This window comes from Muntiacus reevesi, unplaced genomic scaffold (assembly GCF_963930625.1).
Source record: "Muntiacus reevesi unplaced genomic scaffold, mMunRee1.1 SCAFFOLD_115, whole genome shotgun sequence".
Classification (NCBI taxonomy): Eukaryota; Metazoa; Chordata; class Mammalia; order Artiodactyla; family Cervidae; genus Muntiacus; species Muntiacus reevesi.
Window position 1 is genome coordinate 118,103 of NW_027077863.1, and position 256,056 is coordinate 374,158.

Genomic DNA, 256,056 nt, shown 5'->3' on the forward strand with positions numbered 1-256,056 from the left:
GGCTAGCGCTGTCTCCCTGCCACGTAGTTTGCCGTGGGAACTAGAGGTCCTGAGACCCCAGGATATTTTGGCAATGTGGAGCAGATTCTCTGCGTGTGCACACAAGTACACACTGACATACGTCAGAGGAAGGGAGCATAGGCAGTGGGGTCAGGGGAGGGGTGGACCTTGGGGTGGCAACGGTGACAGAAACATGCGTCATTTCTCCTGGACTGAGGCAAAGACCACCTTGTTGGACCTCGTATGGAATCAAGGTCAGGACATCTGCACTGGCTGTGGTGAGGAGTCCTGAGAAGCGAATGAGACACCCCCCGGCTGAAGTGGACAAGAGGAGGCTGAGGGTCCTCTTCAAGGTCCCTCTCAAAGCCCCTGCTTCCTGTGGATCCTCTCACATTCCCTCCTGGGGCCCACGGAATGCTGGTGTCCTGAAGTCTCTCAGAGGTAGGGTCTGTGCTGTGCTTTCCCTGCTGGGTGTGCAGTATGAGAGGTTCCCATCAAAGGGGTCATGTGTCCAGTGCGGGGGCGAGGAGAGTGGCCCTTGCACTCCTACACATTCCCCTGCCCCTGACCTGGCCTATACCTCCTCCTACTAGCATCCGAGCTTCTCAGTGGAGGAATGGAGCCTCTGATCTATTCACTTACCAGCTGTGCCCTGAGCATTCAGTGGGGGCTGTGATGAAAAGAAGCACCAGGGTCACAGGCTGGAGGGGGAAGTGGAGAAACACAGGCCCTCGTCTATCAGATCTAGTCCGTTAAATCTATTTCTCACTTCCACTGTATAATCATTAGGGATTTGATTTAGGTCATACTTGAATGGTCTAGTCGTTTTCTGTACTTTATTCAATTTCAGCCTGAATTTGGCAATAAGGAGTTCATCATCTGAGCCACAGTCAGCTCCCGGTCTTGTTCTTGCTGACTGTATAGAGCTTCTCTATCTTTGGCTGCAAAGAATATAATCAGTCTGATTTCAATGTTGACCACCTGGTGATGTCCATTTGTAAAGTCTTCTCTTATGTTTTTGGAAGAGGGTGTTTTCTATGACCAGTGCATTCTCTTGGCAGAACTCTATTAGCCTTTGCCCTGCTTCATTCTGTACTCCAAGGCCAAGTTTGTCTGTTATTCCAGGTGTTTCTTGACTTGCTGCTTTTGCATTCCAGTCCCCTATAATGAAAAGGACATCCTTCTGGGTGTTAGTCCTGGAAGGTCTTGTAGGTCTTCATAGAAGCGTTCAAGTTTCTTCTGTTCTTCTGCTGAAGAAACTCTTCAAGTTCAGTTTCTTCAGCATTACGGTTTGGGGCATAGACTTGGATTACCGTGATATTGAATGGTTTGCCTTGGAAACCAACAGAGGTCATTCTGTTGTTTTTGAGATTGCATCCAAGTACTGCATTTCAGACTCTTTTGTTGACTATGATGGCTACTACATTTCTTCTAAGGGATCCTTGCTCACAGTAGCAGTTATAATGATCATCTGAGTGACATTCACCCATTCCAGTCCATTTTAATTTGCTGATTCCTCAAATGTCGACGTTCACTCTTGCCATCTCCTGCTTGGCCACTTCCAATTTTTCTTGATTCATGGACCTAACATTCCAGGTTCCTATGCAATATTGCTCTTACAGCACCAGACCTTTCTTTCATCACCAGTCACATCCACAACTGGCTATTGTTTTTGCTTTGGCTCTGTCTCTTCATTCTTTCTGGAGTTATTTCTCCACTGATCTCCAGTAGCATATCGGACACCTACCGAATGGGGAGTTCGTCTTTCAGCGCCCTATTTTTTGCCTTTTCATTCTGTTCATGGGGTTCTCAAGACAAGAATACTGAAGTGGTTTGCCATTCTCTTCTCCAGTGGACCACATTCTGTCAGACCTCTTCACCATGACTCGTCCATCTTGGGTGATCCTACTTGGCACGGTCTATAGTTTCATTAAGTTAGACAAGGGTGTGGTCCACGTGGTTAGAGGAACCATGTGATTAGACCTGGTTCATGTGGTTAGATGCACCAGTCTTACTGGGGTAGGCTTATAATCCATGTTTATAATTCTAAATTAGGTGAAGGATACTGGTTGTTGTTTTTTTTTCCTCACAACTTTGGTTATACCTATCATATAATTGTTACTATTCCTAGGTGAAGGAGGCCATAATTTTTCCTCATGATGTTGATCATACCTATCATTTTTCCTCATGACATTGATTATACCTATCATTCCTCATGACATTGATTATACCTGTTATAGACTTCTTATATCTATGCCTACCTAAATTAATTGTTACCATTTGTTTAATACCTGTTTCTCTTACTTGTTAAAGATATGGTCATGTCCATTTCATCTTTACATTTTCTAAAACATTTCCAGACATTATATTAATGTCTATCAATGGGGAAATCAATACATATTTCTTGACTATTACATTGATATATCTTGTTTGTCAAACATTTTAGGCAAAATTCATAGTACCAAGAGTAAATTTTTCTTCCTTAAAATTATTTTACAAAGATCATTTACTTATGTAGATCAAATTCACATTTCTCAACCGTGTACCCTGCCTACATAATCTTAACATGCTATTAAAATGTGTACTATCCACGAGATTTCTCTAGTGTTCCTTGGTCCTTTTAAGATGGTGCTCTTGATGTGCAGGGGAAAGTATGTAAGTGACTCATTTGAAATGGAGCCCTTTTCAAAGAGCCAGGATTCATTGGATATATCTTATAAAAGCTCCACCCTTACCGGGGTCTAACAGCTTTTGTAAGCCTGTTTCTGATGCTCCTGCTTAAACATTTTCAGCATTCAAAATGCTTTAAACTGTCATCATTTTTTTTACACATTGACACTTATTTTACTGTGCGACTTTTAACTTCTTGGCTTTTACCTCCCTTCTATCAACTTTGTTTGAACTGTCCACTGACATGGCATAGAGGGACTCCTCATAGAATTTAACTTAACCCTGACCTAACCTCAGTCCAAAAGTTGTTTCAAGTGACATCATCCACCTTTAATTAAGTCCCATCATTCTTCTCCCATGAATTGGCTCCTGTGACACTGCAGGCAGGCATAGTTAGCATCCCTCCATTCTGCCAGGGCATTGGCCGCATGCGATGTTAGCTTTAGTTCAGACGCCTTTTAAACTTCATTTTGCAACATGGGGAGTCGCTTTAATTTTTTTACACCCCTTAGTGTATGTTCCCAGTGTAGTTCAGTGAGAATGATTTCTTGATTTCTCCCCCTTTTTCAAAAAGAGAGTGCAATTCCACCTTAAATGTAAAACATGTTAAAGAATAATAAGTATAATAAATATAGAAATGTTCACAAGTGGGGCTTGATCAAGACAGGGAATTTTTCTTTTCCTGTGGTTTTTCCACAATTATAAGAACAATGTTGTTTTATGAGCTCAAATTCTTAAGAGCATAAAGACCGAAGATGAAGTAGTAATTGCCAACTAGGAAGTGCCAGATTAAAAGCATCTGAGAGGTTCCAAAGTGCCTCAGTGTATAAAATAACAATGAACTCTGGGATTAGAGGAAAAGAGGAAGCTGCTGAAATTATGTTCCTTTAATTCTGCCTTCGAAACAGCTATCATGTTGAATCAGTAATATCATGTTTCTTTTTCAGTCTTTAGAGGAATATGACATTTTTTTCCCTAATACCCTTCAGATGGTATACCAGAGAGGTTCATCCAACAGAAATGATCGATGAGCTTTTAATCTGAAAAAAAAAAAAAAAAAAACCAAAAAAAAAAGTCATGATCCTTGGTGGTGAAGAAATTCATCAAAAGCTCCACAGTTCTGTAAAAGTACAAGTCTTTCTACAAAGAGTGAAGCCAGAAGGGAGCCCCGCAGAGGGTGGGAAAATCATATTGATAAGTGTGTTCATGTTTATTTCTTCCTTACTGAACTTCTAGACCAATTTTGGAAGGTCCTAGATCTATTTTAGCTAAGGAATTCCTTTTGAATGTCAGGGCAAGCCTAAAGTTGGGCTTCTGGCAATTCTGCCAACAGTGACCACTAGTTCTTTGTACTAAAGTTTATATCAGAGCTATAATTTAAAATAACTGCTATTTCACCCATAGCCTATTCTTATGACAATCAATAATATCTCCAAGATTATCAGATGTCCTTTGGGGAACAAAATTGACTCATGAAAATGTGTAATGTCAACCTTTTTTCTTGTCGATATCCTTATGTCTGTTTACCCATTGTCCATCTGTCACAGACACCCTGAGACACACCAATCCTGAACACTCAACATTTTATCTTCTTTATTCCCATTGCTGGGTTTCTGAGTGATGCTTAAAAAAACAATCACACAATGGTTTCAACATTTATCGCTGCCTAGCCAAGTGTCCTTGTTTCTTTACTCTTCACTCTTCAATTCTCTATAGCATCTGTTGAAATAGTTACCCACTCTTATTATGATTCCATTTCGTCCCTCATCACCCACCTTCTAATTCATGGAGAAAATCAAGGCATCAGAAGATAAGTCTCTCAAATTTCTGTCCTGGAACCTAAGAACATATCTGCCTGACATTTCCTCTTTTTATATTATTAAAGAAGGACTCTTCTGCCTGTCCACTGATAGCTTCTGCCTATGCCATCTCCAGCCCTTCTCAGGACCCTTACTCTATGAATTATATAGTTAACAACATTTATGAAGTTTCAAACATGTCAGCATAACACAGTTTCTTTTTCCAGTTATTTATTTACTCTTTCCTGTCTCTTAATAAGCTTATATACTTTCAAAAATTAAATTTGTATCACCCCTTCAGTGCCATCCAATCATTCCTCACAGAGTCTGAACACATTTTGTGTTCCTACGAACATCTTTAGCCAATATCTTCTTATTTATTATACTTCGTAACAATATTTTTCCTCTGTTAAATTGCTTAAAATAATATTTGACATTCCTGCTCATCTTAAAGTTTTCTCCTTTTTGTAACACTACAGATTCCTTTGATTAGATTCTAGTCCTATGGATATTCTCTCTTGGGATCCTTGCAATGGTCTTCGTCTCGTACAAGTTCATGTTCCTCAGGACTGTCTTCACAGTGCCTCAGCTCATTACTTTCATCTTTTGTATTATTTTAGCTGCCTTCTCATTTTTAATCCCACAGGTCTACCTTGATTCACGCAGTTTTGAATGAGTTCTGTAGGTTGTCTAGCTCAGACTAACATTTTTGTTAGTTCCTAGAATTTGATTACTTGTTGTAACCCTCCCCCACCCTTTTTATTGTATTCTGCCATCTTTTTACCTCAGCTTTTTCTTTCTCTTTCTTTGCCAACAAGTAAATATTTTCATCTTTCTGCAAGGTTAGGGCCCTCTACGCAAGGAATAAATGGAACAAAAGTTAATAAACAAGCCATGGAAGTTAAAGATGTGTGAAAATACATAGTTTTGATTACCACCTCCTATATAGTCTTATAAACCTGTCCATAGTTCTTTCAGGCATTCTAGTGAGAAATCTAGAAAGCTTTTGTTGTTCATCAATGAGTTGTGTCCGATGCTTTGTGACCTCTCAGACAGTAACAAGCCAGCCTTCCCTGTCCTTCACCATCTCCCAGAACTTGCTCAAACTCATGTCCATTGAGTCAGTGATGTCATCCAACCGTCTCATCCTCTGTTGTCACCTGCTCCTCCTGCCTTCAGCTTTCCCAGCATCAGGGTCTTTTCCAGTGAGTCAGCTCTTCACATCAGGTGGCCAAAGTACTGTAGCTTCAGCTTCAGTATCAGATCTTCCAATGAATATTCAGGACTGATTTCCTTTAGGACTGATTGGTTGGATATCCTTGCTGTCCAAATGACTCTCAAGAGTCTTCTCGAACACCAAAGTTCAAAAGCATCACATCTTTGACACTCAGCCTTCTTTATTGTCCAACTCTCACATCCAAACATGACTACTGGAAAAATCACAGCTTTGACGAGACAGACTTTCGTTGGCAAAGTAATGTTTCTGCATTTTAATAGACCATCTAGGTTGGTCATGGCTTTTCTTCCAAGGAGCAAGCGTCTTTTAATTTCATGGCTGCAGTACCATCTGCAGTGATTTGGGGGCCCAAGAAAAGAAAGTCTGTCACTGTTTCCATTGTTTCCCCATCTACTTGCCATGAAGTGATAGGACTGGATGCTATGATCTTCATTTTTTTGAATGTTGAGGTTTTTTTTTTTTTAAACCATTTATTTTAAATGTTGAGTTTTAAGCCAGTTTTTTCACTTTCCTCTTTCACCTTCGTCAAGAGGCTCTTTAGCTCCTCTTTGCTTTCTGCCATAATGGTAGTGTCATCAGCATATCTGAGGTTATTGATATTTCTCCTGGCAATCTTGATTCCAGCTTGTACTTCATCCAGCCGCCTGACATTTCACATGATGTACTGTGCATATAAGTTAAATAAGCAGGGTGACATTATACAGTCTTGATGTACTCCTTTCTAAATTTGGAACCAGTCCATTGTTCCATGTCTGGTTGTATCTTGCTTCTTGACCTGCATACAGATTTCTCAGGAGGCAGGTAAGGTGGTTTGGTATTCCTATCTCTTAAAACATTTTCCAGTTTGTTGTGATCCACAACTGAAAGGATTTGCATAGGCACTGAAGCAGAAGTAGATGGTTATCTGGAATTCTCTTGCTTTGTCTAAGATTAAGTGGATGTTGGCATTTTGATGTCTATTTCCTCTGCCTTTTCTAAATACAGCTAAAATATCTGGAAGTTTTGGATTCATGTATTGTTGAAGCCTAGCTTGGAGAATTTTGAACATTATCTTGCTGGCATGTGAAATAAGTGCAATTGTGTGGTAGTTTGAACACCTTGGGGATTGCTTTTCTTTGGGATGGAATGAAAATTGACATTTTCCAGTCCTGTGGCCACTGCTGAGTTTTCCAAATTTGCTGGCATATTGCGTTGAGCACTTGAACAGCCTCATCTTTTAGGATTTGAAATAGATCAGCTGGAATTCAATCACCTCCAGTAGCCTGGTTTGTAGTGATTCTTCCTCAGGCCCACTTGACTTCACACTCCAGGATGTCTGGCTCTAGGTGAGTGATCACACAATTGTGATTATCTGGGTCATTAAGATCTCTTTTGTGTAGTTCTTCTGTATATTCTTGCCATCTACTCTTAATATCTTCTGCTTCTGTTAGATCCATACCATTTCTATCCTTTTTTGTTCTCCTCTTTGCATGAAATATTCCCTTGGTATCTCTAATTTTCATGAAGAGATCCATAGTCTTTCCCATTCAATTGTTTTCCTCTATTTCTTTGCACTGAACACTGAGGAAGGCTTTCTTATTTCTCCTTGCTACTCTGTGGAAATCTGCATTCACCTGGGGATATCTTTCCTTTTCTCCTTTGCCTTTCACTTCTCTTCTTTTCTCAGCTATTTGTAAGGCCACCCCAGACAACCATTTTGTCTTTTTGCATTTCTTTTCTTGGGTATGGTTCCATCTCCTATATAGTCTTACAAACTTCTGTTCATAGTTCTTCAGGCACTCTCTCTCTCTCAGATCTAATCCCTTAAATTTATTTGTCGCTTCTACTGTATAATCGTAAGGGATTTGACTTAGGTCATACCTGAATGCTCTAGTGGTTTTCCTACTTTCTTCAATTTCAGTCTGAATTTGGCAATAAGGAGTTCATGGTCTGAGCCACAGTCAGCTCCTGGTCTTATTTTTGCTGACTGTATAGAGCTTCTCCATCTTTGGATGGAAAGAATATAATCAATTGGATTTCGGTATTGACCATCTGGTGACCTCCACATATAGATTCATCTCTTGTGTGGTTGGAAGAGGGTGTTTGTTATGACCAGTACATTCTCTTGACAAAACTTTGTTAGCCTGGTTCATTTTGTACTCTAAGCCAAACTTGCCTGTTACTCCAGGTATCTCTTGACTTCCTACTTTTGTATTTCAGTTCCCTGTGATGAAAAGGATATCTTTTTTTTTTTTTTTTTTTTTGGTGTTAGTTCTAGAAAGTCTTGTAGGTCTTCATAGAACTGTTCAACTTCAGCTTCTTTGGCATTAGTGGTTGGGGCACAGACTTGGATTACTGTGATATTGAATGGTTTGCATTGGAAACAAAGAGGGGTCATTCTGTCATTTTTTAGATCACCTCCAAGACCTGCATTTTGGACTCTTTTGTTGACTGTGAGGGCTACTCCGTTTCTACTAAGGGAGTCTTGCCCACAGTACTAGATACAATGGTCATCTGAGTTAATTTCACCCATTCCAGGCCATTTTCGTTTACTGAATCCTAAAATTTCACTGTTCTCTCTTGCCATCTCCTGTTTGACCACTTCCAATTTACCTGGATGTGTGGACCTAACATTCCAGGTTTCTGTTGCAATATTGTTCTTTACAGCATCAGAATTTACTTTCACCACCAGACACATCCACACCTGGCTGTTTCCACTTTGGCTCATCCTCTTTATTCCTTCTGGGGCTATTACTCCGCTCTTCTCCAGTAGCATATTGGGCGCCGAGCAAAATGGGGAGTTCATCTTTCAGTGTCATAGTTTTGGCTTTTCATGTTGTTCATGCGGTTCTCAACGCAACAATCTTCAGTGGCTTTCCGTTCCTTCAGTGGACCACGTTTTGTCAGAACTCTTCACCATGACCCGTCCATCTTGGGTGCCCTACACTGCATGGCTAATAGTTTCATTGATTTAGACAAGGCTGTGATTCATGTAATCAGTTTGGTTAGTTTTCTGTGATTGTGCTTTCCATAAAGAGAACTTTACCTCCCCAAACTATATATTTACATTCCAAAAGGGAAGGAAACCTGGAACCTTGGGTGTATACCAGGATATATAAACCTGGAGACACTTGACTTACAGTTCGTCTAGAGACCACTACTTACTTCCCACAAGGGAACTTCCCTTTCTCTACCCTAGGAGAATTTGTTTGCATAAGGGAAAATCATTTCTCTTCTCAGGAAGGAAGGATGTTAACTGGACAGCATGTGTATTGAATTCCTGATTCTTAATTTCATGACTTTTCTCCTGTTATATGACACCCAAACACACCAGCTTGTCCATATAGCATCACCCCAGAAGAAGGTAGAAATTGTTGTGTAGTGAACTGACACAAGTATTACTGTCAGTAATAACAATCTGTCTTGATCCAGAAACCTCATGTTTGAATTGATGGTAACATAAACAAATATAGACATTAAAAACTTAATCGTCTTTTCCTTCTTTTTCATGAAAATCATGCCATTTTATTTACTACAGGGATAGTGAATAATTTTATTATCATTTCTTTTGTTTTTTTCTGGTATCGTTCTTCAAACACATAGAAAAGGGACATTTGAATCAGGGCAAACTTGAGTGCTCATGGGTTCCAGCTATATGTCAGGTTCCCCCTGGTTACTCTGAGAGCTGAAAAGAATAAATTTCTGCCACTTGTAGTCTGCGTGCCACATCTAGATGAGTGCCAGCACACTGGCTGTAATCTTGGCTATAGAAACTCATCTCGAATCGTATTTATTTTCCCTTGTCGTATGGAAATTTCATAGCTCACGTCTTTGTTGTTATTGTCATTTTTCTTTGTGACACCAGATTCTTGAAGCAATCCATCCAGACCAAATGCTTTCCCATGGACAGAGTTATGTGTGTTCTCAGTCTGCTGTCTCCTGCCACAACTACAGTGCAGCCCTTGTTGATACATCCCTCAAAATGTATTGTACCAGTAGTGGCCACCGCTTTCCCCTTGAGTTTCTTCCTTTCTCCCTTCAGTCATTTCTACTTTGTTTCTTGTGTGTGTGTCCATGTCCATCTGTCTCTCTTTCTTGGGCAGAAAGTCAGAGCATCAAAGATCAGAGGAGAAGCATTAAACTTTAAGACAGGCATAGACAGCATTCTTCCCCCCTCAAGAAACTGACCATCACATGAAAGGATGACTTTCCTGTATTTTAGGAGAAATAGACTGAATGGTTCTAAACGAGGAAGAGAAAGTGAAGAGGAACATGGTAACTTTCCTGCTTTGATTAGTTTTTAAACATTAGTAGACAAAAAACACAGAGAAGGGATGGGTATGTAGCTCTTCAAACATTCTTTTATCCCATTAAAATTATTCAATGAGTAGTTCCCTTATTTATTCTCTTCAAAACTACTTGACTGGAAGAATTCACATGGACCACCGTCCCACCAATGTGGACCTCCAGGTTCTTAACATCTCAGTGTTTCAAATAATCTAAATGTGGGATATATTTTGGCATGTTGTCTTTCCAACTACTTTGAAGCATAAATATTTCTAGTTGACATTCTACTATGCCTAAAATTAAATGTTAACTGATTTTATGCTCTGTAGGAAGGGTCTTGGAGGGTCTTAAAGAATTTTAATTTGTCACAATTTGTTTTGAATGAATCCAAAATTGCACTTGAGTTATATCCTAATATTCCATGTATTGAATGAAGTGTTTTAAAATCAAAATGCAGTCTTATTATTTTTAAATGTCATCATCAAATTAATAATAGAGAATTTAATGATTCTGCTTAGTGTTGATGGGGAATACGTGTAACTCTATGGCTGATTCATATCAATGTATGACAAAACCCACTGAAATGTTGTGAAGTAATTAGCCTCCAACTAATACAAAAAAACATTTAATTTTTTTGAATGTCTCAAATATTAGAATTGGGGAGGACAATCTGTTAACAAAGAAAAAGAAGTTGTAATTATTTTATAGTGAGCATTTTTTCAGGTATATTTATTAAATTACTACTCTGAGAAAGGCAGTATGCTAGCTCTTCTGGTATATCAAAATGAATATCTAAGTCAAAAGAGAAATATGGGCTTCTCAGATGACTCAGTGGTAAAAAATCTGCCTGCCAATGCAGGAGATTCAGGAGATGCAGGTTCGATGCTTGGGTCAGGAATATCCCCTGGAGAAGGGAATGACTATTCCCTTGAGTATTCTTATCTGGAAAATTCCGTAGACAGTGGAGACTGGTGAGATACAGTCCACGGGGTCACAAAGAGTCGGACTACACTGAGCACACATGTATGCAAAAGAGAAATATAATCTCAAAATGTTTATTGAAAAAATACTTTGTGTGTGTGTTACTTAATCTTAAGTTTATTTGAAGAAACTAAATATACACAAACAATTCATATCCATTTAAAGTCACATAGGGGATTCCATGGCAGGATTTTGGCTGCTTTAAAATCAGGTCATGGTGGAGAATTCTGACAAAACGTGGTCCACTGGAGAAGAGAATAGCAAACCACTTCAGTATTCTTGCCTTGAGAACCCCATGAACAGTATGAAAAGGCAAAAAGATAGGACACTGAAAGATGAACTCCCCAAGTTGGTAGACGCCCAGTATGCTACTGGAGATCAGTGGAGAAGTAACTCCAGAAGAATGAAGAGATGGAGCCACAGCAAAAACAACACCCAGTTGCGAATGTGACTCATGATGGAAGTCAAGTCCGATGCTGTGAAGGGTAATAGTGCATAGGAACCTGGAATGTTAGGTCCACGAATCAAGGCAAATTGGAAGTGGTCAAACAGGAGATGGCAAGAGTGAACACTGACATTTTAGGAATCAGTGAACTAAAACAGACTGGAATGGGGTAATTTAACTCAGATGACAATTCTACCTACTACTGTGGGCAAGAATCCCTTAGAAGAAACGGAGTAGCCATCAAAGTCAACAAGAAAGTCCAAAATGCAGGACTTGGATGTAATCTCAAAAACAACAAAATGATTTTGTTCCTTTCCAAGGCAAACCATTCAGTATCATGGTAATCCAACTCTACGCCCTGACCAGTAATGCTGAAGAAGCTGAAGTTAAACAATTCTATGAAAACCTACAAGACTTTCAGGAACTAATACCCAAAAAAGATGTCCTTTTAATTATAGGGGACTGGAGTGCAAAAGTAGGAAGTCAAGAGATATCTAGAGTAACAGACAAGTTCGGCTTGGGTGTACAAAATGAAGCAGGCTAGTGGAGTTTTGTCAAGCGAACACACTGGTCATAACAAACACCCTCTTCCAACAAGACAAGAGGAGAGTCTACACATGGACATCACCAGGTGGTCAAAACTGAAATCAGATTGATTACATTCTTTGCAGCCAGAGATGGAGAAGCTCTTGTTAGCAAAAACAAGACCCGGAGCTTACTGTGGCTCAGATCATGAACTACTTATTTCCAAATTCAGACTTAAATTAAAGAAAGTAGGGAAAACCTCTAGAACATTCAGGTATGACCTAAATCAAATCCCTTAAAATTATACATTGGAAGTGAGAAATAGATGCAAGGAATTAGATCTGATAGACAAGAGTACCTGAAGAACTATGGATGGAGGTTCTTGACATTGTACAGGAGGCAGGGATCAAGTACTTCCCCAAGGAAAAGAAATGCAAAAAGCAAAATGGTTGTCTGAGGAGGCCTTACAAATAGCTGTGAAAAGAAGAGATGCAAAAGGCAAAGGAGAAAAGGAAAGATATCCCCATTTGAATGCAGAGTTCCAAAGAATAGCAAGGAGAGATAAGAAAGCCTTCTTCAGTGATCAGTGCAAAGAAATAGAGGAAAACAATTGAATGGGAAAGACTATAGGTCTCTTCAAGAAAATGAGAGCTACCAAGGGAGTGTTTTGTGCAAAGATGGACAAAATAAAGGACAAAAATTCCATGGACCTGCAGACACAGAAGATATTAATAAGAGGTGTCAACAATAGCCAGAAGGGCTATACAAAAACAGCTCCATGACCCAGATAATCAGAATGGTGTGATCACTCACCTAGGGCCAGACATCCTGGGGTGTGATGTGAAGTGGGCCTTAGGAAGCGTCATTATGAACAAAGCTAGTGGAGGTGATGGAATTCCAGTTGAGCTATTTCAAATCCTAAAAGATGATGCTGTGAAAGTGCTGCACTCAGTATGCCAACAAATTTGGAAAACTCAGCAGTGGCCACAGGACTGGAAAAGGTTAGTTTTCATTCCAATCCCACAAAATGCTGACAACCACACAACTGCACTCAGCTCCTATGCTAGCAAAGAAATGTTCAAAATTCTCCAAGCCAGGCTTTAACAGTACATGAACCTTGAACTTCCAGATGTTCCATCTGGATTTATAAAAGGAACAGGAACCAGGGATCAAATTGCCAATATCTGCTGAATCATTGAAAAAACAAGAGTTCCAGAAAAACATCTATTTCTGCTTTACTGACTGCACCAAAGCCTTTGACTATTTGGATCACAACAAACTGTGGAAAACTCTTAAAGAGATGGGAATACCAGACCACCTGACCTGCCTCCTGAGATGTCTCTATGCAGCTCAGGGAGCAACAGTTAGACCTGGACATGGAACAAAAGACTGGCTCCAAATTGGGAAAGGAGTACATCGAGGCTGTATATAGTCACTCTATTTATTGAACTTATATGCAGAGTACATCATGAGAAACACTGAGCTGGATGAAGCACAAGCTGGAATCAAGATTGCTGGGAGAAATATCAATAACCTCAGATATGCAGACGACACCACACTTATTGCAGAAATTGAAGAAGAACTAAAGAGCCTCTTGATGAAAGTGTAAGAGGAGAGTGAAAATGTTGGTGTAAAACTCAACATTCAGAAAACTAAGATCATGGCATCTGGTCCCATCACTTCATGGCAAATAGTTGGGGAAACAATGGATACAGTGAGAGACTTTATTTTGGGGGGCTCCAAATTCACTGCAGATGGTGACTGCAGCCATGAAATTAAAAGATGCTTACTCCTTGGAAGAAAAGCTATGACCAACCTAATAAGCATATTAAAAAGCAGAGACATTACTTTGCCAACAAAGGTTCGTCTAGTCAAATGTATGGTTTTTCCCAACAGTTCAGTTCAGTTTAATCACTCGGTTATGTCTGACCGACTCTGTGATCCCACGAACCGCAGCACGCCAGGCCTCCCTGTCCATCACCAACTCCCAAGGTCCACCCAAACTCAAGTCCATTGAGTCGACGATGCCATTCAGCCAGCTCATACTCTGTCGTGCCCTTCACCTCCTGCCCTCCATCTTTCCCAACTTCGGGGTCTTCAAATGAGTCAGCTCTTCACATCAGGTGGCCAAAGTACTGGAGTTTCAGCTTCAACATCAGTCCTTCCAATGAAGACTCAGGACTGATTTCCTTTAGGATGGACCTATTGGATCACCTTGCAGTCCAAGGGACTCTCAAGAGCTTTCTCTAACACCACAGCTCAAAAGCAGCAATTCTTCTGCTCTCAGCTTTCTTTATAGTCCAACTCTCACATCCATACATGACTACTGGAAAAACCATAGCCTTGACGAGACAGACCTTTGTTGGCAATGTAATGTCTCTGCTTTTTAATATGCTGTCTAGGTTGGTCATAACTTTCTTTCCAAGGAGTAAGCGTCTTTTAATTTCATGGCTGCAGTCACTATCTGCAGTGATTTTGAAGCCCCAAAAATAAAGTCTGACACTGTTTCCACTGTTTCCCCATCTATTTCCCATGAAGTGATGAAACCAGATGCCATGATCTTCATTTTCTGAATGTTGAGCTTTAAGCCAACTTTTTCACTCTCCTCTTTCACTTTCATCAAGAGGCTCTTTAGTTCTTCTTCACTTTCTGCCATAAGGGTGGTGTTATCTGCATATCTGACGTTATTGATATTTCTCCCGGCAATCTTGATTCCAGCTTGTGCATCATCCAGCCTAGAGTTTCTCATGATGTACTCTGCATATAAGCTGAATGAGCAGAGTGACAATATACAGCCTTGACGTACTCTTTTTCCTATTTGGAACCAGTCTGTTGTTCCATGTCCAGTTCTAGCTGTTGCTTCTTGACCTGCATACAGGTTTCTCAAGAGGCAGGTCAGGTGGTCTGGTATGCCCAACTCCTTCAGAATTTTCCAGTTTATTGTGATCTACACAGTCAAATGTTTGGCATAGTCAATAAATCAGAAATAGGTGTTTTTCTGGAACTCTCTTGCCAGTGGATATTGGCAATTTGATCTCTGGTTCCTCTGCCTTTTCTAAAACCAGCTTGAATATCTGGAAGTTCACAGTTCATGTATTGCTGAAGCCTGGCTTGGAGAATTTTAAACATTACTTTACTAGCATTTGAGATGAGTGCAATTGTGTGGTAGTCTGAGCATTCTTTGGGATTGCCTTTTTTAGGGATTGGAATGAAAACTGACATTTCCAGTCCTGTGGCCACTGCTGAGTTTTCCAAATCTGCTGGCATATCGAGTGCAGCACTTTCACAGCATCATCTTTCAGGATTTGAAATAGCTCAACTGGAATTCCATCACATCCACTAGCTTTTTTCTTAGAGATGCTTCCTAAGGCCCACTTGACTTCTCATTCCAGGATGTCTGGCTCTAGGTGAGTGATCACACCATCATGATTATCTCCATCATGAAGATCTTTTTCGTATAGTTTTTCTGTGTATTCTTGCAACCTCTTCTTAATATCTTCTGCTTCTGTTAGACATATACCATTTCTGTCCTTTACTGTACCCATCTTTGCATGAAAATTTCCCTTGGTATCTCTAATTTTCTTGAAGAGATCTCTAGTCTTTCCCATTCTCTTGTTTTCCTCTATTTCTTTGCACTGATCACTGAAGAACGCTTTCTTATCTCTCCTTGCTTTTCTTGGAACTCTGCATTCACATGGGGATATCTTTCCTTTTCTCCTTCACTTTTCACTTCTCTTCTTTTCACAGCTATTTGCAAGGCTTCCTCAGACACCCATTTTGCTTTTTTGCATTTCTTTTTCTTGGTGATGGTCTTGATCTCTGTCTCCTGTATAATGTCATGAACCTCTGTCCATAGTTCATCAGGCACTCTGTCTATCAGATCTAGCCCCTTAAATATATTTCTCACTTCCACTGTATAATTGTAAGGGATTTGATTTAGGTCCTACCTGAATGGTCTAGTGGTTTTCCCTACTTTCTTCAATTTAAGTCTGAATTGGGCAATAAGGAGTTCTTCAGTCCTGTCCAACTCTTTGTGACCCCATGGACTGTAACTCCCCAGGCTCCTCTGTCCATGGAATTCTCAAGGCAAAATACTGGAGTGGGTTGCCATTTCCTTCTCAAGGAGATCTTTCTGACCCAGGGATTGAACCCTGGTCTCGCGCATTGCAGGCAGATTCTTTACCATCTGAGCCACCAAGGAAGACCCCTCGAGAAAGAGTGGAGAAAAGGCAGCCCTCCTATACTGTTGATGGGAATGTACATTGGTGCAGACACTGTAGAAAGTAGTAAAAATAAAAATAGTAGTAAAAATAAAATTACCATATGATCCAGCAATCCCACTTCTGGGCATTTACCCAGACAAAACAGTAATTTGAAAAGATCCATGTTCCCCTATGTCCATAGCGGCACTGTTTACAATAGCCAAATCATGGAAAGAACCTAAATGTCTATCAACAGATGAATGGATAAAGAAAGTATGGCAAATACATACAATGGAGTATTTACTTAGCCATCCAAAATGAAATAATGCCATTTGTAGCAACATGGATGAGCCCAGAGATCATCACACTAAGTAAAATAAGTCAGAAAGAGAAAGACAAATACATATGACAACACTTAGATGTGGAATCTGAACTACGACACAAATGAACTTACCTACAAAACGGAAAAGACACACAGATATAGAGAACAAACTGTTGGCCAAGGGAGGGTCAAACTCCCAAAGACTGAGAGTTAATTGGAATTAGTGGGTGCAAGCTAGTATATATAGGATGGATAAACAGTGTCCTACTATATAGCACATGGAACTATATCCAATACCCTGTAATAAGCTATAATGGAAAAAATATGAAAAAGAATATATTGGATAATTGAGCCACTTTCCTATATAGAAGAGAAATTAACATAACATAATAAATCAACTATTCAATATTTTTTAAAAAATCATAACTTTCTAAATTTAAGTTGGCTTCAAAACTTGGCTTGCATGAATATCTTTTTTTTTTTTAATTAAAGCTAATAATTTTTAGAGTTCTTCATTTTTTCTCTCTTGGAACAATCTGAAAGTTCTGTAATTCACTTTAAACTACAGATGATTTTACCTGCTTGTAGCATGTAAACCAATAGTAATAATTCTAATATTCTCTGGTTCATGTGCATAGTTTTCTATTGCTGCTATAACAAATCCCTACAAACTTAGTGGCCTAATGCAAAATTAATATCTTATAATTCTTAAGGTCAGGAGTCAAAAGTCCCTTATGAGATTAAACAGAAGTGTCCAAAAGACTACATTTTTTTTCTGGACTCTATAGAGGGTAATCCATTCCCTTGCCTTTTCCAGATTTTAGAGACTGCCCACATTCCTTGGCACATGGCCCCTTTCTACATCTTTAAATGAGCAAAAGAAAATTGAGCCCTTCTTAAACCACATCATTATGCTCAAAATTCTCCAAGCCAGGCTTCAGCAGTACATGAACAGTGAACTTCCAGATGTTCAAGCTGATTTTAGAAAAGGCAGAGGAACCAGAGATCAAATTGCCAACATCTGCTGGATCACTGAAAAAGCAAGAGAGTTCCAGAAAAACATCTATTTCTGCTTTATTGACTATGCCAAAGCCTTTGACTGTGTGGATCACAATAAACTGTGGAAAATTCTGAAAGAGATGGAAATACCAGACCACCTGACCTGCCTCTTGAGAAACCTATATGCATGTCAGGAAGCAACAGTTAGAACTGGACATGGAACAACAGACTGGTTCCAAATAGGAAAAGGAGTATCTCAAGGCTGTATATTGTCACCCTGCTTATTTAACTTATATGCAGAGTACATCATGAGAAACGCTGGGCTGGAAGAAGCACAAGCTGGAATCAACGTTGCCGGGAGAAATACCAATAACGTCAGATATGCAGATAACACCACCCTTATGGCAGAAAGTGAAGAACTAAAGAGCCTCTTGATGAAAGTGAAAGAGGAGAGTGAAAAAGTTGGCTTAAAGCTCAACATTCAGAAAACTGAGATCATGGCATCTGGTCGCAGCACTTCGTGGGAAATAGATGGAGAAACAGTGGAAACAGTGACAGACTTTATTTTGGGGGGCTCCAAATTCACTGCAGATGGTGATTGCAGCCATGAAATTGAAAGACACTTACTCCTTGGAAGGAAAGTTATGACCAACCTAGACAGCATATTAAAAAGCAGAGATATTACTTTGCCAACAAAGGTCCGTCTAGTCAAGGCTATGTTTTTTCCAGTAGTCATGTATGGAGGTGAGAGTTGGACTATAAGAAAGCTGAGAGCAGAAGAATTGCTGCTTTTGAGCTGTGGTGTTGGAGAAGACTCTTGAGAGTCCCTTGGACTGCAAGGAAATCCAACCAGTCCATCCTAAAGGAGAGCAGTCCTGGGTGCTCATTGGAAGGATTGATGCTGAAGCTGAAAGTCCAATACTTTGGCCACCTCATGCGAAGAGTTGACTCACTGGCAAAGACCCTGATGCTGGGAGGGATTGGGGGCAGGGGGAGAAGGGGACGACAGAAGATGAAATGGCTGGATGGAGTCATCGACTCGATGGACATGAGTTTGTGTAAACTCCAGGAGTTGATGATGGACAGGGAGGCTCGGTGTGCTGCGATTCATGCGGTCGCAGAGTCGGACACGACTGAGCGACTGAACTGATTGACTGACTACACCACATCACTTCAAGCTTTCCTCCACAGTCATCCTTCCCTCTGACTCTCTTCTGATTCCTTCCATTTGTAAGGACACTTGTGAGTATACTGACTCTCCCTGGATAATCTATGATAATCTCCTCATCTAAATGTCCTTGACCTAACTGAATCTGCAAAATCCCGTTTCCATGCATGTAAACATAATCAGAGGTTCCAGGGATTATAATCTGGGCTCCACTCATTGGAGATATTTCTTGGGAGATGCTCATCAAATTCAACGTCTGATGGGTGCACATCATACAGACAGGACACTTGAACATTTCATTATATTCTTAACATCTTTAAAGCTACCTTTGAAACCAACAATAAAGTTAACAAGATAATTAATTTTCAGAAATTTCCAATTTTTTACATGAAGTTATCTTTCATTTCAGTCTCTCAGTTGTGTCTGACTCTGTGTGACCCCATGAACCACAGCACACCAGGCCGCCCTGTCCATCACCATCTCCCGGAGATTACCCAAACTCATGTCCATTGAGTCAGTGATGCCATCCAACCATCTCATCCTCTGTCGTCCCCTTCTCCTCCTGCCCTCAATCTTTCCCAGGACCAGGGTCTTTTCCAATGAGTCAGTTCTTCGCATCAGGTGGCCAAAGTATTGGAGTTTCAGCTTCAACATCAGTCCTTGCAATGAACACCCAGAACTGATCTCCTTCAGGATGGACTGGTTGGATCTCCTTGCAGTCCAAGGGACTCTCAAGAGTCTTCTCCAACACCATAGTTCAAAAACATCAATTCTTCTGTACTCAGCTTTCTTTGTAGTCCAACTCTCACCTCCATATATGACTACTGGGAAAACCATAGCCTTGACTAGACGGACCTTTGTTGACAAAGTAATGTCTCTGCTTTTTAATATGCTGTCTAGGTTGGTTATAACTTTCCTTCCAAGGAGTAAATATATAACCACTTAACTCACTGCTACCAAACTACTTTATTATCTCTGCTGATATGAAGCAGAAGACAAAATTTAAAAATTATCTAGGGTATTTATCATTTTCAAAATGTATTTTTATTCTCTTCATTCACAAGATGCCTCTTCTAGACCCTATAAAAATATAAATAAGCAGTATTTATTAAATGGTTGAATCATATATTAATCACATATTAATAAGCACAGGGACTCCTGGAGTAAGCAGATTTTCAATAACTGGTGAAGATTTAAATAAATGTATCCATGTAAATTATTTAATATAATAAAATTTTATAATAATATAATCAAATTTTAGGATTCCCCCCCGAAAACGAAAATTAAAGCATGGTTATCTCCTTTATTCAAAATCCGATCATCCTGCTACTTAATGAGACGACACCATAAGATAATAATTAACAGGAAATAAGAGTCAGTTGTCAGTAACATGTGCCCAATATAGCTAACACCCACTACCACTAAGTCTCATCCCATCCAACGATGTGAGGATCTCTGCACAGCACACAACACACATTTCCTTCTCTAACTTCCAAGTCAGTGCTGAGGGATGCAGAGGAAGAGAAATAAGACCCCTGGTAACAGAGATTCAAGGGACTCGGTTTCTGTTCAAAGTCAGAAGAGGACACTGCCCTGGCAGGAATGCTTCAGCAAAGGAAAAACACACAGGCTGTTTTGTTTCTTTGTTTGTTTGTTTTAGAATTATGTTTTATTTGAAGGAATTTCTGAGGATGTAAACCCAGAAGACAGCCTCTCAGCTCTGAGGGACTGCTTGTAAGAGGTAAGGGAGGGTCCAGGGTAAATAGGAATTTTGCAAAAAATATTCGCAACAAAAACCAGGTCCCTAGACTATTTGCCTTAAGTATTCCCCCTTGCAGTTAGGTATAATGGCTACTGACAAGTACATTTTCTGATGCCTGGGAGGTATTTAGCAGATAGGACGTAGCTTAGGCTTTTTGTTTGCTTGTTTTTCCCCAAAATCTACTCTCAGAGCCAAAATATGTGTCCTCAGAAAACGTGATTCTCTGCTCAGCCACCAGTATAACGCAGAATCAGTTAAGTTCTCTAATAGAGCAACAAGGAGGTTTTGACCAAGTACTCTGTGGTATCCATGCTCAGCAATAACCAACGGATAGACAAGCACCAGGAGTACAGAGAGAGCAAGCTGGTTTGCAGACACTGGACATCTTCTTTTACAGAAATATAAATCAAATATTTTAAATATGCAAGGCCTCCTTGCTTCCAGGCATTTCTAGTAACAGATTCAACACGAAAAGCTATTGTATCATCTCAAAGAGATTTTCTACACTTAGTTAAATTTACCTTGAATATCAAATTGTTTCCTATGCCTAATTTAAGTCAGCAACTCAGAATTACTTTTTTAATATTATCAGCTAACTAATATAACCTACCAAAATTAATAACATGGTGAAATTAAAAAAAAAAATGACAGTCTGGGTGTGGTAGGCATAATCATGGCCCCCTAAAGAAGTATATGGACTAAGTCCTGGCCCTGAGACTATGATACCTTCATGGCAGGAGAAACTTTGCAGATGTCACTGAGATGGGAAGATTATCCAGGTGGCCTCTGGTGTAATTCCAAAGGTCCTTATAAGTGAAACAGGCATAAGGGGAAGAGAACAGGAGGAGAAGAAAATATGACAACCAAAGCCAAGGTCAGAATGATGAGATTGCTGACTTTGAAATTAGAAAGAGACCTTGAGCCGAGGAAGCCTCTGAAAACTGGAAAAGGCAAGGAACTAAACACTTCCCTAGAGTCTTCAGAAAGGCCTGTAGAGACTTTGGTTTTAACCACACAAGACTATTTCAGATGTCTGAACTTTAGAACTGTAAGGTAATACAGTGGTTGTTTTAAGACACTAAGATTGTAGTAATTTGTTCCAGCAACAATAGAGCTAATACAATGGGCAAACTATCCTTTTAGTAAATTATATTTTAACACAGCTCTAAGATTTCCCCACTGATTATATGCCACAAGATCTATCTTTCTATTTCTCAGTGTTAAGTACTGTCTCATCTTTTCTAGTAGGACATCAGTTTGGCTGCTCACTGGGACCATGGGTGTGATCCATTTGGAAATCCTTAGGATCAGGTATTGCACTGGATCTTTTTTTTTTTAATCTATTTTTTTTATTAGTTGGAGGGTAATTACTTCACAACATTTCAGTGGGTTTTGTCATACGTTGACACGAATCAGCCATAGAGTTACACGTATTCCCCATCCCGATACCCCCTCCCACCTCCCTCTCCACCCGACTCCTCTGGGTCCTCCCAGTGCACCAGGCCCGAGCACTTGACTCATGCATCCCACCTGGGCTGGTGATCTGTTTCACCATAGATAATATACATGCTGTTCTTTCGAAACATCCCACCCTCACCTTCTCCCACAGAGTTCAAAAGTCTGTTTTGTACTTCTGTGTCTCTTTTTCTGTTTTGCATATAGGGTTATCGTTACCATCTTTCTAAATTCCGTATATATGTGTTAGTATACTGTAATGTTCTTTATCTTCCTGGCTTACTTCACTCTGTATAATGGGCTCCAGTTTCATCCATCTCATTAGAACTGATTCAAATGAATTCTTTTGAATGGCTGAGTAATATTCCATGGTGTATATGTACCACAGCTTCCTTATCCATTCATCTGCTGATGGGCATCTTGGTTGCTTCCATGTCCTGGCTATTATAAACAGCGTTGCGATGAACATTGGGGTGCACGTGTCTCTTTCAGATCTGGTTTCCGTGGTGTGTAAGCCCAGAAGTGGGATTGCTGGGTCATATGACAGTTCTATTTCCAGTTTTTTAAGAAATCCCCACACTGTTTTCCATAGTGGCTGTACTAGTTTGCATTCCCACCAACAGTGTAAGAGGGTTCCCTTTTCTCCACACCCTCTCCAGCATTTATTGCTTGTAGACTTTTGGATAGCAGCCATCCTGACTGGCGTGTAATGGTACCTCATTGTGGTTTTGATTTGCATTTCTCTGATAATGAGTGATGTTGAGCATCTTTTCATGTGTTTGTTAGCCATCTGTATGTCTTCTTTGGAAAAATGTCTGTTTAGTTCTTTGGCCCATTTTATGATTGGGTCATTTATTTTTCTGGAATTGAGCTTCAGGAGTTGCTTGTATATTTTTGAGATTAATCCTTTATCTGTTTCTTCATTTGCTATTATTTTCTCCCAATCTGAGGGCTGTCTTTTCACCTTACTTATAGTTTCCTTTGTAGTGCAGAAGGTTTTAAGTTTCATTAGGTGCCATTTGTTTAGTTTTGCTTTTATTTCCAATATTCGGGGAGGTGGGTCATAGAGGATCTTGCTGAGATTTATGTCGGAGAGGGTTTTGCCTATGTTCTCCTCTAGGAGTTTTATAGTTTCTGGTCTTATATTTAGATCTTTAATCCATTTTGAGTTTATTTTTGTGTATGGTGTTAGAAAGTGTTTTAGTTTCATTCTTTTACAAGTGGTTGACCAGTTTTCCCAGCACCACTTGTTAAAGAGGTTGTCTTTTTTCCATTGTATATCCTTGCCTTCTTTGTCAAAGATAAGGTGTCCATAGGATCGTGGATTTATCTCTGGGCTTTCTATTCTGTTCCATTGATCTATATTTCTGTCTTTGTGCCAGTACCATACTGTCTTGATGACTGTGGCTTTGTAGTAGAGTCTGAAGTCAGGCAGGTTGATTCCTCCAGTTCCATTCTTCTTTCTCAAGATTACTTTGGCTATTCGAGGTTTTTTGTATTTCCATACAAATGCACTAGATGTTAATGCTCCTCATTCAGCTTAGCAACCTGTCTGCTAAATTTCACTGGAAATGTAGCAAGCTCACTGAGTTCCATTGCAAAAACCAGTAGTATGCATGCTTGGTAAGCTGCTTCAGTCATGTCTGACTCTTTGTGATCCCCCATACTGTAGCCCACCAGGCTCCTCTGTCCATGGGATTCTCTAGGCAAGAATACTGGAGTGGATTGCCATTCCCTTCTTCAGGGGATCTACCTGACACACGGATCGAACCTGTGTCTCTTAAACATCTGCATTGGCAGGCAGTTTCTTTACTACTAGCAAGTGGGTAGCCATTCCTTTCTTTGGGATCTTTCTGACCCAGAGATCCAATCTGGATCTCCCACACTGCAGGTAGATTCTTTACTTTCTGAACCACCAGGGAAGCCCAAAAGATAGCAGTAGATGATATAAGCTCTCATGCAATTGCAACTGCATTATTCTCACCAAATACAGCCTGATGGATATGACAGTGTTACATGAAACACATTAATTACTGAAATTATATTTGTCAGAGCAATAAATATCTACCTTTGATGCTAGAGAATATATGATTTGAAGCAAAAACTTTAATACACCTTATGTTAATTATTTACAAGGATTCACAAACACTGTGCTCTAAATGAACATATAAATATCTACATGTAGTCGCATGGAGACATATATGCAGTGAGAGAGGTCTGTAGATTATAATGATTTGGGAGGATGCTTCTACACAACTAATACGCCTTAAAATTTCATCTTCCATATGCGGTTCATTTTGGAAAGCTATCACTTCCATTGAAATGACTTTTCTTTTGTCTATCCCTCCTGCAATATTATAAAATGCTCAAAGACAAAGGTCACATTTTATTTGTCTTATTTGTCATGGCACTATATATCATAATGGCTATTAGATGGGTCAATAAACTAGTGGATGAAGTTAGAGAACTTCCATAATATAAATGCCTAGGCAGTAAATCAAGAAGATGCTAAGGACAGAGAATTATTTAATCTGCTAGTGGTTTTAAAAAAGGTCTCAATCCCATAGTTCACTTGTCAACAAGTGAGCATCAAGAGAGACAGGTTGTCCACAGTTTCAGATCTAATTTTTGCCTTTTGTTCCCAGTTAAGGCAGTCTTTCTGTTGCTTACTTAAACTGATTTCTCATAAATAAAAATGACTCAAGGACTAACTATTATGTGTGATTCTGTAGGCACACACATAATATACATAATCTTTGTGTGTATACAGGTGTATACACACACACACACACACACACACACATATATACACCTATAATGTGTGTGTGTGTGTTTGTGTGTGTGTGTATAATTATATACATCCTGGGAATCCCTAATGTCTTCATTGCATCACACCCTGCAGTTTAGTTTCCAGCATCCAACCATTTGACTGGTTTTTCACAACGTTCCTCTCAAAGTTTATATTTATTAGCTTGTCTTATTTCTTGACCTATATACCTATTTCTTTTAGTAGTCAAAATATTTCTAATCTGTTTTAAGAATTCTTTCAAGTCATCATAGCCTCTAACAAAAACATAAGATCACAGTGCCCATTTTATTCTGCAAGTAGAATTCCATAATACATTCTCAGGATGTGGTATCAGTAATTCTTCTCTCTTTCTAGAATCCTTTCAGAGTCAAAATTCATTACTTGTGCAGGTTTAGGTTATACATCTCACGGCCACAGAAGCACTGTTCATATCACAGTCCTCAGAGACTGGCATACTATTTATTGTCACAATTAGTGAATGGTGACTAAGCATCTTAAAGAATGGACAACTAATCCCACGATGCACAAAGGTGGCATGCTGGCTAGTGGGTGCTGCTTATAATCTGATTATCACTGACTCAGAAAGGGCAAACTTCAGCCTTCAAGCCTGATGTAAAAACAGAAACCAAAGTTGCTTTAGTGAGGTAAAAACTTAGCTGAACAAGATATAGGCATCGATTGTTTTCAGTCATTGTACAATGGACAGAAGAAACAGGGAACCTTGAGAGAAAGGAAACAAGATTAGCACATGAGGACCCATGTTCTGCTTGGCTGCGTTATTGAATCATGGGCACTGGAAGAGGGAGTCCAAGCAAATCCTCCAGGTCTTGCTGAGTTGAGGATACAGAAACCATGGAGGAGCATGCTGAGATTGCACAGCAAAGTTGCAGACAAAGAAGTACAAGGGGAAAAAGCTTCAGAAACGTGCTCGGGGTACTCTTGCATTTTTGCTGAGAACTAATCAGTCTATGTATAGAGTTCAAGTTCGTGAGGCTGAACAAAGGATAGTCCGTAACTTGTAAGCTGAACAATCCCAGAGATCAGAGAAAGTAGAAAGACATTTGATCAGGCCACTGAGGGTCCCTGGTGATAATCCACTGGGTCATGCATTACTACTAGAGCTAAACTCTATCTGGAGTGAAGCCTACTCTAGGCCAACCATAACAAAGCTTAACAAGAGGCCTTAAAGAGATCAAGCAGATCTGCTAGTAGCTTAAACTGCTGCCAGATGAAAGGACAGACTCTTTCAAGGAAAACAACAGTGCAGACATGACTCCAACATAAAAGTACTGAGCATGGCAAGAAGCAAGACAACATGAGCCACAATCAGGAGTAAATCAGACAACTGAAACAAATTCAGAAACGAGAAGGGTTTTCTCTGGGAACTCAGGAAAAAGGATGTTATTGGAGCTCTTATACCAATATTTAACTATTTTGATATTGAACATAATAAACTAGCAAGCAATAAAAAACAAAGTGCAAAAGACTCTCCTTAGTATACAATAAGAAAAAATAGGATTTAAGAAATATGTATGCATGATCTTCTGTGCAAAAGATATTAATACGCAGGAAATGTAATTTTGAAACCTTTGAGACAGTTCACCCTCAGAGCCCAGCTGGAAATGAAACATGACAGAAGAGGAAGAAATGACACTTTGTTGAGTATATTTTGAGCTATGACTCTTAGAATGGTGATAATGTTTCCCATAGTCTCAAGCGATTAAAACCTGTCAGAATACGGTATATACAAAATAAAATTCAAAAGGTAACAAACTTGATTCTATTACAAAATGATAAATATAATCACATTGATTAGACTGGGGCAGAAAAAACCAGCCAAAGAAGTCTTAAACACACACACAAATTGACTGTATCTGTAAGGCTAAAGACAAAAAAGAACTGTGTGAACAATATTAGACTCCAGTTTGTAAATGTGCTTTTCACAAGGTTATGAGTTTGTAGATATGAAATTACTTTGTGTGTGTGCTAGGATTGAGCAAAAAGTAAATATATGGTGGATAATGAAAGCCTGGGCGTCTACTCTCAGAAAATAGTTATTGATACAAATGAGGGAAAAGGGAAGGCCAGAATGAATGCTGTAGTGTTAGACTAGGGGGAAAAGCATATGGTATGTTTTTAGTACTCAGACAAGTAGATAAATGTAGAAACATAGATGTATATGAGTGTATGAGTTGATATATATATATATTTCCTACCTCCTCCAGCAAAAGGGCCTAGAAGCAATACCACTGAAGTAACAATGAGAATATTGTTCCTAATTAGAGGAGTCAAGATCCTTGGAGAAACATTTGGCATCAGGATCGGGCAAGGAAAATGTAAGATGAGTCGGGGATATTTTGATGCCAGAAAGTAAGAAAGTGCTCCCAGAATGATGATGGAGATTTTTGAAGAAGACACAAAACCCAACCCGAAGGAGCTCTCATAGCCAAATCTGGGAAATTTTGAGCTGTAAAATAATAAAGATAGTTAGATTTATAACCTCGAGAAGAAGATAAGATATCCACGAGTCCATACTAATATAAATAATTGAATATGTCAACAAAAAAGGGGAAGAATCACAAGGGCCAGCTCTTTCTTACAGTAAAACTTTCATCACTGAATATAGAAGGAGTAAAGAAAATAGAAAATCATTCATTTTCAGTAATAATCATCACAAGGCAGAACCTTTGAGAAATATTAAAATCAGTGTGACACAGGCACATTGAGAAGCTGTCTGCACAGTGTGAAGCATCTCCCACAATACGCGTCATTATGAAATGGCACACTTACAGTGGAGGTGCCGCCTTAGCCACGTGATCACATTGAATGCTACTCGTCACAAGATACATCAAAGACATGGAGTTTCTTATATGATGCGCTGAGCAGGTCATAACATCCATTCTGTGGTGTTTTTTTACCAAAAAAATATTTAATTTTAATGTAATTGTGAGAAAACGCCAGAAGAATTAAAGTTGAGAGATATTCTACAAAAATAAATGACCTGCCCAATTTTGGTACTCTTTTTTTTTTTTTTTTCATTTTTCAAATGTCTGAATAAGACTAAGGAACTGTCAGAAGACATGGTGACATGACAACTAAATGAAATGAGAGAACCTAATTTATATTATGGACCAGAAAAAGGACATTAGTAGGATATATAGAAGAATACTCTATCATTTGGCAGGATGCAAAGTGTTGCAGAATAACCCATGAGTCAAAGGAAAAAGAAAAGCACAAGGGAAATTGGAAAATAGTTTTAGAAAATGAAAATATAATAAAAATTGTGTGGTGCAGCTAAAATATTTCTTACGGGAAAATGTATAGATTTAATATTCTTATATTGAACATATAGAATCTATTATCTTAAGATAATAGATTAAGGTTCTACCTTAAGAAGCTAAAAAATGAAGCATAAAGTAAACCCAAATTAAGTATAAGGAAGAACATTTTAAAAGATAAGAGCATCCTTGGTGGCTCAGATCATGGAGAAAATTAACAGAAACATAAATCGGTAATTTGAAGGAAAAAAATGAATCTGAAAAATGTCTGGCTAGATTTATCAAGAAGAAAATGGAAAAGTCACAGATTTTAGCTATCAGGAATGAAACAGAAAGAATATAACTACAGAACCTACAGACATTAATCTGATAATAGGGATGTTATGAAATCTTTAGGCAAGTACATTTGGCAGACTAGATGACATGCCAAATTCTTTGTAAAACCCTAGTTTTTAACTACTAAGAATATTTGAATTTTACTTTAAAAGTTCCCTACAAATAAAATTCTAGACTACATAATTTCTCTGATGAGTTCTGCTCAACTTTAAGGAAGTAGAGCAATAATCCCAAACAAAATGTTTTGGAAAATAGAAGTGAAAGAAACACTTCCTAACTGATGTTACAGGGCCAGTATTACTCTGTTAAACCAAGACAAAGACATTTATAAGCAATCAAACTGCAGACTAATATTCTTTATAAACATAGATCAAAACTCCCTTAAAACATAATAACAAATTGAGCTTGAGAATATGTAAAATGAGCAACTGGAGTTTCTAATAGAATTGCAAGGTTGAATAATAGCTCATAAAAATCAATTTTGTTCACCTTATTCATTATTTGAACAGAAAAATTATATGATCAGTTCAACAGATGTAAGAAAAAATTAAAACACTTAAACACTCAATATGTTAAAATTATCTAGCTAAAAATAGAAAGTAAGTTCCTCAGCCTAATAAAGAGCATGTCTAAAAACCCTGTGCCAAGCATTTAGTGCTGAAAGAATTAATGATTTCCCCCTGAAATTGGAGATAAGGCAAGGATGTTCTTATCACTTATTTGACTAAAGGCCTTGAGCAGTAAGACTAGACAAAAAATAGAAAATGTATCGACTATACAGGAAAGAGCGGTAAAACTATATCTACTACAATATAGAGGAATAAACTAGTGATATGTCCAACAGTATGAATGAATCTCAAAAACTTTCTAACTACAAAACGCTAAGCACAAAACAGTCCAGTCTATTTATATGAAAGTTCCTAAGAGACAAATCTAATTCAGAGTAACAGAATGGTGTTGGAGATAGGAAAGATAACTGGGAAGGGGTATAAGGGAAAGTTTTGGAGTGAAGGAAATAACATCTTGTTTGTTCCAGGAGCTACCTGGATAATTACATCTGTCAAAATTCACCAAGCTATACACTTAAAAGAGTAATATTTATTTTATGTAAATTACATTTCAATAGAGTTGATTTTTTTTTTTTAAAGTGTTTCCCAGGGTGACCAAAATAGGGAGAAAAAGAAGAAAAGTGTTTTGAGATAGCTACTAGGAGCTTGCTTTTTGCAGCAACTCTGCTTTCCAGCAGGCTGTGGTCTTTAAGGATACTGTCTGCCCCGAGTGTGCTGCCAGCGCTTCAGCACCAAAGGCTTCTGCCTCCTTAGAGGCAGGAGTGGGTAGAGTATCCTGGGGAGGGTAGAGGTATATTAGGGCTCCAAATGTACATTCTCTTTCCAAAGTATGTTTATTAAGCCAACAAAAACAAACCAGAAAGCTAAGTAAGTCCAAAGCATCTTCTCATACAATTTTGTAACGAATTAAGCGAAAATTTCAACCAGTGAAATTTGGCTTATATAGTTCTTCCCCTAACAGGATTAACTTTTGGATTGCGGGCCAAACCTCGTATCACTTGTTTCCTCTTTTCTCTCCTTCCTGCTGTCTTTCCTTCTTCCCTTCCCTGTCTTCCTTTCTCATCTTCTTCCTTCTTTGCTTCCTTCCTCTCCTACTCTTTCTTCCTTACTCTTTTTCTTCATGGTTTTGTTTGCCATACATTAGGAAAAATAGAACTGGGCTGTAAAGTTTTAAGAAGGGGTTCCCGGCAGGCTCATTCTTGCCCCCATGTGATCCCTGTAGTTGGCACTATTTCCTCACTGGCACTTTCGTACTTGAGTAATTAATGTTTGAAGGAAAAGCCTGATCTGTTTTTGTCATGGACTATGTTCCAAGGTATTTTACTGGAAACACAGCAGGACTGCTATAGTGTGTAAAACATTAGGAATCTAAAACTATTCCTTTCCCAATTTTGCCCTAGTAGCAACTATGCACCCTGATTAAATTATGACTCTTATTTGAAATACTAATGTGCATAACTAAGAAATAGGATGCCTAATGATTGTCATTCTGATCTCAAAAAGTTACTGAATATGAGAGAAGTGATCAAGGGAAGCTTTGTGAAATGCTCAGAAGCATACAATGAAACCAGATTCATCATCCTGCCATTTAGAATTTTAATGTTTCAACTGTTTTTAATACTGTTTAATATAAAAATTAACCTATTTAGAATCTATGGAATATGATTAATTGCTTTGTTTAAGAAGAAATTATAAGTCATCTGTGAAGTGTTCAGTTACACTGTATGTGTATCCCCTAAATTTATACATTAAAGTCCTAAATCCCATGGTGATGATATCTGAATGTATGGACATAGGCAGGGAATTAGGTTAGGATGAGATCATGGGGGATGGGGTAAGACCCTCATGGTGGAATTAGTGTCCTTATAAGAAGAGCTCTCTCTTTCCTCCATGTGAAGACACAGTGAGAAAGTAGCCATCTGCAGTCCAGAGAGACTTCTCACCAGACACCTACCCTTCCAGTACCCTCAGCTCAGACTTCCAGCCTCCAGAACTGTGAGAAATATATTTCTGTTGTTTAATCCACCCAGTCTATGGTGTTTTAACAGTTTGAGTGGACGAATATAAGTGATGATAGAGACCATCATTTCCTTTTGACCTTAAATATGAATATATAAAACTAAATTTTTATATAATTTTATATAATTACATGAATATGTATGTAATGACATTATACATATCTTTTGACAAGATCGTGCTTATATTATAAACAATTTTGCCTCTGATTTTAACAACCAACACAATATAGATGTTTTCTCGTGTTAATAAATATTGCCTGATATTCTCTTTCACTGCTTGCATGACATGTCATCATAAAGATTGTCAGGTTCTTTTAAGCCATGCTTTTGGCTATCTAGATTATATCTGACTTTCCATTACTATATGGTATTATGTTATGAATCAACTTAGTAGTTAAGTTTTTGTCTAAACATGTGATTGTTTCCTCACACTAGAATATCAGAGTTGATTCACTTTTAAAATTATCACAGCACATACCAAATACATATCAAAAATATTATACTTATTTGTACTTCAAACAATTAGTTCATAAACGTGACTATCTCACTGAATTTTACAATGTCTAGTTCCCTGCAGCTGAATGTCAAAGGAGAGAGTGCATAAATGTCCCATCGGCCCTGAGCACCATCCGCACTTACTTTTCCTGTCTCATCCACCCTCAACAGTACCCAACACTATTCCTCAATTTTCATTACTAAGAGGATGAGTGAAAACTGTGTGCTCTTTTATTGTACTATTATTACAAATGAAGGCACAGATAAGAGTGAAAAGTCATTCCTATCTTTATGTTTAGATTTCTTCCTCTATAATTTTTTATAAATTTTAATCAATTTTCATTTCTTAAGAGTTTTAAAATTGCCACTTGAAAGGTTAAAAGTCTTTTGCAGAGAAATGATTAATGTTATTATTAAAACTAGGCAAAACATTCACAAATTTGTAGCAGATGAATAATAAATATTATTAATCTACAGGGTTTTGTGAATAGCTTTTCCCAATTTGTCACTTTGACTTTTAGCTTTTTCTTGTACACAAGTTACAACCAGGTGTTTTTGTAAGGTGGAGTTCAACTTACCTGTGACTGTGACTTCTTTTCTGCCCAGAAGAGAGAGCAGAAACCATACCTCAATTCTAGGGTACCACTGTCATTTTTGTTTCCTCTACATCTTTCTGCCATCACACTGTGAACAAGTGAAGTAAACATTGAGGCTCCAAACTCACTTAAAACTATATAGATCATTTTAAACAATTAAACAAGGAGATTCGTTAAGGAGGGTAAATGATCAGAAAGTAAGTGTTTGCCAGAGGAGACAAATGGGAAAGGAAGCACAAAAAAGAACAACTAAAACACTGTCATCATTTTGGGGGCACAATTAAATCTGAAAATTAGCAAGACAGCGAGAACTTAACTTACATTTTGGAAGTTTATAATGATAAGTAAAAAACTGATCGACAGTCTGTGGTGTGACATAGTTTTCTCTCTGGTGTCTTCAATGCCTGTAGTTTCATATTTGAGTGATAAAAGGTTGGAAATTATAGTGCTACTACTGGTATTTGTTAATGAACCTTTAAATTGGCCATCACTGTTATAGCCTGTTTATGTTGGCTTGGCTGTGGTGGCTCTTTTATTGAAATAGATAACACAATTAATTTACTTCAATCTTCTAAAATATTTGGATTTTATCCAAAGAAAATGACTGTCAGAAATAATGCCAGATTTGGGACCAGCAACAGGAAAACTCTACACATATCACCAACCAAAAGTGCCAGTTGTAAAAGGAGGGGGAAATTGTTGTAAGGGAGAAAGTGAAAGTCGCTCAGCCCTGTTCGATTCTCTGTGGCCCACCATGGACTGCTGGAGTGGGTAGCCTTTCCCTTCCCCAGGGGATCTTATCTTCCCAACCCAGGGATTGAACCCAGGTCTCCTGCATTGCAGGCAGATTCTTTGCCAACTGAGCTATCAGGTGAGGGAGGGGGCACATGCATATCACTCACATGGCTAAGAGAAAAAGAAATCAAATTAATACAAAATTGGTGTCAGACCTAATGAACAACACAGGTTGCTTCCACCACTATGCCAATCTTTGGTCTTGTGAGGGGTTGATGATGTTTTTCAGAAAAATCTTTTTTTCACTTTGTGCCTACTCAAATGTCATACCATACTGACCACTGTATAAGAAGCATGTTTTCCATATAAAAAGCTTATGGTGCATTGCAACCACTAGATACATCCTAGACTTAACAGTAAAAAGCAAACATTCTCATAGACTATGAGACATAAAGCAAAATTATATTTCCCATGCCCGAAAGATTTTGAATTTGAGATGCTTTCTGATAATTTTCATTTTCAAAAACTACTGTCAGTTTTAGCCGTTGACTTTTTTGCCATTAACTTCTAAGTAAGAAGGTGAAGCAAAGGTGGTGTTGACTTAGTTTAGAACAGGGCTTAATAAAATGTCATATATTTGCCATTGTTTGCCCTGATAGCTGAATGTTTGTTTTCAAGGTTAATCAAAATAGAAAATAACTTTTTACAAAGACATCAGAATAAAAGAAAGTAAACCTAGTTCTCATTGTTTTATATAAAAGACATTGTTTTATCTTCTGATATGAAGCATAAAATGTAGAGAGCCAAAACTTTTTAAGGATTAAATTTTTATTTTTGCTTTTATATACATATCTCCATGTATATATATTGAATTATTTGATACTTTATCTTCTTTGAAGGTGAATTGATTTTGATTGCTTAAAGTCTAGTTTCTCTATCAATTTCTTAAAGAGGAGAAAGTCTCTATCAAAATCTTTATTTTTCCAATTATCTGTTTCTTTAATCCTGTTCATTTTTGCTTCATATTTTTAAACTTTATTCTTAAGCACATAGTTATGATAATTTTGTCTTCCTAATGAAATGAGTTATCATTGTGAAATCTCTATTTTTAGGAATACAATTTGTGTTAAGGTCAGTTTTATCTATTATTAACACTGCCACTACAGCCTTCTTTTCTTACTCTTGGCGTGCTAAATATATTTCTCCTCATTAGCCATTTACTAAGTAAATCTCTTATTAACAGGGCTGTGCTTATCTTAGAATTGCAGCACTTTTCTATGTATTATTACTTAAACTGTATCTGTTATATGACTTATTGTTGGGTCTTTTATCCATTTGGACAGTTTTTAATTTGGGTGTTTAGTTTCTTAGTGTTTAATATAATTATTGATATGATTCAATTTAGATCTGCCATGCAGTTTTTTCATTTATCCCCCTTTTTTTGTTACTCTGTTCCCCCTTTTCTCATTTGTTTCTGATTTTTGAATACGTAAAAAATTTTATTTTACCTACTTTCTTAATAACTATAGTTTTTTCCCTTTCTTTTTTTCTTAACTTGATGGATTACAGTGCACATATTTAGTTTTTTCCTAACCAACATAGAGTTAAAATTGGACCACTTCATGTAAATTGTAGACACAGTACAACTACATATATAAATGAGCCTAAACAGATGATAAATTCAATGAACTCCATTTTTTACTGTAAAAGTATATAAAGAGAAATACAGTTTTCCATTTACCCTTATTTTTACCATTTCTTTCTGAGGATCCAATTTGAATTTGGTATCATTTCTTCAGCCTGAATGAATCATTTTAGCTTGATTTAGCATTTCTTAAGATGTCAGTCTGCTGTTATTTTTTATTCACATATTTCAAACTTCTCTTACTGAATTTAGAATTATTATAGCTTCTTGATAAATTGGCCTCTTTATTAATATATAACGTCTCTCTTGGTCCTGGCATTTTTCCTTGTTCTGAGGTCAACTTGGTTTGATAGAATATGAGCACTCCAGCTTTCATCTAAGTGGTGTTTTCATATTATAACTTTTTCCATTCTTTAACATTTATATTTTAATACTTAAAGTGGGTTTCCTGTAGACAACATGTATATATAGGTTTTGGTTTTCATCCAATCTGACAATATTGACTTTTAATTGGGGTATTTGGGCCAGTGCTATCCAATGAAAATAAAATGTGAGCCACAAATATTAGTCACATATATGTAATTTTTAAAAAATTTAGTAGACACACCAAAAAGGGTTAAAATACTCTTTCAATACTTTGCTTTATTTATTCAAATATATCCAAAAATATTCTCATTTAAACAATCAATGTAAAAATATATTACTGACTATTTTACATTAGATTAACTCATACTAAGTTTTTGATAGCCAATGCATGTTTTATACTCATACCACATTTCAATTTGGCCTAAACATATATGTCCCTAATACCTAAATGTGACTTTGGCATTGGATGACACAATATATTCAGTGTGGCTATCAATAAGACTGAAGTTAAAGCTATTTTCTATTTGTTCCATCTCATCTTTCTCTTATCAAATATTTCTGCATTTTTATATTAATGATGTTATGAGATTAATTATATGATTCTATTGTATCTTTACTCTTAGTTAGCTCACCTTGTTCCTTTTTCTTATTAGTAATCGCTTTAGAGTTTACCATATTCATCTTTAACTTATCACAGTCTAAATTAAGATTATGTTATTATCACTTCAAATACAGTATAAAAATCTTATAAGAGTGTAACTCCATATTCACTTTTCCTCTTTGGTTGTATTGTTGTCATATGTTTTATTTCTGCTAATTCTATAAACGAAACCATGCATTATTACTTCTTAATAATAAATGTCAAGTATATTTGTTAATAATGACAAGGAAATGATCTGCTACAGAAATTTTTTAAAGTGAGAACATATATCTTCTTTAAATATTTGAATGTTTATTTAAATATTTTGGAGAAGGAAATGGTAACCCTCTCCAGTATTCTTGCCTGGAGAATCTCCATCGACAGAGGAGCCTGCCAGGCTGCAGACCATGGGGTTGCAGAGTCAGACATGACTTAGCAACTGAACAGCATTCAAATATTTACCATTTCCAGCACTCTCACTCTTTTTGCAGATTCAAATATACGTTTGGTACCAATTAACTTCTGTTTGAATATTTTCCTTAAGTATTACTTTTAGTATGAATCTTCTTAATTCTCACAAGTTTTTTTTTGGTCTGAAACATATTTTTGCCTGTAAGTTTGAAGAATATTGTGATACATGCAATAATTCTAGGTCAAGAAATATTTTTCATTTAGCATCTTAAAGATCTTATGCCACTGTCTTCTGGTTTTATAGTTTCTGAAGTCTGCTTTCATTTTGATGTATATTTTTCTCTTTGTCATGTGTCTTTTTTCTCTACCTTCTTTTAAGATTTTCTTAGTGTCTCTGGTTTTCAGTGATTTTATTATAAACCTTAGTGTTGGTTTCATTACCACCATTGTGCTTTTGTTATTATTTAAATTATTGAATTTATGTGTCTGTCAGTCATCAAATTTATAAACTTTTCATGACTATTTCATCACATTTCTTTCCTGCCTCATTATTTTTTCTTCTTCTAGGACTCCAGTTACTAATGTGTTATAATACTTGATAATATCCCTCTAATAGTGAAATTTATTTTCATCTTTTTCTATGACTTTTTAACATACTTTTCATTAGCATGCCTTTAAATGTAATGAGGTTGCCTGTGACTTATATACTTATAATAACATTCAGTGTATTTTTTTAAGTATATGTTGTACTTTTAATCTCTAGAAAATCTATCTGAATTTTGTTTACAACTTCATTATGATTATTGTGTCTAAGATCTCATCATGTTCAGGTTTTCTTTTATATCCTTTATAGAGAAGTTCTAATGTTTATCTCAGCTACCTTTTAAATTAGCACACTATATAGAGTCAGTAAGTTTCTAGAAAAAAGTGAGCAGAAAGTACAAAAATTCCAATGTATACTCAATTTCCCCTAAACTAGACAGTTTTCCCCATGTTTAGTATCTCAGAGTAGTGTGGCAAATTTTTTGCAATTGATAAGCCTATACATACACATTATCATTAGCTAAAGTGTACAGATTACAGTAGCCTTCATTCAGTAGCCTTCATTCTTTGTGTGTATATTTCTATGGGTTTTGACAAGTGCATAATGTCAGGTCTCCACCATTACAGTGTAACATACAGATAGCTTCCCAGGCCTTTGTGCCACCTGCTCATCCCTCACTCCCAGCACCCTAATCCCTGGCAACCACTGGTCACTATTTTTCTTAGTTAATTTGACTAGAGGTTCATCAACTTCGTTGATACTTTCCAAGAGCTAGCTTTTGGTTTTGCCACCTTTATTGATTTCTGTTTTAAATTTCACTGATTTCTACCCTAATTTTTTATTATTTGTTTGTTCTTACTTTGGATTTAATTTGCTATTTTTCTAGTTTTCTCACCTTGGGTGACACAGAAATGAAGAGGTGTTTCTGAAGTTGGCTATTTCCCTTTCCCCACATCAAAGGTAAAATGGGGCTGGAGTTTGATATTTCCCTTCTCCTAAGTCAGATAGGCTTTATTAAAATACAAGTCAGTCAGATTTTGGTAAAATAGTAACTTTAGAGGGTATTCTTTGTTAAGGATAATAGGATGCTTTTGGAATATTTCAGAATGCTGCATTCTTCTCACACTGTGGGAATCATGAGGACATCTCTCTCTAATGTTCATCCTCAAAAGCTAGTGGGACTATTGGGGGTAAAACTCTCATAAGCATGAGACAACTTGTATGACTGGCCTGCCTGGAGTCTCTTAACATTCAAGCTTATCCAAACAGAACTTCCAACAATTCAGCAGTTGCTGTTTAAGTATTTCTAACAGACTTCTGCTCTTAGACTTTTGCTCCTAGTGAAGAAAACACTTTGACTTGCAGTATATGAATCTGTCTCCAGTTGGGGCAGTAGTTTGCCCTGTGACCTTCAATTCTCTGATGTATATCATATATCTAAAAATGATTGCTGATTTTTACTTTGTTCATCTTTTTCTTTTTCTGAAAATGAAGTGAAATTTCTAAGATTTCTATACTGTAGACCATAAACTGGAAGTTGTCCCAGCTTTCCAAACTCTTCATTTGTTAATTCCTTTATGTGCTATTTCTGCATTTATTTCTATCAAATTATATTTCTCCTGATTAAAATCTGTATTTTTCTGTTCCTTTGATTGCCTAGTAATTTTTGACTAGATGCTGGACACTGTGTATTTCATATTGTACAATAAAGGACTTTTTTTTTTTATATATATACCTTTAAAGAGCACTGTATTTTCACCAGGCAGACAGTTAGGTTACATGTGGGTCATATTAATTTTTCAAAACTTTCTTTTTAACTTTTTAAACATGTTAAAAAAGGTTAAAAAGGAAAGTGGCTTCCCTGGTAGCTCAGGCAGTAAAGAACTGCTTGCAATGGGGGAGACCTAAGATTGATCCCTGGGTTGGGAAGATCATCCCCTGGAGGAGGGCATGGCAACCCACTCCAGTATTCTTGTCTGCAGAATCCCATGGACTGGTAGGCTACAGTCCATAGGGTTGCAAAGAGTTGGACACGACTGAAGCGATGAAGCAGGCACACACAGAGAATTTTAAGGCTAACTTACTTTCACTTGCTTTCACTGCTAAGACCTGATGTATCATGAGGTCTTTCCACTTTGACTTCAAGAACAGAAATTACTTCCATCTTATGTGAACTCAAAAAACTTGTCACTCCTGGCCTTTCCCAGGTTCTTTCTCTAATTTCAGAGTTTCCCCTAATGTTTGTGTAGATCAGTACTTAACCAAAGACTCAAGGTGACCCTTCTGCAATTTTCCAGAACTTTCTCATTATGCAGCCCCCTCCACTCTCATATTCTGCCCCACATTCACTGTTCATTCCACTTCAGCCTTCCAGAGCTTTTATCTCTGCTTCCTTTACCCTGATTACCTGGCTCCACTTGGGATCCCCATCCCTGTGCTGTCCTTCCAATCATTAAGCTGTAATGTTGGTACAACCACATCATGTGCCTCTGCTCTTAGAGATTATCACTCTTCTAAGGGATTCTGGCCCACGGGAGTAGATTTAATGGTCACCTGAGTTAAATTCACCCATTCCAGTCCATTTTAGCTCACTGATTCCTGAAGTATTGATGTTCACTCTTGCCATCTCCTGTTTCACCACTTCCAACTTGCCTTGATTCATGGACCTAACATTCCAGGTTCCTATACAATATTGCTCTTACAGCCTCAGACCTTTCTTTCATCACCAGTCCCATCCACAACTGGGTGTTGTTTTTGCTTTGGCTGCATCCCTTCATTCTTTTTGGAGATATAGCTCCACCGATCAGCAGTAGCATACTGGGCACCTACCAACCTGGGGAGTTCATCTTTCAGTGTCCTGTCTTTCTGCCTTTTCAGTTATCATATACAAAACAGGGCTTCCTCGTGGCTCAGTGGTAAAGAATCCACCTGCCAATGCAGGCGATGGAGATTTGATCCCTGGGTCAGGAAGGTTCCATGGAGAAGGAAATGGCAACCCACTCCAGTATTCTTGTCTGGGAAATCTCATGTATAGAGGAGCCTGGTGGGCTAACGTCCATTGGGTCGCTAAGAGTTGGACACAACTGAGAGATTAAATGACAACAACAACAATATACAAGACAACTGAGGAGAAGTGTCATTAAATCAACACTTCCCCCTAATGCGTAGTAAACTATCTAAAAATGGATACATATTGTCTTTAATAATTTTAGTTCAGTGATGAGAACTATTTTTTAATGATCGATACATAGGTCTATATTGTTAGAATGGAGATAGGCGAATTTGCATCATGAACCCACAGACCTTCTTGGGTTGAAAAGTGTTAGTTGCTCAGTCATGTCCCACTCTTTGCGTTCCCATGGACTGTAGCCTGGCAGGCTCCTGTGTCCATAGAATTCTGCAGGCAAAAACATTGGAGTGGGTTGTGACATAACCAAATCCAGTTTGCCCTGGATGCTTTATAGTGTACTCAAATATCCATGCTCAAATTTCCCCATCATGGAAAAATAACAAAGCCAGTGAAAGAAAATTTACTAAAGGTAGAAGGAAACCATAAGTTTCTAATACAGTTGGGAAGATATCCAATGATGTATCAGTGATGCAGTGCATCACAGGATACAACAAAGATGCGACAGTGATCTTAAACTTTAGATATAGGAAACTGAAATTTACTCCAGTTTATAATTCCTCAGAGTAGAATCCCAACCTGGAGAAAAGCTTTGTGAGAAATCTCAAAGAGCTGTATCACTATAGGCAGAATTAAGGACAAGTTTAATAACTTACTTTTAGTTGTGTTGTCAATGGGTTTTGATACAGGGAAGACTGGGAGGACAAATAACTCTCCTGTTCAAGGATTCACTGCACATCTGCATAAGGCAGCATTCTGTAATCAAAAAAAAAAGTTGATAAGCAATTTCAGACTCAGATTCAGCTAAGACTTGAAATGGACATTCTTCCATATTTGATTCAGAGCAGCCTTGTTTCTTAAGCTCATCTTTTTTTCATTTATAAATCTATAGAAAATAAAATAAATGAAATAAAAACATTCACTACTTAACTAACATTGTCTATTTGGTTGAGTGGGGTTATCATCTCACATATTTCTATTTCCCTAGGCTTTGTGTCCTTATCTTGAGTAATATCTTTGTCACACATTTCTAGCGTATCAAGCATGAGATCTGCAAACCAACATTTCTAGAGAAATATAAGCAATTTACCAGAATTCACAGTCAGTTACCAAACTCTGTATGCCTGGTTTGTGTAGTATTGATGAATTTACACTCTCTTTGGCTTATATAAAACTGAGAATGAGGATGAACGATATTGTATATATTAATAACCAAACATTAAAATAAAATAGACTTATTGTAGATCAAGACTGCCTCCTCCCCTCAGCCTACGATAGCAGATGCAGTTTCTATATAGAGAACATAGTTTTAAAATCTTATCTCAAATGTCCAAGTCTAACTCTTGAGAAAGATAGGTTTGGCACTAAGAGTAATAGCATTTTTTTAACATCCAATATCTTGTCTCATCAATTATTTTAGTAAAGTTTGCTCTGCAACTGTATTCTCTTCATTCCCAAAATGTCACTGGCAGACTGTAATACAGTTCCTGAACCTTGATTCAAAGCTGGGCAGAAATCTCATGAAAGCTATTTTTTTCCCCCTATAATGTGTAACATGTGGGTTTCTTGGCTTACAAAGAGACTTCAAGAAGGCATGATTCTTTAATAATATACCATAGAGAAAATGTTACTTAAAGTAAGCTTTAAGATAAAAATAATCTAATTATGTAATTATGGATAGAGAAAGAGCTCTCTGTGGTTAGCCTGGATCCAACTATGATAATATGATTTTCATGAAATTGGCACAGTTGACAACTGAGACTGCAAATGTTAGATTGCTCATCATTGGTGGGCTTTCTGTAAGATTTTAATCATGAACAGGCAATGACTACATCAAATACCACTTAAGTTTGAAATCAAACAGACTGTTTCCTATATTAAGTACAATTTAAGGAGACATCACCTTTGATTCATATGTAAATATCTGGCAAAAATCCTTAAGCTACTTGTTGACCCATTTTTCATCTTTGGTAGATGGGAGCATAGTTTGCCAATATAAGAAGCTACTGAATCGCATTGACTTAGGGATCCAATCCAAATCCAGAAGATACTTTAGTTTTTGATATTGTTTACATTTAGCAAAGCACAATTCCCAGTTTCTACCAGGGAAAAAAAAAGGACTTACAGCCCTCTCTATAACAAAGAAACATAAACTACTCAAAAGATTTAGGGAGCCAAAAAAGAGGGGAAAAAAAGCCTTCGAATTTCTTTTTGGTGCATGAAGTATACATAACTTTAAAACTTAAGGATTTAACTTTCCTAAATATATGCCTGGATTTAAAGATCACAGGGGGAAATGTGGTCAAAAAATAAGTTTGAGGTTTTATTTCAACTATATTATTTATAAAATAATTCATGAAGACTGATGATTTCAAAACAGAGCCGTGTCATCATTTTCTAATTCATGTAAAACAAATGGCAACATTTTGAACATGTGTCTGTCTTTCATAACATTATGCATTTTTCCCATCCCCGTAAAACCTCACTACATATATAACAGTATCTTTAACTAATGAAATTGCAGTCATCCAAAAAAATTGAGACAACTACAAACTTACTAAAAACTAACTGAATGGGTAATTTTTTCATTGGACATTATTTAAAAATTAAGGTTAGAAAAATATGAATTGGGGCTATTTTCCCTAGAGTCACACTATTCTAACCTGTATTTGTAAGGAATGAGAAATGTACGAAGAAATTCTTTCTTGCTCAAAGATTTACAATGAGGCAGTAACTAAGAAAGAATCAGTCATCTGTGGCCACTTTGAAGTGTCGCAACCTTTTAGTGAAAATGTTTATCTCATTGGAATGTTTATCTTGTTGGAATAAAAATGTGTGTATCTGGACACAAGAAAATTAACTGTGGATATAGAACAACTGTAGATTTACTTTTTGAAACAAAACGTTTTTAGTGAAGAAATACATATGTGAATAAATAGATGATGGTCAAAAATATGTGGCCTACAGTTTAAAAAAATAGGGAAAAATTACTGTTCTTGTTTCATATTCGAGAATGGCAACCACAGATAAAGACAATTTGAAGCCTTTATTCCCCCAGTTCTGTAAAATATTTGGTTTGTTAATTTTACGACACTTCAAACAGAAGCCTCCATTGTATAACATTTCATAAAATAAAATTTCCAAAACTGATCTCAATTTATTTGTCCAGCAAACTCTGACTCTTTTATAAGTTGTAATTACTAACACTTTCGAGGACGGTTAAGTTTAAAAGAAAGAATTTCCACATATATGACCTGAATTTGAAGTTTTTTCCTAAATTAATTTCCATGGAAAATATATCACACATTGGAATATAAATTGATAGATTTTTATAGTTAACATCTATTCTTTTCAAAAATACTTCCTAGACTAGAACCAGTCAGTGATTTTCAGTTTTACCTCTTAGTGCCAGATAATAACCCTTCTTTTTTTTTTTAATTTTGGGAACACCTTACTATTGATTTACATATGGCTGTGCTGGGTCTTCGCTGCTGGACGGGCTTTTCTCTCATTGCGGTGTTCAGGGTTCTCATTGTGGTAGCTCCTCTTGTTGCAGAACATGGGCCCTGGACACTCAGGATGCAGCAGTTGCAGCATCAGGGCCCTCGGGCACAGGCTCAGTGGTTGTGGCTCATGGACTTAACTGATCTCTGGCAGGTGGGATCTTCCCAGACCAGACCCTGAACCTGTGTTTCCTGAATTGGCATGTGGATTCTTTACCACTGACCCACCAGAGAAGTACGACCCTCCATTCTTATCTTTTGACTTTGTCCAAGTCCATCCACATAAATATGCTTCAGTGAAATTTCACTTTCTTTTATATATTGTTCAATACAATTTATTTCCAGAGAGATACATAGCTATTTTTCCATGGATTAGAAAGAATGACTATAACATTTTTCCCAGTTTTTTTTTTCCACTTGATTTGTAAGATTTGTTTTGTGACTCAATATATTAAGTAGTTGTGACATTGGCCTATTAAAATCTAAATACTTTAAGGTCAAGCAATATTTAAAATAAGTAATTTCATTAATTCCTTAGCTTTTAGAGGAAAACAAGGTAAAGAAATAGCATTTAGAGTTTATATCAAACTGCCAAGGAAAGGCACCAGGCCTTCTCAAAGCCAACCGCTCTCCTCCATGATTAAAGTAAGATAGCTGACCTGTTAGTTCGGTTCCATTTTCAGTTTTAGCAATGTCTTAATCGGGAAATTGCAAAACAATGTTGTCATGCAAGACTTCCAGGAGTACATCTGTTTCTAATGTACAGTGCATAATTTAATGACGAGACACTTCAGTGGTCTACCCACTGCGAATCTCAGTTGTTAAATATGTCTGGAGCAAGACATCTTTAAACAGTAGGCACTATTTTGGTACATTAATTTTCTCACACTCAGAAGCGGAAAATATAATTCTAACTGTCACTTTGTATGAAGCTCTGTTTACTTTAAAATGCTATTTAGAGCTTAAATGTCTTGTTCAAACTGATTAACTATAGTGGAATTTAAAACTTTTATAAAACCTATTTATTATGGTTAATGTTTTTAGAAATTTTTTCTCCCCTTTAGACTATAGTTTAAGAAAGCTATCTAATTGGCAATGAAACACAGACTCTCAAGGCAAACCTTGAAAAAGATAAACCAACCGATTTCCAGAAGACACTAAAATCTAAAATGCAAGCCACAACTTGGTGTAGAACTAGAAGTGTAAACAGAGAAGGTAAACACTTCTCCAAGAGATTAGGAATGGAGAGCCAAAGCCTAAATAACCGTCCCCAGACCACAATGGCCTGGTGCTTACCAACAGTATCTTCAGTGATTCAGCTTGGCTGACCACACGCTTGCTAAGTGGCTTGGTATCCAACAAATCTCTTACAGTGTATAAGATCTAATGATATGTGGTTAAATGTGGGTATCCTGTTTAGAACTTGTCTGACCAGTATCCCAAAGAGATAACAAATGTATGGTAAGGGGAAAATATCCCACTAAAGAATTTACAAGTAGAAGAACTTTTATTAAAATTGTTTCAGTATTAGTATCAGCCTCCATTTTCAATTATAGATAGTACCTTGAAACAATCAACTCCACTCTTCATTTAGACTATCAAATAACTCCTGTATTCAGATTTAGTCCTAACCTATTTAAGATTGAAAAAATGTTTCCCAGTGAGATCTTATTATTATTTTATTTTTTTGCAGTAGTTGACTATGGGATAAATAAGACTCTCTAGCAAAATGTAATGTAAAGACTTTGAAGAGAGCTTTAAAATTAAATGAATGATTATGTCACTTATAACTGTGACATAACATTACAAGAAAAGTATTTGAACTTCTAACCCTTGAGTCATTGAAAACTATTGCAATCAGAAGTTTCTCCAGAGGAATTGAGAGATGACAGATGAAATGACTTTAGAGATTCATTTTGTCCTTGTTTCTCTAATTCAGGCTCTAACACTCCTATTTTTAAGGGCACCGTAAGGCTCTCCTACATAGACTGTTGCTTGTCAAATACCTAAGACATATAATTTTTCTGTAATCATGTCTTCCCCAATAATTTAAATTTTTTCTGATCTCCCTTCTCTGACTTCCAGCCACTAGGTACACAGAAAATACACCCAAATCTTTAATGAATGACTAAATTCTTACCTGAGAAACTTAATTTTGCTGTGAAAAGACATAATAAAATTTTCAATGAAATGTAGATTTATTTTTTAAATCATTTTCTTATTTGGGTGACTATTAAAGACATAAATTTGGATACTGTCAGCATGTAGGTGATATTTAAGCCAGTATTTGGATGAGATCTTAAAGGGAGTGAATGTAAGTAAAGAATCAGAACATCAAATTTTGAACTCAGGACCACAGCAATGAGAATCAAAGAGATAAGGAGAAGCCAGCAAAGGAGACGGGGAAAAGAATAATGAGTGAGGTGGCAGGAGAAAGCAAACTGTGTGGTGACTTATAAGCTAAATGAGACCATCTAATCATGGAAGATGGTGTGATCAACACTGTCAAGTCATACAGTGAGACTAAATGGCATGAGAACCCCAAACCAGCCACTCATCTAGCTGTAATGAAGGTTATGTGTAAGCTCCATAATATCATTTTTTTTTTGGTGGAGTAGTGGAGACTGGTAATATATTAATAGAAGTTGGAGAAACCCATACAGTCATCTCTTTTTAAGAGTCTTAGTATAAAGGGGAGCAAAGAAATGTGATGGCAGCTGGCAGGGGAAGTGTGGTTAAGAGAAGTTCTTGTTTATGCACAGTAGTCTGTTATCTGTTATTCTCAAACTCCTGGTTGATCACTCCCCCATCCCTTTCCCCTTTGATAAACATAAAACAAACCATAAATTTGTTTTCTACGTCTGTGAATCTGTTTCTGTTTCATACACGGATTCATTTGCATTATCTTTTTAGATTCCACATAAAAGTGCTATCATATAATATTTGTCTTTGTCCTGACTTACTTTGCTTAGTAGGGGATACTATATTCAGTATCTTGTAATGACCTGTAATGCAAAATAATCTGAAGGATATACAGAATTGAATCACTTTGCTATACCTAAAACTAGCACAATATTGTAAATTAACTATATTTCGATTTAAAAAATATAAAAAAGAGAAGTTCTTGTTTAAGATGAGAGAAATAATAGCACAAGAGTAATCAAGAAGAGAGGGAAGATGATAATATAAGAAAGAAAGGAGAAAACTGATGGGAAAATGTCTCTGAGTAGACATAAGGGGTTTGATTATCTAGGCTACAAGTTGAGGAACTGTATTTAGAAACATGGAAGGAAGAGTAGGTGGGGAATATGGGGACAGATGCCAATGAAAATCTGTTCTGATTGCTCTAAATGTTATAACCTGAGAGTAAGCATGGGAAAGGAGGAAAGAGGATAAGGTATAAAAAATTTTGGAAGAAAGTAGAATTAACGAACTAGACATATATTTTATGGCTGCCTAACAAATTGGTTTGAACATTATTTAAAAAGTTGCCTCTAGTTAAAGAAAATCCTTTCTCAAGATGAGAGAATTTTAAGAAGCCTAACTGTACTATAGCATTAGAGTCTGCATTCCTTTTATTTCTGTTTGATTATAGAATATTTAAACACATACACATAGAAAAGTGTTTCAATAATTATCAACCTAAAGGTCAGTCATTATTCTCTAGTTGCATATAAACTATAAAGTATATATTTAAAGTTCTACATGCTGTTAATATATACTATCTGGCCTTTTACAGAAAAGTTTGTTGCTCCATGATCTAGGCAGCTAACCTCATAGATCATGCTCTTATTTTAGCATTTGACAACTATTGTGATGTAAATGCCTACATCATGCAAACTACAAGACACCAATGTGATAATCACTGAAGTCAGAGCAGGAAAGACCTGCAAATCCACACATTGCTGTTTCTATTTTTACTATATAGTTATAAATCCTATAAGTAACTTCGCAGCACAGATAATAGCAAATTGTAGTTAAATCAGGAATTGATGAATTTTAAGAATGCATTTCTTTTGCTTTTAAGATTATTTAACTGTAAGTTTATACAATTTTAGTAATGGCTTTGTGCAACAACTTGCTCACGAGAGTACTGAGAATTTAACAATCTGCTTTCAAAGACTGATATAAGGTAGCTCCAGTTCATCACTTCTCTCATCCCCCAACCATCTTTTTTTTTTTTATGATGTATGAGGAGTATCTTTTTTTTTTTTTTTATTAGTTGGAGGCTAATTACTTCACAACATTGCAGTGGGTTTTGTCATACATTGACATGAATCAGCCATGGAGTTACATGTATTCCCCATCCCGATCCCCCCTCCCACCTCCCTCTCCACCCTAACCATATTTTTAGCTGAAGTCTTTGAGCTTTGATTTTGAGCCCCTAGTGGAGACACACCACTGCCCTATTGATAGTATATTTTATTGTCTGGAAATCTAGCTATGAATTAATAGCCTCAAACATTAAACCTTACACAGAAAAATTAAAAAACCCAAATACTTCAGTCTGATTACAGTTTAAGAATATACGTAGTCGACCTTTCCCAGGACTCCCAGAAGGGAGAATGACCCTCCTCACCTCGCTTTCCCAACCCACTCTGGCTCGCCTTTCAGCCCCTTTCTGCACCTCCTTTTCCCTTCAAGTGAGAAAAGTCTAGTTCCCAAGCTGCCGGAGTCGGTTCCCTCGCCCCTCCCGCTTCCACGCGGGTCTCCCCCCACTCCCCCAACCATCGTTACTGCCACCACCTCGGTCCCACTCAATCGATTTTTGCTGCAGGTCAACATTTATTACCGCAGTCCCCCCTGCAGGCAGTCCTGGGCAGGAAGCTTTATCTTCGTTCCTTTGGGGAGATGAGACCTGGAGTCATTTGTGCTGTCCCTGAAAAGTCGGTGGAACAGCATATGGAACGTGACTTGGAACCACGACTAATGGTAACCTGGTTTGGGGGCCCTTTCTCCGTTCTGGTTAGTATCAACAACCCAGCCCACTCAACCCTGCTTCTCTGGGCGGATATCTGGGTGGGGTTACTGCACCCAGATGCAACTTGATGGCGTCTTTCTCGGTCCTCCCGGATGAACTGGCACAGCCTTCTCCAATGTCACTTCACGCGGCCGCCCGTGTTGGATGGACCGTGAGTCTGACTGATACACCCCTGCATGTGGGCACGGCAGAGGTGGAGACCCTGCCGGCTGTCCCCAGCGCCACAGAAAGGGATTTGCCAACTGCCAGAGCCCAGGGCGACAGAGGACAGGTCACTTTGTTAGGAAATAAGATAATATCCAACAAAAGAAAGTAAAATAAAACCCTTCTTAGGCGGGCGCTGGGCCTCCGGGGGATGTTCATTCACAGGGCTCTCCTAACCTCAATGCCTCCACCCCAGCCTAAAACCCGTGAAATCACAGGAGCCACTCTTATCTGATGAGGCAGGATCTTGGTTGTCAGATTCTCCGACAGGGGCGAAAAACTCCGGTCTGCAAATTCAGGGCTGCAGCTCCCGGCGCGAAGCTCCCCTCCCCAGCCCGGAGCCTGCTTGCCTCAAGCGCCCCGCGCCCGGAGTGCCAGCCTGGACAGCTGGCCCGGGCCTTCTGGACCCCTGGATTCTGCAGGGCCACGCGGCCCAGCCCTGCGGGGGACCCGCGGAGCCGCCGCTCCACCCGAACGCGCGCCCGGGGGGCGGCATCACCCTGGGCCTCCCTGCCGCCCGAACTGTGGCTCCGGCACCACTTGCTATTGACCACAACAGCTGCTTTATCTTGATGTTCCACTTTTTTGGCCGGCGACGTGGGAGAAGGGCGGTGGCCAGACGTGCCGCCTCGCACGACCCTGACGGTATTTTCAGAGGCACCCGGAGAAGCGGCGGCCCAGAGGGCAACCTACGCACCTCCGGGGACTCTTCTCGGCTCCCTCCCGACAACAAAACCGGAATCTAATCCGCAGCTGCCGCCGCCCCCCACCCCCACCCCGCCTCCCGCGGCGTGCCTAGCCTGCCTGCCGCCCGGGGCGAGCGTCGGACCCAGGCGGCCCGGGAGCCGCAGCTTTGCCCTCAGAGTCCCGCTGGGCCGAAGCGCCCGCCGCCCCTGCACGCGCCGCTCAGGGCCTGGGCGGCGGCGTCGTGGGCGGTCGGGCCGGCCAGGGCGCGGCCTCCCGGCTGCGCTTCCAGGGACGCGCGCTGGGCTCTGACCGCGGATCCGCCTGCTTGTCTGCCCTCTGGGAGGCGGCTTAGCGAGGCCCTGGCCGGAGGAGAGCCCCCCGACCCCGCCACACCGCATCCCCCTCACCCTCTCTGGGGCTTCTTCGCCTTCCTCCCAAGCGGCCAATTCCTTGAATGGGTCTTCCCTGGCTGCCTCCCTCCAAGCTGCCCCTCGAAGCCCCGGGGTTGAACATTAACCAGTCGGAGCTATAGAGTGGGGTAAAACATTACGTATAAAAATGAATCATCTATCAGATCCTGGGAAAGAGCACCTATAGCGAGCTCGGCGTCCAGTGCTGCCTCGGCCATGTTACCGGTCCGACGCACCGACCCTCCTGGCGGCCACTTCCCCAAGGACGGCTGCCGGCGGCCGGGGTCTAGTGGGGGCTGCAGGGCTCAGAGTTCCCGGATCAGTCTCTCTCCTTGAGGAGCCCAATGTCTACACCTTCTAACACAAGCTCACGTCCTTTCCTCCCACACTTGAGGTACACAGAAAGGTCTGGAACAGTTTTTTCTCTCTTCCAAAGGTTAGTGGGAGCAGCTACGGTTCCAGGAGGAGCCGCAGCCCAGGGGATCTGGACCGCCCAGGCTGAGCGGTTGATTCCGGAGATCAAGCCCCAGCTCCGGCGCCTCCAGGTGGACCCCGGAGGCAGGGCTGGGTGTGCAGGGAGCTGAGCGGGAGCTGGGCCCGAGTGGAGGCGTGCAGTGGGCGGCGCAAGGGGCGGGTGTCCGGTCCCGAGTCTTGAAACCGCGCAAGCCCTGGCCAGAGGTTTCGGGCTGAAATCCCAAGTTCAGGTCCCACCGCAAGCCGCACTCGCCCGGTCCTGCCGTTTTCCTACTCAGACCTCTTGTTTCTTTAAACATACATGATAGAAAGTTACAAGGGTACTGACTTGCGTGTTAGATCCACGTGCCCAGTCCAATGTACAGAACTTGCAAGAAGATAACAAGAGCTGGAGAAGCGGTGCACCTCCTGAGTTCTTGTGCCCTCACCTGAAAACGTTAGCAAATCCCTGAATGCAAAGGTGATTCCCTTTCTGTATGTCTGTCTCTGCCTCTCTGACTCCTTTCTCTCTCCCCGATTCAAGGAAAGAGATAAAGTGGGTACAAGCAGGAGAAAGATGTGATGTTACAAAAGCTTTCAGGAATCGCCAACCAACGTGCACAACAGTTCTTGAACCTCTTAAGAAGATTGGTTTATTTCTATGTAAAATAGCTGCTTTACTCAAAATAGAGTGCCTGACCCATAATAACCTCTCAGAAAATATTTTTTGAACAGGTAAACTTCCCTCCCCTCCCCACCTCCACCGTATGAGCTCATAATTTTTACTGAGAGCATTCACCCAAATCTTTGTGTCTGGGTGTGTGATAAAGTGGCTGTGGTGGTTTGGGTGTCTGGGGTGAACCCTGCATCATTCCATTACTCTCACGGTCGTGTCCTAGCTTCGTGAAAGGCCACTGCTTCTCCTTCAGTGTGTTCATAGTGATCCCGAGAGTTTCCAGGGGTGGGGGAGGGTGGCAGCTGAGACACGGGTGAACAAGGTTTTTCAGAGAGTCAGCAGGCATCAAGCATGTGGGAGTATTATTATGTGTATGTATTAGTTGGGTACTAATCAGTTCCAGAAGAAATGGTTTTGAATTTAAGATGTGGTTGCAGGATGTCCATTGCTTCATGCAGTGTCACAGCTCTAACTTCAGCGCACACGACATTCTTTGTGATGCCCATCGAGCAATACAGCCCACTTTATCATCACCCAGCTTTGTGTTACTCCTCTTCCCCCAAGACAAAGAGAATTGACTCAAATGTTCTAGCCATTAGCTTCCCAGAGAGAATGAACAGATCAAAGGAAATGAATTTTTTAAAAGATAGGAATCACACTCAATTGCCCTCTGGTGACTTGGAGATACAGAGAAACATAGATGGATAAAGGACATTTATTGATACTTTAAAGGATGCATATGGTGGGGGAAAGGGGCATTACTGTGCTCCAACTGTCTCCTCCCTCACCAAATTACCATGTTATCTGACACCGTCAATCTATTTGTGTCCTGGGTAACAGACAGTTTGACCAAGAGGTCATAGACTCACAGGGCTTGGGTGATTGGATACAAGTTTGACAAGAAAGGAATCTGGGTGAGGGCCACAGTGATGGCAGAGAAAAGATGAGGCCACAGTGGCTGGAGCAGCCTGGCAGCACCAAATCTCTGCTGGGCCTTGCATCACATGCAGGGCTTTGTCAGAGAACAGGGAAGTAGGAAGAGTTAACAGTACAGCCTCATCCATGGAATTTCAGTACCTCTCCACATCCCTTTCTTTGCCTTCCTATTATTTCCTGCCTTCTTCATGTATTCCTGTTTTGCTCTGGAGCCTCTCCCCAGAATTCTAGCTGCTACTGGAGCAAGTAACCTCTGCTTGTCCCCATTTGAGTTAAGGCTTCAGATTGTTTGTAGTATTTACTCTTCCAGATAGGAAATGTTTTATTTAATTGAGAGTCTTCTTGTAAACCATTTGTATTTATAAATATGGAGTGCTTGGGAAAACAGTAAATGTGTCAGCGCCAATAGGTAAAGCACGTGGTGTGAGTCTGTCTTTTCCTAGCATCAGAGGCACTGTGCACATTCTTGTAAAAAGCCGCGTTGCATCCTGGGTATCCTGGAAGGTTCACTGAGCACACTCCTTTCATCCCAGGCAGCATTAACCTCAGCATTATGACTACCAAAGTAGTAAATCTCAGTTCAGTTTACTATTCTCATTTTGGAAGCAGCTTCTCTGCCTTAAACTATCACTTGTGGGTTTGTACACATTGTAAAAATTATACGTTGCAGGAGAAAACATAATAGCCCTGTGTAGAGTTTATATGCTACTGTGAGTTCTCTGAATTTTTCCACTTAAAAAGGCATTTAATTTTCTTGTGTTATATCCTCTTGTTATTATCTTGGCAGTATTTGTGCTGCAAAAGATGCTTAGCAGTATTTTTTTTTAAATAGTAGTGTGTATATGTTAATCCCAAACTCCTAAGTTATCCCCCGACTTTCTCCTGTGGTAACCAAAAGTTTGTTGTCTATGCCTGTGGTTCTACTTCCGTTTTGTAAGTTAGTTCATTTGTATCACTTCTTTTTACACCCCACATATAAGCAATATCACATGACTTTTTGTCTTTGTCTGTCTGGCTTACCTCACTTCGTGTGACAAATTCTAGTCCGTCCATGTTACTGAAAATGGCATTATTTCATTATTTTTATGGCTGAGTAATATTCCATTGTAGAAAACTTTTCCCCCCATATTATGCCTTTGTCAATTACTTTGTGGGATGTTTTAATGTGAGTTAAGATTTCAGGGGTCATTTCTTTTAAGCTTTTTGTGGGAGCCTGGTATAGTACTTGCTATATAGTAGATGTTCAATAAATGCAAATTGATCAAACAGTATAATTAAAACTTTGTTCACAAAATTAAAGTTCAAAGATATTAAAATGTTAAATTGTCATAAATTAAATCTCAGAGTAATTCTAATTGATCTCTAATCTTTTCTCAACAGATCAAATATGTAAAGGAATTCTATAGAAGAAATTTCATCTTAATCTTTTTTATCATCACTACTGTCATATTTATGTCAGCATTTTTAGGATGATGATGAATCATGTTTCTTACCAGAGTTCATAAGATACTTTAATGTAATGTTTAATGTAGATATTTTAATGTTTAATATATCTTTATTAAAAAAAAAAAAAAGAATATACGTAGTCATAAAAGTGCCTCTTGCAGAAAAAGAACAATTTGGCTACCTCTGAAGGGTCTTTGAGATTTGAGAAGACTTGGTTGAGGGGAGGTATTGACGAATTTAAGAAAAAAAATATGTATTGAGACTTTGAAATTCTCTTTTTGCCAGCTGGTTACCATATGCACTTCACCACAGGTCTATCACAAGCAGTTTCCTAGGGTCCGAGTGAAGGCTGTGGGGTATGAGCTATAGTTCCACCTTCTACTAAATAACAAACACCATTGGTTTACCAATGAACTTGCACTTTCAGAGGCTGGTCATAGCCTGTCCGCCTCAACGTGGATCCTCAAGCACATCACTAGTACTTAATTGTAACTGAATATGAGATTAAGCCTTGGGACCATCTCTGGGTATAATATCACATAGGCATTTACATATAGACTTTTTTTCTGTTTTCAATATGCTGTAGACTTTTTAAGGATTTTGTATCGTTCCAGAATAACTTTTGAAAAGTCTTAAGCTTTTCTTGATAGAAATAAAATAATGCTCAGAGTTCCTGAATTTCAACATTGGGCAGGTATATATGAGAGCAAGCAGCCAGTGCACCTAATATTATGGGAATGCAGAGCACAGTTGGAACCTGCAAGTGGAAATATCACTCAGATTTATCACAGGCTTGATTTATGGTAGGCATCGTTTAATTTACCCACATATCCTTCCACTTGTTAAATGTAGTAGACCAAATATCTGGGCTGAGAGAAAGAGTTAGTAAGTTCTTACCTTGGCTATATTTTCAGTAATTCATCAGACAAAAATGTGAGAAACCTTTCTACATTATAGCTTATGATCCAGGAAAGTCAAGGGACAGTACCTTCATTCTGAAGACCTGACAAAGTGGTTTACTTTGATCAAAAAATGAATGAGACACTAAAATATGGTCATGGAAGAACTTAAGACAGGGAGGTGCTCAAACCCTCCCCGAGTCTGCTATTCATTCCAGCACCTGGAAAGAAATTATTCAAATACAAAGGAATGACCTGTGAATGGCGTTTCCGCACAAGTTCTGCATATGCTGCCTTGCGTTTTTATCAAGACGACAAATATACACCAGCGTGAGAAAGCAGATGCCTTTTTCCCCCATATCTTTTGAACATCAGTATTTCCCAGCAGTTAACTGCATGTGATAATGGCCAGCACACAGAAACGTTTTGATTTAGATCCAAACTCTTCACCCAGAAGCAGCTTTTTGTTGTATATTTTAAGCTTGGAGCTTTTGATGCAGATTTTATTATATGGCAGATCATTTAAATAAGAAGGCAAGGAGGCTGATTGAGGGGGAACTTCATAAGATGTTGGAGTCTCAAAGAATATTTCAGCTCAGAGGGATTTCTTTTTCGAAGCCAAATTCAGATCCCACCTACTGAGTTAAAGTAATTAATTATTAACCAGAGACATATTAAAATTACAAGATATCAGGTTGACAGCACATTGCAAGGAGCCTTAGGATTGCGATTTCCCAACCTAATGATGATGACAAGATAGGACTGAATGGCAAATTGCTATTGCTTTCAGTTGAAAATTTGAAAGTGCTATGCCCTGATCACTTGTTACAGAGAACTGCTATTCATTCAGCCACACTCCTAAAAGAAATCAACCCGGGGTCTTGTGTGGTGGCAGCTGAGATGTTAATTCACAAGACAGCAAGCAGAGAGAAGCTGCTAAGTGGCTCAGTGGGTTAATGACATGCTACAGTGCTTCACCATGGGAGAAGTATGGGTTGAATTCTGGCATTGTTCACAAGTGAAAATTGGTCTGCCAATCTTAGCTTGGTCCCTGGTGGACGGTTGTCCTTGTCCTAGACCTCCTCAGATGCTGTCTTAATTTTCTGCACAGGAGAGGCTCAAGCCTGGAAGAGCAGGACGGTTACTTATAAGAGTGCAGTTGGTTTGGCAGAGTCAGAGGAGGAAATGGGCCCAATATCCTCCTCCTTTTAATCTGGCCCCTGCCAGTATCTCATTTTCACAAGCATGAAAATCCACTCGGGGCAGCAAAAGAAAGAAAGCAATAAACAAGGTCAATTTCCTTTCTGAACAAAACTACATTCCCAAAGAGCAAAGAGGGCTTAGCATTAATTTATTAAAAAGGGGATATTTGTTTGCAACAAGTCTTGCCCCCAGTTGAGGATCATGGAACCAAATGCTTAAGATATGGGTAGAACAGTCTAATGAAAACTATATACATCTGCTAGAATAATAGTATAATATATGACTGTGTATAATTTTTCTCACTATAATACTCATGCTCTTAGTATCAAGAGAATGTATACAGTATTAATAATTTTCTAATGTATTTGTGTATTTTAGATTATAAAGAGCCTTCCCTTTAAGAGAAAGACTTTCACTTAATTTACTGTCTCAGAAAAAATAACCAGGAATAGACATTTAAAAATTGCAAACAAAAGAAAATGATGAGAGAAAAAGAAACTTAATTAAAAACTTCATACACAAGGAAGTCAAAGGGGAAACAGGAGGAAATTACAGAAGTGGCTAATACTAAATATTTCCAATTTAGAAAATTTAGAAAAGGTATGGAGTAGAAACTAAAGCATTGAGGAGAAAATGGAATGAAATATAAAAAAGAATTAGGAAGGAATATCTAGAACAAAAAAAAGGTTTAATGTTTAACGAAAATTAGAGGTAAATACCTATAGAAGACTTTTTAAACTGGCACACAGTAAAAAATGAAATGTTGAAATCATCTTTGTGGATTTCAAGCTGTCCAGATATTCCAACCTCTGTAATCACTACTTTCTGGGATTATTTAATATACTCTTTCATTAATTCTGCCTTTAGCCAATTATTCCTTTTCAAATCTTTCAACTGGTATTAGGAGTGGCTCATGGAATCAATATTAAAAGAATACACGAAAGAGGGAGCTGCTACAGAAAGAATTAAATGAAGGTGGGATTTATTAGCATCATATTAAAGTAGAAAATAGAAGAAAAGCTGAAATGCAAAATTGCTTGAATAAAAATTTACTTTTAATTAATTATTTCCAGCAGCCATGATCCCTAAAAGATAGATGCATCAAGCCCACATTTTTCTTTCTTTGGAATTTTGGCTCATCCTTTCTAAAAACAGTCAACATCAGGAAGCAAACTCTATCCATTAGTCACTCCAGCAAGACTCTTTCATTCATTCATGGTCAATCTGTCCCCCATTTCCCACTTTCATTCCTCTACTCACAGCAAGTTTCCAAATGAGCTTTTAAAATTCTGTTCTCACATCAGTCTCAGCACTCTTTGGATTGTCTCCGCCCTTTCAGCCTATTCAAGTCTAATTAATTTTATTTCCTCCATACAAAGGCTTCACTGGCGCCTGTGGTCCCTGTGGTCTCCTACTCCCATAACAATTACCTCATTAGGAATTGTCAGTTCAGTTCAGTGCAGTCGCTCAGTCATGTCTGACTCTTGGCGAACCAACCGACTGCAGCAACCAGGCCTCCCTGTCCACCACCAACCACCGGAGTTCCCTCAAACTCATGTCCATTGAATCAGTGATGGCATCCAGCCATCTCACCTTCTGTCATCCTCTTCTCCTCCCGCCTTCAATCTTTCCCAGCATCAGGGTCTTTTCCAATGAGTCAGTTCTTCGCATCAGGTGGCCAAAGTATTGGAGTTTCAGCTACAGCATCAGTCTTTCCAATGACTATTCAGGGCTGATTACCTTCAGGATGGACTGGTTGGATCTCCTTGCAGTCCAAGGGACTCTCAAGAGTCTTATCCAACACCACAGTTCAAAAGCAGCAATTCTTCAGTGCTCGGCTTTCTTTATAGTCCAACTTTCACATCCATACATGTCTGCGAAGAGCTGACTCATTGGAAAAGACCCTGATGCTGGGAAAGATTGAGGGCAGGAGAAGGGAACGACAGAGGATGAGATGGTTGGATGACATCACTGACTCGATGGACATGGGTTTGAGTGGACTCCGGGAGTTGGTGATGGACAGGGAGGCCTGGCGCGCTGAAGTTCATGGGGTCACAAAGAGTAGGTCAGACATAACCGACTGATTAAACTAAACTGAACTGATGGGAAAAAAGCATAGCTTTGGCTAGACGAAACTTTGTTGGCAAAGTAATGTCTCTGCTTTTTAATATGCTTATTAGGTTGGTCATAGCTTTTCTTCCAAGGAGTAAGCATCTTTTAATTTCATGGCTGCAATCACCATCTGCAGTGAATTTGGAGCCCCCCAAAATAAAGTCTCTCACTGTTTCCATTGTTTCCCCAACTATTTGCCATGAAGTGATGGAACCAGATGCCATGATCTTAGTTTTCTGAATGTTGAGCTTTACACCAACATTTTCACTCTACTCTACACTTTCATCAAGAGGCTCTTTAGTTCTTCTTCACTTTCTGCAATAAGTGTGGTGTCGTCTGCATATCTGAGGTTATTGATATTTCTCCCAGCGATCTTGATTCCAGCTTGTGCTTCATCCAGCTCAGTGTTTCTCATGATGTACTCTGCATATAAGTTCAATAAATAGAGTGACTATATATAGCCTCGATGTACTCCTTTCCCAATTTGGAGCCAGTCTTTTTTTCCATGTCCAGGTCTAACTGTTGCTTCCTGAGCTGCATAGAGACGTCTCAGGAGGCAGGTCAGGTGGTCTGGTATTCCCATCTCTTTAAGAGTTTTCCACAGTTTGTTGTGATCCAAATAGTCAAAGGCTTTGGTGCAGTCAGTAAAGCAGAAATAGATGTTTTTCTGGAACTCTTGTTTTTTCGATGATTCAGCGGATGTTGGCAATTTGGTCCCTGGTTCCTGTTCCTTTTATAAATCCAGATGGAACATCTGGAAGTTCAAGGTTCATGTAGTGTTAAAGCCTGGCTTGGAGAATTTTGAGCATTTCTTTGCTAGCATATGAGCTGAGTGCAATTGTGTGGCTGTCAGCATTTTGTGGGATTGGAATGAAAACTAACCTTTTCCAGTCCTGTGGCCACTGCTGAGTTTTCCAAACTTGCTGGCATATTGAGTGCAACACTTTCACAGCATCATCTTTTAGGATTTGAAATAGCTCAACTGGAATTCCATCACCTCCACTAGCTTTGTTCATAATGACGCTTCCTAAGGCCCACTTCACATCACACCCCAGGATGTCTGGCCCTAGGTGAGTGATCACACCATTCTGATTATCTGGGTCATGAAGATGTTTTTGTATAGCTCTTCTGTGTATTGTTGCCACCTCTTATTAATATCTTCTGTGTCTGTAGGTCCATGGAATTTTTGTCCTTTCTTGTGTCCATCTCTGCACAAAACATTCCCTTGGTAGCTCTCATTTTCTTGAAGAGATCTATAGTCTTTCCCATTCAATTGTTTTCCTCTATTTCTTTGCACTGATCACTGAAGAAGGCTTTCTTATCTCTCCTTGCTATTCTTTGGAAGTCTGCATTCAAATGGGGATATTTTTCCTTTTCTCCTTTGCCTTTTGCATCTCTTCTTTTCACAGCTATTTGTAAGGCCTCCTCAGACAACCATTTTGCCTTTTTGCATTTCTTTTCCTTGGGGAAGTTCTTGATCCCTGCCTCCTGTACAATGTCAAGAACCTCCATCCATAGTTCTTCAGGTACTCTTGTCTATCAGATCTAATTCCTTGCATCTACTTCTCACTTCCAATGTATAATTTTAAGGGATTTGATTTAGGTCCTACCTGAATGTTCTAGAGGTTTTCCCTACTTTCTTTAATTTAAATCTGAATTTGGAATTAAGCAGTTCATGATCTGAGCCACAGTAAGCTCCGGGTCTTGTTTTTGCTAACAAGAGCTTCTCCATCTCTGGCTGCAAAGAATGTAATCAATCTGATTTCAGTTTTGACCACCTGGTGATGTCCATGTGTAGACTCTCCTCTTGTCTTGTTGGAAGAGGGTGTTTGTTATGACCAGTGTGTTCGCTTGACAAAACTCCACTAGCCTGCTTCATTTTGTACACCCAAGCCGAACTTGTCTGTTACTCTAGATATCTCTTGACTTCCTACTTTTGCACTCCAGTCCCCTATAATTAAAAGGACATCTTTTTTGGGTATTAGTTCCTGAAAGTCTTGTAGGTTTTCATAGAATTGTTTAACTTCAACTTCTTCAGCATTACTGGTTGGGGCGTAGACTTGGATTACCATGATACTGAATGGTTTGCCTTGGAAAGGAACAAAATCATTTTGTTGTTTTTGAGATTACATCCAAGTCCTGCATTTTGGACTTTCTTGTTGACTGTGATGGCTACTCCATTTCTTCTAAGGGATTCTTGCCCACAGTAGTAGGTATAATTGTCATCTGAGTTAAATTACCCCATTCCAGTCTGTTTTAGTTCACTGATTCCTAAAATGTCAGTGTTCACTCTTGCCATCTCCTGTTTGACCACTTCCAATTTGCCTTGATTCGTGGACCTAACATTCCAGGTTCCTATGCAGCATTACCCTTCACAGCATCGGACTTGACTTCCATCATGAGTCACATTCGCAACTGGGTGTTGTTTTTGCTGTGGCTCCATCTCTTCATTCTTCTGGAGTTATTTCTCCACTGATCTCCAGTAGCATACTGGGCGTCTACCAACTTGGGGAGTTCATCTTTCAGTGTCCTATCTTTTTGCCTTTTCATACTGTTCATGGGGTTCTCAAGGCAAGAATACTGAAGTGGTTTGCTATTCTCTTCTCCAGTGGGCCACATTTTGTCAAAATTCTCCATCATGACCTGATTTTAAAGCAGCCAAAATCCTGCCATGGAATCCCCTATGTGACTTTAAATGGATATGAATTCTTTGTGTATATTTAGTTTCTTCAAATAAACTTAAGATTAAGTAACAACACACACAAAGTAGTTTTTCAATAAATAATTTGAGATTATATTTCTCTTTTGCATACATGTGTGCTCAGTCTAGTCCAACTCTTTGTGACCCCATGGACTGTATCTCACCAGTCTCCTCTGTCTACGGGATTTTCCAGACAAGAATACTCAGGGGAATAATCATTCCTTTCTCCAGGGAATATTCCTGACCCAAGCATCGAATCTGCATCTCCTGAATCTCCTGCATTGGCAGGCAGATTTTTTACCACTGAGTCATCTGAGAAGCCCATATTTCCCTTTTGACTTATATATTCATTTTGATATACCAGAAGAGCTAGCATACTGCCTTTCTCAGAGTAGTAACTTAATAAATATACCTGAAAAAATGCTTACTATAAAATAATTACAACTTCTTTTTCTTTGTTAACAGATTGTCCTCCCCAATTCTAATATTGAAGACATTCAAAAAAATTAAAAAAAATTTTTTTTTTTATTAGTTGGAGGCTAATTACTTCACAACATTTCAGTGGGTTTTGTCATACATTGATATGAATCAGCCATAGAGTTACACGTATTCCCCACCAACACTAAGCAGAATCATTAAATTATCTATTCTTAATTTGATGAGGACACATTTTAAAATAATAAGACTGCATTTTGATTTTAAAATACTTCATTCAATACTTGGAAAATTGGGATATAACTCAAGTACAATTCTGGATTCTTTCAAAACAAATTGTGACAAATTAAAATTCTTTAAGACCCTCCAAGACCCTTCCTACAGAGCATAAAATCAGTTAACATTTAATTTTAGGCATAGTAGAATGTCAACTAGAAATATTTATGCTTCAAAGTAGTTGGAAAAACAACATGCCAAAATATATACCACATTTAGATTATTTGAAACACTGAGATGTTAAGAACCTGGAGCTCCACATTGGTAGGATGGTGGTCCATATGAATTCTTCCAGTCAAGTAGTTTTGAAGAGAATAAATAAGGGAACTACTCATTGAATAATTTTAATGGGATAAAAGAATGTTTGAAGAGCTACATACCCATCCCTTCTCTGTGTTTTTTGTCTACTAATGCTTAAAAACTAATCAAAGCAGGAAAATTACCATGTTCCTCTTCACTTTCTCTTCCTCGTTTAGAACCATTCAGTCTATTTCTCCTAAAATACAGGAAAGTCATCCTTTCATGTGATGGTCAGTTTCTTGAGGGGGGAAGAATGCTGTCTATGCCTGTCTTAAAGTTTAATGCTTCTCCTCTGATCTTTGATGCTCTGACTTTCTGCCCAAGAAAGAGAGACAGATGGACATGGACACACACACAAGAAACAAAGTAGAAATGACTGAAGGGAGAAAGGAAGAAACTCAAGGGGAAAGCGGTGGCCACTACTGGTACAATACATTTTGAGGGATGTATCAACAAGGGCTGCACTGTAGTTGTGGCAGGAGACAGCAGACTGAGAACACACATAACTCTGTCCATGGGAAAGCATTTGGTCTGGATGGATTGCTTCAAGAATCTGGTGTCACAAAGAAAAATGACAATAACAACAAAGACGTGAGCTATGAAATTTCCATACGACAAGGGAAAATAAATACGATTCGAGATGAGTGTCTATAGCCAAGATTACAGCCAGTGTGCTGGCACTCATCTAGATGTGGCACGCAGACTACAAGTGGCAGAAATTTATTCTTTTCAGCTCTCAGAGTAACCAGGGGGAACCTGACATATAGCTGGAACCCATGAGCACTCAAGTTTGCCCTGATTCAAATGTCCCTTTTCTATGTGTTTGAAGAACGATACCAGAAAAAAACAAAAGAAATGATAATAAAATTATTCACTATCCCTGTAGTAAATAAAATGGCATGATTTTCATGAAAAAGAAGATTAAGTTTTTAATGTCTATATTTGTTTATGTTACCATCAATTCAAACGTGAGGTTTCTGGATCAAGACAGATTGTTATTACTGACAGTAATACTTGTGTCAGTTCACTACACAACAATTTCTACCTTCTTCTGGGGTGATGCTATATGGACAAGCTGGTGTGTTTGGGTGTCACATAACAGGAGAGAAGCCATGAAATTAAGAATCAGGGATTCAATACACATGCTGTCCAGTTAACATCCTTCCTTCCTGAGAAGAGAAATGATTCTCCCTTATGCAAACAAATTCTCCTAGGGTAGAGAAAGGGAAGTTCCCTTGTGGGAAGTAAGTAGTGGTCTCTAGACGAACTGTAAGTCAAGTGTCTCCAGGTTTATATATCCTGGTATACACCCAAGGTTCCAGGTTTCCTTCCCTTTTGGAATGTAAATATATAGTTTGGGGAGGTAAAGTTCTCTTTATGGAAAGCACAATCACAGAAAACTTACCAAACTGATTACATGAATCACAGCCTTGTCTAAATCAATGAAACTATTAGCCATGCAGTGTAGGGCACCCAAGATGGACGGGTCATGGTGAAGAATTCTGACAAAAGGTGGTCCCTGAAGGAACGGAAAGCCACTTGAGGATTGTTGCATTGAGAACCCCATGAGCAATATGAAAAGCCAAAACTATGACACTGAAAGATGAACTCCCCATTTTGCTCGGCGCCCAATATGCTACTGGAGAAGAGCGGAGTAATAGCCCCAGAAGGAATAAAGAGGATGAGCCAAAGTGGAAACAGCCAGGTGTGGATGTGTCTGGTGGTGAAAGTAAATTCTGATGCTGTAAAGAACAATATTGCAACAGAAACCTGGAATGTTAGGTCCACACATCCAGGTAAATTGGAAGTGGTCAAACAGGAGATGGCAAGAGAGAACAGTGAAATTTTAGGATTCAGTAAACGAAAATGGCCTGGAATGGGTGAAATTAACTCAGATGACCATTGTATCTAGTACTGTGGGCAAGACTCCCTTAGTAGAAACGGAGTAGCCCTCACAGTCAACAAAAGAGTCCAAAATGCAGGTCTTGGAGGTGATCTAAAAAATGACAGAATGACCCCTCTTTGTTTCCAATGCAAACCATTCAATATCACAGTAATCCAAGTCTGTGCCCCAACCACTAATGCCAAAGAAGCTGAAGTTGAACAGTTCTATGAAGACCTACAAGAGTTTCTAGAACTAACACCAAAAAAAAAAAAAAGATATCCTTTTCATCACAGAGAACTGAAATACAAAATTAGGAAGTCAAGAGATACCTGGAGTAACAGGCAAGTTTGGCTTAGAGTACAAAATGAACCAGGCTAACAAAGTTTTGTCAAGAGAATGTACTGGTCATAACAAACACCCTCTTCCAACCACACAAGAGATGAATCTATATGTGGAGGTCACCAGATGGTCAATACCGAAATCCAATTGATTATATTCTTTCCATCGAAAGATGGAGAAGCTCTATACAGTCAGCAAAAATAAGACCAGGAGCTGACTGTGGCTCAGACCATGAACTCCTTATTGCCAAATTCAGACCGAAATTGAAGAAAGTAGGAAAACCACTAGAGCATTCAGGTATGACCTAAATCAAATCCCTTATAATTATACAGTAAAAGTGACAAATAAATTTAAGGGATTAGATCTGAGAGAGAGAGTGCCTGAAGAACTATGAACAGAAGTTTGTAAGACTATATAGGAGGTGGAACTATATCCAAGAAAAGAAATGCAAAAAGACAAAATGGTTGTCTGGGGTGGCCTTACAAATAGCTGAGAAAAGAAGAGAAGTGAAAGGCAAAGGAGAAAAAGAAAGATATCCTCAGGTGAATGCAGATTTCCTCAGAACAGCAAGGAGAGATAAGAAAGCCTTCCTCAGTGTTCAGTGCAAAGAAATAGAGGAAAACCATTGAATGGGAAAGACTATGGATCTCTTCATGAAAATTAAAGATACCAAGGGAATATTTCATGCAAAGAGGAGAACAATAAAGGACAGAAACGGTATGGATCTAACAGAAGCAGAAGATATTAAGAGTAGATGGCAAGAATATACAGAAGAACTACACAAAAGAGATCTTAATGACCCAGATAATCACAATGGTGTGATCACTCACCTAGAGCCAGACATCCTGGAGTGTGAAGTCAAGTGGGCCTGAGGAAGAATCACTACAAACCAGGCTACTGGAGGTGATTGAATTCCAGCTGATCTATTTCAAATCCTAAAAGATGAGGCTGTTCAAGTGCTCAACTCAATATGCCAGCAAATTTGGAAAACTCAGCAGTGGCCACAGGACTGGAAAAGGTCAACTTTCATTCCATCCCAAAGAAAGCAATCCCCAAGATGTTCAAACTACCACACAATTGCACTTAATTCACATGCCAGCAAAATAATGTTCAAAATTCTCCAAGCTAGGCTTCAACAATACATGAATCCAAAACTTCCAGATATTTTAGCTGTATTTAGAAAAGGCAGAGGAACCAGACATCAAAATGCCAACATCCACTGAATCATAGACAAAGCAAGAGAATTCCAGATAACCATCGACTTCTGCTTCATTGACTATGCACATGCTTTCAGGTGTGGATCACAACAACCTGGACCATGTTTTAAGAGACAGGAATACCAAACCACCTTACATGCCTCCTGAGAAATCTGTATGCAGGTCAAGAAGCAAGATACAACCAGACATGGAACAATGGACTGGTTCCAAATTTAGAAAGGAGTACATCAAGACTGTATATTGTCACCCTGCTTATTTAACTTATATGCACAGTACATCATGTGAAATGTCAGGCGGCTGGATGAAGTACAAGCTGGAATCAAGATTGCCAGGAGAAATATCAATAACCTCAGATATGCTGATGACACTACCATTATGGCAGAAAGCAAAGAGGAGCTAAAGAGCCTCTTGATGAAGGTGAAAGAGGAAAGTGAAAAAAACTGGCTTAAAACTCAACATTCAAAATAAATGGATTAAAAAAAAAAAAAAAACCTCAACATTCAAAAAAATGAAGATCATAGCATCCAGTCCTATCACTTCATGGCAAGTAGATGGGGAAACAATGGAAACAGTGACAGACTTTCTTTTCTTGGGCCCCCAAATCACTGCAGATGGTACTGCAGCCATGAAATTAAAAGACGCTTGCTCCTTGGAAGAAAAGCCATGACCAACCCAGATGGTCAATTAAAAAGCAGAAGCACTACTTTGCGGACGAAAGTCTGTCTCGTCAAAGCTGTGATTTTTCCAGTAGTCATGTTTGGATGTGAGAGTTGGACAATAAAGAAGGCTGAGTGTCAAAGATGTGATGCTTTTGAACTTTGGTGTTCGAGAAGACTCTTGAGAGTCATTTGGACAGCAAAGATATCCAACCAATCAGTCCTAAAGGAAATCAGTCCTGAATATTCATTGGAAGGTCTGGTACTGAAGCTGAAGCTATAGTACTTTGGCCACCTGATGTGAAGAGCTGACTCACTGGAAAAGACCCTGATGCTGGGAAAGCTGAAGGCAGGAGGAGCAGGTGACAACGGAGGATGAGAGGGCTGGATGACATCATTGACTCAATGGACATGAGTTTGAGCAAGTTCTGGGAGATGGTGAAGGACAGGGAAGGCTGACTTGTTACTGTCTGAGAGGTCACAAAGCATCGGACACAACTCATTGATGAACAACAAAAGCTTTCTAGATTTCTCACTAGAATGCCTGAAAGAAGTATGTATGGACAGGTTTATAAGACTATATAGGAGGTGGTGATCAAAACTACATATTGTCACACATCTTTAACGTCCATGGCTTGCTTATTAACTCTTGTTCCATTAATTCCTTGCTTAGAGGGCCCTAACCTTGCAGAAACATGAAAATATTTACTTGTTGGCAAAGAAAGAGAAAGAAAAAACTGAGGTAAAAAGATGGCAGAATACAATAAAAAGGGGGGGGGGTTACAACAAGTAATCAGATTCTAGGAACTAACATAAATGTTAGTCTGAGCAAGACAACCTATAGAACTCATTCAAAACTGCATGAATCAAGGTAGACCTGTGGGATTAAATATGAGAAGGCAGCTAAAACAATACAAAAGATGTAAGTAATGAGCTGAGGCACTGTGAAGAGAGCCCCGAGGAACATGAACTTGTACGAGACGAAGACCATTGCAAGGATCCCAAGAGAGAATATCCATAGGACTAAAATAAAATCAAAGGAATCTGTAGTGTTACAAAAAGTAGAAAACTTTAAGATGAGCAGGACTGTCAAATATTCTTTTAAGCAATTTAACAGAGGCAAAATATTGCTACGAAGTATAATAAATAAGAAGATATTGGCTAGAGATGTTCGTAGGAACACAAAATGTGTTCAAGCTCTTTGAGGAATGATTGGATGGCACTGATGGGGTGATACAAATTTAATTTTGGAAAGTTATTAAGAGACAGGAAAGAGTAAATAAATAACTGGAAAAAGAAACTGTGTTATGCTGACATGTTTGAAACTTCATAAATGTTGTTAACTATATAATTCATAGAGTAAGGGTCCTGAGAAGGGCTGGAGATGGCATAGGCAGAAGCTATCAGTGGACAGGCAGAAGAGTCCTTCTTTAATAATATAAAAAGAGGAAATGTCAGGCAGATATGTTCTTAGGTTCCAGGACAGAAATTTGAGAGACTTATCTTCTGATGCCTTGATTTTCTCCATGAATTAGAAGGTGGGTGATGAGGGACGAAATGGAATCATAATAAGAGTGGGTAACTATTTCAACAGATGCTATAGAGAATTGAAGAGTGAAGAGTAAAGAAACAAGGACACTTGGCTAGGCAGCGATAAATGTTGAAACCATTGTGTGATTGTTTTTTTAAGCATCACTCAGAAACCCAGCAATGGGAATAAAGAAGATAAAATGTTGAGTGTTCAGGATTGGTGTGTCTCAGGGTGTCTGTGACAGATGGACAATGGGTAAACAGACATAAGGATATCGACAAGAAAAAAGGTTGACATTACACATTTTCATGAGTCAATTTTGTTCCCCAAAGGACATCTGATAATCTTGGAGATATTATTGATTGTCATAAGAATAGGCTATGGGTGAAATAGCAGTTATTTTAAATTATAGCTCTGATATAAACTTTAGTACAAAGAACTAGTGGTCACTGTTGGCAGAATTGCCAGAAGCCCAACTTTAGGCTTGCCCTGACATTCAAAAGGAATTCCTTAGCTAAAATAGATCTAGGACCTTCCAAAATTGGTCTAGAAGTTCAGTAAGGAAGAAATAAACATGAACACACTTATCAATATGATTTTCCCACCCTCTGCGGGGCTCCCTTCTGGCTTCACTCTTTGTAGAAAGACTTGTACTTTTACAGAACTGTGGAGCTTTTGATGAATTTCTTCACCACCAAGGATCATGACTTTTTTTTTTGGTTTTTTTTTTTTTTTTTTTCAGATTAAAAGCTCATCGATCATTTCTGTTGGATGAACCTCTCTGGTATACCATCTGAAGGGTATTAGGGAAAAAAATGTCATATTCCTCTAAAGACTGAAAAAGAAACATGATATTACTGATTCAACATGATAGCTGTTTCGAAGGCAGAATTAAAGGAACATAATTTCAGCAGCTTCCTCTTTTCCTCTAATCCCAGAGTTCATTGTTATTTTATACACTGAGGCACTTTGGAACCTCTCAGATGCTTTTAATCTGGCACTTCCTAGTTGGCAATTACTACTTCATCTTCGGTCTTTATGCTCTTAAGAATTTGAGCTCATAAAACAACATTGTTCTTATAATTGTGGAAAAACCACAGGAAAAGAAAAATTCCCTGTCTTGATCAAGCCCCACTTGTGAACATTTCTATATTTATTATACTTATTATTCTTTAACATGTTTTACATTTAAGGTGGAATTGCACTCTCTTTTTGAAAAAGGGGGAGAAATCAAGAAATCATTCTCACTGAACTACACTGGGAACATACACTAAGGGGTGTAAAAAAATTAAAGCGACTCCCCATGTTGCAAAATGAAGTTTAAAAGGCGTCTGAACTAAAGCTAACATCGCATGCGGCCAATGCCCTGGCAGAATGGAGGGATGCTAACTATGCCTGCCTGCAGTGTCACAGGAGCCAATTCATGGGAGAAGAATGATGGGACTTAATTAAAGGTGGATGATGTCACTTGAAACAACTTTTGGACTGAGGTTAGGTCAGGGTTAAGTTAAATTCTATGAGGAGTCCCTCTATGCCATGTCAGTGGACAGTTCAAACAAAGTTGATAGAAGGGAGGTAAAAGCCAAGAAGTTAAAAGTCGCACAGTAAAATAAGTGTCAATGTGTAAAAAAAATGATGACAGTTTAAAGCATTTTGAATGCTGAAAATGTTTAAGCAGGAGCATCAGAAACAGGCTTACAAAAGCTGTTAGACCCCGGTAAGGGTGGAGCTTTTATAAGATATATCCAATGAATCCTGGCTCTTTGAAAAGGGCTCCATTTCAAATGAGTCACTTACATACTTTCCCCTGCACATCAAGAGCACCATCTTAAAAGGACCAAGGAACACTAGAGAAATCTCGTGGATAGTACACATTTTAATAGCATGTTAAGATTATGTAGGCAGGGTACACGGTTGAGAAATGTGAATTTGATCTACATAAGTAAATGATCTTTGTAAAATAATTTTAAGGAAGAAAAATTTACTCTTGGTACTATGAATTTTGCCTAAAATGTTTGACAAACAAGATATATCAATGTAATAGTCAAGAAATATGTATTGATTTCCCCATTGATAGACATTAATATAATGTCTGGAAATGTTTTAGAAAATGTAAAGATGAAATGGACATGACCATATCTTTAACAAGTAAGAGAAACAGGTATTAAACAAATGGTAACAATTAATTTAGGTAGGCATAGATATAAGAAGTCTATAACAGGTATAATCAATGTCATGAGGAATGATAGGTATAATCAATGTCATGAGGAAAAATGATAGGTATGATCAACATCATGAGGAAAAATTATGGCCTCCTTCACCTAGGAATAGTAACAATTATATGATAGGTATAACCAAAGTTGTGAGGAAAAAAAAACAACAACCAGTATCCTTCACCTAATTTAGAATTATAAACATGGATTATAAGCCTACCCCAGTAAGACTGGTGCATCTAACCACATGAACCAGGTCTAATCACATGGTTCCTCTAACCACGTGGACCACACCCTTGTCTAACTTAATGAAACTATAGACCGTGCCAAGTAGGATCACCCAAGATGGACGAGTCATGGTGAAGAGGTCTGACAGAATGTGGTCCACTGGAGAAGAGAATGGCAAACCACTTCAGTATTCTTGTCTTGAGAACCCCATGAACAGAATGAAAAGGCAAAAAATAGGGCGCTGAAAGACGAACTCCCCATTCGGTAGGTGTCCGATATGCTACTGGAGATCAGTGGAGAAATAACTCCAGAAAGAATGAAGAGACAGAGCCAAAGCAAAAACAATAGCCAGTTGTGGATGTGACTGGTGATGAAAGAAAGGTCTGGTGCTGTAAGAGCAATATTGCATAGGAACCTGGAATGTTAGGTCCATGAATCAAGAAAAATTGGAAGTGGCCAAGCAGGAGATGGCAAGAGTGAACGTCGACATTTGAGGAATCAGCAAATTAAAATGGACTGGAATGGGTGAATGTCACTCAGATGATCATTATAACTGCTACTGTGAGCAAGGATCCCTTAGAAGAAATGTAGTAGCCATCATAGTCAACAAAAGAGTCTGAAATGCAGTACTTGGATGCAATCTCAAAAACAACAGAATGACCTCTGTTGGTTTCCAAGGCAAACCATTCAATATCACGGTAATCCAAGTCTATGCCCCAAACCGTAATGCTGAAGAAACTGAACTTGAAGAGTTTCTTCAGCAGAAGAACAGAAGAAACTTGAACGCTTCTATGAAGACCTACAAGACCTTCCAGGACTAACACCCAGAAGGATGTCCTTTTCATTATAGGGGACTGGAATGCAAAAGCAGCAAGTCAAGAAACACCTGGAATAACAGACAAACTTGGCCTTGGAGTACAGAATGAAGCAGGGCAAAGGCTAATAGAGTTCTGCCAAGAGAATGCACTGGTCATAGAAAACACCCTCTTCCAAAAACATAAGAGAAGACTTTACAAATGGACATCACCAGGTGGTCAACATTGAAATCAGACTGATTATATTCTTTGCAGCCAAAGATAGAGAAGCTCTATACAGTCAGCAAGAACAAGACCGGGAGCTGACTGTGGCTCAGATGATGAACTCCTTATTGCCAAATTCAGGCTGAAATTGAATAAAGTACAGAAAACGACTAGACCATTCAAGTATGACCTAAATCAAATCCCTAATGATTATACAGTGGAAGTGAGAAATAGATTTAACGGACTAGATCTGATAGACGAGGGCCTGTGTTTCTCCACTTCCCCCTCCAGCCTGTGACCCTGGTGCTTCTTTTCATCACAGCCCCCACTGAATGCTCAGGGCACAGCTGGTAAGTGAATAGATCAGAGGCTCCATTCCTCCACTGAGAAGCTCGGATGCTAGTAGGAGGAGGTATAGGCCAGGTCAGGGGCAGGGGAATGTGTAGGAGTGCAAGGGCCACTCTCCTCGCCCCCGCACTGGACACATGACCCCTTTGATGGGAACCTCTCATACTGCACACCCAGCAGGGAAAGCACAGCACAGACCCTACCTCTGAGAGACTTCAGGACACCAGCATTCCGTGGGCCCCAGGAGGGAATGTGAGAGGATCCACAGGAAGCAGGGGCTTTGAGAGGGACCTTGAAGAGGACCCTCAGCCTCCTCTTGTCCACTTCAGCCGGGGGGTGTCTCATTCGCTTCTCAGGACTCCTCACCACAGCCAGTGCAGATGTCCTGACCTTGATTCCATACGAGGTCCAACAAGGTGGTCTTTGCCTCAGTCCAGGAGAAATGACGCATGTTTCTGTCACCGTTGCCACCCCAAGGTCCACCCCTCCCCTGACCCCACTGCCTATGCTCCCTTCCTCTGACGTATGTCAGTGTGTACTTGTGTGCACACGCAGAGAATCTGCTCCACATTGCCAAAATATCCTGGGGTCTCAGGACCTCTAGTTCCCACGGCAAACTACGTGGCAGGGAGACAGCGCTAGCCTAGGAGATCCTAACTCTCCCTTCATCTCAAGACTCTGCCCCTGCCGAGGCTGATTAGTAGTAACACACACACACACACACACACACACACACACACACACACACACACACACTAAATAAAACTTCACAGGCTAAAACGTATTGACTGAAAATTTATAGAAGCAATAGATAAGTTTGGTACCTATTATCTGACTCAGTTGACCAAGTAGAAATTATTATTCTTAAATCTTACAAAGACAGAATCTATAGTCATGAAATGATGATTAGGATAAGAAAACTTGACATTTATTTTTTTAAACAACTGATATCAAGTCCAACACTCTAAGGAAATGTAAAGTCAGGATTTTCCAGCCAGGAGTCCTGGGGCTGACAAACGCCCCTCCCCGCCCCCACTGGGCCTGGAGCGAGTGCGCAGGCGCGAGAGGCTGCAGGTGCGAGTGCGCAGGCGCGAGCGGCCACAGGCGAGTGGGCGGAGGCACAGGGACGCCAGAGCTCCCGGACCGCTCCTGAGGGGAGGGAAGGTGGAGACTGGGTCGGTCCCCACTGCGAAAGGCCCCGGACCGGGGAGCAGCGCAGACACGAGTAAGTGCAGCTCTATCCGCAGCCCCTCACCGCGCGCCCCCGCCTGCCCAACGGCCAGCGGCCCCCGACTCCTCCAGCCTCGGGGAGCGCGAGCCTCGCTGGGTCCTCGGGTCCGGGGTCGCCGCCACCGGCCGCAGGGTGAGGACCCCGGGCCGGGGCCCAAGACGGTCGTGGAACTGTGGGCGCCCCGCGCGCTCGCAGCCCTCCCTAACTCGGCGCCCCTCGACCGCGGGGGGCGGCCTCTGGGTCTGTGGGCGCCGCCTGGACCCGGTCGCCGCGGGCTCGCGGGTTCGGGAAGGGGAGGTGCCTCCGAGGAGCCCGAAGTCGGGGCCGCGGGGTGCGCGTCGGGCGCGTTGGGTCCGCGGGTGTGAAGAGGTCTCTGCTCCCGGATGCGCGCCGGTGATGGGGGCGCCCAGCTCGGGATCCTGTTCGCTGGCCGCCAACAGCGGGTGTTCAGGTGGGACTCCGTGCTCTTTGCTAAAGCCTTCTGGAGGATAGGCTACAAAAGGTTATTAACGTTCACTTTCAGCGTTTTCAGGCTTTATTGACGGTCACTGACTCTAAGAGCGCGTCTTGGAGGGCAGTTTGTGACATACTAACATCTAAGCAAAGTTTGAAATAAAACTATTCCCGCCTTTGTATGTTTTGGGGTATGGTGAAGAGTTTTTCTTGATTCCGTTAGGCTTTTCAAGCCTAACGACTTTTGGCGACTTTTGGCGGAGCTGCACTGCTCTTAAATGGTGACAGTATTGTCGCTAAGTCATGTCCCAACTCTTGGGACACCGTGGACTGACTGTAGCCCTTCAGGCTCCTCTGTCCGTGGAATTCTCCAGGCAGGAATACTTGAGTGCGTTGCCATTTGCTTCTCCAGGAGATCTTCCCAACCCAGGAATCGAAGCCGAGTCTCTGGCATTGTAGGCAGATTCTTTAGCAACTGAGCTACTAGGGAAGCTCCTAAGTTAAATGAGCATTTAAAAAATACTTCTTTGAGCAGTTACCATAGACGCTCAAATATTTGAGAATTTTAGTTATAGTAATGGGCGTGGTTTCTTTGGTTTTTTGTTTGGTTTTGGGTCTTTGGTTATTTTTTGTTGTTGGTTGGCTGGTTTTGGGATTTTTGGATTTCTTTGGGTCGGGGTAGAGTTTGCATCAGGAGGAGATGGTATCCAAATCAGGAGAAATGTTTATTTCATGGTGTTCTGGTATGCAGTGTTGCAGTTTAAAGTATCTAATCCTGGTTAAATCTCAGATTGGCTCCAGCAAATGGATATTTTTATTGAGAATAGTTTGGGTTTTGTTCTGTGGGTTTTTTATGTGCTTTTCTTTTTTAGTACAATCTGCTTATTTAGCATGCTTCAAATCATAATAGATTGTAGTTAACACTGGTGGTTGATGCAAGGAACAATGCTTTGTAACACAGAGATGGGTTGTCTTTTTCTACAGAAATTTGTTCTTGAGTCAGTAAATTTCCACGTAAAACTCTCAGGAGTGACTTTTGCTATAGCACTTTGGTCTCTGTAATGAGGAATAAAGCATATCATTTCACTGTTGAAGATAATGGCATATACTATAAAGATAGGCATCGGGTACATAAAAGGAATTCGAGCCTTGAGTTTGGTGAATTAGTGTCCTCAATGAAACGGCTTGTCTCTTCGAAGAGAAGGAGAGCGATAACCACATGGTGATGACCAGGGTTCTTTCCCTACCTTGAACACCAAGAGGAACGGGAGGAGACAGAGTGATTTTCAGAAGAACTGACGTTCATTTATCAACCACGTACCCTCGTTCCTTGCTGTTTCTTAATTCCCAGAGAAATTAAAAAACGTGGTTCCTAACCAGGATATTTGAATGGGAAAGGTCCTTTCAGTTCCCAGGCAGGTAACTGAATCCGTTGTATAAGCGTTCATCTGCCTGTACCTTGGAAGTAACACTGAGAAAATCGTCTTCTCTAATGGATGAAGTGGGCAGAATAGGAGGGTGGTGGAGCTTTTTGGGGCAAGTTTTCCAAAAGTTGGAGCAAAAGTAAATCAGTCTCTTCAAAGGAACAGACTCATTAGATACCAGCATTTGGGCCTTAAGGTCTTTTGCAACATCATGTAGCTTGTTAGTAAAAATACTCCAGACCAGAGAAAAGTCCACGTGGTCAAATGCTTATTGGATGAAAAGTAATGAAAGAAAAAGAACATGCTGAAGATTTTTAATATCTGGTATTTGACCCAGATCAGTTGACTGAGTACAAATAAAGGTCAGTCAAGAAATCTTCCAGAGAGAGAATTTAGTCATTCAGCTGTGATGTGGACAAGAAACCTGCTATTTATTTGTTAAAAATTAATCCCAACTAAAATACTTTGTTAATTAGCAATAAATATGGATAAACTGCAAGTAGTTTACTATGCTGTGTTTTCAAAGCAGGATCAAGGAATTAAAAGTTACTGAAGTTTTCTCTGGAAAGTACTTTCTCAACATTATTTTTCCAATATTGTAATTCTGATTGCAGTGTGTATGAATCTCAGAGTAAAATCTGTTGAGGAATTGATATTCTCTGAGGTCAAATGACTGATTCAGAAGAGCAGGGTTAAATTGGAGGGTAAAAGTGTCAATAACACAAATTGATGTCTGTCATTTTAAATGTACTAGATTGAGGGCCATTTAAGTGGATCGTATAATTAGCATAATTGTGCGTATAATGGTTTATGCTAAATTACCACACAACTCCCCAAATTTCAGCAGCACAGCACTATGGTTCCCACATCACAGCCCTGGGTGGGTATTCACTTTGGGGAGACTGCACTCCTTCAGATGGTCATTCAGGAACCCAGACTCCTCCCATCCTATACTGTCTCCCTTCCCTTAGACCTCATCCCCATCTGCATCCATCAGCAGAAGGGGTCAAGAATATGGAGAAATGCATATGGAAGTTTCTGATGAGCCAGCTCTGGAAGGATCCAGGTCAGTTTCTCTGCTGCTGTTTTGGCCACAGTCCATTTCTGTGGCCACAAGAGAGACTGGGGATTCTTCCAACTGTTCTCCCCAGGAAGGGAGAACAATTAAAGTTGTCAGCAACTTTATGAATGTCAGTCATTCATTTCGATTTAATTCGTTTTCAAATCTTTATTGGCTGTTTGCCATACACCAAGCGCTGTGCAGAGTGTGACCTGAGAATTGGTTGAGCAGCATCTTGATCTTGGAGGAGTTGTGAATCCTCAGGAGAGAAGACAGAGTATGAAGTGCCTGCCATCCTAGGAGAAAGGGATTAAGAGAACCTGCTTTGAAAGTTCAGGGAATGATTCTAGATTTGAAAGCTGCCTGGAAATGATTGATTTGGATTCCACTTTCAGAGATGAACAAGATATGATTGTGAAAGAAGCTGGCATCAGGAGCCGTAGAAACAGGTCCTGCGATACAGGGTATCATAAAGAATATCATGTCGTCATTGTTCAGTTGCTAAGTTGTGTCGGTCTCTTTGCGACTCCATGGAACTAAGAAGAGATATATCATTTTACAGCTAAAGCAGCTGAAGCCTAGAGTAGGAAGGTGACCATCCAGGTCAGGTAAAGGGGTTGAAGATCAGGTTTCAAGCTGAGAAAGAGTCCACGGGGACTCAGTCTGAGCAGTTCAAACACTGAAAGGAGACCACTAATGTTCTGGGAAGGCTGGCATCTGGCCTCAGTGTGGGATTTGAGACAGAGAGTGGGCCCAGGGGGAACTGAGCCTCCGCAGTGGGCAGAGGAGGCCACCCCATCTCCGAAAAGTGCCACTGACCTCAGAGTGGGTGGAATGAGCAGTGAATTCTAGTCCACCTGAGAAAGCAGTCCAATCTGAATAACTCTGAGTTTAGGTTTATCTTACAAACTTCTTAAGAAAGAACTTGGACAAGGCCAAGTCAAGTGCAGCCTCTTGAATTCCACACCCAGTATTCATTGGTGGAAGTGCTTAAACCCTCCAAGTGATTCCAGTATTTTAATTTTACTCTGTATTTAATTCCAACAGTCCTATGATTACTTAATGAGCAAATAACTGGAATCAAAAAGAGTGTGAATATATTTTTAATGTGAGGACAGGTGAAGTGAAGCAGTCTGGAAGAGGGAACCAATAAAAAGGGATCTTGGTAAATAAATAAAGACATCGTTTAGAAATGGAGAGGTATTTGGAAGGAAATTAGTGCCTGACACCATACTCTGCTCTTTGCATGTTTAGGAGCTAGTTTCTGATGTTATTTTCACCACAGATCTCCCTGTGGTGAATTGTATTTGACCTCCACACTGTTTATCTCCTGGACACATTGTGAAATTTTGAGAAGAAGCAGGTATTAGAATTTGTCTTGAGAGCAGCTATAAACATTTCCTGGAACCCCTCTAGGGTAGAAGAAAAAGGAAAGGAAAATGGAAACAAGGGATAAAGACAGCTAATAATGTTGGAGATACCACTGGGATTTGTGGTCTCTTTTTGAAATGGCTTCCCTGGTGGTTGAGACAGGAAAGAATCCACCTGCAATGCAGAAGTCCTGGGTTCGATCCCTGGGTTGGAAAGATCCCCTGGAGAAGGGAACGACTACCCACTCCAATATTCTGGCCTGGAGAATTCCATGGACAGAGGAGCCTGGTGGGCTACAGTCCATGGGGTCACAAAGAGTCGGACACAACGGAGCACTTTCAATTCACTTTTTGAAACTAAATAGAAGAAGTCAGAACGTGACTGTTTCTTGATCATGGTTTGTTTTCATTTTTGTCTTTTTTTTCTTACTCCTTCATCAGTTATTCCAGTTGATAGAACATTATGTCATCTTCAGTTTCAGTGTGAGTGCTTGTCTTGCTTCCATTTGTATTATTCATGCAAACGTTGATTGAACTGATGACCCCAAGTCATCAAGGAAACATTAAATACACTGATGAATACATTTCTTAATTTTAGAAAAAATTAATGAGTGAAGGTTAAAATACTCTTCTTAAATTTGTCATTTAAAAAATTCTCATATGCATACCTCATTGCCTAATACTGCCAGAAAAATGAGGAATTCCTATGTGTTAATGAGCCTGTATATTTTTTTACAGGTATGACTATTACCGAGTGTAACAGCCCAGTTTGCTGGCCACGTCCTGTCTCCAGGAAAGTTGTAGCTGCTGTTGTTTCAGGTAGTCCCTTGGGTACCAGAGGTGAGTTTATGAAGCTATACGACCTTTTACACTTATTTAAAAAAATTGAAGTGTCGTTGATTTACAGTGTTGTATGTCAGCTGTACAGGTAAGTAATTCAGTTGTGTGTGTGTGTGTGTGTGTGTGTGTATTCTTTTCCATTACCGTTTATTACAAGGTATTGAGTAAGTTCTCTGTGCGATACAGTGGGTTCTTATTGTTTATTTTATATATAATATGCCTTGCGTGATTCACGCTGGTCAGACAACGTGATTATGTTCACTTCTGATATAATCTTTTTAGGTACAGCCTTAAAGTCTTTGATAAGATATTTTAAAATAATTTTAGCATGTGTGTGTTCTAATTCCAGTGGTAGTTATTAGAGATATGATTTTGCATGAAGTATTTCTCTTTTTGTCCTTGACCAATTAAAAAAATTGTTTTTTTTTTTTTTTTTCTGATTGGTTTGCTAGATATTTGTGACTACATTAAAAATGTTAACTTTTGTCTCATCTTAAAATACGATCTGAATTAGCAATGAATATTGTGCTATACATAAGCGCTGTGACATAAATATAGTTTCTAACTTCATAAACACATAATCTAGAAGGGAACACAGACACATATGTAACAACTGCATTTGTTTACTGAGTGAAATAGTGAGATGGATAAAGTTCTAGTAAGCCTTGAACAGCCAAATCAGCTTCAGAAATAGATGTGCAGTTATTTTAAAATATTTTAAACATTTTCCAGCTACATGCAGAAAATAGTGTGAAAAAGGTATGGTTTTTACTATAAGCAATTTAGCATTTTGACATTCTGAGCATCCTCATCATGAAATTAAGTCCAGAAGGAGTTTTTTTCCATGTCTCTTGAAATGGTCCTTGTTCGTCCACAACATTTCCCATAATAACAGAGGTGCTTCCAAGGGCAGGAAACGTCAACATTATTAAAGTTTCACAAAGCAAAGTCAATTTTAAGAATATGATGTCCCCAAACTGACAAAGGTCTTGAAAAATAATTTCAAGGGAGGCATAAATTATTTTCTGCTTGTCAAAGGGCAGAAATATTTAGGTTGAGCTAATGAATGGTAGAGTTTTAGAGTGGAGAATATCCTTAAAATATTACATAGATTTATACTGTCAGTAGATGCTACCTACATGAGGTTATTTGTATTTAAACAAATTTTAAAATTAAAACTTCAGTTTCTCAGTTGGATTTGCCATATTTTAAAGATGTTTATTAGCTACATGTGGCTAGTGAATACTGCATTGGATAGTACAGATGCAAAACATTTTCATTATCATAAAAAATTCTATTGAGCAATACTAAATATATACCCAGATATTCATAGAGGAGGCAACCAAATCTCAAGGAAGTAATAAAACTTCCAGAGGTCACACAGCTGTGTTTTTAAAGAAACGCAGAATGATGCAAAGGAAGTAATAACAGAGGCATTAAAGAAACCCAGGAGGTTTCTGGAACAGATAAAGTAGAGTTTAACCGTGCAGGCTTAGTTGTTAGCAGGGTTGAAGCTCATGATCATTAGGACGACCTACCTGATTGAATGTGGACAGTTAAAATTTTATGCAGTGAATTAAAAGCAGAAAAATATTTCAATTTCAATCAAAAGCTGCCAGCTCCATATTTTTAGCCTGTGCTCTGCTTCCAGATTATGTTTATCACTTTAGTATACAGGGCACCACTCAAACCAAACCCGAAGTTTGGTTTGCCTGGCCCCAAGAAATGAAACAATCTTGAGGGGTTATGGCTATATTTGAAAAGGTTGATTTTTCAATGCATCATGCAGACTGGCCCTGTTTTAAAAGGGACTCCTGCCACCACATAGTCGAAATGTGAACTCTTTTCTCACTTGGCAAAAGTCAAAGATAGGCCCTGCCTTTTTATTATTTCATTAAAATCCAAATATTATTTTTCCATTTTCTACCTTGTTTTCATCACAGTGTGATCAACTGTAGTCAAGAAAGGAAAGGTTAGATTTATCAATCGAAGTGTGATAAAGGCCCTCTAAATAATTGAACCCTCAGGAGAAACAATCCTCATGTATTCTTTTTCTGTTGCTTCAATATCTTCATAAAAAGTCATTTCAGTATGTTTGGTCCTGTAGCAGAGATTCTGTGAAGTGCTTATCTTCCTCGGAGGTCCAGAAAGCCTGTGAGTGTGTGGATAAAGGTGGGTCTTAGAGAGAGAGAGGGAGGATGGAGAGAGACTTGATGCTGAGAGAGGACAATGTTCTAAAACCTCCTTGGGTTGAAGGTAGGGGAGCAGAAATACCCATGAGTAATCTAGAGTAAAAGTTAAATAATCAAGGAGATGAATACTCTGAAGGAATATGGTAACTTCCCTCCTAGAAATAAAAGTTACCCTTATTAATTCTCTTCCTTTTGCCCCAGAAAAGCATTAGTTAGGTCTAGAGAGGGGTATTATTGCCAGAAATGGAAAAGGCAGTTTGAAGAGACTAGCCTGGAGCAGAGAGAGCAAGAAAGCTGAGCCAGTAGATGGAAAGCAGACTTCATGGAAGTCTCCAGCTCAAGTTCTGGGAACACCAAGTTCAAGTCCAAAAGGGCCCACATGGGAACTGAGGAAGACTGGCAGAGAGGGCAAAGTTACACTGAAGGTACAGTATTTATTATGGGATTGAACTCCTGAAAGGCCTTCCAGTAGCTTCCGATCTGTTCAAGAATCCTTCATGTCCTGCTGCTTCCCAGTGAGTGGCTCACAGCTTCAAGACCTCTTCTCCAGGCTAAAGAACTATTTGTAATATACCCTGCCTGTATTTTTTACTTTGGCAACCCGGACAAGGAAAGTTGAACAATTTTCAGATTCTAGAGCTTTTGCCCCAGCCCTGGAAATGCTGCAGACAGCCAATCTCAGCTAAAGGGAGCCACTTAGCCCAGGGTCACATCACCCCTTCGTACAATGCCCTTCATCCAATGACAGGTGTAAGAATATAAAAGTTAAGACATCCTCCTGAATTGGGACATCCCCCTGAAGGGGTCATCTCATTTTAAGAACTCTCCCCCAAAGGGTCACCTGAGGTTTCCTGAGGCTGCAACACAACTTTACTTCTACCTTTGCCCAATCTGATGTCCTTTTCTTCCATACGTTGTTGATGCCAAGAGTTGTCCCTAATTAATCTCTTAGACACTAATCACTGTCTCAGGGTTAGCTCTGAACATGGTGGCATTTGTTTATGATTTGGAGTGCATACCTAGACTTTAAAGTGCAGCAGTGCCCAATTGCACAAATATGTCTTTGTATTTCTCTCTCTCATCTCTGTTTTCATTTTCTCGCTGCTAGATTAGTCAGGGGACTCCCAAGTTCTTCATTGTGTCATCCTGGTACCAAGATTCTCCTGGAAATTATAAAGTTATTCACCTTCTACATCAAGTACTTCTTATTTTTTCCCTAGAAACATAAATCATCCTTAAAAGGAATTAGAGTGTCAAATCTTAAATATATTTTAGTTTCTCCACCACTTTATACATTAAATGCTTTTTCCTGGAGACTGCTTCTGACATTGGCGTTCACTGTGCTCTCAAACTGCCTAATTTGGAAGCTACTCCTGTTTCCAAATGCTGCCTTCTGCTGGTCTCCTGAAGTTCTGAAGTCTGCCCTGCCTCCACTATTAGGTATAGTTCAGTAGTTGTCTACCTCAAGGTAATAGGGTATCTTTTGGAAGCTTTATTCTTTTTCCATTTACACAACACACACACACGTATATGATTACATATATTATATAATTCTAATACTTAAGCGTCTGTGTGACCACAGCTTTATCTGCAGCCCACAGGTTTTGCTACAGTATATTTTCATTCAGTTCAGTTCAGATGCTCAGTCATATCTGACTCTTTGCGACCCCATGAACTGCAGCATGCAAGGCCTCCCTGTCCATCACCAACTCCCAGAGTCCACCCCAACCCATATCTGTTGTGTTGGTGATGCCATCCAACTGTCTCATCCTCTGTCGTCCCCTTCTCCTCCTGCCCTCAATCTTTCCCAGCATCAGGGTCTTTTCAAATGAGTCAGTTCTTCACATCAGGTGGCCAAAGTATTGGAGTTTCAGCTTCAACATCAGTCCTTCCAATGAACACCCAGGACTGGTGTCGTTTAGGATGGACTGGTTGGAGCTCCTTGCAGTCCAAGGGACTCTCAAGAGTCCTCTCCAACACCACAGTTCAAAAGCATCAATTCTTTGGTGCTCAACTTTATAGTCCAACTCTCACTTCCATACATGACCACTGGAAAAACCATAACCTTGACTAGACGGACCTTTGTGGCCAAAGTAATGTCTCTACTTTTTAATACGCTGCCTGGGTTGGCCATAACTTTCCTTCCAAGGAGTAAGTGTCTTTTAATTTCATGGCTGCAGTCACCACCTGCAGTGATTTTGGAGCCCAGAAAAAGAAAGTCAGCCACTGTTTCCACTGTTTCCCCATCTATTTGCCATGAAGTGATGGGACCAGATGCCATGATCTTCGTTTTCTGAATGTTGAGCTTTAAGCCAACTTTTTCACTCTCCTCTTTCACTTTTATCCAGAGGCTCTTTAGTTCTTCTTCACTTTCTGCCATAAGGGTGGTGTCATCTGCATATCTGAGGTTATTGATATTTCTCCAGGCCGTCTTGATTCCAGCTTGTGCTTTCTCCAGCCCAGCGTTTCTCATGATGTACACTGCATGTAAGTTAAATGAGCAGGGTGACAATAGACAACCTTGACGTACTCCTTTTCCTAATTCTGGAACCAGTCTGTTGTTCCATGTTCAATTCTAACTGTTGCTTCCTGACCTGCATACAGGTTTCTCAAGAGGCAGGTCAGGTAGTCTGGTATTCCTATCTCCTTCAGAATTTTCCACAGTTTATTGTGATCCACACAGTCAAAGGCTTTGGCATAGTCAATAAAGCAGAAATAGATGCTTTTCTGGACCTCTCTTGCTTTTTCGATGATCCAGCGGATGTTGGCAATTTGATCTCTGGCTCCTCTGCCTTTTCTCAAACCAGCTTGAGCATCTGGAAGTTCACGGATCAGGTATTGCTGAAGCCTGGTTTGGAGAACTTTGAGCATTACTTTACTAGTGTGTGAGATGAGTGCAATTGTGCGGTAGTTTGAGCATTCTTTGGGATTGGAATGAAAACTGACCTTTTCCAGTCCTGTGGCCACTGCTGAGTTTTCCAAATTTGCTGACATATTGAGTGCAGCACTTTTACAGCATCATCTTTCAGGATTTGAAATAGCTCAACTTGAATTCCATCACCTCCACTAGCCTTGTTCGTAGTGATGCTTACTAAGGCCCACCTGATTTCATATTCCAGGATGTCTGGCTCTAGGTCAGTGTTTCATTATCATTCAATTAATGAAATTCTAATTCCTATTATGACTTTATCTTTGACATCCATATTTATCAGAAGTATGTTTTGGTTTTTTTTTTTTTAATTTAATTTGTTTATTCAGCTGCACCTGGTCTTAGTTGTGGCTTTCAGGATCTTCAGTCTTCATTGTAGCATGCAAGGTCGTTTAGTTGTGGCATGAAAACTCTTTGTTTGTGGGAACCAGTTCCCTGACTCGAGATGGAATTCAGGCTCCCTGCATTGGGAGTATGGAGTCTTAGTCACTGGACCACCATGGAAATCCAGAAGTGTGTTTTTAATGTCCAAATATTTGATAAAATATTGGTTATACATTTTAAAATTTCTTGATTATTCTGAGTCTTGTTTTATACCCAGCATTCAGTCAACTTAAAAATGTGCCATGTACACCTCAAAATTTGTATGTAAATGTGCATTTCATTCTTGTTAATGCAGTGTTTTATGCAAATGTAGGCCAAAGAGTTTTTCAATTAATTTATTTTAATTGGATATAGTTACATTAAGGATATTGTGATGGTTTTTGCCATAGGTCAACATGAAATGGCCACAGGTATACATGTGTCCCCCCCAATTCTGAACCTCCTCTCCCATTTCCCACCCCACTGTATTCCTCTGGGTTTTCTCAGAGCACCGACTTTAGGTGCCCTGGTTCATGCATCAAATTTGCACAGGTCATCTATTTTACATATGGTAATGTACATGTTTCAATGCTCTTCTCTCAAATCATCCCACTCTCATCTTTTCCCCCTGAGTCCAAAAGTCTGTTCTTTACATCTGTGTCATCTTTGCTGCCATGCATGTAGGATTGTTGGTACCATCTTTCTAAGTTCTCTCTATATGCATTAATATAGAGTATTTGTCTTTCTATTTCTGGCTTACTTCACTCTGTATAATAGGCTCCAGGTTCATCCACCTCATTAGAACTGACTCAGATGCATTCCTTTTTATAGCTGAGTAATATTTCATTGTGTGCATATAGCACAACTTTCCTATCCATTCATCTGCTGGTGGACATCTAGGTTGCTTCCTTGTCTAGCTTTGTAAATAGTGCTGCAGTGAATGTTGGGGTACATATGTCTCTTTCAATTCTGGTTTCCTCGGGGTGTATAGGCCAAAGACTTTAACAATGGTATTCAGATCTTCTGTAGTTTACTGATTTGTTGTTGTTCTGAATTATTGATCTAGGTAATTTAGATTTTATTTCTAGTTAGTTTTCAGAATTTCCCTTCATATATTGCCTCGAAGTTTAGTTTTATGACATGTTCCTTGTAAAGTAATGGTTGGTTTTATTATCCTGTCTTATCTCCAGTGATACTTTTTGCTTTCAAATCTCCCATTATTTTTTTTTCAGTTTTGCTTATTGTTTTTATGACATAAGTTTTGCATCCTTTAACTTGCAGTCTGACTATGGTGTCTTGTAAGGGGCATAGAATTAAGATTTTTGTTTGTTTCAAAAAATCTCTGCCCTTTAATGTGACTATTTACAGTTAACGTATCTTATTATAGACCTTTTACTCCTTGTTTTCTGCTTGTCCTTCCTTTTTATGTTCCTCTGGCTCTTCCTTTTAAATTCATCAAACTCCATTTTCCCTTTATTAGCTCACAATGCTTATATAGGTAGCAGTTACACATGCACCGTGACTTATTAGCTCCTTTACTGCTTCTCAAGCAGTGCTGAGACCTTAAATTTATTTTATTACTTTTTCCTCTTCCTCTTGTTTTAATGCATTCTAATTTTTATATATTTCATTATTACTCTTATGTGCAGTTAGATTTTATTCAGATTTATTCACTTACGCTTCCTTTCTGTTCTATTTAATTCCTTTGTCAAGTCCTTATTTTCCTCTATGATAATTTTCCTTCTGCCTGCGGGTCTCCCTTTCAGTTGGTTCTGATGAGAACATATTCTCTAAATTTTGTTTGTTTGCAGATTTCCTTATTTCATCTTCCAAACAACATTTTCTCTGCCTCTAGAATTCTCAGTGAGCAGTTATTTTCTTTAGCACTTTCCATTATTTTCTAGTATTAATCATTTTTGTTGAGAAGTAAGCAGTAATCTTAATCTCATGCGTTGTTGAAAGGTCAACTGTTGTTTTTCCTCTGGTTACTTCTAAGGTGTTCTGTTTTTCTTTGCTATTTGTAAATTGTACTCTGGTGGTGTTAGATATGGTTTCTTTATATTTACTCTTGTTGCGTTTTTTAGTGCTTGTTGAATTTATGGCTTGATATATTCTTTTTAGTTTTTGAGAACTCTCAGCTATTATTTCTAAATATTGTTCTCGCCCGAATCTCTCTCTTCTTTTCCCTTTGGACTCCAATGTAAACATATGATGAAAATGTTTACTGTGGCCCATATGTTTCAAATGCTCTTTTCTGTACTTTTTTATCCTTTTTGTTTTCCACGTTTAGTCTTCCTATTTTTACTGCTACTCTGTCTTCCAGTTCATTTATCTTTCTTCACCTGTGTTCGGCCCACTACTGAGTTTAATTTTGAATTCTGTCAGTTCAACTTTAATCAGTTTCTAGTTGTCTAGTTAAATTCTCTACCTTGTCATCTATTTTCCTGAACTTGGTAATATTTATCAAAATATATTTGAACTTTAATATCTAGGTCATCCATGATTCTGATTCTGTTTTTTATTCTAATTCTCCTTTTCTTGGGAGTCTTGGTGGTTCTTTGATGAACACCAGACTTGGGATATGACAAGTTGTAGAGAATCATAATGACATTCCAGTTGACCTTTGAACAACCTGGATTTAGATTGCACAGATCCACTTATATATGGATTTTTTCCCAACAACTGCAGCACTGCATGATCCGTGGTTGGTTGAATCCTCAGATGCAGAACCATAGATAGGAAGGGCCGCCTATCAAGTGATATGTGAATTTTTGACTGCATAGGGAGTCGGTGTCTCTAAGTCTTGTATTGTTGAACGGTCAACTGTCCTTTTTTCAAGAGAGAATTTCCTATTCCCAGGTAAGGAGCAGAAGGAAAGATCAGCTTATTGATCTTCAGTCATTGCACAAGCTTCATACTCATTTTCCTTCTTTATAGATGTTTCCATCAAGGTAGCTGTTTCATCAACCTTCCTAACACACATTCACGTGGACACAGATACATATAGAAACCTCCAGTGTCCTAATTCATATCATTAGCTTTCCACCGGGCCACTATTCTTTGGTGGGTTCTGAACCTCAGTTTTATCTCCTCAGCATTACAAGACTCCTGAGTCTTTGTTTTGACTTCAGTTAGCTTTTGTTTGACTTCTTAACATCTTGCCTTGTCTACCTACGTGGAAAATGTGATAACGTCAAGGGACCACTGTTGCTGAATTGAGCTCGAGTCTCTGAATCTTTCCCATCTCTGGGATTTTGATCCTTAAAATTCTAGCTGCCTTGTTATTTCTAAAGTCCAACCCTGCTCTCTCCTCAGTCCTCCAATATTGTCCTAAGATCTACTGGCTTTTCTGCCTCTTAGGAGCCATATTTGGTTTCTCATGCTTTTGATTTTCATCAATAGTTTCTAAATGACTGGATTAGATAAAGCATGTGCAGAATACTGTTCTTACTTCTATGAGTTTCTTTTCTATTTTATTTTTCTATGTCATGGCTACCTCATTAGCTTTATAATGCTCACAGTCAAATGTTGCTTATGATTTATCTGACCTTTCTAGTATGGTTTCCTAAGGTAAACTGATATAGTTGGAAGCAGAAGTCCTTACCTACTATTGAAAAATTCTGTTTTAGCTTTCTATGAATTCTTTGATTTATTTTATTTTGTCCCATCTTCCATCACTTTTTCCTACCAGAAATTCCGATTCTCACAGTTAATTTTAAAATTAAAAATTATAATTAAGCTACTATGTTAATAGTCAAGGGATTAATTTTGCTTTGAAGAAGAACACAGATTGATGAATGGAATATGGAGAATTTCTTAAGACCTTTGTCATTTCTAAGCATGGGAATCAGCCATCTGCACCGTGATAAATTAGTCAGATATGTAAGGAAGCACTCATTATAAAATCAGCATTACTCAGTAACAATCTCAAAAGTTGCTTCACTTTCCTACTCATGTTACCAATTTCCACATGTTCAATAGGAGCTTAGAATCATGAGATAGGCCATTTTCCATGTCCTATCTTAGTAACTATAATTATTGGGAAAACAAAACTATAAATAAGGATTTGCTATGAATATATTCAAACCTTTTGTTCCTAAACATCTTCTAGAAGAAGACTGAAAAGTTTGACATAGAAACACCTCTTGATAAGTAAGAAACAGTAAAATTTCTCATAATAGTTCTTTTCTGATCCCATTATGTGATTCTCAGGTTCACACAAAATTATTTTTATATGAACTTCACAAATCTTATTTTTACTATTAAATCAGTGGCCCCACTCTTTTGAAACATGGGGCAAAATAGTTGAAATTGGAACAATTTTCCAAAACCCAGGGCATATGACATATGTACCTATAGAACGCAATATTTCTGTCTGGTTCTGCAGTAGAATTTTTCATACCTGCCAGTCTAAGTTGACTATTGTTTTTACAGTGCGTTAGTAGAAATCAAATGGTAAATTCAGTCAAACAGTCATTTCATACATCAAAAAGAAAAATCAGTCAACACAACTGTCTGACTGAAATAAAGGAAGAAAACAATTCAAGGCAAACAGTTGTCCTAGGAGACTTGTATAAATGCAGTAGCGGTGTCATGTGCAGAATTAACCTTTCCCCACCTTTAACTGGAGAACATTCTGCCAGCCAATTCAGTCAGCTCAGATAAGCCTGAATTTTAATATTCCAGTCTCATCACTCTCAGTTGATGGTGACTGCGCTTCCTTCTCCTTCCCCTGTCACTCAGTGGAGAACGTCAGAGCAGGAGGACAGTGATATCGGCATACTGTAATGGCCTGCCCTGGACTCTACAGCTTCAAAGTTCTTAAGCTGACTCAGTGATCTTACAGAGTCTGGTGCAGAAGGAATATGTGAATTAAATTACAGACCGTTGACTGCCTTCTAGCACTAACATCCCTTATTTCTGGTTCTAATATATCACTAAATACTCAAGAAGAAATTTTTGAGTGTTTAGCAGAAATATGGCTCCAAAGCAGACACATTGAAAAGAAACATTGTCATCTATGATTGGTTTTAAAGTTGACTTGTCTTTTACTCATAAACAGATTTAGTGTGAATTCAGTTTTGCTAAACGTTAGAGAATCTTTTGGAGGGACGTGCCAACTCTTTTGAGTTTTTTTGCACTCTGACTTTTAAAGCAAGGTTATTTTTCAAAAAGTTTAAGGGTTACTTGAATACTATAAAGATTATTTGTATTTTTGAGTTGCCAGTTCTCTAGAACAAATTTGTGTGCTTGAAGTTCTTAACTGTAGTACCTAGATGGCACGTGGAAAGCAAGCAAAAGAGATGACTTTTCTGCTTTGAGAGACCTCTGCCTATCTTTGTAAGTAACAGGACTCATTCCTCATGAAACAATGTTCAGAAAGGAAGGAAAGGTAGTTTTCTTAGTTGAAGCTTATGATACTGAAGAGGACTCTAAGAATAGCTTCATAAAGAGGATCTGCGTAAAACAGAAGTAACCCTAGGAAACATGTATTTTCTGATGGACTCTTATCTTTGTGATGGTGAAAAGAGGATATGGCAAGGAAGTGACACTAATACTGGCGTGTTACATCAAGCTGTCTCCTGGGATGCAGGGGTAAGCACGTGGGACAATAAAAGCACTTGAGAAAGAGTCAGCTGTCAGCCATCCATCACCTAGTTTGTGAGCATACTTGTGCCTCTCCTCCTCCTTTCCTTTTGACCATTTTACTTTTCTCAGCATATTTAAAAGAAGGCAAGGTGAAAAGAGTGGGTTAACTGTCAGATCAGTCTCATTTTCTGTTTTATAGTACCTCTCACAGTTTGAGAACAGATAGAGAGCTTTGGAATAATGGGAAAAAAAGAGTCTCTTGGATCAGTAATAGACTCTCATGATATTTGGCCAATCTTGTGCTCATTTAGGACGCTAAATAGCAGTTGAATGTACCAACTTCTAATTCAGTAACTAATTAAGTGCTCCTTTAGATAATATACCTGGGTAAGGGGAAAAAAACCCTATTTTTCTTTACCTTGTCATAGCATTAATGGATGTTGGGGGGAGTCTGTGTTTATCTGTCTATCCATCTAGATATAGATACATATTTTGGATTTGCTAGATTTATTATTCCTGTACCTGTTTCCCCTCAGATGTATTCCCTCTCCCTTTCTTGCTCTGCTGACCCCTAGAAGCTACATACTGTTCACATGATTAGATTTAATGAGAATCCTTGATATGTAGTTGAGGAGCAGGAGGAAGGGAGAAACCAGAGTCTTTTTCTCTATCTTGATCTTGCTGGCATCTCTGGCAGGAATGTCTTCAACTCTTTGACTCCAGGTCCTAAAAAGCCTGTCAGCCAGGTGACCATAGATGCTGTCTTGACTCTTGGTGATATCACCTGTTTCCTTTGACCTCCAGCCTAAGAGAATAGTAGTCTTCTGTTGGTGATAATCTGTGGATTGCACACATCCCTTATTTGGTCTCATGGCTCTTCCATGACTGGTATAACCAATTCTCTGTACTTAATTCCCTTTAATCTTGCTTGTAAAATGGTTTTCTTTCCTTGGCTAGCCCCTGGGATACAATGGATAGGGCAGTTTTTCTCATGACTAACTCACTAATCAGTGAGGATCAACCAATTCCCAGTAACATTAATATCCTAATTTTACTAACTCATTAGCTGCATTTGACTAACTGTAATATCTGAGCCATCCTTAGAGTATCTTTAAGGTAGCATGATTTGGGGGGTCTTGAGAAAGGTTGTAGGACCTTTCTACCAACTTCATCAATTCTCCTTCCAATGTCACATGTATAATCATTTCTTAGTCTCACAAAATCTGAGGGATAGAGGGGGAATTATAACTCTGCAACATAGTTTCTGGAATCAGATGCAAACATTTAAAACATTAATCACACCTGTTTTTTCTAAGACAATATGAATATTTCAAATATTTGGCCTATATGAAACTTAGTAATAAATGCAATTTATAATCAGTGTCCCTATGAGATATGCCTACTGCCACATTTAATTTTTACTAACAAGGCATTTCCCCATGCAATAACAAACATGAATCATTACACAATCGTAGGGGTACAAGTAATATCAGATTTTTCATATAAATACCATTTATTTTGGATCCAGACACAAACCACCTAGTTGGGCAAATGTACAGTGTCATCTAATAGTGGGAAACCCTTCCATTATTTTGTAGACGAGATCGGAGGCTTCTTCTATACCAGAAAAAGTGAAGAGAGACTTGGTCCTCATTTGCAAAGGTCATGCCTGCCAATACTTTTTGATCAGACCAGGAATGATCCCTTTGAAGGTGGAGGGGATTCCAGAATATCATGATTTAGAATCCACTCCATAGACACAGCACGTTTAGAAATCCTTCCATACATGGGTGCCATGTTCAATTTGTAACCACTGTCCTCTGCTTCATCCTCAGTGACCTCACAATAGCTAGGGTCAGATCATCCTTGTTAGACCTTGGCACTCACTCTGTCAGCCAAGTGATATGCCAGCTTCGTAATGGACTCACTGTGAAACTGAAGCCACAGTGTAGTGTTTGCCAATTTCTGTAGTGGGACTGCTCCCATGGTGGTCAGTTTCATGTTACCAACATGATGTCAGTGAAGGCAGAGTTGGGAACAGATTTTTTTTATTATTTCCACCATACAAATTTAAGACATGTAAATAACCTCAAGAAAGAGCACAGATTATAATAAAATGCAGTATAATAATTAGGAAGTGATGAGTTTTGAATATCCGTTAGTATTGTTGTTAATAAAATTAGTTTCACAGTAAGTTTATATCATTTAAATTTTAATGATGACTGTATTTGACAACACAAAATTCCTGAAAAAGATAAGCAAGAGAATATGAGCTCTCTGTAGTACACTACCATTTGTCTTTCTCTCCTTAGATTCTCTTGGAGCCTGCCAGGCTCCTCCCGCCATGGAATTCCCCAGGCAGCAACACTGGAGTGGGTTGCCGTTCCCTTCCCCAGGGGGTCTTCTGGACCCAGGGATGGAGCGCAGTCTCTTGCACTGCAGCCAGATGCTTTACCCTCTGAGCTACCAGGGAAGACCTGGAGTGTCCCCAGTCTCCACACAGAAAGAGCCGTTGTAAGAACTGACAGCGTCGTGGTCCATGGTCCTGGGTCTGATTTCTTTAAAGAGGTGTGAAGAGGATCCTGTCTACTATGCACCTTGTCACATGGAGAGTTAAGAACTAGAACTGTGGGGCTGACTGTGCTTCTGGAGAGAAGGGAGTTAGGGTTGGAGACTGTAGGGAAGCTCATTTTTATATGTTTTTGTGAGTACAGAGCAGTAAAACACAAAATGAAAATGGATTTATCAGTAGACTATTTCACTACGTAAAATTATGACTCAGTCACCCTACTATGAACAATGTTCCTGCTGCCCCCACTGTTTTAGGATGTCACAGAGGGCTCCCTTAGAGTGCTCCCTGACTAATGTAGATGCCAGGCACCGTAGGGGGCTCCCCAGCTGGCACTAGTGGTAAAGAACCCGCCTGTCAGAGCAGGAGACATAAGATGGACAGGTTTGATCCCTGGGTCAGGAAGCTCCCCTAAGGAGGAAATGGCAACCCACAAGAATGATAGTATCAAGAGTTAAGGGTGTAAGGAAGTGACTTAAGAGTCAAGAGGTGAACCCTTATGAATGAGATGAGTTTTCTTATAAAAGAGGCCCCACAGAGATCCCTTGTTTTTCCTGCTATGTGAGGATGCAATAAGAAGTCTACAACCCAGAAAAAGTCAGCAGCCAACCATGTTATCACTCCGATCTTTTGATGTACAACTTTCAGAACTCTGAGAAAGTTCTGTTATTTATAAGTTGTCCAATTTATAGTATTTTGTTACAGCAGCCCAAGTGGATTAAGACACCAAGTATTTGCTAAGAGTGTTTTTGGATGAGATTAAAATTTAAATCGGCATATCGAGTAAATCAGATTGCCCCCCCCCCCTAATGTGAGTGGGCCTCATTTAATCATCTGAATGCCTAAATAGAACAGAAAAGCTGACCTTCCCCTGTGAAGAGGGAATTCTGCCAACTTGTGTCCTTTGAACTGGGACACTGACTTTGCTCCTGCCTTTAGACTCAAACTAAAACATTAGCTCTTCCTGATCTCAAGCCTGCTAGTTTTTAGAATGGAACATCATCATTGGCTTTCCTGATTCTCAGAATTGTGGACTTAGGCTTGAGTCTTCAGCTCTGACTTACCACCCTGCAAATACTGAGACTTCTGCATCTCTCTAATCATGGGAGCTAATTCCCTGTAATGAATGTGTTTGTGTATAAATATATACATATATTGTTATAAACACACATATATACATATTTATGCCCTATTGGTCCCATTTCTCTCGAGAACTCTAATGCATTGCCTGATATTCTTAATTTTGACTCTGTTGACCTCAGCACTCTATTATGGAACATGGTATAATTTTTATTTAGCAGTAATTACCTTATTGAATACATTTTTGAAGTAGGAGGAAAGATATTTTCTTTTTTGCAGCAATACAGATTTTTCTTTTTTGCTATAGATGTAGATCCCAATGATTATTTCAATTAGCTGATTTAGTATTGATGAAAATGATGGAGAATATTTTTAAACCAAATTCCAATTACATAATCATAAACCTTCACACTTAATTAATCATAGTTTACATGTTTGGAAAATTGAATCACTCTTAAGGAGCCTAAGTAGTTATTTATGTATACTATAGAAAATTACAGAGGCAGGAAATTTGTTGATACTCCTTTTAAGGTTCTTTTGAATTTCCAAAATATTTTATAAGGTTTAGGTTACTTTGAAGTAGGATTCGCATTTATAAAGAAGTAATCAAAGTTGAAAGAAGGAGCACAAAACTAAAAGTCAAGTCTCTTAGAAACTAACCTTGACTCTGACAATGATTAGCTTTTAACTAGTTCACAGCAGTGGATCTCACTTTCATTATGTATGAGTACTGGTAATAATCAGATAATATGTATGCTCTTAGTATTATTTCATCTATAGGCAACAGTGTGAGATAAGTTTCTTTGTTCTGACTCATCTAAACTCATCTTACTGACTTGGGTTTTTCTCATCCTACTTCTATGACCACAGAATGACTCCCTCCTCTGGCCAGACTGCACTAGGGAAAAACAAATCTGATATTCATCTGTCATGAGTTTAAATAATTTAAAAGGGATTCAAGTGTGATTGACTCTGTGTTGCTGCATTTGTTTTGCATTTTAACAAGACCGACATTTTTAGCTAAATGAATGAAACTCAAAAGTGGAATTTCAGATGACAGTATAGTTTGGGACAGAAGTTTTCTTAGCCATTTGAAGAGCTTTCAGGGTGATTGTTTATTTGGCTTACCTATAATATTGAGAGAAGAATGTACAAGTCAGGATTGGCCAAGAGATAGAGGAACTGCTGCCAACCATACTTCATTAATTTTTAATCAAGTATTATGTACTAGGCATTGTGCCGGTTCATAGGTATGTAGGGTTAGCGAAGATGGTGCATAGAACTTATTAACTACTTGTGCTTACTTGTGACCATGAAATCTACAAACTTAGAGAAATATTGAAGACCCCAGGCCCACAATGCCCTACATCGCATAACAGTCATCTATTCTTACTTGATAGAGTTTGAAACACTGTTAAAAGCTGGAGGAAAGATTAGAACAATTCTTCATATCTTACTTCAGCCCTGAAATAACCTCCACATTTTCTCCTGTATCTATCTTTCTTTCTTTTTTTTTTTTTTTGTCCTGTTTTGCTTTAAGGAAGAAAGGGCACTTAAAACAGTAAACAGGGTGATTGAGATAGAGACAAGTAAAAAAATAGTATCAATGCATTTTGATAATTGATCCCTCAAATTGTACAAATAGTATGAGATAATTGTATAATTAAATTGTAAAATTGTATAAACGTGTATGAGATTAAGTTTAATTGAAAAGAGTGTTACTGAAAATGATTAAATACCAGTTAGCAATATTTATCTGCTACTATTCAAAGTCACAAGCTGGACACTAATAGTAATGCTCAAATTTATAATCAACAGTAAGTAATAAATAGACTAGCAAAAATTCTTTTATAGGACTTCTATAGCCTCTTAAATTAATTCACCAAAACTCAAATACTGTCCTTGATAGCATTGGAGATGAAAGCTTTACTTTTTAATGGGAAATCTGCATCTCATTGTAAAAATGGAACACTTCATTCCTGGTCTATACATATTTTCAGAAACAGTAGTTTTTGGATTGCCAAATACTTCACATAAAGACAGTCTTGAAAATTCATTTCAGGCATAAGACACCTATATATATAGAAAGAGGACTATTAAAATGAAATAACCACTTCCTGGGACCAAAAGGTTATAATGATGAAAACTCTTCAAAGTGATACCTTTTGCCTTATGTTTTGCAATCCTAAGCCTGCAAGTACAAAAAAAAGATTGAAGAGTGAGAAATAGATACAGTTTATGATGATTATTGATATAATTGCAGTTCCTGGTACTACTTGGGTCAACTATCAAGGAGCAGGGAGAATTTCGGCAGTAAAACAGTCTTATCAGATTTATCAAATTTTTTCTTAAACTTGATCATTAGTGTCTCCTACATGCAACCATTATTACATTTTTCCTTTTGACATTTTCCTGCTTTGCTAAGAAAGAAAATATATATTAGACTGGTAATATAGAGCCTCAAGTTTTGGTTCCAAGTTTGTGATTTGGAATAAGTCCTGTATCTTATATAAGCCTTCTATTGTAAAAGTAAAACTTCCATTTCCAAAGTTTTAGAGAACAATATTTACAGTGGGTTTAAGTTTATGAAGATTTTTTAAAAGTCCTATATAAGAATTCCCTCTAGATTTGATTATATTGACATTTGATTATAAATTTAGAAGGTGGATCATGACCCCAGTTACCAGTGCTGGGTACTTTCTACAACACCAAGATATCTCTCACCTTGAAGATCAAAAAAGTAAAGTGTGTTCAATTCAGATTGATCTGATCTGACACCTTGGTGTTGAGACTCAGGCTAACTAACATTTGTTAATGAATGTAAGCTGTCTCTCAGAAATGTGAGTAGATCCGTTGGTATTTAGATTGAGTTTAAAGTCAACCAGTTGGAATATATATTTCACAAAGTTACATGCGTTTGTAGATCAAATGATCCTGGGATTTCTGTGACTTTGTTGTGAAATGCCTAACTGATAGAGCCTCAGAAATTACCTGTAGTTTGTGTAGGAGAACATAAGGACAATGTGGCAGATGTGGCTAATGGACTGATAATGAAAAGTCATACTTTCCTGAGCTTGTTTGCAGAGAGATGGGGCCCTGTGGCTGCTTCCCCCTAAAATGAATGTAAATGAGAGCAACACACACATCTTCAGGGCCAAAGCAGTTAAGGACAGATGCAACTTTCCTAAGGTCTCTTTTCTCCAAATACACAGTGAGAGGATCCCAAAGACTGAGCCGAGGACAGGATTTCTGAAGGCCGTTAAATGAGGAAACCCCACCTGGCCATTCAAGTGTCAGAAATAACATCTGTTGTGTGAAGGCACTAAACTGTGGAGAGTTGCTGGCCGTACTGAATTATTACCAGACCTTCCTAATACAGAATTTGATTTTTTTTCTTTTCTTTTTTTTTTTTTTTTTTTTTGCTAGTGATAGCACTAACTCAAAGATATTTAAGGGCTGAGGAAGAATGATACCATCAGTTTGTTTGCAGTCTCTCAGTTTATATGGTTTACGTTTATGTTTTTGTCCTGTTTATGCTGTTTGTCCCTACTGGGGAGTTGAGGGGCACAAATCCATAAAAACTTTACTGGAGAAACCGAGGGTTTAGGGGACTTCCTTAGAACACATTGCCAGTGAGTGTCACAGTGCAGTGGAGATTTGTAACTCAGGCAAATGGATCCAAAGCCCACACTTTTCCAAAGTTCTTCAGCCTGAAAAAGCCTACAAGTTAGTTAATCCAAGAGATCCATGGTGGTACAGATGCAGTCTTAAGGTCCAACTATGTCCTTCCTTTGCAAGTTTTATTGAGGTGTATTCTATGTAGAGGAAAGTACAAATATCATGAATGTTTCATTTCAAAGACTGTGACAAATAAAGCACAACTGTGCACCCATCATGCAGATGAAGGCGGAGCCCTCCATACCCCCTGCACTAGTTCCTTTCAGCAGCTCCTCGCCTCCTTTAACCTAGAGACTAGTTTGACTGCATTGCATTTTATATAAATTTGGTAATATAGTGTGTATTCTTTGGTGTCTGGCTCTTGTTTTTTTGTTTTTTTTTTTTGGCTGATTAGCGTATTTAAGAAAGCCTCACTGTTGGGTGAAGTGAAGATGATTCTTTTTCATTGCTTGTGTTTTCTTCTTGTTTGTGTAAATCACAATCTGTTAATCCATCCTTCTACTCACGGGCACTTGGGTAGTCTTCACTTTGGGTTTATTGGAAATAATCATACTCAGTGAGTCCCACATTTTCCCAAGGGAGCACACAAGTGACAGGACCAGAGGGCGCAGTGTCTCCTGCTTGCCGCCTCCCCTGCGTCCCAGCCCTTCACGTTTCGCTGGTCGGACTCTTAAAGGAAAGGGAACTAGAGGACCCTTGGCATCCACCTTCTATCTGATTTTACACTGTGTGTTTTGGTATTTTTACTCCTTGGATACTCTGTATAGGTTTACCTTTTTGAGTATGCTGAATGTAGGAAGTCTAATTTTAATTTATTCTTTATATACAATATTAAAACAATTAATAAACATTTCAAAGTTGAAAATATCAATTTAGTATACAGAAAAGATCATTGGACTTTGAATTCTGGAAAAGTAGATTTAATTTCTATCTCAGGGACTTTGTTTCAAAAAAACCATCTTCAAGACTAAAATTTGCAATCTGCGTGATGGAGCTATATTCCTGCTGCAGAAACTTTTAATTGTGCAGATGTTACATTTGTGAATGTCTTTGGTAATCCTAAGGGCAGTACACAAATATTGGTCATTATTAGGGATAAACTTGCAAAGAAAGTGGGTGCTAAGTCTGAGTGTTCATAATAGCTGAAACAAATCTAAGGTCGAATTTGTTGAGATTTTCTTCATTTAATTTTCTTTTCTGTGTGTGTGTGTGTGTGTGTGTGTGTGTGTGTGTGTATGAATGTATGAATGTACTTTTAGGTCTACTTTTATTTAGTTAGACAAGAGAGTGAAAGAAAAAGAGAGAAGGGAACGCTATCCAGGAAAAATGAAGCTTAAAATTCTTGCCACAAACTAGACAGGCTCCCCACAGAGTGAGGTGTTACGGTTATGGACATCCGTTGCCCCCTCTCTTGGGACTCATAAACTGGCTAGATGTCCTCCAATTTCTACCCCAGACATAAAACAGCTCGGGTGCATTGTCAGCAGTGATTACACCCTCCCCAAGGGACCTGAAGTTTCAAGCACCCACTCCTAATCTCCCTGCTACAACAGAAGTCCCCTGCAATCAGACAAATTTGTAGGTCAATGAGTTGAAAATTGGTTGTCTTTAACTTTCTGATTTTTAAATACATTTTGTACAAATTGGTTCCAAGGAAAAATACGATGGGATGGTGAAAAATAAGAGCTGCCACCTTGCATTAATATTCACAATATTGTCGTCTACTTACTTTTGGTTTCTGGATTAATGTAGCTCTGACTTGGCTCCTGTCTCTGTCAGTAATAAAAAGATAATAAAATGGGTAAATGGAAACCAGAGAATTTGCAAGCTGTATGATAAGTGTGGTTTTTCATGTTTAAAAAAAAATGTTCATCTGGGAACAAACTAACTTAAAGATTTTAAAAGCCAATTTCAGCTTAGCGGCTGGGGTTTGTTTGAAATCTTAACCACTGACTGAGGTGTGACACTTACATTTGATACAGTAAATCTTGTCGACTGTTATTTTAAAGGACTGAAATGTGCTTTTATTGCAAAATCGTCTCAGATAAAAAATACATTTTTACAATCTCACTCTGTCATAAACTTTCATGTCAGGTTTTGGCTCTGCAATGCATGCGGGGGAAGCATTATACAGAAATAAGAAGGAGACATGTATAATATTTTATTTTCCATTTTAAGAGAGGAACAGAGATGGTCTTATACCATTCTTGTTATCAAAATACTAAATATTACATACTTGATCGGAAATGATCTGTAAGCATATCTCAAGTCATAAGACTATTGCTTATTGTTGCAGAATCGTTTTCTTAGTTTGATATACTATAATGTCATATATATAAGAAGTTCTGTGAAATGTGTTTATACTTTCTCTCACTTATCATATTTCCTGAAATAATTATTAAAAACTCCAGGCCAAAATTCTACAGGAGAGGGGAGCTTGATTTATATGATTCTCACACTAACATTTCAAAAAATTGAGTTTCTCAAAAAAAGTTTTCAATGAATTGTGTTGTAATTACTTAAACTGTAGATTTCTCACTATTATAAGTCCTATGATTTCAAGTTTAAAAGTACTTGAAAAGATTCCATTTATATGAATAAAACGTCTACTCAAGTCTGTGTTTGAGAATGGAAGGATACAAATTTGAAATGACATTGATTAGCACAACCATTGGCATATTTGTCAATAGATATCAATGATAGAAAACAAACTGGCAAGCAGTTTTTGTCTCAGGGCCATTTCTTTTTAGAATATATTATTTGTTTATTGACCTTAGAAATCTGGGCACACATTAAAGCTTTTAAACATAAAATAATGATGGTGGGAAAATTAATTACAAGGCATTGCTCACATGTTTCAAAACACCAAAATGCTATAATTCTCAAAGAGAAGTCCTCTGCCCTTAGCCTTAGGATTTTAGGGCTTCAGTGTATTTATATATAGGCATACCTCAGAGATTCTGTAGGTTCAGTTCCAGACCACTGCAGTAAAGCAAATATGATAAAGTGAGTCACATGAATTTTTTTGGTCTCTTGAGTGCACAAAAAAGTTATGCTTACACTATACTGTAGTCTAGTGTGCAACAGTATTATGTCTAAAAAAGTACATACCTCAGTTGAAAATACTTTATTGCTAAAAAATGCTAACCATCATTTGACAACGCAGTCTTGCCACAAACCTTCAATATGTGAAAACCACAATGTATGTGAAGCTTGATAAACTAAGCACAGTCAAATGAGGTATGCTTGTATCTGTATATTCACAAATAAAGAGGGTTGTTCATATTGTTCCTTCCCTTACACTGGCACTAGAAAATGCTCTTAGGGTAATTCAAACAGGATAAGGAATGTTAAAGTGCTTTGCAAGCTAAGAAAAAAAAAAAAAGCTTTGACTCCTGTGCCACCCCCCTGAGTTTGGTATACTCTTCACATCTGTTGACTTTTAGAATGACTTTTGTGATTATTTTTGCTTGACATGAGAGTCTCAAGTGAGCTGTGATTTCCACTTGATATGTGGGTGTTGAGCGCTTCCTTGGTGGCCCAGCAGTGAAGAACCCACTGATAATGCAGGAGACACGGCAGGAGCTGAAGGTTCAGTCCCTGGGTCGGGAAGATCTCCTGGAGAAGGAAATGACAGCACAATCCAGTGTACTTGCCTGAAAAATCCCATGGGCAGAGGAACCTGGTGGTATCTCTAAACAGTTCAACATGACTTAGCGACTAAATAGCAACAACAGCAGCAGAGGCCAACTCGTTCATAAGATTTCTGACACCAGATGTCTGGGATTTTTCCCACGCTGAATCTCCAACACCAGCTTGATATCCTTTATTCAGTTCTGACACTAACCAGCGGTAGCATAGAGGCTGCTGGTTAAGGGTTGTGAGACTGCCCCTCCCCCAACCCCTAACTTCAGATACTAATCACTAGTAGTAGATCCTCGGGTTGCCTAAAATTTCTGACCAACTTGGCTGCAAATTGGAGGTTCCCACAGTACCCTCCCTGGATTCAGTAATTTGATCGAGCAGCTCATAGAGCTCAGGAAAACAGTTCACTGATTTTATATTTTATAAAGGTTACAAATGAAAAGCTGGATGAAGACATACGTAGGATGAGGTCTGGAAAGGTCTTGAGTGCAAGAGTCTACCTTTTATAATTGAAATGCGCTGTCCTCCACGCACGTAGGTGTGTTCACTAACGGGGAAATACTCTGAACCCAGTACTTTTAGGGTTTTTATGGAGGATTCCTAATGTTAGCATGATCACAAACTGCACTTCCAACCTTTTCCCCTCCTGGAGAATAGGAGATGGGACCAAAAGTCCCAAAGTTCTGCTCCCAGCTTGCTCTTTCTGGTGACCATCCTCCATCCAAGAGAACAGAAAGATATTCCTATCACCTAGGAAATCACAGAGGACTTAGGAGCTCTGTGTCAGATGGTCCCATCACTCAGTAAATTAACGAAAGTCTCAAGAGCTTTGTGTCAGGAACTTGGGTCAAAGAGTAATGATAGTATCTCCCTCTACAAGTCCAAGAGATCTGTGTCAGACACTGGGGCCCTGACCAATATATATGCATATATATAATGTTTGTTTCTTATTTTACAGAGGGTCTACACTGCTGAAGAATGAGACAGCTAGGCTTTTAATCTAGGCTTCCATGATAAACTCAGGGCACTGAGTTTTCTATCACATTAAAAATTCTAAGGAGATACTAGCATCATTAAAATCTTATTTAATTATACTTTTTATTAAGAAGTGTTAATGTGGTTACCGAGTGCTGCTGGATTGTTAATAAATAATCTTTCCAACAAGAATTTTATGATCATGATATACTAAATAGAAAAGCTCTTTAGATTTATCCATGTTATGATTTTGAAAAGTAGTCAAGTTAGGTATTTCTGATGTCAGAAACCCAGTAAGAGTAAGCTGCTGAATTCAAGTTAGTAAAGATATTGAGCCATTTCTTATCTGTATGAACAGCAAGAATCTGAAAGCATAATTCCAGCAAATACACTCTTTGAGAATCAGCCCATATGTCACTAGAAGTCTTAATATTTAAGGTGAACTAGAAAATAAGACCAGAAAGATTTCATTTACTTCCAATCTAATTCAACAAACACTTATTGAACTCTTATTAAAGGAAGGTTCTGTTTCAGAGACTGTGCATATATAGATGAATAAAACGAAAACAAACAGAAAAATCCGACTCTTGCCGACCTCATCCGCAGCGTTTATGGTGGTTGAGCTTGCGCTACGTAAAGCCTGTTTCCTCTGGTCTGCCTTACTTAGACCAGGACAGAGACTCTGGGTACCTGCATGTTCCCAGTGAAGATTAAGACCTCTGCAGGAAGAGTCGACAATGATTTGCGGACCTGCTCAATCATTTCCTGCTGATTGCTATTGAAATTCCTTGGAGACTGACACTGGCTTACACATAGCTATCGCTATAGTCCCTACACACTTGTTGCTCAAAGTATGGCCTGTGGGCTAACAGTGTTTGAGTCTACTTGAAAAGTATAGATGACAACTTTTCTCTGTTTGGTAGAATTCACCTGTAAAAGCTATCTAGTCTTGGCATTTTGTTTTGGGTGCAGTTTTTAAATTATCTGTTCTGTTTCATTACTGGCAATTGGCCTGTTCCTATTTTGTATTTCTTCCTGACTCAGACTTGGGAAAATGTGCTTTTCTAAGAATTAGTTCAGCACAGAGGGCCTTGAGACAACTCAAACTCTTTATTTAGTACTGAATTATGATTGGGTAAGTGTGTATGTTTCATGCTTAAGTGATTTTTATCCCACTTGTGTGTTCTTTTGGAGTTTAGATACCTAAATGTATTAATGCAGACCAGGTTATGTCCTGTACATTCTAGGTAAGCATTGTGATGTGTGTTTACTGAAAATGCCCAGTGCAGTCAGTGAGTTAGAATGCTGTCTCCTGCAGTAGCTGGTCTCTGTTAGGGTTCCATAACCAGTCCCAGCTGCAGCTTCTCTCAGAGTCACTCTGTCTGACGCTTCTGGAGACGCCGTGTGGAAACAGAGCTTCGGGCGCTGAGCTGTGTCTCCTGTGCGTCGTGGGCTCAGTTTTGTCCAGCTCTCTGTGGCCCCGTGGAGCGCTGAGTTTCACATGGTCTCAGTCCTTCCTCCTCAGATCGAGTGTGTTGTTTTATTTAAGATCGATGAAACATATCTCATTCCTGTCATCTATTATTTCCATTATGTAAGATACTTGAAATTTCACTTTTGTATTTCCTCCCGCAAGTGGTTAATTCTATATTTATGTATGCATTAACTTCTGAAAGATTTGCCTTCTTACAACTAGAATACAAGTCCCATGTATTTAGAGAACATTCGCTTTGTTAACCATTATGCACCAGTTCCAAAAACTTGACTCAACCTATAGTAGTTATTAAAACATATTTATTAAAAAAAATTTTTTTAAACATATTTATTGAATAAATAAGTACATTCCCATACTGTCAAATACCTTTAAACCTCTTTTAGGAGTAGATTACTTATCATATTATGAATGATTTAGTTCAAAGCCCTTCTACATGTTCTGTTTTTCTCTTTAAAATGCTGTCTTTATAAAATGTGGCAAATTTTACTGCTTCTCTAGGCTGATATGATCCTCTGAGTTTCATTTTTCCATTTTAGATAATTTCTACACTAATTAGAAAGCAATGAAAAACATACTATTATTTTTAGTCTCTAAAGCATGAGACTGTAGTGCATTTGTTCTTCCACTATAGTTATTTTTAAAATAAAAGGCAGTGTTTCAGTTTCATAGGTTTCTCTTAACTGCCTGGTGAATGCAGTCATTCTTTTGGGAGGTACTTTCTGACATATACTTGGAGAGTAGAGTATAAGAGCCTGTCTTTAAAAACTCACTGTCCAATAGAATATAAAAATCTTAAGGGGTGTGCCAACAGCCCCTAAAGATCAACAGAAAATCCTGAATCCAGTAAAGCTAAATTTATTTGACATATTGCAATAAGGGAAAATACACTATAGCTGTCACACTCTTGGTAACATCTCTGAAGGGGAAAACCGGGGAGGTGGGGAATAGTTGCATGGTTTTAGAATTTTAGAGAGTAATTTTCAGGTGAATCTTGCAAGAGAGGGAACCAGCTGGGACCGGGCAGAGTTTATGCTGTAACTGCTTTGGGTTGGCACGTACAGGGAAGTGAGGGTTTTGAAGTGCGGTGTGACAAGTAAGTCTCGTCTCCACAAGTCAACTGCTCTTATTTGCTCAGCCTTCTCTTCTAGGAGGGAGTATTCCCTGGAGCAAAAACCTAATTTTACTTTGCTTATTCTCAGTATTGTTTAACATAGTCAGAGGAAGTTTGCTCAGTCTCTGTATTGTTTAACACAGGAAGAGAAAATTATTTTGGCATCAGGTTTCAGTCCTTCGTTTTTGTGATTTATCAGCTTTGGCTGAAGAAGACTATTATCATCTGATCACATGATAAATTATATATGTATCACTGTTTGAGCTATCCAGCTCTTTGGGAAAGACCCTGATGCTGAGAAGGACTGAGTACCGGAGGAGTAGGAGACCAGAGAGGATGAGACAGTTGAACGGCGTCACCAGTTCAAGGAGTCTGAGCAGACTCTGGGCGATAGTGAAGAGCAGGGAAGCATTCTGCGGTCCTTCAGGGCACAAAGAGTAGGACATGATTGAACGACTAAACACCAGCAGCACTGTTTGATGTTATGGCTGCATATAAAGTTTCTGATAATAATCACTGCAGCTGTTTAAGATTTTCTTCTCTATTGGGGGGCAGGTAATTTATTATATACATATTGTTTGATGGAATTGCAGCCATGAAACAATATTTAAGACTGAAGATTAAACAATTGAGCACTACAACACAGACACATACTAATATGAATTATTATCATCAGAACTGTGGTTCACTTCTAAGCCAGAAATAGTCCTCATTCTTGAGAATAGATCAAATCCCACACCCACATTATCTCAAATTATGTATGGGTATTTCTTGTGTTTGTCCAGTTTTGGCATCAGGGTAAATTGAAATAATAGAATGAGTTGAGAAGTATTCTGTCCTCTTCTGTTTTTTAGAAGACTGTGTAAGGAATTGGTCGTGTTTTCATTAACTGTTTGACCATAAAATTCTTTGGAATTCAGCCTCAAAGCAATCTGTACACTGCATTTTTAAAAAATTGTTCATCAACTCACAAATCTACAAGTTATCTGAAAAGTTTATCTGTAAAACTCTACCTTTCCGTAGCTTCATCACATACTATGGATATTACCTTAGCACTTTATGGAGCAGTGTCACATACAAAACAAATCCCCTCTTCTTTTTCCTGAATGTAAAGTATTGTTGATTTGTTACATTGAACTCATAGTGAGCAGCACTATAAGTCATGCTTGAATGAAGCTTATCTAACACACCTTTTTTCCTAAGAAGCACATCACAGCCGTCTTGTGCTTGTAGACAGCACTTCACTACAGTTGAGGCCATTTAAAATAGCAAAATCACAAAAAAGCACAAGAACATGAAAAACTTGACACTAAGTATACGTCAGAAAAGAAACTTGTTCCGTGTGAGAGCTGAAATGACAGGGCAGTGTGTTGCCTGATTTGACCTCAGTTAGAACATGTTTTGGGTGACTCAGATGATTCATTACTTTTTATATAAGTTTGTAAATGACTGTGAACTTGCGCTGAGTGTCCGTTTGGGGGGTTACAAACACATTTTGCAAGTCGTCAAATTTGCAAATGCAGAATCCATGAAGAATGGATCCGTACGTTAGTATGCTCAATAGTGTCCTACATTTCTCCAAGGCTCTCTTCATTGTTCCTCATTCTTATTTTTTTTCTGCTCTCAGATTCTGTGATCTCTATCAGCCTGTCTTCGTGTTTACTGGTTTATTCTTCTCCTAACTCCCATTTCCTGTTGACCCCTGAAGCAGAATTTTTGTTTGGTTATTGGGCTTTTTGAACTCCAAAGTTTCCTTTTGGTTCAACTTATCATTTCTATTTTTCATTGATCTTTTCTAATAGATGAGACATTATCATCATATCTTCCTTTAATTCTGTAAGTGTGACTTTCTTTAGTTCTTTGAAGGTGTTTGTAATAGCTACTTTAGAGTTTCTCTCCTCAAAGTACATTTGGGCTCTCTAAAATGCAGTTTCCTTTGCCTGTTCTTTTAAATCCTGAAACTATGCTTTCTTGTTTATTTGCCTTTCTCATAGTTGGTACTTTTTTAGTTCCAAACTGGATATTTGATAATACATTGTAGCAGTTCTGATACTAACTCCCTATTTCTAGGGCTATCATTGTTAACTAGTCTACTTGTTTGTTGGCATTTATTTTCTAGTTAGTTGCTTGTTTTAGCTGAGTGAAATTAGTTTTTCCCCAAATGTGCAACCCTTAATGTTGAGCTTAGAGAGTGCAGGCTTGAGTATGACTCCTCCTACCCCACTGGGTTAAAATGGTTTTATCTCTGTCCTCTTTGATTATCTCTTTCAGTGAACTCCCTTTGAGGATACTGCTTTAGTTGCAGATGGCATATCTGCATTGGTATCAGATGCCACAGTTAGCCTATGCTAATTTCTAGCTGATTGCTCTATTGTTTTGACAACACCCTGGTAAATAAATTACTCTGAAGTCTGATCTGATTCTGCTTGAACAGAAACAATCTGATTCCAGTGCTTCTACAACTTCTGTAGGAGTTGTCTTTGAGGTCACATTTTAAGGCTTCCGCCACCCCCAGGAGGACCCTGCTACTTCTTTCCTCAGTTATTTCTACTAACCTTCTAGCTGTTCTGCCTTTTCTCGTATTGCTGTTACAGAGCTATAAGCCCCAACTAATTTACTTATCACCAAAATCACCACTGGTGATTCCAGTGTCCTTAGGCTTGAACTTCTCCACACTCCATTCAATATAAGATGAGTCCTCTTAAGGAGAAGTATGGAGTGCTCTGTGCTTTTAGGCTTCCTCTTCTTCCCGGGCAGAATGTACCTGCTACTGCTTCAGAGTTTAAGGTGAGGACAGCACCCTGTTTCTCTTGCAGAGACACCCATGTTCTATGAGCAGAGTTCTAGGCAAAGATACTGTATGGTCGTCTTGGCTTTCTCCTCCTAACATGGAACCTCAGCTATACTCGTGTACTAAGACGAGGATGCTTAAGGTCTAGTATTCTCAGCCTGTCATGGCTGCTGTGGAACTTTTGTCCTACAACAAGGCCCAGGTAGAGGAAGAGAGCCTCTACCTTCTCAGTCATTTTTGCCTGAAATAGAGCTTTAGCCACATGAAGCTGGGAGAGGAAGGGATGAGAAATAGGTGGTCTGCTCCTCTTGGCAGATACCATAACCCTAGGCTTGGACTGTCATGAAAGACTTACTCCATCTTCTTAACTTCCCAAGCCTAGATTAGACCTCCTGTCACTATACCTGGGAAAGGAAGGGGGCAAGGCATGGTTCAGATGGCACTGACTCTGTTCTTCTAAAAGTTAGCAGATTTTCTTGAATAAGTATTTCTCCATTTGTTATATGACCTTAGGATGGCTTCCAGACATATTTAAATTGTTTTCCATACTTTGATCATTTGTTTTTTATTGGGAAGAGGATCCACAGAGTTCCTCACATCACTATTCTAGAAGTGCTTCTGACTTGACTTTTCTGGGATGTGTCACTGTTTATAACATCTTTGCATGAAAAGTTCCCTTGATATCTCTAATTTTCTTGAAGAGATCTCTAGTCTTTCCCATTCTATTGTTTTCCTCTATTTATTTGCATTGATCACTGAGGAAGGTTTTCTTATCTCTCCTTGCTATTCTTTGGAATTCTGTATTCAAATGGGGATATCTTTCCTTTTCTCCTTTGTCTTTCACTTCTTTTCATAGCTGTTTGTAAGGCCTTCCTAGACAGCCATTTTGCCTTTTGCGTTTTTTTCTTGTTGATGTTCTTGATCACTGCCTTCCCTGCAATGTCACAGACCTCTATCCATAGTTCTACAGCCACTATCAGATCGAATCCCTTGAATCTATTTGTCACTTCCACTATATAATTCTAAGGGATTTTATTTAGGTCACACCTGGATGGTCTAGTGGTTTTTCCTACTTTGTCCAATTTCAGTCTGAACTTGGCAATAAGGAGTTCATGATCTGTGCCAGAGTCAGCTGCTGGTCTTGTTTTTGCTGACTGTATAGAGCTTCTCCATCTTTGGCTGTGAAGAATATAATCAGTCTGATTTTGGTATTGACCATCTGGTGAAGTCCATGGGTAGAGGGTTCTCTTGTGTTGTTTGAAGAGGGTGTTTGCTCTGACCAGTGTGTTCTCTTGGCAAAGCTCTGTTAGCCTTTGCCCTGTTTCATTCTGTACTCCAAGGCCAAATTAGCCCAGAGACTTTGAAAGATGGGGCCTGACTGTTCTCTAATTGTGATATACATCTATCATCACCGTGGTGGTTTGTGAACTTGATAACAGCTGTGAAGTTTGGCACTTCCTCACAGTTAATACATGCCGGTATCTGAAATTTGTTTGTTCTGTTGTGGGATAGGCATTATTTAATTAAATAACTGTAATGTATGGATGTGAGAGTTGGACTGTAAAGAAAGTTGAATGCAGAAGAACTGATGCTTTTGAACTGTGGTGTTGGAGAAGACTCTTGAGAGTCCCTTGGACTGCAAGGAGATCCAACCAGTCCATCCTAAAGGAGATCAGTCCTGGGTGTCCTTTGGAAGGACTGATGTTGAAGCTGAAACGCCAATACTTTGGCCACCTCATGCGAAGAGCTGACTCATTTGAAAAGACCCTGATGCTGGGAAAGACTGAGGGCAGGAGGAGAAGGGGACGACAGAGGATGAGATGGTTGGATGGCATCACCAACTCGATGGACATGGGTTGGGGTGGACTCTGGGAGTTGGTGATGGACAGGGAGGCCTGGCGTGCTGCAGTCCATGGGATTGCAAAGAATCGGACATGACTGAGCGACTGAACTGAACTGAACTGAACTGAAATTCATGCATGAGCAAACTGTTCAGAGTGAGAACTGCCTGTATAGCATATGTTGAGTAATGTCCCATGGTAAGAAACAAATACCTAGAGGCCTGTAGGATGAGAATTTGTATCTTGTTATGAGGAAGTCTTTCTCTAAGCGGAGTGTGAAATTGAGATATAAAGAAAAAAGAGAGTTGCTTTGACTTCAGAAAAATGAAAGAATTCTGCATAGCAAAAGGCAACCCAAATAGAGTTAAAGATAACTGGCAAACTTGGAAACATAAACATTTGATGATGTCTTTGGCCAGCAATTCCCTTTTTTCACCGTAGAATGAGGGGGAAATCTCAGTGAGCCAAACCTCATGAATCAATAGATAAGAGGTTAGACTAAATTTCTCATATGGTGTGGATTTAATTTTATGGAATGCAAAGTATCTTCCTGTAGGAAACACGGAGTATTAGCAGTCTTATCCAAATCCTTAGCAGTGCACGCAGGTAAACCTTGCGTAACTGTGTGATGGGTGAGTCTCTTTTCTGTTCTATAAGAGAGAGAGAACAATGAGCAGAATGTGTGTTTCTCCAGGGCCGAATTCTAGTATTGTCTCTGGACCACTGAGCTTTTCAAAAAATCGAAACGCACAGTCTCTCGCCAATCACTCTGAAACAATCAAGAGGGAAAGAAATGGAAAGGTTGATGAACTTGCCAGTCACCGTTGTGGTCCTGACTCCTGAAAATAGTGATGATGGGGAGGATGAGATGTCACATATCTGAAACTTACAGGGCATGAAGATTCAGATGTCCAGGGTGTAGATTCACATGGAGTAGGGAAGAATGCCTCTCATAACCTACCTCAGCTGAATTACTTATTGGGAATTGTTGATTAAGAAATGAGAGGATACAGGCAGGAGCAACTCCTGAAATAGTGCCTAAATAACTCAAATATTCCTAAGGAATCCTGCGGACAACTGTGTCAGAGAGGAACTGACAAATGGAATATAATAAGCACAGAGATCATGCCCTTGTCAGCTAGCATACGGAGAGCATTACTGATCCTCAGCAAATTGCCGGGAGCCAACACACGAGACCCTACCCCTAAAGAGGCCATAGGGGAGAAAACCTGACGGGCAAGGCGAATCAGGTTTTCAGGGGTTTTGGAAAGCTGCCCCCGGCTCTCACCTTAAAGATGATATCTGTCTTTCTGATGCCTGCCTCAATGGACTACTCCCTAATTTCTCTGACACAGGCAGGAAGGCCTTCCCCGATCTCTTCCCAAATAAGAATCAATTTAGAATTTTAATCAATAAGTTTCCCAGGTGGTGGTATTTTATGAGATTATTTAGGGTGAAAGGAGTGTTTTAATTTAAACTCCTTTGCTGGTATTTTAGTTTGTTTGGCAAATGCGTTTAGGTCCTTGGTACTAATATGCATGATTGCTTATAATATCCTAATCATAAAACAGCATAAAGAACCTGATCACCTAAAGTCTTTAGTAGGCACAGAGCCCTTCGGGGGTGAGGAAGCCCTATGAGAGAACATAAAAATATTATTCTAAAAGTGGTTATAGTTAAAGATTTAGAAAAATAAGAGTTTAAATTTGTTAATTTTAACCAGGAATGCTAAACAGGGGCTGCCTCACTGGAGCTGCAGAGTCTTTGTGTGGTAAACCTTTTAGATAAATTTAACTGATAACTTCTGCAAAAGGATTGACCTTTGTGTTCATTAAAGAATAGATTACGGAAAACAGCTTTGCATTCACCTAGGTCATAAAATGTCAATAGGCCCCAAGGCCAGAAGATAATGTACAAGACCCTCATAAACAAAGAAGTATGCAGAAAACACCCTGGTTTCGTGAAGGACAAGCTGACGTAATGTTAAACTATCTTCCCCTTAGAAATGTACAAACTTAGGGTATAAAAGCTATGGTAAAAAATAAAGCATTGCCAGACTCTTCCAGACTCTCTGCACCCGCGTCTGGTCATTCTCTCTCTCTCTCTCTCTCTCTCTCTCTCTCTCTCGCAGACTTGGCCCTATCAATGCTAGTCTCTCATCTCTCTCTCTCTCTCTCTCTCTCTCTCTCTCTCTCTCTCTCGCCGACGCCGTTCATCCTGAGGGTATCCCCTGGATCCTGCCGAGGCTGGACCCCGGCAGCAAATCATTACTGATCCTCAGAAAAATGTAATGTGACTGGGCCTAAAACCTGGTTGGAATTTTCCATAGATGTGTGATATTGGAGATGTGTTTGCAGCTGCACTTGCCAAATCTCCTTTTCAAAGCACAGTAGGTCATGGCCAGAGGAGCAAGGGCAGCTCTGCTCGCTCTCAGGCAGAAAAGGATTTTAGAAATGTCAGGTTCTCTCCCACAAAGGAAGGGGTTAGCAGATTATGAATTGGTGATTAGTACAAGTGTCTGTGATCCCTCAACTAATTTCCATCTTGAAGCTGGGATATAAAGACTCAGGTGCTGGGTGGTGAGTCACAATCTCTGAATAGGTGCTTAGTCAGGACGGATGGGCTGAATCCGGGTCTCGGCATCTGGTACCCAGCTCTTTTTCCAGCAGGATGCCTTTAGACATGACCCTGACACCTTTGCATCCATAGCTTTTTGTTGTTGTTTGGTTGTTTGAGTATATAAAATGGTGATAACACTACTTGGTGGCATATTCAATTAAAAAAAAATAGCAACCTTTCATTACTCAGTGCAGATCAAACAGGAAATGCTTTCTCTTAGTAACCCTGCTTAACAATTTTCTGGACTCTTCTGCGCTGGGCCAGATTCAGAAATACACAAGTGAAAGATGAGACAGTACATCATGTTTTATTCAATTGGGTCTTGATACCTGTGTGTGACTCTTAACCAAGTAGTCTGCAGTAGTTAAGGACACAGATTGAAATTGTTTAGAGTGTGTCCTAAACTCTGACTGCCAGGATTTAAACCTCAACTCTGGAGATTGTAAAACCTGGGAAAAATTGCTCTCCTAAACTTCATTTCCTGCAACCGAGAAACATAACTGTATCTTCCTTGTTGTGTACTGAATAATACCCTTGTCCCTAAATATCCATATTCTAATGCCCAGAACCTGTGAATGTCACATTAAATGACAGAAGGGATTTTGCCAATGGGATTAAATTAAGGTTATTGATAGGAAGATTCTCCTGGGTTACCTGGATGGGCACTCAGTCATCACTGGTGTCCTCACGAGAGAGAGGTAGAGGGAGATTTGACTCCAAAGAGAAAGTGATGATGAAGCTAGGTTTGGATTGATGCAGCCAGAAACCAAGGAATGCTGACAAGAAAACAGATTCTGTCTTAGAGCCTCTAGAGGGGGCATGAATGGTCCTACCAACTCCTGATTTCAGTCCAGTGAAACTGGTTTTGGACCTCTGTCTTCCAGAACCGTAAGAAAATGTGTTTCGTTTTAAGCCACCAAGTTTGTAGTAATATTACAGCAACCGTACCGAACAAATGTGCACCTCTTAGGAACTATTACCCCAGTTAAGATGTGTGCCTGGAAGCACACTTAGTGGAATAGCGGCATGCAGCAGGTTTGCCATCATAAGCCATTCTTAAAAACCTGAATCCTTGGCTTTGCGGGATCATCAGATCCAGTACAGTGGTTGCCGTTTTTCTCCTTGTTCATTCTGGTTACATGTCTGGACAGCTAGTAGAGAGAGCTCTGTCCTTCTCCACAGGTCCTCTCACCTCTATTAATTAGAAGGAAAGTAAAAGTTGCTCGGTCATGTCCAACTCTTTGGAGACCCCATAGCCCCCCAGGCTCCTCTGTCCATGGGGAGGCTCCAGGCAAGAATACTGGAGTGGGTTGCCATACCTTGCTCCAGGGGATCTTCCCAACCAAGGGATCGAACCCAGGTCTCCTGCATTGCAGGCGGATTATTTGCCAACTGAGCCACGAGGGAAGCCCAAGAGTACTGGAGTGGGCAGTTTCCCTTCTTCAGGGGATCTTCCTGACCCGGGAATCGAACTGGGGTCTCCTGCATTGCAGGCAGACTGTTTCCCAACTGAGCTACCCAGGAAGTCCTAACGAGAGGGAAGAGGTTACTTAAGTAAGACGTTACTTAAGCCACCATCTTCTTTTCCTCTCCTTTATGACTCTTCATCCAACTGGTCTTTATAAATTTTAAAGAAAACAAAGTCATTTCTCAATGGATTCAGATACTACCCCAAATTAATATTCCCCAAAAGTTCTTATTCTTATTTCTAGACCTCATCACCAGAAATTCCTGAGCCTAAACCCTGCCTAGCTTCTAGGATCAGTCATTTTCTCATTTCTCCCTTTTCCTTTTAGTTGAGTCTTGTCATTTTTGTCCCTTCCCTAAACATAACTTGTAATAAGGTGACATAGCAAAGTGATGAAAGTATAGATGGTTTGTTTTAATCCTGGGTTTTTGCCATCTACTTACTGTGCGACATTGGACAGGCTCTTTAACCTCTCTGGGCCTCAGTTTCAAAAAAATAAGTCAGTATTATAAATAATACCTACCTAAGATTGCAATTGTGAGGATTAAATGGGCTTAAGCACTTGCTAAGCACTTAAAATAGTACTTGTTGTAGTGTAAGCACTGTAATTGTGCTTGCTAATAATCATAAGTGCAATTCCCAGCACATAACTTACTCAACTTTCTGTCATCACTTTGAGGTATGTATTTGATGAAATCAGTAAAATCATTCTGTTTCAAGGGGAACAGAAAAGTATTTTTGAGCAATTGTCCATGTGGCTATTTCACCACATTTAGTGTTTTCAGATTTCTGTACAACAGCCTGGGCTAGTCCAGCAGCAAATTAAAAATGGACAGAGCTTATGTTTTGCACCCTTTATCTCACTGTCCCCCCGCCTCCCCCACACACATCCCCATCTCTTTGGACATAAGCTTTCATTTTTCCTCCATGTTCTGAAAACCTACTTCTAAGAAAGTGTCTCGGTTCATCCATGTCGCCACAAAGTAGCATTGGCATATAGACACTATCACGTGTGAAATAGCTACTAGTGGGAAGCTGCCGGATAACCCGGAGAGCCCAGCCTGGTACTCTGTGATGGCCTGGAGGGGAGTGAGGGGAGGGCTGAGGTAGGCTCAAGAGGAAGGGGAGATACAGATATAGATAATTATATGTTTATATTATATATAACGTATATATTATATATGTATATATAATTATGACTGATTTGCTTTGTTGTATGGCATAAACCAACACAACATTGTAAAACAAGTATCTGCCAGTTTAAAAACCAAAGGTGTGTGATCTCCAACTTAGCGTGAATTTAAGACAATAGTGCCACTTGTCTCAGAGAGAGAACTTTTCAAGCCTGGTTCTGTTTCTCAAGGTTGTTTTGTTTTTCTGTCTCTCCTAGCCTTTCCACCTTGGGCAAATACGGGAGGTCCACATTGTGGCTCCAACACTTAGCACCCGCGGCGTTCTCCAGGCCCGAGAGGAGCGTCTGAGGGCGGCACCCCTGTCCCGGGGCTGCTGAGGGACCGCGCCCGGCTCCGTCTCACGTGAGGCGTCAGCTGCTGCTCAGGCAGCCCCTCGCCTCTCGTCACCCTGGGTGACGGCAGCGCCCGGTCCAGGGAGGGCCTGGGTGGGCTCAGCATAGGCAAGGGTGTTTCTGGATCTCTGAGAAGAAAATATCGGCGACAAGAAAGACATGCATTCATGAGTCTGGGATTCTCAAATCTTCCACAAGCCGCCTGCTAATTCTTGAGAGGTATATGTGGGGAAAATGCCCTGCTTGATAATAACGAGAGTTTTAGCCTGAAGTTCCACACAAAATTTCTAATCTTAAGAAATGTAAGAGGCCCTAGGTGAGATCTCACTCGTGGCCTAGACCAGTATTGGGCACAGTATGGAATAAGGACTACCTGGCTCATAATGACCTGAAGTACTGGTTGAAATCCAGATTGTTAACTCTCCCACAAGGCAAGGAAATTAGGAGTGATGGGGCCAGAATTATGCCGTTTTCATGATCAGTAACTAGTGGTTATTTCCAGTCTAACCTGAAACCAATTTGGTCTCTTTTCTTTCAGGGTCTTATGCTTCCTTTGGTCTTAGAGCTTCAAACTGAGGAGGGGGAGGGGCAAGGGTTCTGAAAGAGGAGGGGATCCAGGCAAGGAAACAGTGTTGCCTTTGAACATTTTAAAAATAGTTTATTCTGGGGAAATGGTTCAAGAGAACAAAAGAAGGTGGGTCAGATTTTAGGAGAAGTGATGACATTTTGTGAGAAAATAGCAGTTGAAGGAAAAAGCAAACTGAAATACAGCATGAGTTTAAACAGTTGATGATAGAGACAGAAGTAGGAGCATCATGCCTACAGAGAGGGAAATACAGTTCTACCATTCTGTTGTCCCCAGGACCGAGCAGAACTTAGTTAATTTAACTTACTGGTTTTCAACCCATAGCATCAACCTGTAAATAAAACACAGGACACTTTGTTGTGTTTGCATAACAAATTATAAATATTATCATCACAGGTAAAGCAAACATGCTATTGCCCAAAGGTGAGCTGTACAAGGGGAAAGACAGAACTGGGGGCACAAGCAGTCTCAGGCATAAAGAAAATGATGAGATTAGAGTGAAAGTGAGTACTGTAGCTATGTCCTATAGCTAATATTTCCTGAGAGCTTCCGTGTGTTGGACATTGAAGGCTGCAGATGTGTTATTATTTGCATCATCACGAGCAAATCCACGCAGTGGTGGTTATCATCCAGTTCCTCATCATACAGGTGAGGAAACAGAGGCCCAGGAAGGTTGAGTAAATTGCTCAGGATTGCAGAGCTAATATACTGAAGAACAAAGCTTCCGAGCCAAGTGGTCCATCTCCAGAACCAAGGCTTTTAGCCACTAGGCTACTACTTCTCCCTTCAATAAAAGCCAGCAAAAATTGCATGGCATTACAGAAGAGAGGCAGCAGAAGTGATGAAATGAATATGATGTATTGGAGGGAAGAGGGATGAGAAGTAGTGGGGGTAGGAGTTTATCTTCCTGCCTCATGCTAGGGTGCTAAAATGGATCTACAATGGATACAGCAGATAAACATAATGTCTAGAATTATGGGGGCAACATTCCTGTGGCCAAAAACTGTCTCTGGAGAGGGGAACTGGGGTTATAAAAGTTGAATTTCTGTATTTGAGATGCTATCATGTCCACATAGTATTTTCATAACAATATTTCCATTTATTTAGATGTAGCTTCAACTGTGTAAATGCATTAAAACATGAAATTCAAAATCATCTTTATATCTCATACATTTGCTAAGTGCTTGCCTTATCAGAATTGTTGTTTTCAGCTTTGAAGGATTTTTGTTTTTTAATGAAAAGCATTATAAATTTTAAAAGTTAAAAATTGTCCCTGGTGATGTTGTCCTGCATGGCCGAGAGAAGGTGTGGAACTATTAGAAGCAAACTGTATTTCAGCCCTGCTTCTGGTAGGGAAGGAGAGTGTCTGAAGTCAGGCAACAGGAGCTTTGATCCTCTGGAGTCGGAAGGAACAACTTGGAGTAAATGAATCAGGCGGCAGGGTGCCGGGAGGAGGCTGTCGGCCTCTCTGTGATGGTGTTCTTTGTTTTGCAGGACTAATCTCAGAAATGTTGCATTAGGCTCAGTGCTGTGCATTTTTAGGCTGCAGTATTTTTCCATCTGTATACTTCATGAAAGCAAGCACTTTTATGCTCCCTTTAAAATGGGAATCTCCTATTTGAATTGCCTGGTGAGGACATTTGAAGTAATTCATAAAGCATACATATGCATGCTCTATCTCCATCTATGTAGCTATCAGTTATCCTTTCCCTACTCACCTGCCTGTATTAGTCTGCTCAGGCTGCTATAACAGAATAGCATAGACTAAGTGGCTTAAACAAGAGACATTTCACACTTCTGGGAAGTCTTAAGAGCAAGGCAGAAACACTTCCAGGTGAGTCCTCCATTTTTGGCTTGTAGATGGCCATCTCCTTGCTGTGTCCTCCTCACATGGTGGAGAGAGAAAGCTTTCGTGTTTTTTCTGTTTCTTATAAGAGCTAATCCTATCATGACAGCTCTACCCTCATGGCCTCTTCTAAACCTAGTTACCTCCTAAAAACTCCATCTCCTAATTCCATCACACATAAGGGGATAGGGCTTCAATATATGAATCTGTGGAGGGGGACAAAAAAATTGTCTTAACTCTCTATATCTGTCTGTCTATCTGTCTTTATGTGTAGAATAATAACAGTGGCTTATAATTCATTTCCCTGTGTTATTTTATCCTTCCAAACTCGTGTGAGGTAAATTGGCCATAGGAAAATCACTGATTTCACTGAAACTTTTGAAGGTTGAATTAACTTTGTGATCACACAATCAATAAATGATGATGCCACAATTCAATCCACATCTTCTCCATCCTCCTTTCCTCTTCTCTTCTCCCTTCCCACTTTCTGACTTTCTTCCAGCCGCATTATTTACTAGCTTTTCCCTTAGGGCATTGGTGTCCTTCTTCTGGGCTTTGGAGAGGTTATTCCCATTATCTGGAATGCTTTTTCCTCAGGTATCTGACTCAGTTCCCTCCCGCTACACTGTTCAAACTCCACCTTCCCAGTAAGACTTATCCTGTTCTACTGTTTAACTGGAACACCTTGTTTCTCTGCCCATACACTGCTCAATCTCTGTTGCGTTTGTTACTAGGCTTCCCTGGAGGCTCAGTCAGTAAAGAATCCACCTGTAATGCAGGAGACCTGGCCCGATCTCTGGGTCAGGAAGACCCCCTGGAGAAGGAAATGGCAACCCACTCCAGTATCCTTGCCTGGAAAATCCTGTGGACAGAGGAGCCTACAGGTGGGCTACAGTCCCTGGGGTTGCAAAGAGTCTGACACAACTTAGCAACTAAACCACACCACCAGCTTGTCAGATAATTTACACTGATTTCTGTTCTCCCCTCTGACTACAGGATAGGCTACAGAGAGTCAGGAGTTTTGCCTTTATTGAACCTCCTGGAGGCCCAGCAAAACTCTAGGGTCTGCTAGAACTGGACACAGTTATACCTCTTATGTTTGGTATTTTAGCAGCCTATCTCAGAGCCAAGCCAGTTATTGAAGAGAATCTTTTCTGATACTTTAAGCAGTATGATCAACTTGAAGTAAACTTAAATTTTCAACAATTACAGAGCAGGCATGGACTCTTCCTTTGTTTCTCCAGACACATGAACCTGGATACAAAGTCCATCCTCTCTGGGTGAAGTGGGAACATACAGAGATGACTGGCCTCAGTTTCAATTGGATCAAAAGATGCACAAAAGAGACATTTAAACGTTTTCAAAAACGAAAACCATCAAGTGTGTTTCCTCTTCACACATCAGGGATTGTCTGGCCTCTGGTGTGGTTCGAGTGGTGCAGGGGGAGAGAGAGAGACATAGAGAAGTAAGGATGAGCTGCCCTGTCTCTCCCTCCTCTGGACCTTAGTTCTTCCTGGACTGTCACTCCTTACACTCAAAGCAGATTTCAGAAGTCAGCACACATGGTCATAATGTATGCCTAGCTCCACAACCCAGTCACTGGGACCCAGAAAATTTTGCAACCTTAAGTCTGCCTCAACACATCATGACTCATATATATCAATGGGTAAAGACACACAAACAGTAGTAGATTAACAGGAATAAGTTTTTACTTATATATAAATTACCTATATACATATTTGCCCATAAAGCTGGGAAAGATAAGTGTCCATTGAGGCAAATGGGTAGGGGGAGAGGAAGCAGCTAAAGACAGCTGTAGAACTTGCCAGTTCCAAGTGTAGGGAAAATATCCAGAAGTTTGGGTCGGCCAAGTTTACAGTCAAACCAGGGATGGCATAGTGGATGATACATGCAGATTACTTTCCATCCTCCACATGGAACTTCTCAATTCTGGTATGTAGTTCTGAACTGGGCTCAGATACTTCTCAGCCTGCACGACACACACACCCACCTTCCTCACCCATGCACATACAACACACACCTACCCGTGCATATCGCTGAGCGTGTGGTCCTTTGGCTCATTGCTGCTAAAGGCAACATCGTGCTCCTCCAAAGTCAGAGGGGTGCCCTGAGTTGGGGTCCCAGGAGTTCTGAGTGCAGACGTTCCTCTCTAAATATATATGGTGCTATCCCCCATCGTACTACGTGGGTTTGGGCTGGGGAGGCCTGGGTGCTTTGTGTGAATGGGACAGCAGAAGTGTACCCAGTCACAGCGGGTGAGGTGCTGGCCCCCGTCACCCGCTCTGTGCTTTGCATATGTGAGTTCCGAGCCCAGTGGCAGGTGCTGACACTGGGGCCTCCCATCCGAGATGAGATGTGGCTCCTTCCATGTGTTCACCCATGGTGTATTGGCCAGGTGGGTCCCAGTTGTACTGATGGGAAGTGTGGCTACCAGGTCCTCCATTCCTGGGAATGATGACGTTCCCTCCTATACCACCACCACTTGGATCTTGGACAGGTGGACCCCTTGTGTTTGGAAGTCAGGTGGAACTTCTAGTGGGTTTCAAGCCAGGGGTGGGTCTCACAGTTGCAAATCCAATGGATGCAGTGTTGTTCTAGTGAAAAGTTGAAATTGACTTGTCCCTTGACACAAATTTCTTCTTCATGGTGATGGGATTTGTAACTGTAGATTGTCTACACTCATGTGGGTCCTGGGTGCAGTGATGGGAAGTGGTAACACCCCGACCTCTAACCATAAGGATGGTGGTTTCCCCTGCCGTGACTCTACCACCTGGACTTGGCTGAAGGAGACCCCAGGCGTTTGGATTCAAGTTGGAACCAGATACGTGCCCGGATGCTGGGATGGGGGCTTGCTGTTCCTACTGCAGCAGCCAGCTGCAATGAGATGAGCCCAAGGTGATCTGGCCACAGTAGGAACACAGGTGGTGCTGGGTGTCCCACACAGTTCTGTGCAAAAGTGAGGTGGGCCAGATGCTTCTGAATAAGTGAGGCCTAGGGCATTCACACCAACCCAAAACTCCCACCAGCCATAGAGGCTGCAGCCCCATCAACAGTGGGCCTCATGTGGTACTAGCAAGACAGCAAGCTACTGTCTCCAGGACTGGGCACTGTGGTATCCATTCCAAAACCAGAAGTAGCAGATACATCCCTGGGGAAAATACCTGAGCTGTAGACAGAGGGCGGCTGCATGTTGATGGTGGTGGTGGAAGACAGGGGATCTGGTAAACCCGAATCCATTATCCTTCCTCTGGGTGGCTGGACTGCAGAAGAGGTTAGCTTTTCATCTTGTGCTAGGGCTAATGGGTTTCCCAGTGGAATAGACTTGTTAGGCTTCTTCCTATTGTTGGCCCCAGATGTGGGTTCAATGGTGAGTTCTGGGTTTCAAGCTTCACTTGAAACATGGGTACCTCTGTTGACCACGTCCACAGATAAATAAGTCGAGGCTCGGGTCCAGGCATCGCTGCCACTGGGTGCTGTGTTCTCAGAACCAGGAAGAGCCATGTGGTATGAGTAGTGGTTGTCCTTGGAGTCAGAGGTAGACTAGAAAGTAAAGTCTGAGGAGGAGGTGCATCCATAGCTTTGATGTCAAAGACTGGTTTGACATCTGTAGAGATGCTGACTGCTGAAGCATAGATAACTGCCGAAGCCATAGGTGGGGGGCTGGGGGAGGCAGGAGCCGAAGCCATAGATGGGGTTTGGGGAAAACAGGAGCTGAAGCAATAGATGGGGGGCTGGGGGAGGCAGGACCTAAAGCCATAATTTGGGGACTGAGGGAAAGAGCCAAAGCCCTAGAGAGGGGGCCAGGGAAGACAGGACCAAAAGCTGTAGATGGGGGGCTAGGGGAGAGAGTGGGCAGAACCCTAGATGGAGGGATGGGGAAGACACTGGCTGGAGTCCTACACAGTGGGGCCGGGGAAGACAGGACCCAAGGCCGTAGATGGGGTTCCCAGGGAGACATTAACCAGAGTCCCAGGTGGGGGCCCGGGGAAGGCGCCAGCCGGAGCCCCAGATGAGGGCCCGGGAAAGGTAGCAGCCTGACCCCCAGGTGGGGGCCCGGGAAAGGCGGCAGCCGGAGGCCCAGGTGGGGGCCCGGGAAAGGCGGCAGCCTGATACCCAGGTGGGGGCCCGGGGAAGGCGCCAGCCGGAGCCCCAGGTGGGGGCCTGGGAAAGGCAGCAGCCTGATACCCAGGTGGGGGCCCGGGGAAGATGGCAGCCGGAGCCCCAGATGAGGGCCTGGGAAAGGCAGCAGCCTGATACCCAGGTGGTGGCCCGGGGAAGGCGGCAGCCGGAGCCCCAGGTGGGGGCCCGGGGAAGGCGCCAGCTGGAGCCCCAGATGAGGGCCCGGGAAAGGCAGCAGCCTGACCCCCAGGTGGGGGCCTGGGGAAGGCGCCAGCCGGAGCCCCAGATGAGGGCCCGGGAAAGGCAGCAGCCTGACCCCCAGGTGGGGGCCCGGGGAAGGCGCCAGCCGGAGCCCCAGATGAGGGCCCGGGAACCGCAGCAGCCTGACCCCCAGGTGGGGGCCCGGGGAAGGCGGCAGCCGGAGCCCCAGATGGGGGCCCGGGAAAGGCGGCAGCCTGACCTCCGAGTGGGGGCCCGGGGAAGACGACAGCCTGACCCCCAGGTGCGGACCCGGGGAGGGCGCCAGCGGGAGCCCCAGATGAGGGCCTGGGAAAGGCAGCAGCCTGACCCCCAGGTGGGGGCCCGGGGAAGGCGGCAGCCGGAGCCCCAGATGGGGGCCCCGGAAAGGCGGCAGCCTGATAACCATGTGGGGGCCCAGGGAAGGCGGCAGCCGGAGCCCCAGATGAGGGCTCGGGAATGGCGGCAGCCTGACCTCCGGGTGGGGGCCCGCGGAAGACGACAGCCTGACCCCCAGGTGGGGGCCCGGGGAAGACAGCAGCCGGAGCCCCAGATGGGGGCTTGGGAAAAACAGAGGCTCTCTGCTGCCCATCAGTGGCTGCAAATGTAGGGTGAGGGTTGGTTTGGGAGTGAAAGGCATAGTTAAAGATTGAAGCAGGGCAGGAGACCGTCGGCACAAATGGCGCTGGTGGTGTCTGGTCTCCCTGCAGTGCGTGTCTGCTCCACCCCAATACCTGGGGGAGACTGAAAGGTTACAGCATGAGCCGGGGGAGTAGTGTCCATGTCAGTGACGTCCTGATCTGAAGGAGACAGGAAGGTTACACTTGGAGATGCTGTGACTGTGGTGGTAAAAGGGACTCCAGTAGAAGTTGTAGCAGGGGGAGCGATGGGGCGGTCTGGAAGAGGGGTGAGTAAGTATGAGGGAGGGGGAGAATCTACACACATGGGTGTTGGGGGTTCATTTTTGTCGGAGGGTGGCTGGAAGGGGAGGGTTGGGGTGCTCAGGGGTGTGGAGAGGTCAGAAATAGAAGGTGGTGTTGCTCTGACTGCACACGCAGTGCCCGCATCCTCCTTGAGGGCAGTTCCCACAGTGGGATTGGAAACTGGAGGCAGAGCATCTGCAGGACTAGCAGAATGAGAGTCCACGGGGGCTGTGTGTCTTGCCACCCGATCCACATAAGGTGTCAGGCAAGGTGGAAGGCCAGCCAGATTGGGGAATCTGGAGGACAGGTCGGCCAAGTTGGTGGTGGTAGGAGGGACCTGCAACGTGTGACTGACCGGAGGCAGGGAGCCTGTGGTCCCTGGGGCAGGCGGGGCGGCGCTGCGGCGTCGCATGGCCTTCCTTGCATCCCTCAGGATTCTGTTCCTCTGACGGTCCCTGTTTTGTTTCAGAGTGCCCCGGGTTTTGGCGCGAGTCATGGCTGGAAGCTTCGGAGGCGGGGGAAGGTCACTGCGACCCCAGAGCAGCGGCAGCGGGGGCGGCAGTGGCGGCGGCGGTGGCGGCAGTGGCAGAAAAAGCAGCGGGGGCATCGTCCTCTTGCGGGGGCGCCCACTGCCGGCGGCTCCCAGGGGAGAAGAGCTTCTCCGCGGGGTGTCTGAAGGTGGCTCACGCTGCAGCGCCTTCCCGGACATCGGTGACTCTGGGCAGCCGGGTTGGTGGTCTTCACCCAGCACCACTTCTCCTGGCCTCTCGGGCAGCAGGCTGCAGCGCGGACTTGGGGCAGAGAGCACCGTGGCCAGGGGGCCAGGCTGCGAGGGAGGCCGGCCGTCTCCAGCAGTGCCGTCTGAGCAGATGGCGGGGCTTTGGGAGGAAGGCTTCGTCCGAGACACCTGGGCTTTCTCACTGAAGTTGCCTCCTGGGTGCCCCGGAAGGAGGTTTGGAGGCTCGGGAGGGCAGTGGAGGGGCGGGAGGAGCCCGCCGGTCTCCTGGGGCCTAGGTGTCATTGTCATAGCCCCGCTGCGGTCCGGACTCATCTTTCCGTTGTCCTCTCCTTCGGCCTCTGTGTGACCTTCCTCCTCTGTCACGCCTTCCCTTTGATCTTCCTGGACCATGGCCTTACTCTCCTTTGCGCGAGGAAGTGGGCGGTGACTGGTTGGTACCGGCTTCCCAGCCTTGGCTACCTGAACAGGTAGCTCAGGGAGTGAACGCAGGAGAGTAATTTTGCGCCCCGGTGGAGGAATTCTGACGGTTCTCGAAGGTCCGAACATCATGGAATTACGAGTGGACAGGACGGGCTGCTGCTTCGGCCGCTCCCTCAAGTTCGCCAGGGGTAGCCCGCCCACACGGGAGTACCCAGCCTGCTGGATTGGGTACCACCTTTTCGGCATGCTGTAAAACCCGGACGATGAGGGCACTGGATCCTGGTTGAGCAGCCTGCGACCAGGTTGTAAAGCAGGAGCTGGGGCGGCGGGGTGACCCCGGCCAGATGTGGTGGCACCCCGAGGGCGCAAAACCAGCGAGCGCCGGCCCAGCGGGCGCCGGCGCCGGCGGCGGAGCACAGAAAGAAGTTTACACAGTAAATTGCCCGTATTGTGCGCCAAATAACCCGAGAATAGAATGTGAAACTGCGAGAGCGTCTCCCTAGCTTCTTACTCCTCTCGCGGTCAAACACGCCCTGGAGGGAGGAGGACTCAGCCTGGCAATTGTGACGCGTCCATGGTATACGTGTCACAGAGAAACTGCAAATTCCGGGGCAAAGGGCGGGGCCCAGTGCACGACCCCTCCCGGGCTCTCTAGCCGCTGAGACCTCCCACTGTGGGTGGCAGGTGTTTGGCACCAGATGGGCCACCGTGCAGAGACTCTTCAGGACCGTGGGGGCCTCCTTCTCCAGAGCTCATCCCATCTAGCTCCTCATCATGCAGCCCCCTTGGTGCCTGCGTGTGTATCTGCCGGCCCTTCCCTGCCTGGGTCTCAGAGACCTGTGCAAAGCTGACTGCAGGAGCCACCCACCCTCCCGGGGGTGGTCCAGCACCTGTGGGGACCTCTCCAGCTTCTCTGCGAGGCCAGGAGCCAGGAGCAGCTTCTCCGCCGCGGCTCCTCTGCCATCATCACCAGCCGGAATGCAGAGCCCTCACCTGGCCAGGTGCTGCACCCCACCACGTCCTTTTCTGGCGGGTAAGCCTCTTTCTTCACTTCTTTTTAGAAATTTGGTACAACAGTTAAATCTTAGACTGTTCTTCAGGGTGTGCAGATGGTAATGGCTTAGCCAGGATGTGACCCAAACCTGCTCTGGGCTGTGGTGCCTCCCCGCCATACATGCTTCACGTGTTACTGTTCTTTTCTTGTCCTCCTTATGGCACTTAGCCCTAAGTGTCATACCTATAATGAGTCTATATCCTACCCTGTAGGTTTTCTTTTGCTCAATTCATGAATTGATCACCTGCTGCGTTGGGTTCTGATCTCAGAAGAGGCAGGTTAAGGACCACCAGTTGTCAGCATAGCACCAGCGGAGGTTTTCCCTTTGGGATAGTTTGAAGGATCCAGATATGTAAAGATGATAGTCTAGATAAATCATGGGCTTTCCTGAAAGAAATTTACCAGTGCATTATTCTGTATGGATTAGAAGCCTGTTTCTGTGGCCTTCCTGGAGTGTGTTCAGTAAGGCAGCTCATTCATGTTGAGAAAGCAAACACATCACTTATTGCAGCTTCATAGTGGAGCCCTGTGTCAGCTTCAGTCAGTCAGTACAGTTTGGTCACTGTGAGCATGTCAGCTGGGTCCACTCTTTACTACCATATATAATTCTAAAGATTCTTATGCCCAGGAGAGAAGTCACACTCTTGGGTGTCTAGGACAAGGGAGACATGTTATTATTCACAAGGTAGAAGCTTCAAAAGAATAGGATAGGACTGAAAACTCCTAGTCTAACATGGCTTTATCGAGTTTGAATCTTGTTTCTTTGGCTTACTTCATTGGAGTGTTTTCTTTCTCCTGGGCTGACATTGTGTGTTACACAGCAGGCATGTGACATGTAGAGGTTTCAGAACCCAGAATTGTATTGATCAGTGAAACTTTATTTATATATTTTAGTTTAAAATCTATTTAACACTGGACATAATTCATATATTATAAATTAGTTTGCCCTCTGCTCTTGAGATTCTTTTTATAGTATGTCAGAGTAAATTTGGACTTCCATCCCCAAGAAGATTTGAGATTGGAGGACACAAAAGGTTTTTCTCAGACCTAAATTATGTCTGAAAAAAGCGAGAAATATCATAAGCCCTATCTGACCTCTCTAGGAGCAGAAATGATTTACAGCTGTGGCATTTAACCATAATTCCTTGATCTCATTTGAGAAGAGTTCAGTAAGGAACAATCTCTTCATTTTTGTTTCTTCCTTATTTTCTTGTCTTGCTTACCAACAATCCATTGTAATCCATGGATTGATATGGCAGCAGGCTGAGTGGTCTCTGGAGCTCATACAATTAACTTTTTTCCCTAAAATAACTTTAATTTCCTTGTTTTTCAGCTCCTCTTCTTTCCTTGCCCTTTGCTATAACCAGAACTCACTGAAAGCTAACTGGCTTTGTGCAGACCCTCCTTAGGACAGTCTTTCCTTAGTTATTTTATTCATCACTCGGTTTCATTTTTTGCCTTCTCGAAATATGTTGAAATCTTTCTGTAGTTGATGACTTCCACAACCTCTTGGCTTTTACTGGCTTATTAATTTTGGTATTTCTACACTTTTATTTAAGTATGGTTTCAGAAGGAACAGAAAGTAAATGTGTCCTAGTCTGCCATCTTGAGCTGAAAATCCCTGTCAGTTTTAGCATCCAGCATTCCCATGGGGTGGGGCGGGGACCTTGGCATTAATAGGTGTAACACTCAAGATTTCAGCTTTTCTTGGGCAGTCACTAAGGACATAGTATGTGGTAATTTCTAATGGGAAAATAATAACTATTTCATGGAATTTATTTGAGGATTACATTAGATAATGAACATACAAATGCTTTCTAAAGTTTCAAAGTCCATAAAAATGTTTCTTGTTATTGATTTGGTGCTACTTCAGTTTTACTTGACAGTGATTCATGACCTTGCTTATGTGAGAAGATGCCTTCTGAAACAATTATGATCATTTAAAATATTTGTTTATTTTAAATGTTTACTTGTGTAAGGAGCTGTGCAGAATGAACTGGGCATCCCCTGCCCCCTAGTGGCTAAAAAGCTGCACACAAAACACTTTTAACATTTCCAGAGTGACTTGGAAAGGGCTGAGAGCTGGGAGACGCCGCTCTAAGGGACTTGCATTTGTGTACTGCAGTCTGTAATTGCCTGTGCCGAAAGTTTTAGCCCCTCTTTTTTTTCTGGCATGTTATCTAAAGCTGGCTAATTAGCATTCTTAAGAGTAGATCATTTGTTACTTTGAATTAGGTGTGTTTTGTTCAAGGACAAGTTAACATATGTTAAGTCATGCTGAATGTAGATTCTCATTTTCATACAAAATAATGAATATCTAAAACACTTGGAATTTGTGTTTTAAAGCGTGTCCTGTGAATTGTTGAAAATCAGTAACTTTGTTTCGAGGTTTATTTAAGGGTAAAATTATTTTTTTCATTTTATCTCTCGATCTCAAGATTTATGTAAAATCCCATATGCTGAGTCTGTTCTTTCCAGAAAGTGAACTGAAACATTTATCTAGAAAGCATCTCAGTTCTGACCTCCTGGTCTTTTGTTTTGAAGCAGGAAGACAGCTGAAATTTTTGTAGTTTTACACAGCCATGATGTTGTTCTTACTATACAGATATTGAGAAAGTTTCTATTAGCTGATCCTTAGACATTTTATAAACACATGTGAAAAATTTTTACAGAGAGAAATGGAAAGTTCAGTTAATATTTTCATTGCCCAAAATAAATTATGAATTGTAGATGCATTTTTAAAATTTCAATTGGAAGTTATTTGGAGGAAAACACAAAACATAACAAAGATAGAAAGAACAAAAATAACAGAAGAAGGTGTTACCTGGGAAAAAAAGGAAAGCAAATTGTTCCTCATGTGTCCTGAATTATAAGCATTATTGTATTAGAGCAACAGTTATCCCAGGTAGAGAAAAAAAAGAGGTTAGGCTTGTACACGTGTTTCGTTTCCGGTTTTATATTTGTTTTATAGTTTAATTATGTTTTGGGAAAGTGTGACTAAAGCCTGTTTTAACACAAGTCAATAAATTAGACTGCATGCTTTTGTTATAATAGACATGTTAACATATGCGGTTCTTCATAAAAATAAGTTTTTTTTTCATATATTTTGAATCATTTTTTTCCTATTTTTCAGCATCTAAATGTGACCTGTGCTTATAACTGACCTTACCTGTAAGTACAATGCTGTTGTCCTTCCTAGTTTTTTACTACTTTATTTTTAATTTTTACCCTCTTTTAAGAATCTGTTCCAAGTGGAGAAAATCAGAGTGTGACAGGAGGTGAGGAAGAGGCAGTGGATGAATGCCAAGAGTTAAATGCAAGAGAAGAGCGGGATATTGAGATAATGATGGAAGGCTGTGAATATGCAATTTCTAGCGCCGAGGCCTTTGCAGAAAGGTTGTCCAGAGAGCTGCAGGTGTTAGATGGGGTCAGCCTTTCTTGTAACGTGTGGCTAGTGATGTGTGGTAAGCTGAGGAGACTGGTGATGTTCATATTCTGCTGCCGCTGCCTTTGAGCCTAGACGGTGGGATCGTTGCTGTCTTTCCCTAGAAGCGCATCACCAGCTGCCTCCCTCTGTCTTTCACTGTTCTTGGTCCAGAGACAGAACCATTCCTATTAGGCCAGTGAAGGCAGTTGGCTGAGGTTCTGGATTTGGGGAGGTTCTTGATATGAAGTGATGGAAGTAGAAAGTAGCCAACCTGAAACCACCCTGGGGGTTGATTCCCCCAGCCTCTGGAACACTTCAGAATAGTTCAAGGCTAGAGAATATAATTTTTGTGGTTTGGGGGGAAAAACATAGGTACAAGTTAGAAGGAGAGAGAGTGAGCTGAAAGAAGCGAATCCTTTACCCAAAGAGAGCAAAATAGTGTAGTGAAAACAGGAGAGCCAGGGCAAAAGGATGTTTGACGACTCCTCTGAACTGCTGTGGAATAGATGCTGTTTATTTGTATGCACATATCTGAGCTTGTACCTACATGTACATCTTTAGGAAGTAAAAAGCTACAAGTAGCACCTGTCTTACGAGAAAAATCTAAAATGAGAGTGTTTTGTGAGGGGGGTGTCATTTTGTTAGGCAAAGTATGAATTTAAGAAAAACTCTGAGAATAAGGAATGTTTTTAAGACTTAAAAGAGTGTTGGCATTTTATACATGAAAGGTACAGAAGTTGTAAGGTTGAACTGAGGTCCAGAGATTACACCAATAGCCCAAGCTTACAAATTTGTAGAACTCTCTGGAAGTAAAGCCTAGAAGAGACTTCAAGATGTTGAAGTGAAAATTGTCCTGGATCAGTTCAAGTCACAGCTCTGCTGCTTAAGATTCAGTGGGTCAGAGCTCTGCTGCTTTACAGTTGGGCTGCATCTCCATGGGAGTTATTATGAATAGTATATAAAATAACGTGAAATTTTAGCATCACCCATACAATGATATTATTTTAATTCTTTATCCAAATTTTTTCCTCATATCATGTTATCTGCCTTCTTAATGTGGCTTTGTGGTTTGTATTTTCTAGTTAATGTTGCATCTGTGTTTCAAGTCATCATATTACTTTGCAGTTTAATTTTGGGTTTGAAAGCTTCCATATTTCAGGGAATTGAGAATCAATAGAGTCTTTAGAAAATATTAATAAGGGGTCGGTGGTTTGTTGCTACTTTGTCTGGGGAAAAAAAAAAGTAGTTGCAAATGAAAGAGAAAAGAAAGAATATTGTAGAAGGAGCTATCTTATGGCAATAGACTCTTCCACATCCTATTAGTACAAATCATGCTACAGTTATAAATTAGTTCCATGTATCTGTTAAAGACTGGCATGCTACTGCTACCCTCTTAACTAAGGTATTAGCATAGGTGATTATTATGCTTTTGTTTAGGGTTTTACATAAATGTTGCAGATTATAGAAAATGTCTATAGTTGATAGAGCTGGAAGCAGCGTCAGAGATGGTATAACCTAACGGCACTAATGAGAGTCCACCATTGCTGATGATACATCATGGCGCATGCCCTAAATATGCAGTATTGAGATCTGGTCCCTAACCTCCACATAAGGGGACGTGTGCTTCCCTGAAATACTGTGTGAAAAAGTGGAGTGTAAACACAAAGCAGCCTATTAAAGTAGACGTGTAGATGTGTGTGTCAGCCTTTGTTGCCGCTGCTGCTGAGTCACGCTGCTGTCAAAGATTTATGGATATTTCATTTGAAGAATATGAAGTATTACTTCTCTTTTTAACTGTGTAGGCCAACATCCAGTCTATCATGGCCTCTGAAAAGCAAGTCAACATCCTAATGAAGTTACTGGATGAGGCTCTCAAGGTGGTGGATCTGATTGAATTGAAACTGAGCAGTTATGAGGAAATGCTCCAAAGTGTAAAAGAACAGATGGATCAGATCTCCGAAAGCAACCACCTCATTCATCTCAGTAACACTAATAACGTAAAACTCCTGTCTGAGATAGAGTTTCTTGTGGTAAGCATGGTTATAAACTACTAGCAACAATTAAAAAAAAGCAAAACTAATGATCTCTAAAGCCCATTTGCAAGTATTTTCTAGTTTCCTTAGGAGAGCAAGATTTAAAAATACTGAAGTTTCAAACACCCAGTAATAGGATTGCGTAGCATCTTACCTGTAAACTTCCTAAGAGTACACAGACAAATGGTGTGTTTATTTACTTTCCAGAGCCACATGGACCTAGCCAAAGGTCATATAAAGGCACTTCAGGAAGGAGATCTTTCTTCTTCCAGGGGCATTGAGGCCTGCACCAATGCTGCAGATGCCCTGCTGCAGTGCGTGAATGTAGCTCTTCGACCAGGTATGACCATAAAATCTGCCCAAGAACCTGGGACTAAGCTTCTGACTTAGTGTAAAGCTTTTGACAAGAAGTCCATGAGGCAGGTGGTTTAGGGTTAGATTATTAGCTATTGAAACAAGTTTCACTTACTCTCAAACATAATTTATATCGGCACGAAGAACTTGTTCATTTCAGTACCTTCTGATTGACCATCAGTGACTCTACGTTAACACCAGCATTTTTCTTCAGCGCTGTTCACAGGACCTAGCACAAAGTAGATGCCGTAAGGCTTTGCTACACCAGCGGTTCCTAAACTTGAGCTTGCATCGGGATCACGGCTAGGGGCCAGCGAATAAGCAGTAGGTCCGCTCTGAGGCCTTAGAATCCATGTTTCTGACCGTTCCCAGGTGAGGCTGAGGCAAGACCGCAGCGTGAGGATCGCTGAGTTACACTGTTTTTCCCCCTTACCTTTCTTTTATAAACACACGCATAAACCAGCAAAAGGTTGAGTTCTTCAGAACTGAAATACGGCTTCTGTTATAAATGCACTCCTTAGACATCCGGGAGCTCTTTAACCCGTTGAATAAGCTGTCACGATTTCAGGCCATGACGTGCTTCTGGCAGTTCAGCAGCAGCAGCAGCAGCGTTTCAGTGATTTGCGAGAGAATTTTGCCCGGAGACTGGCCAGTCACCTCAACAATGTTTTTGTTCGACAGGTAATTTTATCTTATTATAGTACTGGCATATTCCTGTAGCTTGAAATGAAATGGTCACAGAAAAAAAAAAATTTAATGTATTTAATTGGGAGCACAATATGTTCCTTTCTATATTTATTTGATTTTAATATTTTTAGATATGTATGTATTTGCTCATAGATGTTTTGGGGGCCTCAGTGGTCTCCTATGAAGACAGTTCCTTTTAGCCAAAATTCCCCAAGTTTTAAATAATTGTGCTTGCATGTTACATATACCCCATTTAGACAATCTTGTTTCTAAAAATAAGTCCAAACTTGTTACGTTTTTAATGTTTGGCCTGTTTTATTTTTCAGTATTTTCAAGTGAGAACAGGGACTTGATTCCATGTTTTCAGTATTTCATTGGCTCCATATACTTATAAATATGAGAAAAATGACTAACTCAATTGTAAATTCTAGTTGATTTAATCTTATAGAAAACCTTTATCTCTATTTCTATGTGGAAAGGGTGTTATAATTAAGGTTGTGGCAATGATATAAATGTTACTGTTAAGTATACCTTAGAGGGATTTGACTAGAAGGTGCTTTTTTTAATAAATAATAAATTAGACTTAATATTTCTTGAATAAATTAGGTGTCATAAATTAGATTTTGTGTATTTATGATCTCTTTAATAGGGATTTGGGGCCAAAAAAAGTTGAGTGAAATTTTGTTCATCAAGAAATGCTGACTGATATTCCAGGTTCTTATTTTGTTTTCACTTTGTAGTATTCTGAAACAATTGTATTTACTCTATTTTATTTCTGATTAGTTTACTCAGGCCCTCCTTCAACTCTATAACAGGTCCTACTTTCTTTCCGTGCCTGTGAGTACATCAACTTTGGCTCCAGCTTCTCCGATTCTTTTTTTTCCCCTGTAAGGTTTACTAAGCTTAATAGCAGCAGAATCTTTATAGTTATAATTTACTGATTTGAGCTACCTGTTAACCATATTTGTGGCAGTTTTTTTAATGTCCCATAACAGAAAGTTTATTTAGATCCAAAGGCATTTAATCTCATTCTGCTTGCCTTTCTTTCTGTCATTCTTTCATTCACTCACTCACTCCTTTATTTGGAAGTCATTTGCCAAGTGATTAAAGATGCATTCCAGACGTTTCATTGGAATAGATGAGAGGCTGATTCTTTGCTCTAGTTGCTCACGATCTAGAGAAGGGCGACAAACAGACTGAGGGAGGGTGTATGTTATGGTGGTACCATGGGAGTAAAGGAAGACCAGCTAACTAACCGTGCAAGGGGGAACCAGGGGAAGACTCTCTTAACATTCCACTTGACTTGAAAAGCTTCAGGAAAAAAGTAAACCTAGGAATCACATAGGAAATACTAATGCACATTTTTCTTACACTATTATTTCAATAATATCTATTTTTACACAATTCCCTAGTTTTTTTAAATTATCCTGTTGACAGGCTATAGTCCACATTTGTAAATGGTATGGAAAATACCAGTCATTAAATGATAATCCTTTCTCCACCCTTAATTGTTTGTTATAACATGCTATTATTTGTGATTTTTGCTTCCTTGCCTTATAAACTAATGGCTTTGTTTAAAATGAATGCATCCCAGTTCTGAAAATCTAATATGCATTGTTACATGTGAGTAATGCATGTTAAAAACCAGAATGTTGCAACAACCTGGAATGTGCTGATGAAGATGAAAGACAGTGTCCCAAGTGCAGAAAAGAGATTTTCTGTGTGTTAAATTGAATACTTCGTGTCACCTAGCAAAGAGTTGGGAAACAAGGGGATTTCTGTTCCTGGTTGTGGGACACACTGGGAAGATTCGATTACCGCACTGGGTTACATGTCTTTGTTCACCATCAAATTTTGATTGTGTGTCTGATTTGTGTGTTACATTGTGTGACAGGACTCACTGTCCTCCATATGTAAGAGTAAGAAATGGCTGCTACCCTCAAGATGCTTGTGAGGATGTGGTAAAGGTAATGTACTTAAAACTCTACAGCAGTGTATAGGGGCTACCTTAGGGACACCACAATGAAGTGAATGTGTCAGTAAAGCAAGTCACACAAATTTTTTGGTTTCCCAGTGCGTAAAAAAGCTATGTTTACACAGTATTGTAGCCTATTGTGTGCAATAGCATTATGTCTAACAGAAGAATGTACACATTTATTTTAAAAATACTTCATTGCTAAAAATTGCTAAGCACCCTCTGAGCCTACCATCTGAGTCATCATCTTTTTGCTGGTGGAGGGTCTTTCCTCAATGTTGAAGGTGCTGGAGGACCAAGGCAGTAATTGCTGAAGATTGGGGTAGCTATGTCAATTTTTAAAAATAAGACAAGAGTGAAGTTTGCTGTAATGATCAACTTTTCCTTTCTCAGACAATTTCTCTGTGGCATGCAATGCTGTTTGATAGCATTTTACCCACAGTAGAACTTCTTCCAAAATTGGAGTCAGTCTTCTCAAATCCTGCCACTTGTTTTATCAACTTAGTTTATGTATTAATTATAGTCTAAATCCTTTGTTGTCATTTCAGTAGCCTTCACAGCATCTTCATCAGGAGTAGATTCTCTTTCAAGAGACCAGTTTCTTTGTTCATCCGTAAGAAGCAACTTCTCATCCATTAAATATCTGTTAAATGAGATTATAACAGTTCAGTCACATCTTTAGACTCCACTTCTAATTCTAGTTCTGCTTTCTACCACATCTATAGTTACTTCCTGTACTGAAGTCATACCCCTCAAAGTCATTCATGAGGGTTGGAATCCGCTTCTTCCAAAACTCCTGTTAATGTTGATATTTTGACCTCTTCTCATGAATCATGGTGTTCTTAAAGGCATCTAGAATGGCCAGTCCTTTTCAAAAGGTTTTCAGTCATCATTACTAATTTATTTATCTCTAATAAGAAACTTTAAACAATGTCTTAATTTTTAAAGTATATAAAGAGTAAAATTCTTAGCACGATTGAATTCTAGATATGATAGTTATCTATATTATTGATTGAATTAAGCAATTTAAGTATTTTTTCTCCTTCCTATATATTTTGAAACCAGTTTCTCTTAAAATCTTTCTGTTAACACTAACAATATTTAATATATCCTAATAGTCTGAAGGTAATAATGTTTTTATATCAGTGAATTTTCACATGATGATGATCTGGAAATGCTACTTACAGTAGAAAGTTTTGAATAGTAATATATGTAGAAGAGCTTTGTAAACCATAAAATTCTCTATAAATGTTGGTTCTTCCATTTTGCATGAGAGATGAAGGTTTTTAATTGAAGAGTTTTCCTGACATTAAATTAAATAGTACAACTTAACATGCAGTGACCTGAGTAAACAGCTATAGAAGAACATAAACCATGATTTTGAGTCTTGAATTATTGAAAAAATTAATGAGGAAGGATAATGGAAATATATCTAATGTTATTATTAATAAGGGTAAAATATTTGGAAAACATTTATCAGCAATAACAAGTTTGTCAAATACTCCTTCCTTTTAGTTAGTGTAACTTAATTAAGGCACAATTTGGAGACATTAGCAGACTTAAAACTAATCTCTCTCTGTGTACAGTATCTAATATCTGTGAGTCAGTGGAATCTCAGTCATCCTTCTGATGTGGTAAACATTTCTGAAATGTAATGTTTGTAATGACCTTCAGCAGTTTTTGAGTCTGGTTAGAATGGTTTTGTTTGGCATGTTTTTAAAAGAAAACAGAAGTGAGACTCACATGGCTGAGGTTCAGATTCTAGCCTTCTGCCTGTGTGGCCTGTGTGGATCACTTAGCCCTTTGAATTTCAGTTTGTTCCGTTGGGTCAGCTGATCTACTGGATCCATATACTCTAGAACAAAAGTCAGGATGCATCGTCTGCCTCAGGCTGATTGAAAACGTGCTCATTTATATAAGTCATGTCAAGGATTAAAAACAAAATTATATAGTTGCTTCTGTAGAAAATTAATGGAAAAATTAAAATTACATTATTATTAGGGGTTATCCTGGAAAGGGCTTCCCAGGTGGCTCAGTGGTAAAGAATCCGCCTGCAGTGCAGAAGACATAGGTTCAGTCCCTGGGTGGGGAAGATCCCCTGGAGGAGGAAATGGCAACCTACACCAGTACTCTTGCTGGGAACTCCCATGGACAGAGGAGCCCGGCAGGCTACAGACAATCTATTGGGTTGGCCAAGAATAGGATATGATCCAGCAACTGAGCACTGAGCGCTGTCCTGGAAAGCCCAGGAAGCAGTCATCTGCAGTCCTTCCTAGTTCTGACTTCCCCTGTTCGGTGTGTGTTTCTTAGTAACAGTTTATATCATGATATTTATTTGCTTAGTCAATTGTAAAATGTTATGGGAGAGGTAAAGTTGATTAAACTATTCATTCTCAACTACTCTAAAAGATAAAATGAGTCGATTTATCAGAGAGTCATTCTTGTGTGTTTATGACTATTTTATGGTGGTGGTGTTCAGTTTGTATACACAGGATGATTAAAAAAAGACAAGTAAGTACTCAGTTCTTATATTTCTATGTTCTGTTGTTTTTGCTTGGCCATGCTTGATCATTATTAAGGATATTTAGTTACAACAATGTTTCTTTATACTGTCAGTGATAGTTATGTCCTTATTTATTCACTCTAGGGTCGTGATCAGAGTTCAACTCTTGCTCAGCGCTCTATTGAACTGACTTTACCTAATCATCATGCATTTCATAGAGACTTACTCCGATATGCCAAGCTGATGGAGTGGCTAGAGAGTACGGATTATCGAAAATATGAGGGACTAACAAAGGTATGGATTTGACGTCAGTTACTCACTGAGTATAGAGCATTATCTTTTATTTTATTTTTTTTTTTTTTAAATATTATTTTATTAGTTGGAGGCCAATCACTTTACAACATTTCAGTGGGTTTTGTCATACATTGACATGGATCAGCCATATAGTTACACGTATTCCCCATCCTGATCCCCCCTCCCACCTCCCTCCCCACCCGACTCCTCAGGGTCCTCCCAGTGCACCAGGCAAGAGCACCTGATTCATGCATCCCACCTGGGCTGGTGGTCCGTTTCACCATAGATAGTATACATGCTGTTCTTTCAAAACATCCCACCCTCACGTTCTCCCCCAGAGTTCAAAAGTCTGTTCTGTACTTCTGTGTCTCTTTTTCTGTTTTGCATATAGGGTTATCGCCACCATCTATCTAAATTCCGTATATATGTGTTAGTATACTGTAATGTTCTTTATCTTTCTGGCTTACTTCACTCTGTATAATGGGCTCCAGTTTCATCCATCTCATTAGAACTGATTCAAATGAATTCTTTTTAACGGCTGAGTAATATTCCATGGTGTATATGTACCACAGCTTCCTTATCCATTCGTCTGCTGATGGGCATCTAGGTTGCTTCCATGTCCTGGCTATTATAAACAGTGCTGCGATGAACATTGGGGTGCACGTGTCTCTTTCAGATCTGGATTCCTCAGTGTGTCTGCCTAGAAGTGGTATTGCTGGGTCATATGGCAGTTCTATTTCCAGTTTTTTAAGAAATCTCCACACTGTTTTCCATAGTGGCTGTACTAGTTTGCATTCCCACCAACAGTGTAAGAGGGTTCCCTTTTCTCCACACCCTCTCCAGCATTTATTGCTTGTAGACTTTTGGATAGCAGCCATCCTGACTGGCGTGTAATGGTACCTCATTGTGGTTTTGATTTGCATTTCTCTGATGATGAGTGATGTGGAGCATCTTTTCATGTGTTTGTTAGCCATCTGTATGTCTTCTTTGGAGAAATGTCTGTTTAGTTCTTTGGCCCATTTTTTGATTGGGTCGTTTATTTTTCTGGAATTGAGCTTCAGGAGTTGCTTGTATATTTTTGAGATTAATCCTTTGTCTGTTTCCTCATTTGTTATTATTTTCTCCCAATCTGAGGGCTGTCTTTTCACCTTACTTATAGTTTCCTTTGTTGTGCAAAAGCTTTTAATTTTCATTAGGTCCCATTTGTTTATTTTTGCTTTTATTTCCAATATTCTGGGAGGTGGGTCATAGAAGATCTTGCTGTGATTTATGTCGGAGAGTGTTTTGCCTATGTTCTCCTCTAGGAGTTTTATAGTTTCTGGTCTTACATTTAGATCTTTAATCCATTTTGAGTTTATTTTTGTGTATGGTGTTAGAAAGTGTTCTAGTTTCATTCTTTTACAAGTGGTTGACCAGTTTTCCCAGCACCACTTGTTAAAGAGATTGTCTTTTTTCCATTGTATATCCTTGCCTCCTTTGTCAAAGATGAGGTGTCCATAGGTTCGTGGATTTATCTCTGGGCTTTCTATTCTGTTCCATTGATCTATATTTCTGTCTTTGTGCCAGTACCATACTGTCTTGATGACTGTGGCTTTGTAGTAGAGTCTGAAGTCAGAGAGCATTATCTTTTAGAATCGAGAGGTCGTGTGTTCAGTTACGCAAGTGACATTTGAAGCACTGTTGTATGTTCTTAAAAAAGCAGCAAGTAGTTGAATTTCTTAGTGCTCATTAGCTATGGAGAACATTTTTTTTCTTTTTCATTTATTTTTATTCGTTGGAGGCTAATTACTTTACAATATTGTAGTGGTTTTTGCCGTACACTGACATGAATCAGCCATGGATTTACATGTGTTCCCCATCCTGATCCCCCCTCCCGCCTCCCTCTCCATCCCATCCCTCTGGGTCTTCCCAGTGCACCAGCCCTGAGCACCCGTCTCATGCATCCAGCCTGGGCTGGTGATCTCTTTCACCCTTGATAGTATACTTGTTTCAATGCTCTTCTCTCTGAACATCCCACCCTCGCCTTCTCCCACAGAGTCTAAAATTCTGGAGAACATTTATTTTATGTACTTAGATGGAGAATAGCTAAATTTTGAACTTCAATATAGTATTAGGCCATACTGTAGCTTGAAGTGTCATTTAGTTTAGTTAGTTAAGTAATTATTTCCTGAGTTGCTTTATGTGCAATATAAAAACTAGAGAGTATGAAGTTATATTTTCAATGAGGCATTTGCTTTATAAGAACCTGTAATCTGTTCTTTTAAGCACATGCAGTGTGCCTCTTTATTAAGCAGACATTCCATTGTTCCAGGCACAGAGGAACATGGGTATTTCTGTTCCTGATTGTGGGACACACTAGCTGGAAAAATTGGATTATCATATTATGGTACATTTCTTTGTCACTCACCAGATTTTCACTGTGTGCCTCTTTTGTACTCACTAATCCATATGTAAGAATAAGAAGTGGCTCCCACACATGCTCCTACTTCCAGAGAGCGTCAGGTCTGCCCGGGAAGAGCAACTATCCTTAGCAGCCGGCCAGAGTTAAGTGCTGAACTGGATATGAGTTTAAATGTATAGCATGTTAGAGAAAGGAAATTCATGACCTGTAGCCACAGGAGAAAACTTCATAGAAAACATTGGACTTGACTCTTTTCCCGGGACTTTAAGAAGACCAGCCTGACTGAAGCTGAAATTCCATATTCTAGAAGAGTGAGAAGTTAGGTTGAAAAATCTGAGTCGTGAGTCCTAGCAGCATTCTTCAGACACAGGAAGAGACTTGATAGGGGAAACTAAGAACCTAATACAATAATGAACTGAAATGAAATCTTGGACGAAGAGGATGATAGTAGGAATAGAGATTATAAGTCACAAGAGAGAATCCCAAAACAAGGGACAGGATGGTGCCAGACTTGTGAGACGCAGAGATTAAAACAGTGATAAATACCACTTGGGCTTCCCAGGTGGCGCAATGATAAAAAAAAAATCCACCTGTCAATGTAGAAAATGCAGGCTTGATCCCTGGGTTGGAAAGATCCCCTGGAGAAGGAAATGGCAACCGACTGCAGTACCATTGCCTGGAGAATCCCGTGGAGAGAGGAGCCTGGTGGCCACAGTCCGTGGGGTCGCAGAGTGGGACACGACTGAGTGGCTGAGCACACACACACACGGATGGCCACAGCTGGACAAGAAAGAGCCATTCACACGTTCCCTTAGCAAACGCGCTGAGCATCTGCTGTGTGCTGACACTGTTGTATGCACGAAAGAGAACGGCGCTGAAGGAGACAGGCGAACACTTGCCTGTTCAGAGTACATATTCCAGTGGAGAAGGACCAACATAAAAGTCAACTTCATAGTCTGCTGGAAGGTACTGCTGAGAGCTCTAGAGAAAATAAAGCAGGGAATGCTAGGACATCAGAAAGGTTGCGGTTTCAAAAAGGGTGGTCCGAGAAGGCAACATTTGAGCACAAATTTTACAGATAAGCAGGGGTGCGCAGTGGGAATTTCCGAGGAAAGCTTTCCCAGCACAGCACAAGTGCCCCAAGGCAAGAGCAACCTGGAGCACTGGAGGAGCAACCAGGCCGTGGTGGTGGGAGCACGGCGAGTCAGGTTCAGGATGGGAGGGCGGGCGTGAGAGGTGCGGTGGGGGGCGGGGGGCGGGGCAGGGCAGATCTGGAAGGGACTGGGCACCGGTGTTGGAATTTGGTTTTTACTTGCAGAGAGATGAGGGAGGGGTGTTGATGGGCTTTGAGTAGCAGAATGACATGCTCTCATTTAGTAAACGGCCATTGTAGCAGGAACCCTTGGGCTCAGGACTCTACTGTTGTGTTGTATTCTGATTAGTTTTGAGTCAGCAGAATTCTGATTTGGAGATAGTTTACAGAAGAATATTTGCATGACTGGAATCTTTGCCTTCTGAAGTTTTAAGAGGATTAATACTGTATTTTGAATGATTAAATATCGTTACATCTTAAGAGTTTTGTGCCAACAAGTGCTTTGTCCCCTAGTGAATATTCAAATGAGTAAAATAATCAATAAGCTTTTTGCCTGATTGTGTTCTCAGTGAGTATTATTGCCGTATCTTTATATATATGTAGCTTCATGAATGTAATTTAAAGTGAAGAAGCAAGCCAGTAGCCAGTCTAGTGCTGAAGTATGGAATCATTCTCTGCTCATGGTATATTTTCAATTGACAGTATTGATGTGCTTTTTTAAATGAAATTATCTTATTTCCAAAGAATCTTGCTTTGTCTTGTGTTTGAACTTGTGACAGACCATGCAGTTTTATGCCTGATAATCTAATTTGGTTGCTCAAGTGTTTTCAAAAATAGGAATCTTATTAATATGACCAAGAAAGGAATGAAAGGAAATGGAAGGAAAGGAATGAAAAAAGGAACCTGACAAATCAGTGTTTCTTTGGTAAGAAATAATAATTAAATCCAGATGCTATTTGTACTTGATCCTTTCCATGTAGTGTGTGCTAGTGGTAAAGAACCCGCCTGCCAATGCAGGAGACATAGGAGATTCAGCTTCAGTGTCTGGCTCAGGAAGGTCCCCTGGAGAAGGAAATGGCAACCCACTCCAGTATTCTTGCCTGGAGAATTCCATGGACAGAGGAGCCTGGTGAGCTCTAGTCCATAGGGCTGCAAAGAGTTGAACCTGATTGAAGTGACGTAGCACTCACCTTTGTACTTGGTTATTTGTACCCAGCTCACACTTTTTGGCAGGACCAGGAAAAGCTTGTCTTCATTTCTTTAGGGAAAAGAATAACTAGGCCCTGCCCCAACTCTACTTACGGCTGAATCTAAGCAAACCCCTGATTTGGGGTGTATGTAATTTAGAGCCTAAGGAAAATAGAGGTGCGTTGGGCATGTAATAAGCTCGGCTGCCCAGAATCCCTTCTGCCTAGCTGGGGCAGTAGAGCATGTAGAGCAGTTGAGCAGGGAGATGGTTTATCCTTGTTTAGGTAGGAACAATCTTTCCTCTCCCAATAGCCCCTTGAGGCCGACACATTGTCTCAGCCTCAGTCCTATATTTGTAAATATAGAAAATAAAACATGGTGTTATCTGTAAGACTCTAAAGTGAGCACAAGAAAAAGTTGGAAATACTGCCTGAGATAACAGTATTTAAGCTCAAGATAGTTGGATTTTAAGTTAGGTGCTGTATACAGGATGCTAAGAGAAATAAATACTCCCAGTGAGAAGCTTCTCTCTGAATTCAGTAAGTGAATGAGCTGGGAGTCACGCCTGTCTGTGGGCTTCCCCCCCTGTGGGTTCTGTTGAGAACCTGGGGGAAGGTGTTCAGTCATTTCAATTGTATTGAAAAAGAAGGTGATTTTCAGTAGTCTGCTCAAATCACTGTTTTAGAAATAGCGACTGTTTAAATTGCTTGGGTAGTAGTGTGCACTTAGTTTGGGTATTGGAATGCAGTCTGTTATATTGAGTGAGTTGAGTAGAAATCTAATGAAGATTTTATGAATTATAAGTTGGTCAGCCATTTACATTGATTTCCAGTGATCAGTGTTTTTGTGATAATTTAAAATTCAACGAATGAGATGCTGAAAAGTGAAATAGCTGAATGAAATAGGAATAATTTTAGTGTCTTTTTAGCTTTAGATTTGCTTTTAAAGTTACACACAAAGATCACAGGAAAAAATTTCCTATTTAACTTTCCTTACGGAGAATCTGTGGGAAATGTATGTGGCATGCAAATTGGAAAAAAGAAGGCTCTATATTATGTTTCATCCAAAAATTTTTTATAAGGACATATCTATCAATAAAATATCTAAATATATATAAATATATCTAATATATTTTTATATACTTATAAAATAACTTAAAAAAATCAATAATGAACTATGAGTCAGTATACAAATAATTTAAGTGATATACCTTTGAAAGTTACATCTGATGTTTAAAGCAAAGTAAACTGTTCTAAAACTGGATGTGTTTGAAATTGAAGTGTAGATTTCATGATAAATTTAAAAGAATAACTAGGCATAGGAGTTTTTCTGCTGTGGATTTATTTAAATTTAGTGAAACTCTACATAAGGCATTTAACATAGGATTTGGAAAAATACATGGCCTCCCGCTGTTGACTCTTTCATCAGGGTATAAAATATTTTTGTATGATAATAAGCATAGATGATGAGGGAATGAGTTTGCATGTTAAATAATAGATGTTTTCATTTGAACTAGAATAAATTTTGTTTTTTAAAAAGAAATCATTTGATTATGAAAACTGTAAGATGTGGTAATTAAATTCTTATGAGAGTAACCTATTTGGGGCTAATTTACTACCCCATGCTGGCAAGGTATGGTAAAACTCAGTGTCCTGCTTCAGTGTCATTGATCCTGTCTGTTGGTATAATAATTTTTGAAACAGCATGGCATTATGGAAGAAGAGTTAAAAGATTCCCTTATTCTTTAGCACTGTAATTTTACCCTTAGGAAATTATTCCAAGAAAGCAGTTCATTAGAGATGAAAAGCTTGTTGTAACATTGTCTATCACAGCAAAACATCAAAACCAATTATGTAGTCTGTGTTAGGAGGTTGGTTTACTAAACTGAACATCAGCAGAGCATAATACTGTGCAGTCATTAGCATATGACCTGGAAAAGCGTGATTGTGCTGCCCCAAACACCCAGTATCGTATGAATGCAGCTATGTTTAAAATACATGAAAGGTAATGTGTAAATTACCATCGGATCATTGAAAAAGCAAGAGAGTTCCAGAAAAACATCTACTGCTGCTTTACTGACTACGCCAAAGCCTTTGACTGTGTGGATTACCAAACTGTGAAAAATTCTTCAAAAGATAGGAGTAGCAGACCACGTTATTTGCCTCTCAAGAAATCCGTATGCAGGTCAGATAGCAACGGTTAGAACTGAACATGGAACAACAGACTGGTTCCAAATCAGGAAAGGAGTATATCAAGGTTGTATACTGTCACCCTGCTTATTTAACTTATATGCAGAGTACATCGTTTGAAATGCTGGGCTTCGTGAAGCACAAACTGGAATCAGGATTGCCAGGAGAAATATCAAAATCCTCAGATAAGCAGATGACACCAGCCTTATGGCAGAAAGTGAAGAACTAAAGAGCCTCTTGATGAAAGTGAAAGAGGAGAGTGAAAAAGTTGGCTTAAAACTCAACATTCAGAAAACTAAGATCATGGCATCTGGTCCCATCACTTCATGGCAAATAAATGGGGAGACAATGGAAGCAGTGAGAGACTTTATTTTGGGGGGCTCCAAAATCACTGCAGGTGGTGATTACAGCCATGAAATTAAAAGAGGCTTGCTCCTTGGGAGAAAAGCTATGACCAACCTAGACAGCATATTAAAAAACTGAGACATTACTTTGCCAACAAAGGTCCATTTAGTCAAGGCTATGACTTTTCCAGTAGTTATGTATGGGTGTGAGAGTTGGACTGTAAAGAAAGCTGAGCACCGAAGAATTGATGCCTTTGAACTGTGGTGTTGGAGAGGATTCTTGAGAGTCCCTCGTACAGCAAGGAGATACAACCAGTCAATCCTAAAGGAAATCAGTCCTGAATATTCATTGAAACAACTGATATTGAAGCTGAAACTCCAATACTTTGGCCACCTGATGCGTAGAAGTGACTCATTTGAAAAGACCCTGATGCTGGGAAAGATTGAAGACTGGAGGAGAAGGGGACAACAGAAGATGAGACGGCTGGATGGCATCACCGACTCAATGGACATGAGTTTGAGCAGGCTTCGGGAGTTGGTGATGGACAGGGAGGCCTGGCATGCTGCAGTCCATGGGGTTGCAAAGAGTCGTACTTGACTGAGCAACTGAACTGAACTGAAAGTATAAAAGTGAAAATGTGAGTGTGATTATTCAACTTCATATTTTTACAAACTGTTAATATTATGATGCCAGTTCAGTTTTTTTAAAAGATGGAAAATAGCCTTCTTGTGTCCTATGAAATGCATCAAATATTTTAAGACCACAAAATTGAAAACAAGCACAAAGGATATGGGGGGATTGAGAAATGGAAATTGTTATACTTGTTTTATTAATGAGTATGTGTTGTTTTCACTTTTAAGAATTGCATGGATTGTTTGTCATGACTCTGTGAGAGAGAAATTAAAGATGTCTTTGAAGTTGCAAAGATCAAGATGACTGGCACAACTAAAGAAAGCAAGAAGCTTGGTAAGCTTAGGCACCTCAGTCCCCTTGTTTTCTCTTCTACTAAAAATTATTTATCTGTGACACATAATTTTAAGACTTTTTAGGCAAGGTGGAAGGAGATACAATAGAATTAGTAAAAGAATAAATCTAATGCATTGGTTTGATTTATAGGTTTTTCATGGAACAAGTATGTCTCTAAAGCCTTATTTTTACTAATTAAAATTCTGCAGTATGTGAACTTGACAGCAATTGTATATACATGCCGTGTCTAATAAAAGTACAGCGCAGACGCGGAACCCGTGAATACGGAGGACCAACCATGGGACTTGAGCATCCATGGATTTTGGTGTCCACCACTGGTGCTGGAACCAACCCTGCACAGATACCAGGGACAGCTGTGTATAGTCACAGCAGCAGCAGTTGGCCAGAGAATGAAGTGCAGTCTGGAGAGAAAGTACTAGATTAAGAGACAGATGTTGGAAGTTCAGTTTCTGATTTCCTAAAAGACCTTTTGTACCAGTTGGAGGCAAGTCTGTGATCTCTTAAGTCATTGCACTCCACAGGGAAGTGAAGTGATGCCTGGCTTCTTACTTGTCACTGGCTATTTTGAATCAAAAAGAAAGTTGCTAAGTGTTTTCTCCCCTGTGAAGGGGCTGTAAAAATGTCACCAAAATTTCTCCTGTAATTATACTTTATTTTTCCAAAGAGTTATTTTTGAAACAAGAGGGGTTTTTGTTGCTTCTAAATATGTTAAATAAACAAAAAACTTGATTTAAAAGGATAACCAGTGAAAGTATCAAGTTGCAAGGAAATGATTTGCCGAGGCCACGTTCTGCTCTTGCATGTACCCATCTCTGGGCTTTTTTGATGGAGTTCTGTGCCTGTCGGAGTCAGAACCTGGCCTTAAATGGCTACAGTGTGTCCTCTGTGTCTGCATAGCTCCCCTTTAGAACCATGAGTGTAGCATTTGCTTGTTGAAAGGAGCCTGTGCCCTGATTGAAATTGATAGCTCGTCTTTCCATTCTTTTCTTTAGGACAAAGAAGACTATCTTTAGTAGTGGGTAATTATTTTGTGATTCACTGGTTTGTGGTTTGTTTTTGTTTTTAATACAACACTAATATATTGGTGATACTAGTTCCGATTTTTTAAATGGTTTGAATCTGTGTATTGCACTTTGGTAAAGATACTGATAAAAATATTGGGACAATAGGCTTTTGGAAACAGAAATGCTAACTCATCCTAAAGGTTACTTGTTCTTAAACGGTGTGTTTATATCCTTGTTAATGTTTCACCATGGATATGTTAAATTGAAGAAGGAATTCATAGGGCCTGGACTCCATCTCAGGCCTGTCCGTGCTGATCGTGCTCGGCTGCCTCTCCAGTGGACTCTGAACTCTCTGCTTAGTGCCTGTGGGAACGACAATGGAAGGATAAGACCCCCTCCAGACAGGGGAATCTTGAAGATCACATCCAGGTTGCTCATTGCCTAAGAGGAAGCATACCGTAATCACCCCTGTCTCCGGACAGGTCATAAACTTTTCCTGTATCTATCAGGATGTAATCACAGGCTTATCGATTATTAACTGGTTGGAATGTAACTCCGGGCTTATTGACTATTGACTGTTTGAACACACAACACTTGAATGATGGGGTTATTGTAGTTGTATTTACCCTACCTTTGTTTATGTAAGTCTCAACGGAATTGAGGTGGTGGGTTTGGACACGTACACATGGGGTAGGTGGTGGGGTTTGGACACGTACACATGGGGTAGGTGGTGGATTTGGACACGTACACATGGGGTATAAAAGATTTTCACAAATGCTGGACGGGGTCCTTGGCTAAGAGGAGACTCTGCCTTGGGCCCGCCGGTGTAATAAACTGCACTCCACTATCTGCATTGTCCTTCTGAGTGAGTCTGTTTCCCGGAAAGCGTGGCTATAACAAAATCAGTTTTTCTTTTTAGTAAACAACATATTAATACAGTTACATGTTTAATGTTTTCATTTAGTATATTTGTCATCACTTGCTACTGCAGTAAAAGGGAAATCTTTCTAAAACTACCTCCTTGGGAGGTTATTAATGCCCCTGTCATAATATTAATTTATCAAGCTTAAGATTCTCATTGAGATAAATGACATAATTGGAATATAATTTAAATCAAATACAATACTATCTTAATGGTATCATTGCATTAACCTAAAACCTTAATTTTTTTTTCTTATTTTTTGAAGTTCTTAAATTATCTTGTTAAAAAATTTTTAATTAACCTAAGACAAGTTTAGAAGATACTTTTAAAACAGGGTTAAGATTACATCTCTCGTATGTATCCATTAAGTAGTAAGAAATAGGAGAGTAACCAAAAAATTATAGTTTCTATTACTTTGATGTTATCAGTTACAAGAAAGGAAAAACTAAATAATAAACAGAATTCAGAGGATAAAAACTATTTTGTTCATCTTTGAAAATGTAGCTTGTTGGTCAACATTTAAAAATAAATTTCAAGTTAAATACAAATGACTTCAGAAGTTCTAAGTAGATAGAATGTAAACTTTTTAAAGATACCTTTTCAAGGATTCGAATTATGTTTAAATCAGTTCTTAATAGTAATTACAGTTAAAAGAGAAACCTAAAATTTGGGGAAGGTAAATTTTCAATGGCTCAAAATTAAGGAATTATGAATAAAATTTTAAATTTGTTTTGTTTTTTCCTTGCTCTGAAAATGCTGCATCCGAGATACTAATAAAAATAGAAAGTCAGCGGCGGGCGGTTAAAAAAAAAAAGAGAATAGAAAGTCAGATTGAATGTATTTTACAAAAGGAAATTGTGTATAGTCATAGAGATTCAGGGGAATTCTCTCTTTTTGAACCATTCTTTACTCAAGTCTTTAACATCTACTTAGTTTAGATAATTTAAAACAACGTTAAAATGCCAGTAAAGCACTTTTTCTTTGTGGTAAGGTTTTTATAAAACCTTTGCCTTTCTAAGGTCAGAAGGTTACCCTGATACTCTCAGAGGTGTGGGATTGTCCTCCCGAGATTGATACTTTGGTGTTTTGTTTTTCTTCTGTATTCCTCAGATGTACTGAATGAAAAGACAGGCAAAGGATATCTAGTAATAATTTTTTTAATTGCCCATTTTTTTTCTTTTTACTACTAAGATAAGACACACAAGTATTAGTTGAGTCCATTTACATAATAACTTCCTTATCTTTAGTAATCCAAAACTTAAAAAATGATATGCCAAGCACATTTTTTCCAGTGTTTCTCCACTGAAATTAAGAAATCTTGTTGACTCCAAAGGGAGTCTTGAACACAAGACTACATTCAGTTCTGAGTGGATGATTCATTCAGTAAATGTTTATTAATTACCTATTACATGATAATCGCTGCTCGATACTGAGAATGCAGCAATGAGCAAAGACCCTACCCTCTTGGTGCTTGTACTCTAGCAGAAATTGTTTAAGGATATTTAAAATTTACCAGAATATTGTTACTTCTTGCTGATAAATAATATAGACTTTTTTATGAGCCCAAATAGGGCACTAGTAGTATTTATTAACTACTTTAAAAAAAGAAAACTATATGCAGAATTAGGCTTTGCTCTGAAACTGGTGAACTTAGTAGAGCGACACCTTAAGATCGCCAGCAGGTACTGTTCAGATTGACAAGCTAGTGGCTCCAGTGCATCCCCCGCTCCTGGTTGCTGTGTGTCCAGCCTTATCATTTCATATTCCTTTAAACTTCAGGCAGACAAGGCTAGGAAGATTGACATGTTTTTGGTGTGGCAAATTAGTAGTTTATACTCGAGCTTTTGCCTAGCAATAGCAACTATCACTATCCCTGTTTGGCAGGAGTTGACACCTTGTTTTCCGTTTCTTAAATATTTCTAGAGTTATATTCATTAATTTTCTGTTTTATTCTATAATTTCTTTCTTTGCCATTCAAGTTAGATTCTCATTTGGGTTTAGAATGTTTCACAAAACGATCTCTACAATTGATCGAACAAATACTAAAGAGAGGTTTTAGATAAAGGAAATGCCAAATGACCCTGAAAGAACTCCAATTCCCACATTAGACCTGTCTCTCAGCTTTACCCTTCTACCTACCCATCTCCCAATAATTAGTGTTTTGATACATGTGTTTTATTCTCAGTGTTCACAGAGCCAGCTAAGTTACTAAACAGTTTAGCTTATTATTTCTAAAATGGTTTTAAAACTCCACTCATAATTTTTTTTATCAGAGGGAGTATAAAATTATTTAGTACAGTGGAGATTCCTTCCAAGAGCTTTCAGTGAATACAGGATTGTTAATGCATTTAATGTATAAATGTGCAAGTTCATTCTATTAAATTTTCACTGTATTAAATTATTTACTTGAACTCTGTTTTCTTCAGAAATCAGAACTTGGAAGTGTAGTCTTTAAATTTAAGTACATCAGCTTAGGAGACTTAAAAGTGTGGGGGAGGTTTACACATGTAGATATTTTTACCTGAATATTTGCATCAAATAGTACATTAAAAGACTAGTAAAGGTTTTTCTGTCATGTAATTTCTCAAGCAGTAGCTGACCAACTAAACATATGTTGCCTCTCTCGTTGCTTGGTGCTCCTGGTTCTTTGCATGTGTCTTTTCAACTAGAGCTTTAACTTCCTCTTGTGCGCGGTTTGTGCAGATTGCAGCTTGCTAACTTGTCTTTGTCTGTGACGCTTGCAGCCTAACCCGTCGCAGCCACACTGCCTGGAAAGGCAGTGCTGTCAGACGGGAAGCCGAGAGTGGGCGTGCTCGGCGTGTCAGCAGGTGCTCTCAGTGCGTGTGTGTGTCTAGGAGCCAGTCGTTCATCCTGGAGAAGCTGCGCCAGAAACACTGCTTGCTCTGGGTTGCCAGGGCTTGGCCAGAAAGAAAACCAACAGAAAGGAAGTGGGATGACTGCATCCAAGAAATGTGTGGCATGGTTAAACATGTATGGTGGGTAGTCAGAAACTTATAAAAAGTCTTACCCGTTATACTTTTGTTTTCAGGCTGTGTTTAGAAACTATAAAATTTCTTGTACGTATGGTCAGATTTTGCATAATGAAACCAAAGTTTGTCTCTAACTAACTGTATATCATATTTGTTGTTGTTATTTTTTACTTTACATATACAAATATGATTTGTATATCATATTTTTTATCACTTATTTTATTATTTGTCCCTTCTGACCATCAGTGAATAATACAGGTTTAGCTGAGAAATAGTCAAGAAGAATAAAAATGTTTTACTGTTTAAATTTAATTCTGAATAGAAACATCACATTTTCTTGTAAAAATAGAATCCTTTAATAGTTTGGTGTATGTAGGATATTGTGCAGACATATTGTTCTCATTTTTCCTCATAGCTATGATAGATACCTATGTTTATACCTAAACTCAGATGTCCCATATTAATATAGTTAACTATGTATGTGTTATGTTAGTTGTATTTTAAATACAACAAATATTCAGGGTTTTGTTTTTGTTGTTAGTTTTTCTCTTTTCGTTTTGTTTAGTTTTTAAAAGAACTTTAATCAATTCACTTGCTGAAAAAACAGGAATGTCTGAGTTCAGGAATGTATTAAGTTGAGTCATGTGTAATTGACGTTTTTAGTAGGACAAGATTAATTGAGTGTTGGTAGTTTCATGTGGTTCAGCCTAATATGTTGATTCAATGTAGAGGCAAATAATATTGGAATATGGCAGTTTTTTTCTAGAAATACAATCATTATGTTAGCTAGTATTCTAGGGGGTCAGTGACTTTCATCCATAGTCATGTCTTCTGAGTGGAAAAGAACTCCTCATCTACTTTTGAAAAATCATCAGACAACTGTGATGAGACTGGGCAGGGCACAGTGTGATCTCTAAGATCCCTTTCAGTCTTATTCTGTGATTCTGTATGATTTCACCTGTCTTTACATAGGCTCAGAAGTAGAACACAAATCTTAATGAAAGAGGAAGACACTCTACATCCTCTTCATGTGGCAGAGTTGTGCCCTAACCCATATGAGCCCCAGAAGAGCAGGACAGCAGAAGGGAGCCCTGATGGATGCCATGAACCTTTCATTCGTGAAGGTCACAGCTTTTAAAGGTTTATCATTTCCCAGGTCTTCACGGGAGTTCCGGGAAATTAACCGGGTCTACTTCCAGTCTAAATAAGCTCAGTGTTCAGAGCTCCGGGAACCACCGGTCTCAGTCATCTTCCTTGCTGGACATGGGAAACATGTCGGCCTCTGATCTCGATGTCGCCGACAGAGCCAGGTTTGATAAGGTAAGATAAAATGACGCATGTTTCTTAAACATTACTGTCAGTTTTCTAGCACCAGTTTGTTACTGCTTTAATTGTGTTCAAAGATTTGGGCTCTATTGACTCTTTTAATTAACCGTGTCTTACTTTCCATTTCTGAATCTAAAAAAAAAAAAAAATAACTGGTCAAATGGCAACTGAAATGTGATTCATCAATTAAATGACATAACAGCTTTATTAAAATTTGTTATAAATCATAAAGAGCTTGCATTGTCAATCCAGTTATTTGAGTGACTACAAAGAGGAAACAACTTTTATGAAGCTAAATTGTTTAAATAAAGTTTTATCACTCTGTTCCTCTTTCCAGATTCCAAGTGAGTAATTGTTGTCAGTTTTGTTTTAGGTATGTTCTGACCCTGTTATGCCTCATCAATACTGCATTGTCTTGTCAATCTTGGAAGTATTTGTTTGGGGGATTCTATTAAGATTATAGATAAAGCTTCCCTGGTTGCTGCAGAAAAGTGATTAAATGTGGAATGTTATTTTAAGCGTTTTGTTCAGTTCTTTGTAGAATCATTTTGGTTTTCTTCAGATCTTTGAACAGGTACTGAGTGAACTGGAGCCCCTGTGTCTGGCAGAACAAGACTTCATAAGTAAATTTTTCAAACTACAGCGACATCAGAGTATGCCTGGAACTGTGGTATGGGTGACATTTATTTACTAGCTCATATTTGTGATCTATATCATAATTAGCCTAATCATTATGTTGTCATAATTTCAATATCAGAACAGAAAGAATTTACATTGTAAGGATTTTTTAAGTAATTTTTATCATATAAGATAATAAAAAAAAAGGATAGTGTTTGAGCATCTAATCTAATATTCTAGACTATCTTAGGCCTAAACATTCTCCAAATTGATGAGTGGGGGAAATGTCTGAGTTTACTTGGCAAAAAATATTTTTAAAAAGCAAATTTATTGTTTTAGTGATCAAGAAAAAGTAAATAGAATTAAAAAATTACAATGATGTTTTAATGTATATTTGTTGTTATTTAGTCACTAAGTCGTGTCTGACTCTTTGCAACCCCGTGGACTGTAGCCCACCAGGTTTCTCTCTCCATGGGATTCCCCAGGCAAGAATACTGGAGTGGATTGCCAGTTCCTTCACCAGGGGATCTTCCCAACCCAGGGATTGAACCCGTGGCTCCTGCATTGGCAGGCAGATTTCTTTCCTGCTGAGCCACCAGGGAAGCCCCCATGGTCTTAAAAAATAAATGAAAGCAAGCAAGAGAAAAATGGAGAGCCTCAAATCAGAATCTTTCTTATGGCTTTCTTACTATGAGACTGAGAGAGTAACAGGCGGGAAGGCCAGGGGTCTCCAAATGGAGGAATGAGGCTGTAAGTGCCAGACATTTTTATCTCTCCTAACCGGCAGAAAAGAACAAACCAGCGATCTGTTTTTCCTTCTCTATACAAAATTAAAAGGAGGTTTCTCCTAACATTCTGTGTGGCCATGACACCTGGTCTCACCTAAAGCTAACTACTCCCAAACCTTGAGTTAACCAATACATTTCTTTTTCGTATGGAAATGTTGTCTTAAGCTATGTTAATGAACCCCAGACTCCATCTTCAAGTTGGTTCCGCCAAAGGGCCTAACTTACTTGTTCAGGTGTTGTTCCCCTAATCTATGTAAACGAAACTATTTGTTGGTACAAGATGCAAGTCAATAGTTTTATGGCCTGGGATGAATTATCTGGTGCCATTCTAGATTTTATGACATTCCTTTCTTTTCATTAACAGACTGTGAGTGACTATATACCATACAGCTAAAGACTAGGAGGGGGGTACTCTTTTGCCCCCTTCTGATGCCTATGTCAGAAGCTTTCTCTATCTCCTTTATACTTTAGTAAAACTTTATTACACAAAAGCTCTGAGCGATCCAGCCTCGTCTCTGGCCCCGGATTGAATTCGTCTCCTCCGGAGGCCAAGAATCCCGCGTCTTATCGTTCAGCAACAACCTTTCAAGACCATAAACTAATTATTTAATCCCTACTTTTCCTCATCTATGTAATGGGTATAATAATGCCTATTGAACATGGCTCTCTGGTGGCATAAATGTAAGAAAATAAAATGAGCCATTTGCTAGAGTATTTTAAAGAACTTAAAAACACAATGCAAATCGAGTGATTTTTTTAAAATTAAGATGATCTTTAAAAGAACTAGCATATAAAAACAGTGCTCAAAATTAAGTCTTTCAGATGGTTAGGGGGTTTGTTCTTGTAGATGGTAATTGCTAGTAAATTTGTTAGTTTCTGTAAGAACTTCTGACAGCATTTTTTATGCTCAAGTTTTATTAGGATGATTAATTTTATTAGAATGATTTTAATTTTCAAAATTCTCCCTTGAACATGTCCCTAGATATTTTCAGCTTTTTATTAAATTGTCCCCTCGTTCCTGCACTCCCTCTGAGTCTCCTCTACCTTTCTCTCCCGCCCCACCCCCCCCCCAAATGTGCTCACAAGCAAACACAGCTTCTCATTCTCAGATAAAATCTGAAAACAAAGCTTCTCCTGAACATTCTGAAGCAACATGTTAAATTATATAATTTCATTGATAATACTACCTTTAAAAATCATTATTTCTCATCATACATTCTCTCCTAAGAATTTGGAGACTGAGCAGGCTATTGCTATATAAACTAAACTCTTCAATTTGTTAGCCTTTTATTATGTGAAGTATCTGAATAATTTTTGCAGACTGAAGCAGAGGACACAGATGGAGGAACTTTGTCACGGCAACATAATGCTGGCACACCGCTGCCTGTTTCATCTGAGTATGTGTTTGTTACTATCTGTTGTTTATTGTGAAAAAAAAGTAAACTTTCAATTGAGCAGGAAGGAATGCTGCCCAGTGAGGAGTCCAGATTACTGTCCATAGCTGACAACACTCAGAGCACCGATCTGTGTGCCCAGTGTGTTACAGAGCTTCTCAATGAAGTAAACTTGGTCCCCTTTATGGCTCTTTGGCTTTTCTTTGCTCTTGTAATCACACAAATGCAGTCAATTTTGATGTTTGCTGGTAGGAAGTTGCATTTGAATTGTAGTGTATTTCTCAGAAATCACAAAGCACATTTCAGGACCCAGTTCTACAAAGGACGTTATTTTGAGTGATAAAAATGCAACCTCAAAAAAAATATGTTTATGTTGGAAACCACTCTAGAATAATTAACTATTTGGACAGTGTTAGTTGATATATCAAATTTTAGTCATTTGTGTATACCGAGTGGATTAAAGTTAAAGGTAAATGCACCTGAAGCTTGTACTAACTATTCTGTTTTGTATTTCTGAACAGGAAAGATATGATCCGCCAGATGATAATTAAAATATTTCGCTGCATTGAGCCAGAACTGAACAACTTGATTGCATTAGGAGACAAAATCGATAGCTTTAACTCCCTTGACATGCTAGTCAAAATGAGTCGCCATGTGTGGACTGCACAGAACGTGGACCCCGCTTCTTTTCTGAGCACTACACTGGGAAATGTTTTGGTGACTGTCAAAAGGAACTTTGACAAATGTATTGTAAGTTGGGTATTTTTTTTTTCAGTAACTTAGAACTCTTAACCATTGCAGAGTATCTGTGTGTGTGTGTGTGTGTGTGTGTGTGTGTGTGTGTGTTTCAAAGACTTCTGGCTTCCCACCAGGGGACCTACTGTTCCTATGCCCACGCCTTGCAGCAGGGTATTGGCTGCAGTGTCCAGGAGCAGGCTAGTGCCAAGTTGTGTCCCGTCTACACTGTGAACCATGGCCAGTCCTGGAGTGGCTGACACAGAGGCAGCAGCGATTACACCCGAGATCCACTAAGTAACTGAAATCCCAGGTGACCAATTAGTGACCATAGATTTAATGAAGCAACTGAAACTTGAATTTATTGTTTTTCTTCTTTTAATATATCACAATAGGGTAATTAATATTTGGGTTATTTTAATTGATTAAAGTATTTTTTTCAGTTCAATAGCTTTAATCATATTGCTTTAAGAATAAATTGTTCTTATGACAACTTTTGGTAGTTATCATTTTTCTCCTAATAGGGAAAAAAATCATTAACTTTATTTTTTCTGTTAGGTTTTGGTAAGCTCATAGATATGAAGAGGATTGGGCCAGGTTCTAAAAAGAGTTTCATTTTATGAATATATTTAGTATTAATATGTAAAAATAGGTATTTATCATCTGAATTATTCTACTATGTAACCTCTAAGTTAAATCCAGTGCTTGAATAGCCATAGAATAATGAGTGAGTGAAAGTCACTCAGTCATGTTTGAGTCTTTGTGACCCCATGGTCTGTAGTTTGCCAGACTCCTCTGTCCATGGAATTATCCAGACAAGAATACTGGAGTGGGTAGCCATTCCCTCCAGGGGATCTTCCCAACCCAGGGATCGAACCCAGGTCTCTCGCTTTGCAGGCAGATTCTTTACCGGCTGAGCCACCAGGGAAGCCCATAGAATAATGAGAGAATAATAAAAATATTAAGGGTGATTAAAATCCACTTCATCTTTTATACTTTTTAAAAATAATGCTTACTGATTTCTGAAAGTTTAAAAGCCATCCGTAGAAACGTAAATGTCACCTCAACAGACTTGTTAACCCTCCTTCCCCACCAAATGATTGCACTGGCATTTGAAATATTATGAAATTTGGCCACTTATCCTCTTCCCTGCCCAGCTTTCTTCAGAAGTGATGATAAACCTGTAAGGTCTGATTGTAAGCTGATTGCCAAAAAGAAAATAAAGAATTACTAAAGTCTAAGATAATGAGTCCCATGTGACATAGAATAAGAATAGCTAGAACATTAACCATGAGAACACTGTACATTTTTAGAATATGAAGATTTTCTTGCTCTTATCAGTGAATAAAGCTAGTATATAAAACTTTAATATAATACCTCTCAATCCAGTTGAATGTAATTGTTAGAAGTGTAAGATATAATAGTGTCAGGGAGATGTAGACATAGGTTCAAATGAAGTGCTTAGCACATTGCCTGGTACAGAATAAGAGCTTGTAACTAATTGCTTGTAATGGTGATGATGATGATGATGATGACAGTAATGAAAGTGAAAGTAAAGTCGCTTAGTCGTGACCGACTCTCTGCGACCCCATGGACTGTAGCCTACCATGCTCCTCCGTCCATGGGATTTTCCAGGCCAGAGTACTGGACTGGGTTGCCATTTCCTTCTCCAGGGGATCATCCCGACCCAGGGATCGAACCCAGGTTTCCCACATTGTAGGCAGATGCTTTACCATCTGAGTCACCAGGGAACAATAGTGGTAATTAGTAATAGTTTGCTGAAGAATGTTCGTGTTCCTCTCAAAACTGGGAAGTGAAGAAATTTAGTTAAATTAACCTAGACAAAGGTATAAAGTCGTGTTTTTTCCCTAAATTGCATGTATTTCTAAAAGATGGACCTTGTCACTAAAGGGAAGAGGATGGTTCCTTCTGTTGGTTATCATCAATCTGTTTCTTAATTTAAATCAAGTCTTTTCACAGTGTCGTCAGTTGTGTGTGCTCAGTAAGTGTTACATGTTTTTGGTACTTGGGACAAGATCTGGACCTAAAGCATACCTTGAAAGAGTAGTGAATGGTTCTCTGTGTATTGAGCCAAAGAATGAATGTCAGACAACTGCAGAAAGTGGAATAGATGGTATCTGAGTTTAGTACTTTCATCTGGTGGCCAAGCCCAAAGTGTTCTTCAAGGAACGGGGCTAAAAAGATTAGCCTGCCAAGAACTAGGGATAAAATTAGAAACATAGCAAGTACTACCAAGCTGGACACTGCACTCCAGTACATTTCTTACCTGCATTTACTTTGCTTTTCAGGATTCCTCACACTACAGTGATGTGGTTTTGTACCCTTTAACCTTTGAAAATGGTATGATCTGGGTGTCTCTGCCTCATTGTATAGTCTTGCCTTCTTTGTCATAGATTAATTAACCGTATAAGGATGGGTTTATTCCTGGGCGCTCTGTTCTGTTAATGTACATGTCTGTTTTTGTACCAGTACCATATTGTTTGATGACTGTAACTTTGTAGTATAGTTTGAAATCAGGGAGCATAATACCTCTGATTTTGTTCTTCTTTCTTGAGCTTGCCTTGGCATTACGATCTTTTGTGTTTCCATACAGGTTTTAGAATGATTTGTCCAATTTGGATTCCTTTTATTTATTTTTCCTGTCTGATTGCTATGTCTAGGACTTCCAATACCATATTGAACAAAAGAACGGTTACTTTTCTAATCTCTACATGTCATATGGTTTTCAGGTTATACCCCCAGAATCTCAGCACAATGAAATTTTAGGTAGGAGTTGAAAATGATTCAACACTTTGGCAATGTACTTCTTACTGGGAATAGAACTAGATCCCCTGGAAGTACATAGAATCATAATTGATTATTTTGAACCAAAGTGTCTATGTTCTGTCTATATGTCTATTTGTTACTTTGTATCCATCTTACACAAGTACTTTGCTATACTGATTTAGAGTGAATGACTAATAGGTACATGGAAAACTATATAATGCAAATCCACAGTAGAAGTACCTGTTCTCCTCTGTGCTCATACCCCCAAAACATAGAACTTCTCTATCCAAACAAATTTTAGGCTGATGAGATTTGGAAATGGTTGTGGTTCTCAACTTGACTATATAGACACCAACCAGAAATAATCTTGAGAGATCCTGTGTGTGCTCTGGTATCTGCTCTGCCCCAAAGTGGGCAATCATTATATACTTACCTTTTATAAATGATAGAAGTGTTCATTGGTTGTTTTTACTTGAAACAAAGACCTGAGGTTCACAAGCTTTGAGTGCATTTTGTTTTGAATAATTTGGATTTTTTCCCTTGATTTTAGTTCCTTCAATGATATCTATGTACTTTTTAATCTCTAGAAATAGTTTTTCATAGTTATCCATATTGTGTTAATCTTTGATTAGTAAATGTCCGAAATGTTCTAGGTATTAAATTACATCATGCCTTTGTGGTATATATATTTACTTTTAATTGTACGTTGTTTCTAAGTTGCTTAGCTATTTTTCTCCCTTGCTTTCTGCCTAACTTTAGAGTAACCAAATAAGGCAAATGGAAGAAGTAAAGATCTCAAAGAAGAGTAAAGTAGGAATTCTCCCGTTTGTTGCTGAATTTGAAGAATTTGCTGGACTCGCAGAATCAATCTTTAAAAATGCTGAGTGTCGTGGAGATCTAGATAAAGCATATACTAAACTTATCAGAGGAGTATTTGTTAATGGTAAACTTTTGTTACATTATGAAGAAGTTTTTGGTGGTGGTTTTCCTTATTTCTGGTGTTTTTGGTCAGTTGTTTTCATTATTTCTGATTAAGTTAGAAGTTGGGAGACAGATGTGTTCATTATTTTCCATAGTCTCTAGTCTTTTTTAAGTTTTCTGAAATTAAAGATTTCTTAAATTTGGGACTTCTCTGGTGGTCCAGTGGCTAAGACTCCACACTCCCAATGTGGAGAACCTGGGTTCAATCCCTGGTCAGGGAACCAGATCCCACATGCAGCGATGAAGTCCTGGCACAAGTAAATAAAAAAATATATATATATTAAAAATAATAATAATAATAAAGATTTCTTAAATTTGAAAAACAGTGTGTAAAACCCTTTTGTATTTACCAGGAACTACTTATATTTTAGGGTTCATATGGGCTATCAGTATGCAAAGTTGAAATTCATTTTTTAAACACAAAAATGACCTTGTGGATTACATTCGCATTTTAGCAGGAGTCTTCTTGAGCTGATCAACAGTGATGTCTGTATGTGTGTGTGCTTAGTCAGTCAGTCATGTCCGACTCTTTGCAACACCATGGACTGTAGCCCACCAGGCTCCTCTGTCCATGGGATTCTCCAGGCAAGAATACTGGCACGGGTTGCCGTGCAATCAGCCAGGGGATCTTCCCAACCCCGGGATCAAACCCAGGCCTCCCACATTGCAGGTGGTTTCTTTACCATCTGAGCCACCGGGGAAGGTCAAGAATACTGCAGTGGGTAGCCTATCCCTTCTCCAGGGGATCTTCCCGAGCCAGTTACTGAATCTGGGTCTCCTGCATTGCAGGCCGATTCTTTACCAGCTGAGCTACCAGGGAAGCCCAAATTAATGCTAAAATAGTGTAATTCATCATCTAGCTATGTCAGATCACACAGTTAAGTTACAGAAACAGTGTGGATGTGTTTAATTTGAAATAAATGATCTGACTGCATCAATTCAGGAATTTTTAAAACTAAAAAAAATGACCAAAGTAGAATTATCTCAACAGTTAGAGATAATACATTTTTGGTGGAAACAGGTTTAGGGGAAAGATGATAAATTACATGATTGAATGTTTATATGGTTGATATTTCTTTTAAAATTCAAAGTAGCTTTGCTTTGTCTGATTGTAAAGTAGTATATGCTCATTACATACCCCCCAAAATCAGCAAACTGACTTTAAAAATCAAGAAGAAACTAAAGGTAATTTGTAATCTCATCATACAAAGGTTAACATTTAATTTTTACCTGTGTGAACTTTTCAGTATATCTCTCTCCCTGACAGACATGCACATATTGTGTGTTCTGTAATTTGAAATGTTTCTCACACCTTACACCCTGTTTGGAACCTGCTAGACTCTGTGATTCTAGTGTCTGTCCTTGTCTCCTGATACAGATAACCGTAGTCACTTCTGATGATTACATAGAGTTCCATCTGTCATTGTTTACTTAGCAGATCTTCTGTTAACAGGCATTTGGTTTGTTTCCAGTTTTCTGTATATTTCTGTATATTGTCCAATAATTTCCCTAGGATCAGTTATTAGAAATAATTCCTGGGTCAGAAGTTTTGTGTCTGTTGAGTTTCTGCCAAATAACCACACAGAAAGATTATACCTGTTTGGTCCTTTGAGCGTTTAGTGGAAGTTTCTGTCACATCTGCCTCGAGACCCAGTATTTCTCAGTATTATCAGTCTTATTATCCTTTGTTAACCTAGAAGGATATAAATCAGTTTTGCTTACACAGTTTTACTGTGTAAGAGCTTCCAAATTATATGTTAAGTTTATTCGTCTTTCTCTTTATGACTTCTCAGTTTTGGGCCATTCTTAGAAAGTTCATACTACCACAGAATTATTTCTTTAATTAGGTTTATTTTTCTTAGTACTTACAATTGCATTCATTTATTTGCCTTTGACATTTTAAGCACTTGAACAATTTAGGATTTGGTTGGCTAAAAGATGTGAAATAGGAATCCAAATTTAGCCATATATATATAACTGTTTTAGAATGATTGTTTATTTAGGTTTAGGTCGATCCTTCAATACAGTATGTTTTATTTGATTAAGTCCAGAAATGTGCTTACTTCTTAAAGTTATAAATGAAAAAAATCATGTAATTTTTCCATAGCTAAATGTGGTCATATTCATACCAGGTCATCGTTACATTTTTTCCATTTTTGTTTTAGTGGAGAAAGTAGCCAACGAAAGCCAGAAGACCCCCAGGGATGTCCTCATGATGGAAAACTTCCACCATATTTTTGCAACACTTTCTCATTTGAAAATCTCATGTCTAGAAACTGATAAAAAAAGAAGCCAAACAAAAAAACACAGATCACCTTCAGTCTTATGTCATATACTCTTTAGGACAACCTCTTGAAAAGCTAAATGTAAGCATATTTTCATTCAGTATATTTTTCTTGGTTTTGAACCTGTGTTTAGACGTGAGTAACACAACAGACATTTAAATTTGCTCATTCACTGGTGCAGGAGGATAAGGAAGGATGGACTGAGATATTGAAGCTGCTCAGACACTGCTAGATGTTTTATATACATTATTTCTTTTAATTCTTGTAAACGATGATGTGGGGTAAGATAGCATTATCCTTGTTTTACAAATGAAGAAACTGGAAGTAAATAAAAAGTTATAGTAATTGACAGGTAGCAAAGCAGGGGGATTAACCATAGATTTAGCCTTTTCCATTATACCAGTCTTCCATTTCTTACCTCATAAATGGCTAACCTTTATCCCTAGCTCAGATGAAGATTTTGAAAATTCTATCAAGATAAAAAGAAAATAAAAAATTGTTTTATTCATTGCCTTTTCTTTATCCTTCCTTTCTTGACTTGTCATTCCCCAGAGCAAATCTGATCTTTAAACATGAGAAATGGTAGTTTTAGAGAACTTTGCAACATAGTAGAAGCTTAAATGGACCCTTCTAACAAATTAGGTCCACAGTGTGATTAGTCATCTTTGTTTTGAAGTTAGAGTCAAATAAAAATTGTCTATCTGTTGTCAGCAATTCAAACGCAGAACCAGTGCCTTGTAAACTGAAGAACAGGCAGATGTTCCTTTAGGGTAAAGGGTCTGTCTCAGACCTAAAGCCTGCATGATGCGTAACTGCAACATAAAGGAACTTCCTTTGAAATCAAATTTAGAGCAGACACATTGATAAATCCTTTATTATGTAACATTGTTAGAGAAGCTCTAGCCAATGCAGTAAGACGGAAACATAAAGATATATGGAAAGAGAATCGTACTGGAGTGGACTGCTGCTTCCTTCTCCAGGGAATCCTACCACCCAGGGGTCAGATCCGGGCCTCTTGTGTCTCCTGCTGGCAGGCGGAGTCTGTGACTGCGCCACCCGGGGAGCCCTCGGACTTACAGTCACCTGTGTGTGACCTGTGGGGGTTGTCTCATCTGGTGAAGGAAAGTATGTTTTTTAACCTAGTCAAGGTATATATATATATCAAAAAACAATTTGTTTCCTATATGTTATAATAACCAATTAAAAATCTGTGTAAAATAGAAAAATAAATACATTAATTAAAATCTGTGTAGAAAAAAAATTTAAATATCTGGAACAGATTTGTCTAGAAAATTATTATTAAAAATGTAATAATTTAATGAAGAATAAATAAATAATTGCTAAGAAAATTTTAGAGAATAGTAGAGAGGGGATTTGACTTGTCAGTATTAAATCATGTTGTGCTCAAGTAAAGACTTGCCAATATACATGTTAAAAAACCAATTACACTTTAAAGGCAACCTGAGAAGAATGTTTATAACAGCACAACAGTCAGTATGCTAAATATAAAAGATCTTTTTAAAATCAATCAGGAAAGCACTAGGATCCCAATATATAAATGGGTATGGGTTCTGAATGTACTTACTGAGCATATGAAAAGCAGATAAACTTCATTTCTAGCTGAAGAATATTGAAATAAAATGACAAATAAACCTTTCTTACCTTTTTTTTTTGGCTACACCACTTGGCATGTGGGATCTTAGTTCCACATCCCCGTCCGTCCACCGGGGATCCAATCCATGCCGTCTGCATTGGAAGGGCAGAGTCTTAACCACTGGACTGCCAGGAAAGTCCCCCTTTTTCACTTTTCAAAATGACAAAGATTTTTCTTTAGTTATGATAATGCTGATGATAGTATGATAAGATAAAATAGTGTCATATACTGCTGACAGAAATATAAAGTAACTGAACTTTTCTGGGAAGCAATTTGTGTATATGAAGAGTCTTCAGAATGCTTAACAATTACACTCCTCAACTGAAGAATTATAGTCCTAGAAATTTATGCTGGACAGTCATCAAAAATGTGGGTAAATACCTATGTATGAAAGTTATTTATAGCTGTATTTATATTAGATTTTGTTTTTGATGAGTAGATTTTGCCAACTTCAAGAGAAAAAGTAAAAAATATTAAATACTTAATACTGAAGGAATGAATAAACATAGTATAGTCATTGGACGGAACATGATGCAGCCATTAAAATTTATACTTTGGGAAAAACTTAAAATATTAAATGAAAAATATAGCATACAAAATTAATCTCATTTTCATACTCACACATCAAACGACTAGAGGGAATTCTAGTCTTTTGACAGTGCTTATCTCTGAGTAGTGTGATAATAGCTGATTATTATTTTATCCTTTATATTTTCACACACTGTCTGATTTTTACACAGTGGATATATACTATTTTATAGTCAGATTTTTTTTTTTTTTTAATTTAAGTGGTAGTGAGAGCCGTTCTTAGCCGTTGTTTCTTTTCATTTCCTTGAAGCACTTCTTTGAAGGTGTGGAAGCTCGGGTGGCACAGGGTATAAGAGAGGAGGAAGTGAGCTATCAACTTGCGTTTAACAAGCAAGAACTCCGAAAAGTTATTAAAGAGTATCCTGGAAAAGAAGTGAAAAAAGGCCTCGATAACCTCTACGAGAAGGTTGATAAACATTTATGTGAAGAGGAGAACTTACTCCAGGTATGCTTTAGTTCTCTTAACCTACCTAGATTGCACATCCTTATATATATCTATTTTCCCCTAAATATTCCTCTAGAAATGCTATACATTTTCTAATTTTAGTGCAGGAGGAAAGCGCCATATAAAATGCAGACAAGATTAGTAAATTGTGAGGAAAAAAGGAATATTTATACAAGTTTATATGGCTATCTCTGTGTATTTTATATTTCTGTGGTATCATTTTGAGACATTAAGTTGTTTTGCTTTTGTTTGGGGACGGGTTTTTCATGACTTTCTGTGTTTTGTTTTAGTTTGGAAGGTAGTAAGGGAATGGAATGTGGAGTGATTGTGAGCATGGGAGCCTGGATATGGGTTCATAATCTGCCTCCAGGTAAAACTGCCTGGTTTGGAGCAAGTTAGTTCACCTCTCTGAGCCTCAGTTTCCTTATTTGAAAAGCAGAAATAATACCTGTACTCTCTAGGTGGGCACTAATATTATTGCCATTGCCATTTTATACATGTGAAAATCAGAGCTTGGAGAGGTAGAGTAATGTGACCACGATCCCATAGCTAATGTATGATAGAGTCAGGTTTAAACCTCAGTTAGAGATGAGTAAGAATCACTCTTGATTTTAGCATCATGGAAGGCTTCATGAAGGAAAGCATTTATGTTAGTCTATGGCAGTCAGATACTAACTTAACAGATAAAATAGAAGTGGCATTCCCAGTGGAAGAAATACTGTGAGCTAAAAGATGAGAAGCAAAAAGTGTAAGTAAAGCTGTTTAGTAAAATAGTCTTAAGCTGACTATTAGGAATTTAAGATTTGTGACATTTAGGATTTACAAGGAAAAATCCTCGAAGAAGGCACTCTTTGAACTGGCAGATAGAAATGGTGTTCGTTCATAGTACCCACCCTCACCAGGTTGTCATGAGATTTAAATAGAATAATACGTGCATAAAGCCCTTTGCACTGTGCTGATGTGAAACAAGTCGAGTAAGTGTAGCCTATTGACAGCGCTGCCGTGTCAGTGTGTGTGTGTCAGGTTCTGCCTTGATAGTTGTCTAAGGTTTATTTTCTGATGGGACTGTTCATTTGTTTACTTTTTCTTGACTGAAGTACAGTTGATTTACAGTGTCGTATTGATTTCTGCTTATATCTGTCAGCAATTTAGTTTCCACTTCTAGACTATAGATCCCTTTGACTGCTCATGATTAGTCTGACTCATCTTGGTGTTCTCCATGTCATCAAGAAGTGTTTTGCATCCTTAATTTTAGATAAATTAAACTTTCATCTGCTGTGAAGTTTCATTTAATCCTTAGTCTTATTTCATACATAGTAGTGCATAGCCACATCTGTGTTGGCTATTGGAACAGATACAATAACAGCTGAAATGTAATAAACATTACTGTGTCAAACACTGTTCTGAGCACTTTACATACATTCACTCATTTAATCTCATTTGAACCTGTGGGGAAGGTATTATTATCACGACCCAGTTTACAGATAAGGAGGGCCTTGAGGCACAGAAGAGTGGTGTAACATACTCAAGGTCACTCGAGGAGTTACGAATCTTCCTTCAGGATGTACATTCTTAACTGTTGTTGTTCAGTCGTTCAGACGTGACTCTGTGACCCTGTGGACTGCAGCACGCCAGGCTTCCCTGTCCTTCACTCTCTCCCAGTTCAGCTCCGTCGCTCAGTCGTGTCCGACTCTTTGCGACCCCATGGACTGCCCAGAGTTTGCTCACATTCATGTCCATTGAGTCGATGATGTTACCTAACCATCTCATCCTCTGCCACCTTCTTCTCTTCCCACCTTCAATCTTTCCCAGCATCAGGGTCTTTTCCAGTGAGTCGGCTCTTCACATCAGGTGTCCAAAATATTGGAGCTTTAACTTCAGCATCAATCCTTCCAATGAATATTCAGGGTTGATTTCCTTTAGCACTGACTGGTTGGATCTCCTTGCAGTCCAAGGGACTCAAGAATCTTCTCCAGCACAGTTCGAAAGCATCAGTTTTTTGGCACTCAGCCCTCTTTATGGTCCAAGTCTCACATCTGTACATGACTACTGGAAAAACCATAGTTTTGACTCTACAGACCTTTGTCAGCAAAGTGAAGTTTTTGCTATTTAATATGTTGTCTAGGTTTGTCATAGCTTTTCTTCCAAGGAGCAAGCATCTTTTAATTTCATGGCTGCAGTCACCATCCACAGTGATTAACTATTATGCTATCCTGCTGCTAAGTCACTTCAGTCCTGTCCGACCCTGTGCGACCCCATAGACGGCGGCCCACCAGGCTCCCCCGTCCCTGGGATCTCAAGGCAAGAACACTGGAGTAGGTTGCCGTTTTCTTCTCCAAAATGGATGATGCCATACTACATATATTCAAGAGCAAAACTACCAACCAGTGTGGTAATTTTATTCGCCCAGTAGGTTGTGTACTAACTTAAAGCATTTATCTCATCATAAATGCCTTTATCATTTTTCTACGACTGAACAGGAAATTTTCCTTTATTGTCTCGCTTCTTGTATTTGAGAATGGTTATCCTATATGTAATTCGTTGAGAGTTCTCCAGCTTTCAGTAATTCAGTATTGGTTACAAATCATGTAACTACTAAAATACTGTATCGAATTTTTCCTTCTGAATAACTATTGTGTATATGGATAAGGCTCTTGTGAAGATCAGTTGTAAACTTGAATTTTGAGGATCATGTGATTCTGTGTAACAGTATGAAATACATTTTCCAAAAAGTTGAAATGTGGTAATATTATTCTTAAATTTATCATGTGCTGTCATTTGTATGAAAGCAAGTCCTTATAAAATCAATATAGAAGAGTTATTACATGTCATTTATCATAAAACATAGTCAGTCAGTGGTACTCAGTGAGGACTGAATCACTGCCATAAAGAGACTCGTGTCCTTAATGCATAAACACAAAGACCCTGTCAGTGCAGCGGCTTCACTTTTTTGGCATTTATTTTACTTTTGGTTACGTCAGGATCCTCACTGCAGCCTGTGGGCTTCTCTCTAGTTGGGGCGCTCAGGCTCAGGTCCCATGGCCTATGGGATCCCAGTTCCTGGGCTAGGGATCAGCCCTCATTCCCTGCATTGGAAGGCGGATTCTTAGCCACTAGGCTGCTAGGAAAGTCCCTCTACAGTTTTAATAGCAAAAAATTGCAAATAATCCAACTTTCCATTAGTAGTAGATGGATAAATTAAGGTGTATTCAGTATTTGCCAACAGAGTAGTGAGAATTAGTGAATTTTATCTACAAAAAATACTGCAGATGAATACCAGGAAAATAATGTCAGGTTTAAAAAAAAAAAAGTCACAGAATATATATCATATGATTCTATTAATATAAAAGTTCAAAATAAACAGTATTTAGAGTTACAAGTGTTGTATAACTGAGAAAAAGCAAGGAAATGATCATAAAATTCTAGAGTGATTAGAGAGCAGGAAGGGAAGATTATGGTATCTAGCAGGGGCAGGATTTTAAAGGTATGTTATGTTACTTAAACTGGGCAGTGGCTACATGGATTTCATTGTACTATGATACTTGATACCTTACACATACCTTATAAATCTTATTTTATATTAGCTCAACGTTTAATTTAAAAACAAAATCAAACTCATATGTGTGTGTATATTCTTTATTGACATAGGAAAAAACCTTCACATTTGTAGATGATCTGGAGACAAAGAAGATCCAAGGTTGGTTGGATTGCTCGAGGTTCAAGCCAAGTATGTTCAGAGCTGATATTCCACACAACAGTGACCTCCCTCTCCAGAATGTTACAGATATAAATATATTTAAACATCTAAAGACCAAACACTGTCTAATGTTTCTGTTAACAGACCAAGTTTATTTTACCTGAGGTGGTATGGCTCTTATTTAAAGAAAAGGCAGATAGCAAAATACTTCTTAGAAAAGAATCTAAAAAAGTAAGCACGTCACATAACAAAATTATCTAAATAACTGGATAGAAATTTTGAGAAAGTAAGATGTACATGATTCCTATTAAAGATAAACATTGGTTAATTAATATGTCTCAGTTTATATTTGTGTTAGTATCTGTTTATTCTAAGGAATTAGAAACTAAGTTTAATACAGCTTTTCAAAATTAAATAAGATATTTTGAATGAAGAAAGAAAAGCAGTGGATGACTCTGATCAGCTACAATTTTCTAGATCTTAGAGATATGTAATATTTTGTGCTACAGATAGAATGAGAAAAGAGCAACATATGATAACTTAGAGAATATAAAGAAATGAAAAAGTGCTGAGAAAGCAAAAATGGCTATGCCAGGAAGGTTAAATATACAATGGTGTCTAGGAAGTAAGATTATTAATTCTCATAACTTTATGTTCTAGGATTCTCTGCATCTGCAAGTCCCCAATTTTAATGTACATATGAAACAACCAGGAATCTTGTTGAAATGCAGGTTTTGTATGATCTAAGACTCTGCATTTCTAGCAAGATCCCAGGTAATATCAATGCTACAGGCCTATAACCCACAGCTGAAATTGCAAAGTTTTACAGTGGTGTCAGTTCAATTCAGTCGCTCAGTCATGTCTGACTCTGCGACCCCATGGACTGCAGCACACCAGGCCTCCCTGTCCATCTCTTTTGTTTCTTTAGGTAGATATACTCCTAAGTATTTTATTCTTTTTGTTGCAATGGTGAATGGTATTGTTTCCTTAATTTCTCTTTGTATTTTTTCGTTGTTAGTATATAGGAATGCAAGAGATTTCTGTTGTTAATTTTATATCCTGCAACTTTACTATATTCATTGATTAGCTCTAGTACTTTTCTGGAAGAGTCTTCAGGGTTTTCTGTGTAGAGGATCATGTCATCTGCAAACAGTGAGAGTTTCACTTCTTCTTTTCCAATCTGGATCCCTTTTACTTCCTTTTCTGCTCTGATTGCTGTGGCCAAAACTTCCAACACTATGTTGAATAGTAGTGGTGAGAGTGGGCACCCTTGTCTTGTTCCTGATTTTAGGGGAAATGCTTTCAATTTTTCACCATTGAGGGTGATGCTTGCTATGGGTTTGTCATATATAGCTTTTATTATGTTGAGGTATGTTCCTTCTATTCCTGCTTTCTTGAGAGTTTTAATCATAAATGAGTGTTGAATTTTGTCAAAGGCTTTCTCTGCATCTATTGAGATAATCATATGGTTTTTATCTTTCAATTTGTTAATGTGGTGTATTACATTGATTGATTTGTGGATATTAAAGAATCCTTGCATTCCTGGGATAAAACCCACTTGGTCATGGTGTATGATTTTTTAAATATGTTGTTGGATTCTGCTTGCTAAAATTTTGTTAAGGATTTTTGCATCTATGTTCATCAGTGATATTGGCCTGTAGTTTTCTTTTTTTGTGGCATCTTTGTCTGGTTTTGGAATTAGGGTGATGGTGGCCTCATAGAATGAGTTTGGAAGTTTGCCTTCTGCAATTTTCTGGAAGAGTTTGAGTAAGATAGGTGTTAGCTCTTCTCTAAATCTTTGGTAGAATTCAGCTGTGAAGCCATCTGGTCCTGGGCTTTTGTTTGCTGGAAGATTTCTGATTACAGTTTCGATTTCCGTGCTTGTGATGGGTCTGTTAAGATCTTCTATTTCTTCCTGGTTCAGTTTTGGAAAGTTATACTTTTCTAAGAATTTGTCCATTTCTTCCAAGTTGTCCATTTTATTGGCATAGAGCTGCTGGTACTAGTCTCTTATGACCCTTTGTATTTCAGTGTTGTCTGTTGTGATCTCTCCATTTTCTTTTTTTTTTTTTATCTCTCCATTTTCATTTCTAATTTTGTTGATTTGGTTCTTCTCCCTTTGTTTCTTGATGAGTCTGGCTAACGGTTTGTCAATTTTGTTTACCTTTTCAAAAAACCAGCTTTTAGCTTTGTTGATTTTTTCTATGGTCTCTTTTGTTTCTTTTGCATTTATTTCTGCCCTAAGTTTTAAGATTTCTTTCCTTCTACTAACCCTGGGGTTCTTCATTTCTTCCTTCTCTAGTTGCTTTAGGTGTAGAGTTAGGTTAGTTATTTGACTTTTTTCTTGTTTCTTGAGGTAAGCTTGTAATGCTATGAACCTTCCCCTTAGCACTGCTTTTACAGTGTCCCATAAGTTTTGGGTTGTTGTGTTTTCATTTTCATTCGTTTCTATATCAAGAGGCCTTTTAGTTCCTCCCTGCTTTCTGCCATAAGGGTGGTGTCATCTGCATATCTGAGGTTATTGATATTTCTCCCAGCAATCTTGATTCCAGCTTGTGCTTCATCCACCCCAGCAATTCTCATGATGTACTCTGCATATAAGTTAATAAGCACAGTGACAAAATACAGCCTTGACATAGTCCTTTCCCTATTTGGAACCAGTCTGTTGTTCCATGTGTAGTTCTAACTGTTGCTTCCTGATCTGCATACAGATTTCTCAAGAGGCAGGTCAGGTGGTCTGGTATTCCCATCTCTTTCAGAATTTTCCACAGTTTATTGTTATCCACACAGTCAAAGGCTTTGGCATAGTCAATTACAATGGTGTAGGCTACATCATTCATACCTCTGAACAAATTAACATAATTTGGGGTTTTTGTTGTTGTTGTTTTGTCTTTTGGAAGACAGCTCACATGTGTGCTTGTGGCTTTAAGAGTTCTCAGCTTTTAATATTTGGCAGCACCATGATATGGTATGCTGGTATGCATAGGTGCTGAGTTGGTGTCCATCTCTTTGCAACCCCATGGGCTGTAGCCTACCAGGCTTCTCTGTCCAAGGGATTTTCCAGGCAAGAATACTGGAGTGGGTTGCCATTTCCTTCTCCAGTGCGTGAAAGTGAAAAGTGAAAGTGAAGTTGCTCAGTCGTGTCCGACTCAGCGACCCCATGGACTGCAGCCTACCAGGCTCCTCTGTCCATGGGATTTTCCAGGCAAGAGTACTGGAGTGGGGTGCCATTGCCTTCTCCGAGTACTAAGTGCATTTAGGAGCAATTCATATTCTGAAAAGAGGAAGAAAAAAGACAGTGGGGCGGATGAAAAGGGGGAGAGGAATATATGAAAAAAAGGGAAATCAGGTGATAAGAAACAATGGAGAATATAGCAAGCAAGACAAACATGAGTCTATGAGCACATGTCTTGCCCAAAAAATCTTGAGAAAGCAGCTTCTCTGAGATAACATCTCGATCAATTTCACTGGCAAGATGGTGAGTCTTTCAAGAAGTTCCAGGTAGTCAGCTAGAAGAGAAGGTAGTAAAAAAGAAATTAAGAAATGGAAGGAATGTGCCTTAATCTGAATTTAAATTTGTCTCCATCTCACTTTAAACAGTTAGCCTTTCTGGATCTCCTTTCATTTCAATTATGTTGCCCTGTAACTCTCTCATAAGAGCCTATTCTTTTCCTTCATGGCACTTAACTATAATATACTACGTCTTTAGTATATCTCCCCTATATCTAAGCCTGCAGTCTTTGTGACTAGGATTATTTTGTGTAACAGTATCTGTCTAGAACATGTATGTACTTAAATATTGAGTTTAAACAGTAGAAAGTGAACAGGCAGCCTTGAATTGTTAACTCATGGAAGGAGGAAACCATTGCATGAATTTCTTTACAATTCTCTTCAATGTTTAGAGCACAACTGTATTCTTGAAAGTAAGTTGCATTAGGGCAGAATCTCTGTTCTCTGCTTGAACCTAGCACCTAATGTAACTAGATGTGGATCTCATTCTAGGTGCTGAGTGAAGGTTGTTACAAGGAAATTGGACTTACAAGATAAAGTATACTCTACTCCCAGTTTTTACCTTATACATATACAGGGTCTCCACAGTGGTATACATTCTATAAAGATTGACGAATTAAATTCATGAAGGGCCTAAATGAACAATGTCTTCTGTAGATTTCAGATATGCTCTCTTAGGGAGGCCGTGTACCTGATCTACTGTCAGCTCCTCTGGTAGACACTGTGAGCTGTGGGGTCTGCCTGCTCCTCCTGCTAACAGAGCTCTGCTTTTTACAGAGTAGGAACAGGCCAGACAAAAGTGAAACACCAAAGCTGGCATAGACTCTTGGATCCCGACCTGCTGCATATTAGAGTTGTGGAAATGTTTAAAACTCCTGATATCTGCACCCTACTCTAGCCAAATAAATATGAATCTCTGAAGATGGGGCCCAGGTTCTGAAGCCTCCCAAACCATAATGGGCAGCATGCTTGGCCTGGTCTCAGCAGGCCATGACAATCCAGCTCTCCTTTGCCTATGTTTGATTGAGGAATACATATTTGTGTAAACCCAGCTCTAGTCAGTGAGATCTAGGAGGAAGTCTGCTAAGAGATCTCGAGAGAGATTGTCCAAACTGAAAAAAAAAGAAAGTTCATAAGACATACAGGGTCTTTAGCCTCTATATCTTCTTCCTTCTTGGTATGTTGTGATAAGAGATGAGAGCCATGGCTGCTGTGATCATGAAGTAGGATTACCAGAGCCATCAAAGAAAAAGGTAAAGCATGCAATGATATATGTGTATTAAAACATGCAAGCATGTCAAAAAAATATGTATATAAGCAGAGTAGGTGCAATTGTTTGAAAATTTAGGGTATTGAATGTAATTTCTTTAATGATTATCCATATGTTACTATTAATCTTTAGAGGTTTCTATTGAATTTTCATCACACAACCATGATCCTTATGGTTTTGCAGATGATTTTAAAATACGTGCAGAGAGATCTGAGAGTTGTTTGGAAGAAATTTTGTATTGTTTTGTTAGAATATATGCATTTGCTATAGTTTAAAAGAACGCTTTATCGTGGGTTGTTTTTCTGGACCAACAGCTCTTATCTTACCTCCCAGTCTTTGCCAAGCTGTAGCTAAGCCAACATTGATCCTCTGCAACTACTTTGAGGTCAGGTTGACCAGTCAATACTGTAGCACTTAGGGAAAGAGAACTTTCTAAAAGGATTTCTACGTAGTGGAATAATACAAAATTTAATCCAAAACACCACCTGCTTTCCTAAGGCAGTTTGTAGGCCCAACCTAAATTTAAATTTGAAAAAAAAAAAATCTTGAAGTGGTTTGTATTAAAATTCACTCATTATAATTTTACTTAGCTTTTTTAAAGCCAAGTTTATTTAGCTACAGCTATAAATGAAATGAACTACATCTAACTTGTTTTCATAAAAATTCATTTCCATATTTGTTTATTCAGGAGGAATAATCTCCTGTAAGATTGCTCGAACCATAAAATTTATCACAGGGAACAGTTCTGAAAGTAGAAGAGCGCAGAGGAACAGCTAAGAGTATAATAGATGAATACTTTAACTTTTACTGATGGAGGCTGAAATTATGTGCCTCTTCCTAGGGCATCATCATTCTAAGAATTGTGATTTCTCTGCTTCTTTTCTGGGTCCTTTGTCTTAATAATTTCCTGCCTCTTAGCCTTGTCTTTGTACCATAGATTGTCTTTTCTGCCTGAAAAATTATAGTATTGCATCAGGGGATATAAAATTAATCACAATAATCTAGACATGGATTGTGTCTCTTCCCATATCACAGTAGGATCATTTGGATCCTGAAAGATTATCCATCACAGTCCCCATGCTCTGCAAAGATTAGGCAGATGATTGGTCTAACTGGGCCAATCAGACTCTCCATCTCTGCCGGGAGTGTGAATCTTGGGCAGGCGACACTGCTTGAATGAAGGTACTTAGAGTTAAATCCTCCCCGTTTCACACCAAAAGAGAACACCCATAAATGTCTTCTATAAAGATCTCCAAAGTTGCCCTTGTTTGTGATCTTCCCAAGATGAAGTGGTTCTTTTTTCTTCTGATTTTGTGAATCACCCGATATTCTTCCCATATTGCAGTCGGGGAGTAGTAGGGAGCCCTTAAGTTAGTTGAAGTTAGTTTCTGTAGCTTGCAACCGAAGATCCGCAATTAATGCAAACTAAAATATGTTTATACACAGAATCAAATAAACTGTATAAGACAATAAATGGTATTTGCCAAATGAATGATACAGACAGTGTTGTAATAGCTCAGAGGAGTTAGATGTATCTGTAGTCTGATAAAGTCAAGGAATTGAGACATGCATCATTGAGTTGCTGCCACCCACCCATTGGGCAGCACCCGTGAAGATCAGTTAACAGTGTAACCTGAGCTGAGAGTTCAGACTCTGAAGTTAGCACAGGCCTCACACCCTGCCTCTCTCGGGCTGTCTGATCTTGTGCAGGTAAGTTAGTTCTGGGCCTCAGGATCCTAATTTGTAAAAGGGAAAGAGTAGTGCTTCTCTCATAGGTTCATTGTAAGGATTAAATCAGATGGTGTTTGTAAAATGTTTAGCACGGTGCTAATAAGCATTCAATTTTAAGAAGAAATGGATCAACGACGCATTTCTGAGCAACGGTTGAGCAATCATACTCTGCTCTCCAGGGTGAGTGGATGAAATGGAGCAACATCCTTGGGCCGAAAGATGACAACAGCTTACTGGGGTCCATTCCTCACCCTGACCCAGTCACCCACCAGGCAGGCGCACCTGCGTTTTCCCAGGACAGAGGAAGTCTCTCCAGGCCTTTGTCTGCGAAGCCATTACCCACAAAGTCCTTAGAAACTTGCTAATGTTGTTTCATTAGCCTTTCCAAATCCTGTGAGGCAAAGCAGAGAAGAAGGCTTCAAGCCTCAACCAGCCTTCTGAGAAATGTTAATAAGGTTAATATCTTAGACATCTTCAACAAATTCTGCTAAATGACCTGGGAAAGAACCTCATTCACTGAACCTGAAAACTAGATATGAACTGGGTCCTGTTTCTTACTCATAACACCAGTAATCTATTCACTAGGTTGGTTTGTCTCGTCCTTCATTTTAATCAGACTGCCAACGTTATGTCTTTTTTAATTTAGAATTATGTTACTAATTTTTAAAACATTGACAAATCCAAATGATCAATCAGCGCAGTTCATTTCACTTGAGCACATTAGATAGCAGAGTATGTATTGACTATGCTTTATAACATATCGAAAGTAAAGTAAGCCATGAAAATTCTCGGCATTACTGCTACGAGATCAGATAGTCATGTAAAAACACAAAAGCCTTGATGAATTGCCTTGTCATCATCCAAACTTCTCATTCTGTTACTCAGTAGAAGGTTCCTGAAGCATCATGGGAAGCATTTGAAAGAAAACTGTAGACAAAGCATCATAATTAAATCACTATTATATTTGAATCACATGTAATCCTATGAAGAAAGTCCGAAATGTAACTAAGGTAGCCTCTTAACAAGTTTACATAACAATATATTTTAAAGATATTTCATTTACTTACATCATTTGGTAATTCATTATTCATTCATTTCTTCATTCATCAAATGCTAATCACCTGTGGGGCTACAAAGACAAGATCAAAAACTTATTGTGTAATGGTAGAGATGGGCAAGTAAAAATATCCAGCCAAAACGCTTACAGTCATTGTTTTTAGAGAAAAGTGTAAAATAGCAGAACAGAAGAAATGAAATTTTAAAATTTTTATTGGGACTTTTCTATTTGTAATCTCCTATACATTTTGAATTCCTCTACAAGCAAATACTAGTTCATAACTTTGAAAAATGGTAAAATGAAATGTTAATAAGGTTAATATCTTAGACATTATCAGCATAATTTTTCTCTTTTGCTTTTCCTAGCACATATTCTTCTATGTGTTGGCCAAAGACATCAACCAGTCTCAGGATAATAAAAGATCTATTACAGAATGAGAATATTGATTGCTTACCGGGCACCAGGCACTGCTCTAGGCAATTTACATGGAATGCAAAGAGAAAGACATAATTAACACTCAGTTTCTGACCTTAAGGGGAGTCCCAGGTGGCACTGGTGATGAAGAACCCACCAGCCAGTGCAGGAGACGTAAGAGACGCCTGTTCGATCCCTGCATCGGGAAGATCCCCTGAAGAAGGAAATGGCAACCCACTCCAATATTCTTGCCTGGAGAATCCCACGGACGGAAGAGCACAGGGTCGCAAAGAGTCAGAGACAACTGAAGCGACTTAGCGTGCGTGCACAACCTTCAAAATAAGATTGTGCAGCTAAATAATAGTTTAAAAGCCAGGCTATTATATTGGGAGGGGATTTTCTAAATTATTTTATCTGCTTTCATCCTCCATTCATTCGATACTAAGCCTAGATGACATGGCTCAGTCATTTCTCTCCTGGAGTGGAAGTGAGGTGTGTTACAGAAGAACAGAGAGGAAAGCCATTAATCTTCAGCCCCAGGACTGTGGGATGGAAAGAGCAACAGAGGAACAGAGCTGCCAGACACAGCCTGGGCACGTGATATGAAATTGGGGAAGACATCTAAGGTGGAAGGAAGTTCTTATCTCCACTCCCCATTTGAGACTCTGAGAAGAGGCCTCATTCTAGGCTGCTTCATATCAACCCTAGAGGGTCCAGCATGACCAGAGAGAGGGAGGTCATAAGGTTTAACTTTAGAATCGCCTATACTCTCTTCACTGGGTCCAGTGACCGAGACTCTGAGAATCTGGTGGGGATCCCCTGTGCCAGTGAGGTGGGTGAGGGCCTGTAGGAAGAAGGGCTGGGATGAGGTGGGAGTCACAGCCAGAAGTCAGAGGAACAGGTTGTTTTGGGAGAAGCCCTGAGGAGGCAGAGAGAGTCAGAGAGGGCCAACTAGGAACAGAAAGAGACCCAGACATCACACCAGACCCAGGCGTCAGCTGCAGTGCCAGAGACACCAGGAACAGCCAGGCAGGCCTAGAAGAGGCTCCTGTGGAGCGCAGTCTTCCCTCAGCTACGAGGCCAGGCGGCCTTCCATCCCCACATGCACACATCCTGTTCCCATCGCAGAGCCCCGGGTGAGAAGTCTGACAGACTGTGCTCTTATCTTCCGAGACATTCTAACACCCCTCATGAAATGTATTTCAACCACTCGGTTAGATTTAGTTATTTGTTTTTACTTCTTACCAGCAGGTAGGGATGGGGGAAGAAGGCTGGACTAGTTAACAGTGGACCACACTTGCTCCAAACTTCTGAGGTATGATGTGAGTTAAACTCGCAGTCCTGCTAAGTAAGTCTAAAAATCAATTATAATTCAGCTCCCTATGGGAGCTCTGTGCACAGAAAAAATTAATGTATCAGATCAGACCCACAGAGTAGCCCCCCAGGACTTGGTCCTCCCAGTGAAATCAACGCATGTGTGCTGAGGGGCTGAGAGAGAGAGCATGGTTGATTTTGACTGGGCATTTCATCAACTGGAGACTTAAGGGTATTCCTTAAAATATCACTGGTTTGGCTTCCATTGATTTATAAGACTCTCCTTGAGCAGTTTTTCCCTTGACCATTTTTATACATCAAAAGAAATCTGAGCACTGAAGAATTGATGCTTTCAATCTGTGGTGCTAAAGAAGACTCTTGCGAGTCCCTTGGACAGCAAAGAGATTCAGTCAGTCAATCCTAAAGGAAATCAACCCTGAATGTTCATTGGAAAGACTGATGCTGAAGCTGAAACTCCAATACTTTGGCCACTTAATGCGAAGAACCAACTCATTGGAAAAGACTTTGATACTGGAAAGAATGAGGATAGGAGGAAAAGGAGAAGGGGACAGAGGAGAAGGGGGCGAAGAGGGTGAGATGGTTGGATGGCATCATTAACTCAATGGACGTAAACGTGAAAGTTGCTCAGTGGTGTTTGACTCTTTGCAACCCCATGGACTATATATAGAGAACCCCATGGGGTTCTCCAGGTCAGAATACTGGAGTGGGTAGCCATTCCCCTCTCCTGGGGATTTTCCCAACCCAGGGATCAAACCCAGATCTCCAGCATTGCAGGTGGATTCTTTTCCATCTGAGCCACCAGGGAAGCCCAGGAATACTGGAGTGGGTACCTTATCCCTCTCCAGAGGATCTTCCCCACCCAAGAATTGAACTGCAGTCTCCTGCATTGCAAGTGGATTCTTTATCATCTGAGCTACCAGGGAAGCCATGAGTTTGAGTAAACTCCAAGAGACAGTGAAGGACAGGAAAGCCTGGCATGCTGCAGTCCATGGGGCCGTGAAGAGTTGGACAGGACTTAGCAACTGAACAACAACAGTAACGCTTCTTTGAGGCCCTAAATCTCTGTAGAGGATATTCCTGAAAGTTCTGTTCACTATCACCCAATTTTGGTGAGTTAGGAAGAGTGAGGTAAGGCAGGTTCTCTGTGAATGAGAAACTTCCTCTTCACATGATTTTTCCTGGCTTTGAGGGGAAAAAAGCCAAAAGAAGTCGCCATGCTTATTTATATCAGAGGTTTAGATAAGAAGTATATAGTTTGCTCCAAGGGGTCAAAATATGTGTTATTTCCTCACATTCAGTTCTTCTTCTTGCCCCTGGATAATAACTGAGGCAGAACCCATGGCTTTTTTGCTGTCTGTGAAGTGGAATAAGTCCTTGGGCAGCCACTGAAATGCCTCTGGCCGTTCCCTGTCATAAGCAGAGCCCGGAACATGGCTCAGAAGTCAGTGTTCTCACTCTTTCCAGCGTGGGCTCAATGTGGGCAGAGAAAGAAGGAGAAGTGACCCTTGCTTTCTCTTTTTCCAGGCCCACTTCAACTCCTCCTCTTCCCAAACTGCCAAGGAGGGAGAGGAGGGAAGAGGCTGGGACGTTCTTATCTGATCAGCCTTTCTGGGCGCCAGCATCTGCTCTCAGGTATTTAGACCTGACTCTTTGTTGGAGACACTCCTCCCTTCCCTGAGTGCCTGTCACCTGCAGCTCGCCTGCCAGGAGTCAATGCATCTCACTGGTCTGAGCCACCAGGGAAGCCCTGTGTGGAAAAGTTTCCACAATGTCTGAGAGGGAACCCTTAACTGAGGGTTCTCTCCTTTGTTCAGAGGACACAAATTTATGTCTTTGCTCTCTTGATTTGAGATGGAGAGAGTTCTCCAAAAATTCATGGATCACTTCTAACACCTGTTCATAGAACCCTAGCTTGGTGTGAGACCACGTCACAACCGACTCACGCTTCTTTGCCAGAGACTGCTCTAGGTTGGGCCTGGAGCCCGGTTCTGGGCCATAAAGGAAACCCCACCAGTCGCTGCTGGGAGACATTTCTCTTTGATGAGAAAGAGGCCTGTGAGGAAAAAACCTTGTCATGAAATCCCTGTTGCCAGCCCTCACTTCTGGTTTTGGGCGCTGATACATGCAGACCCGTTTCTTAGACTTGCGGCAGCCATCTTGTGACCAGGGGGCAAAAGGTCCCAGGATGAAAGTCACCTCCGGGGAAGCAAGAATGGGAGCATGACGGCCGTCGGGTCCTGGATGGCTCCATGGAACTGCAAACCACACCAGGACTGGCTGCTCTGTTAAACTATCCTCGCTACTGTACAAAATGCTGTAGGTGTTTTTTTAAGTGGGCTTCCCTGGTGTCTCAGACGGTAAAGCGTCTGTCTGCAACGTGGGAGACCTGGGCTCAATCCCTAGGTCTGGAAGATCCCCTGGAGAAGGAAATGGCAACCCACTCCAGTATTCTTGCCTGGAGAATTCCATGGACAGAGGAGCCTTGTAGGCTACAGTCCATGTAGCAAAGAGTCAGACACGACTGAGCGACTTCACTTCACTTCACTTCATTTTGTCAAGCAAGACCACGAAATGCTTTTATTACCTAACCACTTCTTATTCAGGCATTTTGACCCTTAGTCAAATGCATGTTGACTGGTGAAAAGTGAAAGTGTTAGTCACTCAGTCATGTTTGACTCTTTGTGACCCCACAAACTAATAGCCCACCAGTCTCCCCTGTCCATGGAATTTCCCAGGCAAGAATCCTAGAGTGGGTTGCCGTTCCATTCTCCAGGAGATCTTCCTAACCCAGGGGCCAAACCCTGGTCCCCTGGACTGAAGGCAGATTCTTTACTTTCTGAGCCTCCAGGGAAGCCCCTATTGATTGGTACTCAGGCTGAATCCCTGGAAGCGATGAGAGGTGACAGAGTGACAAAGAGACAGAGAGAAAGAGAGACAGATTTGGAGTCCAAGTCAGCAAGTGAGTATTTCACGTTTCTGCACAGTCAGGACTTTCCAAGCAAGTTTTACCAGAACCTGGGCTTAACAAGCATTGGAAGTTAAGTTATGACTATGACAGAATAGTTAGTGAGACGACTCTAGAAAGATTTACCTCCCTGGAGATAAGTGTTTACATTTCAAATGGGGGAAAAATCTGGAGTCAGGACCTGTAGACCAGAGAGGCTTCACTTGTCTTCCTTCCCCCAGAGACATCTATTTATATTCCAGAAGGTAAGAGCACCGGACCTTTCCCTTATCTTCCCAAGAAAATTAGTGTTAATTAGGCAGAAGAGCTTTCCCTCCCTTTCTCGTGAGATGAAGAAGGGAGCTCTTCCTCTCATGTATAAATTCTGAGGTGCTTATTGGGATAGAGACTCTGTACTCTCCTGCAGTACAGAGTCGGGAACATACAGGGGAGCATCTGATTCCATTCAGCTTACCCTGGGCAAAGAGAGCAACTGATGTAATAAAAACTGATCTCCGCTCCAGAAACCCCATATTTGCATTCAGGATAATATAAATAAATATAGATATTAAAAACCAACCAGCTGTAGAAAGAGGCTCATGCATGGTTCTTCACTGGAGACTGTGACTCAGTGATACTAGGACACATTGTAATAGGTTGAAAGTACTGTGCAGATATAGCAAAGGAGACAGATATATCCCTGGCCTCAGTCCTAATCTGATTCAATCATTTCTGGGTACATTTCAATAAGAAAACTGAGAAATTAGAGTATTTCTAATCTCAAGGAGATAGCTGGAGAAGTGATGGACTTGGAAAACATATCATGTGAGCAAAGGTGGAAGAATCTGAGTACGCTGGTAGGTCATCCCACAGATAACCGGAGATTCACTTCCTTTTGACTGCTCACATACAAGAAGAGGCATATTTTAGCATCATATAAAGAAGACTTTTTCTAACAGAGATTTCAGCAACACAATGAGCTGCTTTGAAAAGTCGTGAGTCCTCTTGTCATTGGAAATAGTCAGGTGGCAGCTGCGATGGCCATCTGTTGAAGGATTTGCAGAAGAAATTTGCATTTGATTTAGAAAGTTGGTCTGTTTGAGATTTTAGGACCCTGACAATTTTATATATCCACCAAGTTTAACTGATCATCATCTGAATATTCTTTTTCTAGCCATTATCCTGTAGAGTTCTCTTCCTTGATAGTCTGCCAAATTCAGAGTTGTTTTAACTTCTGGAGTTGAAGTCAAGACTTTATCACTTACATTGTGATTTCTAGTAAATTATTTAATCTTGTCTGTAAAAGGTGGATATCAATACCTCCTATTTTATTGGGTCATTATGGTGATTAAATTAAACAATGCCTGTAAAGCATGCATAGCACTTGGAACAGAACCTAGCAAGCACTCAATACCCAATGGTTACTAGTTTATTAGCCTCTTCACTTGTCTTACTCCATCTTTCATTTAGCTACCTACTCATCCTTCACATGTCTATTGGTTTAATTTATATCTCTTACTTTCAGTGAGTCTCTCTTGTCACATGATTAAAGAACCACTTGAGCAATTGAATTTTCATACCTTTCCCATTTAAAAATTGTTTTGCTGATAAGTCTATCATGTTAGTCATTTTACTATCAATTTATAGGAGTTTTTTATATATTAGATCTATGGAAATAGTTGTAACATTTCCCCCAGCTTATCCTTTGTCTTTTGGCCATAGAACTATTGAAGATTCTTTTGAAAGTTAGAGCATGTAGAATATTTTCAAAATATATAATGTTTATCAATCTTTTTGTTCATGCAGAGCCCCCACTTTTATCTTTACTCTTACTCCAAAAGAGAATTTTTAAGTATATATATATATTTTATATTGTAGTTGACTTACAATGCTTCAGGTTCACAGCAAGGTGATTCAGTTATACAAATACACATTTACTATTTTTTAAATTATTTTCCATCATAGGTTATTACAAGATATTGACTATAGTTCCCTATGCTATACAATAAACCTTTGTTGCTTGATGCATATCTACAAAAGGGGATTAAAAGAAGTAGCTCCTTGCATTAACATTATGAAATGAGCATTCTGATGTCTTTGTAGATACATAAAATAAAGTATTCCATCATCAAGATGCTTCGGCATCATGCTTTTAAAAGGGACTCACACTTCTTGACAGTAATTTTCCCAGTGTCTCTGCTGCTAAAGAATAGCTTTTCTTAACATTCTGTAGCTAAGTCACTACAGAGGCTCACTGCAAGTCTCCAGACAGACTGGAACTATCGTAACCATTATCCTTCAGTTCAGATCAGTTGCTCAGTCGTGTCGAACTCTTTGTGATCCCATGGACTGCAGAACCCAAGGCCTCCCTGTCCATTACCAACTCCTGGAGTTTACTCAAACTCATATGCATTGAGTCAGTGATGCCATCCAACCATCTCACCCTCTGTTGCCCACTTCTCCTCCTCGCTTCAGTCTTTCCCAGCATCAGGGTCTTTTCTAATGAGTCCATTCTTTGCATCAGGTGGCCAAAGTATTGGAGTTTCAGCATCAGTTCTTCCAATGAATATTCAGGACTGATTTCCTTTAGGATTGACTGGTTTAATCTCCTTGCAGTCCAAGGAACTCTCAAGAGTCTTCTCCAACACCACAGTTCAAAAGCATCAATTCTTTGGCACTCAGCTTTCTTTGTGGTCCAACATTCACATTCATACATGTCTACTGGAAAAACCATAGCTTTGACTATATGGACCTTTGTCAACAAAGTAATATCTCTGCTTTTTAATATGCTGTCTAGGTTGGTCATAATTTTTCTTCCAAGGAGCAAGCGTCTTTTAATTTTATGGCTGCAGTCACCATGTGCAGTGATTTTGCAGACCAGAAAATTAAAGTCTCTCACTGTTTCCATTGTTCTTCCATCTATGTGCCATGAAGTGATGGGACTGGATGCCATAATCTTCATTTTTTGAATGCTGAGTTTTAAGCCAGCTTTTTCACTCTCCTCTTTCACCTTCATCAAGAGGCTCTTTAGTTCCTCTTTGCTTTTTGCCATAAGGGTGGTATCGTGTGCATATCTGAGGTTATTGACATTTCTTGTTAAATACCATTATCCTTAACTGCCAGGAAATGATCAGATTGCCAGCCAAACCTACACTTGTGGCAACAGGAAAATTAAGTCCCTGCTGTTTAAACAAAAGGACCTGAATTAGTTGGCAGCAATGCTGATATTTTTAGCCCCATCTTCAGGCCAGTCCCTGAAAGGAGGCAGCCATGCTAAATGCTGGACTTGTATCGAGGCCAGGTTCACCCAGTTCCATTCAGTTCTGTTCAATTCAATTCATAATTCCTGATCTCTCATTAGGTGCCAGACACTCTGCCTGAGTTACGGACGCAAAGAAGAACCCGTTAGTCTTCTGTATACTGTCAGGAGCCCACAGTCTAAAAGGGGAAACAGAATAATCCGTGACAACATTAGAGTCAGCAACATCCAGATATATAGAACATGTTTCGAACATATAGAGCAGAAACCTGAAAGAGAAGCCTCAGTTTACTTCTAGATTTCTCCTTAATGTTACCTGCATACAGCCAACTCTTTCCTGGTGAGTTATCTTTACTCACAACATTTTAAACACCAAATGCAACTTTGTTTTTTGGGTTTTTTTTCTCCTCCTAACATCCAAATACATGGTATCTTTTCCAAAACCACATCTCCAACTCTCTGGACACCAACTGGTCCAAAATTCAATGTCAATTTTGACATTAACTACTTGGAGTTAGTACAGACTCCACAGGTTAAGGGCTCAGTCCTACATGACAGTCCTACTTCAGATGCCTGTCACAAGTTTTGGGGCCCACATACCTCTTACTGACTAGCTATAAATTGGGGGTTCCCATAACCCCCTCAGGTTAGACAATTTATTAGAACAGAACTCAGGAAGACACATTCCTTACTATACCAGTTCATTAGCAAGGATACACTTCAGGAACAGCCAAAATGGGAAAGATGGCAAGGAAGGAGGGAAGGGGCAGGGAGAGCCCAAGGCCTCTCCAGCTCCACCCTTCCTGTTCCTGGTGTGTTCACCAACCTAGAGGCCTTCTGATTCCCGAAGTGTTGGGTTGCTACAGATTTCCAGCAGACAGGCATGATTGCTTAAATCGCTGGCTCTTGGTGGTTAAGTCACTCTCCAGCCCCTCTCTCACTTTTAGAGACTAGGGGTGGTGCTGAAAATTCCAAGCGTCTAATCAAGTCTTGGCCGTTCTGGTGGTCAGCCCCATCCTGCAGCTATGGAGGGTCCTGCTGGAGTCATCTCATTCAAACAAAGTTGCTCCTGTTACCCTGTCACTCAAGAAGTTCTAAGAATTTTAGATGTCCTGTTCCAGGACTGAGGACAAAGACCAAGCATCTTCCTTATTGTGCCATGCCAGGACATTTTTTGCAATACATTGAGCCTCTTACATCCCAGACCACACTTACTATCCACCTCTTACCTCTTTCCTGCCCCAACACATTTCTTTTTCTTTTTCTAAAAGATTTATTGATTTTATTTTATTTATTTTTCTTGGCTGTGGTATGTCCTTGCTGCATGAGGACTTTCTCTAGATGAGGCGAGTCAAGGCTACTCCTCATTGCAGTGGCTTCTGCTGTTGCAGCTCACGGGCTCAGAGGTTGTGGCGCACCGGCCTTGTTTGTTGCCCCACAACATTTGGGATCTTCCCAGACCAGGGAATCTAAACTGTGTGCCTTGCATTGCAAGGCAGATTCTTAACCACTAAACCACCAAGGAAGCCCCCCATCACATTTCAAGGTGGCCTCCTGACTCTGCACCCAGGGGGCTGCACAACAGCACATTCTTCAGGCTCTGAAACTCAAAACCTTAACATTTGCCTGGATTCTTTCCACTACTTCTCTTCGAGACGCTGACCCCTCACTGTGCCCTGAACGCTCTTTCTTTGTAGTATTTCTCACTTTTCCCTCAGGCCTTAATCTCATCATTAAAATAACCTCTTGTCATATTGGAAATAAAAGCAAAAATAAACAAATGGGACCTAATGAAAATTAAAAGCTTTTGCACAACAAAGGAAACTATAAGTAAGGTGAAAAGACAGCCCTCAGATTGGGAGAAAATAATAGCAAATGAAGAAACAGATAAAGGATTAATCTCAAAAATATACAAGCAACTCCTGAAGCTCAATTCCAGAAAAATAAACGACCCAATCAAAAAATGGGCCAAAGAACTAAACAGACATTTCTCCAAAGAAGACATACAGATGGCTAACAAACACATGAAAAGATGCTCAGCATCACTCATTATCAGAGAAATGCAAATCAAAACCACAATGAGGTACCATTACACACCAGTCAGGATGGCTGCTATCCAAAAGTCTACAAGCAATAAATGCTGGAGAGGGTGTGGAGAAAAGGGAACCCTCTTACACTGTTGGTGGGAATGCAAACTAGTACAGCCACTATGGAAAACAGTGTGGAGATTTCTTTAAAAGCTGGAAATAGAACAGCCATATGACCCAGCAATACCAGTTCTGGGCATACACACTGAGGAATCCAGATCTGAAAGACACACGTGCACCCCAATATTCATCGCAGCACGGTTTATAATAGCCAGGACATGGAAGCAACCTAGATGCCCATCAGCAGATGAAGGGATAAGGAAGCTGTGGTACATATACACCATGGAATATTACTCAGCCGTTAAAAAGAATTCATTTGAATCAGTTCTAATGAGATGGATGAAACTGGAGCCCATTATACAGAGTGAAGTAAGCCTGAAAGATAAAGAACATTACAGCATACTAACACATATATATGGAATTTAGAAAGATGGTAACGATAACCCTATATGCAAAAAAGAAAAAGAGACACAGAAGTACAGAACAGACTTTTGAACTCTGTGGGAGAAGGTGAGGGTGGGATGTTTCGAAAGAACAGCATGTATATTATCTATAGTGAAACAGATCACCAGCCCAGGTGGGATGCATGAGTCAAGTGCTCGGGCCTGGTGGGCTGGGAAGACCCAGAGGAATCGGGTGGAGAGGGAGGTGGGAGGGGGGATCGGGATGGGGAATACGTGTAACTCTATGGCTGATTCATATCAATGTATGACAAAACCCACTGAAAAAAAATAATAAAAAATAATAATAATAAAAATAAATAAATAAATAAATAAAATAACCTCTTGTCCTCGATAATATTGTTCTCTGCACCATTCACCCTTCAATTTTTCTACTACTCAGATTCACTTTCCCCAGACTAATTTCATCTTGCAATTTTCAGTTTAAAACATGTTATATAATTCTCCACTGTATTCTGGATAAAATTCAAGCTCTGAAATCCATCCACAACAGTGAAATGGACAGGAAAGGTAGGAGGAATTCCATATGGATGGAGAGGAAGGGAAGCCTAAGGAAAGTACTGGCAGTCTCTGCTTTTCCATTCAGAATGGATGGAGCTGGGCCACTCGTGGCACTAAGACAGGAAGGGTGTTTAAAATATGTGTAATAGTGAAAGATGCTTATAATGGACACCTGAACATGTATGTCCTCTAGGCTCTGTAGGACATCCTCATGGTTGATCCCAAGTGGAGCAGAGGACGGCCTCACCCAGATGGGAAGAGATGGGCTCCACCTTCAGGTAAAGGGCCCTGAGCCCCAATCCTGAGTGACCTGGTCACAGGCGGCTCACCGCACAGCTCGCCCCTTATTCTCTACAGCATCCCACCACTCTCCTGGTCCCACATGAAAATCACCTTTGGTCTGGGCTTCAGATTTTTGCTTTGCTTTGTTTTTTTTTTTTTTAACATTAAGATAGAGAGTATTTGGGGGTACACTGGAGCAAGAATGGATATTCTGTGCTAAATTCACCGGATTCTCTAATTTTGCAGTGTCCAGGGATTTTGGTTTTAAGCACTGGCAAGCACTCTCTTTGGAATTTTCATTCTGGCCAAATGACTATCCAGCATTACAGCACCTCTCTGCCAGTCTCCCACTCAGAAAGGTGACAGGGTGAGAGCTTTGGCTTTGTTTTGTTTTAATGAAAATATAGTTGATTTACAATATTTTGTTAGCTTCAGGTATACACCAAAGTTATCTGTTTTTATATATATATGAATCCACATTTCCCTAATTCTTTTGCACTATAGTTTGTTACAAGATATTGAATATAGTTCCCTGTGTTACACAATAAACCCTGCTGTTTATTTTATATATGGTAGTTAGCATCTACCAATCCCATGCTCCCAATTTATCCCCCCCCCCCCACCTTTCCTCTTTGGTAACCGGAAGTTTCCTTTCTATGTCTGTGAGTCTGTTTCTGCTATGTAAATAAATCCATTTTTTACTATTGTTTAGATCCTGCATGTAAGTGATATTAGGGAGTGTTTGTCTCTGACTTACTTCACTTAGTATGATCATCTCTAGGTCCATCCATGTTGCTGAAAATGGAATGATTGCATTCTTTTTCATGGCTGAGTCAGGATGAGAGTTTAAATACCCCCAGGAAATGTGTTTCCGCTTAGTAACACTTTCCACGGGGGGGCATTCATATGGAATAATTTGTCAGGGCCGCACCCCAGACTGTCTGAATCGAGCCTCAAAAGACTCCTAAATCCAATCTGTGTCAGAAGAGATCCATCTCCAGAACCAGCCGAGAGGGAGGAATTTAAACTCCAGAGTTTGGGGAAGTGACATGAATGATTACTTGAAAAACCAAGAATGTGTCAGTCATCCTCAGAATCTTCAGTAAGAAGCGTCTGTGAGAGGGACTGCTTCAAGCAACTCCAATACTAGATGGAGAAGCCGGAACTAGAACCAGAAATGCCCCCAGGGTAGAAGCATTCTGAAGAACCATGACCCAACAGCTTCAAGATCTGATTTTGTCTTTTATTAAAAAGTGAGAGGAAAAATAAATAAATAAATAAAAAGTGAAAGGCAAGGGATGGGGGCGTATAATCACACTCTCTTCAAAATCCAGATAGAAATTACCCTCTTAAAGAAACAATGCTTCTTTAAAAAAAAAAAAAAATTTCTTTATTTGGCCGTGCCAGGTCTTCATTGCAGCATGTGGCATGTGAACCCTTAGTTTCAGCATGAAGCCACATGTGGAATCTCGTTCTCTGACCAGGAATCGAACCCTGGGCCCCTGTATTGGGAGTGCAAAGTCTTAGCCAATGGACCACCAGGGAAGTCCCTTAAATTTTGTGTTTTTCAATTTTTTGGCCTCACTGTGCAGCATATGGGATCTTTAGTTCCCTGACCAGGAATCCAACCCTTACCCTCTGCGTTGGAAGGACAGAGTCTTAAGCACTCAATGCTTCTTTTTTATACTTCATTTATTATCAAAGTATCGTTGAACCACAATGTATTAATTACTGTTGTACAGAAAAGTAACTCAGTCACACACACATATTCTTTCTCATATTCTTTTCCATTATGGTTTATCACAGGATATTGAATACAGTTCCCTGTGCTATACAGTAGGACTGTATTGTCCATTCATTCTATGTTTACCAGTCCTCATCTTCTAATCCCAAACTCCTACTTCTCCCCTCTCTCACCCACTTCCTCCTTGGAAACCACCAGTCTATTCTCTATGTTCTTGACTCTACTTCTCTTTCACAGACAGATTCATTTGGATCATAGTTTAGAGTTCTCATGTATGTGACATCCTAGGGTATTTGTCTTTCTCTTTCTGACTTACTTCAAAACAATGCTTCTTTAAAACAAACGCTAGCCTCTCCCAGATGTCACAGTGGGTAAGTGATTAGGTTTCACAGATTAATAAGTAGCTATGCATATGCATGCAGTCCAGAAATGCACCAGGAAGGGGAAGTTCCAAACCAGATAGAGAAAGGCAGTGGACCTTTTCTCTAAAAGGGAATGCAAACAGCCAAGACTCTTGATACCCCATGAAGCATCAGAGATGGGGAGAATGGAAAAAGATTTTCTTTCTGGGATTTGCTGCCAACACAATGAGCCCCTGACACCAGCTGCTTTGATTCAAAGCAGACATTCATTCTGCACTAGATAAACTTTGGACTTTGGGGGGAAGCCGCCAGAGCTAGCAGCCTGCTTTCTAATGGAAATGTTTGAACTGGGACAGTAAATTCTGAGAGTCCCCAAAAGCTGGTAACCCAAACAGCAAAAATAGAAAGACTATCTATTCATTTGAAAGTGCTTTAAAGATGAATTCCTGACTTGTGGAAGTTACTTTTCTTTCTTTTTTTCTTATTTTAATAAGCTGCTTCAGCAGCAGTGTTTCTTTCTTTCTTTTTTTTAGTAGCTCAGTCATGTCCGACTCTTTGTGACCCCATGGATTGGCTCCTCCGTCCACGGGATTTTCCAGGCAAGAGTACTGGAGTGGGTTGCCATTTCCTTCTCCAAGCAGTGTTTCTTATTCAAGTATTTTCTAAAGCAAGCAAGGCTATAGATAAGGCTACTATGGTAGAAGAAGCAGAGCGTCAACCCAAACAGAAGTGTCCATCTTTAGGATGTCTGAAGTCTCTAAAAACTTGGTTGGTCATGGGAGCCAGAAATACAGGAGACATACACTAAGAATGTGTTGAAACGACAGGCCTCATCTAAGTTTCTCTTGAGAATGAAGAACATATTTTCCCCAGGAAGTCCAAGGCAAGGAGGACCCACAGCGTTAACCTGCATACTGGATTTAAAGAAGCAATCAAGCACAGACAGTCATTTCTAATTCCCAGATGTTCCCTACTTTTTTGAGAAGTGGTTTCTCAGATGGGAGCACCGGCTCAAGATTGTTTAAGCTAGTGTGGCTGGAGGGACGACGTACCCAGCATTGATTCTGGTGGGGATCTGAATTCCAGATACTCTCATCTATTTTACCTGATTCTGAACTGTGAACTCTTCTTCAGCCCAGTAACCTAATAGCTAATTCGCATTTTCTCCCTCTGCATGACAATCCTGACCCCAGTTAAATCGGCGTTAGTGCTTCAGGTGTGGTGGTGCTCGGTCACTCATTGTGTCCCACCCTGTGTAAGCCCATGGACTGCAGCCCACCAGGCTCCTCTGTCCATGGGGCTTCCCAGGCAAGCATACTGGAGCGGTTGGCCGTGCTCTTCTCCCGGGGATCTCCCTGACACAGGGATCAAGCCCACGCCTCCAGTGTTTCCTGCACTGGCAGGTGGATTCTCCACCCCTGAACCACCAGGAAAGCCTGCTTCTTGTGCCTTCATATTGTCTTTTCTCTGCATGTGTCTGTTTCTCTTCACATAGTGTATTTTTTTTTCATCAGTACACCAGGCATACTGAATTAGGGGTCCATCCTATACCAAGGTGGCTTCATCTTAATCAGTGACACCTGCAATGACTCTATTTCCAAATAAGATCACACTCTGAGGGGCTTGGACTTCAACAGATGAATTTCGGGGAGGACCTAATTCAACCCATAACACTACATAGAGTTGTATCATAAAGCACTCATTTAAATTCATTGAAATGCTCTCAGCAAAGAACTATAAAAATAAGAAGAAAGGAAAAACACAATTTGAATAATCTGGGCGGTTTTGCCCACTATTTTACAATACATTATGCTACTCAGGGGAGACTGAGATGGAAGATGAGATTCTGCTGTTCACTCAGTCAGATGCAATTTCCTTTAACCTCTTGGGAACTCAGCATGAAGTCACTCAGAATATGATCTAGTGTTTAAAAATACGTATTTGATAATATGTGATATTTTTCCTAGAGGCTGGCTTTATTATTTCACTTTGGATGAGAGGCTATTTCGTATTTTGCTGGGCTGCTCTAGTTTGCTCTACAGGGATGGTAGGAAAATGCTTTTAAACTTCATTGGATTCTTTCACTTTTACCTAGACTGCCCCCTCCATCCCTCTCTCACTGCAGCCATAACTAAACAAACAAGCAAAGGTGGAAAGCTCTCAGCTTTTCAGTGAGACAAAGAGGGAGTGAAGATGGAAAAAAAGGATACAAAAAATGAAAAACCTTAATGCAAGTGTAAGGCTCTATAGGCTATATGACACAGTCTTTTGTCTTCCTGCTTACCCAGACTAAATAAAAATGTCAAAAACTAGGGGAATGTGGTGGGGTGAATGGTCGCCCCCCCCACCCCCCCACCCCTGCCAAGAGATAGGTCCACATCCTAATCCCCAGAACAAGTAAATGTTACCTTATTTGGAAAAAGGATCTTAGTAGATGTAATTAAATTAAAGACCTTGAGGTGAAGAGAGTACCTGGATTATCTGGGTGGGTCCTAAATCCAGTGATAAGTGTCTTTATAAATACCACCATTATGGCAGAAAGCAAAGAAGAACTAAAGAGCCTCTTGATGAAAGCGAAAGGTGAAAAAACTGGTTTAAAACTCAACATTCAGAAAACTAAGATCATGGCATCCGGTCCCATCAACTTCATGACAAATACATGGGGAAACAACGGAAACAGTGATAGACTTTATTTTTCTGGGCTCCAAAATCACTGCCCATGGTGACTACAGCCATGAAATTAAAAGATGCTTTCTCCTTGGAAGAAAAGCTATGACCAACCTAGACAGCATATTGAAAAGGACAGACATTACTTTGCCGATGAAGTTCTATCTAGTCAAAGCTATGGTTTTTCCAGTAGTCATGTATGGATGTGAGAGTTGGACCATAAAGAATTGATGCTGAAGAACTGATGCTTTTGAATTGTGGCGTTGGAGAAGACTCTTGAGAGTCCCTTGGACTGCAAGGAGTTTCAACCAGTCCATCCTAAAGGAAATCAGTCCTGAATATTCATTGGAAGGACTGATGATGAAGCTGAAACTCCAAAGCTGAAACTTCAGTCACCTGATGTGAAGAACTGACTCATTGGAAAAGACCCTGATGCTGGGAAAGACTGAAGGTATGAAGAGAAGGGGATGGCAGAGGATGAGATGGTTGGATGGCATCACCAACTTGATGGACATGAGTTTGAGCAATCTCATGGGAGTTGGTGATGGACAGGGAAGCCTGGCAAGCTGCAGTCCATGGGGTGGCAAAGAGTCAGACACGACTGAGCGACAAAACTAACAGAGGATTTCCCTGATGGTCCAGTGGTTAAAACTGTGCCTTCCGATGCAAGGAGTGCAGGTTCGAGCCCTGGCTGGGGAACTAAGATCCCACATGCCTCAGGGCCAAAAAACCAAAACAGAAAACAGAAACAATATTGTAACAAATTCGATAAAGACTTTAAAAATTGTCCACATCAAAAAAATTTTTTTAATCTTCTTAAAAAAAAAAAAGACACGCGGGAGATTGGAAGATACAGAGAAGAAAAGGTGGAGGCAGAAATGCGAGTGAGGTTGTCACAAACCAAGGAAGCCAGAGAATGCCAACAGCCACCATGAACTGGACGAGGGAGGGAAGGACTCCCCTCCAGAACCTCTAGAGGGAGCACACACAGCCCTGACAACATGCTGATTTCAGACATCTGCTCTCCAGACCCCTGAGAGGCTGCATTTCTGTTGTGGTAAGTCAGCTAGTTTGTGATCGTGTATGAGGGCAGCCATGGGCTTCCCAGGTGGTGCTGATGGTAAAGAAACCGCCTGCCGATGCAGGAGACACAGGAGACGTGGGTTCGATCCCTGGGTAGGGAAGATCCCCTGGAGGAGAGCGTGGCAACTCATCCAGTATTCTTGTCTGGAGAATCTCACGGGCAGAGGAGCCCGGTGAGCTACAATCCATAGAGTTGCAAAAAGTCAGACACGACTGAAGTGACTTAGCACGCTCGCATGCACATAACGGCAGCTGAGGAAGCTAATACAGGGAGTAAAAGTATGGAAGGGACAAAATGGACTTAATAGAATCAGTGTCAAAGCCCAGAGTCTAGGAAATCCCTATCTTCCACACCCCACACACCAAGCCAGCAAGAGCCATACACACCAAGCGTGTGCATCCCGTGTCTAGAAGTTTTCTCAGCCATCTTTCTCCTTACTACTTGGAGAGGCTCACAGTCAGTAAATAACTTGCTGATGTCCAGTATGAATAACGCCTGTTTGTTTTACACACAGAGTTTGCTTAGCCTGCAACTGATCCGTCCTGCTGGCAGAACGGTAATGAAGTAAGAAAGGTCAGGACGCAAAGCGTCTGCTCCAGGAGGAGGTGAAACCACACAAAAGCAGCTCCGGACGGTCTAGGGAGCAAGACAGCTGGAAGCATTCTACCAAAAACAGCTGTGCTGCTGTTAGCTCCAGCAGGGTACCCGGTGCCACCAGGCCCTGGGCCTTTGAGGTTTCTGCAGAATAGTTAGGTGGCTTCTTCACTTTCCCCACTGCTGGTTGGGATTCAAGATTTTCAAGGCTGAGAAGTCAGTTTCCTGCTGCCCATCTGCTTGCCAGCCCTGAAACTTTATTGATCTCGTCTCTACTGCTGTTCTGTTTGTTCTAAAGCCTTTTAAAAAAGTATCTTTAAAATTCCTTTATCATCATTCTAGAAGGATGAAGGAGGGAGGGATAGAGAGAAGGAAGCAATGAGGGAGGGAGGAAGGGAGAGAGGTTAAAGTTAATGTATACGTTTAATCTTCCATCTTTAACTAGAATGATGCAAATTTTTCATCTGAAGATGTGTACCTTGATTCAGTTCTGGAAGATTCTTAGCTATTATCTCTTCAAATCTTGCTTCTCTGCTGAGTTGTTTTTTCTCTTCCTACAGTAACAAGTCACATAAACATAGCAGCTTAAGACAATGCAAATTTATTATCTCATAGTTCTGTAGGTCGGAAGTCCAAGCGGGCTCTGCTGTCAAAAGCAAGGTGTCAGCAGTCTGAGTTTTTACCTGGAGATAAGAAAACAGAGGAAGAGATCTGCTTCCTCGTCCATCCCAGTTGTCGGCAGGCACTCAGCTCCCCGTTCCTGGGGCTGAGGCTCACGGGTCCCTGCGGGCTGTTAGCCTCCTTCAGCTCTCCTGGGACCCCCGCACTCATCGCATGCACCCACCAGCCTCAGACCCCCAGCAGCTGTCAAGCTCTGTTCACATCTGTTTGCTTTTAAGGGTTTGTGCAAATACATTGGGCCCACCTGAAAAATTCAGGACAATCTGCCTATTCTTAGGCTTTTAACGACCTTAATTACATCTGTAAATTCCCCCCTGCCAAGTAATATAACATATTCATTGGTACCAGAAATTTGGGTGTGGACATCTTTGGAGGAGAGGTCTGCCTGCCATAGCTGCTATTCCCTTCTGTGCCTCTTTAGAGTCTCTCAAGCTACTATTTGTATTTCTTAATTGTGTTCTAAATGTACTTGTCTGCAAAGAAATGGGTTCTAGGTAAATTCTCTGATTCTTTTAACTATAATCTACGTTTCATTCCACTTAATAATGTAAAGTTTTTGATGACTATAATTTTAATTTCCAGATTAAAACTAATTAAATCCAAATCCAGACTGGTTCCCTCTCATATGCATCTGTTCTTGTTTCCTTTAACAATTCTTGTTCTTTCTAATGGAAGTTACTTCTTCCGTCTATCTAGACCAGTGGCTCTCAACCGGGAGTGGTTTTGCCTACCAGGGGACAGTCGGCAGTATTAGGAGAGATCTTTGATTGTCACAACTTGGTGGGTGGTACTGGCATCTCGTGGACGGAAGCCAGGAATGCTACTCGACATTTCTACAGCACCTAGGACAGGCCCTCTGAAACAAAGAATTTTTCAGCCCTAAACATCCAAAAGGCCAACGTTGCAAAACTTTGATCCAGATCACCTTACACATATGCATTTTTAAAGCTTCATCAGCCTCTTCCGTCTAGAGAGAATTCATGGGTTTTTGAATTTTTATTTGTTTATTGTTGGCTATGCTGGGTCTTTGCTGCCGCGCAGACTTTTCTCTAGTTGCTGCGAGTGAGGGCTGCTCTCTAGCTGCTGTTTGCGCTTCTCGCTCAGGTGGCTTCTCCTGCTGGGGAGCACGGGCTCCAGGACACGCAGGCTTCAACAGCCAGGCACACGGGCTCAGCGGTTGCATCTCCCAGGCTCCCGAGCACAGGCTCAGCGGTTGTTGCGCGTGGGCTTAGCTGCTCTGGGGTGTGTGGAATCTCCCTGGATCGGGGACTGAACCACGTCTCCTGCCCTGGCAGGCAGATTCTTCACCACTGAGCTACCAGGGAAACCCAAGAATTCATGTTCTGATGTTTTATTGTGTTGGCTTTGTTAGCATCAGATTTCTTGATTGTTTTTGGTTTGCAAGCTCATTTTCAGTGAAAGGTTCTTTTTCTCTGGGGCTTCCCTGGTAGCTCAGCTGGTAAAGAATCCACCTGCAATGCAGGAGACTGACTCCCTCTGGATTCCTGGGTCAGGAAGTTTCCCCAGAGAAGGGATAGGCTGCCCACTCCAGTATTCATGGGCTTCCCTGGTGGCTCAGATGGCAAAGAATCTGCCTGCAATTCAGGTCCCATCTAGCTCTACCTCCTCCTAATTATCAATTTTGAGGGTAGGCCTACCAGGATTGACCCCCAATTCAGGACTCCCGTCCCCTGGTGATTTGGGGAGAGCCCAGAGCAAGCTCAGTTTCTACTTTCTTCTGCTTCCCTAGCCCTGCTGCTCCCCTAAAGCCTAGGACCTGGGTGGCAAACAGCAACAACTTTGGGTGTGCACCGGGGACCCTGACCTCAGTCCAACAGTGAACTTGCTCTGGTCTTCCATGTTACCTGGAGCAAAACTGGCCTATAACTTCAGTATCCCACTTACCTTTTAAAATTTCTTTGACTTTGATTCTTACATTTTCTAACTGCTATGCATTTGGGACAGAGTTATCTGGACTGGATGGCCACTGCATAGTCATTTTGGTGTGATTTAAAAAAAAATATTTGTTGTTCAGGAAAAAAAAAATGTATTTAAAGGTACATCTTCAAGACTACAAAAGCCATCTACAGAACCTAACTCACTTCCTCTTAGAAATGCCACAAAACAACTTTTAAAGCAGCCGGAAGGCAGACAAGACACAACGGAAACGGCTAAAACAATACATGAATGGGTACAAAGTATTCACAACCCACAAAGCAGTCAGGTAGCATGCAAAGACAATACCTTTTCAGAATGAAAGTCCTACTTGCCAGAGCAGTAATCAGAAAGGAGAAAATGAGCTCGTCTCTGATCATCTAGAAGTTTTCACGCAAGAAATAGAATTCTACAATTTGACCATGTGTTTTCGGTTTATGAACAAACTCTCTAAACCGAGTTGATTTGGATTTAATTCCATTCACAAATGTTTATTGCGGTTAGTGCCAGAGAAACATAACTGAGTAAAATAATCTCTGACTTCAAGAATTCACAACTGGGGACGGCAGGGAGAGACATACAAACAAATAATTACGTTTTGACGGGATGAGTTGTAACTCACGGGATCAAAACATCATGATGTTATATCATCATAGCGGACTGAGTATTTTATAAGGGTCTACACATCTGGGCATGGGTGTGGGAGCAACAGTTAACTGTGTTAGGGGGCTGACACGGAAAGTTGCAATTGCGCCTGTCGTTGGAGATCAGGCGAAGGCGTCCCCCGAACGGGTGAAGGCAGGCTAATCCGCGGCAGGGACCAGGGCTGGGCGGGATTTTGACCCCGCGCCGAGAAGGTCAAGCAAGGCGCGCGATCGACTTGGAGGAGTCCTACCGCCGGCAGCCGCTGAGGTTAGGGGCTCGCCGGCCGCCAGGGGGCGCCGCGGCCTCGCGCCGTGCGGGCCGTTGCGTTTCCGGGCACCGGGGCCCAGCGCCGCCATCCCGGTCGGGCGCGTCCCCGCTGCGCGCGGCGAAACGTCGGCCGCTCCCGTTACCGAGGCAACCGCGGCACCTCCTCCGCGCCGGCCCTGATCGTCTCTCCGCGCCATTTTCAAACTGTCCCAGCGCTGGAGCCGGTGTCTGGGCGGAAGGAGCCAGCGAGGGAGGCGAGGCGCGAGGGGAGATGCGACCGCAGGCGGAGGGAGCGGCGGCCGGGGCTGCGGCTGAGCGCGGCGCGGGGCGGGAGGGCTGGGCAGGGCGGCGCCTCCGCCTCCAGGGCCGTCCCCGCGGGCCGGGCCCGGCAGCTGCCGGGAGGGAGGCCGCGCGGCCTCGGGAGGAAGCGGGCCCCGGGCGGCCGGGGCGCGGAGCCCTGTCGCCTCGCCGCGGACACCCCCTTCCCTTCAGCGCCCGACCGCGGAACTGCGGCCCGGAGGTCGGCCTGGGGTTGCCAGGGCTCCCGGTTCCTCCGGCCCCGCTCGCCGCGCGTCTGTGCGGTTCCAGCAGATCCGCCTCCTACCGACTGATGGGTTGATTTGAAAGTTAAAATACCCTTTCGTATAAGAATCCTACAGGCTCTTTGTAAAACAAAAGTGCCCCAAAGCCTAGGACGAGTCATTTATTAACCTTTGTCCGGCACCTGAGTAAACATCCCCTCTTCCACTCTCTACTGTTTTTAGTTCAGTGAGGGAGGATTCGCGAGATAACCTAGTTAATGATGGTTTGGGGTGTTTTGTTTGTCTAGCCCTTGTGCATATTTATTATATACACAGGAGATTATACACACACACGCACAGGATACTTTTGTAAAAATAAGATGCACCGGCTTTCAGACGTGAGCTCCCTAAAGTTAAGGAAGTGGCTGGTTCCAAACACGTACGCGTGGAGCACCTCCAAACCTTCCCTTTTGTGTTGTTCTGCTGGAAAACTTTCAGTATGGCCGCAGTGTTCGGATGATGTAGACGGGCGCGTTGTGTTGGTGGTGAAGGACAGCAGCCCATGCTTGGGTGGGGAAAGCCTAATGTGTTTTTGTCCTTCCTGAGAGGATTTTAATCTTTTTCATCTGTCGTATGTATTGATGATTTTTCTTTTTTAGTACTTACTCATACTGTCTCTCAGAAGGATGTGAGGATGTATTCTTTCTGGGTAACCAAGTTGATACCAGACGAAAAGGAGGCATGTTTGAATTGTGAGGCCCTGCTGGTTCTTGTTCTGACAGGTGCACTTCTGACTTCTTCAGGACTTTTTCTAGAACACCTGCATCAGTCAGGTCCCTCTTGTGGAAGGAACCTAGAAAGAACCTAGCATAGAATGGGGACGTCATTCAGAGAAAAGGCTAACGAGAATGTGGAGAGGGAGAGATTTGTAGGAAGGAGTTATCAAGGAGTAGTACTCACTTAGGAGTCATCTAGTAAGTTATCAAGGAGTAGTACTCACTTAGGAGTCACCTAGTAAGTTATCAAGGAGTAGTCCTCACTTAGGAGTCACCTAGTAAGTTATCAAGGAGTAGTCCTCACTTAGGAGTCACCTAGTAAGTTATCAAGGAGTAGTCCTCACTTAGGAGTCACCTAGTAAGTTATCAAGGAGTAGTCCTCACTTAGGAGTCACCTAGTAAGTTATCAAGGAGTAGTCCTCACTTAGGAGTCACCTAGTAAGTTATCAAGGAGTAGTCCTCACTTAGGAGTCACCTAGTAAGTTATCAAGGAGTAGTACTCACTTAGGAGTCACCTAGTAAGTTATCAAGGAGTAGTCCTCACTTAGGAGTCACCTAGTAAGTTATCAAGGAGTAGTACTCACTTAGGAGTCACCTAGTAAGTTATCAAGGAGTAGTCCTCACTTAGGAGTCACATAGTAAGTTATCAAGGAGTAGTACTCACTTAGGAGTCACCTAGTAAGTTATCAAGGAGTAGTCCTCACTTAGGAGTCACCTAGTAAGTTATCAAGGAGTAGTCCTCACTTAGGAGTCATCTAGTAAGTTATCAAGGAGTAGTACTCACTTAGGAGTCACCTAGTAAGTTATCAAGGAGTAGTCCTCACTTAGGAGTCACATAGTAAGTTATCAAGGAGTAGTACTCACTTAGGAGTCATCTAGTAAGTTATCAAGGAGTAGTCCTCACTTAGGAGTCACCTAGTAAGTTATCAAGGAGTAGTCCTCACTTAGGAGTCATCTAGTAAGTTATCAAGGAGTAGTACTCACTTAGGAGTCACCTAGTAAGTTATCAAGGAGTAGTCCTCACTTAGGAGTCACCTAGTAAGTTATCAAGGAGTAGTACTCACTTAGGAGTCACCTAGTAAGTTATCAAGGAGTAGTACTCACTTAGGAGTCACCTAGTAAGTTATCAAGGAGTAGTACTCACTTAGGAGTCACCTAGTAAGTTATCAAGGAGTAGTCCTCACTTAGGAGTCACCTAGTAAGTTATCAAGGAGTAGTACTCACTTAGGAGTCATCTAGTAAGTTATCAAGGAGTAGTACTCACTTAGGAGTCACCTAGTAAGTTATCAAGTAGTAGTACTCACTTAGGAGTCATCTAGTAAGTTATCAAGGAGTAGTACTCACTTAGGAGTCACCTAGTAAGTTATCAAGGAGTAGTACTCACTTAGGAGTCACCTAGTAAGTTATCAAGGAGTAGTCCTCACTTAGGAGTCACCTAGTAAGTTATCAAGGAGTAGTACTCACTTAGGAGTCACCTAGTAAGTTATCAAGGAGTAGTACTCACTTAGGAGTCACCTAGTAAGTTATCAAGGAGTAGTACTCACTTAGGAGTCATCTAGTAAGTTATCAAGGAGTAGTACTCACTTAGGAGTCACCTAGTAAGTTATCAAGTAGTAGTACTCACTTAGGAGTCATCTAGTAAGTTATCAAGGAGTAGTACTCACTTAGGAGTCACCTAGTAAGTTATCAAGGAGTAGTACTCACTTAGGAGTCATCTAGTAAGTTATCAAGGAGTAGTACTCACTTAGGAGTCACCTAGTAAGTTATCAAGGAGTAGTACTCACTTAGGAGTCATCTAGTACGTTGAGGCGGCATAATGCAGAAACCTGAGCGCTGGGTCAGGACTCAGGAGACCTGACTGCCCACCTGCTTGGTGACCTTGTGATTTAGAAAAAGTTCCTGTCTCTAGGCAGCCTTTCCTCATCTTTGAATGTGGAGGGTGTCCTTGACCCTTTTTCCCTCATAGTAGTTGTGAGGATCCAATTTTGCATATATCCATATCCATGCATGTTTTATATAAATTGTGAAAAGCAATACAGATGTAAAACAAAAATATTGAGTACTAGGACCACATTTACCTGGCAAAGGTTAGAAAAGAGAGCATGTTTTTTTTAAAGAAGTGATCTTTGGATAACTCCATTTTAGGGCAGTTTGATAGATGATATATTCATAGATATTTAAAAAGACAAGGATAAAAAGATGTCCAGAGTTACTTACATGTTGGGGTCTTTCTTTTTTAATCTCAGTAAACTTTACATATGCTATTTGAAAAGCTTTGATAAATGTATACATTGGTGTGATGTCTGTCCCCATTGCCACAATATTTTCATTACCTGAGAAAACTCCCTCATGCCCTTCCAGTCAGGCTCCAACTACCCCCATCACCCTAGGTGACAGCTGTTATGATTTCTATGTACATGGTTTAATTTTGCCTGTTTTGAACTTCATATAATCATGGCTTCTATTGCTCAGATGTTTTTAAATTCATCCATACTGTTGACAGGTACCAGTTCTGTTTTATTCTTGAGTGATATTACATTGTTTAAGTATAGTGTCCTTATCCTTCTTCTGTATAGGTTGTTTCCAGTTTGAAGCTATCATGAATAAAGATGCTTCAAATATTCTTGTAGAGTCTCTTTATAGATGTTTATTTTCATGTTCTTGAGTAAGTACCTTGGAGTAGAATTACACAGTCATAGGCTAGAAGTATGTTTAAATTTATGAGAAACTGCCACACTTTTTAATTTATTTTTAATTGGGGGATAATTGCTTTACGAGTTGTGTTGGCTTTGCTGTACTACAGCGTGACTCAGTTATGAGGACTTATATATCCTGTCCCTCTTGAGCCTCCCTCCCACAAACTTTTTCCACAGTGATTTCACACTCCGGTAGCAATATGAAAATTCCTGTTACTCCAAGTCCTTGAAGACATTTAGTATTGTACCTTCAATTTTAGCCATTCTAGTATGAACAAAATTATATTTCATTGTGGTTTTAATTTGTATTTCTCTGATGTCTAGTGGTGTTAAGCATCTTTTCATATGATTATTCTCATTTAAATATCTTTTGCAAATCTTAGCCTTGCATTTCTTATTGGGTTATCTTTATTATTGAATTGTAAGGGTTCTTTCTGTATTTTGTATACAAATCCTTTGTTAGATATTATGCATATGTTTCTCCTACTCTTCTAAGTTTTTGTTTTGTCAAATAAAAGGATATATTTTGATAAGCAGACATTTTTAATTTGAAGAAATCCAATTTATCAAGTTTCTCTTTTATATTTAAAAGAAAAACTTAAAAGAGGCTTCTCTAAGTATTCTCTGCCTGTCTCAGGTTTGAAAAAATATTCTTCTTTCTTTTGTCTAGAGGTTTTATTGTTTTAACTTCTGTGTATTAAGTTTATGAGGGGATATTTATTTTAATGCAGCAACATGGATATCTTTAGCATTGGATTTAAATAAATCTAAATATTCTAGAGAGCTGTCTGCCTGAAAAGAAATAAAAAAAAAATAATTGCTTCATAATAAAAGAATCCTTTTTTAAAACATTAAACAATAATAATAACTGATAATAGAATGATGTTTCACTCTTTTCTTATAGGATTTTAATTTTTGGAAGTGAATAAACCTAGTTTGGAACACAAGATGACTACAGCTGCAGAAAGAAAGTATCTTAATATTAGGAAAAGATTGGATCCGTTGGGATACCGCCAGACTTTGACAGTGGACTGTTTACCTTTGGTGGAGAAACTTTTCAGGTAAAGATGGGAACACTACTGCAAACTTGTGTGACCCTGAATCCCCTTTATCTAGTTTCTTGTTGAGCTTTGTGCTTTAGTACAGAAATGGGTAGACTTTTAAAGTCCTTAAATCGGCTGAAGCTTCTCTCTTCTCCACGTCGCAAAACTCCAGGGTCACCGTGCAGTCTATACTGTTTAGAGTAAATGTTTCTGAGGGTTTTGTCTGTGAGTAAAATACAGTTTTTAATGTGATTTTCTGATCTAGTTAGGAGTTCTGTAGCTGCTTTATTCACTGGTTTTTATTTTATTGAAATGCAGTTGACATGATATTATGTTAGTCACTGGTCTCTAATTGCTACGCATTTATAATGCCGATCTAAGGTGGTTGATCATGACTTTAGCTGTGAACATGTTAATTTAGCTGAAAGATTCTTTGTGATTTTTATTCTTTTCCACATGAATCTTATTACTGTGATTTGAGACTAATTAGAGCAGAGAAATGGTCTAGGAAGTTTTTGCAGTAGGACTATAAGTGATAATGATGAAAAGAAGAGAATGGATGAAAGATACTTTGTGGTCTCTAGTATGGCCTCCAGAATCCTTCATGATCTAGTTCTAGGTCAGCAATTCAGAATTATAGGGTGGGAGTATGTTTAACTTTCCAAGAAACTGACACACATTTTCCCCAGTGATTTTACATTCCCTTCATCTTCCCTGCACCAACCACCTAAGCTCCTGAAAACATGTTCGCTCTCGCCCTTGGTCTCTCCATGTGCTGTTCTGTCTGCCTGTAAAGTCTCTTTCTCCTCTCCTTCCTGCTTTGTCTTTACGCTCAGTTAGCTATATGGCCTGCAGCTCTCTGTCACATATACTGCACGTTACCTTAGCTGTTATTGTTGTTGGAAATTTGTTTTACCTTCCCATTAGAATGCAGACTTCCAAGAAACTAGAGACTGACTGTTTCACCGCCATACCTAGGACAGGCTGAACACAAGGTCGGCACTGAAATATTTATTGAGTTTATCACATAGTACCGTAACTTTTGACAAATTGTTAGTAGGATATAAGCTCCATGTCAGTGGGTTCCTTACCATGTTCCCTGCCCAGTAAATGTTGATGTAGTGAATATTCTGTTCATCTGTGTTCTTAGAGGTAGGTAACTGATCCGTGTTTGTTGCATCCCTGACACTTAACATGTAGCAGGCATTCAGTAAATGTTAAATGACCAAGTAAGATTCACAGATTCCACAGGATCAGGTGACTAATTAGACATGGGGGGTGAGTGAGATCAGGTTTAAAGATGGTTCTGCCTATATGTATATGTTTTATAACTTAATTACGACAGGAAAGTTTTGAGACCTTCTTAGTACCTTGAAAGACCTCTAGTGTTTGTTTTTGTATGTTTGATTTTCGATTTGATAGCATGTTAGTATTAACATTTAAGTCCTTTTAGAAGTCTGCTTTTAGTTATTAAAAGTTAATAGAATGTTTCCTTGTATTTGCATTTTCCATTCTTTAATGTTGGTGATCTAGTTCATACAACAGAAAGTCTTCGGAAATCAAAATTATCTGCTGTGAAAGCTGAAAAAGAGAGTGCCAATTTTGATTTTGTATTGGAACCTTATAAACTTGAAAATGCAAGGTTGAGTAAAGAAAATAATGAATTATACCTGGAATTAATGAAACTGAGAGAACAATCAGGTCAACATATTAAAGGTAAATTTTTGTGACTTTTGAAATTTTTGCCCTTTTCATTTTATATGTGGGAAATCCTACTCTACCTTTGAAACTATTGATTAGAAAATGTGATAGTCTTCCTACTGATAGTTCCTGAAATATTGTAGGGTGTGTTGAAGAATTTCCACAAGAAAAATAAATTTGCATTCCACAACTATATTCATCTTCACTGAATGTGGATTACATTTTTAGAATTAAAATTGCTGTAATGGTTGTGGTGTGCGCTCAGTTGTGTTTGACTCTTTGTGAACCTGTGAACTGTAACCCACCAATCTCCTCTGTCCATGGAATTTTCCAGGCAAGAATACTGGAGTGGGTTGCCTTTTACTTCACCAGGGGATCTTCCCAACCCAGGGATTGAACCCGCATCTCTTGTGTCTCCTGCATTGGCAGGCAGATTCTTTACCAACTGTGGCATCTGGGAAGCCCAGAAGTTGCTGTAGAAAATATTAAATGCTGGTACTGAAGAAAAATTTCCTTGTAACAACTTCTGTGTTTCTGAGAAAAAGTTGTGTGTCTATTGTTCTGATTCTTTTATACCCTGTTTTTGACCTGGAAGATAGAATGATTTCAGAGGTACTAGGCAAAGGGTAAATTATGTGGCTAACTTATTATAAAATCTTCTTGTATTTAGTAGAAAGCCCTGGCTAATGCTTGGCATGAATTGATAATCCCTTAGCTTCATATCCAATTTACTGGATCAAAAGCTCATATTAGTCTCATCACAGAAGAAAAATATAATTCCTTTTTGTGCTTAGTGACTTGTTTGCAGTTTTGTTAATCGTGGTAGAAAAGTTACAACCTTCTAACAAAGCATATAAGAATCAGGTGGAGCCTTTCAAATTATTGTGATTATTTTGTTTTATGAAATGGGAGAACTTCTTGATGTATAAAATGCTCTTTAAATCTTTTTCATTTTAAGAGTTGAAAACCACATTGAAAAAGTGCGCACATGAAACAGCTGATCTGAAATTTCTAAATAATCAATATATTCATAAACTCAAACTTATGGAGAAAGAAAGTAAAGCTAAGAATGGAAAAATTCAACAGCTTCAAGAAAAGAGTTTGCAAGCTGTAGTTCAAACTCCAGGTGAATCTGTTCCCTCTCAAAACAAATTATATACATCTAATCTTTTAAAGATGTTAAAACTGTTGACTGAAATGGGACTTTGGGTATTCATGCTTTAGACTTTAGTATTTGAAAAAATGTATTTGGATAGTCACAGAACCTTTAAAATTGATTTCTGGAGACCCAGCTTATATTCTATACATGTGCTTAGAAACTTATATAACAGTAAACTTCTTAGGTGTAAGGAGTCTATCCTCAGTGCCTAGGGTTTTCTTTCATTATTAATTTGAATTCTTTTTTCTATTATTATCACCATCATTATTAATTATAAAAATAATTCATACTCTAAAGACTTTGAAAATGATATACTTTGTTATTTCTTAGTTTATTTTAGTCTTCTTAGCCTAATGCTCAGTAGTTATCAGAGAAGGAAAAAGAAATGATGGGGCATATGCAGCGTTAGTGGTTGTCCAGGCTCAAAGTTGATGGAAGAACCCCCAGTAGTAGTAACCAGACCATGGAGGTGTCTGAACCATGAGATTAAGGTCACGGAAGTAAATGAGGGGAAGGGAGGTGCTGAATTATGAGACTTGGTAGAGACTGAGGGATTAAAGAACACGGCGAGGACCAGCAGTAATTTGGTCAGAGTGAAGGCTGCCTCAGAAGAGAGCTGAAGATCTGGAAGCTGGCTCAGTTCTGTCTGGTAACACAGTCCAGGCTTAATCATGTTACTCTGTGCCTGGAGCTGAGTGAAGAGGAGACTCTAAGAACTGAAGAATTGCAAACTGGGAGGCCAGGATCAGGGAGGAATCCGTGGCAGAAAATAAGCTGGGAGAGCGAGGACCCTGAGCCAAGGGCAGAAGAGATGCCGAAATGTGGGGGAACATCTCAGAAGAAACTAAAAGATTAAGAAAACTAAAAAAGGAGGATAATTAGATTTTCTGAGAAAAGAGTGGGCCTAAATCAAGGGTGATTTAGAGGTGTAATCTCTAAAATTTAGGGATGGATAAATTTAGTAAACTTGGGATGTAGAGGAATTTCCAAATTTCTGTTTGAAGTGAATGAGTGGATGAATGAGGATATTAATACTATTTCTTTCTCTTTTTTTTTTTGGCTGCACCATGGGGCATGTGGGATGTTAGTTCCTTAACCAGGGATCAAACCTGCGCCCCTAGTCTTAACCACAAGACCACCAAGGATGTCCTGGTACTATTTCTTAAGATAGGGAAATTGGAAAACAGAACAGAAGTCCACCGTCTACAAAGGGTTTGTTGAATATGTTGTATCCACAGGACATTCACATTGAAACTCCTAGTATGCAGTGGAATATGTAGATCTGTCCTCAGAAATATGGTCCTAGATGGAGAGTCACATTTGGAAATCATTGGAATATCCTGAGAACTGAAGCTTTGACTGTGGTAGGAGTTACTAGTGAGATTATGTAGATTGGAAAGAGAGGAGAACCAAAGACAGACCCTAGGAAATTGTCTTTTAAGGCACAGATGGAAGAAGAGGGTCTCTGAGAGAAACTGAGAAGGACCAGCCGAGGAGGAAAACCAGGAGATGAGGGAAGAAGAAAGTGGTTTGCATGTTCAGGTGTGTAACTACAAGCAGGTCACCTAAATACTCTTGACCTGATTTCTTCATCCTCAAAACAAGAGGGTAGGAGTATAGAAAACTTGTTAGGATTCTGAGGAAGACAGAGTTATGGGTTGTGTTTGTTCTTTGTGAGGTTCAGTTAGTTTTTCAAGTACGTGTCTAATCTTGACCAGGTACTGGAAAAGCTGAATTATCCTTGTGGTTTGGACCAACATGGGATATATCTAGCCATTAAAAGAAATTACTCCTGCTGGTTTTAAGGATAATTAAGAAAATTCCCCATTAATTCAGGATACATATTCTGCTATATACTGATTTTGATTCTTAAAGTTTCAGTTATCTTCTCCTTTGGCCTTGCTTAATAAACATGTTTATTTTAGTTATCATTGCCTTGAAGCTTCTCATTTGACAGTTTTCTGCTGGCGATGACTTCTTGGGCTCTGTTATGTACCACAAGGCACACTCAACTTTTAATCTTGCCAGAGTTTGGTCCCCATCTCATGAAGGGACAGATTAAATCTGGGCATATATACCAAGCATGCAGAAAATAAAGGTTGCTTTCTAACCATGTGTTGTTGAGGTTTGCAGAAATGAGTTGTTCAGTTAAAGATCAGGTAGGTATTTATATGTAAGGGAGAAAACATTTGACCTGGCTCTTATGTAATAAGACCCAGAGACATAGTTTATAACAAAAAGGCTAGCCTTCTGAACTATTTAATTCTAAGACAGTGTTTTGTTTTCAGTTTTTTGAAATACACATTTGCTTTTTTTTTTTAGGTGGCAAGAAAAGAAATATTGCTTTCAGGCGCCAGCGCATGCAGATTGATGAACCAGTCCCTCCCTCTGAAATCAGTTCATATCCGGTTCCTCAGCCGGATGGCCCTTACATCGCAGACCTCCTGCCCGTGGCTGATGACAGGTGCATTAAAGAATCCTCTGTTGGCTTTAGTTACCTCATCACTTGGTTAGCCCTAAGTTTCTTGATAGTACGGTTTTGTCTTCTTAACTAGCCTATCTCTGGTGTGTAGCATAGAACTTTGCATAAGCATCCAGTAAATGCTTTCTGAATATATTCTGAATATTGAAGGTTTTCACTTGTTTTGAAATTTGATTTCAAGTAAATCATATATCTGAGGTTTCTGTCCATATTTGCTTTGAAACAGTTTAGTGCCACCTAGAGCCTATTTCAGTAGAGTTGCTTTGACATTCAGCTTTATCACCCAAGTAAATCTTCCACAGATTCTCTGTTAGTTGAGATTTTTCTCAAATGCCAGTAGCATGAGTAGACTTGTAACTGGCTGTGAAAGTCTTGCTTCATGATTCTCTAGCTCTGTATGTTGGTGTTTCCTTAACTTGGAATCAGGTGTAAATTCTATTTTAATTATAATTTCAATAAACTCTTTGGAAAAGGCTATGTAAGTGTTCTCGGGCTGTAAAGATGCAACTTTTGAGAAACTTACAACCCGGTAAGAAGGTGAGACAAGGGGAAATACACAGAATGCCATTAAGAACATGTTAGAAGGTGCAGAGGAGCAGGAGAGCGCGAGTGACAGCCTCTCAGGTCTCGGCTGCAGACGCGGTTTAGGTGCAGAACACACTAGTGGGAATGGCTAGTGCAGCCGGCTTTTTACTTGTAGATCATGTAGACAATATGAGAGAGTTTTCTACTTTATTATTAATGTCTGTAGCAATTTAAAAAAAGGACATTGATTGGGGGACTAATTAGGGTCTTCAGCTCAGTTATTCTCACACAATATTATGTACCTGTATTTATACACTTACTTGACTTTACCCATGAAATATTTTGTGTTTTTCTGGTACTTATAAATTAGGACTTAGACAATATGTTAGTATTATTTACCGAGTTTTAGACGGCTCCATATGTATTCGATTCAATGGACATGAACTTGGGCAAATTCTGGGAGATGGTGAGGAACAGTGAGGCCTGGGATGCTGCAGTCCATGGGGTCGCAGAGTTGGACACAGCTTAGTAACTGAACAACAACATGTGTATCTTTTCTGTCTCTTTCTTTGCCTTAGCATTCTTCTTTTCTGTCAAGCCATCGTAGGTAGCATCAGTCTCTTGATTATCTTACTTGTTTTACTTTGCACATGCACTGTGTTCAGTCACTCATGCGTGTATGGGTGCGGTTGCGTGCGTGCTGCGCTCCTGCTCCTAGGTCAGTGGGCGGTGTTGGCTCTGCTAATACTAGCAGCAGGTACATGCAGTGTTCAGTGGGGCTGTGCCGACCCCATGGAAAATCTCTCTCAAAATTAAACCTGGCTTCAGGCTTTATTTTTCCAGTATGAAAGTGATTATGTCCTGTTTTGTTAATGCTTGGCAAAGTTTGATGTAGTACAGTACATTTAGGCATTCATACAATTCAGATGATTTAGACAAATCTTGATTTTCTGGGAATTAACAAGTTCCAGGAAAGAGTAGGTTTTTTTTTGCTGTAGGTACCTGGAAAATTGGTATTTCTTAGTATTTTTCTTCTCTCTAAGATTGCAAGATAATTTGTTAGAAAATACAGGGTCATGTGGGGTCAGAAAACATTTAGTCCCTTATTTCACTTAATAGTATTGTGAGTTTTAGATTTGATGCTTAGTTCCCTGAACCTAAGAATTGGCAACAGTACCCAGAAGAATTTGTCTTAAGACTCAAAATGCAGTAGGAGACATAATGATTCTGAGTTTCAGATTATTTACCACTCAGTTTTGTATCTGTTCTTATAAAATTAAATCTCTAAGATAATGTACTCTGTGCTGTGGCCTGGGAACCCTTTGGCCCAGCACCTCCTACCTCACTGAGAAACAAAAAGTTCAGGGTTTTTAAAAGAAGGCATCTAATTTCACTTTTGTAATTTTGTATTTCTTATCAAAAATATATTGAAATTACTTATAAATATGTTTCAGAATTCAAGAACTTCAACAGGAAGTGTGCCAGTTACAAGAGAAGTTAGCAGTGATGGAAAGTGGACTGAGATTATAACAAGCAGGTAGGATTTTTTATTTATCTAGTTGGGATTGAGGTGAGTGCGCTGTGACTGTAAATAGAATTGGGTTATGTTTAATATTTCTGATACCTGAGTTTTTAATACAGCTTTTCTTTTTAGTAAATTCGTTAATAGAATTAATAGATGGAATGGCTTAGATGGCTTCAGAGCCTTCAGTTCATTCCCTGCACTATGCATTGAGGTGAGTAGTAGTTTGTTTTTTTTTTAAGGTGAGTCATATATCTCCCCAAATATTATGACCATATTAACTGTTTCCATCTCAAGAGATATTTTATTGAAGTGTATTATGCTTTATGATAGTCTTTTTAAAAACTTGTTTTACCCTTTCTGTAGATTTTATCATTTTGAGTATGTCTTTGAAAGTTACTCTTCCGAGTGGCCATGCTTGTTGAATGTTTTCTCTAAAAGCACTGGTGCTCCATAAAGAAGCAAGGGAGTGAACAGATTTGGGGTTACGTGAAAACTTTCTCTATAAGCACTGGTGCCCCATAAGACGGTTTTCTAAAGAAGCAAGGGAGTAAATAGACTCGGGGTTACATGAAAACTTTGAACAACCTTTGTTCTTTTATACTTTCTTTTTGTGTCTTGGATAAATTCTGATTTGGGTAATTATAGGCTTTCTTTCTTAATATGCTTACTGAAGTTTAAATCAGGTAGCACGTTTTTCATATTCTGCACATAACTACGTTTTTTTGGAGTAAAGAAATCTGCACATACCAGTATAGATATAACCTGTGTATTGGTATAAGTGTTAAGTTTATAAAGTACTTTGAAGATCACTTGGATAGATGGAGTTAAAAGGAATTGTAGTAATGTCATCCAAAAAACTTACTTTATGGAGAGATGTTGAACATATCAAATATGCATATGAGATGAATATTAATTGATATTTTTCAATTTATATTCAGTCATTCTTTCATCACATTTTTTTTCTAAGTACTTTATGAACATAAACTGATCAGTCTTTATTGTCTCCATGAGGTGGCTGAGGCGTTTGAAGAAAATAGCCTGACCGTTCTGATTGAAATCACCAATTTCATGTGGTTATCAGTCTTGATTGAGTCTGCTCTATCAGTTTTTTTTTTTTTTTGGTGGGAGTTTGTTCTGTTCTCAGCATATATTCCAGATTTTACTGTTCTCTTCAAGCTCTTTCCATGGCCTGTAACACCCTCCTTCTTAGGACATCATCTTCTTTTTCATTTTCCTATCTCTGCCTTTAAAATGAGCAATATTCACAGGTTCTCCTTAAGACTTAATGGGTAGGATGGTATTCTTCCTGTTTTGTGTGCTTGGCCCCATTCCCTCTCTTCTCCTTAGGATATTGCTTTAATCAGTTATTCTTTAGCAAACTTATATGGCCATTTTAATGAGTATACATTTTTTCAGTACTGTGAGGAGATGCTTTTATCATCATCACTAATACCCCTTAAAAAATCTTTTAATTACCTTTCCCCTCTTGCTAACTAAGGCCTTCTTCTCCCTCATGCCTACTTCTCTGAAAGTGAAAGTGAAGTTGCTCAGTCATGTCCGACTCTTTGTGACCCCATCGTGTCTGACTCTTTGCGACCCCACGGATGGTAGCCTACCAGGCTCCGCGGTCCTTGGGATTTTCCAGGCAAGAATACTGGAGTGGGCTGCCATTTCCTTCTCCAGGGGATCTTCCCAACCCAGGGATCGAACCCGGGTCTCCTGCATTGCAGACAGATGCTTTACCGTCTGAGCCAGTCTAAAGGGTGTCTTATTCTTCTTTCTCTACTTCTTCACTTCCTGTTCACTTCTTAACCTTCTGTTGGCCTCTGTCCCCCACTGTATAAGTTGGTCTAGTTACTGTTACCATTGACATTAGTTGCCGCATCCGGAAGGATACTTTAAGTCTTCATTTTCCTGACTCACTCTGCAGTATTTGACATTATTGATCATTTCTCTTTGAAACTCTTCTGTGGCTTCATTTTCTTTTTGTTTTCCTTTTCTTGCCTTTTTTTTTTTAGCCTCTTATAATATCGTCTTTGCTCTTTTGTCTGCCTCCTCCCTAAAATATCACCAAACCCCAGGATTCTTTGACTTCTCCTCTCCATGTTTTCTCAGATAGTCTCATCTACTCTCTTAGTTTATTACCTGAATATTGGTGACTCCCCAGCCTCTCAGGCTGACACTTCTCTGCTGAGTTCTGTTCTGATATGCCCAGCTTGACACTGGCATTTCCATTTGGATGAAGGCTGTGTGTTCACATATGCCTAGTGCTGAACTTTCAGCTTCTGTCTCACATTCGTTTCTCCTTCTATATGCTCAACTTTGGTTGGAAGCTTCAGCATCCACCCAAGCCAGCATTCTGGAGTCTTTATACGTCTCATTCTCTGCCTGTCACATACCACTTGCCGAGTTCTATCAGTTCTTAAACTTACATATTCTGTTCTGTCCTGTCCCACTGTTTCTTAGGCTCTAATCATCTCTCATATGTTCCTACAGTAGGTCTCCTTGCTTCTGGCCCTATTCTTATCACATTCACCCTTTAGTCCTGAGTAATATTTCTCCCTAGTGAAGTATACAGAGCTTATCATAATTAGTTCCTGCCTAATTCTTTGGCCTCATCTCCAACTGTTAATTCCCCTTGCGTGTTGTAATTCAGTCACACTGAGTCACTTCTGCTCCTTTAAACATAGCGTGTTGCCTGTGCTTCTTTGTCACTGCCTAGAATATCCCTCCTTTCTTCTCTGCCTGGCATATTTTATAACTTTTTTGGACTTATTTGTTCCCTTGACTATTTTGGTACTATATACCTATTTCTATTATTGTATCATTGAACAACATATTAAAGCAATTATTGGCTTACTTTATTGCTTTTCCTGTAAAGCTGTGTGTTCCTGAAAGTAAGGGATCATGTTTTATTCATATTTGTATATTTAGAACTATGCTCAATAATTGTTTGTTAAATTGAATACTTGGTTTTTGTTTTCAATTTTTTTTTTGAAAACCAAAGTTTGAAAGTGTGTGTGTTTTTGTAGATTCTTGCATGTGAATTCATGGTTGGTAGGGATGTTTTTGATTGTATGTCTGTTTTTTTCTACATAATAGATAGTAAAGCAAATTCATTCCGGCCTTATATCCTTTTTAATAATGAGTTTCAATAGCAAATCACTTTCCTTTTTGTTTTATATTCATTTGTTTATCTCCCATTTATTTCACCAGGCACTGAAGTAGTTCAAACTCAGTTCCGGGACTTAGTTTCTTTTTGTATAAACATTGCCTAATCTTAGAGGAGGGAAAAAACAAAACATAAAATTAGAAAGAATCTCTTCAATAAAAATACATATGAAACCTGTGTTGACAATTCTTAGGTTGAGATTTTCTGTGTATATTTTTGCTCTGCTTAAATGGATCTCATAATACCATTTATGTGTCAGTAACATATATGAATGCTAATCTTTTGTGTACATTGTGGGACATAAGAAAAATGGAAGTATATTCAAATAAACATTTGTGCAGTGTTAATCATTTCAGTTCAAAACCATATCTTTAAAAATGATAGCACAACTTTATGTTTTCAGATTGAACTTAGGGAACGAGAGATAGAACGACTGTCGATTGCATTGGATGGGGGTCGCTCCTCTGATATCCTTTCTCTGGAGACTAGAAATAAAGCCAATGAAAAGCTTATTGCTCATTTTAATATTCAGGTAACGACTTTTATGATTATTTCACTGAGCATATAAAGTTGTAAGTGTTTTTAACAGTCTTTGGGTTTGTAAAGGTGGAAGGGTTTTTTATTTGGGTATTATCTACAGCAGAAAAAATTACATAGAGTCAGAGTATCCAAAATTGGGTACAGCTGTTGAAAAATCCTGTTTTTATATTTAATGAGGTGTAGGAATTGATAATACCACAGTATTAGGTGTTTAAAAGAAGAGAATAAACTACAGGTAAAAAGTAATCCTCAATTTGCTTTAAAAATTGTATATGTACTTTCAGAGAGAGAAAACACTAGAACTACGCCAAAATACACTAATAAAGGTTTATCTTTGTGTGGTGAGATAGTCTTCTTTATGATTTTCTCCATTTTCAAAATTTTTATTTCTTTTATAATATTACAAATATTATTTTTAAAAATAAATATAAAAAGTAAACATAGTTTTTATTTAACTATGTAGTAGTTTGCCTTGCCATGCGTTTGACCTAAGAGTGAAAGAACAAGAGATTTCTTGAAACATGACAAATGGCCTTTAGAAATTTTTTTTAACTGAAGCACAGCTGAGTCACTGTGTGTTACTCTCTGGCGTGCAGCAAGTGACTCAGTTATCCGTATTGTATCAGTGTTGTTTTTCATATTCTTTTCCGTTGTGGCTCTTCGTTTTTAACTGCACTGGGGCTCCTGTGCTGCACGTGGGCTTTGGTTCCCACGGCCGGGGCGACTGTAGGCAGCGCACAGGCGTCTTGCGGAGGCGGCTTCTCTTCTTGCCAAGCTTGAGCTCCAGGGCCCAGTCTTTAGCAGTTGCAGCGGGCGGGCTCGGGAGTTGCATTTTTCAGGCTTAGTTGCCCCGTGGCCTGCGGGATCCTAGTTTCTGGATGAGGGTTGCGCTAGTGTCCCCTGCTTTGGCAGCTGGGATTCCTAACTACTGGACCACTAGGGAAGTCCTTCCATTATGTTTTATTACATGTTATTGAATATAGTTCCCTGTGCTATATGGTAGGACCTTGTGTATTTTATATACAACAGTTTGTATCTGCTGATCCCAGACTCCTAATTTATCCCTCCCCAATCCCCTCTCCCCTTTGGTACCCATAAATTTGTTTTCTGTGTCTTCGAGTCTGTTTCTGCTTTGTAAGTAAGTTCATTTGTATTTTTTTATTCCACACATAAGGGATATCACCTGGTATTTGTCTTCTTTCTGACTTCATTTAGTGTGATAATCTCTAGGTTTGCCCATGTGTCTGTAAATGGCTTTATTCCCTTCTTTTTATGGCTGAATAATACTCTTGTGCACACACACACACACACACACACACACACACACACACACACACACACACACACACACACACACACACTCTACATCATCTTTATCCACTCACCTGTCAAGGACATTAGGTTGTTTCCATAGGATCTTTAGAAATATAGATATCACTGCTGCCTGGACTGCAGCCAGAGTAGATTAAGTCCCAAATATTAGCATAGCTCTTGAGCAGTGCTGTTCAGTAGAAATAGGGTATGAGCCACATATGTCATTTAAAATTTCCTAGTAGTCTGATTAAAAAAAGTAAAAACAAGTGAAATTAATTTTAATAGTGTATCTACTTACATATATCCAAAATGTTATCATTTCAACATGTAGTTGGTGTTGTCAGATATCTTTGGCATATTGTACTATTTTTTTGTACTAAGTCTTTGGACTCCTCTTTGTATTTATAGCACACCTCTGGACTAGCCACATTTTAAGTGCTCAGCAGCCATATGCAGATGCTAGTGGCTACTGTATGGGACCGCACTCCAGACTAATATTATCATAGTGGTAATCTTGTCATATATTTAGAACTCTATATTGGGAAAAGGCTCACACAAATTTCTTACTTATCCTTTCCTTCCATGCTTGAAAACTGAAGACATATATATATTTTTACAAAACCACTCATCAGCAGTTTTACAAATAAATCAAAACTATAAATTTGAAAATGTAGAATAGCTGGAGTTTTAAGTTTCAGTATTTTAAAAAACACAGTGTTTTGAAGTATTTTGAAAGTTCAGTATTTGATAATTTTCCGATTTATTGATTTATGAATTAGAAATTCCATTTAGGTTGACTTTCTTCAGCAAGCTAATAAAGACCTGGAAAAGCATATACAAGAGCTTATGGAAACCAAGGAAACAGTAACATCTGAAGTTGTTAATTTAAGTAACAAAAATGAAAAACTCTGCCAGGAATTAACTGAAATAGACCAGTTAGCACAGCAGTTGGAAAGACATAAAGAAGAAGTGCTCAAGACTGCCGACAAAGAACTTGAGGAAGCAAAGGTACGTCTCAGCTGTGGGGGCGCTCGTTAATTCTCCTGGAGTGGAGTGAGCTTGAGTTCTTTTGATATCCCATCCAGGTCTTTTGGTTTGTTTTGTAATTCAAGCTTTTTTAAAGTGTTATTTACATGCTCTAAATGTTGGCACTTTCTCCAGTTGTTCACGCGTCTTTCTGAAGCACATCTATTCTTATGGCAATTCTCCAGATTCCTTCCTCTTTTCACTCAAGATTTTCATCTGTCCTTTCTCTGCATTATGAGCAGGCTTCTGAAGTTTGTCCTCTAGGTCATTATGTGCTCATGAACCCTTTAAAGGTATTTTTTGAAACTGTATATGTCCTTGTACATTTTTAAGTTGGTAGCTAACATTTTTCATCTTTAAATAGATGCAAAGGATGTAATTTCTAATCAGTTGTAAACATTGATCTCTTAAAGTTGTCATATTGTTCTTATAAATATAGCCAGTAGAATCCAAATGACCCTTCTTGAAATCCCCACAAAATTGTATCTTATTGTAACATATTTTATGCTTGAATATCTTTTTATGATAACTATCAAATGTCTGTGCAATTAAAAACACACATGAATTGAAATTTTTTTAATTTAAAAATGTCCTGTGATTGTAAGGTTCAGAATGTTAGCATTTTCCTGTAAAAAGTGTTATCATTATAATTATTAGTAGTCAATGGATCAAAGTGACAGATGTAGCACAAATGTTGGTACTTATCAGCTAAAAAAGTAAAATTGTACTGAAAAGACATCTTTTAGTAAGATATAATGGGAGAAAATAGCATCTTAATAAAAGGCTTTGACCAGCCCCAACATTTCAGGTGTTGTCTGGTACTTCAGAAGTTTTTTATATGTAGAGATATAGTATGAAATTAGAAGCTTGCTTTTCTTTTGAAAAGTGGACAAAAGGCAATTGTGGGAGGGTAGATGAGAAAGAAGAATTCACATGATACCTAGACCACAGGTTTTCAGGTAGATAATTTTTAAGAAGGATATTTGCAAATTAGGAATCCAGATATTGATTTTGTAAAACTGTATGTATATGATAGTTTTGCATAATACTTGGATAATCTTTATATTATCCCAAGTATGAGTATAACCTATTGATAGTTTTAAGGTCACTACTTTACATCAAACTAAAATGAATTAATCTTATACAGTGTCATCTCCATTAATTAGTAGAATAGAAAGAAACTGCGTCAATAAAGGCCATATGTGAAAAGCCCACAGCTAACATCATACCCAGTGGTGAAATACTGAAACCTTTCCCTCTAAGATGAGAAACAAGACTAGGATGTCCATTCTCTCTACTTCTGTTCAACATAGTACTGGAAGTCTTGACCAGAGGAATTAGGCAAGAAAAAGAAGTAAAAGGCATTCAAATTGGAAATAAAGAAGTAAAATTTTGTTTCCAGATGAGATGATATTATGTACAGAAAACCCTAAAGATGCCAATAAAAAAAAAAGAACTAATAAATTCAGCAAACTTGCAGGATACAAAATCATTGCATAGGAATCTGGATGCATTTCTATATTAAAATCCAAAAAGAAAATTAAGAAAATAATCCTGTTTATAGTAGCGTCAAAAAGAATGAAGATCTTAGGGATAAACTTAACCAAGGAGGCAAAAGACTTATATACTGAAAACTATAGAACACTGCTGAAAGAATTTAGAGACAGAAATAAATGGAAAGATATCCTATGTTCATGGATTGGAAGACTTTATTGTTTGAATGTCCCCACTACCCAAAATAATCTGCAGATTCAGTGTGATCCCTCTCCAAATCCCAGGGATAGTTTTTTTTACAAAAATAGGAAAAAATCCAAAAATTCATATGGATCTCAAGGGACCCAGAATAGCCAAAACAACCTTGAAAATGAAGAAAACATAATTAGTGCAATTTTTAAAAATTGTTTATTTTACCAGTCTTAGTTGGCACGTGGGATCAAGTTCCCTGACCAGGGATCAAACCTGGGCCCCCTGTGTTGGGAGCATGGAGTCTTAGCCATTGAACCACCAGGGAAGTCTCGATTAGTACAGTTTTAATTTTGCTTTTGTGACTTTGGTTTCTTTGCAGTATTTCTGTTATCTCATTGCTCTCCTTTTCTACTTTCTTTGCATATTCTCTCATGTGTGCACAACATACTGAACAGTTTCACATGTCACATGGGCAGTAGTTGAGAATGACAACTTGGCTGAGTAAAAGATTCCTGTTAGGTCATAATATTTTAACCTTGGCATTCAGCACTCTTAGTTGCCATTTAGAGGATCCAGGTTGATCGTCTCCTGGATGAGGGCATGGCAGCCCTCTTCAGTATTCTTGCCTGGAGAATTCAATGGACAGAGGAGCATGGTGGGCTGCAGTCCTCGGGGTAGCCAAGAGTTGGACACAGCTGAGCACTGAGCACAAGCCCAGGTTGATAGTAGTGGGTGGTGGAAAAGCAAATAGGGTAGGAAAGTCAGGAAATGACAGGGCCGTAAGAGGAATTCTAAACATCAAGGCTTGAGGAAAGTCCTACAAGTACACAGACAGAAGATTTTCAAGTGGCTCTCTTGTTGCACGTGTTACAAATAGGTCCCTATAAGCATTCAGGATACCAGAAATTAAAGAGAAAGCTAAACTTTGCGTCCTCTTCATGGAAACTGAGGCCTAGAGCTGGCTGAAGCTTTGGCTCTCACTGATGGCAGGGAACATGAATTACTCAAAAATGACTTGGCCTCATCTTCACTGTCACCTAGCATTAAGTATTCTTGACTTTTAGGTATGTACCTAATAAGCTTTTCATTCCTAGAAAGAGATTAAAAAAAACCTTTCTGAAATGTGGAATCTTGAAGAAACAATGGGAAAACTTCAACTGGTGAGTAGGTTTTGTATTGAATTGCTAGAATTTTCATTAAAAATTTTATGTTTTATTTTACATTTTTTTGCTAAATATAATTTACCTATCATATTTACTGTTTTAAGTGTACAGCGGTTTTGGTATAGATACAAAGTAGTACAGCCATCACTACTAATTCCAGGACATTTTAATCACTCCAGAAAGAAACCTCGTACCCATTAGCAGTCAATCCTCGTTTTCCTCTGCTCAACCTCTGACAGTTGCTAATCTGCTTTCTGTCTCTGTAATCTATAATTTGCCTATTCTAGATATTCTATGTAAATGAAATTATACAATATGTAAACCTTTTATGTGTGATTTACACTTAACCCATTGTTTTCAATGTTCATGCATATCATAGCATGTATCATTACTTCTTTTTTATGGCCAGTAATATCCCATTGTATTATATATTTGGTTTTTTATATTATTTTTATTTATTTTTATATTATTATTTTATATTTATATTATTTATATTTCTAGAAATTAAAAAAAGTTTATTGGAATAGAGTTGATTTACAATGTTGTGTTAGTTTTAGATACACAGCAAAGTGAGTCAGTTATAATATACATATATTCACTCTTTTTTACAGATTCTTTTATGTATAGAGGCCATTACAAGAGTATTCAGTAGAGTTCCTTGAGCTATACAGGGGGTCCTTGTTAATTTCCTATTTTACATATAGCAGTGTGTATATACAGGGGGTCCTTGTTAACTTCCTGTTTTACATACAGCAGTGTGTACATACAGGGGTCCTCACTAACTTCCTGGTTTACATACAGCAGTGTGTACATACAGGGGTCCTCATTAACTTCCTGGTTTACATACAGCAGTGTGCACATACAGGGGGTCCTCATTAACTTCCTGGTTTATATACAGCAGTGTGCACATACAGGGGGTCCTCATTAACTTCCTGGTTTACATACAGCAGTGTGCACATACAGGGGTCCTCATTAACTTCCTGGTTTACATACAGCAGTGTGCACATACAGGGGTCCTCATTAACTTCCTGGTTTATATACAGCAGTGTGCACATACAGGGGTCCTCACTAACTTCCTGGTTTATATACAGCAGTGTGCACATACAGGGGGTCCTCATTAACTCCCTGGTTTACATACAGCAGTGTGTACATACAGGGGGTCCTCACTCACTTCCTGGTTTACGTACAGCAGTGTGTATATACAGGGGTCCTCACTAGCTTCCTGGTTTATATACAGCAGTGTGCACATACAGGGGGTCCTCATTAACTTCCTGGTTTATATACAGCAGTGTGTACATACAGGGGTCCTCACTAACTTCCTGGTTTACATACAGCAGTGTGTACATACAGGGGGTCCTCATTAACTTCCTGGTTTACATACAGCAGTGTGCACATACAGGGGGTCCTCACTAACTTCCTGGTTTACATACAGCAGTGTGCACATACAGGGGTCCTCACTAACTTCCTGGTTTACATACAGCAGTGTGTACATACAGGGGGTCCTCACTCACTTCCTGGTTTATATACAGCAGTGTGCACATACAGGGGGTCCTCACTCACTTCCTGGTTTATATACAGCAGTGTGCACATACAGGGGGTCCTCACTCACTTCCTGGTTTATATACAGCAGTGTGCACATACAGGGGGTCCTCACTCACTTCCTGGTTTATATACAGCAGTGTGCACATACAGGGGGTCCTCACTAACTTCCTGGTTTACATACAGCAGTGTGCACATACAGGGGGTCCTCATTAACTTCCTGGTTTACATACAGCAGTGTGCACATACAGGGGGTCCTCACTAACTTCCTGGTTTACATACAGCAGTGTGCACATACAGGGGGTCCTCACTAACTTCCTGGTTTACATACAGCAGTGTGTACATACAGGGGGTCCTCATTAACTTCCTGGTTTATATACAGCAGTGTGCACATACAGGGGGTCCTCACTAACTTCCTGGTTTATATACAGCAGTGTGCACATACAGGGGGTCCTCATTAACTTCCTGGTTTACATACAGCAGTGTGTATATACAGGGGTCCTCACTAACTTCCTGGTTTACATACAGCAGTGTGCACATACAGGGGGTCCTCACTAACTTCCTGGTTTACATACAGCAGTGTGTACATACAGGGGGTCCTCATTAACTTCCTGGTTTATATACAGCAGTGTGCACATACAGGGGGTCCTCACTAACTTCCTGGTTTATATACAGCAGTGTGCACATACAGGGGTCCTCATTAACTTCCTGGTTTATATACAGCAGTGTGCACATACAGGGGGTCCTCACTAACTTCCTGGTTTATATACAGCAGTGTGCACATACAGGGGGTCCTCATTAACTTCCTGGTTTACATACAGCAGTGTGCACATACAGGGGGTCCTCACTAACTTCCTGGTTTACATACAGCAGTGTGCACATACAGGGGTCCTCATTAACTTCCTGGTTTATATACAGCAGTGTGCACATACAGGGGGTCCTCACTAACTTCCTGGTTTACATACAGCAGTGTGCACATACAGGGGTCCTCACTAACTTCCTGGTTTACATACAGCAGTGTGTACATACAGGGGGTCCTCACTCACTTCCTGGTTTACGTACAGCAGTGTGTATATACAGGGGTCCTCACTAGCTTCCTGGTTTACACACATCAGTGTGCATGTGTCGTGCCCAGTCCCACTTTACGCCCTCTCCCTGCTTACCTCCGGCTCACCGTGGGTTTGTTTGCTGCATCTGTAACTGTACATCTGTTTTGTAGATAAATTCATTTGTACCCATTTTTTAGATTCCATATATAAGTGATACCATATGATACTTGTCTTTCTCTGACTTATTTCAGTCAGAATGTATATTTGTATACTTCTTTAATCTCATATATAATAGGTAGCAAGTTACACTCAAATTTGGAAAGCCTGTTAGGAATTTTATATTACTTAAATGACTTCATGACTCGTCATTTTACTAATATTAAATGTAAAAACTGATAATTACTTGATAAAATTGTTGACCTTTATTAAAAAGAACTCAGTTTTCGTTTAATTATTTTGCTTGGAAGTACAAACCATCTTACTAGTCATATTGTTCATTCTGGTGGTCTTCAAATGAGACAACTAGTAATCATCCCAGCATAAACCTGGATGTAACCTAACTTAGATATAATCTTATAGCCTAGAACCGGCAGAAAGAATGTCTTGTGTACAAGTAGAAATTCCTAGGTGGTCACCTGATAGATAATTGAGACTTTTTTAATAGCCTGCTAAATTGGATGAGTCTCCATTAATGTTGGAAACAAAGACTAATACTACCTTCCAAGTTCTCTCATTACTACACTCTTTTTACAGTCTAGTAGTAATACTCTGTGGCAGTCATGAGGCAAATTAAAAATCGAAGCCTTTTGTGATACACTGGCTCATAGTAGGTGTTCAGATACTTAACTGGTTTTTCACTATGTTATGTTCATTATGAACAGTGTATCACAATGCCTTTCTGTTTTATCCAACTACTTTATCAGGTAGTCAGTTCAGCTGAACACTGAATAATTAGCTAAACCTGCTAGTTGTTGTCCACTTTTGAGTTTCATAGATACGTAAAAGTGTCCCATGAAGTCAGGAAATGTAAAGTAGATGTTTTGATGATGTTTTCACTATAGTGTAAGCTCCATGAGGACAGGGAATTTTGCTGTTTGTTCACTGCTGTTTGTAATGCACACTGTTTGCAGTTGTATGTGATTTATAATATTGTCTCAGAACTGTGACCAAGTTTCAATATTGTTGCCTGACAGCAAGATGTAGCTACTTTCTGACCTTCCTTATTTTTTCCATTGGTATTACATTTTATGTATTTTTAAGATAAAGGCTAACAGTATTATTAGCTAACATTTATTAAGTACTTGCCATGTGTTAGACACTGTACAGAGTGTTTCACACTCATAGAATCACCCATAGGTGGACCTGTAGATGAGTCATCATAGATGACTCCTCGGTGTCCAGGTGCTGGTCTTACCCCCATTGTGTAGGTGAAACTGAGAATAACCCCGTGCTTATGTATACCCGTGGTGGTCTCAGAGCACCGTCTGCACTTACATATACCCGTGGTGGTCTCAGAGCACCATCTGCACTTAACGTATACCTGTGGTGGTCTCAGAGCACCGTCTTCACTTACATATACCCGTGGTGGTCTCAGAGCACCGTCTTCACTTACATATACCCGTGGTGGTCTCAGAGCACCATCTGCACTTAACGTATACCTGTGGTGGTCTCAGAGCACCGTCTTCGCTTATGTAAACCCGTGGTGATCTCGGAGCACCGTCTGCGCTTACGTATACCCGTGGTGGTCTCAGAGCACCATCTGCACTTAACGTATACCTGTGGTGGTCTCAGAGCACCGTCTTCACTTACATATACCCGTGGTGGTCTCAGAGCACCGTCTGCGCTTACGTATACCCGTGGTGGTCTCAGAGCACCGTCTGCACTTACATATACCTGTGGTGGTCTCAGAGCACCGTCTTCGCTTATGTAAACCCGTGGTGATCTCGGAGCACCGTCTGCGCTTACGTATACCCGTGGTGGTCTTAGAGCACTGTCTATTTTCACTTTTCTTTAAACACAAAAACGCCTTAAAATTTTTTGTTGAGCAAGTCATATTCACTTTTTTGAAAGACAATATGCTAAACAAATTAAAATAAAATAAAATCCAATAATTCTACTACTTTACAAGGGAGCACTGTTGAGTTTGGGTTTTATGATGCTTTTAGCCTCAATTGAGAATTAACTTTAATTGAAATGGTATATATTTGACTGACTAAAAGTGTGTGTATGTGAATTACTCTTAAATAAGTGTGCTTTCATGTTTTGTACAGTTTCTAGAAATCTTAATTTTTTTTAAAAATTTTTTAATTTTTTTAATTTTTCAGTGAGTTTTGTCATACATTGATATGAATCAGCCATAGAGTTACACATATTAGAAATCTTAATTTTAGTGTTAAAATTTTCAGGAATTAAGCTTATGTCATAAAGAACAGGAGAGGCTGAATGATGAACTCCTTAAAAAATCAGACCTGGAAACTGTTGTTCATCAGCTTGAACAAGAAAAGCAAAGACTTAACAAAAAAATTGAAAGTTTTGCAGTTACAGGTAAAATATAAAATGTTAATAACTTAAAAAGTGTGATTTCCTCTTAATGTTTTATTTTTAGTAGTAGATGGTGTTTCTTTTTCATTCATTCATTCAATAAATATTTGTTGCATGTTTGCGATGTATCAGAAACCAGACTAGGCACTGAGATACAGTAGAAAATCTCTCTCCCTCAAGGACCTTACAGGAACCTTTTATATTCTGACTAGTTGGTACAGGGAACCCCAGCTGAATATTTTCCAATGAAAATTTATCTTTCTTTGAGACACAGGATAATAGAATTAAGACTATGGGGAAGACCATTATGAAATAGTGGGAAGTTGAAGTACAGAATCTTTTTAAGTAAATGCAGTTTTATCACCTTCAGGCACACACACACACACATGCACACACTTAACATACTTGAAATAGGCTAACTTTCTACCAGGTACCTTATCCTAAATGAATTGGTTTAAGGAACTTGTAAGAATTCATTCATTCATTCATTTGACAAATGGTTATGAGCCTGTAGTGCTGGGATGTATAAAGGTAAACAAGATACACAGGCCCACTGCTCTTGTGGAGGCTTTAATATAGTTAGGGAGAAAAACTGGTAGCACATAAGTGAAGGAATTAATCTCAGATGATCAGGGTATTAGATAAAATGGGAGGGTATGCTAGAGATCATCTGATCAAAGGGCTTAGTGCTGGACACCAAGCCTTATGACAATCTGGGGCAATCTTCCAGGCAGGGGGGATGACAAGTGCAGAATCCTGGTGCCATCAAACTCCATGTGTCTGAGGAAGTGAAGGAAAGCCAGTGTGCTATTTTAAGAAGCTGCTGTATCCTAGGCTCTTCAGCATCCGTGGGGCTAATCTATCTGACCCCTTGTCTGCTTAACCAGCTGTTTGACTTGAGCATGTTCTTTAATGTTACTTCAGTTTCCCTGTCTCTGTGGTTAAGATGGCACCTAACCCAAAAGGTTGTCATGAGGATTAAATGAGTTCATATATTATTAAAGTGCTTAGGCCTACATATGAAAGTTAGCAATTTTACTTCCTTTCATGCTATGTCTATCTTGCCATTTCAGCATAATCTCTCAGATACCTGAAACTCCCTTGTTTCTTTGTGTTTTGAATGCATCCTCCTACCCAAAATCCAGCCGTGGATCAGCTAAAACATTCACACGTGAGCAGCTAAGCGCTGCTTGCCTGTGCCCCAGTTGAGTTCAGTTCAGTCACTCAGTCGTAGCCGACTCTTTGCGACCCCATGGACTGCAGCACACCAGGCCTCCCTATCCACTCCAGCTCCCAGAGTTTACTCAGACTCATGTCCATTGAGTCAGTGGTGCCATCCAGCCATCTCATCCTCTGTCGTCCCCTTCTTCTCCCGCCTTCAATCTTTCCCAGCATCAGGGGCTTTTCCAATTAGTCAGCTCTTCACATCAGGTGGCCAAAGTACTGGAGTTTCAGCTTCAGCATCAGTCCTTCCAATGAACACCCAGGACTGATCTCCTTTAGGATGGACTGGTTGGATCTCCTTGCAGTCCAAGGGACTCTCAAGGGTCTTCTCCAACACCACAGCTCAAAAGCATCAATTCTCTGGCACTCAGCTTTCTTTTTAGTCCAACTCTCACACCCATACATAACTACTGGAAAAGCCATAGTTTTGACTAAATGGACCTCTGTTGTCAAAGTAATGTCTCTGCTTTTAATATGCTGTCTAGGTTGGTCATAACTTTTCTTCCTAGGAGCAAGCGTGTGCCCCGGACGGTAGCTATAGCACTGGAAGTTACATGGCCCCGAACCACAGCGCCCCCTTCAGTGAGGTATGGAGATCTTACTCTATATTCCTTACTGCTTGATCTCCCATCCTGCGGGAACATACTCAAGTGTTTTTCATTCTCAGTAAACCCATTCTGAGTAGATGATCTTACCTCCAGTTTTCCTAAAAGAACAGAAGCCATCAGGGAGGCATTCCATGTTTCCTGTCCCCAGATCTTGAACCTGTCCATCCTTATCTTCCCTGTTAGAGTGGAGCCATTTGGCTTTTATGATGGGCCACTGCCTCCATCTGTTCTCTAGGTCCCATTCTCTCTCACTTTAAAATGCTACATATTATCTCTTTTTGATAACATTAGCTTTTGTACTGTTTTTTCCCCATTGGTATTCAAACATGCTTTTCCCTTTTCCCATTCTAAAGCAAAAACTGTGACCCATCCCTATCCAGCTACTCTTTCCTCCTCATTATAGCTTTTACATCTTGAAAAGTCATTCATCCCTGCTTTTCTGCTTGATCACCTTCTATCCTTTAGCACCTCTGCTGCTGCTGCTGCTAAGTTGCTTCAGTAGTGTCTGACTCTGTGTGACCCCATAGACGGCAGCCCACCAGGCTCCTCTGTCCACAGAGTTCTCCAGGCAAGAATACTGGGGTGGTTTGCCATTTCCTTCTTCATTTAGCACCTCAGTCCACTCCAGTTTGCTTCTGTCCTCTACTTCACCAGTACAACTGCTCTCGTTAAGGTCACCAGTCACCTCCATTGTGCCAAATACAGTGGACACTTTTCATTCATCAGTTTGACTTACCATTTAAGGCATTTGCCCATTCCTTCAGCTCTCTTACTTTCTTAACCTCTCTGGTCACTCAGAATAAATTCTGCTGTTCATCCTCTGGATTGTATTGCACACTGTTCTTTTGTGACTCTTGTCCTGCTACAGTTAGAATAATTATTTGACCTTGGACATGTTTTTCATACTGTATTCTTAGCTCATGCTGGACCTACAGTAAATTCTCAATAATTATCTGTCAAATGAATGAAAGAAGATGGTAAGTGACTTGGAATATGTCTTGAAAATCACTTCATGACTTTGAATTGTAAAGAACATCAGTTAAATTAGATTGAACTATACAAAATTGCCAATATTAGGCAACTTTTGGCTTCCCAGGTGGTCCTAGAGGTGAAGTACCTGCCTGCCAGTGCAGGAGACATGAATGATGGGGGTTCCATCCCTGGGTTGGTAAGATCCCCTGGAGGAGGGCATGGCTACCCACTCCAGGATTCTTGCCGTGGACAGAGGAGCCTGGTGGGCTACATACAGTCCATGGGGTCGCCTAGAGTCAGACACAACTGAAGTGACTTAGCATGCATGCATGCACAGGCTACTTTTGACTCCTGAAAATGTCATTTCTATGGTAAAAGTTAATAATTGTGCTTGTGTGAGGAAAGACTAGTTATTCTGTGTATACTATGTTAAATTTAAGCTTCATGTTAAAGTCACGCATATTATAACCAGTTTGAACAGGTAAATTTTCTTTTAGTGCATTTTCAGGTCATCAGAGAGTAAGTACCATGTGATAATTTATTGTTCACTGTGTAGTACTGAATAGTACCCAGACTTGTATATGACAAAAGCAGGACTTGACTTATTGGATTTTATTTAAACTTTTAATATAATTTTTTTTAAATCTTTTCCTTTCAGCATTTACCTCTTTGATATTTGGCAGTTGTAGGTGATATGCAAAACAGCTAATGATTTTTAGTAGCTTTCATTGTAAAAATTATAGTTTATTTGGCTGATTATACATTTTATATGCAACATTGTTTTAAGATTTTATGACTTTAATTTGCAGAAAGAGAACTTACTGTGGAAATTGAGAGGATGAGACTAGAACATGGAATAAAACGACGAGACAAGTCACCTTCTCGTTTAGATACGTTTCTGAAAGGTATAGAAGATGAATGAGATTTTTATAAGAAAGAACTAAAAAAACTCCAACATATAATACAGCGAAGATCTTGCTCTAGAAGTCATTCTACATGTGAAAAAATTCCAGTATTTAAAACACTAGAAAAGGTAATATCTCTTTGTGAGAGTGTTTGATAAGGCAAAAAAGAGCTTTATGAGCAAACTTTTGGTTTATTATTGTAATAATGTAATGTTATTCATACTTATTTTTAGGAAGTTTTTCTTAATTTTCATTTTTGTAGTCTTCTGTGACCATTTTGTAGTCTGTGACTTTAGGAACACTGCATTAATTAGGAAAACTACTTAAGAACAAAGTGTAAGGTACTGATTCCTGGAAATTAAGGGAGATTGAATAGCTCATTATATATCTGGGAAGAGTGCAGGGGCATCTGAGCTTCCAGAAACTGGATCCAGGAACTCATGCTGCTGGACACTTCCTCTCTTTCTAATCTTTACTTTTGGTATCATCTGCATTTTCTCTCTTTAAGTAGAATGGCTTTGTCTCCATGGCAGGCTACGTGGCTTCAGGCCATTCCCATTCTTGGACCAGTCAGAAAGGCAGGCCACATTGTACAGACCAGGCATCTTCTATGATAACTGTGCAAAAGGAAGGGGTAAAAAATGGCAGTGAGCACTGGACAGATCATCCCCTTTGTCCACTACAATCATGTTTGCAACTTGATGGTCTGAAGATGTATAAGGTTAACGATGATGAATAAAAACATGAGAATAAAAACATGTCCTCATTTTAGGTCTTAATTATTTTCAAAATTTTATGACTATCATTTGGGTTCTTTACATTTTTCTTTCTTTCTTTTTTCATTTATTTTTATTAGTTGGAGGCTAATTACTTTACAATATTGTAGTGGTTTTTGCCATACATTGACATGAATCAGCCATGGATTTACATGTGTTCCCCATCCTGATCCCACCTCCCACCTCCCTCCCCATCCCATCCCTCTGGGTCATCCCAGTATCCCATCCCAGCACTTGTTCCTGACCAGCCCTGAGCACTTGTCTCATGCATCCAACCTGGACTGCTGATCTGTTTCACACTTGATAATATACATGTTTCAATGCTATTCTCTCAGATCATCCTACCCTCGCCTTCTCCTACAGAGTCCAAAAGTCTGTTCTGTACATCTGTGTCTCTCTCTCTGTTTTGCATATAGGGTTATCATTACCATCTTTCTAAATTCCATATATATGTGTTAGTATACTGTAATGGTCTTTATCTTTCTGGCTTGCTTCACTCTGTATAACGGGCTCCAGTTTCATCCATCTCATTAGAACTGATTCAGATGAATTCTTTTTAACGGCTGGGTAATATTCCATGGTGTATATGTACCACAACTCCCTTATCCATTCGTCTGCTGATGGGCATCTAGGTTGCTTCCATGTCCTGGCTATTATAAACAGTGCTGCGATGAACATTGGGGTGCACGTGTCTCTTTCAGATCTGGTTTCCTCAGTGTGTATGCCCATAAGTGGGATTGCTGGGTCATATGGCAGTTCTATTTCCAGTTTTTTAAGAAATCTCCACACTGTTCTCCATAGTGGCTGTACTAGTTTGCATTCCCACCAACAGTGTAAGAGGGTTCCCTTTTCTCCACACCCTCTCCAGCATTTATTGCTTGTAGACTTTTGGATAGCAGCCATTCTGACTGGCGTGTACCCCTTTTGGATAGCAGCCATTCTGACTGGCGTGTACCTCATTGTGGTTTTGATTTGCATTTCTCTGATGATGAGTGATGTTGAGCCTCTTTTCATATGTTTATTAGCCATCTGTATGTCTTCTTTGGAGAAATGTCTGTTTAGATCTTTGGCCCATTTTTTGATTGGGTCATTTATTTTTCTGGAATTGAGTTGCAGGAGTTGCTTGTATATTTTTGAGATTAATCCTTTGTCTGTTTCTTCATTTGCTGTTATTTTCTCCCATTCTGAAGTGTGTCTTTTCACTTTGCTTATAGTTTCCTTTGTTGTGCAAAAGCTTTTAAGTTTCATTAGGTCCCATTTGTTTATTTTTGCTTTTATTTCCAATATTCTGGGAGGTGGGTCATAGAGGATCTTGCTGTGATTTGTATCAGAGAGTGTTTTGCCTATGTTCTCCTCTAGGAGTTTTATAGTTTCTGGTCTTACATTTAGATCTTTAATCCATTTTCAGTTTATTTTTGTGTATGGTGTTAGAAAGTGTTCTAGTTTTATTCTTTTACAGGTGGTTGACCAGTTTTCCCAGCACCACTTGTTAAAGAGGTTGTCTTTTTTTCCATTGTATACCCTTGCCTCCTTTGTCGAAGATAAGGTGTCCATAGGTACCTGGATTTATCTCTGGGCTTTCTATTCTGTTCCATTGATCTGTATTTCTGTCTTTGTGCCAGTACCATACTGTCTTGATGACTGTGGCTTTGTAGTAGAGCCTGAAGTCAGGCAGGTTGATTCCTCCAGTTCCATTCTTCTTTCTCAAGATTGCTTTGGCTATTCAAGGTTTCTTGAATTTCCATACAAATTGTGAAATTATTTGTTCTAGTTCTGTGAAAAATACCATTGGTAGCTTGATAGGGATTGCATTGAATCTATAGATTGCTTTGGGTAGTATACTCATTTTCACAATACTGATTCTTCCAATTTATGAACATGGTCTATTTCTCCATCTGTTTGTGTCCTCTTTGATTTCTTTCATCAGTGTTTTATAGTTTTCTATATATAGGTCTTTTGTTTCTTTAGGCAGATATACTCCTATGTATTTAATTCCTTTTGTTGCAATGGTGAGTGGTATTGTTTTCTTAATTTCTCTTTCTCTTTTCTCATTGGTAGTGTATAGAAATGCAAGGCATTTCTGTGTGTTAATTTTATATCCTGCTACATTACTGTATTTATTGATTAGCTCTAATAATTTTCTGGTAAAATCTTTAGGGTTTTCTATGTAGAAGATCATGTCATCTGCAAACAGTGAGAGTTTTACCTCTTCTTTTCCTATCTGGATTGCTTTTATTTCTTTTTCTGCTCTGATTGCTGTGGCCAACACTTCCAAAACTATGTTGAATAGTAATGGTGAGAGTGGGCACCCTTGACTTGTTCCTGACTTTAAGGGAAATGCTTTCAATTTTCACCATTGAGGACAATGTTTGCTGTGGGTTTGTCATATATAGCTTGTGTTATTATGTTGAGGTATGTTCCTTCTATTCCTGCTTTTTGGAGAATTTTTATCATAAATGGATGTTGAATTTTGTCAAAGGCTTTCTCTGCATCTATTGAGATAATCATGTGGTTTTTATCTTTCAATTTGTTAATGTGGTGTATTACATTGATTGATTTGCAGATATTAAAGAATCCTTGCATTCCTGGGATAAAGCCCACTTGGTCATGATGTATGATCTTTTTAATATGCTGTTGGATTCTGTTTGCTAGAATTTTGTTAAGGATTTTTGCATCTATGTTCATCAGTGATATTGGCCTGTAGTTTTCTTTTTTTGTGGCATCTTTGTCTGGTTTTGGAATTAGGGTGATGGTGGCCTCATAGAATGAGTTTGGAAGTTTGCCTTCTTCTGCAATTTTCTGGAAGAGTTTGAGTAAGATAGGTGTTAGCTCTTCTCTAAATTTTTGGTAGAATTCAGCTGTGAAGCCATCTGGTCCTGGGCTTTTGTTTGCTGGAAGATTTCTGATTACAGTTTCGATTTCCGTGCTTGTGATGGGTCTGTTAAGACTTTCTATTTCTTCCTGGTTCAATTTTGGAAAGTTATACTTCTCTAAGAATTTGTCCATTTCTTCCAAGTTGTCCATTTTATTGGCATAGAGCTGGTGGTAGTAGTCTCTTATGATCCTTCATATTTCAGTGTTGTCTGTTGTGATCTCTCCATTTTCATTTCTAATTTTGTTGATTTGGTTCTCCCTTTGTTTCTTGATGAGTCTGGCTAACGGTTTGTCAGTTTTGTTTACCTTTTCAAAAAACCAGCTTTTAGCTTTGTTGATTTTTTCTATGGTCTCTTTTGTTTCTTTTGCATTTATTTCTGCCCTAATTTTTAAGATTTCTTTCCTTCTGCTAACCCTGGGGTTCATTTCTTCCTTCTCTAGTTGCTTTATGTGTAGAGTTGGGTTGTTTATTTGACTTGTTTCTTGAGGTAAGCCTGTAATGCTATGAACCTTCCCCTTAGCACTGCTTTTACAGTGTCCAGATTCTTCTTTCTTTTAAACGTTGGAGTTAGAGGATTCCTGGAGGCTTCTATGACCCTCACATTATCTACATACTGGATAAAATTAGAGAAGTTGGAAGTACAGTCATTAAAACTCAGGACATTTGATTTTAGACTTGGCTGCATTTACCAACTCTGTCATCTTTTTCTTGAAGATCTGCCTACTGCCAAATGGTTTTGAGACATTTTCTGATTAGACTGTTTTGTAACTTCATTGGCTCCTGACTGAATTTGATTTGGAGTGTTTGTTTAAACACTGTGCTTTGTTATCTGTTAAGAGCACAATGAATGGGTGGGGACATACAGTTAAGTTAATTTATGTGTGCTGAGTTGTTTTTTAAGCTCCAAATATACTTAGGAATCAAGAAAAAGAAATCACTGAATTGATCACCTTCATTGTGTGGGACAGTCTTCTTCAAAAATGTTGATTAGTTTAATCAACTTATTAAGTAGAACTGAGTGGGTAAGTGTCTCAGTACTTTTAAATGTTGGATTTGTTTGCTTGGTGTGAATTCATGGTTGAAAGGCAAGTTGAGATATGGGTAAGTTACTGGTAAAATTAGGAGGGGCCTTCCCCCCTTCATCTTATTTAGTTTCTTGAAATGTTCTAATGACACCTGACATGATTCATTTTGTAAAGTTTAGAAAGTTGGGACCTTGGTAGCATTTTAGAGTCCAGTAGTAAATTTCAGGCGTGGTAGGGAATAATGGGTGATGTACGTGAGTGAAATGGGTGGAGTGTAAGACAGTTGTGAGTGCTGTGAACTAAGGAGTAAATTCTAGTCTAAAACTGGGTGTTTTAAGCTTGTTTAGAAACAGTTGTTGGCAGACAGCATAGACCTGTCTCAAGCTCGATTTGGTACAGGCTGTGTTTTCAACCCCTGCTTTTTATAGCAAATTGTTGGGCAGAGTTTCCTGGGATTGCTGCAACTCAGAAAATATATTGACATTTTTTTGTATCGGTAATTTTTTTTTTCATTTATTTTTATTAGTTGGAGACTAATTACTTTACATTATTGTAGTGGTTTTTGCCATACATTGACGTGAATCAGCCATGAATTTACATGTGTTTCCCATCCCAATCCCCCCTCCCGCCTCCCTCTCCACCCCATCTCTCTGGGTCTTCCCAGTGCACCAGCCCTGAGCACTTGTCCCATGCATCCAACCTTGGCTGGTGATCTGTTTCACCCTTGATAGTATACTTGTTTCAATGCTCTTCTCTCAGGACATCCCACCCTCGCCTTCTCCCACAGAGTCTAAAAGTCTGTTCTGTACATCTGTGTGTCTTTTTCTGTTTTGCATATAGGGTTTTCGTTCTCTGTTGTCTATGTAGGGACAGCGCTGGTCTCTTTGACCTTGTACTCACCAGATTTCCAAATGTGAGTTTTGGGTATAGTGTAATGGGAAATGCTTTGGAGTTGGAAACCTTATTAGAAGCTTCAACTCCAGACACTGGCTTAGACAAGTTACCTAACTCATGGCTTCCTGATTTGCAAAGTGAGGAATGTATCTACAACCTCTTATGAAGATTACATGACATAATTGTATAAGGGTCTAACATAACATCTAATTCGTAGTAAATGTTTTATTTCTTTATTATTTGCTGATTTAAAGCACATCTGCTGCTGCTGCTAAGTCGCTTCAGTCATGTCCAACTCTGTGCGACCCCATAGACAGCAGCCCACCAGGCTTCTCCGTCCCTGGGATTCTCCAGGCAGGAATACTGGAGTGGGTTGCCGTTTCCTTCTCCCAAGCACATCAGGTGTAGATAGAAAGTTAGGTTTAATTCAGTAGATGTGTACTGAGAGCATACTATGAATGTGGCATGCAGGATACAAGATAAAGAAGACCTGTTTCCTAGTCTCAGTCTAGCATTGTGGGTATGTGTACATGAGTTTGTGTATGTGTGCATGTGTGTTTAGGAAAAATGGAGTGATAAAAGGGAATTATTAGCACTCATACATACATACAAGACACATTTAGCGAAGTGGGGAATTCATTCATTTTAGAATTACATGCTAAGTACTGAAGGTGTGGTGGGAAGGACCTCCTGTGTCTCTGAGGGCACTTGCGTTTTAGTGTTGGTGGTGGTTCAGTCTGTAAGTCACGTCTGACTCTCTGCAACCCCATGGACTGCAGCACACCAGGCTTCCCTGTCCTTCACCATCTTCTTGAGCTTTCTCAAACTCATGTCTGTTGAGTCAGTGATGCCATCCAGCCATCTCGTCTTCTGTCATCCCCTTCTCCTCCTGCCTCCTGTCTTTCCCGGCATCAGGGTCTTTTCCAATGAGTTTGCTTTTCACACCAGGTGGCCAAAGTATTGGAGCTTCAGCTTCAGTATCAGTCCTTCCAGTGATTATTCAGGGTTGATTTCCTTTAGAATTGAGTGGTTGGATCTCCTTGCTGTCCAGGGGATTCTCAAGAGTCTTCTCCAGCATCACAGTCTGAAAGCATCGATTCCTGGGCTCTCAGCCCTCTTTTTGGTCCAACTCTCACATCTGTAAATGACTACTGGAAAACTGTAGCTTTGACTATACAGACCTTTGTCAGAGAAGTAATATCTCTCTTTGTAGTACTCTGTCTAGGTCTGTCATAGCTTTTCTTCCAAGGAGCAAACATCTTTTAATTTCATGGCTGCAGTCACCATCCACAGTGATTTTGGAGCCCAAGAAAATAAAATCTGTCACTCTTTCCACTTTCTCTGCATCTATTTGCTATAAAGTGATGGGACCAGATGCCATGATCTTAGTTTATTGAATGTTGAGTTTTAAGCCAGCTTTTTCACTTTCCTCTTTCACCATCATAAAGAGGCTCTTTAGTTCCTCTTCACTTTCTGCCATTAGGATGGTAACATCTGCATATCTGAGGTTGTTGATATTTCTCCTGGCAGTCTTGATTCCAGCTTGTGAGTCACCTATCCAGGTATTTTGCATGATGTACTCTGCATATAAGTTAAATAAGCAGGGTGACAATATACAAAACTTGATGTACTCCTTTCCCAATTTTGAACCAATCCGTTGTTCCATGTCCAGTTCTAACTATTGCTTCCTGACCTGCATACAGGTTTCTCAGTAGACAGGTAAGGTGTCTGGTACTCCTATCTCTTTAAGAATTTTCCACAGTTTGTTGTGATCCATATGATCCATACAGTCAAAGGCTTTAGCACAGTCAGTGAAGCAGATTCTTTTTTTTTTTTTTTATTTCTCTTGCTCTTCCTATGACCCAGTGGATGTTGGCAATTTGATCTCTGATTTTAGTGATAAAGACACACTAAACACCCAGTTGTGTAAATAACTTTATAATCTCATTTATAGTAAGTATTAATGAGGAAAGAATACAGGAAATTTTCAGAATGCTATGAGAGTATATAGAGGGAGATCTAAATTAGATTGGAGAATCTGGAAGGACTCCTTACAGAGAGTGGCGTTTAAGCTGAGACCTAGATAATAATGAAAAACAGACTGTCAAATCCTTATTCGTTGAGCTCTCCTTTTCTAAAATCTAGGCATACCACCTCCTTTCTGTAAAAATATTTTTATTTAAATATGGTTACGTCATAGGTTCTCTTTTATCGTTATTTAAATGTTAATTAAGTCCTCACCCTAATTGCTTTTATCCTGTAATACAGATGCATTTTGTCCTTCAAGGTGTCCAGATAGCTAATCTCATTCATTTTCCCTGGACTTTTCTTGCTTAACCAAGAGGATAACTTATTTCCAAGTGGCAGGTGAAGGATACTTCATGGATATTTACCATTTACCAAGTGTACTTTGGACATGGTTTGTACATAGTAGATATTGAATACCATAGATCAGAATGCTTTCCAATGTAGCAAAATACCAGATTGTCACTATCTCTGGAGCTTCTGCATATAGTACTTGAACATTAATATGCCATAGACCCCAAGTGTACATTTGCCATATTTATTTTCTACAATAACTATGAAGTTAATGGGTTTTTTTTTAAGTTGTACTGAAGTAATAGGTATAATTTTGTTTTAGGAATGTTGGAAGTACTTGCTTATTCAGTGAATATCCTAATGTGCACCGTCTGGTAGAAATATTTATATTTATCTGATTGCAGAAAAAATAGAGCTCACATAGGTTTGGTGCTGGGACAGTTGGGGGCTGGTATGCCTGGGAAATTGATCTTGGATTTAGTCTCAGGAAACACTGAGGAATGTGCTAGGCTGTTAAGTTACTTGTGCTGGGTGAGCAGGTGAGCAGGTATTCACATACCCGCTTGATTCCTCCCATGGAGAGGGCTATGAACTAGTGATTCCCAGCTCCAAATGAATCAGAATCACTTGGAGGGCTTGATAAACCAGTTACTGGGCCCTGCCCCCATAGTTTCTGATTGAGTAGGTCTGGGATATACCTCAAAATTTGCATGCCTTGCATGTTCGCAGATACTGTATGCTTCCAGTCTGGGGATTATACTTTAGTTACAACAGCAGTATACACAACTGGGGTAGAGTGACACTTGAAGCATCTGATGGGGTCTCATCAAGTAGGATCAGTGGCAGCTGGGTCTCTTGCTGGGAACTCGAAGGTCTGGAAATTTGCCCCAGTATTGCCAGCATTCTCTCTCCTGCTCTCCTTATAGATTAATAATTGTGTTCCTTAATTACATTAAAGGAAGTTGTGTTCTTTTTGTCTGTTAGCATCTTTCAGTCAGTCTCATCTTCAGCATCCTTGTGCCAACCATGTGGTGATAATTCTGTCTTGAATTATCTTGAAACAATATTGTCTTGAAATGATAACTGCTGTCTTGAATTATGTTTCAGGGTGATTGCGACTCAGATATCCATCTCGTCACAAGAGAAAGAGACGAACTTCAGCGTATGCTAGAAAGATTTGAAAAGCACATGGTGGATATACAGTCCAATGTTAAATTATTGACAGCAGAAAGAGATAAACCAAGTATCTTATATAAGATATTGATTATGTAACACCAGTTAACTATAATGGAACCAGTATATATCCTTTATATTACTGTAGTATATGGATTTTAGGGATATCCCTTCATAGTTAGTAGTTTCTACTATCATCCTGTGCCCAAAGCAGAATTTTCTATTGTTTTTTCATATTTATTTTTCCTCTTTTCTAGCCTATCTATGGGTCAGGTCAGTTTGGGATAATTCCCTATTTCTCAAACTACTGAATGGGTCTTAGCCTGACTCTGAGTCAAGTGTTTGCTTGGGATTCAATCACGTTGGGTTATGTGTATCTTCCAGTGGGTAGCACTAACTAATGCTTGGATGTTAGTTGAATGTTAAGGACTTAGCTTTGAGGGATAGGGAGGGGAGATTGACTAGGTTGGACCAGTTACAAGCCTCAGTTGTCAGAAGGCAAAGTGAGTCTGAGCAAAGCATCATGTTTATCACCACAATTTGTTCTCATACCAATCTCCCATGAAATCCTATTGCTGTTTTGAAAGGAAGAGAAAGATATAGAGTTAAAAGGCCAAGTTGAAGGAGCTTTTCTTTCTTTTGAAGTTTTTTTGGGATTCTGCAGTACATATTGATCTACTTTCTGGGTTTTTCCTGCAGGTGGCTTAGATTTCAGCTTTCTTGGGTCTGCTTACTTAATTAGTAGTTGTCCATCTGCTATTTGGCTTTCAAAATTTTGTGGTTGGCACTTCTCTCCATCTTCTTGTCTTTTTGTTTTAATTATTACTATTATTGCTTGAATCCTCTTACTCTCAGTCTTTAGTATGTCATTTTATTTATAAGTTAGAATTTTTTTTATATTTCCTTAATTTTTTTCCCCATTTATTTTTATTAGATGGAGGCTAATTACTTTACAATATTGTAGTGGGTTTGGTCATACATTGACATAAATCAGCCATGGATTTACATGTGTTCCCCATCCTGATCCCCCCTCCCGCCTCCCTCTCCACCCCATCCCTCTGGGTCTTCCCAGTGCACCAGCCCTGAGCACTTGTCTCCTGCATCCAGCCTGGGCTGGTGATCTGTTTCACCCTTGATAGTATACTTGTTTCAAAGTTATTCTCTCAGAACATCCCACCCTCGCCTTCTCCCACAGAGTCTAAAAGTCTGTTCTGTACATCTGTGTGTCTTTTTCTGTTTTGCATATAGGGTTATCGTTACCATCTTTCAAAATTCCATATATATGCGTTAGTATACTGTATTGGTCTTTATCTTTCTGGCTTACTTCACTCTGTATAATGGGCTCCAGTTTCATCCATCTCATTAGAACTGATTCAAATGAATTCTTTTTAACGGCTGAGTAATATTCCATGGTGTTATGTACCACAGCTTTCTTATCCATTCGTCTGCTGATGGGCATCTAGGTTGCTTCCATGTCCTGGCTATTATAAGCAGTGCTGCAATGAACATTGGGGTGCACGTGTCTCTTTCAGATCTGGTTTCCTCGGTGTGTATGCCCAGAAGTGGGATTGCTGGGTCATATGGCAGTTCTATTTCCAGTTTTTTAAGAAATCTCCACACTGTTCTCCATAGTGGCTGTACTAGTTTGCATTCCCACCAACAGTGTAAGAGGGTTCCCTTTTCTCCACACCCTCTCCAGCATTTATTGCTTGTAGACTTTTGGATAGCAGCCATTCTGACTGGCATGTAATGGGACCTCATTGAGATTTTGATTTGCATTTCTCTGATGATGAGTGATGTTGAGCATCATGTAATGGGACCTCACTGAGGTTTTGATTTGCATTTCTCTGATGATGAGTGATGTTGAGCATCTTTTCATGTGTTTGTTAGCCATCAGTATGTCTTCTTTGGAGAAATGTCTATTTAGATCTTTGGCCCACTTTTTGATTGGGTCATTTATTTTTCTGGAATTGAGCTGCAGGAGTTGCTTGTATATTTTTGAGATTAATCCTTTGTCTGTTTCTTCATTTGCTATTATTTTCTCCCATTCTGAAGGCTGTCTTTTCACCTTGCTTATAGTTTCCTTTGTTGTGCAAAAGCTTTTAAGTTTCATTAGGTCCCATTTGTTTCTTTTTGCTTTTATTTCCAATATTCTGGGAGGTGGGTCATAGAGGCTCTTGCTGTGATTTATGTCGAGAGTGTCTTGCCTATGTTCTCCTCTAGGAGTTTTATAGTTTCTGGTCTTACATTTAGATCTTTAATCCATTTTCAGTTTATTTTTGTGTATGGTGTTAGAAAGTGTTCTAGTTTCATTCTTTTACAAGTGGTTGACCAGTTTTCCCAGCACCACTTGTTAAAGAGGCTGTCTTTTTTCCATTGTATATTCTTGCCTCCTTTGTTGAAGATAAGGTGTCCATAGGTATGTGGATTTATCTCTGGGCTTTCTATTCTGTTCCATTGATCTATATTTCTGTCTTTTAGAATTTTTTAAAAATTAATTTATTTTTAAAGGTTACACCCATTTATTGTTATTATAAAATATTGGTTATTTTCTCTCTGCTGTACAATATATCCCTATAGCTTATTTTCTACATGACAGTTTGTACCTCTTACTCTCCTACCCCTATATTGTCCCTCCCCCTTCCTTCTCCTCACTGGTAACCACTAGTTTGTTCTCTATATTTATTTCTGCTTTCTTTTTGTTGTATTCACAAGTTTGTTGTATTTTTAGATTTCACACAAAAATGCAGTATCATACAGTATTTGTCTTACCCTTTTGAAGTATCTCACTTAGCATAATACCCTCCAAATCCATCCATATTACTACAAATGACAAAATTTCATTCTTTTTAATGGCCGAGGATTATTCCTGTGGGTGTGTGTGTGTGTGTGTGTGTGTGTGTGTGTGTATGTATCACATCTTCTTTATCCATTCACCTGTTGGTAGACACTTATGTTGCTTCCATATCTTGACAATTGTAAATAATTTTGGTATAAACATTGGGGTGTGTTATCCTTTCAAACTGGTGTTTTTGTCTTTTTCAGATATATACGCAGGAGTATAATTGCTGGTTCTATTTTTAATTTTTTTTAAAACTTCCATTCTGTTTCCCCAGTGGTTGCATCAATTACATTCCCACAAACAATGTACAAAATTCCCTTTTCTACACATCCTTGCCAATAATTTATTATCTGTGTTCATTTTATGATAGCCATTCTGACTGGTGTGAGGTGATATCTCACTGTAGTTTCGATTTGCATTTCCTTAACATTTAGTGATGTTGAGCATCTTTTCATGTGCCTGTTGTCTACTATCTTCATGTCCCTTTGGAAAAATGTATATTCATATTTTCTGCCCACTTTTTAATTGTTTTTTTTTATGTTGAGTTGTATTAATATGAGCTTTTTAATGTATGTTGGATATTAACTCCTTGTCAGTGATATCATTTGTAAATATTTTCTTCCATTGAGTAGGTTTTTTTTTTAGTCAATGGTTTCCTTTACTGTGCAAAATATTTTGGGTTTAATTAGGTTGCTTTTTATTTTTGCTTTTATTTACTTTGCTTTAGAAGACAGATCCAAAAAATATTGCTACAATTTATGTCAGAGTGTTCTGCCTACGTTTTCCTCTAGGAGTTTTATGGTTTTTGGTCTTAAATTTAGGTCTTTAATAAGCTGTTGTTGTTGTTTTTACTGAAGTCTTTAATTCATTTTGAGTTTATTGTGATATATGGTGTTAGAGAATGTTCTGATTTCATTCTCTTATGTGTAGCTGTCCAATTTTACCAGCACCATTTATTGAGAAGACTGTCTTTTCTCCGTTATATACCCTTGCCTCCTTTGCTATAGATTAATAGACCATAAGGGCATGGGTTTATTTCTGGGCTCTCTAATCTGTTCATTGATCCGTGTGTCTGTTTCTGTGTCAATACCAGGCTGTTTTGATTACTGTAGCTTTGTGGTGTGGCCTGAAATCAGGTAGGGTGATTCTTCCAGCTGTGTTCTTTCTCGAGACTGTTTTTGCTCTGCAGGGTTAAAGCTGGAAATGTTGATGATATTATAAGTGTGCAACAATGAAATTTCATGTAACTGAATATCTTAGAATATAGAGTTGATATGTTTTATTAGGAATTTAAAGAACTGATATGAGAGTTTTGAAAATTGCTAACTATAAAGGAGGGAGTTTGCAATAACAAATATTTATATAAAATCTAACAGCTATTTTATTGTACTTGTAATGTTTCTTATTACATATTTACTTGAGGAATACATCTGCTGATAGGCCAGCATAGCCTAAAAGTATTTTGAATTTTTAGAAACTTAAAATTCAGTGTCTGATTCACATCTTCTAAAATATATGTTCTTCTGCAAATCTTCCTTTGAATGATAAGAATATAATTACAGGAAAATTTCAGATTCTTTAGGTCCTGATAGAGGATTCTGAAAAAGTATGAGGATGACTTAGTAAACTCCTAGGTATAACAATAGCCCAGATATGTATATTGTTGATATTTCCAGAAGAAGGCCAATAAGTATTGATTATTATGATCTAAAAGAAATCATAATAGTCAATTATAATTAACACTAAAGAAAGGACACTGAAGGAAACAAAATACAGGTCTAAACTAAATATATTCTCTCAGGAGGCACAAGGATAAAACAGAATTTGAGGTTGCTACTACAGGGAACTGGGGAATGAATATTCTATTTATGCATCTAAGATTCTGAATGATTCTACATCCTCAACTCATTGGTGTTTTTACCTAGAAGGACAGGAGTTTTAAGAACCAGTCCATTTTCTGTTAGTTTTGGTCTGTCTTTAGCTAGTGCTTTAAGAGAATATTATGTACCAGAGTCACCTGGAGAAGTGTTAAATGCAGAGTCCTGGGCCATATCTGGCCTGCTGACTCAGGACACAGGCAGTCTAACAAGCTCCCCAGGTGAAACTCACTGAAACTTAAGAACGTCTCAACAAATGTACTTTTCTCACTAGATAGAGGTTTAGCTAGAGGTTCAGTCCTATTAATGCCGCCAGTTTTATAGAAGTGTTACCAACAAAAACTCTAGCATTTCTTTGAGATCTTCAATTTGGACTTGATTTAGACACAGTAAGTCTAAGTTAATATGCCAATTAGTTGCAACCTCATTACAAATAGGAAGTCCTCAGACTTTTCAGGAAAGAGACTGTCAAGAAATCACTTAATTTGTTGATGATTCCACTTTGAGCATACATCTGTCCCTGTCAAATTCACAAGTGTGGGGTCACTGAGGAGCCGAGACTGCACCTCTGCTCTCAGCCAGGACATGTGGAACGCTTGTGTATTCTTAAACACCCACAACCATTTCTCCAAGGGAGATGTTGAATTAAATAGCAGTTTAAGACTAATAAAGTAGTGCCCAGATCAAGCAAAAGGTTGCCTTCTAACATTATGAGGACATTCTCCTTGTGAATTTTCAAGGATAAAATAAGAGATTGGGCATTTGATTCCTTTTCCTCCTCCTCTTCCTCCTCATAGGGAATGTCTAATTGTTTTATCTGAGTCTTATTCCCTTTGTTCTCATATTCTTTTAAAAATGCTCAGTGAAGTGCTGAATGTCTGGCAATGAGTCTATTATTCCATTCTAGTTTTTCTAGAATGTTTTAAATTATAGATGTTTAAATTCTAAATGTTTCTAGTGTATTAAACTTTCTGTTTCAGGCTTAAAGGTATTGGCAAAAAGTTAGTAGAAAGCTCATTACATTTGCAGCAGGAGTTACTTATGAAAACTGTCTAAAGGTATTAAAGAACTTGTCTCTGAATTCTCCAATGGATGGTTCCTTTCTTTGCTTATAAGACGGGATCAGCATTCAATCTGTGCTCACAGGAGGGGAGAGTTTCCAAAAGACCTTGTCTAATATACACAACTTTTCTAAATTCTTCTGATTTCTTATGCAAATTGGGGTCTTTGAATCCTATCTTTCCATTCGACTCTTTCATAACAGAACACATATGTACTATTTGATATACACTTGGGGTTACTGGATTATTGATTCCTAAAACTATTTCTAATTCCTCTGCAAATTTTATCACTTGGCTTTTTGGCTCAGTATGAGACCAGACCTTAAAACAATGCAATTTTCCCTGTTTCTGATGGTGAGGGGAGGGGTGGTTAATTTTATGAAGTAATTGCACTTTGGAGATTTTTCTAGACAGTTAGGAGGTAAAAGGAAGAAGTCAAAGGAAGTAGAGAAACTTAAGTTGGGGGAAGATAAATAATAAAAGAGCTATTTGATTTGTACTAAGACTTGGAAGACTCTAAAAGAGACCATTTTTAGTTTTTCACTTTTTGTTTGCCTTGGCGAAGACATTTTAAGGGAACAATTTTGGAATCTAAATGCCTTAGATATTCCCTCAGAAACATAAAAAAAAAAAAAAAAAAAAAGCAGAACATTGGATATTTGGGATGCTGTGCTAGTGCTAAATCACTTCAGTTGTATCCAACCCTTTGTGGACCAATGGGCTGTAAGCCTGCCAGGCTCCTCTGTCTATGGAATTCTCCAGACAAGAACACTGGAGTGGGTAGCCATTCCCTTCTCAAGAGGATATTCCTGACTCAGGGATCAAACCCAGGTCTCCTGCACTGCAGGCAGATTTTTTACCATCTTAGTCAGGGAAACAAGTGAGCTGAGGCAAAACATCCACAGGATTTTCCAAAATTCAAAAGACACTTTCTGAACTTTTCAGTCCTCAGGGTCAGTTTGAGTAATGGATTTATCTACCTTACCCACATCCCCTCGCTGTGAACTCTTCCTTTGTAAATATACAACAAAAGATGACAGCGATAGAGACAAATTGTGTTGTAAGTAATAGCACTGACTTCCACCAAAGATAAAAGTTATTTAACTGAACATATAATCAAAGGATTCCTAAAATGAGTTTCTTATTTAAAGAAGACAAAATAAACTCAGCTTTTGGGGACCTTTAAAGAAAAGAAATCAGAGTTGGGACTCAATGTAAGACTTACCTCATCATCCCACTCACAGAGGCCAACAGCTTCCTGTACCAGCAAGAGGCTCAAAGGGCCAAAGAGGCAACCATGGTTCCAACTTGAGGTCCTGGACCATGGCCAAGAGAAGTTCTTGATTAGATTTTTACAGATCCCCAGTATTGTTGAACATTGGTTTCCCCCAGATGGCATCCAAACAGTCCATCAATAAGACAAATCTGAGTTTAGGTTAGAGAAGCATGGGAGAACACTATCTTGATAGTCCCTTAGAGGCAGTGGTGTGCTGAACCTAACTGCTGTTAGCCTGAGAAGGATCACCTTGGTAACTTGAAGTCAGCCATGATAGGAATACTTATACCACAGAAATCACCAAATTCCACAAATCAGGAATCCCCGCCCCCCCCCCCCCCCCCCCCCAGCCCCAGTGAGCTACTTACCTCAATAACATCTTAGGGTGTAGAAGCAAAGTTGGAATATTTAGGAGATGTTGAAGTTTGTTTTTGGGGGTTTCCCTGGTGGTTCAGATAGTAAAGAATCTGCCTGCAATGCAGGAGATGTGTGTTTGATCCTTGGGTGGGAAAGATCCCCTGGAGATGGAAATGGCAACCCATTCCAGAATGCTTGCCTCAAGAATCCCATGGATAGAAGAGCCTGGTGGGCTACAGTCCATGGGGTTGCAAGAGATTAAACATGAAGTTTGTTTAAGGCAAGTCTCTTAATCAGAAATTTTCGGTAGGATTAGGTAAAGATCATAATATAAAAGTTTAGGATTGAAGACACAACAAGGAGAGGATTTAAAGGATTTCCAAGAGTCTTGAAAATTTTGATACTCTCTGTTGAGATGTCAAACAGTTTGATGTTAATTAAAATAAGTCTTTTGATGTGTTCTTGAGACAGTAAAATTGCTTAAAACTTTTATCTTTCTGAGCAAGAGTTCCCTAGAGCAATAAAGTTGTATTGATAAAAACAATGAAATAATAAAGTTATGTTAATGTATAGAGTAAGTTATGTGGATGTGGATGGTTTTGGTTCTCACATATAATGCTTGAGTCTTCAAATTATATAAGAATTAAGGATAGGTTTCTATGGAACTATCACATCAAAAAGAAAAAGCTCATAGGAAATGTTCACTTGAAACTACTGTTCATTTTCAGCTTTAACAAAAAAACAAAAAAAAAATTTTTCTGACTTCACATTCTACTAGTATCTAAAGTCTTTTTTTTTAGACTAACATCTAAAATCAGTCCATGGGGTTGCAAAGAGTCAGACATGACTGAGTGACTGAACTGAACTAAACTGAAAGTCTTTTCCAAATGTTTAGTTTTTAATATGTCACTTTATCAAATGATAATAATTTAATTTAAATATATTGCATTTGTTTATTTGGGGAACCCAATTAAGAAATTTCTTTTCAGTGTCTTTTAAGGTACAATTAATGAACAACTTCACTTCCAGTCATTTGTTTCTACAAGACAACAATGTCAGTGGACAGCTCATTTAACATATCTGAAGTAGGTATCATATATGCCTATTTGTTATCATTTCAACTGTTAAGTACAATTTGTATTATTTCTTTCTTTTGTTTAGCAGAATGACAGGGTCAGAAGTCTGCAAGGGTTCAGAAATGAATTACTTGAGAGAAGAAAGAAAAAAAATTATTTTAATTAGACAAAAGAGAATCTTTAAATCATAAAATTTGAAAGCATCATTAACTTCCCCAATTCAATCTCATCTTTGCCCTATTGTGAACATTTCTAATGGGGAATAAGGACAGTATTTCTCTTTGTGGCTTATTATTCTTAAAATATTCTCTGTATTGAGCTAAAATTTATTCCCTTCCTTGTCCCTTCATTCTTCCTTCTGGAAATATATAAAGTAAATCAACTCCCTATACAGTTTAACACACTGAAGACACAATTATTGGGTTTTGATTATTTTTAGTTTTTTAGGTGTTTTTTTTCCCCCCTAAGAAAGGCAACTTGAGTTTATTCAACCATTCCTCTGTTTCAGAGATATTCAATGTATGGACCAATACTAACCCATGGCTGTTCCTTACCCTTTGGAAACTGTAAGTTATAGATCCACATCAACATAAAGAACTGTGGCAGAATATAAATCAGCATGCTGGGACTTCCCTCATGGTCCAGTGGTTAAGAATCTGCCTGCCAATACAGAGGACAAGAGTTCAATCCCTGGTCAGGGAACTAAGATCCTACATGTCACGGGACAACTAGTTGCAGCATATGCTGCAACACATAGCCCACGTGGTACAACACAGTGTCTGCACACTGCAAGAAGACCCAGCACTGCCAAAATTTAAAAAAAGAAATCAACATATTTGCTATCATCATTGAAAAATTGTTTCTATGAAAAACTAAAGCTAGCTGAATTTAAAAGCATGTTTACTGATATAGTTGATTTACATTGTGGCATAAACTTTTTCTTCTTGTCACAACCTGATGGGTAAACAGTTGAACCAACTAGTTTGATAGCACTTGTTCCATATGACATGATTTCCAGATCCATTCTCATCATTCTTCTCGAGATCAGCCTCCAGAATACAACCAACATTTTCAGAGAAACTCTGCTGAAAATATAGTGGAAAGCATTACATCCCTGAATCTGGACATTATTTGTCTTGGAACAACCTAAGAGTTTTTAGTGAATTTTTAATCAAGTACACCCAGCTGATCAGATAAACAGAACCTCTTTCAAATTCTATGGCTATTGATAGTCCACTATTCCAAAGTAGCTACCTACTAGCTATTCTGTCCAATTTTGTGTCATTTGCTAATATGTATTATGCAACTTTTGCTGTATTAAAAAACAACCAAACACCCCCAAACTCAGTCAATTTAAACAACCACCCTTTAAAATAAATTTCTCATGAGCATGGTTCAGCTAGTCAATTATGGTGACCTTAGCTCAGATATTCTGACCATGACTTGGCTTGTTCAAACATCTGCCTTCAGCTGGTGGTTGGCTAGATGACTGGTCTAGGATGGCTTCCCTGAAACAACTCAGCTCTCTTCCACAGGATTTGGATCTGCCAGCAGGGAGGCTTGTGTTTGTTCTCATGGCTGTGACAGGGTTCCAAGAGAGAGAGGAAACACACAAGACCTCTATAAGAATCAGTCCCATCCCTGCCATAAAGTAGAGCAGAGAAGGGTGGAAAAGACCTGGAGGAGGACAAAGGTAAAATAACTATTGTGATGCCAATGTGTTCTTCCAAGTTCTCACAAAATTTGAAAATGGCACTGAAAGATACTTTTCATGGAAGACCTTATTGATAAGCTGTTTCAGAATGTATTATTTAACCAGTCATGACTACCATTGAGAGCTTTTATTCAACCCATGTTTTTCCATCATGTTTCACTGAATCCCATCATAAGGGTTCAGTGAAAAACTGTCAAACTTGCTGCTGCAGATAAGAAATCATCATAGTTTCCTGAGCACAAATGATCATCACTGCATTATTTATGATAGCAAAGTATTGAAAAGACTGCAGGAATGAATAACTTACTATGGTAATTTACATAATAACTTATTTCGTGTGGTTTTTAAATTTTAAATAACTGATGAAATAGGAAAATGCTTACAGTTTAATTTTAATTCAAAGATAAACAATGAGGCACAATACAAACAAAATTATATATCCTTTTATAGGCTTTATGCCTAATGAAGAAGCATTTCGAAATCCTAGAAACAAATACAATAAAAATACATTTATTATCTTTGGATGGCAAGATTATAGTGATTTTTGTTTTCAGCTTAAACTTTTAGATACTTTTGACATTTTCTGCAATGGACATATGTAACATCATCATCATCAAAAAAAAAAAAAAAAAGCATGCATTCAGTGGTTTTCCATTTTGTAATTTTCCTGAGAATTAAAATCAAGCTCACATTTCCCTCGCTTTGGAAAACTGTGTATTTGACCACTGCCAATTGATATTCATTGAGATAGTGAATTGAATGGTCCTAATTGAGAGGGAGATCTGGATCTTTCCCAAAATCATAGTAGCTGGATTTTAATAACTACTTCATTGTCATTTTAATTTTAAAAATATTTCTTGCTGTCATATCACTTATGGTTTCTTTTTCTAATGACTGCCAAGAATATACAGGATTTTATGACTTTATTTGGAGCATTACTTGATATCTATGCTAGAACTGATAAAAAGGGAGAAGTTCTCTGGGACAGGATAGGAAAGCAAGAGAAAAAATATCTCTCAAGCATTGATAACCATCTTTGTTGTATCGTTGGTGTGGCTGAGGAACCTTGTCAGCTAGCTGCATCTATCTTGGCACTGTCTTTTTAGCCTTTTAATTCTTACTACCACTAAAAATCATATGTCACAAGATGACATTTAAAGCATCTGGATATTCAGATGATAGAAGAAAGCCTCTGATGATGCAAAACAGATTACCCTATTCTGGTTAAGGGATGTAGTGTGAAAATGAGTAAATCACATTCCAGACACAGTGTCATCCAGAGGCATTCTGATGGAATAAAGATGGACACAAATTCTTTGATTCTCCTCCCATTGGGAAGTTGCATCTCTACCCCTCCTTTTCAGTCTAAGTGGATTCTGTCACTGGCTGACCAATAGAATATGACAGAAACAACACTGTGCTAGTTTCCAGGTTCCATCCTCAAGCTATGGGTACCTTCTATTTCCTGCCGCTTGGAACACGCACTCCTGGAAGCCAGCTGCGGGGCTGTGAGAAGTCCGAGCTGCGTGGAGAGGCCACATCTATGTGCTCCAATCAGCATCCCCAGACGAGCTCAACTGCAGGCCTGTGAATGCACCTCGGACAACCAGCAATGTCACAGGTTGAGATGCCTCCAACTGCAGCTGCTAACTGACTCCATTTATGTGAAAGACCCCCAGGAAGATCCATCCAGCTGAGCTCAGTCAACTCACACAACTGTGGAAAATAAAAATAAGTTGTTGGTTTAAGACACTGAGTTTAGGGATGATTTGTTAACTCATAGCAAAAAAAAAAAGGGAGCACTAGCCGTTGTTAGCTGGCACTGTTGCATCTGAAATAAAATTTGAAAAGTGTTACAAAAAATAGATGGTGACATCACATTTCTGTAGAGCTATCTTTCAAATTCAAATGGAGAAACACTAAGTAGAATGTACTGTTTCTTACCATTCCAAGTTATATACAGATGTGATGATCAAAGAAACCAAGAAAAAATCAACGCAGGATAGTCTTTCATGTTTGGAAATGATAAGATACTACTTTGTGCACATCACTTTACAGTTTACCACAACCCTGAGAAATATGAATAGTACCATTTCACTTTTTGTCTTTTTTATCCTCCTTCCCTCCCTCACTTCCTTGTCTCTGCCTCCATTTTCCAAGTTGTTTTCACTCCACTGCACTCACCCTCAATAGAAGCCTGTTTTATCTCCATAATCTCCCCCATTATATTTATAGTACATGAGATACAAAGGAGGCTGCTCAAGCTGGGTCCATTTGAAGTCTGTAAGCAGTCTCTAAGGTGAAAGGGTAAACCTGAGCAGAATTTCACCCAGCAATACCCTCATGTGCTACCTTTCCATGACAACAAAAATACCAGATGTATAAATCCTTGTTATTCTCAAGGACAGAGTTTAAGTATTTTCCAGTGTTTTACAACTCTGTTTTCCTTCTAGGTATCCCAAAGTTGATCACATCTGATATGGTTAAGGAAGGTGCCACTGTAATCGACGTTAGTATCAACTATATCCATGACCCAATCACAGGAAAGACAAAACTTGTTGGAGATGTGGACTTTAAAGGTAATAAACTGCATCTTTTTTGACGAGTGAAGAAAAACAGAGGTTCAACTTTGCATGTTTTGATAGTTGAAAGAGAGATTTTCTATTTGATTGGGGCATTACTTTTTATAATTTTTTTTAAGATTATTTATTTTGGCTGTGGTGGATCTTTGTTGCTTCACAGACTTTTCTCTAGTTGCCGTGAGCAGGGGCTACTCTTCATTGTGTTGCACAGGCTTCTCATTGCAGTGGTTTCTCTTGTGGAGCACGGATTCTAGGCTTGCAGGCTTCAGTAGTTGCAGCTCATGGGTTCAGCAGTTGCAGCTCACAGGCTGTAGAGCCCTAGCTCAGTAGTTGTGGCACATGGGCCTAGTTGCTTCACGGCACGTGGGATCTTCCTAGACCAAGGTTTGAACCCGTGTCCCCTGCATTGGCAGGCAGATTCTTAACCACTAGAGCATCAGGGAAGCCCTGATGATTATTATTAATCATTACATTAATCTTTCCTCTGATGGAAAAGAGTTTAATGACACTCACATATTTCCTTCCTTCTGCCTGACTCCTTTCCTTCCTACCTTCCTTCTTTCTTTCCTTCTGTCCTTCTTTTCCTCCTCTTCCTTCTTGGGAGAAAAATATAATAACATCACTAATATTTAGTTTTAAGATTAAATTCCTTGTAGTGCAGTTTTCTTAGTGAGCATTGTTTTGACTGTTGGGAGCATATCTCTGTCCTTCATCATCCATGTTTTATACTCAGCCATTCATTCTCAGAGCCAGAAGGCGTCTTGGGATGTGTTTGCTAGCCTTCACTATATTTCAGATCTAAATAGTTCCCTGGATAATTCAAGTCGTTATCCCTCACTTGTGTTTTAAAGAGGATGAGAAAGAGGAGTTAGGTTAACATTACTATGGCCAATGAAGGAGATAAAGCAGCGAATGTCTAGAAACAAAAGAAATTCTAACCCAATGCCTTTGCTGTATAGATGAAGAAACTTAACCCTGAGATAGATATATTTTTAGATGTCTGACCCCTAATCCAATTTTACTTCCAGTATCTTTGTCAAATACTTACCTGCACTGGCCTTTTCAGTATAATCTAGGAATCTTAGCTAATAATACATGCATATAATAAAATAGAGATATTTTCATATTAGAAATATTTTATATATTGGATTACTCCTTGGAAGGAAAGTTATGACCAACCTAGATAGCATATTTAAAAGGAGAGACATTACTTTGCCAACAAAGGTCTGTCTAGTCAAGGCTATGGTTTTTCCAGTAGTCATGTATGGATGTGAGAGTTGGACTGTGAAGAAAGCTGAGCGCCAAAGAATTGATGCTTTTGAACTGTGGTGTTGGAGAACACTGTTGAGAGTCCCCTGGACTGCAAGAAGCTCCAACCAGTCCATCCTAAAGGAGATCAGTCCTGGGTGTTCATTGGAAGGACTGATGCTGAAGCTGAAACTCCAATACTTTGGCCACCTCAGGTGAAGTGTTGACTCATTGGAAAAGACCTAATGCTGAGAAGGACTGGGGGCAGAAGGAGAAGGGGACGACAGGATGAGATGGCTGGATGGCATCACTGACTCAATGGACATGGGTTTGGGTAGACTCCAGGAGTTGGTGATGGACAGGGAGGCCTGGCGTGCTGCAATTCATGGGGTCACAAAGAGTCGGACACGACTGAGCGAATGAACTGATATATTGGATTGGTCATTCTGGCCAAAAAAGCAGGGTCATGCAAGAACTTCCTTAAGTTAAAAGTGTGTCTTTACAGACAAATTGAAAGGAAAAATCATGCTCTTTCTAAAAATAATTCAAACTTCACATGTTCTGTTGGAATTTGGTCATTAGCTGATGGTTTGCCTAAAAAGAAAAGGGAAGCCTGAAGACAAAAACTCTGGAGACAGGATGATGAAGAGAGCAAAGTACAGATGAACCTTATCATCTGCTGCCCTCACAGGCTGTCATTCATGGAGCCCTGCCAACCTAGCAAGGTGGCTCTCCAAGTGAACATGTGTGTCTGTATGCATGTGTGTGTCCATACTGACCTCTTTAGGAAATGACCTCTTTTCTTTATTTAATTTTTCATGTTCAATCACTAATGTCAGGTATCAATAATATATTTGAATTTCTCAACTTGAAATTTCAAGTAAGGATAGATTTCATTTTAAAAAAGTTGACCTTATTTATTTATTTTTTTTTTACAGTCATTCTGCTTCTGGGTTACATTATAGTTACTGTGTGTTTATTGCAAAATCACCACACACTTATGATGCATCCAGATGGCATCGACAGCACATGACAACCAGCTCAATGCAAGAAAGCAGGGTGTTAAACACAGCTCACAACCTTGACTGTGCTTGTGGGGCAAGCTTACCTAGCTGGCAATTGGCAGTGTTTTATAAGACCCTTCTCCTATATGATATTTCATTTAATTCAGATTTTATGAAAAACGGTTTTAAAAAATGAGCATTTTGGGGTGGGTACATACACTGTCTCTTATAGATATACAATCTCTTGGTAGTATCTATTAAATTACAGTTATGCGTATCTAACTATATAATGAAACAAAAAAGGACATGACCATGAGAGACTAAGATATAAGGAAGAGCACTGGGCTGAGAGACTGAAGAGGTGCTCTAAGACCGAGTATTGCAACCCGTTAACTTAGCAACCTCTCTGGCCCTTGGACTGCAAGGAGATCCAACCAGTCCATCCTAAAGCAGATCAGTCCTGGGTGTTCACTGGAAGGACTGATGCTGAAGCTGAAACTCCAATACTTTGGCCACCTCATGCGAAGAGTTGACTCATTGGAAAAGATCCTGATGCTGGGAGGGATTGGGGGCAGGAGGAGAAGGGGACGACAGAGGATGAGATGGCTGGATGGCATCACTGACTCGATGGACATGTGTCTGGGTAAACTCCAGGAGTTGGTGATGAACAGGGAGGCCTGGCGTGCTGCAGTTCATGGGGTCACAAAGAGTCGGACACGACTGAGCAACTGAACTGAACTGAACTGACTGGCAATGTTGTTATCAGTTGCAGCAATGATGGCAGTCCTTCCAGCTCTAACACTTGGTGCATCCTGGACATTCAGCTGAGTGTTGCCATGAGACTGTGTAAAAGCACAGAAACTTTCAGAAAGTCAGGTTTTTCTGATCCTAACATAAAACACGCCTATGTGATTTGTAATATTACTCTTGTCGCCCTGCTGGTTCATGGAGTCAGAGCCCTAAGACCTGGACCTAGGGTGCTGCTCTCAGCATAAAGGTGATGAACAGACTGCAAATTTATGAGCTATGACTTAAATTCGTTTATTTCCAAATTCAATTGACTACAGTATATGTGGGCCAATAATATATGAATGGGGGCTTCACTGGGGGCTCAGCGGTAAAGAATCCACCTGCCAATACAAGAGACATGGATTTGATCCCTGGGTGGGGAAGATCCCCTGGAGAAGGAAATGGTAGCTCACTCCAGTATTCTTGCCTGGGAAATCCCCTGGACAGAGGAGCCTGGTGGGCTACAGTCCACGCGGCCACAGAGTCAAACACAACTTAGCAACTAAACTACAACAACAACAAATGTATACATGACAGAAAGAACTCAACAAAGGCTCTTCGTAGATTTTGAGAGCCATCCTCTTACCAAGTAAGTCTGAACTATACTGAATTTGGCCATCTACTGGTCTGTGCTGCTTTATTCACTAAAAATTACATGTTGTAGTGAATAATACACCTCACACAGTAGCTGAAATACTCAGGAAAAATGTAAGCATTTGAAAATTTGGGGACAAGCACTAGAAACTGGCAATTACAGACCTGTTCTCTCATGTGCTTCTTAAACTTTTAACTCAGATCATCATTTCTGAACAATTCTGTCTTAATTAAATTTGTTTAAAAGACAGGTATGTGGACATATAAAAGGTGTGATGTAAAGAACACATGAAAACTGATTTTTAGTGTGGTTATTATTTAATCTAAAGGGAAAAGCCTATGTGAGTAGATTAAAAAATGTTAAGATCATAAAAATCAAAATGAAAAAAATCCATGGAGTTTTATGTAAGTCTACATGATCTCAGCAGTAAATTAAATCTCACCTACACCCTTTACCAGGTAAGATGTAACTTTTATTATGTAATCTACAGTATATGAAAATAATATGAGTTAATATATCTCATATTCAAACAATGCTTTCTAATGTTCATGTTGCCATTATACAGATTTCCTCTTTGGTCTTCATACTTACCAGGAATGAAGGTAGAAAAGATATTATCCTCATTTTAAAGATGAAGCTCAAAATTTTGAGACTTAGCCACTCTCAAACTACTACTGAGAGGAAAGTCCAGAAATCAAATCCCCATCTCTTCGCACTAAAACAAGCTTTTCTTTCTGTGTTAGATACAAATCATAAATATAAATCATCTTAAATAACGGTCATAAATTAATAGGAGAAAGGGTCCCTATCCCTTCTAATCAAGACATTTGATAATTCTAAAATATCCCAAGGAAGGCAGTGTTTCTTCTTCTTCTTGTTGTTCAGTCATTCAGTCAGGAGACTGTGACTCCATGGACTCTAGCACATTAGGCTTCCCTGTCCATCACCAACTCCTGGAGCCTGCTCAAACCTATGTCCATTGAGTTGGTGATGCCATCCAACCATCTCATCCTCTGTTGTCCTCTTCTCCTCCTGCCCTCAATCTTCCCAGCATCGGATATTTTCTAAGTCGGCTCTTTGAATCAGGGGGCCAAAGTACTGGAGTTTCGGTTTCTGCATCAGTCCTTCCAATGAATATTTAGGACTGACTTCCTTTAGGATTAACTGGTATAATATCCTTGCAGTCCAAGGGACTCTCAAGAGTCTTCTCCAACACCACAGTTTAAAAGCATCAATTTTTCAGCGCTCAGCCTTCTTTATGGTCCAGCTCTCACAACCATATGTGACTATTGAAAGAACCATAGCTTTTACTATATGGACCTTTGTTGGCAAAGTAGTGTCTCTGCTTTTTAATGTGCTGTCTAGGTTTTCCATTGCTTTTCTTCCAAGGAGCAAGCATCTTTTAATTTCAAGGCTACAGTCACCATCTGCAGTGATTTTGGAGCCCAAGAAAATAAAGTCTGTCAGTGTTTCCATTGTTTCCCCATCTTATTTCCCATGAAGTAATGGGACCAGGTGCCATGATCTTAGTTTTCTGAATGCTGAATTTTATGCCAGCTTTTTCACTCTCCTCTTTCACCTTCATCAACAGGCTCTTTAGTTCCTCTTTGCTTTGTTTCTTCTAGACCTCCACAGACAACAGTACTCTTGAATTAACTAACATATTCCTGGAGGCTCAGACAGTAAAGAATCTGCCTGCAACGCAGGAGATCCAGGTTCAATCCCTGGGTCAGGAAGATGCCCTGGAGAAGGAAATGGCAAGTCACTCCAGTCTTCCTGCCCAGAGAATCCCATGGACAGAGGATTCTGGTGGGTTATAGTCCATGGGGTTGCAGAGTCAGACATGACTGAGCAACTAACATGTTTCTTAACATACTCACAAAAGCATCAAACAGTTTACAGCAAATACTACCTTTTGTTAAATGAGTAATAGAAATAAATATATTTCATGATTTTGAATGGCTGCTACTGAAAGTCCCCTGATGTCTCATCCCTGTGGCCCGTGACTTGAAAAGAAACAATCACAAGTTTCAGTTGCACTAATTTTTTTCCTAATTGTTATAAAACATTTTTGATTCATAGAATACACTGGCAAACAACCAACCAGTGAATATCCTATACAAATGAATGGGAAAACTGGCACTATTCACTTTGTATGTGTTTTTCCCATCTATTTAATAATATGAAAAATCATTAAATCATGCCAGGAGAAAAGTTTTTAATTAAATTCATAATAGCACAATAGAACAGCTCAAGGAATGTCCTTGTAGACCATGCTTTAGAACTACAACACTGAATATATATTTCTGTGATTTATTTATAATATGCTTAACTGCCTATGGACAAAAAACAACAACAAAAAGAAAACAAACAAATTACTGGCTTATTTTCCATCCAAGGATTTTCACCTTACTGTTTAAAAGTACTTTTTTTCCACTTTCGCAATGCCTGTTGGATAAGGATAAGCTCATTAGTACAGTAAATATATTCTTTAGCTCGATTAGGTCTTTTGTCCTATGTTTTCCTCCCTCCGTATACTCCATCCCTTTTCCTACCATCATTATCACACATCTTTACCTCAGGTCATACCAATCTGTGTCCCATTGCCAAGCCCTCAGCATGAAGGTTTGCATATCTGTATTCCTGGGCAGGATTATTCTTCCATTAGTAATTTATTACTCTCTATTCTTTCACATCCTATGTATTCTTCAACATACTGATCTGTTACTACCTACTTCCTCATCACAAAATGAAATGAGACTTTTTTCTCCTCTGGTCTCCAAAGAAATATAATATCAAAAGCACTTACCTCATTAGTTTAGTTAGACGATCATGTTAGTTATTTAAATATCTCTCTTAGTTAGGACTTTGTCTAACTTAGTTAGGACTTAGTCACTCAGTCGTGTCTGACTCTTTGTGACCCTATGGACTGCAGCACACCAGGCCTCCCTGTCCATCACCAACTCCAGGAGTTTACGCAAACTCATATCCATGAGCTGGTGATGCCATCCAACCATCTCATCCTCTGTTGTCCCCTTCTCCTGCTTTCAATCTTTCTCAGCATCAGGGTCTTTTCCAATGAGTCAGTTCTTCGCATCAGGTGGCCACATATTGGAGTTTCAGCTTCAGCATCAGTCCTTCCAATGAATATTCAGGATTGACTTCCTTTCAGATGGACTGGTTGGATCTCCTTGCAATCCAAGGGACTCTCAAGAGTCTTCTCCAACACCATGGCTCAAAAGCATCAATTCTTGAGCGCTCAACTTTCTTTATAGACCAACTCTCACATCCGTACATGACTACTGGAAAAACCATAGCTTGGACTAGATGGACTTCTGTTGGCAAAGTAATGTCTCTGTTTTTTAATATGCTGTGCAGTTTGGTCATAACTTTTCTTCCAAGGAGCAAGCATCTTTTAATTTCATGGCTACAGCCACCATCTGCAGTGATTTTGGAACCCAAGAAAATAAAGTCTGTCACTGTTTCCATTGTTTCCCCATCTTATTTCCCATGAAGTGATGGAACCAGATGCCATGATCTTAGCTTTCTGAAGGTTGAATTTTAAGCCAACTTTTTCACTCTCCTCTTTCACTTTCATCTTAGGCTCTTTAGTTCTTTGCTTTCTGCCATAAGAGTAGTGTCATCTGCATATCTGAGGTTATTGATATTTCTCCCGGCAATCTTAATTCCAGCTTGTGCTTCATCCAACCCGGCATTTTACAAGATGTACTCTGCATATAAGTTAAATAAGCAGGGTGACAAAATACAGCCTTGATGTACTCCTTTCCCGATTTGCAACCTGTCTCTTGTTCCGTGTCCAATTCTAACTGTTGCTTCTTGACCTGTATACAGATTTCTCAGGAGGCAGGTCAGGTGGTCTGGTATTCCCGTCTCTTTTAGAATTTTCCACAGTTTGTTGTGATCCACACAGTCAAAGGCTTTGGCATAGTTAATAAAGTCAAAGTAGATGCTTTTCTGGAATTCTCTTGCTTTTTCAGTGATCCAACGAATGTTGGCCATTTGATCTCTGGTTCCACTGCCTTTTCTAAATCCAGCTTGAACATCTGGAAGTTCAAGGTTCATGGACTGTTGAAGCCTGGCTTGGAGAATTTTGAGCATTATTTTGGTAGCCTGTGAGGTGAGTGGAATTGTGTGGTAGTTTGAACATTCTTTGGCATTGCCTATCTTTGGGATTGGAATGAAAGCTGACCTTCTTCAGTCCTGTGGCCACTGCTGAGTTTTCCAAATTTGCTGGCATATGGAGTGCAGCACTTTCACAGCGTCATCTTTCAGGATTTGAAATAGCTCAACTGGAATTCCATCACCTCCACTAGCTTTGTTCATAGTGATGCTTCCTAAGGCTCACTTGACTTAGCATTCCAGGATGTCTGGCTCTAGGTGAGTGATCACACCACCTGATTATCTGGGTCATTAAGATCTCTTTTGTATAGTTCTTCTGTGTATTCTTGCCACCTCTTCTTAATATCTTCTGCTTCTGTTAGTTCCATACAATTTCTATCCTTTATGGTGCCCATCTTTGCATGAAATGTTCCCTTGGTATCTCTAATTTCTTCAAGAGATCTCTAGTCATTTCCATTCTATTGTTTTCCTCTATTTCTTTGCACTGATCACTGAGGAAGACTTTCTTATCTCTTCTTGCTATTCTTTAGAACTCTGCATTCAAATGGGTATATCTTTCCTTTTCTCCTTTGCTTTTCGCTTCTCTTCTTTCACAGCTATTTGTAAGGCCTCCTCAGACAACCATCTTGCCTTTTTGCATTTCTTTTTCTTGGGGATGGTCTTGATCCCTGTCTCCTATACAATGTCAGAAACCTCCATCCATAGTTCTTCAGGCACAGTGTATCGAATCTGATCCCTTTAATCTATTTCTCACTTCCACTGTATAATCATAAGGGATTTGATTTAGGTCATACCTGAATGGTATCAAACTGATTTACTCATAGCTTTCTCAGTTGATGGCAATTCCATCCTTCTGTGTTATACAGAAATCATGCTTACTTGCTAGAAAAATCTGAAGTCATTCTGAACACTTTCTTTCACACGGAATATCTAATCAACTGAAAAATCTATTGGTTCTTCCTTCACATCACATATAGCACTTCACTGGTCTCACCGTGTCTACTCTGTTTCGAGAAGCCATTATTTCTCCTGTGAATTCTTGTAACAGCTAATTCTCTAGCTAACTGTTTCTATATTTGCATCCATATAATCCGTTCTCAAAATAGCAGAGGTTTTATTTTTGAAATGCATGTCTGATCACACCACTCTCCTCAAAACCCTGCTCTTCTTGCTAGCCCTCCAACATATCAGGCGTCTCCTAGCTTGCTTATCGCTTCTTAGTCTGCCTGGAGACTTTACCAGAAAACTGTCAATTTGGCTAAATCCTTCTCTTTTTTCAAATCTTTGTTTAAATTCCACATTCTCTATAAGAGTATTCTGATCACGTTATTTCAACATTAGGTTCCATGTCTAATAATGTTGAAGTTGTTTATATTGGACCAAATTTTTCAGGGAAAACAACTATAGACCCTGGAAAAATATATTAAAAAAGAACTATCAAAGATGTATTGTACCATACAGAAAATAAAGCCAACATTTTGTAATAACTGTAAATGAAACATAAAATTTTTAAACATTTTTAAAAAACATGACTCTCTGAAAGCACTGGAGTGTTACTTGAAACAGATTTGGAAGAGAATGGACATCTGAAAGAAATGTCATTGGAAGAGTTTCCTGTTTGGGAGGTTTTCCTAGGCAGAATTTGGATAAAAATCTGTGGTCTTCTTTGCTTAAGGAATTAAAGGACAAAGTTTGGGGCTACTACAGAAGCTGGAAATTGAAGGGATATATCCAGGAAAAGAGAAAACCACAGAGGGGAGAGTCAAATTGTGTCTATAATTTCTTCCCCAAACTCTGACTGACCCATGAACAATACCCACAAGAGGCAAACCCCCAGAAGCCCCTCTGATGCTAAGAGAACTAAACAGAATGTATCTGTGGCTCAGCAAGGGCAAAGCAAAGCCTGAGGTCCTCAATGTGACGGGCATTCACACACACACACAGACTCTTACATCAAACATTATACTTAATAATGAAATATAGACTCTTTCCCCAAGATCAGAAGGTGGCAGAAGTGTCCATACCCACCATTTCTAATTCAGTATTTTATTGGAGATCCTAGTTGGTGTAATAAGAGAAGGAAAATTTAAAAAAGATGTCTAAAGATCAGAAAGGATGATGTAAAACTCTCTCACCACAGATGGCTATTTATATAGAATACTGTAAAGAATATACATGACAACAAAAGAACAAATAAAGTGAATTTAGCAAGATCACAGAATATAAAGTCAATACCCAGAAAAATAAACTGCATTTCTGTATACAAGAAACAACTAAAATTTGAAATTTTAACAAATTATTTATAATAGCTCAGATCAGAAAATACTTAGGAATAAATTTTAAAATTTAGGGTATGATTTTTATAATGAAAACTACACAATTTTGCTGACAGATGACCTAAATAAATGGAAGGTGTACTGTTCTTGGGAGTCCTGGTGGCTCAGATGGTAAAGAATCTGCCTGCAATGAAGGAGACTCAGGTTCCATTCCTGGGTCGGCAAGATCCCCTGGAGAGGGAATGGCTAGCCACTTATAGGTTGGAAGACTCAATAATATTAAGATGTTAATTCTTCCAATTTGATCTATTGATTCAACGTAATCTCAAACACAATCCTGTGAGGTTTTTTTGTAGAAGTTGACAAACTGATTCTAAAATTTATATGGCTATGCAAAGGACTTAGAACATCCAAAGAAATCTTAAAAATGAACAAAAAGGACTTAGGATACCTGACTTTAAGACTTGCTACAAAGCTACAATAATAAGCACACAGTGGGGCTGGTATGAAAGTGGAAGTGTTAGTTGCTCAGTCGTGTCCAGCTCTCTTTGACCTCATGAACTGTAGCCCACCAGGCTCCTCTGTCCATGGGATTTTCCAGGCAAGAATACTGGAGTGGGTAGCTGGTGCAGGGATAGACAAATAAATCAATGGAATAGAATAGAGAGCCCAACTTTAGACGAACACTTACACAGTCATTTGACCATTTACAAAGTTGCCAAAAGCAATTTAATGGGAGAAGGAAAGCATTTTCAACAAATAACACTTGAATAATTTGACAGTCATATAGGAAAAAAAAAAGAGGACTTCCCAACTGGTTCAGACATTAAAGCATCTGCCTACAATGTGGGAGACCCGGGTTCAATCCCTGGGTTGGGAAGATCCCCTGGAGAACAGGCAGTGGCAACCCACTCCAGTATTCTTGCCTGGAAAATCCCATAGATGGAGAATCCTGGTAGGCTACAGTCCATGGGGTTGCAAAGAGTTGGACACGACTGAGTGACTTCACTTTCTTAGGGAAAAAAACCACCACCACCACCAACAACAAAGAGACACAATCTGTGTCTTCATTCTGTGGAGGAGAAAATTTGCAATATCAAAATGTGTCTCTTTGCCATGAGGCAATTTATAATAGGTGCTTGCCAGGTTCATATGTGGG

At 39.5% G+C, this 256,056-nt stretch overlaps 3 protein-coding genes, 2 long non-coding RNA genes and 1 other non-coding gene across 6 annotated transcripts; 5 read left to right on the plus strand and 1 right to left on the minus strand.

Annotated features, from left to right (window-relative positions):
* Positions 1 to 3,605: 3,605 nt before the first annotated feature.
* On the minus strand, positions 3,606 to 40,163 carry LOC136155199 (uncharacterized). Its single transcript, XR_010660719.1, has 3 exons — positions 40,057 to 40,163; positions 31,915 to 32,020; positions 3,606 to 3,710 (listed from the first exon to the last, which is right to left on the minus strand). It is a non-coding gene; the product is annotated as an uncharacterized lncRNA (long non-coding RNA).
* Positions 40,164 to 70,500: 30,337 nt separating this feature from the next.
* On the plus strand, positions 70,501 to 121,681 carry LOC136155193 (uncharacterized). The gene is made up of 4 exons (XM_065917056.1): positions 70,501 to 70,585; positions 71,053 to 71,283; positions 76,335 to 76,436; positions 120,508 to 121,681. The coding sequence occupies exons 1-4, from the start codon at positions 70,501 to 70,503 to the stop codon at positions 120,960 to 120,962; spliced, it is 873 nt and encodes a 290-aa protein (XP_065773128.1). The 3' UTR covers positions 120,963 to 121,681.
* On the plus strand, positions 121,325 to 182,134 carry LOC136155194 (exocyst complex component 1-like). The gene is given in 19 exon segments (XM_065917057.1): positions 121,325 to 121,385; positions 121,489 to 121,631; positions 122,106 to 122,230; positions 125,223 to 125,242; positions 125,491 to 125,678; positions 127,481 to 127,708; positions 127,919 to 128,051; positions 128,634 to 128,746; positions 133,375 to 133,524; positions 141,601 to 141,706; positions 147,800 to 147,963; positions 148,532 to 148,639; positions 150,696 to 150,772; positions 151,291 to 151,519; positions 155,051 to 155,234; positions 157,438 to 157,553; positions 157,555 to 157,638; positions 160,050 to 160,244; positions 180,409 to 182,134. Coding segments are annotated over 19 exon segments (2,460 nt in total). The 3' UTR covers positions 180,445 to 182,134.
* Positions 155,421 to 155,493, plus strand: TRNAG-CCC (transfer RNA glycine (anticodon CCC)). The gene has a single exon. It is a non-coding gene; the product is annotated as a tRNA-Gly (tRNA).
* Positions 182,135 to 193,732: 11,598 nt separating the features above from the next.
* On the plus strand, positions 193,733 to 232,168 carry LOC136155195 (centrosomal protein of 135 kDa-like). Its single transcript, XM_065917058.1, is given in 13 exon segments — positions 193,733 to 193,922; positions 194,012 to 194,134; positions 199,401 to 199,583; positions 200,527 to 200,694; positions 203,050 to 203,191; positions 205,189 to 205,254; positions 205,256 to 205,271; positions 208,835 to 208,963; positions 211,078 to 211,293; positions 214,092 to 214,157; positions 219,154 to 219,292; positions 222,903 to 223,126; positions 231,995 to 232,168. Coding segments are annotated over 13 exon segments (1,827 nt in total). The 3' UTR covers positions 232,160 to 232,168.
* An 11,348-nt stretch (positions 232,169 to 243,516) lies between these two features.
* Positions 243,517 to 247,125, plus strand: LOC136155198 (uncharacterized). The gene is made up of 3 exons (XR_010660718.1): positions 243,517 to 243,884; positions 244,717 to 244,842; positions 247,032 to 247,125. It is a non-coding gene; the product is annotated as an uncharacterized lncRNA (long non-coding RNA).
* Positions 247,126 to 256,056: the final 8,931 nt, after the last annotated feature.

Bases quoted from the DNA above. Each gene is read 5' to 3' on its own strand.
- LOC136155193 (XM_065917056.1), top strand. From the start codon at position 70,501: ATGACGCATGTTTCTGTCACCGTTGCCACCCCAAGGTCCACCCCTCCC. The intron at 70,586-71,052 runs GTCAGTGTGTAC...AGGATTTTCCAG, and splicing joins GCTCCCTTCCTCTGACGTAT to CCAGGAGTCCTGGGGCTGAC. The intron at 76,437-120,507 runs GTGAGTTTATGA...GTTTTGTTTCAG, and splicing joins TAGTCCCTTGGGTACCAGAG to AGTGCCCCGGGTTTTGGCGC.